The sequence below is a fragment of the Rhinoderma darwinii genome, chromosome 5 (assembly GCF_050947455.1).
Source record: "Rhinoderma darwinii isolate aRhiDar2 chromosome 5, aRhiDar2.hap1, whole genome shotgun sequence".
NCBI classification, from domain to species: domain Eukaryota; kingdom Metazoa; phylum Chordata; class Amphibia; order Anura; family Rhinodermatidae; genus Rhinoderma; species Rhinoderma darwinii.
In genome coordinates, this window is record NC_134691.1 from 154,041,329 (window position 1) to 154,329,686 (window position 288,358).

At 43.1% G+C, this 288,358-nt stretch overlaps 2 protein-coding genes across 5 annotated transcripts; both read right to left on the reverse strand.

The window, feature by feature from the left end:
* Window positions 1-9,741: 9,741 nt before the first annotated feature.
* LOC142652767 (enoyl-CoA hydratase EchA19-like) lies at window positions 9,742-87,933 on the reverse strand. Of its 4 annotated transcripts, none has more exons than XM_075828442.1 (8): window positions 87,844-87,933; window positions 85,055-85,097; window positions 83,484-83,613; window positions 50,856-51,023; window positions 38,668-38,765; window positions 38,440-38,584; window positions 25,665-25,814; window positions 9,742-10,312 (listed from the first exon to the last, which is right to left on the reverse strand). In XM_075828442.1, the coding sequence occupies exons 1-8, from the start codon at window positions 87,888-87,890 to the stop codon at window positions 10,092-10,094; spliced, it is 1,002 nt and encodes a 333-aa protein (XP_075684557.1). In that variant the 5' UTR covers window positions 87,891-87,933; the 3' UTR covers window positions 9,742-10,091. The 4 variants fall into 4 exon arrangements, with proteins under 4 accessions (XP_075684557.1, XP_075684556.1, XP_075684558.1 ...); XM_075828441.1 differs by having other exon boundaries at window positions 83,484-83,625; window positions 87,844-87,932; XM_075828443.1 differs by lacking the exon at window positions 85,055-85,097 and having other exon boundaries at window positions 83,484-83,625; window positions 87,844-87,922.
* Window positions 87,934-106,031: 18,098 nt separating this feature from the next.
* Window positions 106,032-228,424, reverse strand: LOC142652516 (uncharacterized). The gene is made up of 27 exons (XM_075828167.1): window positions 228,349-228,424; window positions 216,607-217,167; window positions 201,640-201,805; window positions 191,758-191,983; window positions 190,677-190,850; window positions 183,406-183,483; window positions 171,255-171,266; window positions 162,351-162,431; window positions 150,227-150,280; window positions 147,984-148,037; window positions 147,408-147,461; window positions 144,523-144,576; window positions 143,675-143,728; window positions 141,436-141,489; window positions 140,112-140,156; window positions 139,934-139,987; window positions 135,794-135,847; window positions 135,363-135,416; window positions 132,592-132,663; window positions 128,566-128,601; window positions 128,197-128,241; window positions 126,393-126,425; window positions 118,609-118,755; window positions 115,777-115,831; window positions 114,455-114,643; window positions 113,944-114,021; window positions 106,032-106,222 (listed from the first exon to the last, which is right to left on the reverse strand). Exons 1-27 carry the CDS (start codon window positions 228,422-228,424, stop codon window positions 106,032-106,034), a joined length of 2,751 nt encoding a protein of 916 aa, XP_075684282.1.
* Window positions 228,425-288,358: the final 59,934 nt, after the last annotated feature.

The window sequence follows — 288,358 nt, forward strand, 5'->3', positions numbered from 1 at the left end:
GTTATGGTGTGGTGGTATTATTTAGTAACAGTATGGGGGTATTATTCAGTCACTATGTGGTTATGGTGTGGCGGTATTATTCAGTATCAGTATGGGGGTATTATTCAGTTACAATGTGGTTATGGTGTCGCTGTATTATTCAGTAATAGTATGGCGGTATTATTCAGTCACTAAGTGGTTATGGTGTGGCGGTATTATTCAGTATCAGTATAGGGGTATTATTCAGTAATAGTATGGGGGTATTATTCAGTCACTATAGGGTTATGGTGTGGCGGTATTATTTGGACTTTATAATGTATTATTATTGGTAGTATTGGTCTTATAATAGTGAGTTGTGTTCAGTAACAGTATGCAGGTAATATATCATCTGGTATAGTGGTATGATATGATAACTTTATATGTATATAGATAATTTTTTGTGAGAGGGGGGATATATGCTTTGGAGCTTGCAACACTCCTGGACACGCTAGAAATCAGTGATGCCGTTCCCTGCTCACCGCCTTCTGAATTGACTGCATTATTGATACAGTAAGAGTTTGTTCACATCAGCGTTTGGTTTCCATTGATGGTTCCATCAGACCTTTCCGTCGGAGGAAGCCATCAACGGAAAGGCAAACTGAAACCATAGCTTCCGTTTGCATTACCATTGATTTCAATGGTAATGCTTACATTGCAAATGGTTTCCATTTGTCTTCGTTCCGTAAGTTTTCCGTTTTTTTGACGGAATAGCACAGTTGACAGTGCTTTTGTTTCCGCAAAAAAAACGGAAACCTTACGGAAAGGAGACAAATGGAAACAATTTGCAACGGAAACATTACCATTGAAATCAATGGTAATGCAAACGGAAGCTATGGTCTCCATTTGGTTTGCATTCATGGTTTCCCCTGACGGAAAGGTCTAACGGAAACCATCAATGGAACTGCGAAGCAGATGTGAACAGGCCCTTATTCAGCATTTGGGGCCTCACTTTTAACTTTTCCCATGGCCACACTTTGTCTAAAACCGACCCGATACCCTCCCCCATAGTGCCTCCATACAGTATAATGCCCCTACAATGCCTCTCCACAATATAATGCCCCCATAGTACCCCTCACACACAGTATAATATTCCACAGTGCTTCCCACACAATATAATACACCGTAGTGCCTCCCTAAAGTATAATTCCTCCATAATGCCTCCCCACAATATAATTCTCCAAAAGTGCGCCACCACACAGTATCATGCATCCATAATGCCTCCTCACACACAGTATAATGCCTCAATAGTGCCTCCCCACACACAGTATAATGCCCCCATAGTGCCTCCCCACAATAAAATGCCCCATATTGCCCCCTCACACAATCCTGCCCCCATAGTGTTTCCCCACACAGTATAATCCCCCTATAGTGCCCCACACACCGTATAATACCCCTACAGTGCTTCCCTAAAATAAAATGCCCCCCACAGTATATTGCCCCCATAGTGCCTCCCAGTGTAATGCCCTTAGTGCCACCCCTCACAGTATAATACCCCCAAGTGCCCCCCACACAGTATAATGCCCCATAGTTCCCCTTATACAGTCTAATGCCTCCATAGCTACCCCACACACTATATAATGCCCCCATACAGTATAATGCCCCCATAGCGCCTAATACAAACAATAAAATAAATACTCACCTAGTCCCATTCCCACGACGAGTTCACTCTGCAGGTATCCTCTAGTCTGTGATCTGTGTGGCTCAGCGCAGACAGGTGCTATGACTTCCTGACGGCTCTCTGCTCTACCATTGGATCCAACTGTATCGGCACCCTGAGGACTCAGATGCAGTTGAAAACATAAATCAACAAAGAGTTGATTTAACAAATTGACTATATTGCTCTAGAAAGCATCTATCTGGTTTCTAAAAAAACAATACTAGACCACAACTTCTTTCATGATTAAAAGCTAGTTGGACATTGAAAATTGCTCTAGTTAAATGATTTCAGCAGTAATTTATAAATTAAAAACTATAAAACCATATAGACTTGCAAGAAAAAGTCGATCTTTAACAAAGTGTCCCTCTTTGACAATCCAAAAAGTTTGAAGCTATGTTACCCTCCTAATACTTCTATTCACAACATAATGTATTGTAAGGCTGAATTCACATGTTTCAGGTGCGTTTTTCGCAGCGTTGTATTTTAATTTAGGCCAAAGCACTGCGTCCATATGTTTGCAGGGAGTCTATAGGACATTATAAGAAGGTCTACACACACAGCATTTTGGTTTGTGGTGTCTTTGTGGTAAGGGCCTGTTTACATCATCGTTGCCCTTCCGTTGAGGGGTTCCATCGGGTTAACCCCTCAACGGAAAGGCAAACGGAAATCGAAGCTTCCGTTTCCCTCACCATTGATCTCAATGGTGACGGAAACCTAGCTAATGGTTTCCGTCTGTCACCGTTGTGACAGGGTTCCGTTGTTCTTGACGGAACCAATAGCGCAGTCGCATTATTTTTTTAAAGACTTTTCAGTATTCCTTTAATAATGCTTAAAAAACACGTAAAAAACTACATTGACAAAACAACACTAAAAACTACAGGCCTTAAAGAGGCTCTGTCACCACATTATAAGTGCCGACCATTTTTGACCAAAGTTATGAGCAATTTTAGATTTATGCTAATTACTTTCTTAATGCCCAACTCTGTGTTTTTTTAACTTTTGACCAAGTGGGCGTTGTGAAGAGAAGTGTAATCTTGCGAGATCATGCTGTGTCGTCATTAACTTTACTGAATTGTCTTGAGAGTAAATAGACATCACCTCCAGCCAGGGCGCGATGTCTATTCACACTCCCGACACTTCGGTAAAGTTTGTGTGGGACTTAATCGCTGCATAGCGTGATCTCGCGAGATCACGCTGTGAATGACAGCATGCTGACAGCAAACTTTACCGAAGTGTCGGGAGTGTGAATAGACATCGCATCCTTGCAGGAGGTGATGTCTATCCACTGTCAAGACGCTTCAGTAAAGTTAATGTGGGTGTTTACACTCCACTCAGTCTGGCTCAGAGTCTGAGGGGAACAGTGTACATAATGCCCGCTTGCCTCATTTGAGGTTCAGTGAGAGAACAGAAAAAGGGGTCCGTGGCCAAATGAACATTACCCTCTTGGCCAGCACAGCAGCTTGTTTGAGCAATTTCCCTGCCTGCCATAGACACAATAAAGAAGTGTTTGCTTCCTCATTTGTTTTTCCCCATGGTTTCCAGAGCCCAATTATGAGGTACATTAGGACTTAGAGAATGTTACCTGCTCTGCCACATCCTAAGAGAAAGGCAGATGGAGTGAGATTCAGATGCAGAGGGTGGGCCTGGCTGGAAACCCCCACAGGGGTGGCTTGCCTCATCTATCTAGACGACTTACTGGTATTTCATGTTAGCGAAGAGGAGCTTACATTTTAGAGAAAGATTATAATGACTCTTCTCGCAAACACCGACTTTACCATAGACAAATATGTCAGTCCTTCCCTCCATAAGGTCCCGGACCTTCGTAGGATCTGTGATAAACACGGTCACATTCAACATAGAGATTGCGGACAAAAAATAGTTGAAGGTAGTAGACAATTTGCCAGAGCGTTAAGCAAGGAGAGAGTAGGTTTGACAGAGCCTGCCAGCTTGATCGGGAAACTGTTGGCATTACATCCAGGTTTCAGAACAGCTCTTATCAGGTGCCACCAGATGGAGTTCTGATTAGGTCCTCTTTATTGAGGAACAAACTAAAAAACAGTTCAGGTTGCCTCGAGCAGTCAGACAAGAGATAGAAGGGATCCCTCTTCTGGATCTTCCTTCCATGATCCGACAAAGGCCTCCAGACATCACAATGGGTGCTTCTCTGACGAACGCTCTCATAGAAGTAGTGAAGGGAAGGTGTCAATGGAAGGAATCAAGCATGCACATCAACCTTATGGAACTAAGTGCAGCCAAGTTAGAGTTGCAGAACCTAATTTCTCCATCGGCTAGTTTCCACACAATCCTCATCTAGTTGGACAAAAGGACTGCACTAGAATACGTGAACAAGTTTTAAGGCATATGATTCAAGAAACTTTGCTCAGAGGCTCTGGAGCTTTGGAATTGGGCTATGCACCAGAACTTGGATCTGAGAGTGCATCATGTGCCAGGCTATTCCAATAATATGTCGGATGGTGTCGAGGCAAAAAATGTGTCTGCTGACAGTTACACCCAGACATCACCTTATCACCAAAATAAACCAGAAAATCGAGTTGGACCTGTTTGCATCCCAAACCCCCATGTTTGTGGTTGAGAACATGCTCTCAGAGGGTATGGAGAGTGGATGCCATGTTTTTTCAATGGACCCACTTTAGGAATGCACATATGTGTTCCCCCCAATCTTGTTAGACCAAGTCCTACTGAAAATCTCAGAGGACCACATAGATCAGTTGGTGATTAGTCCTGGTACCCCAATATACACAAAATGATAAAGGGTCACAAGTTGCCATGGAGATTAGCGGACGATTGCTTTCAGAGATCTCACAACCTTCTTCTTCAGCTCCCACAATTGATGTGGATAGCCGCTCTAGTTGGAACAAGTAGAAAGGATGCAATCCAGCGCTGGTATGTTTAAAAGGAAATTGTATTCCAACTTTATTTCAGATAATAATTAAATCCAATATGTATGGTGGTGGTTGCCTCAGCAATAAGCCTACACGTTTCAGATCGCCTGTCCTTAGTTATGGTACATTATGGAGCTCTAGTTGGTTTATAAAGTTTACAGGCCTATCATAGCACACTAATGACCTGAGCAGTTACAAGGCCATTATAGCGAAATTTCAGAACTGGTTTTCTGGAAGAGAAACTCACATGATGAACATGCTTGAACTAGAGGCTGTACTGGAGTTTCTGAATGAAAAAATTCCAAGAGGGCTGAGGATCTAATTTGATCAAATCATTTGGTTTGTGCAATAATTACAAATCCCACGGAATAAAGTTTCAATGTGCAGGAATCAGTCTGCATACCGTCCTTTTTTGCCTATATATTCTAGAATTTGGGACGTGGAGGACCTGTTGGATTTCTTAAGTACAGCTTCTGACTCAAGTTCCCCTTGCCTTCTCTCTTCGGCAATGGCGGCTAGAACAGCAGTTATGCTGTTCCATGTTCATGAACCATGGCTATCAAAGACTCCTGGAGGTTTTCATATAGTCATAAAGGGGTGTTCCCCTTTATCTACAGGATATACCATAAATGTCTGATGCGGGTCCCAGTTCTAGGATGCACACCTATATCGAGAACGGGGGTCACCCAGCCCCCATTTCGCTTGGTAAGGCAGCTGCTGGTCTCAGATTCCAGGCCTAGACTAGTGGAAATGGGGTCACTCGACCAGGCTGAAAGTAGGTCGTGTGACCCGTTCCCAATATAGGTGCAGGTCTCAGAGCTGGGACCTGCATCTTTTAGACATTTCTGGAATAACCTATGGATATGCCATAATTGTGTAAGTTGGAAATAACCCTTTAAAGAGCAACAGTAAGACTGCTCACCTTGATCGCTCCCCAATAGAATTCGATCTGGTAAGATATCAGACAGATCCCTCACTGCGTCTGGGCCTGAATTTACAAGACTATATAGACATGTCTAGCCCACATAGGGAAGGTACATTCGAACCGCTTTAATACATCTAGACATCCTTTTTTTGCAGAGCCACAGCAAACACCATAAGGTGCTGGATCCTTTCAGTGATGAAGAGTGCAGGTATTCCACTATTCTCAAAGAAGCCACAATTTATAAAATTCTACTGGTGTCGATCAGAACCCATACCTCTAGAATTTATGAGAGCTACCACCAGGAGTGTGCTACTCCACCCAATAGCTGGCGCTAGGTGGCTGTCTCCTGACGAACAAAATAAAGTTTGCAGGAATCTATTACTTAGGGATTAGGACAGCCACCTAGCAACAGAGGCCTACCCCCAAAAAAATGGAAGTCTTTCTCCCTCCTGGTTAAAATACTGGGGTAGCCTTTTCCAGATTGACATCTTGTCTTATTTTCCATAGGACAAGCAAAGAACCAGAGGCAGAATTCACAGCCCAAATCGGAGACCAAGAAGTAGGAGGCACTAGTGATACTTTATCAGTCATGAGAGGATTGAGACCACTTTCTCCTGCCGAGCACATCAGGAGATATACACGGGATATGCTATTAGAGTCAGAAAAATGGACAAGGAGGCAGCACTTCCAAAATGTAGAAAAACCTTTATTCACCCATGCAACGTTTCAATCCCTCAGGATCTTTCTCAAGCATTTTGAAGAGGCGTGCACCCTCCTGGCGGTTCGGTGCTGTGGTAACTCTCTACTTTATGCTATTAGAGTCGACCTTCTGTTTCTGGTGACATTTAGTGTTGCCATTACCTCTAAGAAAAGTTTGCAGGAGCTTATTATGGTTAAATAAAAGCGGTTGTAGACCTTAGTGCTGTCTTTGCCATCAGATTAACTTCACTCTTGGAGAGTTCATGATTAGGGAGCCATCAAGCCTCCTTGAAATATTCTGAAGGAGTTGCCGTGTTATCAAGATACTGCCTCTAGAAGTTACGTGAGCACAGCTACCTCCGATACTCAGCGGTCACTTAGTTTTGACAATATCGGGATGCAGCCTCCTGCACACAATACCTCTTGCTAGGTGGATGTCCTAATCCCTAGAACAAAAATGTTTTGCAGGTCATAGATTCCTGCAAATTGTACTTTTGTCTGTTAAACAGATCTTATAGTGTTAATAGTATCTCACACTAGAACTTGATTGAGATCAGCACTACTCAGTGTAAAATCCTAATTAAAATCAGTATCGAATAGGGGTTCCTTGGGCCTACCCTTCATTTATATAGAACATGTGCATGTACACTTTTAATTCACATCATAGACTTTATCCATGCACATGCAGTGCAAATAACTTATTTGTGAATACACCCATAAGAAATAGACCCGAGTGGCAACTGACGGCTCTAAAGCCAACTCCAACTCAGGTTGTATTTTGCTGTACCTTTGGGGCCCATTATTGTGCTTGAGCCTGGGCCCCCTGCAGGATTATAAGGTACTCTGGGGGGTTATTATGTCTTACACACTCTGCTGCTGCTGTGGGGGTGTATACAGACAGGCTGCTAGTTCCTATGTTTCATTAAGGCGTAGATGACTGATCACAATACTTAGGCTGGGAGAGCATGTAGAACTCAGCCAGGACTAGAAGTAAGCTAAGGAAAACATGACAATTAGGAATGAGAGTCTTCAGAGGGGAAAAAACTGCTGAAATATACATGATACAGGTAACATTGTGGTCAGAAATACTGTTATTACTGAAATATGCACACTGGGGATGTCACGATACCAGAATTTGGACTTCGATACCGATACTTTGTGTAGTATTGCGATTTCGATACTAAAACTATACTTTGCCAACAGTAATAAAAATAAAAATAAAGTTATTTTATTTTCTGATGTGAGGCGCGTGGTGTGATGAATTTTGAATGTGCCTCACATTAATAGTAATTAACCCCATCATGTTTCTCAGTCATAATGGGTTAATGTGTAAGGTACATTATGGGGTTAATTACTATTAATGTGAGGCACATGGAGGTTAAATTCATCACACCTCGTGCCTCACAATAAGTGAAAGAAAGCAGTTTTTATTTTATTTTTTTTACAGCGTACACATCATAAATGACGCAAAAAAATCGTTGTGCAGTTTATTACAGCCGCGCCAATATCAAATATGTGTATATTTTATCTATTGAGACTTATTTTAATGTTTATTGTAAAAAAGGTTTATGTGTATTTTCTTAAATTTAATATTACTTTGTTTTTACTTTATTTTTAAACTGTAATGTACTGGCATATATCTATATGCCAGTACATTAGCCTGTGTACGGATAGTACACAGGCAGTTGTTAGGGCATACTGAGGTATGTCCTAACAACAGGAAATATGGTCAGACAGCACTGGGGTCCTGAAATGGACCCTGGGCTGTCTGCCCATATATGGTATGTCCCTCAATCGCGTCACAGGGATTCCTGTGATGCGATCCAAGGGGCATCCCACCTTCTCATTTTCCCCTGAATGCTGCAGTCAGCTTTGATCGCAGCATTCAGGGGAATAACGACAGAGATAAGAGGTTTCTCTGATCTCCGCCATTATAGAGCGGGGCTGCGGCTGTGTAATACAGCCATTGCCCCGCTCCAGACAATAATTGCGCGCGCAGTCAGTATGAGGTGATGCAGCCGGCGCTGCACTAATGAACGGCGGTTCAGGCACTGAAGACAGAACATGGGGGTGTTTTGTAGTGCGCCCGCCATGTTCGGTCTTCAGTGCCGGCGCTCATTAGTGCAGCGCTGGTCGCATCACATCATGCTGATGGCGCGCACTTGTCAGGACTCAGGAGCAAAGCAATGACTATTACACAGCAGCAGCCCCGCTCTCATACATTCAGTGCGGCCGCACAGATTAGTATCGAAATACATGAAATAACGGTATCTAACGGCATCCCTAATGCACACATGTAAGGCTTATATTGAAAATACCTGTCTTTTATTGCACATTTACAAGGGTTGAATAACTTCATAGGGAAATTCATCTTCCACTTATTTTTAAGCGTGCCATAGAAACATTTAAGAGATTGAGAACGGATCACGAATACGATGGCCATAAAAATTACTGTACCTCCAAACAGCTGTAAGCTGGTTCTAGGAAAAGTGGTCATTATTTGCTTGTGGCCGGACACGGGTATTTATGAAGTACCTGCATGGTGTCATATGGAGTGCCCCTCTGTCGTGAGCATAAGCCCTAACTTGAACTTAGTTGATTAACTAAATGTAAATCTAAACTCATAAAAGTTGCAACAGAGACAAGTTTTGAGTTGAATTTAATTGCAGTAGCATTCACACTATGTGACCCACATCATGTTGCGTAGCTTGAACGTAAATACGTAGATGTATTTTACTTTAATGATAGATTGACTGTACAGAGGGCTGCCATTAAAAAGTTTTGGCATATATGGACAGTGACGTCAGTGGCTTCTCCAGTCCGAGAGTCGCCGGCCAGAGTGCTACCGATACTCTGGCCGGGGGTGACTCTGTAATTGAAAGCCCCTGGCATTACTGTCCATATATAGACAGTGATTTCAGGGGCTTCCCCAGGGCCGGAATCCCTGGGCTATGCGCTACCTGATGCTCCTCCTGCGGACTCCAGCCCTGGGGAAGCTTCCCGAGGTATACGTTTAAAGCATACCTCTGACGGATACCATACAGTCGCCCCTCATCACACATAGGCTCCCATTTTTAAAAAAAACATACACCACACGGTATATGTTTTTCAGCAGGATCCCTCAGGATGAAATAGCGTACTACATTATTCCATCCTCAAAAAAAAAAGTATACCGACATAAACAGGCCTGATAGAGGTCAAAAGAACACTGTTTTGGCATCTGTTGGGCTAATGGAATCCTATGGACGTGTTTAGCGTGTGCGTCGGGAGCTTTCCCGACATACACATTAAACGTAGGGCTAAACCGCAATGTGAACAAGGCCTAAGTTAAAGTTATTCTACATGCTCGTGTCTCTATGTCAACTTCCATGAGTATAAATTTATTGGAAGCCAGTCATTTTTGGCATTTCTAAAATCCCTTTACATAGGGACTTGAACAGTAAAACTTTCTTAATTATTCAATGTGCCATGTTTTATATTATAAATGGTCCTAAAGGACAATTTAACTAGATTAAAATAAAAGCACCACAAACATAAGATATATTAACTACTATTTATTTCTTAACATTGTTTTACATTTTTTTAGTCACAGATATTGACACTTACTTAGTAAATATTGATGTGAAAGGGTCAGACATTATCTGCTAGGCAAAGAAAGGTACTATTATATTAAAACGACAATTAAACTCCTGTATGTCCATGCACAACAGAATCTGCCCTGTATCTAATTTTAGAGTCAATTTGTTGGTCAATATAGGGAACATTTTGCCAGTTTTTATATGAACCAGTATTGTACAAGGATATATGTAAAATAGATATATGTAAGTAATGCCTTATGTACTGCCTTCACCCACGTGACACAAGCATTACCAATGTGAATGAATAGTATCTATAACTTCCCTTTCCTTCCTTCACCTGCAGTGAACCTGCTAGCGCCAGCAACTGACTCTTCAGCGAGAACCTCTGATCCATGGTTAAACTCAAACTGCATTGCATCTGTGAAACTGGTGGCATCAAAGGTGCTGTAATAAGCAGACACTCTGTCACTACGCATGCATTTTTGTGGGAATGCCGATATCTGTTCTGCTAACTTAATAGCACTTTGAAGGCCTAAAAGAAGGGTAAAAAAAGAGGACATTAGTATTAAATGATGATAAACACACATTATAACAAAGCAAGACAATCAAATGTGCTCACACCAAATCTTAATCACCTGATACTTAACTACAAAAAGGCAAAGGCACAAAAGGATCATGTAAAAAAACTGGTGTCTAAGAATTTTCTTGGTCATACAATGGGTCTACGGACATGACGCATGGTATGTGAAGAATAAATCACACAAGATTGTTTTTTAAATACCTGCGCAAAAAATGAACATAAAACAATACGCTTTGCAACATTAATGAATATATTGCAGGAGATACAGTTACCTAACCATGGGCTTTTTAAAAAAAATAAAAACTATTTCCGCATTTCCCTCTATTAATTTGGGATGTCGCAAGAGAGATCACTCACCAGTAAACTGAATAGGAAATACTGTAACAGCTGTGGTCACTACGTTTCTATATCTCGCTTTCAATTCAACGGAGGAGATGGCACCACTCACCAGCCGACTGGAGAGTTTTTTGTTTTTTTAAGTGTGGTGTGGGAACTTGTGATGGGACTTATAAGAGAACATTTCTACATGCTGGTATTTTCTACTGTAAATTCAAATTTTTATCTACACTTGTTCCAAGCAGTTCTAAATAATTGTAATCAATTTTCCGTGATAAAAAAAATTTGATATTTTGCTCCTGAATCGAATGTCTCCATTTTACTCTTCCTAATGTCAGTCTCCACCCAAACATCCTTTAGTTAGTATGACCTGCCAGGAAAAACATGCCAAATGTCATTCTACTTTGCTTACAGTATATTCGGCAAATGGCACTTGATTTTATTAGCATTAGTTTTAAAGATAGCCCATTACCTGCCAAGCAAAACAGTCATATTTTAATTTGAATCAGGGCAACAACATGCCCAGGGTGCAAGGCAGCTGCACTGAGTCTGTAGAGACATTAGTCACCTCTTGGATGAAATTATGGTAGTTTCGGGAGGTCTGAATAATATTTTGTGCTGTAATATTGTACACTTCATACGCGATCACCTCCCTCGGTTCTCCTTGCATACAAGTTGTGCAGTACACAACAAACACAGACATCATGCAGAAAATGTCTTGGCCTTGAGTTATGAAACACAACTCAAATCTACTGTGTAGTGCAAATCATAACAAATTAGCCAAACAGATCTAAATAAGATAGAAAATGGAAACTTTCCAGGCTTAAAAGTCTAATGCTGCAAATGGTAGAACATCTGGCCGAGGCAAACATATCACAAATACAGTACATTAACTGGGTCTGTTACCGCCAAAGCATTATATCTTATGTAAATATATAAGTATTAAGAATTATTCCTGATTGATTCAGCCATATGTACCAGGACTCCATATTTCAGAGGCAGACACAAATACTGTACCATTTTATCTTATATTCCAGTACTATTTGTGTAGTTGTAAGGGAACTTCATTTGTTTTTTCCAATTATTTATTTAAAATAATAATAATAATAATAAAAAAAAAAATTACGTGGGGTCCCCCTTATTTTTCAAAACCAGCCAAACACAACATAGCAGCAGCAGGCTAGCATTAACAGGGTGGAAAGGCCCGCTGTTTTTGGGCTTTCCCAGCCTAATAATACCAGTCTGCGGCCGCCCCAGTACCCGGCCGTCACTGCAGATGGTCACAAACACAAAAAAAACAAACATTAGTATCATGTGGTAGGCTTAGATACAGGGCAGAGCAGACATGATCACACATGGACCCTGTATCAAAGCCTACCACATGGTAGGCTTAGATATAGGGCCCATCAGACAGGATCCATAACACATGGACCTAATGTGTGATCCTATCTGATGGGCCCTGTATCTAAGCCTACCACATAGTAGGCTTAGATACAGGGCCCCAGACAGTAATCTTATACAGTATAAGATTACGGTCTGCTGGGCCCTGTATCTAAGCTTACCACATGGTAGGCTTAGATACATGGCCCATGTGTGATACTGTCTGTTGGACCCTCTATCTAAGCATACCACAAGGTAGGCTTAGATACAGGGCCCAGCAGATAGTAGTTATACTTACCCTTCTCTTCAGCTCCTGGCGCAGCGGAGGTCCTGACGTCATCCAGCATCGCGACGTTGTGCGTCAAAGACGTCAGGACCTCTGCTGCGCTCGGGAACGAGGAGGATAAGAATACTTCTAATATAGTAACTGTCACGTAGGGTTCGTGGACCCACTGGGCCGTACCGCCTTGGCGGTATGGCAGCCAGCAAACAGGGCGCAGGTCAGTTTATAGTTCGTATAGGGTACCGGTGGCAGCTCGGACAGTAGCAAGGCAGGCTCGGCTGGGACTAGGCAGCGGGTAGACATCGGGCATAGAGAAGCAGGACAGGCGTGGAATACAGCACAGCACGGCACTTGACCAGGATAGTACGGGATACAGGATACACTGGGAACTGGGAGACCATTTGCTTAGACAAACTAGGATACTACAAACAATGCTCAGGCATCGAAGCAAGGGGCTGGGCCCCTCTTATAGTCCAGGGCACTCAAGGGCTGATTACATATCAAAGTCCGGTGCGCACGCTGCCCCTTTAAGAGCGGGCATGAGCGTGCGCGCGCACCCTATGGGTCCCGCCGAGGTTAGTGTAAGTGAGCACTGGCGTCTCCTGAGGAGACTGGGGCCAGCGCTCGCAGACCCATGGCTACGGCCATCAGGAGGAGAGTGATCCTGACGGCCCGCAGCCACGGGCATGACAGTAACAGGGGCCCGTGTAGTTTATTACATAGGCCCCAGTTACTATAGCAACTTTTAATAGACGTAGTGCGGGGGGCTGTTGACCCCTGGCTTCGGGGCCCTGTAGCAATTGCGACTGCTGCGACCCCTTATAGCTACGCCACTGATGTGACCATTGTCACTCAGATCCTTGCGCTTGCCAATTTTTCCTGCTTGCAACGCATCAACTTTAAGAACTACTTGTTTTGCTGCCGAATATATCCCACCTCGACAGGTGCCATTGTAACGAGATAACCAACGCTATTTACTTCATCTGTCAATTGATTTGATGTCATAGCTTATCACTATATATATATATATATATATATATATATAAAATATACACACACACACACATATATATATATATATATATATATATACACACACACACACACACATATATACACACAAACACACACTCCTCAACATTCAAACTGCAACACCAAAAAGAAAACGTTTTGGAATTGTGGAAATCACAGGATCGATAAACATGTTAATGATATGCAAATTTAAAAAAAAAATGGAAACAAAATATTCCAAATATCTTGATTTTTTCAGTATCGAGCACACTCACTTACATGCCTTGGCATACTATCAATGAGGTTATTAATGGTTTTCTCAGGAATGTTATGCCACACTGAATGTACTATGGCATGCAAATCATCAAGATTGGCTGCTGGCAGCTCCCTTTGCAATTGCTGACCAATGACGTCAAGAGATCTGCTCCATAGGAGACAAGTCTGGAGATGCTGCAGGCCATGGCAGCACGTTTAGGCCACGCAGGCTGCTCATAGTAGCACAAGCAATACGCAGCCTGGCGTCCTGTTGAAAAACGGCTTCTGGGACACTTTGGAAAAATGCCTGTATCACTGGTTCTACGACCAAATCAATGTAACGCTGAGAGCTGTTAGTGTACATGAAATGAAGACTAGAGGGGTCCGGCTACCGTACATTATGCCATCCCACACTATAATCCCGAGAGTAGGACCGCTGTGACATTCCCTTGTGAAAGCCTCTTCATGGCGTGGCCCCACGTGGTCTCTAGACCAATCTTCGGTTATCATTGCGACCAAGACAGAGAATAGACCTCCATTCCAGCCTCCATTGCTGTCTTGCTCTGCACCACGATAGCCCTTGAGACCGGTGGCATGTGGTCAATAGAACACCTGTAGCTGGACAACTGGCTTGTAGCCCAATGTAATGCAAATGGCTTCTGATGGTTTGTGTCGACTCTAGTTGCCACCCTTGGCTTGCACTTTACTTGTAGTACAGAATGGATCACTATGCGTCATTCTTCCAATTAGACAATCCATCCGTGCAGAGGTTCGCTTCTGCGCACCTCTTGCTGCCATTCCCGTTCGTTGTTGATCTCACAACCTCCAGGACACGCAACGTTGAACAGTGCTGACATCTTGGCCTAGGCGCGCGGCGATCTACGGGAGTAATAAACCAAGGTCTCTCAGTTCAAGGATTCTGCCCCTCTCAGTTTGCAACAAGTGGCGATAACTGGCACATCGACGAACAGAAGGCATCGCACAATCATCCCACACCACTTGATCCCATTTTTGAGGTTTCATGTGGCTAAAAAAAACTTTGCTTTCAGTCTGGCTTTTATGCTTCCCACATGCCACAGATTGGAGCTAGGTGCTTGAAGATTTGAAGATCTTAGCGACACCTGCTACTTCCTCAATTTTCATAACCATATGGCTTGCAATTTTAGAAGTGTATATATATATATATATATATATATATATATATATACACACACACACATACATACATACAGACACACACACACACACACACACAGAATGGCCACTTTATTAGAGACACCCATCTAGAAGCCCGTTGGACCTCCTTTCTCCTTCAGAACAGCAGCAGTTTGTGGCATAGATTCCATTAAATGTTGAAATCGTTCTGCAGGAATATTTGGCCATGCTGACATGATAGCTTATCGCAGCTGCCGCTAAAGTGTCGTCCTGCGTTAGGATGAAAAGCTGTCATGAAAGCATAAACTTGGTTGGCCTCAAGGCTTAAAGAGGCTCTGTCACCAGATTATAAGAGTCCTATCTCCTACATAATGTGATCGGCGCAGTAATGTAGATAACAACAGTGGTTTTTATTTTGAAAAACCATCATTTTTGACAAAGTTATGCACAATTTTAGATTTATGCAAATTAGTTTCTTAATAGACAGCTGGGCGTGTTTTTACTTTTTACCAACTGGGCATTGTGAAGAGAAGTGTATGACGCTGACCAACCAGTGACCAATCAGCGTCATACACTTCTCTTCGTTCCAGCCCATTGTTCTAGTGTGATTGTGCAGTGAAAGAAGCTGGGCTGGAACAATCAGAAGTGTATGACGCTGATTGGTCACTGATTGGTCAGCGTCATACACTTCTCTTCACAATGCCCAGTTGGTAAAAAGTAAAAACACGCCCAGTTGTCTATTAAGAAACTAATTAGCAGAAATCTAAAATTGTTCATAACTTGGTCAAAAATGATTGTTTTTTAAAATAAAAACCACTGTTATCTACATTACAGCGCCGATCAGATTATGTAGGAGATAGGGCATTTATAATCTGGTGACAGAGCCTCTTTAAGTAAGTCCTACTGTTCAAATGTCCATCCACAAGTATTAGAGGACCCAGTGTGTGCCAAGAAAATATTTCCCACACCATTACTTTACCTGTACCAGCCTGAACTGTTGACTCATGTCAGGAATTATGACTTCATGCTGCTTGCGCCAAATTCTCTGACCCTCCCATCAGCATGGTGGAACAGAAATCTGGATTCATCAGACTGGGCAAAGTTTTTCCGACGGCTCAGTGATCTAATTTATGAACTCTTTTGCCCATTGGAGTCCTGTTGCCTTTCTGTTTCCCTAATACAGCAATGGCACTCGAACTGGTCATCTTTTTTTAAAGCCCATGCGTGGTAAGAAATTACAAGTTGTGCAGTCGAACATGTTAGTAGGAGCACAAGCATTGTATTCTGCTGCAATTTACTTGACTGCACCGCATTTTCATCAGAACGATTTTTCACATCCTTCCTTGACCCCTTTCATTGACGAGTTGTTGACATCCACAGGATCCCCTTTCGGTGTATTTCTTTCTCGATCTCACCATTCTCGGTATATGCAAAATCACACAAGATTGACAGTTTTGGCCCCAACTAGTCTAGCCCCAATGACCATGCCTAATTTCAAGTCGCTCAGATTGCTAAATTTTTCCATTCTAATTTGGATTCACACTGAAACTGATCCTTGGAAAACATGCTCACTTGATTCTATGCTGCACTCTGGGGTACGTGTCTAATTTCCATACAGGGAAGTTCCAATTGTGAAAGGGAAGGTGTCTCTAATAATGTGGCTATTCAGTGTAAATATACACTTCTTCTCAGATGCTAGCGCTCTTTAATCAGTCACTTTCTACAGTAAAGTGCTGATCGGTTACAGTGGGAATCTGTTACACAGCAAAAGTCCTTGGATTACAAGCTGTTAACATAGGTCAGTTCCATATACTGTGGTCTCCAAGATCTCTGCTCAGTGACCACGGATATGCCTCACTGGCTAAAAATAATATATCCTACTTATAATAAACGAACTACATATATCTTTCTTCTCTTACTGTGCAGATCATAATTAAGTAAACCCTTTCAATAATATTATAATAAAATATGTATAATGTGCTAAAAATTATTATGACTAATTCAACAATAGATATAGTACGCATACGTACTGTATATATGTGTATAAGTATTGGCATTAAATCTCCATAGGAAACTTATAAGGGTTGTCCCATCTGGACAACTCCTGTCCATATGCCCTATTAAGGCAAATTGATTTTATAGAAGGGTACTCTGCTTAGGACCCCCTTCTATCAGCCAGACCACGGAGCTGCTGCAAAGAGCATCTCTTGCACTGGACCAAGTGTTACATGGAATACTATGTATTACATATATGCGCCGGCAGTTTCAGACCCTAGACCCAGCAGTTAGACCACTAGAAATTAGTTAAAGGAGCTGCAGTACTAAAGGGGCTTGAACAACCCATTTATTATCATAGCTGTTATTTTAACACAGGTTTTAAGAGAAACTAAATATTGCTAATTTTCAGAGAGTTTACTGAAATGTTCAAGCTTGCGAAGGCATATTTGTTTTTATGGCTTTCTGCCATAATAGTGAAGAACCCATAGGGTGTTACTGCAGGATTAACAGTACTGTTAGCTTTTAATAATCATACAAATATCAAATTGATATCCAAAGAAACAGCACAGTGTTCTTGGATATCATAGACTACTCGTTTGTTTATCTTTCAGAGGGGTGATCCATCCTTAGGCAGTATCAGACCAAATTCTGGAACATTTACCTTCTACAGGGTTACACCCTTGTTATTCTAACAGAGATGATTTACTCTGACAATTTATCCAACAGAGAATTAATGTTACTCCTGAAATTAAAAAGCTGAGCATTATGCAGCTTGGAACATCACTCAGTACCGTTGAACAGTTTTTAATGTTGTCATAAATTTAATCACCAGACATTGTGTAGTTTCACAGAAAAGACTGACAATAATAATTATATAATTTTGGGTTTATGTTACCAAGTGCAGCAAGAGACAGTTTGTGAACTATTTGAAATCATCTGCATGTCTGTATGAATGTCTCTTTAAAAGTGGTTCTCAAGCCATTGTAGCACCCTAAAAACACTGCAGAAGGCACTGCTGCCTAGCACACAGCAAGAGCACTAGGTGTAATGATCGGATTCCTTTGATGACCAGAGAAAGAACCAACCAAACAACACAATTTCACCTATAGCACCCCTCTTCCCACAAATTTAGTTAGGGTCGAGGTACTCCACTGCCCCCAGAATTTGGGTGCCTCTAGCTGGTCCGGTGACTGATTCTCTGGATAACAGCTAAGGCCCCATGCACACGGCCGTGCCCGTAATCACGGCCCGCGGCTGCAGGCACGGCCGGCCGCCGACGGCAGCCCACATTTTCGGGCCGTGCTCCCATACAAAGTATAGGAGCACGGCCTGTAAAATGCAAAAGAATGGACATGTTCCATAATTTTCGGAAACATTTCTATGGCATGGGCACCCATCCGTAGCGATACGGAAAGGTGTCCGCGACCAATAGAACTGAATGGGTCCGTAATTGCGGACCGTATTACGGTCCGCAATTACGGACAATTTGTATGTTCGTGTGCATGGGGCCGTAACAGTGGTGGAATCAGAAACTAAGGGGGGGGACAACTGGAAGAACGGTTGCTATGGGCAACAGAGAATGTAACGTCTCTTTAAAAGGTAACATGTAGGGTGTACAGAAGATGGGGACCACAGAATGGTCAGGCAGTCTAGAAGTTGCCCATAGAGGTCAGACAGTAACAGATACAGGGTGAAGTATAGATCGAAGTCGGATAAGCTAATCGTTAATAATGTAGCAGAGCCAGGTATGCAGTAAAGGAATGGGTAGCTCAAAAGAGTAGTCAAAAAAGCCAAGGTTAGGCAAAGGTGATGTAGCAGAGCCGAGTATGCGGTTCAGAGGAGACAAAGCAAAAGAGGATTCAAATAAGGAACACACAAACCATAGAAAGGGAATTACAGCTATAAACTGTTCCTGAGGCCAGTGTGTTATCATTTTCAATAGGGCACCAAGTCCCCTGATTGGCCGGCTGCCCTGAGCATGTAGTGCCCGGCGTCTCACTGGACCCTTAGAACCTGGTTTCTGAGGATTTTCAGAGTGAAATTTCCTTCTCAGCTTTACAGTATGGATGGACTTGGCTGATACACAGGATCTTCCTTAGGTGCGTATTACTTTCAATAAGCCAAATATTACATTGGACAGCCTAAATACTTTAGAAGTTAAGATTCTTTGGTTCTCAACTTTTTGGGATTCTTTAACCACAAAAGAAGGAGGAGATGGCTTGGCTGGGTGATTTGGAGACTGGTAAATCTTTAGTAGGAACTTTTGAGGATGCTGGAAGTTGCAGACGAAATGCTGAGTGGTTAATTATTTCCAAGATTTCATATGGACCTTTGTACTTGGGATCTAACTTGGCAGAGGGAATCTTCAGCCTAAGATCCGTTGTGGACAACCAGACCTTAAACCCTACTTTAAATGACGCACCCAGGGAACATCGCCTATCAGCAGTAGTCTTATGTCTTTCAATAGCTCTACAAATATTTATCTGAACCATCTGCCAATTGGACTTTTAGCGTAGTCGACTGCGTTATTCATTCCGTCGGAAAACCGGAAACCAGACGGAATGGTGACGAACGGAAAGCATTAGCGATGTTTCCGGCACTATTGAGATCAATGGTGACTGAAACGGAAGCTGTGCTGTCAGTTTCACTTTCCGTTGCAGGGTTCTCCCGACGGAACCCTCCAACGGAACCCCGGAACGGAAATGAACGGTGATGTGAACAGGCCCTTAGTGTCTTTTTGTCTGGGGTGTCAACCTTGATAGAGGAAAATGAACAAAAACACGGATGAAACCCATAATTACAAAAGAAGAGAAGTATATATTGACTCCTGGTAACTGTTCTTCATGGCAAATGCAGCGAACAATAGGCATGAAACCCAGTCAGCCTGCTGCACTGACACATAGAACCACAAAAATTGTTCAGATTTAGATTTGAGTCCAATTTTAGCGCTTCATTAAGTCAAAACTGATTCTAGAACAGAAATTTCTCCAGAATTTAGAAATAAACAGAGTCTAAAACAATATTATCAGGCACATGTAACCTGACAATGTGTTGGATAAATAATTTAGCTAAAGTTTTTGAGATGAATTGGTACAAAGCTACCAGATAGAGCTTCAGTCTTGACATTTTTAGTGCTTGGTTTATAAAGGAAAATTTTGGGAAAAAGCTAAGAGATAGGGCTTCAGCCTTCATATTTTTAGCGTCTGGTCTAAATGTGGCAAAGTTAAATTTGGTGAAAAACGGTGCCCACCTCGCCTGTCAAATTCCATGTTTAGGAGATTTCTGTCATCAGTAATGAACATTACCTGATGTTCAGCCCCCATCAGAAAATGCCTCCAATCTTCACAGGCCTACTTAATGTCTAACGGTTCCTTATGTTAGAATTCCTCTTTACAGGAGAAATAAACACATGGATTAATCCACCCCATCTACCTCTACCACAAATTGTTGTTGTGGGTCAGGTTGTTTAAGTACCGGCACCACTATAAATGACTTCTTGAAAGCTGAAAAAGCCTCAACAGACTTCCACTACATTTTTTTTTACTACATTTCCTCCAGTAGTTGGCAAACCCTAAAAATCTTTGCAACCATTACAACCTTTTGGGTTGAAACCAATCCAGGATTGGACTTTACCTTAGCAGGATCCATATGAAGCAGCTAACAATGTATTCCAAAAAGTAAGCTCCCGTATCTCAAAGATACATTTTTCTAGTTTGGCAAACGAATGGTTCTCTCATAATCTCTGTAACATACTACTTGCATGTGTCCCATGGCTGACCAGATCTCTAGAATAAATCAAATAGTCATCCAAGTACACTACTAAAAATGTGTCCATATCTCTAAAAATTGTACATAAAAGGCCTGAAACACTGCCATGGCATTGCATAGTCTGAAAGGCATAACCAGATATTTGTAATGCCCCTCAGGGGTATTAAAAGCCGTCTTCCATTCAACTCCCTCACTGATGCGGATAAGGTTCTACACACCTCTAAGATCTAATTTCGTGAATGAATGGGCTCTTTGTTGATAACTAAACATATCTGGGATCAACAGGAGTGGCTATCGATTCCTGACTGTAATCTTGTCTAGTTATTGGTAACACTGAATGACAGCAACTGGGTTGTGCTTCTGCGACTACAGCAAGCCCAACAGAAATGCGGCAAACAGAGTTGTTCAAAACAAAAAAAATGACAGATTCAACATGCATCTAACAGACTAAGTTTACATGGGTCACAAATTCTATTACTTCTTGAAACAACTTGGCGCTATGTACAGCTGTAATACGAAAGGGAAATTGTAATTGAATAAATGATAAATTTTATTTGGTTGCCCCACCATCGGGGAAGGCCCGAACTACAATCACAGAGTTATACGGCAGCCTAGCAGGCAAATGAACTTTAGAACAATCAGTAGAGAATACCTGTGCACCTAGGTGAGCTTCCCTGGACTTACTCAGGTGCTGACATTTTCTGGCTGTCATTTCTTGGGACAGGCGCTGATCTGTGAGCACCATCACCGTAATCGAAACAGAGAACTTAAGCAGAGTTAAGCTTGTTCATCAGGGGATGATTTAATTGACGTAGTCAATGAAGTAAAAAACAAATGTGGTAAATGGGGTGAAGCGAAGATCGCAGACAGATAAGCCAGGGATAAGATTATGCATTTGGGCCGAAGAAACAATTTCTACAATTATCTATTAAGAAATAAAACACTGGGTATGCATTATAAAAAAAAAAAGACTTGAGGATATTGGTGGACAGTATGCTTAACTTTAGCAACCAGTGCCAAGCAGAGCAAAAGTAAAATCATGAGGTGCATCAAAATAGGCATAGATGCACACGACAAGACTATAGTTTTGGCACAAATATTGTGTACAATTTTGGGCACCTGTGTATAAGGACATGGCTGAACTAGAGAGCGGGTGCAAAGTAGGGTGACAAAGGTGATTAGGGAATGTGTAGATTGAAGTACTAAGAAAGGTTATCAAACTTGGGGTTATTCAGTTTAGAAAAAAAAGACAGTTAGGGGCCATCTAATTAAAATGTACAAATATATGAATGGGCAGTACAGAGATCTTTCTACTGATCTTTTTACACCTGGACCTATAACCATCACAAGGGGGTATCTTCTATGCCTAGAGGAAAGTAGGTTTCTCCATCATCATAGATGGAGATTCTTAGCTATAAGAGCAGTGAGATTTTGGAACTTTCTGCCACAGGATATTGTGATGGTTAATTGAGCAAGTTCAATGAGGGCCTTGATGCGTTTCTTGAAAAATATAATCATACAAGTTATGGAGTAGATTCTGGAGATGGGATGTTGATCCAGGGATTTATTCTGATTGCCATATTTGGAGTCAGGGAGGAATTTTCCTCTTAATTAGGCAATCGGCCTCATGGGGGTTTTTGCTTTACTCTGGATCAACACGGTAGTATTATATGTTAAATTTGATGGACCTGTGTCTTTTTTCGACCTTTTCAACTATGTAACAGTAATGTAGCAGAGCCAGGTATGTGGTCCAAAAGTTAGTAGTTCAGGAGAGTAGTCAGACAAGCAAAGGTTCAGTAAAAGAAGATCAGAGCCAAGTATGTGGTACAGTAGCACATTGTTCATAAACAGTGGGGACAGAGGAGTCAGACAAGCTGGCTCAAATAGGAGCCAAATACAAGTAGCAATACATTGAAAATTACACCTAACAGGCCCTGAAGCCGATTGGCAGGATTGCCATGCACTCTGTGCAAATAGGCTGCCTGGCATTCCAGTTGCTGAAGAGGCTGACAGAGGTCATTGGATCACGGGAAGGTCAGCATTTAACACTAATGATGTTCCTTGTCCGGCTGTAAGGATTGTCCTAATATAAAATGTCCATAGAGTGATCGACGATGGTTTATAAAGTGGTTCCATTTAACAGGACCTGTACTGAGAACCCTTGTGTATTGGTGTAGGGTGTGGCAGTTGATCCTTTTCTTCTGCCCCTCCTTTCACTACGTCAGTCTTGTGTAGGATACTCCACTCCCATAGTCACTATAACTCCTGTGCTTATGGATTACTTAACAAAAAGTAACCCCTTCCCCCACTGCGATAGACCGTCACCCAGCTACACAAATGCCCACATGCACACCTTTGGTATAGAGAGCAAACTTATTTTCATGTCTCCATTCATTACAATCTAGAAAATGTTATGGTTAATGATTTCATATAGGATTAGAAAATAGTATTTGAAAAGTGCACAATGATGCACATCTTATTCATCCATTCGATATATAATAATAAGTATTATACCTTCTCAAACCTTGTAGTCTTGAGTGACAATATGTGACGGGAGAGAGCCTGTTCATGTTTACATTGCAGGGTTCTCTGGAGAGTACAAGGGAAAGAAGACCTCTGCTGTATACTGTACAGTGGTTAGGTGAGGTGGTCTTATGATGTACGAGTACAGTACCAGATCTATGGCCCAGTGGTGATGTGACAAGGTACAGTACAATGAACATGCAGATCATATACGGTCTGACCCATGACTAAAAATTTTAAATGCAGAATTAAGGAGGGGAGGCACAGAAGACAAAATTATCCACATCTGTAATACCATTTGTTGGGCTATTTTTCAATTTACAGCAAATTTCTGTTAAAATGGAAAAACCTTTTAAATATCTGACAACCCCTATGGAGCCTATAGGATTTCAAAATGATGTGTGCCCAAAACATTATAGAGCTACTAAAGATGTCACAGACACGAGTCGAAAGCTTTTGTTGGCCTTTTTCATGTACTTATCGGACCGTATTTCTTTTCTTCCTTTGCTCAGGGGTACATACCTTGGATAAAAATAGTACTCAAATTTAGACCGTGTCACAAATTTTCGCTTTCATAAGCTCAGATAAGGCTCTGTGCCCATCTGCGTTCTGTTTTCCGTTAATCTGTCAATTCATATAAACAGAAAAGAGGGAAAAAAACAAAAAGTTTCAGCCATAGTACCCATTGATTTCAATGTTTTTTTTTAGCCTCAGTTGTTCTCAGTTTGGTACCGTTGCAACAGATTTCTAGCTTTTTGCTGGAAACAATAGCGTAATCTGCTCCGCTAGTTTTTCCGTCCAAAATGACAGATATTTGGCGGAAAGGATCTTTCCATTTTTTTTTTTCTTAACATTGAAGTCAATGAATGACTATTACGAACAGAATGTCTTCAGTTTATATCCGTTATTCATTCCGTTTAACGGATCCATTTTTTTTTTCTACTGCGCATGTGCATTACTTCCTATATCCAACAAGACAGAGTATAATGGATTCCAAACTGAAATAAACGGCAGGAAAAGTTTCAGTTTTTTTTACAGAGTTGACTGATGGATCCATTAGCGGATAGTTTGCCTTCTGGTTGCTTCAGTTAGGTATCTGTTTTTGCATCCGTTTCCGTTACGTTTGATTGATCTGTTAAAAACTAAAGGGCCAGTGCAGATGTGAGCAGAGGCTAACTAATGTTGGAAGGCTGTGCTCTTCTAGTCTAACAAAATAAATGTATTACATTTACTGCAAATTTTAAATGGATTTATGAAAGTAGAGGATAACTTTGTAATCAATGTTACGTTTTGGCATTTGACATGAGTAAAATAATATATTTTACATATTTTAAAAACATACAAGGAACCTGTTTTTATGTTATTATTTTACATATTTTCATTTGTTATGTATTAACTCAGACAGCTATGATGTCTCCAGCAGTCAAAGATTCCAGGGGAAAAATATTATAATGAAAACTTATGAATATTTTTCAACAGTAAGTAAATGGTGTGATGCATTTCACAGAAATAATTTCTTCCGAGCACCAAAAACTATGAGTAATACTCGTGTCTGGGCTCTTGAGCAAACACAACTTCCATACATGGCAAAGAGCCCATGTCGGTTCTGGGTCACATCCGATAATTCACCTTCTGACCAGAGGTTTGTACTCTTGTCAGGTGAAAGAATAGGACTACTTTCATTAGAAACATGGGATTCTGTGAAGTGAAAATTGCGTGAATGTAAGTAAAAGGATTTTCACATGCCCCCATAGTTTATTAATAAAAGGCTCCAATACTAGTTTTACTCTGAAAATAAAAAATAATTTTTGGAAAATATTACTGAGGTTTGTTCTGTACATGAGGAAAAATAAATCCTTTTAAATCGAGCACTAAAGTCTTTAAATTCTTTAGTGGCAGTGATGAGTCAGACTATTGACCCAGTCTGGCAAGGAACCCAAATGACAAAAATTTTATGTGAGGCTTAGCAGGACTTAGGCCAGCTGTTTACAGAATAGCAAACTCTTATATGAGCTTAGAGAATATAATCTGACCAAAAATATTCTTCTTTGCCCACTATCAAGCTACAATTGACATAGCCATATTTTTATGTGCTTAAGTTATTAAATAAATTATTAATATTTAAAAAAAAAAATCAATGAGACACAGTAGGCATTTCTCAACTTACCTGAACTAACTCGCAACCAATAGAATCCTAATGCAGCTCTGGGCTATAATACAGACTGTAAAACTCTCACTCTATGTTATACTGGTCTCTACTCACTGAAGCATCTCCACAGCTGCCCCCATACTATAAGACAGTCACCCATTACCTAATAGTATTCTTTTTTATTTTTTATTCTAAAATGTTTATTTTCAATTTTAAATAAACAAAATTCCAAGTTTTCAATTCCATCTCACAGTTTTGGAATCCATCTCATACTTTTGGAATCCGATTGTAAATTAGTAGAATACAATTTATATACAATTTTGGATCTGGTCTTCTATTATATTAGATTGTGTTTAAAATGTATGTAAACACTGTAGCTTGGCTTGGAGGTAGATAGTGAAACAAACAGGAGTGTTCAGCTTTTAACTGAAGGCATCCAAAATTACCTTGTCCATCGGGAACCACCCGATTAGCTAGTCCAAACTCATATGCTTCTTGGGCATTCACAGGCCTTCCTGTAAGAATGAGATCCAGAGCTCTGGAAAGCCCAATTAACTGTGGCAGTCTTACTGTTCCACCATCAATTAGTGGAACCCCTGCAGAAGTAAACCAAAATTTCCAATAATACATAAGGATATAACAGTGGTAAAAACAACACACAAAAACATAAAAAGCATATGACACTAGCTACTATTTTATGGCTTCACAGGCTTTATTGCTAGATACTTACAAATATATCTCCTAATAGACAACCCACATATATCAATGTCTCGTGTGAAGCAAAAACCAAAATAACCTAATGAGGACCAACACGACCTTTTTCGTTAAAAAAATCAAATATAAACGTTATTATTGAACATGATTAAAAGTACAAAAAGAAAAAATTTAAATAAGTATAAAATAGAGCGTACAACCTTCATAAAAAGGGGGAGACAGAGAAAGCACGGTAAGTAAAATGGATATAAAGACTGTGTCAAGGTCTTTCATGATGGGCATGGCGGGCATGCAATGATATAATTAGTTGATACATCCCAACATAGGTGAGTCTTGGTAGACATAGAAAATGATCAAGTACACCGGTATAACTACATAGTGTGAAAGACAAATGCATAAAGTTAATCCGTTTCAGCAAATACTTTCACATTTATTAGATACAGCTATACTTTACTTGATGTAAGAGAGATTGACAACTACAGCCTGGCTGTGGTTACCACGTCAGCAAGCAGAATTTAAAGGCAACTGCAGTGCTAGTCACTAAGTGACGTGTCTCCATGGAGGCAAAGAAGGAGGAAAATCCAACATCTATAGATTTGACACAGAGAGGCTTTTTGGCACAAGAATGGAAATAATCACCCGAAAGGGCGCAGAGACCCGTCACTTCCACATTAAAATATAACATTTATTAATTTAATCAGTAATAAGTGTACACTTGAGAGGATATTGAATTAAAAACACTTGCTGTCCAGACTGATAAATGACATGGATGAATATCTTTGCTGTTAACTTCACAACAGGCAAACCTCTGGAAGAGTGCTCCACATATTTCATTACTCTAGGAGGGAGTTTCATAGTTTACCTTTAGATTATGCTAGTAAAGTTTCACAGTTAATAGCCAGTTCAGTCAATCTGAACTGTCCCTTTGAACAGTTAAATATTTTTCTAAAAACAGAAAAAGAGGACATTATACTTAATGACACATTTAGGCCTGTGTATGTTTGTCATGTTTGTCATGTCCGTGGCTGCGGTCCATCAGGTTCACTCTCCCCGACGGCCGCAGCCATGGGTCGCCAGCGCTCACTTCAACTCACCTCGGCCGGGTCCCGTACGGTGCGCGCGCATGCTCGTGCCTGCTCTTAAAGGGGCAGCGCCCGCAACAGACTTTAATGTTTTAATCAGCCCATAAGTGCCCTGGACTATAAGAGGGGCCCAGCCCCTTGCTTCGATGCCTGAGCGTTGTTTGTCAGATCCTAGTTGTCTAAGCAAATGGTCTCCTAGTGTTTTCCAGTTCCAGTATTCCGTATCCCGTGCTATCCTGTTCTAGTGCCGTACTGTACTGTAGTCGTGCTGTGCTGTATCTACACCTGTCCTGCTGCTCCACGCCTGACGTCTACACACTGCCTAGTCCCAGCCGAGCCTGCCTTGCTACTGTCCGAGCTGCCACAGGTACCTTATACGAACTGTGAACTACACCCTGTTGGCCAGCTGCCATACCGCCAAGGCGGTACGGCCCAGTGGGTCCACGAACACAACAATGGTGCATGCAAAAGCAGTGGCTTAGATATAGGGGAAACAAAGGTTGCACTTGAGCTCTGGTGCCTGTAGGCCCCAAAGGCCTCTGCATAAGAGAACAGTTTTACTAGTAGAAATTTATAGTTTAAAGGTGGGATGGCATATCATGATAACTGAATAATAATGTAATAACACATACAAATATACAGTGAAATTAGCAGAGAAAAGTCTTGAAATGAGTACAAAGGCAATCTGCACATGCTCAGTGCTCATATGAAGCCGAGGTCGGTACACCTGGACTCAACTCAGAACTTGGGTAATTTACATACAGCACACGCTATATTATAACTTCTTTTTAGACAAAATGCTCAAACAGACAGTTTTGAGAGGGGCATGTTTAGGACGCTATAAAGTATAATAAAATGCTGGTGGTTTAGTGCTTGAAAATTTTGTGACCGGTTCCCTTTCATACAGTAAGTAGAAAGAACAAGTTTGAAAGTATTTATTCATGTAAGCAAACACATTGTTTTCATTAGTTATTCTAGTTATATAATGAAACTTTAGCTGGGATATGAAAAAGCTAAATATTTGGCGAATGCAAAGCTGTGCGGTTATATTAGAGAATGCTTGCTAAATGCATTTATGGGGTGTGTAAGGGTGTGTCAAAACTTAAATGCAGTTATACATTTAAGAAGATTCCAAGAAGTGCTAAGCCCTACCAATTCTGAACTGATGTACAGTACTTATCCCATCAGCTAGAAAAAGAAAACACTAAGAAACATGCAGGAAACAGTGCGTCAGCAGCGGTCTGGCTGGGAATTCCGCTCCAGGATTAGCCCCTGAGGTCACTGTCCACATATGGATAGTGACGCCAGGGGCCTCTCCAGTAGTGGAATCCCCGGCAAGAGTGTTGGCCGGGGATTCCGCTATTAGAGAGAGCTCCTGACGTCACTGTCCAAGTGAGCGCTGGCCGGAGATTCCGCTCGTAGAGGGAGCTTAGGTGGCACTATCTACAGGGAGGTGTGTGGCGATATCTACAGTGGGGGGTGTATCCGGGGCTCTCAAAGCCCCAGCAGACATGAGACTGCGGCGTTGCTCACACTAAAGCAGAACTGCACTCATTAAACCCCGTTCCAGGCTGCCAACGTTTATATACTTGACAACTGCACGGGGCATCGGCAGTTGGAACGTACATAGCCTTATGGCAGTCGTGAAGGGGTTAAATAATAAAAAAGTGCACAGTAAAAATTAAACTATTTTTTGCATAAATGCTATTGCTGCGATAATAACGACAGGAACAATCATATTAACATGTTATTTAAACCCCATGGTGAACGCCGTACACACAAAAAACAAAAGCCAAAGCTTTTTCCCCTCTCCTCCCAAAAATATAATAAAAGTTAGTCAATAAGTCCCATGTACCCTAAAACGGTACCAATTAAAACTATACCTTGTCTCGCAAAAAACAAGCCCATATATGGCTACATCGACAAAAGTGTACAAGTTATGGCTCTTGCAATGCAGTGATGCAAAAAACAATCATTTTAGTTTTCATTGCGCAAAAGTAGTAAAACATAAAAAAAGTAAACATATTTGGTATCACCGTAATCATACCGAACCATAGAATAAAGTTAAAATGTGATTCACGCCGCATGGTGAATGGCGTAAATGTAAAACACGAAAAACAAATGCTAAAATAGCTGTTTTTTTTTTTCAATTAATCAAAAAGTTAATCAATATATTATATGTACCCAAAAATGGTGCCATTACAAAAGTCAACTTGTTCCGCAAAAAAAAACAAGCCCTCATGTCGACGAAAAAAGAAAAAAGTTATGACTCTTGAAATGCAACAATAAAAAAAAAAACTAAAACAGTCCCATCAGTCTCAGGCCTCATTTACACGAGCGTATTATACGCGCGTGCGACGCGCGTGCTTTTCACGCGTGTCGTACGCACCTATAATAGTCTATGGGGCTGTTTAGACGATGCGTGAATTTTGCGCTGCGTGAGTGCGTTGCGTAAAACTCACGACATGTTCTATATTCTTGCGTTTTTTACGCAACACGCACCCATTGACTTCAATGGGTGCGTGAAAACAACGCATGCCACACTGACGGTCCTGCGTTGCATGCGCGAAAATCACGCAAGAGCTGTCAAACTCCTGAATGTAAACAGAAAAGCACCACGTGCTTTTCTGGTTACAAACATCCAAACGGAGTGTCAAATTCGAGATGAGCGCACCGAACTTCACCGGGTTCGGCCAAACTCGTTTTGACCGAAACCGGTAAAAAATGTTCGGGTACGCGACGTCAGGAGACAGTCACTGTCCACGGTGCTGAAAGCGTTAAACTGGTTCAGCACCATGGACAGTGACTTCCGCTCCGAAAATCCATGAACCTGTAAAAAAAAAAAAAAGTTCTGACTTACCGATAACTCCGGTCCGACCTCCCGGGATGACAGTTAAGTCCAAGTGACAGCTGCAGCCAATCACAGGCCAAGCACAGGCGGCAGCCAATCACAGGCTGCAGCGGTCTCATGGACTGCGGCGTCATCCTGGGAGGTGGGGCCGGATGACAAGAGAGGGACGCGTCACCAAGGCAACGGCTGGGAGCCCGGACTGGGGGAAGCAGGAAGTTCTTGGCAAGTATGAAAGTCTTTTTTTGATTCACAGGTTGGTGTATATTGTGTTCGGCATTCACTGTCGAGGGTGCTGAAAGAGTTACTGCCGATCAGTTAGCTCTTTCAGCACCTTGGACAGTGACGGGCGTCGACTAGCCTCATCTCTATGATGGCGGCTGCGCGAAAATCACGCAGCCGCGCATCATACACGGATGACACACGGAGCTGCCAAGTGCCTTTTGCGCGCGCAAAACGCAGCGTTTTTTGCGCGCGCAAAACGCACACGCTCGTGTAAATGAGGCCTCATAGTTGGAACCTAGCTAAAAAACAAACAACAACTAATGCATATATGGAACCCTGTGTGAATATAACACAGAGTAGGTTCCTCACCAGGAAAGTCGAGGTATTTGTGTAGCGTGGCAGGGTGGATATAATGCATGGAATACTAGAGCATGGTCTTCAACAGATAAGCCGAGGGCTCTGTATAGCGCAGGCAACTGATTACCTCAAAGAGAAGATTGTGGCTATCAATAGATGCCCCATTGCAAACTGCACTGCAATAGAAAGTGGAGGACCCATGTGGCAGCAGTAGGTAAAACTCTCTGTTGCAACAAGCTTGAGAAGTCTCTGAAGCGGAAAGTGGCTGGTAGAACTAAATATAAAAAGTGATGCTCTTAGACATGAGTTTTGGGGAGTTGGAGCATTTTCTGCTGCTGCTTTCTAATGGATTCAATGTGTAAGATTAGAGTTTTGCAGTGGAAATCCACTGTTCAGAGAAACACGTCACAGTCATGCCACATTTTTTATTAAACCTGTGGTAAGCTTTATTTCTAACATTTCTAAGTACAGAATCTGTAAAAGGACCAAGACTGAGACTGGTATAATAGAGACCTGGTTATGCCAGTGTCAACCACATGCTTCTTTCTTTTTTTTTTGGCACTGCACAGAGATTTCTTTTTTTTTTTTTTGCAAAATCTTTTTATTAGGAAAGAAAAAACACAAATGACACATTCAACACGGAATAAACACGTTTCCCGTACACAATGACATTATGAAATAAAGCGCCATATCGGCAACGCTTAGGCAACAGCGTCCTAACAAACCCAAACAAGGATTTATTTTTGGTATCTGCCAGCAGCGTCCACCTAGATAATTGGTTAGCTATGAAATACGTCTCTAGGTCCGGTAGGGAAATGCACCCCTGCTCCTTTTTGTGGATAAGGTATGAGTGTGCCAATCTAGAACGTTTTGAGTTCCAGTGAAAAGTAATAAACAGGCTTTTAAAATTCCGGAAGTAACTCTTAGGGATATCTATAGGCAACGCAAGTAAAAGATACGAGATTTGGGGGGAGGATAGAAGTTGCTGAAAGGTTCTTCCTGCCAAACCATGAGAGATATGGCAATCTGAGAGACATTAATTGTGCTCGGATTTTAGTAAATAAGGGTTTATAATTAAGCAAAAATAGGTCTTCAGGGTCAGGTGGAAGCATCACCCCGAGGAATTTAATTGTTTTGGTGGCCATTTGAACAGAGTGCATCTTTGCATTTCAGTAATTACATGAGGTAGCGTATTGATATTTAGAGCTTCTGGTTGTAACGTCCGTGGTCGCTGACCACGAACTCCTCCCACCCTGTCAACGACCTTCTCTCCAGAGATGTCTGCACATGCGGCCGTCCTGTTCTGCAGCCACCACTAGGGTTCGCTCGTGAGCTCAGTCCAGCCTTAAGGAACCAGAGCGCACACATGTGTGAGATTGAGCTGACTGCTCCCAGGTCACTCTGCACTTTAAGAAGGACTCTGCCTCTCCCTGCATTGTCTGAGCTTTGTTGTCATTACCCTAGTCTGTCTTTGAAAATGATCTCCTAAGTGTTTTCCAATTCCCAGTGTTTCCTGTTCCTGCTACCTGCAACCTGTATCCCGTGCTATCCTGGTCCAAGTGCCATATTGAGTTGGAGTCGTGCTGTGCTGAGTACCACACCTGTCCTGTTACACCACGCCTGGTGCCTGCCCGAGGCCTAGTCCCAGCCGAGCCTGTCTTGCTACTGTCTGAGCTACCACAGGTTCACCTATATGAACTATAGACTGTGACCTGTGTCCTGTTGGCCAGCTGCCATACCGTTAAGGCGGTACGGCCCAGTGGGTCCACGTACCCAACTTGACACCGGTTATCCCAAATTAATTGTAACATTTTAATTACAGCCTAATGTATCAAATAGTGTAAGGATGCTGGGGAAAGCTTTCAGCGGGTTTGTGATAAGCAGAAGGAGGTCATCCACAAAAGCAGCTATTTTATGTTCTACATTATTCACAGTAAGGCCCCTGATATCAGTTTGTCTAATATGCAACAATAGGGGCTCCAGTGCGAGTATAAAGAGGGTCGGGGAAACAGGGCATCCCTGGCTTGTGCCAGTCTTTATGGGGAAGGGGGCCGACAAAATGCCATTAACACTAGTTTTGGCTGACGGTTGGGAATATAGTGTAAAAATCGCTTTTATAAAGGGTGGGGGGAATTTAAATGTCTCTAAGACAAACAAAATATACTTCCAGCTGACCCTGTCAAAGGCCTTCTCGGCATCGGTACCCAGAAGGACAAGAGGTCTCCTCCTCCTCCTAGCAAAACGGATAGCATGGATTACTCGAGATACATTGTTTTTTCCCTCCCTCCTGGGGATGAAACCTACTTGCGCCTCCTCTATAAGTGACGGCAGATATTTTGATATTCTCCTAGCTAAACGTTTGACCCACCACTTCACATCACTATTCAGCAATGAAATGGGGCTGTAACTTGCGCAATCTTCAGTATTTTTCCCCTCCTTAGGGATTAAGGTTAAGTAGGCCTCTAGAGCTTGCTTCGGGACGGGGGACCCCAGTAGGAAGGAATTACAAACATCTAGAAATTATGGGAGAAGTATATGAGCCAATTTTTTATAATATGTAAATCACATGCTTCTTTCTTGAAGGGGTTATCCCATGAATAATTTTCATACCAAAAGCCCAGAAATGCTGTTAATAACTGTGTAAAAGTAATTAAAAGCAATTTGCAGCGTTTAATGAAAAACTGTTTTGTTTTTTTTCCTGTGTCCCCCTTGGTGCTGTTGCTAATTTGTGCTGCTGAAGGGGGAACTATGAGCAGAATCAGTCCCATTCCCACTCTGCCAGCTTGAAAAAAAAAAATGCCTTCTTACATTTCTTGCAGACAGGTAATATGGGATTCAGAGTAGTAAAGATATATACTGTCTGACATCCAATGTATGAACTCCATTAGAAACCAGTGAAAACTAAATGAAATAAAACAATAAAGACCGAGTGGGAATGTGCAGGGTTTATATCAGCTGTCAGAATGCAGAGCTTTATAATCCTATAAAGCTGGTGAGGAGTCTATTAAGCTATACTACCATGCTACTAATGAGACTCTGTTCCTTCCCTGACAAGCAGGGAAGAAAGCTATTTCTATTGGCTGCTTTGCAGTGAACAAAGATTCCCTATGCAAAAACCTGGCTGTGGGGAGAGTGACTAAGCATACGCGTACATCAGCACTTAGCTCGTTAGGCGGATGTGCACATTGCTATACACTTTGAAGACCAGGTGGCCCCATACTATGTAAGTTAATGTCACAACTCCTAACTGGATCATTTTTTTCTAACGGCATGTAAATGGCAAACATTGTTCATTTTTTTTATGATCTCTGTAAATAAATATGATATTTAAGTGGGACAAGGGGCAGCAGGATGTGTGTCACTGAATCTGGAAAATGTGAAGGTAAACGTCTCAACCACAGTTGTCAAAATAGGGAAGACATAAAAATGCAGCATTTTGCTTGTGTGGCTTGAAAGCAGACCGCATGATTGTAAACATAGAGCAACAGAAGTCATGTAAGCAGTTCTCTCTGTTTGCATGTGGTGATACAGACTCTACATTTAGCCCAACAGAGTTGTCAACAAACTGTTACCATGCAATGAACAACGAAGGACTGGTAATGTATGCCCACAAGTCTTCTATACATTAGTTATGCCTGATCTGTTCAGGTGGAAAAATGAGAGATGTATTCTGTACAGGTGGAGCTGTTAATGTCTTACCCCACTTTACTAGACTTTTATGGAGCTCTGAAGTCTGACTTCTCAACATGGAGAATACATAAGGAAGACAGGCCAGAAAGTTTGTTGAGGAAGAAAGAAATGCATCCTCGATTGTGGCAGATGTTAAGCATCATAGAAATAACAAACAAAAGTCAGAGTGACCAAACAAAAAAAGAAATAGTATCTGACAGAAATATGTAAACTGAAATCATAAACACACTTATTATGAAGCAGTGCAGCCAACATGAAATATAATACAAATGACCACACAGAGGATGAAGCGAAATAATGAATGTATATTTATATATTCAAATGTATGGCTAGTTTGCAGCAATAGGATTGTCAAATAAACGATGTTATCGGCAGAAATTGGTGAGTGACATCACCAGCTGGGCTCGCCCTCTCAATTCACTTACCGTGTGCTGACGTCTAGGGTGTAGGGAGTGTCTCAGACTACCACTTAGGCCCCATGCACACGACCGTAAAAACTCCCGTAATTCTATTGGCCATGGGTACCTCCCCGTATGCTTACGGGAAGGTGCCCCTGCCGTTGAAAAAGATAGAACATGTCCTATTTCAGGCCGTAATTACGGCACGGTCAGCCCATAGAAGTCTATGGGGCTCCCGTAATTATGGGTGACTACGTGTGTGCACCCATAATTACGGGAGCGTTGCTAGGCAACGCCAGTAAATAGTCACTGTCCAGGGTGCTGAAAGAGTTAAACGATCGGCAGTAACTCTTTCAGCACCCTGGACAGTGACTACCGATCAGAATATAGATAAAGCTGTAAAAAAATAAAAAAAATAAAAAAAAAAGACGTTCATACTTAACCAGAACTCCCTGCTTCTTCCTCCAGTCCGGCCTCCTGGGATGACGTTACAGCCCATGTGACCGCTGCAGCCAATCACAGGCTGCAGCGGTCACATGGACTGCCGCGTCATCCAGGGAGGTCGGACTGGATCTCAAGAGAGGGACGCGTCACCAAGACAACGGCCGGGTAAGTATGAATTCCTTTTACTTTTATTACGGAAAGGGCTGCCCCTTCTCTCTATCCTGCACTAATAGAGAAAAGGGCTGCCGATTACTGCAGTGTAATTTTGCAGCCAAAAATTTGCCCGTAAATACGGGTGAAATACGGGTGACACCGGACCCGTATTTACGGGCACGGGTCCATAAATACTGGTGCAATACGGGTCGAATACGTGTGACCAAGGACCCGTATTTACGCCAGTATTTACGGGTAGCAAAAAATACGGTCATGTGCATGAGGCCTTACCCATGCAGTTGTCTAAATTCACTGCAACATTGGTAGCTATGACTACTGCTGGGTTTAGGGAAACTACTACCCCACTCCTATTGAGAAAATTGATTTCAAGGGTAAATATAGCTGTATAGTAAAGAATAGCGGCTCTGTTAAAGGAGAACTCTATTCCCTAATAAAAGCACCAGTATATTCTTGTCAGTCAACCGATATTTGCCTCATTCTGTGTCAGGCAATCTCTAGACGTTTGTGCTACCTCCTATGAAAATTAGAGGCTCTGTCACCTCATTATAAGTGCCCTATCTCCTACATAAGGTGATTGACGCTGTAATGTAGATAACAGCAGTGGTTTTTATTTAGAAAAACGATCAATTTTGACCAAGTTATGACCTATTTTAGCTCTATGCTATGACTTTCTTAACCCCCTTAGTGACCAACAATACGCCTTTTCACGTTCGTCACTAAGGGGCCTTAGGCTAGGCTGACGCATTTTCACGTGAGCCTAGTCTAAGTCCTGCACGGGTCTCCCGTGCAGGCTGGAGCCAGGGCTTGGCTGTCTGATGACAGCTGAGCTCCTGCTCCAACACCCGCGATCGAAGTTTAATAGCGACCGCTGCATTTAACTTGTTTACAGAGGGAGTGAGCTCCCTCTGTCACCCCTCGGCGGCCCGCAAATGCAATCGTGGGTCTCCGATGGGTTGTCATGGCAGCCGGGGGCTTGATAAAAATCCCCAGGTCTGCCCTGGACATATGCCTATTAGGACGCGCCGGAGGCACGTCCTAACAGATTGCCTGTCAGATTTACACTGACAGGCAATAATGCTCTGGTATACGAAGTATACCAAAGCATTATAGCAGCGATCTGAAGATCGCACAGTAAAGTCCCCTAGTGGGACTAATGAAATAAATAATAAATGTGAAATAAAGATTAATAATAAAAATTACAGTAAAAAAATAAAACCATTTTTTTCCATAAAAAGTGGTTTTATTTAGTAAAAGTGTAAAAAATAAATAAAAGTACACATATATGGTTTCGCCGTGACCGTAATGACTCCATTAATAAAAGTTAATATGTAATTTAAACCACAAGGTGAACACCGTAAAAAAAAAAACGCTAAAAACTATGGCGAAATTGCTATTTTTTTCCATTGCCCCCCAAAAGTCATAATAAAAATGAATCAATAAGTCCCATGCACCCCAAAACAGTACCAATCAAAACTACGTCTCGTCCGGCAGAAAACGAGCCCAAAAAATCACTACATTGATGGAAAAATAAAAAAGTTACGGCTCTTGGAAAGCAACGATGCAAAAACAAATAATTTTAGTTCAAAAGTGTTTTTATTGTGCAAAAGTCGTAAAAAAATAAAAAAACCTCTACATATGTGATATCGCCGTAATCGTACCGACCCATAGAATAAAGGTAACATGTTATTTACGCCGCACAGTGAACGGCGTCAATTTAAAAACGCATAGAACAAAGGTGGAATTTCAGGTTTTTTTTATAATCCCCCCCAAAAAAGTTGATAAAAGTTAATAAAAAAATTATATGTACCCTAAAAAGGTGCTATTAAAAAGTACAACTAATCCCGCAAAAAACAAGTCCTCATACAGCTATGTAGACGAAAAAATAAAAAAGTTATAGCTCTTTGAATGAGACTATAGAAAAACGAATAAAATAGCTTGGTCATTAGGGCCTAAAATGGGCTGGTCACTAAGGGGTTAATAGACAAATGGGCGTGTTTGTACCTTTTGACTAAGTGGGCGTTGTAAAGAGAATTGTATGACGTTGATCAATCAGCGTCATACACTTCTCTCCATTCATGTACTGTATCTTGCGAGATCACGATGTGCTGTCACTTACTCACACATTAACTTTACTGAAGTGTCTTGAGAGTGAACAGACATCGCTTCTAGCCAGGACGTGATGTCTATTAACACTCCCGATACTTCGCTAATGCTTGTGTGGGATTTAATGACAGCAAGCGTGATCTCTCGAGATCACGCTGTGAATGACAGCACAGTGTGATCTCGATGTGCTGTGTGAGTAAGTCACACACAAACGTTACCGAAGTGTTGGGACTGTGAATAGACATCGTGTCCTGGCTGGAGGTGATGTCTATTCACTCTCAAGACACTTCAGCAAAGTTAATGTGTGAGTAAGTGACAGCACATCATGATCTCGCAAGATCACGATGTGCTGAGTAAATGAATGGAGAGAAGTGTATGACGCTGATCTGATTGGTCAGCGTCATACACTTCTCTCCACAACGCCCACTTGGTCAAAAGGTAAAAACACGCCCAGTTGTCTATTAAGAAAGTCATTCGAATAAATCTAAAATAGGTCATAACTTGGTCAAAATTAATTGTTTTTCTAAATAAAAACCACTGCTGTTATCTACATTACAGCGCCGATCACGTTATGTAGGAGATAGGGAACTTGTAATGCGGTGACGGAGCCTCTTTAAGACAGACAGAGTTTGCTCGGTTTTAGCAGTTTTTTTTATGCTGCAGTACCCTGATAGCAGTGCCAACCACAGTGCCCCTTTAATATTAAAAGCCACAGTCTCCCATAATAGTGCCAACCTCAGACTCTCATAACAGAGCTAGCCACAGGGACCTATGAATTACAGTGCAAGCCACAATGTCCCCATTATAAAAGTGATGACTACAGTGCACCAAAAGAAGTGTCAGTCACACTGCCACAATATAGGTGCCACCCATAGCAGCCCTTTAAAAGTCCCGGTCACAATAAACCACATACTGCACTATGCTGCGTGATCAGGAATCTACATGTAGGTGACCAATCAGCTGCCACTCAGATGTAACTTCCTTTTCAGCAGTCAGATGCAGAGGTTTTGCCCAACAGAAACAGCTTTTGACAGAATGCTTCTGCATGCACAGAAGTGTGGTATCCTAGGAAAATGTTAGAATGCCAGAAAGCAATGGATTTACCTTTACTGGCTATTTACATTCGGTAAGTTTGCAGGCATTATAAATCTGAGAGAGAATTTTTGACTAAACTTCATAAACTTACCAAAACGTCGGCAGAACACTCCAAATGTTGCACTTTTCTCCACAACTCGCATGTCTGCTAGTAGAGACAATTCGAGACCACCGGCCACGCAATACCCACTAACAGCAGCAATGACTGGCTTAGAAAACTGCATTCTAGAAGGTCCCTGAGTAGAAATTCAGAATATGTTTAACGTCATTTTATTGTATTTCTCAGATTAATATTGGCGCTTTAAACTATTTTACGTACCATGGGTCCAGGTCCACTAGTGACATCCGGTTCTATCTTCAGAGAGGTTGTGTTGTTAGCTATCTCTTTCAAATCAAAACCAGCACAGAAATTACCCCCTGATGAATGACATAACATATATGAACTGTTACTTCACACAAATGGCTATTTTAAAATAGATTCGTCAGGATTTTTTTTATATAAAACTAAAAAAAATAGTTTATATAGTGATCTACAAGGGGTTTTCCAATCCTTACCACACTCTTCTAGGAGGCTGTAAATGACTAAATATAACAAAAAGTAATATGCTTACCTATTAAAACTGGTCATATATGGACACATGACTGCACAGCCAATTGAGGGCCACATCAGTGACGGGCCATACATGTGTGGCAATGGCGTTGGACTTGAAAGTAGAGAAGTCAAATATATAACTTTTTGCTATGTCACTTACAGCCTCCTGCAACATTTTGGTAACGAATGACAAACCCTTTAATGTCTAAAGACAGAAGTTTTTCTTACAACAGTGGAGAATATGCACAAAAGCTCAGACCTAGTCTGGAAATAGTGCCTGCAATATAACAGGCTGTAGTATTACAGACGTTTATCATGCAACATTAACCCCTTCCCTCTTTAGCCACTTTTGACCTTCCTGACCGAGCCTCATTTTTCAAATCTGACATGTGTCACTTTATGTGGTAATAACTCCGGAATGCTTTCACCTATCCAAGCGATTCTGAGATTGTTTTCTCGTGACACATTGGACTTTATGTTACTGGCAAAATTTGCTCGATATGTTCAGTATTTAATTGTGAAAAACACCAAAATTTAGCGAAAAATTGCAAAAATTTGCATTTTTCTCAATTTAAATGTATCTGCTTGTAAGACAGGCAGTTATACCACCCAAAATTGTTGCTAATTAACATCACCCATATGTCTACTTTAGATTGGCATCGTTTTTTGAACATCCTTTTATTTTTCTATGACCTCACAAGGCTTAGAACTTTAGCAGCAATTTCTCACATTTTCAAGAAAATTTCAAAAGGCCATTTTTACAGGGGCCAGTTCAGTTGTGAAGTGGCTTTGAGGGCCTTATATATTAGAAACCCCCAAAAAGTCACCCCATTTTAAAAACTTCACCCCTCAAAGTATTCAAAACAGCATTTAGAAAATGTCTTAACCCTTTACACATGTCACAGGAATTAAAGCAATGTAAAGGTGAATTTTACAAATTTCATATTTTTTTGCAGAAATAAATTTTTAGTACAATTTTTTTTATAACACAGAAGGTTTTACCAGACAAATGCAACTCAATATTTGTTGCCCAGTTTCTGCAGTTTTAGGAAATATCCCACATGTGGCCGTAGCGTGCTACTGGACTGAAGCATCGGCCTCAGAAGCAAAGGAGCACCTGGTGGATTTTGGGGCCTTATTTTTGTTAGAATAAATTTTAGGCACCATGTCAGGTTTGAAGGGCTCTTGCGGTGCCAAAACAGTCAAAATCCCCCAAAAGTGACCCCATCTGGGAAACTACACACCTCAAGGAAATTATCTAGGGGTACAGTGAGCATTTTGACCGCACAGCTTTTTTACAGAAATTATTAGAAGTAGGCCGTGAAAATTAAAATCAACATTTCTTCAAAGAAAATGTAGGTTTAGCGATTTTTTTTCTCATTTTCACAAAGACTAAAGGAGAAAAAGCACCGTAAAATTTGTAAAGCAATTTCTCCCGAGTAAAACAATACCCCACATGTGGTAATAACCGGTTGTTTGGAGACACGGCGAGGCTGAGAAGGGAAAGAGCGCTATTTGGCTTTTGGAGCTCAAGTTTAGCAGGAATGGTTTGTGGAGGCCATGTCACATTTACAAAGCCCCTGAGGGGACAAAACAGTGGAAACCCCCCACAGGTGACCCCATTTTGGAAACTACGCCCATTGAGGAAATTATCTAGGGGTATAGTGAGCGTTTTGACCCAACAGGTTTTTTGCATAAATTATTGGAAATAGGCCCTGAAAATGACAATCTACATTTTTTCAAAGAAAATGTAGGTTTAGCTTATTTTTACTCATTTCCACAAGGACTGAAGGAGAAAAAGCACCACAAAATTTGTAAAGCAATTTCTCCCGAGTAAAACAATGCCCCACATGTGGTAATAAACGGTTGTTTGGAGACACGGCAGGGCTGAGAAGGGAAAGAGCGCTATTTGGATTTGGAGATCACATTGAGCAGGAATGGTTTGCGGAGGCCAGGTCACATTTACGAAGTCCCTGAGGAGACAAAACGGTGGAAACCCCCCACAAGTGACCCCATTTTGGAGACTACACCCATTGAGGAAATTATCTAGGGGTATAGTGAGCTCTTTGACCCCACAGGTTTTTTGCAGAAATTATTGGAAGTAGGCCCTGAAAATAAAAATCAAAATTTTTTCAAAGAAAATGTAGGTTTAGCTTATTTTTACTCATTTCCACAAGGACTGAAGGAGAAAAAGCACCACAAAATTTGTAAAGCAATTTCTCCCGAGTAAAACAATGCCCCACATGTGGTAATAAACGGCTGTTTGGAGACACGGCTTGGCTTAGAAGGGAAAGAGCGCTATTTGGCTTTTGGAGATCACATTGAGCAGGAATGGTTTGCGGCGGCCATGTCACATTTGCAAAGCCCCTGAGCGGAAAAAACAATGAAAACGCCCAAAAACTGACACCATTTAGGAAACTACACCTCTTGAGGAATTCATCTAGGGGCGTAGTGAGCATTTTGACCCCACAGATGTTTCATAGAATTTATTAGAATTGGGCAGTGAAAATAAAAACAATCCTTTTTCTTCAATAAGACGTAGCTTTAGCGCAAATTTTTTCATTTTCGCAACAAATAAAGGAAAAAAAGAACCCAACATTTGTAAAGCAATTTCTACCGAGTACGGCAATACCCCATATGTGGTCATAAACTGCTGTTTGGGCACACGGCAGGGCTCAGAAGGGAAGGACCGCCATTTGGAGTGCAGATGTTTCTGGATTGGTTTCTGGGTGCCTGTGGGCCCAAAACAGTGGAAACCCCCCAGAAGTGACCCCATTTTGGAAACTACACCCCTCAATGCATTTACCTACGGGTGTAGTGAGCATGTTAACCCTGCAGGTGTTTTGTAGAAATTAGTGTGAACTCGATGTTGCAGAGTGAAAATGGGATTTTTCCACAGATATGTGGACAATATGTGGTGCCCAGCTTGTGCCACCATAACGAGACAGCTCTCTAATTATTATGCTGGGTTTCCTGGTTTTAGAAACACCCTACATGTGGCCCTAATCTCTTGCCTGGACAGTCGATCAGGCTCAGGAGTGAAAGCGTACCATGTAAAATTGAGGCCTAATTTGGCGATTTACAAAGTATTGGTTCACAACTGCAGAGGCTCAGATGTGAAATAATAAAAATAAACCCCTGGGAAGTGACCCCATTATGGAAACTGCACCCCTCAAGGCATTTATTAAGGGGTGTAGTGAGCATTTTCACCCCACAGATCTTTTCCATAAATGAATGCGCTGTGGATGGTGCAAATTAAAAATTTATATTTTTCCCTAGATATGCCATTCAGTGGCAAATATGTCGTGCCCAGCTTATGCCACTGGAGACACACACCCCAAATATTGCTAAAAGGGTTCTCCCGGGTATGACGATGCCATATATGTGGAAGGAAACTGCTGTTTGGGCCGCTGTAGGGTTCAGATGGGAGGGAACGCCATTTGGCTTTTGGAGCGTGGATTTTGCTTGGTAGTAGTTTTGTTTGGAGTCTTACTGGTGTTTCCGTTTATAATGTAGGGCATATGTAAGCCGGGCGGAGTATATAAGGGGCATAGTCAGGTGGTATAATAATGGGGTAAAAAAACAAACAATAAAATAATCCATAGATGTGTGTTACGCTGTGAAGCAATCCTTTCCGCACAGGCCGGTGTCGCACTGATAAATGGCGTCCTTTCTTATGCCCCTTTTGATCCACACTCCGCGCCTTTGTAGTTTGGGGAATTTTGCTGGGAAAGTGTTGTCCTGGTATAATACGGGCACCGCCGCTTCCAGCGGATATGTTTTGGGCCCTCCCTTTCCTGGTTCCCTAATTTTAGGTCCTTGAAAAATCGCCTCTTCAAACAGAAGAAATGTTCCCCTCGGGCACAACTGCATATTTTTTTATTTCCTGACTTATTGGAGCCATAACTAATTTTATTTTTCATAGACGTAGCGGTATGAGGGCTGGTTTGTTGCGGGACGAGCTGTAGTTATTATTGGTACCATTTTGGGGTACATGCGACTTTTTGATCACCTTTTATCCTATTTTTTGGGATGCCAGGTAAACAAAAAAACGCAATTCTGGCACAGCTTTTTTCGTTTTTTTTTTATACAGCGTTCACCATGCGTTATAAATTACATGTTAACTTTACTCTGCGGGTCAGTACGATTCCGGCGATACCTAATTTATAGAACTTTTTCATGTTTTACAACTTTTTGCACAATAAAATTACTTTTGTAAAAAGAATGTATTTTTTCTGTCGCCAAGTTGTGAGAACCATAACTTTTTAATTTTTTTGTCGACGGAGGTGTATGAGGGCTTGTTTTTTGCGGGACGAGCTATAGTTTTTATAGGTACCATTTTTGGATACGTGCGACTTTTTGATCACTTTTTATTGTAATATTTGTAGGGCAAAGTGACCAAAAAACAGAAACTCTGGTAACGTTTTTTACGGTTTTTTATACGCTGTTCACCGCGTGCAATAAATAATATAATATTTTGATACCTCCGGTCGTTACGGTCGTGGCGATACCAAATACATATGGTTTATTATTATTTTTCAATAAGAAAGGACTTGATAAGAGTAAAAGGGGGATTGTGTTTTATTTGATTACTTGAAACTTTTACTGTTTTCAAACTTTTATTTTGTGCACTTTTTTTTACACTTTTTTATACTTTTTTTTACACTTTTTCTCAAGTCCCACTAGGGGACTTGAAGTTCCAACGGTCAGATTTTTTTTTTTCTAATACATTGCACTACCTATGTAGTGCAATGTATTAGATCTGTCAGTCATTCACTGACAGCAAGCCGATTAGGCTTCGCCTCCCGGCGGGGCCTAAATCGGCTTCCGTAATGGCAGAGCAGGAGACCATTGTGTCTCCTGTTGCCATAACAGCAGTCGCCAGTCCCGATTGCCTGTCAGGGCTGGCGATCTGCTAGTAACCGCTACGATGCAGCAATCGCTTTCGATTGCTGCATCGAAGGGGTTAATGGCAGGGATCGGAGCTAGCTCCGGTTCCTGCCGTTACAGGTGGATGTCAGCTGTACAGTACAGCTGACTTCCACCGCTGATGACGCCGGATCAGCTCCTGACCCGGCGCCATCTTGCCTGCAGCTACGGAAGCCGATCAGGCTCCGCCGCCGGGCGGATCTTGACCGGCTTCGGTGCTAGGCAGACCGGGAGGCCAGTATTAGGCCTCCGGTTGCCATTGCAGCCACCGGAACCCCGGCAATTTCATTACTGGGGTTCCGATGAGCTGCAAACACCTTAAGTGCAGCGATCGCGTTTGAGCGCTGCACTTAAGGGGTTAATGGCGGGGATCGAAGCTAATTTCGGTCCCCGCCGTTACAGCCGGATGTCAGCTGTAAGATACAGCTGAGATCCGGTGATGATGGCACCGGCTCAGCTTCTGAGCCGGTCCCAAACATTTGGCGTACATGTACGGCAAGATGCGGGAAGTCAGTACTTTCCATGACGTACATGTACGGCAAATGTCGGGAAGGGGTTAAATAACAATGTCACAGACCGTGCTCAATTTATTGACCATTTTAAGTTTCATGTGTGGTACTGTTACTTTTTTGTCTATAATACCACGCCCTAGAAGTACATATTACTAAACTAGTATATAAACTTACAATACTGGAAACCTCGTGACATATTACTACGTCAAACAGAAGATCATTTTCTCAAACCAGTTCTCCAGATACCCCAAAACAGCTGCAACTCATTTCTAAATGAAAACATATTCAAATATTGGCACCTCTACAATGAAGTAGAATGGGAGAAGGGTGGAAACATAGAAAGAACCTTTTAATTGTAATGTCATTGTCCCAAATGCTGACTTTTCCAACTAGATCGTATTTTTTCACTACTGCAACGCTGTACAATATGAGCCAGCAATCATAAACAATAATTGTATCTCAAATTTAGGCGCTATTGACACCGCGTTTGCAGTGTACATTGGTTGTATGCACTGGGAAATGCTCCAAAGGTATCCTATACACTGAAGGTGTCCATAGGGCCCCAATGAACCCAAAAGAGTGTCCACAACGCTATTCAATACAGAGGAATCCTGCAGAAAACATGCAGTAAACAGTTTGTTTTTTTATGATGGTAGTCCGTGGGCGGTGTATGCCTATACAGCGGCATTTGTTGAAGACATCCGTGGGAAGTAAGCGTCGTGTTTTCCGACATCTATGTTTAATGCACACCGCAAACACAGTGTGAATAGAGCCTTAAATATAACCTCCTAGGTTTAAGTTTTTACTTTTATTTCTTTTAATGTACTTGCGAATAGTGTGGCACTTTAGGCCCTGCTGTCATGGGGCAGTTACACTTGATAATGGTATCTACACGATAATTACAAATGGGTGGTAGTAATATCCCCTGAACTGGAGTTTGGGTGTGCGGAATTCTGCTTCAGCTGTTCTTCTGAGAAGGATGAATGGGCAGCTTTTCAGAAGGAGAGCTCTACTAGTCAGTGACGTTCCAACAGTGTCACCATGTGAGTGCTTGGCATCAGACTGGGAAAGAGTTACCTTACTACGTGTCTTTAGTTACTTTAGTTAATAATACCTGAATATATCTTGGTAAACATATTTTGTTAAATTCTACATTTTGAGCTGGTCATAGATGTCCAAATTCTGCTTCTTAATGAAGGCACAGGAGAAAAGCCCACCTTGGCTATGCACTTCCAGATAGCCAAGGCTACGGCTATAAGGAACTTTTTTTTTCTTGTTTATTTGCTTCCTAAATGCAACTTTCTAAATAAGCTTTATTAAACATTTACAACTATTTTGTTGCTGTAGAGACTGTGCAACTCCTTTACATAGCTGGGTGTTCTGCTTCTTCTGACATAGTTGCCAACAGCACACAGCTCCTGGCAGCCTGTTGACTTAGGGCTGACATTATTTATCTGCTTTGGGCCTCATGTACACATTCTTGTCTTTTTATATGGCTGCAAAAACAGACCGCACACGGATGTCTTCGTTTTTTTTATGGACCATTGAATAGAATAGGCGAGACAAATCCCCAAAAACTGATACGGATAGGACCTGATCTGAGTTTTCTCTAGGGCCATGCACACATCCGCTTTTTCTGCGGACCCCTGTGCCCAATCCGCAAAAAAAGCGGATGTGAGCATGGCTCCAGAGAAAGAATTTTACTGTACCGGCGATTCACAGGTATTACAGCCTTCTCTCATTGAAGTGAATGTGAGAAGGCTGCAATACTGTGAATCGTCGCTATATCGGTGTCGACGATTCACAGTGAGAAAGTAGAAATGAAGAGGAAGCAGCGCCCCGTATGAGTGCTGCACCCCCTTCAAACCAGCTGACCGGCGGGGGTCCAGGTAGTCGGATTCTGACTTATCAGCTGAAGATAGGTCATAAGTTTTTATGGACTGGAAAATCCCTTTAATTACAACGGGACCGATTCGCATACGGATCTGCTGGCTAATATATGATAGAAATCTGAGATTGAGCTAAGGATTTCTGCCATGGATTATCTACAAAATCCACTTATGGCAAATCCGTACCGTGTGAACATAGCCTTAGTGATACCAGCAGGGAGGGGGAGGAAGTTGTACACAGCAAAGCAGGCTATATTAGAGAGGCAAGAGAAAATCCACAGTCAGAGTTTGCAGGGGAGAGGAGGCGATATCACACACTCTGTCAGCATCAATGTTTTAACAGGAGATCACAGATGCTGAATCAGTGTGAGAGAAAGTAGAAAACAGTACAGGAATGAAGCTGTGCTAGTACATAAGGGCTAGTGAAGGCAGCGGCACACAACCAATGTCCAGCATGCATTACTGGGAGGGACATGCCGACAAGTTTCAAATTAGGTGCAGGTTGCAAACTGCAAATCAGGGGCCTTGAAATAAATGAGTTCATGTAGATTGTAGCTTGGAACTTTTTGAATGTTAAATCGTGTTTTCCTGTCAAATCTGTACATAGCCTTTAAGAGATTTGTCCAACTAGTAAGTAGTGCAGGTTGTTTGAACTAGCATATATCTTCTATTCGGTTTCTGGAGCCTGCACTACATATAACATCCAACTACATTTTCAATAGAGAGCATCTTGCTTTTCAAGTAGGAGTGTTAAAGCTGCCTGATCGGACATATTTCATGATAAACTGCAATAAAAGAGATTATTTTTTGTTTACTGCTCTCCCTTGTACTACTAGCAGTTTTATTATACCACAGTCCTTACAAGGATGTAACGTTTACTAATAAACTTCTCTTGAAATTCTACAAATTAGAATGATAAAATTACCAGGCAGGGCTAATAAGAACTTTAAAGCTAAGAAATTAAGTGATAAACTAAGGCTGTCTAAGAATAACTATATATATAGCCTTTAGGCCTCATGCACACAGCTGTGCCCGTAATCACAGCCCGCGATAGCGGCACGGCCGGCCGCGGACCGCATTTTCGGGCCGTTCTCCCATGCAAAGTATAGGAGCACGGCCCGTAAAATACGAAAAGTAGGACATGCTCCATAATTCCTGGCACGGTACTACGGCACGGACACCTATCCGTAGTGATAGAAACGAACGGGTCCGTAATTGGGGACCGTATTACGGTCTGCAATTACAGAGATTTTTTACGGTCGTGTGCATGGGGCCTAAGAAATGAATGGGTTGAATATGATTTCACCAGTGATGTCACTTTGTTTGTATTCACAACAAACCCTTCTAAGCAGGTCTTTCAGGAAATCAGTGGTCAATTATCAACGATTTCTTTCCACAGATGAAAAATGTAGGATGTAAAATAATAAAAACAAGATTTTTAGGAAAGTTTGCACTTAATAGCTTCCCAGCTCAGCTCTCTGACTTCCTGGTCGTGTAACAAAAGGTGCAAGTCATATTTTCTTTGCAAATACTGAAAAAAGGAGCCAGTATCTCAGTTTGAACCAAAGTGACATAGAACATGGAAACTTACACTTGGCCCCCTCGCGCATACGTCAGAATGACTACTGGAATTGGTGTGTTTAGGGTAGAATTACAGCTCCTGATGGCAAAGCATTTTTGAGACAACTCAACTCACATTTTTGTAAAACTGAAGCTTAGCAGAGTAAAAACGGACTGGTGTATTTAATGTGCTGTTTTTTATGAGGGCACAGAACCTGGCCCTTTCTGCTCTATCAGCTTTACTACTGAACATGAAAGCAAATCTGAACTGTATTTTTATTGCATTTAAAGAGGTCAAATGTTTTGCCCCATTTATACAATTATTCCATAGGATTAAAGCAAACCTGTCACAATGAAAATGCAGTCCAATCTGCAGGCAGCATATTATAGAGCATGCGAAGCTGAGCGGATTGATACATAGTAATGTGGGAAAAGATTCAGTATAACTTGCAATTTATTGATCTAAACCTCTGCTCATTGTAAGCTTAGGAGTCCAGTGGGCGGTCCTACTCAGTGATTGACAGCTATCTCTGTATGCATGCTTATAAACCTTTCTAAAGGAAAAAACGGTCCTTGTCGTCCATAGCAACCAATCAGAGCTCAACTTACATTTTTTAAACTGGTGTGGAAAAATGGGAGCAGAACTGTGATTTGTTGATATGGGCAACAAGGCCAGCTTTACTCTTAAGACAGTTTTGATAAATCCTCCGCTCAGAATCTCTTGTAAAGATGGCCATACACATGCAGATTTTAGCACATTTAATAAAAATTTTGTATTTTGCACTAATGAAAAAATTGGGGAGGGCATTCAGCAAGAATTGCACCTAATTTATTAAGAAAAAGTTCCTAATTCTTAATAAAACTTCTGCATTTAGAATTGTCTGACTGTTTGAATTTCTATTTACGCCGGCAAGGAGTAGCGTACATTTGTGCCACTAATGTATGCTATTTTTAAAAACTTTGTCTCTGATATATCAGTCTAAATGTATGTTAAAGAGAACCTTTCACCTACCCATACATGTGCAGCATGTAACAGGCAGGGCTTCACAACCACTGTCTCACTTTACTTTTTTTTTCCTATCTTCCTCCGTTATCTACATATCCGTGCCGTTATATTTGGCGCCCGATATGTAAATAAGCCCCTGAACTGTCAATAGGGCGTTTCTATCTAACTAAATGGCAAGGGGGCGTGATCTCTTTGCTCTGACACTGTCCAATCAGCTACGGACAGTGTCAGGGCGGCTTGCGCTGTGTTCCCTCCCGCGAGAACACACACACAGACTGGTGGTTCTGCGGAGAGCGCTCTCTCAGCCTGTGTGTGTTCTTGCGGGAGGGAACACAGCGCAAGCCGCACGGACACTGTCCGTAGCTGATTGGACAGTGTCAGAACAAAGAGATCACGCCCCCTTGCCATTTAGTTAGATAGAAACGCCCCATTGACAGTTCAGGGGCTTATTTACATATCGGGCAACAAATATAACGGCACCGATATGTAGATAATGGAGGAAGATAGGAATAACTGTAAAGGGAGACAGTGGTTGTGAAGCCCTGCCTGTTACATGCTGCACATGTATGGGCAGGTGAAAGGCTCTCTTTAATCATGCCCACTTTTCTCGCTTACTCTCTTTTTTGGAGTGAGACGACAAATGGCACAAATTTTTTGCAATTTTAAATGTGACTTTTTACCCTGTACAATTTCTGCCAAAATCCGGACTTATGCACTAACATATTCAGGATCTGTATGAAATTGGGATGACATTTATTAGACTGTATTCCACTCTAGAAGGACTGTTTCAGGAGTAATATAGTGTAACATATTGCATACAACACCAAATCATATAGACCACAGTATGGTGAGCTTTATGAAACTGTATTGTGAATTACATTGTGGTCTGTTATGCACATGGCTCTAAAAACCAAATTTTCATGATAATAACCTGTGTGACAACAGCAACAAAATGAAAATTTCCCGTGGTTGCTCTAACAATCTGTCAGACTATAGGACACTGTTCTTGCCAGTCTTTAGTCCACATATAGGTCATAGACTCCAGTTTGAATGTACTGTATGGAAGCTGGATGTATTTCTGGACTTTAAGCAGGTTACAATTCTTTTTTTTAAACATTAAAGTAAGGAATTGCAATGTAACCAAAGAACTAATATATTTGGAAATGTAGCTCAAAACTGTACCTACATTAAGTGTAATGGATACACTGACACCTAGTGGTACATTATGACAAGTGCTACCTTAAAAAGAAAAATGCAGCATATTTATAAACTTTTGTAGTTTTACTGCGATTTATAATCCCCTATGGAACTAATTTGTGTTAACACTTCTGAAATAATTTAGGCAGAATATCTTCAAATGGACTGCTGATACCTCCTGGCACTGCACTGCATCCACTATACGAACAGTACGTTGAGACTGTACAGTTATTACTAATTACATCAACTAATAAAGGGGATCTGCAATCTGTCTACAGTTACTATAAAGTGGACCAGTCAATGACAGTTTGCATTAAGATTGCTGTTTATTTCCGGCAACCACCTTAAAGAGGTTACAGCAATCACATATCCAATGGATCTCGCGACATATACCTCCAACGGAAGACTGCGACGCATGCCACGGTATTGGCGTACAGTGGCATATGTGGCCCATTTACTCCTATTGTAAAAAATAAACTTATACCACGCGTGCGGTAAGTGTTTTTTAATGTATCTCTCTGTATAGGAAAGTGCAGCAGACTACGCATTCCTATACAGTAAATAAAAAGGTATGCCGACGTATTGGCCCGACGTATTGCAAAAGGACACTTTTTTGGCATAAGCTGGGTGTAGGTGGCTCTGCTCTAAACTGATTTTATCGCCAGGAGGTTTCCCGGCTCATGTGCCGAACATAGGGCAAAAACTGGATGTGAATAGAGCCGGACAAGTATAACTAGAGGGAGGGCTGGAATATCGGTTATAACTATGCATTCAAATGTCTTATACGCCTCCTAAAAAAGTAACAAAAAAAAATGCATTCACCTAATCCATGGAGAACAGCCGATGTTAGGGACGGGTCCTTCTCAAATTCATTAAATGCTTGGACAAGCTGGGATGCAGTCTCAGGATTTACAGCATTTCTGGCATTAGGCCTGTTAATGCCAATTGTTAAAATCGTGCCATGTCTTTCTGTAATTACATTCATATTGCCTGCAAAGAAATAAAAAATGGACAGAATGACAGAAACCTTTGCTGACTGAAATGAGCAATCTTCATCAATAGCTAATGTGCCCATACTAATAACACCAGTGTGTATTCTCTCTAATGAATTCATAGTGTACTTCTACCAGCCATTCTAATATAGGTTACTGTATATACAATAATAAATCTCTGCCCAACGGAAGAAATCCATCACCGATTTTGCTGCAATTCCGCATCCATTCCATGTCAAAGTTTGCATGTGTTATATACAATTTTTGCCACGGATTCATTGCAGATTTCACCCTATATATTAAAAGGAATATCTGTGGCATTTCTGCAGCATAATGAGCATGCTGTGGATTTGAAAACCCATATGCTGCGTAATATAAAGATTATTATTATTATAGCATCCACATATTTCCGTGCAGCACTTTTCCCAAACTTCTGATAGCGGTTTTGAAATCCCAATTCACATGTACTGTACATTGCTGCAGATTTGTGGAGTGGAATCCGCACCACAAATCCGCCAGGTCTGAACATGGTCTATGTGTGGATAATTTTATTTTAGTTACTTTTTCATTTAACCCGTTAGTGACCGGCCCATCGTGTTTCTACGTCGGTGACTAACGGGCCTTATTCCGATGCCATAGAGTTTTTACGTCGCGGCATCGGAATAAGTTTACAGAGCAGGGAGCTGTCAAATCTCCCTGCTCTCAGCTGCTAGAGGCAGCTGAGGGCTGGGGGCGTCCCTGCTCTGCCGGGTGAGATCGATATTAGTATCGATCTCACACGTTTAACCCCTCAGATGCGGTGCACAATAGCGGGCACCACATCTGAGTGGTTTTGGAGAGAGGGAGGGAGCTCCCTCTCTCCCCCACCGACACCCGGCGATACGATCGCCGAGTGTCTGTGTCTGCGATGGCAGCCGAGGGTCTAATAAAGGCCCCCAGGTCTGCCTGGAGTGTATGCCTGCTAGGTCATGCCTCTGGCATGACCTAGCAGATGCCTGTCCGTTTTAAACGGACAGGCATAATACACTGCAATACAGAAGTATTGCAGTGTATTATAAATGCGATCGCATAATCGCATATTATAGTCCCCTAATGGGACTAGTAAAAAAGTTAAAAAAAAGTTTAATAAAGTTAATTTAAAAAAAAATGTGAAAAAAATGAAAAACCCAGCTTTTCCCCTTACACAATGCTTTACTATTAAAAAAACAAAATAAAGTAAAAAAGTGACACATATTTGGTATCGCCGCGTCCGTAACGTCCCCGACTATAAATCTATTACATTATTTAACCCGCACGGTGAATGCCGTAAATTTTTTTATAAAAAACTATGGAAAAATTGCTGTTTTCTGTGAATATTGACTTTAAAAAAATGTGATAAAAAGTGATCAAAAAGTCGCATCTACTCCAAAATGGTACCAATAAAAACTACAAGTCTTCCCGCAAAAAAAAAGCCCTCATACAACCGCATCGGCGAAAAAATAAAAACGTTACGGCTCTTCAAATATGGAGACAGAAAAACAAATAATTTTGAAAAAAAAGCGTTTTTACTGTGTAAAAGTAATAAAACATACAAAAACTATACAAATTTGGTATCGTTGCAATCGTAACAACCCGCTGAATAAAGTTATTGTGTTATTTATACCACACGATAAACGGCGTAGATTTAGGACGCAAAAAAGAGTGGCGAAATTTCAGATTTTTTTCTATTCCCCCCCCAAAAAAAAGTTAATAAAAGTTAATCAATAAATAATATGTACCTAAAAATGGTGCTATTAAAAAATACAACTTGTCCCGCAAAAAACAAGACCTTATACAGCTATGTCGACGCAAAAATGAAAGTGTTATAGCTCTTGGAATGCGACGATGGAAAAACTTAAAAAATGGCTTGGTCATTAAGGTCTAAAATAGGCTGGTCATTAAGGGGTTAATTTTTTTTAAATCACATGACAGAATGTACATTTTACTGCTTTCGTGTGATAAATTTCAAGCGAATCTGTCACCTACTTAATGCTGACCTCTCTGAGAGTAACATGAAGTACTGATAGACAAGCTGACTTTAGCAGGGTCTCATTTAGGTATGTGGGGATATGCTATTCTTTGGATAAACTTACCGTTTTCTCAATAAGCACAGTAAAAGGGAGAACTAAGATGTGATCAATAACAGCTCGATCCTGCGTGTCAGAGACAAGCCGCGGTCACTGAACCTGTCGGATACAGGTTTCAGCGCTAAACACAGCTACTTTATATACAGGATACAAAGCAGCTGTATCATAAAAAGTAAAAATTATTTTTAATAAAAAGTAATTAGAAAGTTGCATCAAACACACTGATAGACATTTTTATATTAACCAGTTCAGGACCGGGCTATTTTGAGCCTTTAAGACCAGACACCGTTTAGCCCTTTTTAGCACGCGTTAGTTAAATGGCTATAATTTTTTTATTTGTTGGGCTAGCGACGTGACTTTTGCGATGTTTTTTCCGTAGACAATGCAGTGTTTCTTTTTTTTTATCATTTTTATACACATCCTTTTTGCTATTTTAGAATTTTTATTCTTTAAGTTTAAGTTTAAGTCTCTTTGATGCTGGGAGAGCATGGTGTGTTGTTGTTTGGCATAGCAAGCAGGGTAGCCCGCTCTATGAATTATCAAGGCGTCACAAATAGGCTTCTACCTGGCTATACACGTTGTGCCTCATGACGTACACACTATCCCTCCATGTTTCACTCACTTGCACCCCTTTATCCATTTATTTCTATTGAGGCACTTCATTTATTACTGCCCCCTATATTTCACTTATAGTATTACACTTGCACACACACTATTCATTTATTATTTCTTACTACACATCCCATGCACCACACACCACTCCCCTCAAGACTAGTGGGAGTGGCTATTATTATTTAAAGCACCTGCTCGCCCTTTCATCAGCATTTCTGGCCTGGCTGTGTCCATTTGTAAGTATGGCCTTTTTCGGTGTTTTTGTATATGTCCCTGTGTTTTTATCGGTTCTGTTTGTGCATCAGGAACGTTCTGTTCCAGTTTAGGAATTAGGGACTCGCAAGTCTGGGGATCCTTGTCGTGGATTGCGAGCTTGCGTCCTTTTGGCCAAAATGATTACCAATACCCCAGGTATTTTTCATTATTATGTATATTCGCTTCTCTTGGACACAGCCGGGTCTTTGATGCTGGGAGAGCATGGTGTGTTGTTGTTTGGCATAGCAAGCAGGGTAGCCCGCTCTATGAATTATCAAGGCGTCACAAATAGGCTTCTACCTGGCTATACACGTTGTGCCTCATGACGTACACACTATCCCTCCATGTTTCACTCACTTGCACCCCATTATCCATTTATTTCTATTGAGGCACTTCACTCATTACTGCCCCCTATATTTCACTTATAGTATTACACTTGCACACACACTATTCATTTATTATTTCTTACTACACATCCCATGCACCACACACCACTCCCCTCAAGACTAGTGGGAGTGGCTATTATTATTTAAAGCACCTGCTCGCCCTTTCATCAGCATTTCTGGCCTGGCTGTGTCCATTTGTAAGTATGGCCTTTTTCGGTGTTTTTGTATATGTCCCTGTGTTTTTATCGGTTCTAAAATAGACATTTTATTTGTGATCGTCCTTGTCTACCATACATTTTAATATATTACATGTCTATATTAGGGTAATTGGGTCCAGACTAGCGTTATGACAATGATTGGTGCGGGGAAAGTTTTTTTGGGGTGGGTATTTTATGTGTATTTATTATTAATTTTTTTTGCACTTTACTTTACTTTTATTTTTTATTACTATGGTCTGTCCCTCAAAAGGTCAAAAAAGACCTTTGGGGGAATTTATAGATTTTTTTTCTTTCTTTTACACCATCTTTTTCACTGTAACTGGAGCTGCACAGCAGCCCCAGTTACAGGGGAAATCAGCCCTCTCATAGTGACGATTGTCACTAATAGGGCTGTGCTGGGTCTAGTAAGATCCAGCAACAGTCTGCCACTAACGGCACCCGGCGATCATGTGACCAGTCACATGATCACCGGGAGGAATAGAGACAGCGCCGCTGCTGCTGTCTCTATTCCTGTACACAGCGCGCATTCAGCGCTGTGTACAAGTGATCAGAGAAGACAGACGCAGCAAAAGCTGCTTCTATCTTCTCCTCAGGGTCCCCGGCAGTCACAGACAGCCGGAGACCCGACATTCAGCTGCCCGATCGCGCGGGCAGCAAGTTAAAACCCACGCCGTAAAAAGTCTATGGCGCGAGTTTTAAAGACCCTGACCGCTGGCCGTAAAAATACAGCCAGCGGTCGGGAACCAGTTAAAAAAACAATCATTTTCAAAGGTGTACATAGCCTCTAACCCCTTTGCGCACACGGAAGTGCCATTACGTCCTGGTGCGGGGGTGATGTTTGGAGTACGCTCATTCGCTAAGCGTGCTCCACACACTACGGGTATCGGCTGTGTTTTACAGCTGACACCGGGGACTAACAGCCAGGAACAGCGATTGCAATGTTCCTGGCTGTTTAACCTCTCAAATGCTGCGTTCAATCGCGACCGCAGCATCTGAGGCATTGAAAAGAGGGGAGCGACCAACAGCTCATCGCCCCTCCGCAATGAGATCGGGGGTGACGACAGCTGTCATGGCAGCCCAGGGGCCTAATGAAGGCCCCCAGGACTGCCTTCACTCTGCCTCTGGCAGGGCTTAACAGAAGCCTGTAAAAATGATAATATACTGCAATACTTTAGTATTGCAGTGTATTGTACCAGCTATCTAACGATCTCTGGTTTAAGTCCCCTAGGGGGCTAAGAAACTGTGTAAAAAAAAAAAAAGTGAAATTAAGTTTTTAGTAGTAAAAAAAATATTAACTTAAAAAAATAAATATCTTTTCCCATTTTTCCTTTAAAGTAATATAAAAAATAAAAAAAGCAAACAAAATTGGTAACACTCCATCCATAAAAATCTGAACTATTACAATATAGCATTATTTATTTCAATTTCAGCCCGCATATAATTTTTTCCCATACTCAGCGGGTGATGGCTGTGTTAAACAGCCGACATTTCACTGCAATGGCCGGAATCAAAGATCACTTTGATTCCGCCCGTTTAGCACCTTAAATGCCGCAGTCAATTGCGACATTTAAATTGTTAGAATCAGGGGGGCGCCCCCTCAAACACACCATCACGCCCCCACCCCTAGCAATGGGATCGGCCGGTGACGACGTAGCAGCCTGGGGGCCTGCCATCTTTGTACGCTTTTGAAGCCCTGCCTCAGGGCTTTAACCCCTTCCCCCTGCTTGCATTCTGGGCCCTAATGACCAAGCCATTTTTTACATTTTTCCATTGTCACATTCGAAGAGCTATAACTTTTTTATTTTTGCGTCGACACAGCTGTATAAGGACTTGTTTTTTGCGAGACAAGTTGTACTTTTTAATAGCACCATTTTGGGGTACATATAATTTATTCATTAACTTTTATTCACTTTTTTGGGGGGTGGATAGAAGAAAACCTGAAATTTCACCACTCTTTTTTTGCGCCCTAAATCTACGTAGTTTGCCGTGTGGTATAAATAACAACACAACTTTATTCAGCGGGTTGTTACGATTGCAAAGATACCAAATTTGTATAGATTTTGTATGTTTTACTACTTACACAGTAAAAACACTTCTTTTTCAAAATTATTTGTTCTTGCGTCTCCATATTTGAAGAGCCGTAACGTTTTTATTGTTCCGCCGATGCAGTTGTATGAGGGCTTTTTTTTGCGGGACAACTTGTCGTTTTTATAGGTACCATTTTGGAGTAGATGCGACTTTTTGATCATTTATCAAATTTTTTTTAAAGTCAGGATTAACAGAAAACAGCAATTTTTCCATTGTTTTTTTTATTTTTTACGGCGTTCACCGTGCGGGTTAAATAATGTAACAGCTTTATAGTCAGGGTCGTTACGGACGCGGCGATACCAAATATGTTTAACTTTTTTGCTTTATTGTGTTTTTTTTAATAGTAAAGCATTTTGTAAGGGGAAAAAGTGGGTTTGTCATTTTTTTTTTGCAAGATGTCTCCTCAGATGCAGCAGGGGATCATGGGTATGGTGGGTTACAAGACAGGAAACAACCAGGACTAGAAGCAAGGGATGTAAACAAACAGAAAGAGCAGCAGTGACAATTGAGATCAAACAGAAACTGGTTAGGAGGTTAATAGGGGGTATTAGGGAAGGCAAACCAAGGCTGGGGGATACTTTTTAGAATTTTTTTTCCCCGTACAACCCCTTTAATAAGCTGTATTCTATTATGATGACGTTATAATCGTGTTTGACTTTATAACTAATCTTATTTCTATTGAAATCATGTCATAATAGCGATTGTCTTTACTCCTAGGCTAAGCACTATCGTGATCACGTCACAAGTGTTTTATTCCTAGTTTATGTTCGATATTTATGCCACAATAGCTTGAGTTTTCATTCCTAGAATGTGTAATATTATGACTATGTCACAATAGTGTTTGTCTTTATTTTTAGGCTATATTCTATATTGGTCATGTTACAACAGTCTTTGTCCTCATTCAAAGAATGTGCTTTTCTCATAATAGTGTTTGGATTTATTCCTAGGCTGTGATATATCGTAATGATGTTGTAATAGTGATTGTCTATACTCCTAGAATGTGTTATATTGTGGTGATGTCACAAGTTGTCTTTTTTTTATTCTTAGGCTGTGTTCTATGAATATGTCACAAATAGTCTGCCTCTTCATATTAGCTTAATGTTGATTAATAGGTTGTGTTCTAATATGATCAAGTCACATCATTATTGTTGTCTTTTGGCAGCGTACACACAATTTGATTTTATTGTATACAGATCTGCATTTGCAATTTCTTTCTTAAGACAGCAGGAGCAGTGAAGTTTTAGACAAATAAGTCTAAAGCAGTATTTCTAAATCTTTTTCTACTGAAGCCTCACCAACCAAAGCATGGTGATGCCTGGGCCTCGCCATTGGTTATAGTCTATGCCAATTTTTTTTTAATTATCACAATATTTATATCTTTTTTAAATGTGTCTCCTGAACCGAATAGAGCATTAAAATAAGGCCTTTATGGAATACGATCCCTACTCTCAAAACTCCCTCCCAAGCTGTGCCTCACAGTTTTAGAAGCACTAGTCTATATCAGTAACTTCTTGAGGCGCCCACAAATTGTTGGTGTACAGCAGCTTGAAAAGGCAGTTTTGACAGAAGAAATCTTATGTGGCACAAGCCTTTCTCTGGTTGGATCAATCTCTGGCTAAGCACCATATTTACTCCTTTTGGGCTTATTTTAATGTACTGGGATCTTGAGACAAATGAAACTTAGAAAACTGAGATACATCTTGGACTTTGTCCAGACATCACCATGTTCTGACTGGTAAGACCAAAACTGAGCCATGTCTATACTTAAATGGGTATTCCCATCTTAGACATTTATGGCATATCCATATAATATGCAGATCTCAGCTCTGGAACCCACACCTATTTCGAAAATGGGCGTCTCTTGACCCAGCCTGGTGGGATTTTTCTTGGTCACCGCATTCAGGTGGAGACCGTGTGGAAATGAGGCCGGGCCTCTGGAAACAGCGTAGCTCGCTATGATACACTGTTTCTGTATCCTCCATTCACCTCTATGGAAAATACAAAAACAGCATAGCGCAGTGAGCTACGCTGTTTCTGTAAGTCCGGCCAACTCTCCACACAGCCTCCTCCTGAATGTGGCAGCCAGCGACCTCCTAACAAGGCAAAAACGGGATTGGGGGACCCGTATCTATCAGACATTTATGGCATATCATGTGGATATTCCATAAACATCTAAGATGGGAATACCTCTTTAAGCCTGCATGTGAAATACAATAAAGAAAATATGCTTTCCCTTAATGCAGTAAAGTTAATTTTTCACTTCATTAAAATATGGAAAATTGATCTAGCATGTTAAAGACCCTTAAAATAGTGTCTACGTAATCTTCCCCACCTGTTGTCAGCCAGCTAAGAAAAGTAGCAGGACGGAAGTGTGGTCAAGAATAAAAGGAATAAGGTGAAATCTTGAAGGTATCAGTGGTTTCTAAACATTGCCAGAATAGTGGGCTGCAATCCTTTAATGTATTCCTCCTACTTACATTAACAGAGTGGTCTTGTCTTTTTATTGGGATGCTACACTTCAGGGATAAGGAACTGTTTATTTTAGCCGAACTCTTGGTAACCAAGCGTGCATAAATAGAATGATGTGGGTGTTTAGGTATACGTACCACAGTGCTCTGAAGTCAACAAGTGTGTTTATGAAAACACAACTCAATATTTTTATCAGATCAGCAACACTCAGTAGGGAAGAGACCCTGATCTCAATTTCACCTTGGCTATGAAATAAAAGGTCTTCTTTATTGGTTTCTTCATAGAAAATGATTTAGTAACAAACAAGGTTTTGATTCATTTTGGCTTGTAGGTACTAATTTTAATATGCATTAAGAAAATGCAAACTCGACAGGATAATAGGTCTAACTATATCCAAAGTATATTATACCGTTTTTTAAAATAAACTTAGTTAATCCTAGCCGTTGTCTCATGTGTATATAGTGGATTCCACAGATAGCATATTATCAATGGTAACATACAGTAGTATGTATGCCCAAAAAAAGTTCTGATTTTTAGCCACTTAGGTTTTATCTACTCAATAGATTATTCAACAAGGGCAGTGACGCACCAATGGATGCAAGGTGGAAAATCTACAACTACTTATGCATAAATATTACCCCAATCCAACCCCTCAATTGCAATATTTTATTACTGCTGTCTTGATGTCTCTATTGGGGCATGGAGTGAAACGGGCTGGCACTAATGAGGGGAAATATGTGTATCTCTGAAAGTGTAAAACTGTGGTTGGTACTAAAAGGGAGAATTACGTGGATGGCAAGAAAGAGAACTGTGACCATTTGACTAGTGACCTTATATTTTATGTTTATGGACATGAATTTTAGCGCACAAATTCATTATGTTTTGATACGTTTACTTTCAATAAATGTCTTTTCCTTTGGGGGGCAATTCTCACTTTTGCTTTGGTGCTCTTTGATTTCTGTTTACGTACCTGGTGTTTTCCTTTACTCCATATGAAAGCGCTCATTCGTTTATACAGGCTCTTGTCAGAGTTAAAAGCTATAGCTGCTTCAGTATTTGTAAGTAAGAGCCAGGAGTGGAACCTACAAAGAGAAAGAGTGTAATGGAAAGATTTGTACCCCTTCCGGGTTTTGGATCCACTTCTGGTTTTGGCTTATAAATACTGAAGCAAAATACTGACCAAAATACTGCCAAGTGAAAGTGGCCTTACGTGTGATAGAAACCTGTATTAACCATCGTGCACTTTTGCTCTGCAGTGAAGAGCACTCATTATTAGGGATTATTCAGACGAACGTATAATACGTCCGTGCAACGCGCGTGATTTTCACGCGCCTCGCACAGACCTTTGTTAGTCAATGGGGCCGTTCAGACTGTCCATGATTTTCACGCAGCGGACGACGTCCTATATTTGCCCGTTTTTCGAGCATCACGCACGCATTGAAGTCAATGGGTGCGTGAAAACCGCGCACGGCACACAGAAGCACTTCCGTGTGCCGCGCGCGATGCGCGCTACAGTAGTCAAAACTATGAATGAAAACAGAAAAGCACCACATGCTTTTCAGTTTACAAACATACAAACAGAGTGTCATAATTATGGCAGCTGTGCGAAAATCACGCAGCCACGCATATGCTGCTGACACACGGAGCTGTTATGGACATTTTGCGCACGCAAAACGTCACGTTTTTTTGCACGCGCAAAACGCACACGCTCGTGCGAATCCGGCCTCACATAGGAAATTGGATGGCCGTTAGGGGAAGGGCTTTAACCCCCTTCAGGACTGAGCCTGTTTTGGCCTTCAGGACACAGCCTATTTTTTCAAATCTGACATGTGTTACTTTATGTGGTAATAACTCGGGAATGCTTTTACCTATCCAAGCGATTCTGAGATTGTTTTCTAGTGACATGTTGTACTTTATGTTAGTGAAAAAATTTGGTCGATAAATTTGGTATTTATTTCTGAAAAACACCAACATTTTGAGAAAATGTGCAAAAATTAGCATTTTTCTAAATTTAAACGTATCTGCTTGTAAAACAAATAACAATACCACACAAAATAGTTACTAATAGAAATTTTCCCATATGTCTACTTTATGTTTGCATCGTTTTTTTAAACGTCCTATTATTTTTCTGGGACGTTACAAGGCTTAGAACTTTAGCAGCAATTTCTCATATTTTAAAGAAAATTTAAAAAGGCCATTTTTTCAGGGACCAGTTCAGTTCTGAAATGGCTTTGAGGGCCTTATATATTAGAAAGTCCCCATAAATCACCCCATTTTGAAAACTGCACCCCTCAAGGTATTCGAATCAGCATTCAGAAAGTGTTTTAACCCTTTAGGCGTTTCACAGGAATTAAAGCAAATTGGAGGGGAAATTTACAAATTTCATTTTTTTTTTGCCGAAATTCATTTCTAATAAAAAAAATGTTGTAACACAGAAGGTTTTACCAGAGAAATGCAACTCGATATTTTATTGCCCAGATTCTGCAGTTTTTAGAAATATCCCACATGTGGCCCTGGTGTGCTAATGGACTGAAACACAGGCCTCAGAAGCAAAGGAGCACGTAGTGGATTTTAAGGGCTTTTTTTTTAGAATATATTTTAGGCACCATGTCAGGTTTGAAGAGGTCTTGTGATGCCAAAACAAAGGAAACACCCCAAAAGTTACCCCATTTTGGAAACTACACCTCTCAAGGAATTTATCTATGGGTATAGTTAGCACTTTGACCACACAGGTTTTTCACTAAATATATTGGAATTAGTCTGTAAAAATGAAAATTTAGTTTTTTTCTGAAAAAACCTAGACATTTTTTAATATTTACAGGGAATAACGAAGAAAATGTACATTTGTAAAGCAATGTCTCCCGATTACGGCAATACCTCACATGTGGTAATAAACTACTGATTGGCCCCACAGCAGGGCTCAGAAGGGAAGGAGCGCCATTTGGATTTGAGCACAGATTTTGCTGGAATGGTTTTCGGTGCCATGTCACGTTTGCAACGCCCAGGAGGGACCAAAACAGTGAAAACACCCCAAAAGTTACCCCATTTTGGAAACTACACCTCTCAAGGAATTTTTCTAGGGGTATAGTTAGCATTTAGACCCCACAGGTTTTTTGCAGAATTTATTAGAATTAGGCTGCGAAAATGAATATCACAATTTTTTTCCACTAAAATGTTGAATTTTCTCATTTTCACAGGTCATAACGGAGAAAAAAAACAACCAATTTTTGTAAAGCAATTTCTCCCGAGTACGGAAATACCCCACATGTGGTCATACGGTTTTTTTAATTAAAAATGAATTAACCCTTTCAGGACTGTTCCATTTTTTTGCTTTCTTATTTTTGTTTTTCACTCTCCGCCTTCCAAGAGCCATAAGTTTTTTCTTTTTCCGTCAATACAGCGGTGTGAGGGCTTATTTCTTGCGGGAGGAGTTGTAGTATCTATTGACACTATTTAAATTACCATAAAATGTACTGGGAAACTGAAAAAAAAATCTTTGCGGGTTGAAATTGGAAAAAAATCTGATTCCATTTTTTGGGGGTTTTGTTCTTACAGCTTTCGCCGTGCGGTAAAAACGAAAACTTTACTTTATTCTGTGGCTCAATACAATTACGGTGATACCAAATTTATAGAGTTTTTTTTTAATATTACACTACTTTTACAAAGAAAAATCTAATTGTTAAAATAAAAATTGCTTTGTTTCACCACATTCTGAGAGCCGTAACTTTTTGTTTTCGGTTGATTGAGCGGTGGGAGGTCTTATTTTTTGCGGGACGAGCTGTAGTTTTTATTGGTACCATTTTTTGGTACATAAAAAGTGATCAAAAAGTTATATTACATTTTTTTCTGAGAGCTAAGGTGACAAAAAATTGTATATTGTAATAGTTCGGCCTTTTACGGACGTAGCGATACCAATTTTGTTTATTTTTTTACATTACTTTACAAGAAAAATGGGCAAAGTTTTTTTTTTTAGCTTTACATTTTTTTTTCTCACTACTACTAACTAATTTTTTTACACATTTTATTAGATCATTGGATTGCTGGTACAATATACTGCAATATGTATTGCAGTATTGTTATTTTTACAGGCTTCTGTAACAGAAGGATCACTGTTCCTGTCCGTTAGTCCTGGGTGTCAGCTGTAATACACAGCTGACACCCGCAGCGTATAGAGCGGGCTCAGCAGGTGAGCCCACTCCATACATCATCCCCCGCACCTTGACGTGCAATTAAGTCATAGTGCGCAAAGGGGTTAATGCACAGCGGATGGTTCAAAGTGAATATTGCAATTTTCCACTGATATGCCAATTTAGTGAATAATATGTTGTGCCCAGTTTGTGCCACTGAAGACAAATACCTCATAAAACGTTAAGCGGGTTCTCTCGGGTATGGTGATGCCATATATGTGGGCGGAAACTGCGGTTTGGGCACGCTGCAGAGCTCAGAAGGGAGGGAGCGCCATTTTGCTTTTGGAGCGCAGATTTTGCTTGGTAATAGTTCTGTTTGCGGTTTTACTGGTATTTCAGTTTATAATGTGGGGGACATATGTAATCTGTGAGGAGTACATCAGCGCATAATAAGAGGGTATAATAATGCAGTAAATAAATAATAATTCATAGATATGTGTCCGGTGTCGCACTGATAAATGACGCCCAATCTTATCCGCTTTTTGAAAACACTGCACATTTAGCATCGTCATATTCTGAGAGCCAGAACTCTTTTCTTTTTTCTCCACCGGAGCTGTGTGAGGGCTTATTTGTTGCGGGACAATCTGTACTTTTCATTTGTACTATTTTGGGGTACATGTGATTCTTTGATCACTTTTTATTAAATTTTTTTGCAAGCCGGGTGACCAAAAACAATTCTGAATTTAATTTTTGGCGGCGTTCACCGTGCGCTATAAATGACAATTTTACTTTATTTTGCGGGTCGGTACGATTACGGCGATACCATATGTACCGTATATAGGTTTCTTTATGTTTTGCAGCGTTTGCGCAATAAAATCACGTTTTTAGAAAATAATTCTTTTTCTGTCACCATATTCGGAGAGCCATAACTTTTTTATTTTTTAGTTAAAAAAAAGCTGTGTAAGGGCTTGTTTTTTGCGGGACGGGTTGTAGTTTTTATCGGTATTATTTTCAGGTACATGCGACATTTGATCACTTTTTATTCTCTATTTTGGGAGGGGAGGTGACCAAAAATATAGCGATTCTGGTGTTGTTTTTTATTGGGTTTTTTTTGGGGTGCTCATCGTGCGGGGAAAATAACATTATAGTTTTATAGTTGGGGTCGTTACGGACGCAGTGATACCAAATATGTGTACTTTTTTTAACGTGTTCATTTTTTTCCTATAATGAAAGTCTTATTATAGGAAAAAAAGCATTTTTTGTTTACATAACTTATAACTTTTATTTTTACACTTTTTTAAAAACATTTTTATTACCTTTTTTTTTTTACTTTTCCCACTAGGAGATTACGAGACTTGCAGACTTGATCGCTGCTAGAGTACATTACACTACCTACGTAGTGTAATGTGTTCTAACTGTCATTGTGACGTGACAGTCACACTGACAGGAAGCCTAGGAGTACCAGCCGAAACCTGCTCTTCCTAGGCTTCTGTACATGGCAACCCAGAGGCCATTGTCTGGCCTACGATTGCCACGACAAGCATCGGCAGCCCCCACAATCACTTTGTGGGGGCTGCCGATGTGCTTCAAACCCCTTAAATGCGCCGATCGCAGTCGGTCGCTTCATTTATGGGGTTAATTGCCGAAATCAGCGGCGATGGTCCGCTGACCAGCAAGACTGGAGTGACAGCTGATCTTCTGGTTCCCGGACACTGTCCGTTAAGACAGTGTGCGCCGGGAACCGCTCCGCAACTGTACGTCCTGGTGTGGGAGGTAACCTCTCTCCAGGACGTACAGTTGCGGCGCAGCGTGGGAAGACGTTAAATACATTATATTAACCCCTTCCCGCATTTTCACGTAGTTACGTGATGGGAACTGGTGTTTTAACGCAATTCCACTTAACTATACGTGAAGGAGATGGAGCTGACTCAGGAGCTGAGCCAGCGACATCACCGCCGAGTGACAGCTGCATGTTACAGCTGACACCCTGAGGTATCGGCCAGGACCGGAGCTAGCCTCCGATCCGTCCGATTAACCCCTCACATGCTGCGTTGAATAGAGATCGCAGCATGTGAGGAGTTTATAGCCACCAGCACCCCAGCAACGTGATCGCTGGGTTGCCGGTGGCTGCAAAGGTGATCGGAGGCCTAATACTTACCTCCCGGTCTGCCAGCAACGAAATCCTCCTATGCCCCGCTCGTCGGCGGGGCCTAAAAGGCTTCCGATACTATCGGCAAGATGGCGCCGGCTCAGAAGCTGAGCCGGCGTCATCAGCAGTGGGTGTCCGCTGTATGTTACGGCGGACATCCCGCTGTAAAGGCAGGAACTGGAGCTAGTTCCGATTCCTGCCATTAACCCCTTCGATGCAGCGATCCAATGCGATCACTGCATCAAAGTGGTTTGTATCAAATCGGCAGCCTGCCATGCGATGGCAAGGCTGGCGATTGCTACTATGGCAACAGGAGGCCTATCTGCCATTACGGAAGCCGATTAGGCCCTGTCCGGAGGCGGAGCCTGATCGGCTTGCTGTCAGTGAACAACTAACAGTTCTAACACATTGCACTACATAGGTAGTGCAATGTATCAGAACATCAAACAAACAGTTGGACCTTCAAGTCCCCTAGTGAAACTAAAGAAAAGGGTAAAAAAAAAAAAGGAAATATTAAAGTTCTCAAAAATACAATAAAAGTTTCAAGTAATAACATAAAACACAATCGCCCTTTTTCACTTATCAAGTCATTTATTATAGAAAAAAATAATAGAGCCATACATATTTGGTATCGCCGCGTCCATAACGACCTGAACTATAAAAATATTATGTTATTTATTCCGCACAGTGAACGCTGTAAAAAAAAACTAAAAAATACTGACATAATTGCTATTTTTTGGTCACTTTGTCTTCCAAAAAAACAATAAGGGTATGTTCACACGGCCTATTTACGGACGTAATTCTGGCGTTTTAACCCCCGAATTATGTCCGAAAATGCGGCTCGATAGCGTTGGCAAACATCTGCCCATTCATTAGAATGGGTCTTACGATATTCTGTGCACACGGTCATTTTTTTTACGCGCCGCTGTCAAAAGGTGGTGCGAAAAAAAGACGCCCGCGTCAAAGAAGTGCATGTCACTTCTTCAGACGTAATTGGAGCCGTTTTCCATTGACTTGATGGAAATGCAGCTCCAATTACGTCCGTAATGGACGCAGCGAAAAAGCGCCTCAACATGCCGTTATGGCTGAAATTACGGAGCTGTTTTCTCCTGAAAACAGCCCCGTAATTTCAGCCGTTACAGACGCTGCCGTGTGAACATACCCTAAAAAGTGATCAAAAAGTCGCATGTACCCAAAAATGGTACCTATACAAACTATAACTCGTCTCGCAAAAAACAAGCCCTCATACAGCTCTGTCGACTAAAAATTTAGAAACCTATGGCTCTCACAACTTGGCGACAGAAAAAATACATTCTCTTTACAAAAGTGATTTTATTGTGCAAAAAGTTGTAAAACATAAAAAAGTGCTATAATTAGGCATCGCCGGAATCGGACTGACCCGTAGAATAAAGGTAACATGTAATTTCTAACGCATGGTGAAAGCTTTATAAAAAGAACTAAAAAAATATGCTGTTTTTTGGTCACCTTGCCTCCCAAAAAAAGGATAAAAAGTGATCAAAAAGTCGCATGTACCCCAAAATGGTAGCAATAAAAACAACAGCTCGTCCCGCAAAAAAACAGCCCTCATACCACTACGCCTATGAAAAAATAAAAATTAGTTAAAGAGGCTCTGTCACCAGATTTTGCAACCCCTATCTGCTATTGCAGCAGATAGGCGCTGCAATGTAGATTACAGTAACGTTTTTATTTTTTAAAAACGAGCATTTTTGGCCAAGTTATGACCATTTTTGTATTTATGCAAATGAGGCTTGCAAAAGTCCAAGTGGGCGTGTTTAAAGTAAAAGTCCTACTGGGCGTGTATTAGGTGCGTACATCGGGCGTTTTTACTACTTTTACTAGCTGGGCGTTCTGACGAGAAGTATCATACACTTCTCTTCAGAACGCCCAGCTTCTGGCAGTGCAGACACACAGCATGTTCTCGAGAGATCACGCTGTGACGTCACTCACTTCCTGCCCCAGGTCCTGATTCGTGTCGGCCACATCGGCACCAGAGGCTACAGTTGATTCTGCAGCAGCATCACCGTTTGCAGGTAAGTAGCTACATCGACTTACCTGCAAACGCCGATGCTGCTGCAGAATCAACTGTAGCCTCTGGTGCCGATGTGTCCTCGCTCGTCCTCTGCAATAGCAGATAGGGGTTGCAAAATCTGGTGACAGAGCCTCTTTAAGGCTCCAATAAGTCAGGAAAGAAAAAAATATGCAGTTGTGCCGACCCGAGGGGAACATTTCTTCTGTTTCAAGTGGCGAATTATCAAGGCCCCTAAAATTAGGGAACCAGGAAGGGGAGGGCCCAAACATATCTGCTGGAAGCGAGGGCACCCGTATTAAACCAGGACAACACTTTCCCAGCAAAATTCCCCAAACTGCAAAGATGCCGAGTGTGGGCCAAAAGGGGGATAAGAAAGGACATAATTTATCAGTGCGACACTGGCCTGTGCAGAAAGGATTGTGTCACAGCGTAACACACATCTATGGATTATTTTATTGTTTTTGTTTACCCTATTATACCACCTGACTATGCCCCTTATATACTCCGCCCGGCTTACATGTACCCCCACATTATAAACGGAAACACCAGTAAGACTCCAAACTAAACTACTACCAAGCAAAATCCACGCTCCAAAAGCCAAATGGCGCTACCTCCCTTCTGAACCCTACAGTGTGCCCATACAGCCATTTACTACCACATATATGGCATCGCCATACCCGAGAGAACCCTTTTAACAATTTTTGGGGTGTGTGTCTCCAGTGGCACAAGCTGGGCATGACATATTTCCCACTGAAATGGCATATCTAGGGAAAATTTTTAATTTTTACTTTGCACCTTCCGCAGCGCATTCATTTATGTAAAAGACCTGTGGGGTGAAAATGCTCACTACACCCCTTAATAAATGCCTTGAGGGGTGCAGTTTCCAAAATGGGGTCACTTCTCAGCAGTTTCTTTTATTATTTCACATCCGAGCCTCTGCAATTATGATCCAATACTTTGTAAAATTGCCAAATTAGGCCTTAATTTACATGGTACTGTTTTACTCCTGAGCCTGGTCGAATATCAAGGCAAAAGATTAGGGCCACACGTAGGGTGTTTCTAAAACCGGGAAACACAGCATAATAATAAGAGAGCGATCTTGTTATGGTGGCACAAGCTGGGCACCACATATAGGCATATCTATGGAAAAAATCCCATTTTCACTCTGCAACATTAAGTGCACACCAATTTCTGCGGGGGTAATATGCTCACGACACCCCTAGGTGAATACCTTGAGGGGTGTAGTTTCCAAAACGGGGTCAATTCTGGGGGGGATACACTATTTTGGTCCCACAGGGACTTTGCAAATGCGACATAGCGCCCAGAAACCAATCCAGCAAAATCTGTACTCCAAAAGCAAATGGCGCTCCTTCCCTTCTGAGCCCTACTCTGTGCCCAAACAGCAGTTCATGACCACATATGGGGTATTGCCGTACACAGAAGAAGTTGCTTTACAAGTGTTGGGGTGCTTTTTTTCATTTATTTGTTGAGAAAATGAAATATTTTCAGCTAAAACTTATTGAAGAAAAAGGATTTTTTTTATTCTCACTGCCCAATTCTAATAAAATCTATGAAACACCTGTGGGGTTAAAATGCTCACTACACCCCTAAATGAATTCCTCAAGGGTTGTAGTTTCGTGAATCTAGTCACTTTTGGGGAGTTTCCATTGTACTGGTACCTTAGGAGCTTTGCAAAAGTGACATGGTGTCAAGAAACCAATTCAGCAAAATCTGTGCTCCAAAAGCCAAATGACGCTCCTTCCCTTCTGATCCTTGCCGTGTGCCCAAACAGCAGTTTATGACCACAAATGGGGTATTTCCGTACTCCAGAGAAGTTGCTTTACAAATGTTAGGGTTCTATTATTCCTTTATTTGTTGAGAAAATGAAACATTTTGAGCAAAAGCTACGTCTTATTGGAAAATAAGGATTTTTTTTATCTTCACTGCCCAATTCTAATAAAATCTCTGAAACCCCTGTGGGGTCAAAATGCTCACTACACCCCTAGATGGATTCTTCAAGGGGTGTAGTTTCCTAAATTGAGTAATTTTTTTGGCGTTTTCACAGTTTTGGTCTCCGCAAACCATTCCTGCTAAATTTGAGCTCCAAAAGCCAAATGGCGCTCTTTCCCTTCTAAGCCCTGCCCTGTGTCCAAACAGCAGTTTATGACCACATGTGGGGTATTGTTTTACTCGGGAGAAATTGCTTTAGAAATTTTGTGGTGCTTTTTCTCCTTTAGTCCTTGTGGAAATTAGAAAAAAATTAGCTAAACCTACATTTTCTTTGAAAGAATGTCGATTTTCATTTTTCACGGCCTACTTCCAATAATTTCTGCAAAAAACCTGCGGGGTCAAAATGCTCACTATACTCCTAGATAATTTCCTCAAGGGGTATAGTTTCCAAAATGGGGTCACTTTTGGGGGGTTTCCACTGTTTTGGCACCGCCTTTCAAACCTGACATGGTGCCTAAAATATTTTCGAATAAAAAGGATGCCCCAAAATCCTCTAAGTGCTCCTTTGCTTCTGAGGCCTGTGCTTCAGTCCATAAGTGCACTAGGACCACATGTGGGATATTTCTAAAAACTGCAGAATCTGGGCAATAGATATTGAGTTGCATTTCTCTGGTAAAACTTTCTGTGTTACAAAAAAAAATAGATGAAAAATGAATTTCTGCAAAAAAAAAAAGGGAAAATTTCACCTCTACTTTGTCTTAATTCCTGGGCAACGTCTAAAGGGTTAAGAAACTTTCTAAATACTGTTTTGAATACTTTGAGGGGTGAAGTTTTTAAAATGGGGTGACTTATCGGGGGTTTCTAATATATAAGGCCCTAAAATCCGCTTCACAACTGAACTGGCCCCTGTAAAAATAGTCTTTTGAAATTTTGAGAAACTGCTGCTCAAGTTCTAAGCCGTGTAACGTCCTAGAAAAATAAAAAGGATGTTCAAAAACATATGGGGGATGTTAATTAGCACCAATTTTGTGTGGTATTACTATCTGTCTTACAAGCAGATACATTTGCATTTCGAAAAATGCTAATTTTTGCAATTTTTCACTAAATTTTGGTGTTTTTCACAATTAAATACTGAATGTATCGAGCAAATTTTGCCAGTAACATAAAGTCCAATGTGTCACGAGAAAACAATCTCAGAATCACTTGGATAGGTAAAAGCATTCCGAAGTTATTACCACATAAAGTGAAACATGTCAGATTTGAAAAAATTGGCTGTCCTGAAGGCCAAAACAGGATGTCCTTAACGGGTTAAGAACACTCGCCCCCCCTCCCCATTATAAATGGTGACAGCAGAGTGTCCCTCATTAACCACACTATTTATTCACGGAACTGAACATGCTGTTAAGGACCAGCCCCGTGAATGTACGGCATAGTGATGACGCAGACACAAAAGTCATAATTTACGGCAATTGCCAAGATCAGAGATAACTGAGATCCCGGCTGTTTCACCCGCTAGATGTCAGTTAACAGTGATGACGGCATCTAAGTGATAAAAACAAAGTGATCCACTCATCATCGATTCCCGCCAATAGACGGCGTGAAATAAAACAAAAAGTACAAAAACAATAACGCAATTGTTTTGTTTTTTTTGCCATTACGCCCTTAAAAAAAATATAAAAGTCAAAAGCGAACATATATGTACAGGTCATCCAGAGCAAGTGACGCTCTTTGTAACCACTCTCCAATCTGGCCAAAAGATTAGGGCCCCCCTTTATTCATTTAGTATTCCCTAACAGGGTATATGAAGTTGGGTCTTCTAAACTAGACAGCCCCTTTATGAAATATGCTAATAAATATTAAACACACTAGTATAATGATAAAGAATTCTTTTTTAAAAGAGTATTCGTATAGTACATGAATAATGAATATTCCAACTAAGCTAGTACACTCCTTCAGACTATAACTAATAGTGAATTGCGCAGAATTTGGAATGACCAATGCAATGTGAAATATATGTTCAAAATAATGAGTACATATAAATCCAAGCTAAAAAGATTGACATTCCCCAATCTATTCATAAGAGAGAGCTCAATGACGCAATTCAAACACCTGCCATAATGATGCAGCGCACAATGGGAAAACACAAACCCTGCCATGATCTGAACTTCTTACTCAGGGTGTAGAGTTGTGTAGTTCAGCACTTTGGAGACATCCAAGCAACTAGGACATGTAACATCTTAGCTATGTGGTTCCTCCCTTTTTTAAATTTTAGTGTTAATTGTGTTTGGATCTTTTTCAGATCAGATACAACAGATGAACGCAACATAAATCCAATAGATTAAATTCACATTGTTTCATATAGAGGTCTGAATGAAACAACGAGAAAATCACATTAGCGGTTTCACACTGAGTGTAACTTTAACCCCTTCCCGACATTTGACGTACATGTACGTCATGGAAAGCATTGACTTACCGCAAAATGCCGTACATGTACGTCAAATGTTTGGCACCGGCTCAGAAACTGAGTCGGTGCCATCATCACCGGATCTCAGCTGTATCTTACAGCTGACATCCGACTGTAACGGCGGGGACCGAAATTAGCTTCGATCCCCGCCATTAACCCCTTAAGTGCAGCGCTCAAACGCGATCGCTGCACTTAAGGTGTTTGCAGCTCATCGGCGCCCCAGCAATAAAATTGCCGGGGTTCCGGTGGCTGCAATTGCAACCAGAGGCCTAATACTGGCCTCCCGGTCTGCCTAGCACCGAAGCCGGTCAAGATCCGCCCGGCGGCGGAGCCTGATCGGCTTCCGTAGCTGCCGGCAAGATGGCGCCGGGTCAGGAGCTGATCCGGCGTCATCAGCGGTGGAAGTCAGCTGTACTGTACAGCTGACATCCACCTGTAACGGCAGGAACCGGAGCTAGCTCCGATCCCTGCCATTAACCCCTTCGATGCAGCAATCGAAAGCGATTGCTGCATCGTAGCGGTTACTAGCAGATCGACAGCCCTGACAGGCAATCGGGACTGGCGACTGCTGTTATGGCAACAGGAGACACAATGGTCTCCTGCTCTGCCATTACGGAAGCCTATTAGGCCCCGCCGGGAGGCGAAGCCTAATCGGCTTGCTGTCAGTGAATGACTGACAGATCTAATACATTGCACTACATAGGTAGTGCAATGTATTAGAGAAAAAAAATCTGACCGTTGGACCTTCAAGTCCCCTAGTGGGACTTGAAGAAAAGTGTAAAAAAAAAGTATAAAAAAGTGTAAAAAAAAGTGCAAAAAATAAAAGTTTGAAAACAATAAAAGTTTCAAGTAATCAAATAAAACACAATCCCCCTTTTACTCTTATCAAGTCCTTTATTATTGAAAAATAATAATAAACCATATGTATTTGGTATGGCCACGACCGTAACGACCTGAGGTATCAAAATATTGTATTATTTATTGCACGCGGTGAACAGCGTAAAAAAAAACGTAAAAAACGTTACCAGAGTTTCTGTTTTTTAGTCACTTTGCCCTACAAATATTAGAATAAAAAGTGATCAAAAAGTCGCACGTATCCAAAAATGGTACCTATAAAAACTATAGCTCGTCCCGCAAAAAACAAGCCCTCATACACCTCCGTCGACAAAAAAATTAAAACGTTATGGTTCTCACAACTTTGCGACAGAAAAAAAATACATTCTTTTTACAAAAGTAATTTTATTGTGAAAAAAGTTGTAAAACATAAAAAAATGCTATAAATTAGGTATCGCCGGAATCGTACTGACCCGCAGAATAAAGTTAACATGTAGTTTATAACGCATGGTGAACGCTGTATAAAAAAAAACGAAAAAAGCTGTGCCAGAATTGCATTTTTTTGTTTACCTGGCATCCCAAAAAATAGGATAAAAGGTGATCAAAAAGTCACATGTACCCCAAAATGGTACCAATAATAACTACAGCTCATCCCGCAATAAACCAGCCCTCATACCGCTACGTCTATGAAAAATAAAATTAGTTATGGCTCCAAGAAGTCAGGAAATAAAAAAATATGCAGTTGTGCCCGAGGGGAACATTTCTTCTGTTTGAAGAGGCGATTTATCAAGGACCTAAAATTAGGGAACCAGGAAAGGGAGGGCCCAAACATATCCGCTGGAAGCGACGGTGCCCGTATTATACCAGGACAACACTTCCCAGCAAAATTCCTCAAACTACAAAGGTGCAGAGTGTGGACCAAAAGGGGGATAAGAAATTACACCATTTATCAGTGCGACACTGGCCTGTGCGGAAAGGATTGCTTCACAGCGTAACACACATCTATGGATTATAAAAAAAAATTCATACCACCTGACTATGCCCCTTATATACTCCGCCCCGCTTACATGTACCCCCACATTATAAAACACCAGCAATACTCAAACAAATTTAGTACCAAGCAAAATCCGCTCTCCAAAAGCCAAATGGTGCTCCCTCGGCTCTGAACCCTACAGCGTGCCCAAACAGCAGTTTCCTTCAACATATATGGCATCGTCATACCCGGGAGAACCCTTTTAACAATTTTTGGGGTGTGTGTCTCCAGTGTCATAAGCTTGGCATGACATATTTGCCACTGAATGGCATATCTAGGGAAAAATATAAATTTTTACTTTGCACCATCCGCAGTGCATTCATTTATGGAAAAGACCTGTTGGGTGAAAATCCTCACTACACCTCTTAATAAATGCCTTGAGGGGTGCAGTTTCCATAATGGGGTCACTTCTCAGGGGTTTCTTTTTATTATTTCACATCTGAGCCTCTGCAGTTGTGAACCAATACTTTGTAAATCGCCAAATTAGGCCTCCACTCCGCATGGTACTCTTCACTCCTGAGCCCTGTCATATGTCCAGGCAAAAGATTAGGGCCACATGTAGGGTGTTTCTAAAACCGGGAAACACCGCATAATAATTAGAGGGCTGTCTTGTTATGGTGGCACAAGCCGGGCACCACATATTGGCATATCTATGGAAGAAAATCCCATTTTCACTCTGCAACATCGAGTGAACACTAATTTCTACAAAACACCTGCAGGGTTAAAATGCTTACTACACCCCTTGGTGAATGCATTGAGGGGTGTCGTTTCCAAAATGGGGTCACTTCTGGGGGGTTTCCACTGTTTTGGGCCCACAGGCGCCCAGAAACCAATCCAGCAACATCTGCACTCCAAATGGCGGTCCTTTCCTTCTGAGCCCTGCCGTTTGCCCAAACAGCAGTTTATGACCACATATGGGGTATTGCCGTACTTGGGAGAAATTGCTTTACAAATTTTGGGTTCTTTTTTTCCTTTATTTGTTGAGAAAATGAAAAAATTTGCGCTAAAGCTACGTCTTATTGAAGAAAAAGGACTGTTTTTATTTTCACTGCCTAATTCTAATAAATTCTATGAAACGTCTGTGGGGTCAAAATGCTTACTACACCCCTAGATGAATTCCTCAAGAGGTGTAGTTTCCTAAATGGAGTCCCTTTTTGGGCGTTTTCATTGTTTTGTCCCCTCAGGGGCTTTGCAAATGTGACATGGCCTCCGCAAACTATTCCTGCTAAATGTGATCTCAAAAAGCCAAATAGTGCTGTTTCCCTTCTAAGCCCTGCCGTGTGTCCAAACAGCCGTTTATTACCACATGTGGGGTATTGTTTTACTCGGGAGAAATTGCTTTACAAATTTTGTAGTGCTTTTTCTCCTTCAGTCCTTCTGGAAATGAGAAAAAATTAGCTAAACCTAGATTTTTTTTGAAAAAATGTAGATTATTATTTTCAGGGCCTACTTCCAATATTTTCTGCAAAAAAACTGTGGGGTCAAATCGCTCACTATACCCCTAGATAATTTCCTCAATGGGTGTAGTCTCCAAAATGGGGTCACTTGTGGGGGGTTTCCACTGTTTTGTCCCCTCAGGGGCTTCGTAAATGTGACATGGCCTCCGCAAACCATTCCTGCTAAATTTGAGTTCCAAAAGCCAAATGGCGCTCTTTCCCTTCTAAGCCCTGCCGTGTGTCCAAACAACAGTTTATTACCACATGTGGGGTATTGTTTTACTCGGGAGAAATTGCTTTACAAATTTTACGGTGCTTTTTCTCCTTCAGTCCTTGTGGAAATGAGAATAAATTAGCTAAACCTACATTTTCTTTGAAAAAATTTAGATTATCATTTTCACAGCCTACTTCCAATAATTTATGCAAAAAACCTGTGGGGTCAAAACGCTCACTATACCCCTAGATAATTTCCTCAATGGGTGTAGTCTCCAAAATGGGGTCACTTGTGGGGGGTTTCCACTGTTTTGTCCCCTCAGGGGCTTTGTAAATGTGACATCGCCTCTCAAACCATTCCTGCTAAATTTGAGCTCCAAAAGCCAAACGGCGCTCTTTCCCTTCTAAGCCCTGCCGTGTGTCCAAATATCCATTTATTACCACATGTGGGGTAGTGTTTTACTCGGGAGAAATTGCTTTACAAATTTTGCGATGCTTTTTCTCCTTCAGTCCTTGTGGAAATGAGAAAAAAAATCGCTAAACCTACATTTTCTTTGAAGAAATGTTGATTTTAATTTTCACGGCCTACTTCCAATAATTTCTGTAAAAAACCTGTGCGGTCAAAATGCTCACTACACCCCTAGATAATTTCCTTGAGGTGTCTAGTTTCCCAGATGGGGTCACTTTTGGGGGATTTTCACTGTTTTGGCACCGCAAGAGCCCTTCAAACCTGACATGGTGCCTAAAATATATTCTAACAAAAATAAGGCCCCAAAATCCACTAGGTGCTCCTTTGCTTCTGAGGCCGGTGCTTCAGTCCAGTAGCACGCTACGGCCACATGTGGGATATTTCCTAAAACTGCAGAAACTGGGCAACAAATATTGAGTTGCATTTCTCTGGTAAAACCTTCTGTGTTATAAAAAAAATTGTATTAAAAATTTATTTCTGCAAAAAAATATGAAATTTGTAAATTTCACCTCTACTTTGCTTTAATTCCTGTGAAATGTGTAAAGGGTTAAGACATTTTCTAAATGCTGTTTTGAATACTTTGAGGGGTGAAGTTTTTAAAATGGGGTGACTTTTTGGGGGTTTCTAATATATAAGGCCCTCAAAACCACTTCACAACTGAACTGGCCCCTGTAAAAATAGCCTTTTGAAATTTTCTTGAAAATGTGAGAAATTGCTGCTAAAGTTCTAAGCCTTGTGAGGTCATAGAAAAATAAAAGGATGTTCAAAAAACGATGCCAATCTAAAGTAGACATATGGGGGATGTTAATTAGCAACAATTTTGTGTGGTATTACTGCCTGTCTTACAAGCAGATACATTTAAATTGAGAAAAATGCTAATTTTTGCAATTTTTCACTATATTTTCGTGTTTTTCACAATTAAATACTGAATGTATCGACCAAATTTTACCACTATCTTAAAGTCCAATGTGTCACGAGAAAACAATCTCAGAATCGCCCGGATAGGTGAAAGCATTTCAACGTTATTACCACATAAAGTGAAACATGTCAGATTTGAAAAATGAGGCTCTGTCAGGAAGGTCAAAAGTGGCTAAAGAGGGAAGGGGTTAACTGTTAAATTTGGATAAGATCATTAAATCACGATAACATTGTTGCTTTCTGGACTGTATTGCAAGACTATTGGTCAACCAACTGGGAAATGCACTGTGAAGAGTAATGTTAATGCTACAGCATACAAAGACATTTTAGACAATTGTATGCTTCCAACTTTGTGGGAACAGTTTGGGGAAGGCCATTTTCTGTTCCAGCATGATTGTGCCCCAGTCACAAAGCAAGGTCTATAAAGACATGGTTGGGTGAGTTTGGTGTGGTGGAAGTCGAGTGGCTTGCACAGAGCCCTGACCTCACCCCACCAAACACCTTTGGGATAACCCTCTCATCCTACATCAGCGCTTGACCCTACAAATTCTTTTTTGGCTGAATGGGCAGAAATTCCAAGAGATGCTCTAGAATCTTATGGAAAGCCTTCACAGAAGAGTGGAAGCAGTTATAGCTGCAAAGGGGCTTTGTAATGGGATGCCCGACACGCTCAAATAGGTGTGATGGTCAGGTGTCCATATACCATTGGCCATTTAGTGCAACTATTGTTATATTCACCTGATCAACAATGTTTGAAAAATGATAATTCACTGATTTGCATTGTTAGAAAAGTATTCACTACAATGACTACAATATTTTATTTTTAAGAAACATAACTTCATAGTGTTTGTTCATGGTTTTTTGTCTTTACTTATGACGGATTCATTTTGAAAACTGAAAGATATTAAGTTATCATGAAGAAAACTGCTTTTTAATATCTTACTTCGATGTTGAGATATTGTTGTTGGAGTCTGAACTATTGAGAGATTCTAGAGACAATATTTCACCTTCTGATTTCTGTCTGGCACAGGGCCTGTAGATTAATGAGTCAAGGTGCCACCCGGGGATGGTGTGAACCCACTTTGTCACCAAGGGACTTGACTTAGGGTTAAACGGGGGAGTGGAGTCTAAGGGTATGTTCACACGGCGGGGGTCCGTAACGGCTGAAATTACGGGGATGTTTCAGCCTGAAAACATCCCCGTAATTTCAGCCGTACCGGCATGTGCAGGCGCTTGAACGCCGCGTCAATTACGGCCGTAATTAGCGCTGCTATTCATTGGAGTCAATGAATAGCGGCTCCAATTACGGCCAAAGAAGTGACAGGTCACTTCTTCTACGCGGGCGTCTATTTACGCGCCGTCATTTGACAGCGGCGCGTAAATATACGCCTCGTGTGAACAGACAAACGTCTGCCCATTGCTTTCAATGGGCAGATGTTTGTCAGCGCTATTGAGGCGCTATTATCGGGCGTAATTCGGGGCAAAAGCGCCCGATTTACGTCCGTAAATAGGCCGTGTGAACATACCCTAAAGGAAACCCTGGTTTACCGATTAATCCCTTTACAGGAATCTGGACTTTGCTGCAAAAGAACCCCAGGTCGGTACCCCCAGAGAAGTCTCCCTTAAAGTCCTCTTACACGGCCCATCCTGGGCCCAGGACTTCAACTCTGCTCCGGACATCATGGTCTATATATGGACAGTGATGTTGGAGGCTTCCACAGAGCCAGTGTACCGGAGAGGAGCCTCTTCTACCGCTCTGCCCGGGACTTCAGCTCTGCTCCGGACATCATTATCCATATATAAATACAGTGATGTCGGGAGCAGTGCTGTGAATAGGGCCTAGTGGGAGGAGGCTCAGGAGCACACATAGAATCCGTAGTCAGCGTCTGATGTTGCCGGCTACGGATTCCAACAGACAACGAGCGGGGACTGACTAAGTAGAAGAGACGAAGGAGCAGCAAAAGAGGGAAGAAGACTACAGCATAGCAAGCGAACGAACGCGTGCAGTAAAGTAAATATAATATATTGAAAAGTTTTTTTATTATGTTAAAAGGAACACATATAAAAAAGTTCTTTATCTTTACAGGTACAATTTAAGTGTACATATTACCAGCATATGTATGTGTATGTGTATATATATATATATATATACATACACACACACACAAAGCCAGACACGTGTGTGCGTATATATATATATATATATATATATATATATATATATATATATATACACTGTGTGTGTGTATATATGTGTATATCTAATCACACGCACACGTATACCACACAAAGAAAGACAACATATAGACACACAGGCACATATATACATCACATAGACACACGCACATTTTATATATATATATATATATATATATATATATATATATATATATATGCACATAGGCAAATATACACATACAAACAGCATAGACATTCTTCAGAACTCGCTTACCTGCTCCATTATTGGACAGTTTTCTTGCAGGGGGCGGTGCTACGCTCCCCACTTGCTCTAAGTGCAGTTAATCTTTTGCTGCCTCTACACCTGACCCCTGTGTGTGTGGACATGAGCCGAGGATATGGTAATGGTGTCAGACTGATCCTACCCTGGCCAGCTTGCAGGTGAGCAAGATGGCAGGGTTGGCCAGGAGGCACCCCCTAAATGCCTGAAGAGTGCATCGTCCTGTTGTACAGGTGGCACACCCCTGAGGCCGGCCAGAACTTCAGTCTGATAAACTTCTCCCAACTACGGCTTCGTTCACATATGCGCTAGGATCCCGTTCCATTGGAGCTTTCCCGTTCCGTTGGAGCTTTCCGTCAGAACGGGAGCCTGACTGACACAAACCTTTAGTTTCCGTTTGTGTCAGTCAGGCTCCTGTTCCGATGGAAAGCTCAGATGGAACGGGACCCTAACGCAGATGTGAACAAAGCCTTATTAGTCAGCTCTCTCCGATACTGATAGAGCTTTAAACATCTCCAAAGTAGATGTATTAGTCCCACAGAATCACGGAGGCAGTTCGTGCAAGTATCAGCCTCCTTCCTTTAAATCCGAAACAAGAATTGGGGAGTATAATACAGCCTGTGGACTGTATACCAGTTTGATATATTCCATGTTGCCATAAAATTAAAAATTCTGTTCCAACTTTTTTTGTGAAGCTGCCCAATGACACTTCTCAAAGCATCTATAAATATGTTCATCAGCAACTATATATAAATTCATGATAATCTTTTTTACCCGTGCATCTAAAAGTATTCAAAAATACTGAATTTCTCAAAGACAAATCAAGAAAGCTTGGCTTGTGCAACCAAAACGTGTCGGACATTACAAATATCTATATATAGATCCTGTCGGTAAATCGAATAGTGTTTTCAAATGGAAGTATGGTTTAATTACGCTATTTTCAAGAACTTGATCCAGCCTCTAAATTCCATGCTTACACCAGAACTGGAAATCGGGTTTTAGATTTAAATGCTTACATTTCCTATCCCATTAAGGGGTTAAAGTATTATATCCCCTAACACCACATCAATTCCTAACAGTTAACTAAACTTTTTGTTGCATGTGATAAGTAGGGTAAATACTAACCGTATTCTGAAATGGGAGAAGGCTGCACCCCCGCCAATCAACTGATTTGAAGGAGCCGCAGCGCTCATGTGGGCGTTGCTTCCCCAACATTTCAATCTGCTTGTACTGTGAATCACCGGCACACTCGTAGCGCCGATCCACACCCCACCGATCAGGACTGGAAAACCCCTTAAATCTAGTAATTTAGTTTTTTTTCTTCCTCTCTCGATTCCTTAGGGGGGGTGGGTTGGATAAGGGTTATTTGTAGTAACCTTTTTTGATATGTGATTTGTATTGTATTTTCATTGAATTAAAAAAAAAAAAAAAAATCTTTGCAAAAGCAGTATTTTTTTAATGTGACGATGCAGGGATAAAAGGTTGTGTACCCTTAATATAGAAAACCATATCCAAAGGGTGTCTTCATATAGCTTAACACCCGTAGAACTTAAATATGCATTCTCTTTCTACTACAGATCACTTGCATGTACCAACTCAGATCACCTACCCACCATCTATGGTAGTTTCTAGAACATGTAGTGCTTACACCATGCAGCCCTGTAACTCAGCACTCACATCAACTCATGCAAAAGCATTTCAGTAACCATGCCGGCTCACATACATACCTAAACATAAAATATCTTCTCATGTTGATGTACCTTTTTGTATAGATCTGTTCGCATATCCATCTACAAAGCTGTACAATGTGCAGAGTTCAATAAGTCTGTCAGGCTGAGCAGGGAATGATGTAATGTGCATAGTTCACTCAGTGTCACATGAGCTTGAGAAAACACTTTACCTGTTTATAATCTAGACCGCCATTCTCACAGCACAGTCCTGCATAGGCCACTATCATTATCTAAATACCATTGCAGAAATTAAAGCAGTTGTGCAGGCTATCTCCTCAAGGACTAGGTTTAATTTACCCCACACATTTCAAATTACTGTTATAGTTGCCCTGTTCACAGTTTTTTTGCAGGCAGAAAAACCTGGCTCAAAATTCCTGCCTACACTTTCTTGCTGCGGTTTTTGGCCACGGCCATTGAGCACCGTGAGCAAAAAGTGCCGCGAAAAACGCTTTCTCTGTCTCCCATTGATTTCAATAGGAGGTCAGAGACGGAACCGCGGGAGGAAAGATCACGCGGCTTTTTAGAAAGCCTCCATCTCCCATTGAAATCCATAGGAGACGGTTTCGGATGTTGCTGCTTCCGCGTCAAAATCAGCTGCAAAAAACTCAGAGTGAACTGTCCCTTAAAAAAAAAAATGAAAATATTTATTTAAAAAAAAAAGCCGAAAACTAAAACAGGATGCTGCTTTTATTACAATCTCTGTCTTTCTTAACGGGGCATTCCCATCTTACACACTTATGGTATATCCAAAGGACGTGCCATACATGTCTGATAGATGCGGCTCCAAGATCTAAAACCCGCACATATACCGAGAACGAGGGTCACATAACCCCGCTTTCTCCGAAGCGGCGGGTGCTGGCCGCAGATTACAGGCGGAGATTAATGGAGAAATTGCCACGCATGCGTGCGTATCACTCCATTCTGTTCAATGGTAGTTATGGAATCAGCCAACCAAGCGCTGCATGGCCATTTCTGTAACTCCCATAGAGTAGAATGGAAAGAACTACGCGCATTCGCATCACCCTTTCCATTAGTCCCGCCTGGAATCTGCGGCCAGCGGCTGCCACTCCAAACAAGACGGGGTCGGTTGACCCCTGTTCTCGGTATAGGTGCGGGTCACATAGCTGGGACCCACATCTAACAGACATTTATGGCATAAAGATCGAAATAACCCATTAAAGGAACCTGGTTTATTCTAAGTTTATAATATGGGTAAAAAATATAGTTCATGTAAATCTTTATTTCTTCCACCACCAGGCACATCTCTCTCTCCATTGTAGGTTGATACAAACTATGGCTATTATACTGACTTCACAGTTCCCACTCACTGTGAACCGCTAATGAAAGGGCATTCACACTAATGAGAAAGTATCTGGGAAGCCGAAATAGTGTCACATGACCTGGATGCCACCAGAACAGAAGGGCTGGGGGGTATTTATAAGAACCACAAGCACTTCTGCCACCCCTGCAGATTGAGGAAGAGAAGAGCCGGACTCGTTGAATTGAGTGAGGACTGTCAAGAAAAATACGTTGTCTCTTAGGGTATGTTCACACGCAAACACAAAATACACCTGAAATTACGGAGCTGTTTTCAGGGGAAAACAGCTCCTGAATTTCAGACGTTTTTGCAAGTACTCGTGTTTTTCGCGGCGTCTTTTACGGACATTATTGGAGCTGTTTTTCAATAGTCAATGAAAAACGGCTCCAAAAACGTGCACTTCTTTTTCGCGGGCGTCTTTTTACAAGCCATCTTTTGACAGCGATGTGTAAAATTACACCTCGTCTGAACAGAACATCGTAAAACCCATTGCAAGCAATGGGCAGATGTTTTCAGGCGTAATGGAGCAGTCTTTTCAGGCGTAATTCGAGGCGTAAAACGCCCGAATTATGTCTGAAAATAGGCCGTGTGAAAATACCCTCATTCTTAATCAAAATGCACCTCATTCATTTTCAATTGGGGTTCCGCCCTGTTAGAATGCATAATTCATCAGCTTCCTCTACTTGCATTCATGGACCACTAGTGCAATGATCATGATTGATCAAAGCCCCCTCTAAGGGTCAGTTCACGCAGAGTTTTTTTTGTGATGATTCTGATGTGAAAACCGCGTCAGAATCAGCGCCAAAAAAAGTCTGAAACCGGCCTCCTATTGATTTTAATGGGAGGCGTTTTTTCCCTGCTCGTGCTTTTAGCCGCTCACGGCAAAAAAAGCGACACTCACGTTTTTCCCGTGGTTCTGTAAGTGACCACCTATTGAAATCAATGGGAAGCAGAGAAAACATTTTTCTCTGCCTTTCTTGCCTGCGGCGCTCAATGGCCACGACCAAAATACTTGCATGTGAAAGTCACATTAGTGGAACAGAACAGAATAAAGATACCCAAATAAATACCTTCAAGGTAGTATACAATTACAATATAAAATTTATTCTAATGATGTAGTAAAAGATTGCCTTTGTTTAAACGTCTCAAACCTAAAAAAAAACAGCGCCCACGAACCTGTCTGATGTGACCCGTCAGAAGACTTGGACAATAATCTCTTCTTACAGGAAAGCACAGCTCCAGTTGACAGGATCCAAGGAGATGTACGGCTCCAGAGTTGAACTCCGATTGCAGGTCGCAATAGCATCTTAATGTATAACTGAAAATGTTCAGTCGTTGCAATTAAAATATTTCATTTACGTGAGATCCAGTTTGGCACGTAGCAGTAACTAAATTAATGAATCCAAATCTAACTAAACTACTAAAATAATGGTGAAGTTCAAGTAAAAACAGACAAGTAGAACTAAAACAGGAATTTGGCTAAAAGATACGTATATCAGTGATTACTCAGGGATGCCGTATTCCCACACTGAAGATTTTGCATGTATATTTTTAAGACCAAACCAGGAACGGAACCTAAACAGAAGAAATATATAAAGAAAGGACTTAAGCCATGTTTATACAGGGCCGATACGACACAGCGTATTCACCCAGGAGCCCGTAGGGAATTATGGAAAAAAAAGACCAAATTGAGATGCAATTTTTCGGGCAGGTAAAAAAAGTAATATTATACTTACCCCGCTCTCCATAGTCATGGCGACGCGTCCCTCTGTTGTCTGTGCAGCCCGGCCTCCTGGGATGATGTTTCATCCCATGTGACCGCTGCAGCCTGTTATTGGCTGCAGTAGTCACATGGGATGAAATGCCAACCCAGGAGGCAGTAAAACATTGTGTGTTGCAACTTTTGCAGCGGAATCCAAGCCAGTGACAGGCTGCAGCGGTCACATGGGCTGTAGCGTCATCCAGGGAGGCCTGACCGGATGGCAAAGGAGGGATGCGTCACCATGACAATGGCCTAGGTAAGTATGGATGTTTTTTTTTTTATTATTATTTCTACGCTGCTTATCGAGGTGGAAATTCCAGCCAAAAACCGCCCCACAATTTGGAACGGGTATTCGGACAGAATGTGCTGCGGGTTCCAGGTCAGATACGTTGCATAGTTTTTATGCAGCGTATTCGACCCATGGGAGCCCGACCTTATACTTCTTCAGAAGTCAATAGGACTTCAGTAGAGGCCACGCAAAAATAGGAGAGGCCATACATTAAAAGAAAAAGCTGACCTGCTCTGATTATTTCTATTTTAGTATAACGTGAGCAAAATAAATCACGGGGTATTTCTATAATTTAGGGTTCTGGAGGTGCAGTTATTGTATACGGTCTGGGCAGTCAGTCTCACTAAAAATGGGACCAACATCATTGTTTCATTCAGCTTTTCTATAGTTCCTAGAAACACAAATAAAAAAATGCGCCTACATGTGAAGCATGCGTGTTTGCTAGGAAAGTCGGGTGGTTCTCAACCCATAAAGTCAGTATCTGCTTGGCCATAAAGGATTCTGTGATACATAATATAAGGCTCCAAGTTTGTGATGTCAGTTTGCAGAATATGCCAGGAATGCTCCCAATAATAGGCTGCATCTAATGGACTTTTTTTTAAGCCTTACAAACTATTTTGCTATATTAAATACGCCAAACATTACCATAGACTTATATTGACCCAATATATGCCAAAAGAGTGTGAGATAGACTACCTTTTTTTCACTGTACTGAAAAGTCCTTTTCAAACAGGGAATCCTAAAAAAAAAAACATATCGCGCATGTTATATATTTTTTACAATGAGGCTGGGTTCACACGACCTATTTTCAGGCGTAAACGAGGCGTATTATGCCTCGTTTTACGCCTGAGAATAGTGCTACAATACGTCGGCAAACATCTGCCCATTCATTTGAATGGGTTTGCCGACGTATTGTGCCGACGACCTGTCATTTACGCGTCGTCGTTTGATAGGTGTCAAACGACGACGCGTAAATTGACTGCCTCGGCAAAGAAGTGCAGGGCACTTCTTTGCCACGTAATTTGAGCTGTTCTTCATTGAACTCAATGAAGCACAGCTCAAGATTTACGAGCGTCACAGACGCCTCGCAAAATACGAGGAGGAGCTTTTACGTCTGAAACGAGGCAGCTGTTTTCTCTTGAAAACAGTCTGTCTTTTTACATGTAAATTACAGCTAGCGTGTGCACATACCCTGAGTGTCAATGGGTGACATGTAAGGGTATGTTCACACGGCCCATTTTCGGACGTTTTTCGGGCCATATACGCCAGAAAAACGGCCGAAGAATCGGAAGCAGAACGCCTACAAATATCTGCCCATTGATTTCAATGGGAAAACGGCGTTCTGTTCCGACGGATCGTTTTTTGCAGCGTTTTTTTACGCGTAAAAAAACGGCCGTGAAAAAGAAGTGCAGGACACTTCTTGGGACGTTTTTGGAGCCGTTTTCCATAGACTATTGAAAAAAGCTCCAAAAACGATCGTAAAAAACGCCGCGAAAGTCACGAGTCTGCCCATATATGGTATGTCCCTCGATCCCCTGAGACGCCATCCAAAGGGCATCCCCCCTTCTCATTTTCCCCTTGAATGCTGCGATCAGCTTTGATCGCAGCACTCAAGGGAATAGCGGTGGAGATCATAGGTTTCTCTCATCTCCACTGTTGGAGCGGTGCTGCGGCTGAGTAACACAGCCATTGCCCCGCACCTGACAACAAGTGTGTGCGCGTGGTCAGCATGAGGTGATGCGGCCGGCACTGCACGAATGAGCGGCGGTGCAGGCACTGAAGACAGACAACTTGGGAGTGTTTTGCAGTGCGCCCACCAGGTTCTCGGTCTTCAGTGATGGTGCGTTGCATCACCCCATGCTAATTGCACACGCACACTTGTCAGGAGCGAGGCAATGGCTGTATTACAGCCACAGCCCCGCTGTAACTACATTCATGTGTTACAATACTAAGCTGTGCAGCCGCACATGAAGTTAACGGTATCGAAACTGTTGAGGGTGCACGGCATCAAAATAGTATCGATATTTCGATGCATCGTGCAACCCTAGTCTGAACGCCATCGTGTTTTTACACTTTGTAATATAGTTTGTGCTTATATAGAGTTCTATACACATGATTTTTAGGCTGAGTTCACACGGGGCGGATACGCTGTGTAAAAGCACGCAGCGTATCCGCCCTGTACGACGCAGGGAATTCCAGCTGAAAGACCACACCGAACTGTGCTACTGCGAAAAACTGTTGCAGGCCGGCCTCCTGGGATGACGTTTCATCCCAGGAGGCCGCTGCAGCAGCGGTCACATGGGATGTAGCATCATCCCAGGAGGCCTGCCCTCTGACGTCATCCAAGCCGGCCTCCTGGGATGATGTGATTGGCTGCAGCGGTCACATGGGATGAAACATCACCTCAGAAGGTCGGCCTGGAGGAAGAAACACAGACTTCTGTGTAAGTATAAGATTATTTTTTCTTCCCGAGTTGCGTTTTTGCGGCGGAATCGCTGCGAACCACACACAAAAAAAAACTGCTATTTGTTCCGGCTTCTACCTCGCCATTGAATTCAATGGGGAAATCCCACAACAAATAAGAAGCGTTTACGCAAATATAATTGACATGCTGTAGAATAAAATTCTGCACCACAGGGCAATTTCTGAGCGTTTTTTTCTAATCCGTATTTACGCAGCCTGTGGATGAGATTTATTATCTCATCCACTTTGCTGCTACTGTATTTGCTGCAGATATTCTGCAACAAATTCCATTGCGGAAAATTCACAGTATTTACGCAAGGTGTGAACTGACCCTAACAGTTTGAGGTATTTTTGTTCAGTAATGGGAAAAAAGGCCACAAGAGTTACACAGAAAAAGTGTTGAAATTCAATACAACCCAGCAGTTGTGAAAAACTTTTTCCAATAAAAACGTATAAAACACATTTTACAAAAACAGGATAAATATAAAATTATGTTTTTCCTATCTATTAAGAGTCATCTGGAATATTTGTACTAAGACGGGTTTTTAAATGCAGAGCGGTTTCCGGTGCAGTTTTGTGACATGGTTTGACTTCAAGTTAGGATACTCGCCGATTTCGCCGCAAAGTAACGTCAAGACGTATGAACATAGGCAGTTTCCCCTTGTAATGAATGGGGCGTTTTTAGTAGGAGTTTTTCACGCTAATTTTGGAGCAGTTCCCATGCCAGAATCTGAAACCAGGCAAGTGGCTGAAAATAACACTACTATAATATAATTTATGCCAGTTTTTGGTGGAAATTATAAATCTGGCTGCTGTGGCCATGCCCCCTTTCCACAAAAATGGCAAGTGTGGCATAAAAAGTCCTAAAGTCTTATTTTGCACAGCAGACTTCACTTCCTCCTCTTGGTGCCTATAGCTAATGTGCTTTAGTATTTGTGCGTTACTGAGGGGATAGAGTGACACTGACAGGGTTAATGCATGCGGCACTGGGTAGCTGGCGAGCGGTAACAGACGGTTCTCACCTGCTCCGTATACTTGTACGCGCTAGAAATCGAGAGAGGCAAAACATTAGCAGCACAAAGAACTGGAGCGCTCACTATTGGCTGAGGATGGTCATGTGACTGAATGCGCCGCAGCATTTCCGGCAGCTGTAGATCACGGCTCGTATTCGTCTTTTGTGCGGGTGTGACGTCACGTGCAGGGAGCTCCTAAATACTCTTGTGTTGTGCGCTGTGTGACGTTATACAAGGCTGCAATGGATGTAGAGGAGAGCATAGTTATTTTATTTAATCTGGTGAATCTTCCAGAGCAGGGCGAGCTTTATACATTATACTCTAGCTGTGTTGTGCAGGTATTGAATACCTCCCGTGTGACACCCTACTTTTGTGTTCAGGGTCTGTTCGTCGGCAGGTTTCCGTCTTTTCGACGGAATTAATAGCGTAGTCGACTGCGCTATTGAGGCTCTGTTCACATTTGCGTTGGGGTTCCGTCGGAGGTTTCCGTCAGAACGGGACCCTGAGCAGACACAAATTGACACCGACGGAAAGCAGATGTTTCCGTCTCCATCACCATTGATTTCAATGGTGACGGAGCCGGTGCCCCTGGTTTACGTTTGCCACTTTTGTACACCGGACACGTCGTTTTGCCGGAAGCAATAGCCTAGTCAACTACGCTATTGCTTCCTGCAAAATGACTGATCCGGTGCACAAAAGAGACAAACGGTGTCAGTTTGTGTCTTCTCAGGGTCCCGTTCTGACGGAAACCTCAGACGGAACGTCAGAACGGGACCCCAACGCAGATGTGAACAGAGCCCGATTCCATCTAAAAAACGGAAACCTGCCGGAATGGTGACAAACGGAACCCATTAGCAATGTTTCCGTCACCATTGATATCAATGGTGATGCAAACAGAAGCTAAGGTTTCCGTTTGCCTTTCCGTTGAGGGGTTCTCCCGACGGAAAGGTCTGACGGAACCCCTCAACGGAAAGCCATCGCTGATGTGAACAGGTCCGTAACCCAACGGAAGGGCTACACTGATGTGAAAACACCTAGGTGCTGCAGTTTTCTCCTGCGGACATTCTGGGCAAAAACCACCACAGTTTGGTGCATTTTTTGCCCGTAATTCCCTGAGACGCACTGGGTGGATACGCTGTGAGCTTTTACGCAGCGTATCTGCCCAGTGTGAACTCCGCACAAATGTGAAAAAGGATTTATTTCACCAAATATCTCAGTGCCACGTTTCATCCTCTCTGATCTATGAAGGCATGCCTGAGAATGCCTTCATGGAGAGGGTAAAACGTGGCAGTGAGAGATTTGGTAAAATAAATCCTTTTTTACATTTGGAATGCTGCTTCCCTGCCTATCTCTGTACTATATATATAGAAGTAAAAAAATGGGGCAGCACTCCATGGAATCAAGGACACTGGTAAGTCCAAACATTTCTTCCTTAGGCCGGGTTCCCACGGGAAGGATACGCTGCGTGAAAAACATGCAGCATATTCATTCCGAAAGTCGCACCAAATTGTGGTGCGTTTTTTCAGACTGAATTTTCGCTGCGGAAAGCTTTCGTAGGTTGTTGCTATGGCGACGCGTCCCTGCATCACAGTCCAGTCTGGCCTCCCTGGATGACGCAGCCCATGTGACCGCTGCAGCCTGTGATTGGCTGCAGTGGCGGTCACATGGGATGTAACGTCATCCCAGGAGGCTGGACTGCAGGAAGGAGGGGTGCATTCTGGGTAAGTATTATTATTTTTTACATTTTCCGTGGTTGCGATTTTTACAGCGTAATCGCTGCGTATACGCCGCAAGTCGCAACACTGGGCTTTCTGTTGCGGGTTTTGCATCCCCATTGAATTCAATGGGGAAAACCCGCAACAGAAAATCAACAAAAAAGCAGCATAAATTGACATGCTGCGGATTTACATTCCGCACCGCTGGACAATTTATTAACGTTTACGCTGCGGTTTATTTCCGCAGTGTGGGCATCAGATTTTCTGAATCTCATCCACTTTGCTGCTACTGTAAATGCTGCGGAATTTCCGCACAGAATTCCGTTGCGGAAATTCTGCAGCGTTTACGCTACATGGGAACGCAGCCTTATACAGTAGTGTCGCAGTGTTGGTTACACACAGGATGCGGTTTTATTTATGTGGGACACCACCCTATGGGACTACCATACCAGCCCAGTTGTATCCATATTTAATGTTCTTGATTTTCCATTTCGTTATCTTTTTATTTTATTTAGATCGCTGTTAATGTAAAGTAATATTTCCCTACCATTTACCGTTACGGCGGATTGTACGTTGTATGCATGCGCACTAATATGCCCCTATTCTCCCAGTATCTAAGATGGCCACTATTGCTTCCCCATACTTAGGCTGGATTTACACGAGCGTGTGCAAAAAACGCTGCGTTTTGTCCGCGCAAAAAACGCTGCGTTTTGCCCACGCAAAAGTACTTAACAGCTCCGTGTGTCATCACATATGATGCGCGGCTGCGTGATTTTTGCGCAGCCGCCATCATTATGACACTGTTTGTATGTTTGTAAACAGAAAAGCACGTGGTGCTTTTCTGTTTTCATTCATAGTTTTTACTGCTCTTGCGCGAATCACGGAAGTGCTCCAATGGGTGCGTGATGCGCGAGAAACGCTCAAATATAGGACATGTCGTACGTTTCACGCAGCGGACATGCGCTTCGTGAAAATCACGGACCGTCTGCATGGCCCCATAGACTAACATAGGCCCCTGCGAGGCGCGTGAAAATCACGTGCGTTGCACGGACGTATTACACGTTCGTGTAAATAAGCCCTTACGGCGCATGTGCGGACATCTGCCGTACAGTCTGGATACCCTGAATTAGCTAGGCTTTCCACGCGTTCACAGTAGCGCAGCATGGACGCTGCTATGGCGGCGATACACACTTTTGCTGGACAGCAGAAGGTGACTATTTTTAACTTAGATTGATTAGATATATTTGACACACTTGTGACCACCTGCACGTTCGCTAGTGATCAGCACCAATTTATCACGTTATTGATGTTTTTTAATGCCATATTATAAACTTTGACTAGGAAGTCATTTGAGTGTTTAATAGCATGTATCGATATACACCATTGATGTATTCCTGTATATTGTGCACCTATGAGATTGGGTTTTTTATACTGATGATTGGATTTAGTCTTAGGCCTTATTTACACGAGCGTAGTTCACATCAGTGATATGCGCGTTAAAATCACGCGCGTCGCATGGACCTATGTAAGGCAATGGGGACATTCCGTGTTTTTCACGCATCGTGTGTCCGCTGCGTGAAACTCACGACATGTCCTATACTGGAGCGTTTTTTGCGTATCACGCACCCATTGAAGTCAATGTGTGCATGAAAATCGTGATCCGCAACTATGGATTCATACCCAAATCCGTTGAGAGTGCGTTACACTTGGATGAGTGGGCCCAGAGAATGCCATGAAAAAATTCCCCAGACCATAACGCTGCCAACGCCAGCTTGTGTTCTTCCAGCAATGGTTGCAGGGCGTTCGTTCTCTGATGTTTTTCTCCTGACATGCCAACATCTATCCGTTCGATGAAGCAAAAACTGTGACTTATCGGAGAAGCCAACCTTTTGCCAATCATCGGTGGTCCAATTTTGACACTGCAGTGCAAATTGAAGTCTTTTTTCCGATGCACCTTTGTTAGCATAGGAGCAGTGACCATCCGTCTGCTTCACAGCCCCATACGCAGTAGGGTTCACTAAACTGTTGTTTTAAACACACGTCATAGAGGCTCCTGGTTGATTTTTACAGCAAGCTGCTCCCCTGTAGCGTGTCGTTCGACCCTCGCGCACCTTCGTAGCCGACGTTCCCCTCTCACATCAATGGCATGTGGTGCTCCGCAGTTTCCACGTCGGTTATTCCCAATAGTGCCACTTGTCCACTCACAATACTTTCACCCCAGCAACACACGAACAGTTTACAAACTGCGCTGTTTAAGAAATACTGCCCGAAAGCCAATAATCATCCCTTTTTGCAACTCTGATATATTGCCCCTTTTAACCATGGCAACAACGAGTGATATGTGTTCAGACAGCCTATACCCACCAAGCCAGCCCACGACACATCACTTCCTTCATGGGCTACATGCTGCCGACGTCGAAAGTAGGAGGTGGTCATAATAATGTGACTCGACTGTGTGTATGTCATTAACAAGAAAACTTTACACCATACTGGTCTGCTTTCAGAGGGATACCAGGGATCTTCAATACGTTTTATAGATACTAAAAAAAACAGACCAGTGGTGCAGGGACAGATGAGAATTGGTACATGTGAATTTTTTTTTAGTTGCCGAAAACCCTATGAACCCCTTAAAGGGGTTGTCCACTGATGTTCTGTTGGCCTGGCTCATCTTATGTTGATTTGGAGAGCAACGTAGGGGCCTAGAGTAAGTACCGCGTGGGAAGAGGAAATGTGTCATTTGTGGTAAATGACTCCAGTAGGCGCTTCATTGCTCCAGCAGTGTCTCCTGATGATCCAGGCCTCTGTACCACACTCGTGTTCCTGGTTTCACATTCTGTTGCCTGTCAACGGATCCGTTAAAAACAGATCGCATACAGATGGCTTCCGTATGCAATCAGTTTTTTTTCCACTCCCATAGACTTGAATGGTTTAGTCTGATCCGGAAAAACTGAATAGAATAGGACATGCCCTGAGATTCTCGGATCTGACACATGGATATGTTAAAAGAATAAATGTGTGAATAGCCCTATTGAGTTGTATGGGTTAGGGCTTATTCAGACGAGCGTGTAATACGTCAGGCTCACTGACATTGTTAGCATGGACCTATGTAAGGCAATGGGGCCGTCCAGACTGTCAGTGATTTTCACGCAGCGTATGGCCGCTACGTAAAACTCACGACATGTCCTATCTTTGACCACGTGCTTTTCTGTTTACAAACAGTGTCATAAAACGCTGAGTTTTTTGCGCGCGCAAAACGCACACGCTCGTGTGAATCCGGCCTTAGTGTGCTGTGTGTTTTTAAAACAGACAGCACAGTGTAGAGAAAAATGGTCGTGTGAATAAGGCCTAAAAACAAACCGATCTTTTTGTCACCAGGCACCATGATTCCTCCGCTGCCCAGTGTCATAAAGATCTATTAGTTACTGTGCGGGGAGAGGGGGTTGCTGGGCATAGAATGCCTATCATGCTTTATACTTGATAGACCGTGTTACCTATAGTATGTAGAGTTCAGCCAGGATTACAGGCTGCTATCAATAGAGGTCAGTGAGCCTAAAATTGTAACCATCTAGGAGCAGGCTCACTGACATTGTTAGGCTATATTCAGACGGGCGTTGCGCATCTCAGATGTGAAAAACAGCCGTTTTTCATTTCCAAGGTGCATCCGTGCTCTGCGCTGCGGGACTCGATATCATGCATCCCCATAGACTAGAGTCTATGGAGGGAATGCGTGAAGCGTGAAAAAATAGGATATGTCCTATTTTCTCACGGACTCTTCACATGGTCCGTTGAAACAACGGCTGTGTGAACGGCCACATTGAATTATATAGCTACGCGTGACGTTTAAAACGTTCGTGTGAATAAGGCCTTAGTGTCTTGTGTCGCCTTTCTTCATTGTTTACACTGTGCAGCAAGTAAGCGCTTATTGTGCTCTGTGATTGCCGTCCCCCCACTCACCTCTTGCAGAGAACATAGCCCTACCTAACCTATGCAAGTGACACAGCAGCCACTCGTACACTGAACAGCCACTTCCGTGCGAACTGCGTGATTCGCGCAACAGCTGTCAAACTCTGAATGTAAACAGAAAAGCATGTTTACAAACATCGAAACGGAGTGTCATAATGATGGCGGCTGCGCGAAAATCACGCAGCCGCGCATCATACGCCGCTGACAAACGGAGCTGTTAAGTAGCTTTTGCGCGCGCAAAACGCACACGCTCATGTAAATCCGGCCTTAGGCCTGATTTACACGAGCGTGTGCGTTTTGCGCACGCAAAAAACGCTGCGTTTTGCGTGCGCCAAAGGCACTTAACAGCTGCGTGTGTCATCAGTGTATGATGCGCGGCTGCGTGATTTTCGCGCAACAACCATCATTATGACACTCCGTTTCGATGTTTGTAAACAGAAAAGCACGTTGTTCTTTTCTGTTTTCATTCATCCTTTTCACAGCTGTTGCGCGAATCACGCGCGTCCCACGGAAGTGCTTCTGTGTGACATGCGTGGTTTTCACACACCCATTGACTTCAATGGGTGCGTGATGCGCGAAAAACGGCGAAATATCTAACATGTCGTGAGTTTTACGCAGCGGACTCACGGACTGTCTGCACTGCCCCATAGACTAATATAGGTGCATACGACACGCGTGAAAAGCACGCGCGTATATTACGCTCATGTAAATGAGGCCTGATTTACACGAGCGTGTGCGTTTTGCGCACGCAAAAATCCCTGCGTTTTGCGCGCGCAAAAGGCACTTGACAGCTCCGTGTGTCATCCGTGTATGATGCGCGGCTGCGTGATTTTCGCGCAGCCGCCATCATAGAGATGAGGCTAGTCGACGCCCGTCACTGTCCAAGGTGCTGAAAGAGCTAACTGATCGGCAGTAACTCTTTCAGCACCCTCGACAGTGAGTTACGGTCACAATATACACCAACCTGTGAATCAAAAAAAGACGTTCATACTTACCATGAACTTCCTGCTTCCTCCAGTCCGGTCTCCCGGCCGTTGCCTTGGTGACACGTCCCTCTCTTGTCATCCGGCCCCACCTCCCAGGATGACGCGGCAGTCCATGAGACCGCTGCAGCCTGTGATTGGCTGCAGCCTGTGCTTGGCCTGTGATTGGCTGCAGCTGTCACTTGGACTGAATTGTCATCCCGGGAGGTCGGACTGGAGGAAGAAGCCGGGAGTTATCGGTAAGTCAGAACCTCTTGTTTTTTTTACACGTATATGTATATTGTGATCGGAAGTCACTGTCCATGGTGCTGAACCAGTTTAACTCTTTCAGCACCTTGGACAGTGACTGTCTCCTGCCGTTGCGTACCCGAACATTTTTTGCCGGGTTCGGTCAAAACGAGTTCGGCCGAACCCGGTGAAGTTCGGTGCGCTCATCTCTAATTTGACACTCCGTTTGGATGTTTGTAAACAGAAAAGCACGTGGTGCTTTTATGTTTACATTCATACTTTTGACAGCTCTTGCGCGAATCACGCAGTTCGCACGGAAGTGCTTCCGTGCGGCATGCATGGTTTTCACGCACCCATTGACTTCAATGGGTGCGTGATGCGCGAAAAACGCATGATTATAGAACATGTCGTGAGTTTTACGCAACGCACTCGCGCTGCGCAAAATTCACGCATCGTCTACACTGCCCCATAGACTAATATAGGTGCGTACGACACGCGTGAAAAGCACGCGCGTCGCACGCGCGTATATTACGCTCGTGTAAATGAGGCCTGCTGTGGATTTTCTCCAGTTGTTGATCAGCTGATCAATGTAGGTCCAGTAATTGAAACCCCCTTTTGATCAGCTGTAATCAATGAGGAAAGCTGTGGGTAGGTGCACATTACTCCTGCAGAGTCCCCTACAGGAGAAATGTAGTATCACATGGGACCCATTAGAATGAAAAATGCCTCCAACTGCTTCTATCTGCTGCATTAGAAATACTGTATAGGACGTTTACAACATTTATTATTTAGTAGGAGGACTGGAAAAGTATATTTTTATCCTTTACTAGTAATTCTATAAACCGCACCTGAGACAGGAAGATGGTCGGTTGTCCCTATTAGGGTATGTTCACACACACTATTTACGGACGTAATTCGTGCGTTTTAGCCCCGAATTACGTCCGAAAATGCGCCTCAATAGCGTCGGCAAACATCTGCTCATTCATTTGAATGGGTCTTACGATGTTCTGGTCAGACGGTCATTTTTTTTACGCCCCGCTGACAAAAGGCGGGGCGTAAAAAAGACGCCCGCGTCAAAGAAGTGTCATGTCACTTCTTCAGACGTAAATGGAGCCGTTTTCCATGGAAAACCAGCTCCAGTTACGTCCGTATTGGACGCGGCGTTCAAGCGCCTGCACATGCCGTTACGGCTGAAATGACGGGGCTGTTTTCTCCTGAAAACAGCCCCGTAATTTCGGCCGTTACGGACGCTGCCGTGTGAACATACCCTTACTGAAGTGCAGCTATCCCTAAGTAATTATTTTTTTAACTTTTTGAAGGGGTTGGAACGTTTTCTAGATATGGTTCTCTTGCAAATAATGTCGACATGTAGAATTTTACATTTAAAATAAAAATACTACCATATCTAGTATATTATTACTCTTCTTTTTGCAAATATTAATTTAATTATATAAACACAAAATGTAAAACATATTTTATTATAACAGGAACAAAATAAGAACAGTTCATAACGTATAAGAATGATCACATCCATCATTTTGTTTAAACAGTGACTGATAAAAAATATATATAAAAGAAATATGATAATACTGATCATTTAACATTCATGTAAACATTTTAATTAATATATTTATTTATTTAATTCATTATTATAAAGTGTAGCTTCACCTTGAACCACCATTTTACAGTTTATGGATAGATATAATGTACAAAAAGTTGAGTTACTTTGCTAATATTTTGCTGCACTTATCTTGTACTGTTTTGGAGTTACCGTATTTTAAGGCTAAGTTCACATAAGGCAGATTTGTTGCATAAATTCCTTCGTAATTCCATACATCTTAAAGGGGCTCGTAAAAATTCATACCCATGCTACAGAAACAGCCCCAGTCAGAAGTATGGAACAGATTTTCAGTCACAGACATTTCTGCAAAGGCCATGCCACATGTCAAAGAAAAGAAAGAAAGAATAGATCCGGAGTACTAAAATATAACTTTTACTGATGTAGGTAAAAAATGAACAAACATGTAAAACAGCATGAGGATCCTATCTGCCAATACTGCATGCAAATATATATTTAATGATTTCCATCAAAATATTGTCAAGATTTCCTGTTGACAGCAATGAACAGCAATAAATCAGTCCACCTTTTGTATGGTTTCCTAGTGTGAATGGTGCTAGATTCTTGGATCACATGTGGAAAGAGTGTAAAAAACAACAATGGGGCAATTGCCCTCCTACCCCGTGTCTGGTTGGTAGTCTTCCACGTGAATGTGTCCAGAGTAGAATATTGAATCCTCTCTTTGGAAGGTGAAAAACGACAGGTAATTCTCCCAAGAATTAGGGAGAATTACCTGTCGTTTTTCACCTTCCAAAGAGAGGATTCAATATTCTACTCTGGACACATTCACGTGGAAGACTACCAACCAGACACGGGGTAGGAGGGCAATTGCCCCATTGTTGTTTTTTACACTCTTTCCACATGTGATCCAAGAATCTAGCACCATTCACACTAGGAAACCATACAAAAGGTGGACTGATTTATTGCTGTTCATTGCTGTCAACAGGAAATCTTGACAATATTTTGATGGAAATCATTAAATATATATTTGCATGCAGTATTGGCAGATAGGATCCTCATGTTGTTTTACATGTTTGTTCATTTTTTACCTACATCAGTAAAAGTTATATTTTAGTACTCCGGATCTATTCTTTCTTTATTTTCGATACTACGGAGAAGCGAATTCACAATAATCCAGGTGGGGGATACACTACACCACGAATTATCTATTCACATGTCAAAGAAGCAGTTGGACCTCCTTGAATTCACAAATCTGCTGGTTCGCCAATCATCATCTTGTGGACAGACACATCGCTTATAATTGAGCTGAGTTGCTGCAATGCAACATTCTGTGCAGCACTGCATTGTGGAGATTAAGGGTATGTGCACACACACTAATTACGTCCGTAATTGACGGACGTATTTCGGCCACAAGTACCGGACCGAACACAGTGCAGGGAGCCGGGCTCCTAGCATCATACTTATGTACGATGCTAGGAGTCCCTGCCTCTCCGTGGAACTACTGTCCCGTACTGAAAACATGATTACAGTACGGGACAGTTGTCCTGCAGCGAGGCAGGGACTCCTAGCATCGTACATAACTATGATGCTAGGAGCCCGGCTCCCTGCACTGTGTTCGGTCCGGTACTTGCAGCCGAAATACGTCCGTCAATTACGGACGTAATTAGTGTGTGTGCACATACCCTAAGGGTATGCTCACACGGCTTAGCAAAATACGTCTGAAAATACAGAGCTGTTTCAGGCGAAAACAGCTCCTGATTTTCAGACGTTTTTGTAACTACTCGCGTTTTTTGCGGCGTATTTTACGGACGTTATTGGAGCTGTTTTTCAATGGAGTCAATGAAAAACGGCTCCAAAAACGTCCCAAGAAGAGACATGCACTTCTTTTTTGCGGGCGTCTTTTTACGCGCCGTCTTTTGACAGCGACGTGTAAAATAATACCTTGTGGGAACAGAACATCGTACAACCCATTGAAAGCAATGGGCAGATGTTTGTAGGCATAATGGAGCCGTTTTTTCAGGCGTAATATGAGGCGTAAAACGCCTGAATTTCATATGAAAACAGTGCGTGTTTACATACCCTTAGTTTTTTATACATCAGATTATGTTGTTGTTTATAAGGCCTAGTTTACATCGGACTTTGGCCCTACATTAGGCGTGTACGTCGGGAAAGCTCCAAAAGTGTCCATAGTGTCTATTAGCCTCAGTCGGGCTGGTACACATCAGTATACTTGTTTTTTAGGGATGGAATGGCGTAATACACTACACTTTTTGTATTTTTTTTTAACATGGGTGCTTACGGGTGGTGGATGCCACTGTATGTCATCCAACACAGGCCTCTGTTAAACATATATGGACAGTGTTGTCAGGGGCTTCTCCAGGGCCTAAATCCCTGGCCAGATCGTTGCCAATGCTCTGGCCGGGACTCCAGTATTGCAAAAGCTACTGACATCACTGTCCATATATGGACAGTAAGATCAGGAGCTTCCCCGCTTCAGGTAGCACTCTGCCCGGGGGTCATTTGACGTATTCGCCTGTATCTCTCTATACAGAAAACATAGCAGCCTTCCGTCATAGGTACACATCAACATATACTTTAGATGAAAGGAAGGAAACAAGAAGTGAACTAGGTCTAAAGACTACACTTTCCAGAATGTAACTCACCAGAACTAGATCTGTACGCATAATAAACCGGAAGGGAATGCTGTTAGATTTTATGTCAAAAGCCCATGAAATTGTAAGGCCTTGTTCATACAGTGCAGATTTTGCATGCATTTTTTAAGGCAGAACCTAAACAGAAGAAATATATGAAAGAAGGCCTTAAATTGTCTCCTCTCCTGGATCCAATTCTGGTTTTCTCTTAAAAAATTCATGCGAAATCTGCACTGTGTGAACAAGGCCTAAATGCAGGTGTGCAGAACAATAAAAGATCAATTAAGCAACAATATATTGAAGATTCGTTAAAACTTGCACTTCATATTGCTGGAGTAAGATGCACTTGATTTATTAAGAAACACACGCCTCTTATTAAATTCAGCGCATCTTTGGCCGTCCATGCGCCTGAAAGGGAAATCTATGACAGCTGCAAACTGGCGCGGATTTCCGCTACAATTTAAATTATAGTAAATTTGTCAGGCCATTGCCATTTTGCTAAACCCCACCTACTAGTGGCATGGGCAGTACAAATATTGCAAAAATCAAATAATTTTTTTTGTGCATATTCGACAGAAAACTTTCATAGAATCTATGATAAATTCCCCCAATGTATTTACAAAGTTCCTTACATTTTATGTAGATTATACTGTTGGTGAGTGCACACTTTTACCTTATTACTTGACATCAATGAAGACAATTACTATGCTAACCTGTTATAAAGATATAACTAGTACATTCGGTTAAGCAAGGATTATTGTTCACAGTTTTGTTACTGGGTAGATATTTTGTATCCTCAATAATGTAAAATTCAGATTTATCCTAAATCAGTCCCCAAAAAAACCAAGTAGGATAAGACAAACCATTCATTATTTCATTTTAGTTGTAAAGCTGTGAACCAATAATGTTGGTATTTTTACCCCATAGATAGCTTACGCCCTTATGTTTAGGAGGTGTGTATAAGCAGGGCAAAGTGATACTAGAGCAGATAAATCATGGGCAAATCAAATTCCCTGTCGTTGCCTTGTCTGCCTGTGACTACTGCTCTGTAAGCGCAATGCACACTTCCATAAAAGACTTTAAATAAGAATTATTAACAGGCTTATCCCATCATAGAGCGTAATAGAAGGTGACTATGAGCTGCCATCTCTCCATCAGCAACAGAGGGCGAGATACCCTGCTCTCTGCATTGGTAAAGGTCCACACTGTCAGACCTTGACCTATCTGACATTTATGGCATGGACTGTTGGGCACAGTTCACATGGAGTTTTTGGCATTTTGAGGCCTGCAAAAATACTCCGTGTGAACAGGGCCTTAAAGAGGCTCTGTCACCAGATTTTGCAACCCCTATCTGCTATTGCAGCAGATTGGCACTGCAATGTAGATTACAGTAACGTTTTTATTTTTAAAAAACGAGCATTTTTGGCCAAGTTATGACCATTTTTGTAGTTATGCAAATGAGGCTTGCAAAAGTCCAAGTGGGTGTGTTTAAAAGTAAAAGTCCAAGTGGGCGTGTATTATGTGCGTACATCGGGGCGTTTTTAATACTTTCACTAGCTGGGCGCTCTGAAGAGAAGTAACATCCTCTTCTCTTCAGAACGCCCAGCTTCTGACAGTGCAGATCTGTGACGTCACTCACAGGTCCTGCATCGTGTCGGACACATCGGCACCAGAGGCTTCAGTTGATTCTGCAGCAGCATCAGCGTTTGCAGCTAAGATCGACTTACCTGCAAACGCTGATGCTGCTGCAGAATCAACTGTAGCCTCTGGTGCCGATGTGGCCGACACGATGCAGGACCTGTGAGTGACGTCACAGATCTGCACTGTCAGAAGCTGGGCGTTCTGAAGAGAAGTGGATGATACTTCTCTTCAGAGCGCCCAGCTAGTAAAAGTATTAAAAACGCCCCGATGTACGCACATAATACACACCCACTTGGACTTTTACTTTTAAACACACCCACTTGGACTTTTGCAAGCCTCATTTGCATAACTACAAAAATGGTCATAACTTGGCCAAAAATGCTCGTTTTTTAAAAATAAAAACGTTACTGTAATCTACATTGCAGCGCCTATCTGCTGCAATAGCAGATAGGGGTTGCAAAATCTGGTGACAGAGCCTCTTTAATGTACCATAAAAGTCCTTAATGGGAAAATCCCTTTAAGGCCTCATTTACACGAGCGTATTATACGCGCGTGCGACGCGCGTGCTTTTCACGCGTGTCGTACGCACCTATAATAGTCTATGGGGCTGTTTAGACGATGCGTGAATTTTGCGCTGCGTGAGTGCGTTGCGTAAAACTCACGACATGTTCTATATTCTTGCGTTTTTCACACAACACGCACCCATTGACACGCACCCAGTGAAAACAACGCATGCCACACTGACGGTCCTGCGTTGCATGCGCGAAAATCACGCAAGAGCTGTCAAACTCCTGAATGTAAACAGAAAAGCACCACGTGCTTTTCTGGTTACAAACATCCAAACGGAGTGTCAAATTCGAGATGAGCGCACCGAACTTCACCGGGTTCGGCCAAACTCGTTTTGACCGAAACCGGTAAAAAATGTTCGGGTACGCGACGTCAGGAGACAGTCACTGTCCACGGTGCTGAAAGCGTTAAACTGGTTCAGCACCATGGACAGTGACTTCCGCTCCGAAAATCCATGAACCTGTAAAAAAAAAAAGACGTTCTGACTTACCGATAACTCCGGTCCGACCTCCCGGGATGACAGTTCAGTCCAAATGACAGCTGCAGCCAATCACAGGCCAAGCACAGGCTGCAGCCAATCACAGGCCAAGCACAGGCTGCAGCCAATCACAGGCCAAGCACAGGCTGCAGCCAATCACAGGCCAAGCACAGGCTGCAGCCAATCACAGGCTGCAGCGGTCTCATGGACTGCGGCGTCATCCTGGGAGGTGGGGCCGGATGGCAAGAGAGGGACGCGTCACCAAGGCAACGGCCGGGAGCCCGGACTGGGGGAAGCAGGAAGTTCTTGGTAAGTATGAAAGTCTTTTTATTTTCACAGGTTGGTGTATATTGTGATCGGCATTCACTGTCGAGGGTGCTGAAAGAGTTACTGCCGATCAGTTAGCTCTTTCAGCACCTTGGACAGTGACGGGCCTCGACTACCTCATCTCTATGATGGCGGCTGCGTGAAAATCACGCAGCCGCGCATCATGACACACGGAGCTGTCAAATGCCTTTTGCGCGTTTAAAACGCAACAAGGCTGCGTATACGCAGTGCATACGCCATGCATACGCGCGCAAAACGCAGCGTTTTTTGCGCGCGCAAAACGCATACGCTCGTGTAAATGAGGCCTAAGCCTGTAAAGTTTTAGTGCCGTGGTGTTTTTATTCACATAAACCAAGAGGACATACAGTATTATAACCAATTCAAAGTGTTTGTTTTCTTCCTTGTCAAATGTCAAAACATTTCTTCTGCTTAGAAAAAAAACTTTGCACTGAGAAGGGGAAGGGGGAATTCGATTTCTTCACCGCTTTTATTGTACAACTACTATTTTTCACGACTTGATAGATGGCGGCGCGTGTGATTCATGGACACGCTTAGGCCTTATTTACACGAACGTGTTTCACGTCCGTGATACGCGCATGAAAATCACGCGCGTCGCACGGACCTATGTAACTCAATGGGGCCGTTCAGACAGTCCGTGATTTTCACGCAGCGTATGGCCGTACTGCCGTGTGTCGTGTGTGATTCGCGCTACAGTTGTTAAATAAATGAAGGGAAAAAAAAGCACCACAGTCATTGCAGTTTCTAAGCATCAAAACTGCGTGTCATAAGCATGGCATATGCGTGAAAATCACGCAGCCACGCACCAAACACTTATGACACACGGAGCTGCAAACGCCCACGTTTGTGTGAATTTCGCCTTAGTCTTTCAGAGCGAGAGACACTCTTTGTAGACACTCTCCGCAGAAAACGCCAGAAATTTCAAGCGCTTTTTTACATTTCTATAGAAATGGCAGCATAAAACACTGTACCTAGAGCACCGTACAAAAATGCTACCTAAAATGACAAAAGTTAAAACGCTGTGTTTGCAGACTTTTTCATATATTACTAATATCTGGCTGCAACAAAAAGGAAAAAACTGCAAAAAAGGTAGCGGAAAATGCATCAAAACGTTGTGTGTGAAACCGACCTAAAAGGTTTTTGAAAATAGTTTTTTTTAACCCCTTAGTGACCACCAATACGCCTTTTTACATTGGTCACTAAGGGGCCTTAGGCTAGGCTGACGCCTTTTCACGTTCGCCTAGTCTAAGTCCTGCACGGGTCTCCCGTGCAGGCTGGAGCCGGGGCTCTGCTGTCTGATGACAGCTGAGCTCCTGCTCCAACGCCCGCGATCGAAGTTTACTTAGATCGCGGCCGTTTAACCCGTTAAATGCCGCCGTCAATAGCGACCGCGGCATTTAACTTTGTTTACAGAGGGAGTGCGCTCCCTCTGTCACCCATCGGCGGCCCGCGAATGCAATCGCGGGTCTCCGATGGGGTGTCATGGCAGCCGGGGGCTTGATAAAAGCCCCCAGGTCTGCCCTGGACATATGCCTGTTAGGAAGCGCCGGAGGCACGTCCTAACAGATTGCCTGTCAGATTTACACTGACAGGCAATAATGCTCTGGTATACGAAGTATACCAAAGCATTGTAGCAGCGATCTGAAGATCGCATAGTAAAGTCCCCTAGTGGGACTAGTGAAATAAAGAATAAATGTGAAATAAATATTATTAATAAAAGTTACAGTAAAAAAATAAATAAAACCATTTTTTTCCATAAAAAGTGGTTTTATTTAGTAAAAGTGTAAAAAATAAATAAAAGTACACATATATGGTTTCGCCGTGACCGTAATGACTCCATTAATAAAGTTAATATGTAATTTAAACTGCAAGGTGAACACCGTAAAAAAAAAACGCAAAAAAACATGGCGAAATTGCCATTTTTTTCCATTGCCCCCCAAAAAAGTTATAATAAAAATGAATCAATAAGTCCCATGCACCCCAAAACAGTACCAATCAAAACTACGTCTTGTCCCGCAGAAAACAAGCCCAAAAAATCACTACATTGATGGAAAAATAAAAAAGTTACGTCTCTTGGAAAGCAACGATGCAAAAACAAATAATTTTAGTTCAAAAGTGTTTTTATTGTGCAAAAGTCGTAAAACATAAAAATCCTCTACATATGTGATATCGCCGTAATCGTACCGACCCATAGAATAAAGGTAACATGTTATTTACGCCGCACAGTGAACGGCGTCAATTTAAAAACGCATAGAACAATGGCGGAATTTCAGTTTTTTTTTTTTATAATCCCCCCAAAAAAGCTAATAAAAGTTAATAAAAAATATGTACCCAAAAATGGTGCTATTAAAAAGTACAACTAATCCTGCAAAAAACAAGTCCTCATACAGCTATGTAGACGAAAAAATAAAAAAGTTATAGCTCTTTGAATGCGACTATAGAAAAACGTAAAAAATGGCTTGTCATTAGGGCCTAAAATGGGCTGGTCACTAAGGGGTTAAACCAGAAAACCCCTTTAAACGCACAGTACTCTAGAAGATCACATTTGGAAGACTTCAAACATTGTACATTATTTATCTCATCCAGAGTTCATCAGCTCTGATCCAGTGTCTTCAGAGCATGTCAGCAGATTTTTTTAAATTAAAAAATTTCTCCCACGACAAAAATGATAAGGACGCAAGTACTTTAGTAAAAGTAATACGATATCAAAGTCTTTCTTAGGGCTCATTCACACGAGCGTGAATCTCAGCTGTGTGTTGGAACAATGCACAGCACACGGACCCGTTGATTTCAATGGGGCCGTTCACACATGCAGGAGTTTTCACGCAGCGAATGTCCATTGCGTGAAACTCACTGCATGTCCTATATTGGTGCGTTTTACGCACCTAGCCGCCCATTGAATTCAATGGGTGTGTGAAAACCACGGACAGCACACGGACGCATATCCGTGTGCTGTCCGTGTTTTATGCATCAATTGCATTGAAAAAAAAAAAAGAAGTGCCTGCGAGTGCATGAAAATCACATGCACTCGCAAAGCACACTGATGCGAAACGCAACGCACAGATTTGCCCGCAGTTTTTACGCGCGGAAATCTGTCACTCTCGTGTGAATGTAGCCTTAGGTTATGTTTACACATAGTGTAAACGCTGCAGATTTTCCACAACAGATAACATTGCAGAAAATCGGCAGCGTACAGTAGCAACAGAGTGGATGAGATTTGAACAAATCTCATCCACACGCTGTGGAAAAAATCAGCTGAAAAAAGTTCATTAATTGATCTGCGGTGCATTTTTTAAATCTGCGGCATGTCTTTTTATGCTGCGGAAACGCTGCTCTTCTGGTGCGGGTTTTACCTCAATGGGAAGGAAAAACCCGCAACTAAAAGCACGTGATGCAATTTATGCAGCGGAAAAGCTGCGATTCTGCCGGAAAAAATCAATTCAGAAAAAACAAAAACCTTTTTTTATGTATAAAATTGATATAAAGGTAATATTATGCTCAGGCGTTATCATAGCGATGCTTTCTTCTGTTCTCCGTCCAGGCCGGCCTCCTGGGATGACATTTTATCCCATGTGACTGCTGCAGCCAATCAAAGGCTGCAGCAATCACATGGGCTGCAGTGTCATTCTAGGAGGCCGGCCTGGACGGAGAACAGAAGAAAGCATCGTTATGATAACGACCGGGGGTAAGTATTAGTTTTTTTTTTTTTTTCTTAACCACTCCTTTCTGAGGCGGAGATTCCACCTGAAAAACTTCAAAACAATTTGCGCCGTTTTTTGGGGCGGAATTCCCTGCAGGTTCCAGGATGGATACGCGGTGTACTTTTATGTAGCGCATCTGCCCTGTGTGAACATAGCATCACACTAAGAAGGGAAAGTATTTTTGATGATGGCAGTGTACCTAGAAGCAAAATGCAAGACGTAAAGATATCAGTGCAAGATGTGTACTGTACAAACCCTCCACTGAACATCATAACATGTCAAATAGTTCCTTTTCCTGAAATGATATGCAGGTTGAAGTCTTTAAAATGATTAGACTTTTCCAGATTCAGAAGTTTGGTCCTTTTCTGAAAGGGTCATCCCTAACTCCGTATGCAGAAAGACAGGACGAGAGGTCACAAACTCCAGCATTTCCAGGAAATCCTCGCTTTCCTGGAGTTCCAGGTACTCCATTTTTCCCTGGATTTCCTGGAGACCCAATCAGTCCTTCTCCATTGCTTCCATTAATTCCAGGTAATCCTGCAAGGTAATAATACAAATTACTTCCTCTAAATTACCGTTGTGTTAATAGTCAAATTTCCTTTTTTTTTTTACGGAAAATTGCACACTACTTGAGCATGGTAGATTGTTCTTAACGTGTTTTTTTTTATATAAGTAGTTACTGCAATTACTAATGTAACTTGTATTCTGATTAGAATTTTTTAAAAAGATTGCACCAAGACAACTTTTTTTAACTTTTATGGACCCATACATGAGACAGGACGTAAACCTAAGGCTGGGTTCACACGACCTATTTTCCAGTACATCCCTCATGACAGCACTACAGGAGGTTGCCCTCTTGACCTCTGTAGGGACAGGAAGACAGAGAGGTTAAAAGGCCCCTCCCACCACCCACTTGCCAGTGTTCTTCCTGTCCCCACAAGGGTCAGGAGCAGAGAGCGTCGCTCCTGTATTAGTGCAGGAAAAAACTCGGGCAGGGGGCAAGATCGGGGGGTCCGTGCACTCCCCCTTCTCTTCCCCCTAAAGCCCAGGCTAACACCCCTCATACGACGGGTCCCTTAGCTCCCTCCCTAAGACACCTACCGGAGGAATCCTAGGCAGGGTTCTGGTAGTGTGTGGGGGCTGGGGTTTCCCAAGCAGGCTTCGGCCGGACCGCGGACCAGGCGGGGACCGGCAGCTCCATAGGCATGGACGCACCGGCAGGGATCCTCGCTGCACCGCATAGCAAGCCTTAGCGCCGGCTATGGCGGCTGCACTCCAGGTACACGCTGGACGAATAGCCGACCGGATATGACGTCGGGCTACTTCCGGTCCGCGGCCATCTTGGAAGGCGGGAAATTCAAAACGCCCGCATTTAAAGGGACACGCACAGGTATGTAGTTAGAGCTGATAACTCTAACTTGGATTTATTTTTTGTGGTTTGCATATTGCATTGCCTGTTACCTGTCGCGATATGGAACTTCCTCGTCCTGATGGAACTCCAGATATGTCCCAGGGTCACGTGAGTCTCACCCTTGGGGAAGGGTATGACCCCTTATGTATGTACACCATACTTTACCTACCTTCTGTTTTCTCTAGGAAAAAGATTTCTCTCAGAGACAAACTGATAAAAAGAAGGTTAAAAAATGTGCGACTTGTGCAAAAAAATTGCCAGAGTCCCATAAAAAACAATTGTGTCAGGATTGTATTGCCAAAATACTAAAGGAGGAACAACCAACGTTCATGTCCGAACTTAGGACTATGATTCGTGAGGAAGTGGGTCAGTCAGTAGCCTCCCTCACCCCTCCGCAAGAAACTCCCTCACACTCCCGGGCAAAAAGACCACGGATTGAAGTGGATCAAAAATATTGGCCTCCTTCTCAGGGGTCGGACTCTGAACAGGAGTGCTATTACCTATCGGAAGATGAGTTAGAAGAAAGAGACGAACTCTTACCTTCAACTTCTTCCACTCAAGAGAAAAAATTTTTCTTCTCTTCCGAGATGTCTGATACCCTAATTCAAGCAATACGGGAAACTATGGATATTCCCGAAGTGGACCAACCACATACCATCCAGGATGAGATGTTTGGAGGTCTAACGGGAAAGAAAACAAGGGTTTTTCCGGTAAACGAAAATCTTAAAAGAATGGTGACAACTGAATGGGAAGATTCAGAAAAAAGGCTCTTCATTTCAAGAGATTTTAAGAAAAGACTTCTCTTTGATCCAGAGGACACTAAGCCTTGGGATGAAATCCCAAAAGTAGATGTCCCAGTCGCCAGGGTTGCTAAAAAAAACGCAATCCCCTTTGAAGATTCCTCTCAGTTGAGGGACGCCATGGACCGAAAGGCAGACGGACTACTAAAAAGAGCGTGGGAATCTTCCTCGGCCTTGATCTCAACTAATATCGCGGCCACATCAGTAGCAAGAGCAATGTTCATATGGCTAAACCAGCTAGAGACCCATCTGATGATGAAGACATCACGACAAGAGCTACTAGAATCTCTACCTTTACTAAAAATGGCAACCGGATTCTTAGTAGACGCTTCAGCGGAATCTATTAGATTTGCTGCCAGGAATGGGGCTCTCTCAAATGCTGCTAGAAGAGCATTATGGCTCAAAATGTGGTCAGGAGATACTAAGTCCAAAAACAAGTTGTGTTCTATCCCATTTACAGGGTCTCTGATGTTCGGTCCTCTCCTTGATAACATACTGGAGAGTGCAACAGATAGAAAAAAGGGGTTTCCTGAAGAGAAACCAAAAAAACCCCCTCAATTTGGAAGATTTCGCCAACAGAGGGATCCTACTTCACAGAACTACAGCGGGAAAGGGAAGTCCGGTCGCTGGAGTTACCCCAAAGGGAAAAGGGGTCGAGGATATCTCCTTAACCCAAATAATTCATTCCAGCCCTCAAAGCAATGACGCCAAGAGTGTGGGGGGAAGACTCCTACAATTTTATCCCGAATGGTCGAGAATAACCCAGAACCCCTGGGTTCTAAAGATAATAGAAGAAGGATACAAAATAGAATTTTCCTCCATTCCTCCAGAGAAATTCCTAATAACCCAGTACCAAGCAAAAGATCTTCATCAGGTACTTATCCAGGACGTCCAGAAATTACTCAGATTGAGAGCCATTTCCCCAGTTCCCCACAACGAGATATGCAAGGGCCACTATTCGAAAATCTTCTTGGTCAAAAAACCAGATGGTTCCTACAGGACAATAATCAACCTGAAGTTCCTAAACAAATGGGTGAATTATCGGAAATTCAAGATGGAGTCTATCAGATCGACTACTCCTCTAATAAGGGAAGAGGCATCAATGTGTACGATCGATTTAAAGGATGCGTATTATCACGTTCCTATCCACCCCGCGTACCAGAGATTCCTCAGATTCGCAATTCAGGACGGTCCTTCCATTCTCCACTTCCAGTTTGTCTGCCTCCCCTTCGGCCTTTCCTCCGCCCCCAGAATTTTTACAAAAATTATGGCAGAGATCATGGCATTCATAAGAAGTCAAGGTATAGTAATTATCCCATATCTAGACGACTTCTTGTTGACAGCAGATACTCCTGCTATCTTAGTCAGTCATCAGTCACAGGTTCTTTCCCTACTACAAAAATTGGGATGGATAATCAACTTTCAGAAGTCGAGTCTTCCTCCCCAGAAACAGAAGGTCTTCTTAGGAGAACTGCTAGACTCCTCCCTTCAACATTCCTTCCTCCCAAGAGAGAAACAAATACTCCTACTGGCAGAAGTAAGAAAATTTTGGGGGAAAGACGCCTGTTCCATAAGGGAATGTATGCGGATGTTGGGAATGATGACATCTTGCATCCAATCTATTCCATGGAGCCAATTTCACTCCAGACCCTTACAGAATCTGATCTTATCCCGGTGGGATCGAAAACAAAACTCCCTGAATTTAAAAATGCAAATTTCCGAGACTGTGAAATCATCTCTCCTGTGGTGGCTCTGCACAAACAACATAGACAAGGGAGTCCCCTGGAGAACTTCTCCTTATGTAGTGATTACCACAGATGCCAGCAAACACGGCTGGGGGTCAGTAATCCAAGACCAACACTTTCAGGGCACATGGACTGGTCAAATGAAGATGATGTCTTCAAACTTCAAAGAACTAAGAGCTGTATGGGAGACACTTATAAGAGCTTCACCCACCATAAAAGGGAAGCATATAAGAATTTTATCGGACAACACGACAGCAGTGTCCTTTCTTCGCCATCAAGGGGGAACAAGACACACTCTTCTTCAGGGCCTCTCTGCACAAATTTTCAGTTGGGCAGAAGAAAACGTCCTATCAGTCACGGCAGTCCACCTAAAAGGCTCAGAGAACCTATCAGCAGATTTCCTGAGTCGGAAAAAAGTAGACCCAGGAGAATGGTCCCTAAACAAGGAAGTCTTTCGTTGCCTAACCCGAAATTGGGGTTATCCACAAATAGACCTGTTTGCCACGAGGAAAAACACTCAAGTAGAGACATTCTTCTCCCTAAATCTCAGAGACAACCCATTGGGAGTAGATGCATTGTCCCAACACTGGGACATGGATCTGGCCTATGCCTTTCCTCCGTTTCCTCTAATACCAATGGTATTAAGAAAAATCCAGGAAGATTTGACAAAGCTCATCATTATTCTTCCCTATTGGCCGAAAAGAAGTTGGTTTCCAATCGTACAATACCTAGCGTTGGAAGATCCTATCATGCTCCCAGTCAAGGAGAATCTTCTCTCCCAGGGTCCCTTATTCTTCCAGGGAATAGAGACTCTGAAATTGTCAGCCTGGATCCTGAAAGGCAGATCTTGAGGAACCACGGTCTGTCAGACGAGATCCAAAAGACCAACAAGAAGAAAAATTCCATTGCCTGGATGTCAGGCGAACAATTCTTCAGTATCTGGATAGAACCTCCTCCTGGAGACGAGATAAAAATCTATTTGTCCTATTCGGGGGAAAGAATAGAGGAAAGAAAGCCTCAAAAGGCTCTCTAGCGAGATGGGTAAAAACCACCATACAAGAAGCCTACAAGTCCCAAGGACTATGTGCCCCACAAGGCATCAGAGCCCATTCAACAAGGGCAGTCTCGGCATCCTGGGCAGAAAGAAGAGAAGCCTCTATTGACCAAATCTGCAAAGCTGCCACTTGGTCAAGCCATCATACGTTTTACAAACATTATAGACTCGATGTGCTGTCCGATACGGATTTAAGTTTTGGACGGAAAGTCCTCCAATCCATAGTCCCGCCCTGAGCATTATAATCTGGTATTGCTCCTGTAGTGCTGTCATGAGGGATGTACTGGAAAATAGCAATTAGACCTACCGGTAATTGTATTTCCAGGAATCCATCATGACAGCACCATTATATTCCCTCCCTTATTGAATTCTGATTTGTGCATTTAACATGTCAGTTATTATCCCTAGAAATAAAATAGGGTTGCATCCATCCTGGTGTAGTAATTGAAAAACACTGGCAAGTGGGTGGTGGGAGGGGCCTTTTAACCTCTCTGTCTTCCTGTCCCTACAGAGGTCAAGAGGGCAACCTCCTGTAGTGCTGTCATGATGGATTCCTGGAAATACAATTACCGGTAGGTCTAATTGCTATTTTTAGGCGTTAACGAGGCGTATTATGCCTCGATTTATGCCTGAAAATACGGCTACAATATGTCGGCAAACATCTGCCCATTCATTTGAATGGGTTTGCCGACGTACTGTGCCGACGACCAGTAATTTACCAGTAACGACGACGCGTAAAATGACTGCCTCGGCAAAGAAGTGCAGGGCACTTCTTTGAAACATAATTTGAGCCGTTTTTCATTGAAGTCAATGAAGAGCAGCTCAAGATTTACGAGCGTCAAAGATGCTTCGCATAATGCGAGGAGGAGCTTTTACGTCTGAAACGAGGCAGCTGTTTTCTCCTGAAAACAGTCTGTCTTTTCAGACGTAAAAGGAAGCTAGCGTGTGCACATACCCAAAGAGGTGGAAGGTCCCATCCATATCTATAGAGAATTACAGTGCATACTCATCCTGCTCTCTGGCCAAGAAGGAAAATTTGAAGGCCATCATTCTTGGCACATAGGTCAGACCTACACCCAGCTTTATTTTATGACTTATCTCATTGACAGGTTATAAAAGTAAAAATTAGATTTTTCCATTCAATAAAATCACACCATATAAATATCTAGAAAGGTGTGTATACCATTATCTTCATTTTTTTGTTAACCTTTGCACCCGATATCCTGTATTATTTTTGTTTACTTAAAGAGGTATTCCAAATAAAAAGATTTATGACCTATTCTCTGGATCTGTAATAAATGCTAGAATGGTGGGGGTCCAAGTGCTGGGATCCTCGTTGCTAGTTTTCGTCAGTGCCATAGACTTTGAATGGAGCGTCAGGGTGCATGTCTGACCGCTTCTCCATTCAAACTCCTCCTAGCTACGGTTGTGTGTCCAGTGGATAGGCACTAAATGCTTTTGGCTGGAACACTCACTTAAAGTGTAGCTAAACGTTTGACAAACTTCTGATATGTCATAGTGACATGTCAGAAGTTTGGATTGGTGGGGGCCCGAGCACTGAGACCCCCACCAATCGCTAGAACAAAGCAGCTAAAGCGCTCAGGCGCTTCGTGTCTGTTCGGCTTTTTCCGTAAATAAATGTAACGGTGTACGGACTCAATAGAAAGTCTATGAGCTCGTACTCCGATACATCGGCTTTCCGGAAAAAGCCGAACAGACACGAAGCAGCTGAGCGCTCACACGAGCACTTCAGCTGCTTCGTTCTAAAAGTTTAGCTACACTTGAAGTTAGGTATCTACCGTATTTTTCGGACTATAAGACGCACCTGACTATACGACGCACCCAGGTTTTAGACAACAGAAAATAAGAAAAAAAATTCATATTTTACTACTTTTACAAAGAAAAAATTATTGGTTAAAAAAAATAATTTGAGAGCCATAACTTTTATATTTTTTCATCGTTTGAGCGGTGTGAGGGCTTATTTTTTGCGGGACGAGCTGTAGTTTTTATTAGCACCATTTTTTGGTACATACGATTTTTTTTATCACTTTTTATTTTATTCTTTTTAGCGCTATGGTGACAAAAAATAAAACAACGATTCTGGGGTTTTAAATTATTTTTTTGTACGCCGTTCACCGTACGAGTCAAATAATGCTATATTGTAATAGTTTCGGACTTATACGGACGCAGCGATACCAATTTTTTTTATTCTTTTATTTTTACATTGTGCTCGGGGAAAAATGGGAAAATGTTTTTTTTTTTTTTTTTACTTTTTAATATTTTTTTACCCTCCTGAAAATGTTTAACTTTTTTTTTTACACATTTTATAAGTTCCCCTAGGGGACTAAACCAGATCATTAGCTCGATTGTACAATACACTGCAATACATGGATGAGTTATGGAAACAGCGTAACTCACTGAGCTACGCTGTTTTCGTAACTCCTATAGTAGTAAATGGCAGTTACAGAAGCAGCGTAGCATGCTACGCTGTTTCTGTAACTACTATTCAATTCTTTGGGAGTTACGGAAACAGCGTAGTTCAAGGAGTTACGCTGTTTCCGTAACTTGACCATGTACGCTGTTTTTGTAGCTACCGTGTTCCGGAAACAGCATAGCTCGCAGTGCCACGCTATTTCCGTAACTCCCATTCACTTCTATGGGATTTACGGAAACAGCGTAGCTCAGCGAGCACTCGGCTGTTTCCATAAATCCCGACCAACTAACCAGGAAGTGCCCGGGAGACAGTGGAACCGGGTAAGATAGAACGGGTTTTAGGGGGGCCGTTCTAGAGATAGGTACGGGTCCCAGAGGTGGGACCCGCATCTATCTGACATTTATGACCTATCCTGCGGATAGGTCATAAATGTCCTTCATAGGAAGACCCCTATAAATGCCGCGATTGCTATTGTCCGCGGCACTTAACTAGTTAAATGGCCAGGAACAGCGCCATCGCTGTTTCTGGTTGTTAGAGCAGCGTGTAAGCTGTAAAATACAGCTGACACCTGCAGTGTATGGAGCTCCGCTCCAATCACGGCACATCATGGGTCGGGAAGGGGTTAAGTAAGAACCGGTCAGGGGGCCGGCGCTGCCGGATCCCTTGACTGCCGACTATAAGACGCAGGGACTTTTTAGCAAGATTTGTTCTTGCTAAAAACTGCCTCTTATATTCCCAAAAATACGGTATTTATTTTTATATTGTGGCTTTATGCCCAGCGCATATTAACATGTATAATTCACATTTGTTTTACCTGAAGCTCCTGGTGGGCCTTGCTCTCCTACGCCACGTTCTCCTTTAGAACCTTTATCACCTTTTGGTCCTTTATCTCCTGCAAGAAGCAGATGTATAAATCTGTCTGAATAATGAGTATGTCAAGTCATTATGGATTTGCAATTTTTTTTAGAGGATGAATTATAAACTGGATGGCTGGTTTTTAGTGATCCTCCAAAAAAATTTCCATTATTTTAAATCTATGCACACATTAAAACAAATGTACAGTATAGTTCAGTAAATCAAATAAGGCTCGGCTATAAACAGAAACCACAATGCATAGCCAGATCCCCTATAGACCTCATTGCCTTATAACGACAGGGTTTCCGTCGCAGTTTCTGGCAGTCCCACGAGATTGGACGGTAAGAATAACGCTGCATGTGGCACCATTCTTCTTGTCAAAACTGCCAGGATTGCTGGCAAAGGCTCTGCTCCCGAACCTCTGACAGGAGTGTAAAGATAATGGTATAATGAATCCATTATTACGTCACCTTTCATTCCTTGGGTTCCTTGTATTCCCTGAATTCCTGGATAGCCAGATCTGCCTCCTCTTCCTGGGTACCCAGGTGGTCCTCTGTCACCAGGTTTTCCTTCAGTACCTGGCATCCCTGGCAAGCCGGGCTTTCCCTCGCAAGGTGGACATCTTGGGCTAATATTGTGAAGTAGAGATGCCAGCTGTTCTAGAAAGAGAATGGATGGTCCATGAAAAAAAATGTAGTTTGAGTAAAACGGCAGCTGAATATTTTTGAAGCCTATCTATAGTGTTTGTTGGGTATACTGTGTGAGCAGCTTTTAAGCAATTTATCCCTACTTCGTCCCGGTCGATTGATTGACCACTTTATTAATGTCCTTAATCTCTTCCGGCCAAATATCGAAATTGTTGACCAAGCATATCCATTGCAATATCCCATAGTTGATTAATTTGCTTATTTAGGCTAAGGCTTCGTGCAGAGAATTATATTTCCACTCCATATTATTTCTGTAATTGGAAGTTTCTGAAAGTAGAGCTAATATTATTTATTGCAACTTTCAACATGGCTTTATTCTTTACATTCTTATTTGAAATGCATGGCATACTCTTTTGTTTTTAGTATTGGGAGCAAATATTTTCCAATAGCAGCCAATTTTGCATTAAAAAAATATGCAGCCCCTTACTTTAAACCATATTTACGTTCACTGCTGATCTCTAAGGCTATGTTCACACGGAGTATTTTGGGGGAGGAATATCTGCCTCAAAATTCCGTTTGGAACTTTGAGGCAGATATTCCTCTCCCTGCACGCCGAGTTTCGCGGCAATTATCGCGCCGTTTTTCGCCCGCGGCCATTGAGCGCCGCGGGCATAAAACAGCGAGATATACGCTTTCTCCTGCCTCCCATTGAAGTCAATGGGAGGCGTTCTCGGGCCGTTTCTCACGCCTCCCATTGAAATCAATGGGAGGCGTTCTCGGGCCGTTTCTGCCGAGTTTTGCGACGCGGTTTCCGCGTCAAAAAACTCGCCAAAATACCCCGTGTGAACATAGCCTAAGGCTGGGTTCACACTGATTTTTTGCAGACAGAAAATCTGCCTCAAAATTCCGTTTGGAATCGGTTTCCGCGTCAAATAATGTGTCAAAAAAACTCTGTGAGCTGACCCTAATTGTAGCATGGATGGAGTCACCTCCTGAGGCAAGCTTAGATTCCAATACAAGTAGACCAGGGTTGTGCAGTCAGGTTGCTAACATTATTATTATACATTACATACTGACCTCAAAAGTTATGAGTTATATGAATCTGTTGAGTTTACAAAACTTGTGACTAAAATGTTATGACTTACCACGCAATACATTACTGCACAATTTCATGACGTGGTCATCAGTCATTGATTTCGCCTATAGCAAGAAAGACATTTTCTAAATTCAACAATGTATGAAAAACACGTGAAGGTGAAGGGACACTTATATGAGGGTTGCTATGCAGGTAAAATAGTACTTGGCAAAAACCCTCCACCGTCCCAGGTTTGTGTGTATTGGTATCCATGGAGGAAATTTAGGCTCTGTTCACACTAGTGTCATGGCTTCTGTTTAAAATGGAAGTCATGACGCCGTGAAGTATTCATTTTAATGGTGTCTAACAGGGTTCTTGTATTTTTGATAGCAAGAATAGTGATGCAGACTGTGCTAGTTTTGCAGTCAGAAATTACAGAAAGTTTGGCAGAAACCCACATGGAACCCCTAATAGTAGATGTGAAAAGAGCCATAATAACATAACCATTTAAAAGAAAAACCAAACCAGACCAGTTTGCATCAATCTTCATCAGTTCTATCATAATTATTTTTTTTAACCACTAAGGTCATTGGGTGATGGGGTGGTGTAATGAACGTGGTCGAAGGGGTTGTGACCATGACGAGGCCTGGAGTGGAAGGAGGCCTGTCCCCAATCGCCTCAGGCTGCCACATAAGGCAGTTGATGCTGGAAGTTGTGTGCTGTGTCAGATACAGCGTCCTGATGCTGCCTGGTGTCAAGACTTTATATATGCTGTGGCACAGACCGTGCCCGATGTGGCAGCCTGAGGGGATCCAGTGCAGGCCCCCTGCCTACAAGAGAAGACAAAGGAACGGTGAGCAAAGTTGTTATTTTTTTCATACATATATATGACTGTTCTGGGGAGGACTGATCATAGCGGGGTCCAGCACGCCCTGGTTATGTATGCCCCAGGGGTGATGAATAAACTGCTGATAGGTACAACTAGTCTATAAACATGAAGATACTTGTCGGTCACCTTACCATTAGGGTCCCTGCGTACAGACTGTACCTGCAGACGCCCTCAGCTGCCATTGAATATAATGACCTACAGTAACATTGCTGTTGATACCAAAGTACCAATTGCAAAAATAGCTTTTAGATTGTTAATGTACAAAAAGAGCTTTTTTTAGAGTATATTCACACGTGACAAATTAGTTGCAGACATTTCTTTGACTGAAAATGTGTTTGTTTCTGTAGCATGCATATGCATTTCTGCAAACCCCATTCTGTTGGTGAGGATTAAAAGAGAAAAAGATGGTGCTCCATAGCGTGGAATCTTAGTGGGTTTGGATGAACATAAAATAAAGTTGAACTTCTCCCCTGGTCGTGGTGAGCAGGCACAACTCTGTAAATAAGTGAATAGCCTGAAATGATGCAAGCTGCTGCTTTCCCGGTGCCGGATCCATAGTGACGGCTGTAATCAGATGCAAACAGTTGGAAGAAAAAACAGGGCGATTATAGCGCTGCTAAACATCATAAACGGACTTCCAAGTAAAGATAATGGTATTTATTGGGAAATAACAGACAACGCGTTTCAGCTCCGAACTTTGACTAGGACCTGATGAAGGCTCCGGTTCGGAGCTGAAACGCGTTGTCCGTTATTTCCCAATAAATACCATTCTCTTTACTTGGAACTCCATTTGTGATGTTTAGCAGCGCTATAATCGCCCTGTTTTTTCTTCCTACTGTTTGCATTCTGTTGGACAGGACAGTCGTGGAACTTTCTGCACCAAATCTGCCTTGTGTGAATTAACCCTAACCCTTCTTTCTGTAAATGTTTTCTACATTTTAACTGGTTCCCGACCGCTGGCTGTATATTTCCGGCCAGCGGTCATGGTCCTTAAAACCCGAGCCATAGACTTTTTACGGCTCGGGTTTTAACTTGCTGCCCGCGCGATCGGGCAGCTGAATGTCGGGTCTCCGGCTGTCAGTGACTGCCGGGGACCCTGAGGAGAAGATAGAAGCAGCTTTCACTGCTTGTCTTCTCCGATTTCTTTTACACATCGCTCAATGAACGCTGTGTATAGGAATAGAGACAGCAGCAGTGGCGCTGTCTCTATTCCTCCCGGTGATCATGTGACAGGTCACATGATCGCCGGGTGCCGTTAGTGGCAGGCTGCTGCTGGGTCTTACTAGACCCAGCACAGCCCTATTAGTGACAATCGTCCCTATATGAGGGCTGATCTCCCCTACAACTCAGGCTGTTGTGCAGCTCCAGTTACAGTGGAAAAACGTGGTGTAAAAGAAAGAAAAAAAAGATATAAAGTTCCCCAAAGGTCTTCTTTGTCCTTTGAGGGACAGACCATAGAAATAAAAAAATAGTAAAGTAAAGTGCAAAAAAATATTAAATAATAAATACACATAAAATACCCACCCCAAAAAAAAACTTTCCCCCCGCCAATCATTGTTGTAACGCTAGCGCTGACCCAATTACCCTAATATAGACATGTAATATATAAAAATTTACGGTAGACAATGGCGATCACAAATAAAAGGTCTATTTTAGGGTAAAACTATGTTATTACCCAAAAAAAATAGCTGAAACGTAAAAAAGCTTATATTTTTTTACTATTATTTTCAAACTTTATGAATAAAAATTCTAAAATAGCAAAAAAGGTGTGTATAAAAACGCTAAAAAATGAAACCTGCATTGTCTACGGAAAAAACGTCGCAAAAATCACGTCGTTAGCCCAACAAATAAAAACGTTATAGCCATTTAACTAACACGTGCTAAAAATGGCTAAACGGTGTCTGGTCCTGAAGGCGCAAAATAGCCCGGTCCTGAACTGGTTAATTCTAGAATATATAGTTTTAAAGGGCGATTTTGCCGCAGCAATAAGTTCTCATCATTAGATTTACCTACCGGTTTTCCTGGAATGCCAGGTATTCCAGATCTTCCTTGTTGACCCATTTCACCTGGAGAACCACGAGGGCCTGGTAGTCCATGTATACCAGCTTCACCTTTCTTGCCCTCTGGCCCTTTATCACCATAGTCACCAAGTTCACCTTTCTGAAATTCACAACACCACCAAGATCTTAGTGTATTAATAGGCACATTACAGAAACATATTGTGTTGCATCAAGATCAAAATAAGATTCAAATTTATGTCTCACAGAGGGAAATAATAACTTAAAGTACCAAGATATGAATATCAAAGTTAATAGTAATGTACAGATGTAGCAATCTTTATCTTGACTTTGAACTCATTATTACACAGTGACAAGAAACTTTAACTTGACTTTTCAATGTCTTTTGCTGTGTGATATAACGCTGGAGTAAGTTATCAGAGTCAAGTTAAACTTGGCTACATCCGTATATGTACTGTACAGATGTAGTCGTCTTTATCTTGACTTATAAAGCATTAAGTACACTGTGACAAGATCCTTTATCTCGACTTTTTCAATGACTTTTAATGGCTTTTGTCGTGTGATATCACGCTGCAGCAAGTAATCAGTCAAGATAAAGATGGCTACATCCATGTGTGTGTGTGTGTGTGTGTGTGTGTGTGTGTGTGTGTGTGTGTGTGTGTGTATATATATATATATATATATATAAAACTTACATTAAAGTTACCTAAAAAATATGGTATCTATCTATCTATCTATCTATCTATCTATCTATCTATCTATCTATCTATCTATCTATCTATCTATCTATCTATCTATCTCCTATCTATCTATCTCCTATCTATCTATCTATCTATCTATCTATCTATCTATCTATCTATCTATCTATCTATCTATCTATCTATCTATCTATCTATCTATCTATCTATCTATCTATCTATCTATCTATCTATCTATCTCAGATCTATCTATCTATCTCAGATCTATCTATCTATCAATTCAATTCAATTCAATTCAATTCAAATTCAATTCAAAGAAGCTTTATTGGCAGGACCAAATACATATTAGCATTGCCAAAGCAAGTAAGAAGTAAGGGAATGAGGGATAGGGACTGAGGGATTGGGGGATAGGGACATATCTAGGGTTGGGGTTATACAAGTCCATGGCATATCATGTCTCTCTCAGTTTATGGCATGCAGTGACATATTGTGCCGCTGTGCCCACTGTGGTTTCCTCTTCACCCAGCAGGATGTAGAGTTTCTCTTGCTCTTCCATGGAGCTGAAGTCCGGTAAGAGATCAGAGAGTCTCCTGAAGTGAGTGTCCCTCACTGCTGAGTATTTGGAGCAGTGTAGCAGGAAGTGGGCCTCATCCTCCACGGCCTCCTGGTCGCACTGTTGGCACAGTCGGCTCTCCCTGGGCTTGTAGGTCTGTCTGTGGCGCCCGTTTCGATGAGCAGGTTGTGGGCGCTCAGTCTGTAGCGGCTCAGGATCTGTCTGTCTCTGGGGTTTGGCAGTTTCTCCAGATATGGCGCCAGTTTATATTCCCGCTGTAGACTCCGGTATATTGTCAGTTTCTGGGATGTCTTTATGTCGTTTCTCCAGTCACTGATATATTCCTCTTGGCCTTTGTTTATTGTCTTCTTGATTTCGGCTTTTGTGAGGCCGCGCTGGGTGACATTTTCTTCAGGCCGGGTCAGGGTGAGATGTTCTGGGGGGCCTGGTTTACCTGGGACCCCTTGGTGTAACAGGGCTTTATGGTGATAGGAACTTTGCCTGCTGCTGTGTAGATGGGCCCAGAATGATAGCGCCCTCTTCTGGATTGTGAGGTGTAGTGGGAATCTGCCCAGTTCTGCCCGACAGGCACTATTTGAGGTGCTCCGATGGACTTGGAGAAGGTGTTTGCAGAATTCTAGGTGGAAGATTTCTGTTAGGCTGGAATCCCACCTTGACCAGTCTGGGTATGTGTCCGGACCCCAGACTTCACTGGCATACAGGAGGATTGGGGAGATGATGGAGTCAAAGATTTTCAGCCAGACCGTCACTGGTGGTTTGAGATGATAGAGTTTTCGTCTGATGGCATAGAAGGTTTTGCACGCCTTGTCTTTCAGAATCTCTATGGCTTGTTTAAAGCTTCCTGATTGGTTGATTTCTAGGCCCAGGTAAGTGTACCTGTCGGTCGCTGTGATTGTGGCGTTATTTAGTGTGAAGGTCGGGTGCCTGGGGGATTTTGAGTTTCTCTTCTGGAACACCATGATGTTGGTTTTCTTGGCATTGATGGGTAGTGCCCACGTGGAGCTGAATTTTTCAAGGATTTGCAGGTTGTCTTGGAGACCTTTCTCGGTTGGTGATAGTAACAGAAGGTCATCTGCATACAGCAGGAATTTCACCTGGGTGTCATGGAGGGCGAGACCTGGTGCTGAGGAGGATTCCAGAGCTGTGGCCAGTTCATTGATGTAGATGTTGAAGAGCGTTGGACTGAGGCTGCAGCCTTGTCTGACTCCTCGGCTCTGCTGGAAATCGGCCGTTCTTCTCCCGTTCACCTTCACGCTGCATCTGTTCTCTGTGTAGGAGCTTCTGATGACGTCATAGGTTTTACCTCCTATTCCGCTCTCCAGCAGTTTCAGGAATAGGCCCGGGTGCCACACTGAGTCAAAGGCCTTCTTAAAGTCCACAAAACAGGCGTAAATCTTCCCATGCTTTGTATTGTGGACGTGGCTCTTGATGAGGCTGCGCAGGGTGTAGATGTGGTCAGTGGTGCGGTGGTTTGGCATGAACCCAGCTTGGCTTTGGTGGAGGACATTGTGCTGGGTGAGGAAGCTGAGGATTCTCTTATTCAGGATGCTGCTGAACAGTTTCCCCAGGTTGCTGCTGACATATATCCCTCGGTAGTTGGCCGGGTCGTACCTGTCCCCACTCTTGTGGATTGGTGTTATAAGGCCTTGGTTCTATCTATCTCAGATCTATCTATCTATCTCAGATCTATCTATCTATCTCAGATCTATCTATCTATCTCAGATCTATCTATCTATCTCAGATCTATCTATCTATCTATCTATCTATCTATCTATCTATCTATCTATCTATCTATCTATCTATCTATCTATCTATCTATCTATCTATCTCAGATCTATCTATCTATCTCAGATCTATCTATCTCAGATCTATCTATCTATCTCAGATCTATCTATTCTATCTATCTCAGATCTATCTATCTATCTCAGATCTATCTATCTATCTCAGATCTATCTATCTATCTCAGATCTATCTATCTATCTCAGATCTATCTATCTATCTATCTATCTATCTATCTATCTATCTATCTATCTATCTATCTATCTATCTATCTATCTATCTATCTATCTATCTATCTATCTATCTATCTATCTATCTATCTATCCATCTATCATAATAAAGCATGAATAATGCTTTAGAATTAAACATAATGAAGTGTTAGGCCCCGTGCACATGACCGTAGATTTAGTCTGTGATTATGGACCATAGTTACGGTCCGTAATTACGGACCCATTAATTTCTATAGCCGACTGACACTTTCCGGTATATTTGCGGGAATGTGTCTGTGACGTAGAAAGGCTCCGCAAAAGAAAGGACATGTCCTATTTTTTTGCTTTACACAGACAGTGCTCGCATACTTTATATGGGAGCGCGGCCCGCAGGTGGCTGTCTGTGGCCGGCACTGCCCGTAATTACAGACCGTGATTACGGGCACGGTCGTGTGCATGTGGCCTAAATTTTTAATCTTTGGACAGCAGGTGACAACATGTTCATATAATCTAGAGCAAATGGAGCGACAAAGGGACAGAAGTTTGCTGACAAAATGCTGTTTGTTACATCTATGTATTTTATTCATGTTTCTGTTCCACTGAAATTACTTCAGTAATCTTTTAAGCTAAACTTACATGTCCACGTTTTGTAATTTCAATAATGTACAACTTGAAGATAAAGAACTGACAGAGTTTGACACGTTTTAATGTGGAACAAACCTCTCCTGCTTCCTGAGATCTATCTTCATGCCTTCTCTGCCTTTCTTCAGCCTTGGCTAAGAAATCTTTCATTAAAGGGGTCGTCCGGTTTCAGCAGATTAATATGAATTTTTGTATAATTAAAAGTAAAACTATTTTCGAATATACTGTACTTTCTGTATTCCACATGGTTTTCAGGATCTCTGCTTGTTGTCACTCAGTACGAACATTCATTGTTTACTTCCAATTGATAAAAATCTCTATGGTCATGTGATGGACGCACAGGTGCTGGGATGTTTAGAAGACACAGCTCTGATACACATATTGTAGTTATAACAAGCCGTGCAGAATTTTATCCGCTGGAAGTAAACAATGAATGTTCCTACTGAGTGACAGCAAGCAGAGATCTTGAAAACCATTAGGAATGATACCAAAAAATATTAAATTGCTCAAACCGTCAAACCCCTTTAAACGGGTTATCCTAACATTTCTTATTGATGACGTATCCTTGCTATAGACCATCAATATAAGATCGGTGGCGGTCCGACTCATGTCACCCCCACCGATCAGATGGCTGAAGTGGCTGTGGTGTTCATTGCTGCTTCAGTGTAAACCAGGCACAGCGTGGTACACTTCCTTAGTGGCTGTGCCTGGGAATGCAACTCAGTCCCATTCACTTGAATGGGACCGTAACTTCAATCCCAGGCACAGCCGTTCCAGGTGTGTACGGCACTGTGCCTGTAAACTGGGAGAAGGCTGCGTCGATGAATGCCGCGGCCCCTTTAGTCAGCTGATCGTGGGGGTGCCAGGAGTCGGACCCCACAATCTTATATTTGATGGCCTATCCTGACAGCTAGAAGAGACCTTATAACTGTTGTTCCAAGGACATAATTACAAGGACATTGTCTGGAAGAAAGCAGCTTAACTATTGTAATATATATCAGCAGGCTTCCAAATACGTATGGTATGTATTTTTTTAAGCACATTTTTGCCATACAGTTGAGGTCCTGTTCACATGGCATTCGGCACATACACAGAATATACACTACAAATGCAGTGTGAACAGAGCCAGAAAAGTGCAGCCTGCTGTGTTTCTCTGTTAGGTCAAAAACTGTTTTCAGACATATACTATTTGTTTGTTTTTTACAATGTAAGGCCTGATTTACACGAGCGTGTGCGTTTTGCGCACGCAAAAAATGCGGAATTTTGCATGCGCAAAAGGCACTTAACAGCTGCGTGTGTCATCAGTGTATGATGCGCGGCTGCGAGATTTTCTTGCAGCCGCAATCATTTTGACACTCCGTTTGGATGTTTGTAAACAGAAAAGCGCGTGGTGCTTTTCTGTTTACATTCAGAGAATGACAGCTGTTGCGCGAACCACGCAGTTCGCACGGAAGTGCTTCCGTGCGACCTGCGTGGTTTTCACGCACCCATTGACTTCAATCGGTGTGTGATGCGCAAAAACGCAGAAATATAGAACATGTCGTGAGTTTTACGCAGCAGACTCACGCTGCGCAAAACCCACGGACTGTCTGCACTGCCCCATAGCCTAATATAGGTGTCTACGACACGCGTGAAAAGCACGCGCGTATATTACGCTCCTCTAAATGATGCCTAAGTCAAAGGAAACTGTATAGGAATCCTGCTGCATCGTTTTCTAGCAATATACATTTTTGTAGTATGCAGTTAAAACATATGCCTCAGACTCTGTTCACATATGTGTTGTGGTTTCCATTTATAGTGAAAACCACAACACAGTGCCAGATCTGTGTACGATGGATACCACTTGGCACCTGACGGACCTGTTAACTTACAATTGGATCTGTCAGGGTTCTGTAGTGGTGTCCCTCCTTTTGAGGGGAAGAATAATGCTGTATGCAACGCTACTCCTTCTGTCAAATCTGAGCGACGGACCAGCGCAAAATGTGTTCAGAGCCTCAACTTAATTATTGATGGATTTTATTATTCTTATTTATCTTTGTTTAGTTTTTGAGCGCAAAAGAGTGTAATGTTCTGAAAGGCCTCCTCACAGGGTTTTTTGACATTTCCATGGAGAAAGTTCCTTGAAAACTTTGTACCTCCAGCATGCTGTATTTAAGAAAAAAAAAGGCTACCAACCCCCAAAATGCTGATAAAACTGCTGCGTTATAGCCCCCCTAAAAAAGGTGAAAAAAAATTGCTGCCAAAACGCTATGAAAAAAGCTGTGTAGGAAACCCTCCAAAGGGTTGTGGATTTTATTGGCCCATTAACAACATTAATTAATAACCAATGCAACCCAGCTTATTAACACACGAATACCCAATACAGGTAGTAGGCATCCATATATTAATCAGATTATTTGGCTGCAGCGGATGAGGAGCCAGAACCACACTCCATTCAGTACAGCCTTGTGCTCGCAAGGTGGATCCGTCAACTGCATTTAACCTAGTTTCCAAGTAACAACAGAAGTTGCACAGGGTGAAAATAATAGGAAAAGGGAAATGAAGACATATTAAAAAGTTGCTATAATTCTACATTTATAGTGAAAACCACAATGCAGTGCCGGATCTGTCTAGGAGGTGGCTGGAGGCGATGTCTGGTCATTCTTCCGTCACTCCGGTGAAGGACCTGCGGGAGTAAGTGATGGCACAGCGTGATCTCGCGAGATCACGCTGTGCTGTGACTGAAGCTGGACATGAATGAAGAGAAGTGTATGACGCTGATTGGTCAGCGTCATACACTTTTATTTACAACGCCCACTTGGTTAAAGTTAAAAAAACGCCCAGTTGGGCTTTTACAAAAAATGTGCATAAATGTTAAAATGAACATAACTTTGTCACTAAGGCTTTGTTCACATCTGCGTTGGGATCCCGTTCTGACGTTCCGTCGGAGCTTTCCATCAGAACGGGACCCTGAACTGACATAAACTGACACAAATGGAAACCAGAGGTTTCCGTTTCCATCACCATTGATTTCAATGGTGACGGATCCGGTGCCCATGGTTTCCGATGGTCTCTGTTGTGCACCGGACACAGTAGTTATCTACAACAGGTGCCTATTAGATTAGGTAGGAGATAGGGAAGTATAAAACTGGTGACAGAGCCTCTTTAACTCCTTAGTGCCATCCGGCATAAATGTACAGTGCTGGGAGCCTGTGCTCAGTCCCTAGCTGTGATCGCATCGGCATAGATATTAAAATGCATTATAATTTGAAAAAATAATTCAGACTTAAAAGTTTTATATATTTTTTTTAAATAATAAGTTTAAAAAAATCACATGAAAAATAAAGCACGATTATTTTTAATAAAAATGTTTTATTAAACAAGTCATAAAACATAAATCAATTACATATATTATATATTTTTTTTAACCTTTGCACATTCCACACTAAAAACAAAAAAGTAAACTGAATGCAAATTTTTATGTACTGAAAAATTTTGCCCAAAAAAATACCCCTGAAAAACAAAAACAAGACCTCACTCAGAAAGGTCAGTGGAAAATGAAAAAAAATGTGGTCATTTGGAATGCAGTGAGGCAAAAACAAAAAATATACTTTGTCCTGAAAGCCAAAATTAGCCACGTCCAGCAACTCCACTAACGTCATAGATGGTTGAGACCTCACTTGTGGCCCCAAAATCCACCACACTCGGAAATTATATATACTGTAGGTTTAACCACAGCATATCACTCACAGTAATGCTTTACATTTTTACTGCAATCTTTTCAGAACTAATGTTGTGGATCAAATACATTGTGTTTCTTAACCCAGGGATGAAAGAGAGCCCCTCATGAAAATAAAGGTGTTTATTACAAAGTTAATATTTCTTTATTATACAGTACCTCCCCTTTGGCTCCTTTGCTTCCTTCTTCACCCTGAATGTTGTAAGCAAAACAAAGATTATTAAAATCATTATGGTTTTTTTAAGTATTTTATATATACACTACCGTTTAAAAGTTTAGGGTCACTTAGAAATTTCCTTATTTTTGAAAGAAAAGCACAGTTTTTGTCAATTAAGATAACATTAAATGAATCAGAAATACACTCTATACATTGTTAATGTGCTAAATGACTATTCTAGCTGCAAACGTCTGGTTTTTAATGCAATATCTACATAGGTGTATAGAGGCCCATTTCCAGCAACCATCACTCCAGTGTTCTATGGCACATTGTGTTTGCTAACTGTGTTAGAAGGCAAATGGATGATTAGAAAACACTTGAAAACCCTTGTGCAATTATGTTAGCACCGCTGTAAACAGTTTTGCTGTTTAGAGGAGCTATAAAACTGACCTTCCTTTGAGCTAGTTGAGAATCTGGAGCATTACATTTGTGGGTTCGATTAAACTCTCCAAATGGCTAGAAAAAGAGAGCTTTCATGTGAAACTCGACAGTCTATTCTTGTTCTTAGAAATGAAGGCTATTCCATGCGAGAAATTGCCAAGATTTCCTACAACGGTGTGTACTACTCCCTTCAGAGGACACCACAAACAGGCTCTAACCAGAGTAGAAGGAGAAGTGGGAGGCCCCGCTGCACAACTGAGCAACAAGACAAGTACATTAGAGTCTCTAGTTTGAGAAATAGACGCCTCACAGGTCCTCAACTGGCAGCTTCATTAAATAGTACCCGCAAAACGCCAGTGTCAACGTCTATAGTGAAGAGGCGACTCCGGGATGCTGGCCTTCAGGGCAGAGTGGCAAAGAAAAAGCCATATCTGAGACTGGCTAATAAAAGGAAAAGATTAATATGGGCAAAAGCACACAGACATTGGACAGAGGAAGATTGGAAAAAAATGTTATGGACAGACGAATCAAAGTTTGAGGTGTTTGGATCACACAGAAGAACATTTGTGAGACGCAGAACAACTGAAAAGATGCTGGAAGAGTGCCGGACGCCATCTGTCAAGCAGGGTGGAGGTAATGTGATGGTCTGGGGTTGCTTTGGTGCTGGTAAAGTGGGAGATTTGTACAAGGTAAAAGGCATTTTGAATAAGGAAGGCTATCACTCCATTATGCAACGCCATGCCATACCCTGTGGACAGCGCTTGATTGGAGCCAATTTAATCCTACAACAGGACAATGAGCCAAAGCACACCTCCAAATTATGCAAGAACTATTTAGGGAAGAAGCAGGCAGCTGGTATTCTATCTGTAATGGAGTGGCCAGCGCAGTCACCAGATCTCAACCCCATAGAGCTGTTGTGGGAGCAGCTTGACCGTATGGTACACAAGAAGTGCCCATCAAGCCAATCCAACTTGTGGGAGGGGCTTCTGGAAGCATGGGGTGAAATTTCTCCCGATTACCTCAGCAAATTAACAGCTAGAATGCCAAAGGTCTGCAATGCTGTAATTGCTGCAAATTGAGCATTCTGTGACGAAAGCAAAGTTTGAAGGAGAAAATTATTATTTCAAATAAAAATCATTATTTCTAACCTTGTCAATGTCTTGACTATATTTTCTAGTCATTTTGCAACTCATTTGATAAATATAAGTGTGCGTTTTCATGGAAAACACAAAATTGTCTGGGTGACCCCAAACTTTTGAACGGTAGTGTGTGTATGTATATATATATATATATATATATATATATATATATATATATATATATATATATATATATATATATATGAAGCAGGTTTTTAATGGTTACCCTTATTCCTAGAGGTCCAGGTTGACCAGCTTCACCTTTTTCCCCCTGCAACAAATGGATAACATAGAAATTTTAAATAAATGAGCAAGATATGATAGGATTTAAACACATAAATATGTTTCAAAGATGTTATACCCCATTAGGATTGATTTCACATATAATTGGTGAAATAGTATTATGCATCAAAAGTCTGATCAGTGGGGCCGAAATCCAAAAGTCTGTTGCTAAAATAAATAACATAAATCCAAAACAAAAACCGTATAATTTTTTTTGCTGTAACTGAATACCTCTATTCTGTTAAGTGTATATGTATTATTTTCAATATTATAGCTGCAGTAAGTAGGTAAATTTACAATGTTAACAAATTACCTGATCCCCTTTCACTCCATCATCTCCACCGTCACCCTGAAAGAAAGTTTGTACATTTTTTAAATATTTACAGAATTTTTGCATATTTATTAAAAACAGCATGAAAATTACAGAACAAGCAACGATTAGGCCCTGTTCACACTGAGTTTTTTGACGAGTTGTTTGGCGCGGAAACCGCTCCGCAAAACTCGTCAAAAAACGTCCGAAAATGCAGTTGATTTCAATGGGAGGCGGAGGCGTTTTTTACCGCGAGCGGAAAAACTGCCTCGCGGTAAAAAGATGCGACATGACCTTTCTTGAGGCCGTTTCCGCCTCCAAAACCCCATTTCAATCAGTGGGAGATGGGAAAAAAAAAGCCTCGACGAGTGTTTTGACACGTTTTTGTCAAACCACTGTGCAAAAAATGCCTGGAGCAGATTTTGCAGGAGGAATTTTCATCCTGCAAAAAACTCTGTGTGAACTAGCCCTACATGTTTTTTTCTTTAAAAAAAAAAAAAAAAAACAACAACAGTGTTCTTAGCATCTCCTGTGAGGTCTTTCCCTTCAAATCTCAGCCTTTTGTGCTGCAGACCTCTCCTTCTTTCTTCTTCACCAACAGTAATTTCTTTATAAATGTCTATCATGTTAGGCCCTGTTTGTGATGTACGTTTTGTGTGTATGCCAGGAAAAATCTCAGCGTACATACTAAAGGTGTCCATAGTTTGGCTGGTATATCTTTTTTTTATTTTTTATTTTTAAAGGTATGGTAAGGAATAGCATAGTAGAATAGCCTAAGGAGCCTAAGGGTATGCCACTGTATGGCTAAGCTATTTAATAGCTTTTAATGACATATACGTTAAATGGATGACAAAATAGTTTATGGGTGACCGATGCCTGTGACGGATGGCATCTGTCACCCATATGCTATTATGGAATACTTTTAACATATATGACGTCATGAAAAGGTCATGAGAGTTCATGATGTATACGTTAAACAATTCCCATAATAGTCTATGGGTTAAGGATGCCACTGTTGAGCATCCTTTACAGCCTACATTTAACGTGTACGTTGGGAGCTTTTCCAGGTGTATACTCTAAACCAGGGGTCTCAAACTCGGCCAGGTAAGTGGGTCACATATACAAAAAATTTGAAGTTGATGGGCCGCATTACTTTCAAATTTGATACAATACAAAATGGTTGTTAATCAATTAGTTATTTGAACTACTATAGTAATGCTACATTTCTATAACATTACTTCATTACTATAATAATACTACATTACTATAATAATACTACTTTACTATAATAATACCGTAGGTTTAAACTTAACAGAAATTTGCGCGTTTTCTCCACGTGCTTATTTCAACAATCCAGTTTTCCAGTTTAAGTGTCGCTAAATGCAGTCCGGCAGCTCAGTTTGCAGCGTTTGGCAGACACACAAATGTCAAGATTGGACAGCCCCTTTTTAGATAATGCCACAGTGCCCTCTGTCGATACTGCCACAGTGCCCTCTGTCGATACTGCCACAGTGCCCTCTGTCGATAATGCCACAGTGCCCTCTATAGATAATGCCACACACCCCTAGATAATGTGAGTGTCCTCTGTAGATACTGCCACACACCCACCCAAAGATAATGCCACAGTGCCCTCTGTAGATACTACCATACACCCACCCGTAGATAATTCCACAGAGCCCTCTGTAGATAATTCAACATTGCCCTCTGTAGATAATTCAGCAGTGCCCTCTGTGGATGCTGCCACAGTGCCCTCTGTGGATGATGCCACAGTGCCCTCTGTGGATGCTGCCACAGTGTCCTCTGTGGATGCTGCCACAGGTCCCTCTGGAGCTAATGCCACACACACCCCTTGTAGATAGTGCCACCCCCCCCCCCAGTAGATAGCTCCATTGGGGCTCCCTGTAGGAGTGGAATTCCCAGCCAGAGCATTGCCGATGCATTGGTCAAGGATTCCTCTGATGGAGGAGCGCCTGACATCACTGTCCATACACAGTGACGCATCAGGGGATCCTCCTGGACCGGAATGTGATGTCAGGGGCAACCCCAGAGCTGGTGTCCCAGAGCGGAGCACTTGTATAGGCTCTGCTCTGGAACTCTGGGGAAGCTACTGACATCAGTGTCCATATATGGACAGTGATGTCAGGGGCTAGCCCAGAGCTGGAGTCCCAGACCAGCGCCACTTCTAGCACTCTGCCTGGTATTCCAGCTCTGCTACTGACATCACTGTCCATTAATGGACAGAGATGTCAGGAGTAACCCCAGAGCTGGAGTCCCGGGCAGAGCGCTAGTAGCGCTCCTACTGGGACTCCATCTGTGCTCCTGACATCACTGTCCAAATATGGACAGTGATGTCAGGGCATCACCAGAGCCAGAGTCCCAGGCAGAGCGCTACTCTAGTAGCGCTCCGCCCGGGACTCCAGCTCTGTGGAAGCCCTAGACTTCGCTGTCCATATGTGGACAACGATGTCAGGGGATTCCACAGAGTCCCGGAGCAGAGCCTATACTATCGCTCTGCCTGAGACTCCGGCTCTGGGGAAGCACCAGACATCGCTTGTCCATATATGGACATCGATGTCAGGGAATTTCACAGAATCCCGGAGCAGAGCCTATACTAGCAGCTCTGTGTCCTGCGGGCCGCAGATAACTGCCTCAGGGGCCGCATGCGGCCCGCGGTCTGCGTGCTTGAGACCGCTGCTCTAAACGTAGGCCACAAATGGAATGAAGATGATACAGTGGAGGTCAATTAATTCAATGGGGAGGTAAAACCTGCAACAAAGAGGCATGTGTCCCGACTTTTTGTGGCGGAAACGCTGCAAAAAAAAAATCACAAATGAGAAAAAAAATACACTTTTTTTTAAAAATTAAAATGAATAAAAAAGCTTATACTTTCCCTCGACCGTTGTCATAGCAATCTTCCTTGAGTGACGTTTCATCCCATGTTACTACTGCAGCCAATCAAAGACTGCAATGGTCACATGGACTACAGCGTCATCCCAGGAGGCCGAGCTGTACTCAGAACGGAGGGACACGTCGCCACCACAACGTCCGGGTGGTAAGAATAAACTTTTTTTTTTTCCTGCAGTATTTCTTCAGTGGACGTTTCGCCCGAAAAACTGCACCACAATTTGGTGCGGTTTTTTGGGCGGAATTCCCTGCGGTTCCCAGGATGGGTACACTGTGTACTTTTACGAATTCAGCGAAAGAGTCTTGGATTACGGGCGATTTCCTGCTGTCCCGGGCGGCCAGTGGTATATCCTGTGTCAACTTTATCTGGCAGGGGACAGCCGCTCTGACGGGGATTCCACTCCTAGATGGAACCCTGACATCACTGTCCCTATATGGACAGTGACGTCAGGGGCTCCTCCTCGAGCGGAATCCCCAGGCAGAGCATTGGCGACGCTCTGGTTGGGTCTTCCCCTCCTAGGGGAGGCATCTATGTGGGCATTATACTGTATGGGGGCAGCTATGGGGCATTATACTGTGTGGGGGGCAGCTATAAGGGCATCATACTGCGTGCGGGGTTCTATGGCATTATACTGTGGGGAGGCACTATGAAAGCATGATACTGTAAGTGCTGAACCGGGTGTGTAGGGGCAGGATTGGGGCGTGGTTAGAGGCGTGGCTTAAAAAGGAAAAAACTGCCACGCCGCGTCAGTTGTTCCTTTTTCGATACTTGAAAGTTGGGAGATATGCCTTAGCCTCTAACTTATATAGTGCAGTTTGTGTAGCGCAAGTGTTTATTGATTGTGTTTTTATTAGGAGCCAATTAAAAATCTGTAGGCAGATTTGTGGTATAATACAATGTGTAATTGTAAGGCTATGACTACAACTAGACTTTTTGTAGTGCTACTGATTTGTTTTCAACTATTGAGCTATAGCTGCAGTCCAAATGAATAAATTGAGTTGCATGCGATCTGCAAACTGCAGCTGTCACTCAAGACTTCAAATCAATCAGTAGCACTACAAAAAGTCTAGGTGTAGCCCTGGCCTAAATCCCCATATTATGTAGGTAACTATATTACAACTTACCTTACATCCTTTAGGCCCTTGACTTCCCATTGAACCTTCTAATCCGGGTAAACCTGGATCTCCTCTTTGACCCTACAAGGATCAACCAATGTTGTTTTTACATGGCTTTTATAAACAAATTCTTATAGAAATTGATCCAATCAAAAGAAAAGCGATTTTAGCATTGCTCATAATGTTAGTTGATACGTTACGTATATTTGATATTTTCAGTTTCATTAAATAACATTTCACTGCGAAGGACGTATGTAATAGTGGCGTAACAAGAATACAAGGGCTAGAGCGTCTGGTATCAATTTTCAGAATCTTAGCATTAAAATGACAACAGGATCAAAACTTTAGGTGCAATTTATAGGGAGCACACTCCTTTGAAGTCAGGGAGCAGGATGAAAAGTTTTACTTCCTTGGTCTGTGAAGTTGTGAGAGAGGGAAAGCTGCAGGTGATAGCAGGAAGAAAGAACAGAACCTGTTACTGTCATTGTTAACACTTTACAGCCTCCAGTGAACCCAGGGGTGCAATACATGAACTGTTCTTCATGTTATCACCCCCCCCCCTTACTTATGAGAAAGGATATGGTCTATTAACCGGGTATTTAAAAAAAATAAAAAATGATCACCCCCTGCACCTAATCACTCAAATGTTTGCTGGCATCTGGATCATAGAATTTTTTTTTGACTCCTCTTTTTGATTATTTTGTGAAGATATGTGCATGAAGACTTAGGCATAAGTGGTTTGTATAAACTCTGCTCATCTTGAACTTATATTTTTGTGAGGTTTGTGTGTCCTAGGCTCTGCTTGGGATAGACTTTTTGCCACAAACATGAATTTGTATGCACACTTTATTTACAATATGTTACAGTTTGATGCAAAATTGCACAAAAGTGCCCAAGGGTATATAGTGCTGGTTAACATTTCTATAAAGTGCCAGGTGTTTACTTTCAGGAAAAATATGAGTATGGGGCAGAGGTGTAGATAGTGGGAGAGGGGAGGGGGGTGATGACCCCGGGCCCACTGTGATGGTGGGGCCCAGAGGCAGGCTGGGCTGTGGTGGTATATTCCTGTCTCAACTGTATCTCCTCATGATGCAGATACCGTTGAATCCAATGCTGGAGCAGGGAGCCGTCAGCTTCCCGCTTCAGCATTCACTGTGTAATGCCGGCCGTGAGAGGCTCAGTACAGACATGCGCGATGCTTTGACATCATCACGCCTTTCGACACCGAACCATTCATAGCACAGACCGAAGGATCGCAGGGATCTCCCCCACTCGTCGTGGGAACAGGGATAGGTGAGTAATTATTTTATTATTATTTTCTAAGGCACTATGGGGGTATTCTACTGTGTGGGGGAAGCTATGGAGGCATTATACTAGGTATGAGGGGCAGCTATGATGGCATTATACTGTGTGGGGGGCTGCTATGGGGGCATTATACTGTATCTGGGAAGCTATGGGGGCATTATACTGTATGGGGGCCGCTATGGAGGCATTATACTGTGTGTGGGGCACTATACTGTGTGGGGGCATCTATAGGGGCATTATACTGTGTGGGGTGCAGCTATGGGGGCATTATACTGTGTATGGCGCAGTATGGGGGCATTATACTGTGCAGGGCACTATAGGGGCATTATACTGTGTTTAAGGCAATATAGGAGCATTATACTGTGTGGGGAGGCACTATAGGGACATTATACTGTGTGGGGAGGCACTATAGGGACATTATACTGTGTGGGGAGGCACTATACTGTGTATGGCGCAGTATGGGGGCATTATACTGTGCAGGGCACTATAGGGGCATTATACTGTGTTTAAGGCAATATAGGAGCATTATACTGTGTGGGGAGGCACTATAGGGACATTATACTGTGTGGGGAGGCACTATAGGGACATTATACTGTGTGGGGGGGCACTATAGGGACATTATACTGTGTGGGGGGGGCACTATACTGTGAATGGAAGTTACATAAAAAAGTGTAGCAGTTACGGAAACAGCAATGCTACACTGTTTCCGTAACACCCATTCACTGCTATGGAAGAAACAGAGCAGCACAGCAAACTACGGGGTTTACATAAGCCTGGATGCGCCTCCGCATGTAAACAAGCGTTGTAGGGGCCACTCAGATGTGTCCCCCCCCTGTGATAAACCCCTAGCTATGCCTCTAGTATGGGGTTATAAAATGCATTATTCTATTTAATAATCAAAGTTTTATTTGTGTGTGTCAAAAGTGTGAAAATTGTCCCAGGACCCCTGGCAGCAAAAGGGAGCATAGTTGCATTGTAATTCTGAAACAGCCCTGTTCAGTCTGCTAATTTTCTGATTTCTGCAGCCTTCCGTTAAGTTGGATAATTCCCCAACAAGATTTCCACGACAGAATAGGGGCCATTGGGGTTCATTCGAGGTTTCCCTTGTTTTGACGGCAAAAATAGTGCTTCATGGTGCGTTATTCATGCTGTCAAAAGTGATGAAATCCCTTGCCTGGGGCTCTGAACGCGTATGTTAACAGTGCTTAAACTCACAGAATGCATTGCTACAATCTATCTGGCCTCAGCATTTTAGCTTCCCCAGAAAACTCACATGCAATGCTGCAAAAAATGCAGCTAAATGATGTGTTTGAAATCGGCCTAATAGCTCATATATATATATATATATATATATATATATATATATATATATATATATATATATATATATATATATTTATTTATAATTATTTTTCCTTAAAGTGGATAACACTTTAAATAGTTAGTTGTGGTGACAGCCCTAGTTGTACACTTACTTTTAGTCCAGGGGGTCCTTGTGGCCCTGGAAGGCCATACTCTCCTTGCATACCCTGTCATACATAAAAGTAAATGTTTAGAAAGGAAAATGATCAAGTAGAAATAAATAAAAGCTTCATTCACATCTGCGTCAGGGGTCCGTTCATTGGTTCCGTCGGAGCTGTCCCTCAGGGGAACCCATGAACGGGACCTGGACTGAAACAAACGGAAACCATAGGTTTTCTTTTGCATTAACATTGATTTCAATGGTGACGGATCCGGTTGAAAATGGTTTTAGTTTGTTACCATTGTTTAAGGGTTCCGTCGTTTTGACAGAATCAATACCGTAGTCGACTGCGCTATTCATCCCTGACGGAAAGCTCTGACGGAACCCATGAACACAGCCCTGACACAGATGTGAACGAAGCCAAATAAACCATGCAGCATTTACTTTTGACCCTTGTGATCCTTCTGCTCCTGGAAGTCCACGTGCCCCATTTTCACCCTGCAATGAAAGATATTAATGAAATGAAAAACTGGATAAATAATAATAATGAAATGATGATGGTATGACTGGTTGGTAATGGTTGTAACCTTCCTTGAAATGGTAGGTAACTGGGTGGATGAGGGCCTTGACTATTTATTTTTTTCAAATGCTAAAATTATAGGGGTGATACATTTTTTCTATAAAAACAACATATATTATTAATAACAACTGAAAGGTTCAGTTCACACATTGTGTAAATATTGCAGATTTTCCACAACAGATTTAGGCCTCATGCACACGACCGTAAAACTCCCGTTATTACGGGTCGTAATTACGACCCGTAATAATGGGCTCATAGACTTCTATTGGCCACGGGTACCTTCCCGTTTTCTTACGGGAAGGTGCCCGTGCCGTTAAAAAAGATAGAACATGTCCTATTTCAGGCCGTAATAACGGCACGGACAGTCCATAGAAGTCTATGGAGCTCCCGTAATGACGGGTGGCTACATGTGTGCACCCGTCATTATGGCTGCGTTGCTAAGCGACGTCAGTAAATAGTCACTGTCCAGGGAGCTGAAAGAGTTAACTGATCGGCAGTAACTCTTTCAGCACCCTGGACAGTGACTACCGATCAGAATAAAGAGCAACCTGTAAAAAATAAAAATAAAAGACGTTCATACTTACCGAGAACTTCCTGCTTCCTCCAGTCCGGTCTCCCGGCCGTTGCCTTAGTGACGCGTCCCTCTCGACATCCGGCCCGACGTCCTGGCCGTCCCTGGATGACGTTTCAGCCCATGTGACCGCTGCAGCCAATCACAGGTCAATCACAGGCTGCAGCGGTCACATGGACTGCCGCGTCATCCAGGGATGTCGGGCTGGATGTGAAGAGAGGGACGCGTCACCAAGACAACGGCCGGGTAAGTATGAATTTCTTTAACTTTTATTACAGAAAGGGCTGTCTATCCTGCACTGATAGAGAGAAGGGGCTGCCGATTAGTGCGGTGCTATTTTGCCGCCAAAAACGTGCCTGTAAATACGGGTGGAATACGGGTGACACCGGACCCATATTTACGGGCACGGGTCCGTAAATACTGGTGCAAAACGGGTCGAATACGTGTGACACCGGACCCGTATTTACGGGTGGGAAAAAATACGGTCGTGTGCATGAAGCCTTAGTTACGTAAAATCCACAGCATAATACAGTAGCAGCAGAGTGGATTAGATGTGAACAAATCTCATACACACGCTGCGCAAATGCTGAGTGCTCAGTAATTGACCAGTGGTGCGTTGTTTTCAGCCGTAGCATGTTAATTGTATATGCATAAATGCTGATAATTTGTTGTGGGATTTCCCCATTGAATTCCAAAATATCAAAATATTTAATTACAGAATATAATTGAAACACATTGGCCATCAAGACCTAAAATAACAGACAATAAAACAAAGAAATATGGTGGTGGTTAAGGGACCATAATACATGCAATAATTTACACAACGAACACTAAGGATTGGTACTTCAAACATAAATGACAAAAAGTGTAAGTCAAATAAACACCTCAAAAAGGTCACTAGTAAATGGATACATAATCACTGGAAGAAAGGAGATGCATTGTTGTAAATGACAAAAAATCACTCCACCCTGAACTTTAGTCAATACCAACCTGTGTTTTGCATGCGGACCCCCCCCCCCCCCCTAACACACAGACTCCACCATATGTAATGCCCCAGAATGTATGTTTTATAGTATTTCTAATCCTCATTGTTTTCCAAGCAAAATAGGTCGTCGTTTAGGTTTCCCACATGGTGGCAGTAAAGGCCAGTCCAATTTTTGGAAGTCCTTTGCAAAATCACTGTTTTAATAAAAATGCCTATATTGTCACAATATTCGACCTGCCTCCTTATTGCAGTCCCATTAGGTATTCTTGAGGCACCCCTTCATTCAGATGCCCTCATAGTGAAGAAACAGTCAGTATTAACCGCATGCCAGTCCACATTAAAGCAATGGCAAAAAAATTTTTTTCCATTGATAGTATGTAGATGGGCTGAATTTGTTCACGTTCCTGTGTAGCACTTGGACTATAGTAACTGCCAAGAGGCCGAGAATCGCATGGCGACAAATGCACATAGTTGACTGCTAATTGGCAAGTACAGATGAAGCACATAAAACCATGGACTTTCACCTGTACTTGGCACAAAACCACGTGCATTTTTTTTCTGCGTGAATCCTGGCATCATATATATAACCGTAGTCAAGACAAAAACACACACATGGGTATGTATATGGCAAAAGAAGTATATAGACACTGAGTGTATCCGAAAAAAATATGCAAATTTATTAAAGGCTAATACACCACATGGACATAATTAAAATAGCAAATACATGCTAGAGCTGGTCTCCTGGGGAATGCCACCCTAATAAGTGGCACACCACAAAAACCCCAGCAAAGACCTACCCAAAGACTACTCGGATAACAAATATAATAATATAAACATATATGGGAAGAACATTGCATCAAACCATTAAGCATACCTATCCTGTGAAATCAAGGAGTATCCAATAAGAGGAGAAAAAAGGGTCTGGAAGCCCCACGCCGTATTGCCACAATGTGGCTTCCTCAGGGGTAATTATATTATTACATTTGTTATCCGAGGAGGATACTCCTAACGGAAAGGTAAGCCCATTCTTGTGATCGGTGGGGATCCCATCGGTTGGACCCCCACCGATCAGATATTCATCACTTATCCTTTGCATAGGTGATTAATATTGATTATTGGAAAACCCCTTTAATCCCTTAAGGACCAGGTCTACGTTGGCCTTAAAGACCAAGCATTCTTTTTATTATTTTCCTCCCGGCCTTCTAAAAGTCATAACTTTTTCTTTTTATGTCGACGTAGCCATATGAGGGCTTTTTTTTTTTTTGCGTGATGAGTTGTAGATTTCAATTGCACCATTTTTGGGTACGTATATTAATTAACTTTGTTTGTTTTTTTGCGTTTAAAATTTACGCATTTCATTATGTGGTGTAAATAACATGTTAACTTTATTTCTATGGGTCAGTACGATTACGGCGATACCAAATATGTACAGATTTTTTTATGTTTTACTACTTTTGCACAATTAAAACACTATTAAACAAAACTCATTTGTTATTTGCATTGCCGCATTTTTATTTTTCTGTCAATGTAGCCATATGTGGGCTTGTTTTTTTGCGGGACGAGATGTAGTTTTCATTGTTACTATTTTGGAGTACATGGCACTTATTGATTAACTATTTTTGGGGGGGATGGAAATAAAGCAATTTTGCGTTGTTTGTGTTTTGTTTTTTTTTGTACATTCACCTGACGTTTTTTGATTAATGTGCTGACATTATTGTTTGGGTTGTTACGACCGCGGTGATACCATATATGTGTATTTTATTCATTTATTTACACTTCTAGTTCGAATTAAAACCTCTTTGTGCAGAAAAAATGTATTTTTACTGTAATCTTTTTAGTATTTTTTTTGAATAAACTTTTTTTTAACTATTATTTTTTTTTTTTATGTCCCGCTGGGGGACTTTAAAATGCGATCTTCTGATATAGTGCTTTAGTATACCAAAGCATTATTGCCTGTCAGTGTAAAACTGGCAGGCAATCTATTAGGCCATGCCTCGGCAGCCCGCGATGGGTGACAGAGGGAGCAAAACACTTAAATGCCGCGATCGCTATTGACCACGGCATTTGAGGGATTAAATGGCGGGATTGGAGGTTTCTCCAATTCTAGCTATTGCAGCGGGTGTTTGGTGGGTGATAGTACGGGCACAGCTTCTGTGCCCACACGATCACAATCATATACGTACATGCATGGCCCAAATGCACGAATGGTTGCCTGTCCATGCTCTGCATGTACGCGATTATGCGCTATGGTGTTAATAGTAGAGAATGGAGTATCCACTCATTGCATCAGAATATCTATGTACAGTCTTTTTAAATATTTGTATTTACAGACTTATCTTGCACAATTTTTCAAAGATATTCGAGTGAATATTTCACGTAATATATTTTCAACTAATGTACATCAAAAGTCCCATATCATAAAAATGTATCTCAACTTATGGCAATTACCTTAAGGCCAGGATGTCCAAATGCACCTTTTTGTCCCGGCATTCCCCTTTCTCCCTGCAATAATAAGTTATGGGATTTGATAAGTAATGTTTCATACCTCTTTGTAAAGTATGTATAGTATAATTATGTTTATCATTAATTATTAATGAGTGTTGAAATAATAATAATGTAATATTACCTTTAATCCTATTGGACCAGGAAAACCAGAATTGCCACGAAAACCCTAAAGAAAGACATATTTACAAGGTTCTCATTTTATTTAGTACTAGCGAAACCTTGTTTAAGCTATTTACTCGAGAAAATTTGAACCTGGCAGGTCGTACTTTACATAGACAGGTAGTAATGTACAGTGAAAAGTGAAAGAAAACAAGACAAATAATAGTGATTCAAATGTATTACGGTATATATCAGCAAATCCTTGTTCAGTAGAAGCTATGGCTAATAACATTTCTACACCATTGTAAAGGCACATATACATATATATATATGCTGCTGCTTTCTTGTTTACATATATATATATATATATATATATATATATATATATATATATATATATATACATATACATATACATATCTCAGGACATTAGCCTGTCCGCACCCAACATTTGAAGGGGTTTTCCATCTAAAATCGTTTATAGCATATTAATTTACTATTCCATCAATGTCTGAAGGATGGAGGTTAGACCACTGGAGGCTTCACCGCAATGTTCGGGGAAGCACAGTGGGGGGGCAATTTATTTAGACTAGCGTTTTATATGCCAGTCTTGATCTAAAGAAAGTTGGAGTAAGATGCAGCTAATTTATTAAGAGGCACCACGGCTCATCTCAGGCTGTTCGTGCGCCAGGAAATCTACCACAACTATGAGTTGGAGTAGATTTGCACTAGTTATCTGGCGAAAATTCTAGTAAATGTATTGGCCTGCGGTGGTCCCACCCCTCCTGTTAAGCCCTGCTAACTTTTTTTTAAGAGGGGCGCATGCCTCATTAAACATGGCAAAACAAGACAAACAAGTTTTTGTGCAAATTTACGACCTTTTCATGAAGGGCTTCATACATTCCCCCTAGTATGTTTAAGTTTGCAAAGTTAACAAAGACTTCTTAGGACAAAATAAAAGTATAAAGTGCACCTGCAAAGTAGTTGAATGTTAACTTTTTAGTTTTATTATTTTCCAGACTACCTTCAGTTGCTTCTTTTCTTCAAAGCATCAGACAGCTTAGCCCAACCCAACATATAGTACAATTGTCTCAAATCAATGAGTTCAAGGGGCCGATTTTCCAAAGGCCCTGTTCACACTTAGTTTTTTTCAGACAGAAAAATCTGAAATTGTTAGGCAGATTTTGAACTGCCTGCACATATTTTTCCTTATTTTTTTCGCTGCATATTTCGCCCGCGGCCATTGAAGCTGATGCAAGAACCATGGGCAAAAAACATTTTTGTGATAACATGATACTCTTTCTGTGGTAGAAACCCCTTAAATTTAATAGAGTATATGTTCTTACCGGTATTCCTGGGCGGCCATCTGTCCCAGGCTGACCTAGCTGACCTTTATCTCCCTACAAAAAAATAATATGAAGGGTTATCAAGCTTGTCTACACAGTATACTCTGGAGTAAACACAGCATTTTTAAAGGTGGGTTTCCAAGTGCATTGTTGCCCATAACAGACAGTAACATTCTCCTCTTTCCTAATCTACTCCTGATTATACTCACTTTACCATTCCTGAAATATCCCTGATGATCTAGAGTGGCTAAGTGGTTAATGCCTCTAATATAGCTGAAGGTCTAGAGTGATGAAGAGGTTAATATTCATATCCATTATCCATGTTGGTCTAGAAAGGTTATGAATTAATATCTTATATCCCTGGAGGTCTAGGGTAATTTAGTGATTAACACCTAATATTATGTAATAAAATAATCACATTGTTTATTATTATATGGTTTAGGATGTTTAACCCCTTCCCGCCGCAGCCATTTTTCGGATTTTCATTTTAGATTTTTTCCTCCCCACCTTTCAAAAGTCAGAACTTGTTTCCGTCGATAAAGCTGTATGAGGGATTGATTTTTGCGGGATGAGTTGTAGTTTTTCATGGCACCCTTTACTATACCATATAATGTACTAGGAAACTGTAAAAAAAATTCTATGTGGGGTGGAATAGGAAAAAAATAGCAATTCCTCCATAGTTTTTAAAGGTTTCATTTACCATGTAATAAAAAATGACACATTAACCTTATTCTGTGGGTCAATACAATTACGGCTTTAACAAATTTATTTACTAATTGTTAAAAATAAAATTAGTTTTGTGTATTGCAGTATATCGTGATTCTGACAGTCCCCTATTAAGCCCTGCCGGAGTACAAAGGTGGCAGAACTGGGGGCCTTCATTAGGCCCCCAGGATGCCTTGACAGCCATCAGCTCCCTGCGATCGTGTCGCGGGGGTGTAGCTTTGTTTTTCTGATATGAAGCTCCAAATCCCTTGCTTCCCTTCACATCACCATCCAATTGAATGATAAAGGGAGCTCACTGTATTTATATAGCACCTATTGAATGTAATAACAAATTCGTATGCAGTGAGCTCTACTAAGGCTCCATTCACCTCATGTTTTTGGCATTTGTTTAATGTATATGCCAGAAAAAGCTCCCAACATGTACGTTAAAACATAGTCTTTGATAGATGCCTACCAGTAGCATCCATCACCCCATGACTATTATGGGATACGCTTAACCTCTTCGTCATGAACGCTCATAACCTTTTCATGACGTATATCTTAAACGGATGCCATAATAGCTTATTGGTGACGGATGCCACTGTTGGGCATCCGTCCGAGGCATCCATCACCCATAGGATATTTTTGAATCCGTTTAATGTATATGTCATGAAAAGCTATTGAAAAGTTCACGACATATATGTTTAATGGATGACTGTGACGTATGCCGAAATAGTACTAATAATTCTGTATCTAAAAAAGGTATACCAGCCTAATAGGGGCCTCCGTTGTATTAGTGGAGCCCTATGGATAGCTTATGCATGGATGCCGGGAGCTTTCCTGGCATACGTGCGAAACATACATTACAAACAGGATGTGAACAGGGCCTAACTCAGTGTTTTTTACTGTACTGCTCAGAGAGGGGTTTCCAGGTACTAGAATCCCCTATAAATTAGCCGATGATATTAGCATTGCTCAAGTTAGCATGGCCACATTCCCAGATGGCTGTGCTTGCCACCTCTCAAAAGTAGATTGAAGATGCCAGCATCCTACAAACCCAGGGGAGATGTGGGAGCAAAGATAATTAATTAAAAAAATGGTACCCTATATGGCACTTTGGGGCACTGTATGGCAACCTAATAGGTAACTGTATGGCACTAATGGTGCACTGTATAAAACAGTGAGTCATGTATGACATTAATGGGAAACTCGTACAATGAGGCACTGTATGGTACTGTCTATCTGGGCTCTGACAGTGTGTGGCACTATTTATTTTGACACTGTGTGGCAAAAATTAAGCGTTTATATCATATGTAGTATTTTTCTGGTCACTATATAGCAATATTTATCCGGCAGTTGTGTAGCCAACACTGCATGGCACGATTTGTGTAGGCATCTGTTCAGTGACACCTAACGTGTTCTTTGGCATCTCTTTATTACAGAGCTAGTATGGCAATATCCTGATGATGTATACATATTGAATGCTAATAAATATTTCTATATAAATATATAGTCGTTACATAAAATGACTCACCTTTAACCCTATAGGACCTGGTGCACCATTTCTCCCTAGTAATCCAGGTTCACCCTAATACCAGAAATAGAGAGATTTTTTTATTTAAATAACAGAAAATGTAACTTTCTGAATTGTATTTTACACTTAATAGACATATTTTGGTCAAATGGTCAGTATGTGTCTTAGTTATTACGTCTCTACACTTTCCAAGTTGAAATTTATTGTGACTATTTTAAAATCAAGCGTTGAAGTTGTAGCCCATCCATTTACATAGTACCATCAATTCCTCTGGTTGGCTGCCACCGTAACGTGGCCCATGAGGTGCAACAGAAGACTATAATATCTGAAAAGGCTCTGGACCAGATCACAAGCTACTAGTGCTTATTTTTTCATAACCCATTATTCCTTATTAATGATATGATCTGTTTGCATATATAACAGCATTAGTTTACAATGTACCGTAATAGAAATTGACATACAAATATTCTATATGGCTGGAGCATGGGCCCCGAGAATCATTTCATGTGCTGGACCCTGGATGGACAGTCCTGCCTGCTTATTAATATTATTTCATAGCTCATCACGGTACTATGGGGAGGACCGCACTGAGTTATAAGGTAGGCAATATTTTATTCCCCATACTAGAGTTCATTAAGGTAAGCATCTCTAAATCTCCTAACATTTATGTACTTTTAGTCTCCCTGAATGTTACGGTAGACGGGTATATAAATTGTACATTTTACAGCTGCTTTCTCAATATTTTACAGATGTATAAACGTAGACTCCAGGTTAATGTTAATTAATTTACTATGAATTGCACATTAGGTATTTCTACCAAATGCATACGATTTAAGAATAGTACTTACAGGTGGTCCCTGATGTCCTGGGGGGCTGATTGTTCCCCTTTCCCCTTTATTACCCTAAGAAAGAAAGCGTAAAAAGAAAATATGACTAAATGTAGTTGCTTGAAAAGCTGTACTCACAGATTGAATAAGAGACTTACACATGGTATGAAATAAGACACATAATAGTTAAAAATGGTATACTATATGGCACTTTTGACCACTGTATGGCGCTCTAAGGATTAACTGTATTCCACTAATGGGGCACTTTATGGAACAGCGGTACAGCATTAGAGGGAAACTGGTACAATGAGGCATGGTATGGTACTGTTTATCTGGGCTCTAACACAGCGTGGCACTATTCAATTTCAGTGTGTGGCATTATTTAGGCGACTACACTATTGTTTCCGCTAAAAAAATGGAAACCTTATGAAACGAAAACAAACGGACACCAATTGCGATGGAAGCATTACCACTGAAATCAATGGTAATGCAAACGGAAGCTATGGTTTCCGTTTGGCTTTCCGTTCATCGGTTCCTCCAACGGAAAGGTCTAACAGAACTGATGAACGGAAGCGCAACGCTGATGTGAACACAGCCTTAGGACTAGAAGGGAAAGCTGTATAAAACTATAGCTTGTAATTTTGGAAATATGACTTTAAAGTTCCTGCTTCATTGGCATCTCTTTAAAGAGGCTCTGTCATCACATTATAAGTGCCCTATCTTCTACATAATGTGATCGGCGCTGTAATGTAGATTACAGCAGTGTTTTTTATTTAGAAAAACTATCATTTCTGACGGAGTTATGATCTATTTTAGCTTTATGCTAATGACTTTCTTAATAGACAACTGGGCGTGTTTTACTTTTTGACCAAGTGGGCATTGTGAAGAGAAGAGTATGACGCTGACCAATCAGCGTCATACACTTCTCTCCATTCATTTACTCTGCACATAGTGATTTTACTAGATACTCACACATTAACGTTACTGAAGTGTCATGACAGTGAATAGACATCACCTCCAGCCAGGACGCGATGTATATTCACAATCCCAACACTTCGGTAACGTTTGTGTGACTTATAGCACAGCAAGCGTAATCTCGCTGCAAACTGTCGCGAGATTACGCTTGATTTGCTGTAAATCCCACACAAACGTTACAGAAGTGTCGGGATTGTGAATAGACATCACGTCCTGGCTGGAGGTGATGTCTATTAACTCTCAAGACACTTCAGTAACGTAATTGATAGTTTTTCAAAATAAAAAACACCACTGTAATCTACATTACAGCGCCGATCACATTATGTACAAGATAGGCCACTTATAATGTGGTGACAGAGCCTCTTTAATGCAGTTCAGAAAATAAAAATTACATTAAATTATATTTGAAGAATATGTATTCTGTATATGTAGAATTTAGTGACATACAAGCCAGCTTGTACAGTGTGGTCTAGCTGATTTCTTTGATATACATACATTTATTATTAGATTATCGGTTACATTCAGATACCGGATACCCTCATCTATCCCTCTCTCACATCCGCCAATACTAAAATGCTGTTTATAGAAAACCAGTTAGCACTCCAAAATAGTGCGGTGCTCATGTCTCGGGATGGCGTCTCCAATTATGGTCATGTGCATAAGATAGGAATCCAATCTGTCAGAGTCCTTCTGTTCAGTCAGTACTCCAGAATTCAAGTAAATCAAAATCTGTCTCCTTTTCTATAGCTAGCTTACGCCTCACCCAACCTTATATTTATATTCCTTAAAGGAAAGGTGTCATGATTTATTTATTTTTTATTAATTTATGTTTTTATTCAATAAAATATTCTATTTACTTCATTTTTTGTCAAAAAATGTGTTGTTTTTTTTAATTTAAACCTTTTTAACTTAACTGGGGGCTGCCATTTTTTATTTCATCTGTGTATGTGTCTATTCAATATGAATATTGTGTTTTACTGCATTATACAATGATAATTATAATATTTTCACATTTTCACCTTCTTTCCTGGAATCCCATGACTTCCAGACTGGCCACTTGGTCCTATTGATCCCTATTATAAAAAAAAAAAGATTCTTCTGCATGAGGCATTTAGAAACATCAGTCTATATTAACACTGTACATGTAGTAAAATTACTTTTAAGTCTATGGGCCCGTAATTACAGGCGTTTTTAAGTTCGTGTGCATGAGGCCGGTTTGTTTTATTTCTCCTTTCCTTTTTTTTCTTTATACTTTTTGAATGTTTTTACAGAACAGAAAGAAAGAAATACAAACCTAGTTTGCAAGTCGCAGTTGATAACTTTTTAATTTTTTTTGGTGTATTCTTATTTTTATAAAATACAATAAAAGATAAAAATTAACAGATAAGAAATAGCAATAAAAGCCACAACAGTTGACCATGCCCATTTTATCCCACAAACAATACACTCTATAGATGTAGCAGTGCTGGATGTGTGATTTTAAACTTGACTGGGATTTTTAGAACAGAAAAACTAATTATAAATCCAATTCTTTTGTACCTTCGGTCCCATTTGGCCTGGCACACCATGCATTCCAGGTGGTCCCTATAAAAGTAAAGGATAATTATTTATTAGTATTTCTTCCTGAAAAAATTTAAGGTTATTGATACATAGTGAAATAAAATTACATTGACCTGCTAAAATATTAATAGCGTCTGAACTACCGGTTAGTACAGAACTTGTCTGTGTATATGTTTCTATATATACATATATTTTAATATATATTTTTAGCAGAATAAAAAGGCAAGCACTGACTAGGGGAGTCAGTAGATTGCATTCTCATACCAAAATTGTTTATTGCATTCATTAAAAATCTCATAACTAAGGACCAGAGCAATTTTTGGTGCAATATAATTATACTGTTATAAAAAGCGTACTCAGATACTTCTTACCTGAACTCCAGGTGGACCAGAATCACCTTTTATCCCGAGGAGGCCCTGTTGACCCTAAACCAGACCAAAGAAAGTACATTTATATAAGCGTGTGTGTGTACATATATATATGTGTGTGTGTGTGTGTGTGTGTGTGTGTGTGTGTGTGTGTGTACTGCATACATATAATTACATCACATGATCAGTGAGCAGAAAGCCTCTTTGAAGGGTTAACTGCTGTGCTCTTCTCATTTTGATTTTGCATTTAGGAAAAATTTTAACCAACTCTGCTATATAAATAAAAAAAGTTGAAAGCATAAAGATATACACAGAGGGACAGATACAAAAATAACATACATAGTTTTTCAACCTCAATTATTAGCCCACAATCAAACTACATCCAGGGTGTCACTATAGGGGGTCAGAGGTTGCAGAGCCTGAGGGGGACCATAGGCCCCTTTAATACATAGAAGGATACCAGTACTATAAATATCAGATAATCATAGGGGGTCCTAAAGCTTCAAGCTTTCCCATTGAACTATATCTAAAGCAAATGTTTATGAATTATTCTGATACAGTTGTTAGAGGGAAACATACCCTTTCTCCTGGAGGTCCACGTATACCAGGTGGTCCTTGAGGCCCTGGTACACCCTGAAATATAAGTATACTCTTTAGTAATAAGTACCTGTTATGAGGAAATTATTACAGTAGTAAGTTAGAAAGATTTACCAACAAGGTGCGACATTCTTATGTACAGAAATTCGTTGCACATCACTCTGTTTTAGGTTTCGGGCTAGGAGAGAAAAGCCCACTCAGCAGCTGTCAAACAAGCGGAGCCGTTTAGGGAGAAGCCAGGGGGCAGCTGCCGAGTGGGTCCTTCTCCCCGAGCCTCAACACTTAACATTGGTTGCGAGCAGGGGTGTAACTAGGAAAGACTGGGCCCCATAGCAAACTTTTGACTGGGGCCCCCCCTCCCCTGGGTGTCACACAACCCCCCCTCCTTGTACCTTGTAGATAGTGCCTTTTTTACAGCTCCCCCTGTAGATAACGCCATACAGCCCCCTCTGTAGATAGCGCCATACAGTCCCCCCTGTAGATAACGCCATACAGCCCCCTCTGTAGATATCTACAAAGGGGGCTGTATGGCGTTCTCTACAGGGGGGGCTGTATGGCGCTATCTATAGGGGGGCTGTATGGCGCTATCTACAGGGGGGCTGTATGGCGCTATCTACAGGGGGGCTGTATGGCGTTATCTACAGGGGGGCTGTATGGCGTTATCTACAGGGGGGCTGTATGGCGTTATCTACAGGGGGACTGTATGGCGCTATCTACAGGGGGGACTGTATGGCGTTATCTACAGGGGTGACTCTGTATGGCGTTATCTACAGGGGGGACTCTGTATGGCGTTATCTACAGGGGGGACTCTGTATGGCGTTATCTACAGGGGGGACTCTGTATGGCGTTCCCTACAGGGGGTCTGTATGGCGTTATCTACAGGGGGGACTCTGTATGGTGTCCCCTACAGGGGGTCTGTATGGCGTTATCTACAGGGGGGACTCTGTATGCCGTTATCTACAGGGGGGCTGTATGGCGTTATCTACAGGGGGCTGTATGGCGTTATCTACAGGGGGACTGTATGGCGCTATCTACAGAGGGGGCTGTATGGCGTTATCTACAGGGGGACTGTATGGCGTTATCTACAGGGGGGACTCTGTATGGCGTTATCTACAGGGGGGACTCTGTATGGCGTTATCTACAGGTGGGACTCTGTATGGCGTTCCCTACAGGGGATCTGTATGGCGTTATCTACAGGGGGGACTCTGTATGGTGTCCCCTACAGGGGGTCGGTATGGCGTTATCTACAGGGGGGACTCTGTATGGCGTTATCTACAGGGGGGACTGTATGGCGTTATCTACAGGGGGTCTGTATGGCGTTATCTTCAGGGAGTCTGTATGTTTTGATCTACAGGGGGTCTGTATGGCGTTCCCTACAGGGGGGGTCTGTAGGGAACGCCATACAGCCCCCCCCCTGTCCACAGGATAGGGGATACATGTGTGATCGCTGGCAGCGATAGGGAGAACGGGGGACCGAAAGTCCCCCCAAGTTCTCCATGACTAACATCTGACTTCCGGCGTCTGCGCAGCTCAAAGGAGCGCTGGTCACGCATGCGAACAAACGCGACCGGCGCTCCATTCATTTCTACGGAGCTGCCGACACAGACCCCGGAAGTCCGAGGTTTGTGATGGAGAACTTCAGGGGACTTTCAGTCCCCCGTTCTCCCTATCAATGCCAGCGATCACACATGTATCCCCTATCCTGTGGATAGGGGATACATGTCTTTTGTTTAATGACAGAGCGGGGAGATACCTCCCTGCTCTGGCGTAGTGTTCAGTGGCGTCCCGCTGTAGCAGCCATAGCGGCTGCTAGCGGAGCCTCCGGCCATGGTGGGGGCCCATGCCGGCGGGCGACACGGGCCCCCTCATGCCGCGGGCCCCGTAGCAGCCGCTACAGCTGGTACGGCGGTAGTTACGCCACTGGTTGCGAGCCAATGTTAGAACAAAGATTTCTCTAAAAACACTGGAGCGCTTTAGAGTAAAACATGGTTTAGTGAAATCAGGGCACCTGTTGCTATATCATCTGCCTGCATACTGACAGGTTCCCTTTAAACTCAGAGAATAACTTTACAGCAATAATTTCTTTATCCATCCGGCTTATGATATATATATATATATATATATATATATATATATATATATATATATATATCTTGTAAGCGGTTTTTTGTTTTTACAGGAAGTAAATGCTAAAGTAATTCTTTACAAAGATTTAAGTTACTCACAGGTTTCCCTTCACCTCCAGGGACTCCACTCTCTCCTACAGGTCCTTTGTCACCCTATAATGTCACATTCAAGACGAAAACATGAGCATTATGAATCATACAAATCATAAATGTTCTATTTTCTTCATACATATTTACCAAATATGTATTTTACAGTAATTGTTCTGCTGAACCCATTGCAATATGTCTCTGAGAATACAAGTCCTAGTTAAATCTGTGAAAAATTACTGTAATTCATGCAGAAAAGGACATTGTCTATATTAACAACGAATGAAAGAAACATTTTGACTGTCATCCACAATATTGAAAGACCAATATGTGAAACCACATATTAGTACACAAATGTGAAGAATATAAGTAAATCTTTAGGCTAGGACTCTACAGTGAATTTTGGTCGCTGTAAAATTGCTTCATTATTGCGTCATGCAACCTCATGTTTCCCACAAAACATTTTTTCCATCATAGGGAAACATTGAGGTTGATTTTACCATGACCGGTGTAACGTCTAGCGCCGGGGGTCGTCGTCCTGACTTACCTCTTGACGATCCCGGCCATGGACATCCCTCTTCACGGCGTCAGCTCCCTCCAGCGAGACGCCGGCACTGTCTTCCGGGTCCTTGGACTGATTCCCGCAGGGCGCGCCTGCGCGTGCACGGCCTTAAAGGGCCAGTACACGTCCAGCTGTCACCTATCAATTATCAGCCCAAATGACTGCTGGACTATAATTAGGGGCTCTGCCCACTGGTTCCTTGCCTGAGCGTTGTTGTATACCCTAGTTTGTCTTGCTAAAGGTCTCCCAGTGTTTTCCAGTTCCCAGTGTTACCCGTTCCTGCTGCCTGTACCCTGTATCCCATGCTATCGTATCTACTGTGAAAGTCAAGTCGTGTCTTCCCGCTGCATCCGCGGCGTCACTTGCTGTGAAAGTCAAGTCGTGCTCCCGCTACTGTCTACATTGCCTCAGGTACCCGTTCAGAACTATAAACATTGTTTTGTACCTTGTTGGCCAGCTGCTACCCCGCCACGCGGTGCGGCCCAGTGGGTCCACACTCCGCGCCGTGACAGTACGCTGAGGCCATGGACCCCGCTGGCCAAGTCAAGAGCCTGTCATCCTCCCAAGCCATGCAGACGGACCTGCAGGATCTGCAAGCACGACAGGATCATCTCCTTGTGGCAGTAGACTCTATGGCACAGCATCTAGGTGCGCTAGTTACTTCCGTCACCACTCCAATTCAAGCTCCTCCGATCGACCCTCCTGCTACACCTCCTGGCAGCCCCAGTTCGGACCCTCGGTTCTTTCTGCCATTGCCACCTCGGTTTCATGGAGACGCAAGTTCGTTCAGGGGGTTTCTGAATCAATGCCAAATCCATTTCACTCTGCACGCCCGAGCATTTACTTCGGACGGAACCAGGATCGCCTTCATTGTATCCCTGCTTGCCAGCAAGGCCCTGGCATGGGCGAATCCTATTTGGGAGCGACAGGGACCCGAGACTTCCAGGAGTTTGTGCGGTTGTTCCGTTCCGTATTTGAGGAGCCTGGACGAGCCTCTGCTATCTTTAACTTGCGTCAGGAGGAATCCTCTGTGGGCAAATACACCATCCAGTTCCGGACTCTGGGAGGAGAATTGTCCTGGAACAATGAGGCCTTGGTAGCATCCTTCTGGCATGGCCTATCGCCTGAGATCAAAGACGAACTGGCTGCTCGAGATCTCCCAGCTGCCCTGGATGACTTGATTCTACTGGCTACCCGTGTGGACATAAGGCTCAGAGAGAGATTCCAAGAGATTCTACAGGAGAAACGGCTTCCTAGACTGGCGCCCAACTTCCAGCAACCCCTCTTGCCTTGTTCTTCTGCTGCGCCCGAGGTTCCGATGCAGGTGGATCAGCTTAAACTATCCGTTAAAGAAAAACAGCGCAGGCGCACCTTTGGACTCTGCCTGTATTGCGGCCTCACTGGCCATGTCGTGCGTTTGTGTTCCCAGAGGCCTAAGAAACCCCAATGCCTGGGATTGGTTGGAGAGACAACCCTGGGCGCTACTGCACTTAATAGAGAACTCTCTTCCAAGCTGTTTATTCCTGTGACCATCGTCGCTGGCGAGAGACCTCATCCAGTCTCTGCCTACCTGGACTCTGGCTCCGCAGCCAATTTCATCTGTCAAGACCTTGTGGACCTTCTTCAGTTGCCCACTGTTTTGCTGGAGAGACCGTTGATCGTTGCCTCGGTAGATGGACTGCCTTTGCCTGACCCAGTATTGTCTGTGACCAAGCCTTTGAGACTCCAAGTGGGAGCTCTTCATTCTGAGCTCATCTACCTTTATGTCCTGTCCAAGGCCGTCAACCCCGTGCTGCTGGGTTTGCCTTGGCTCCGTCTTCACGCCCCAGTCCTGGATTGGAACTCCGGAGAGGTTCTCCAGTGGGGCCCCAAGTGTCTAGACTGCTGTCTGGGTCATGTCCATCCATCCCAGCCTTCTCCGCATCAGTCATTGACAGGGTTGCCTCCTTGTCACTCTCAGTTCGCTGATGTCTTCGACAAAAAGGAGGCCGAGATATTGCCACCACAACGAGAATACGATTGTCCTCGTGAAGAAATTTCTTTCCCGCTCTGGTCCCAAGAAGAGGGGGCGTAAGAGGGGGGATACTGTAACGTCTAGGGCCGGGGGTCGTCATCCTGACTTACCTCTTGACGATCCCGGCCATGGACATCCCTCTTCACGGCATCAGCTCCCTCCAGGGAGACGCCGGCACGGTCTTCCGGGTCCTCTGAGTGATTCCCGCAGGGCGCGCGCGCCCGGCCTTAAAGGGCCAGTACACGTCCAGCTGTCACCTATCAATTATCAGCCCAAATGGCTGCTGGACTATAATTAGGGGCTCTGCCTACTGGCTCCTTGCCTGAGCGTTGTTGTATACCCTAGTTTGTCTTGCTGCAGCATCCCAGAAGATACCCTTCTGGTTCCCTGTTATTTGTATGTCATGCATTGTATGTGTTTTACATGTCTTTATTATTTTTCACACAGTGTGCTGTTCACCAGCTGAAGAGAAGGATGAAGGTATCAGTGGGGAGCCACTAGAGGGTGCATTGTACATCTAGCATTGTTTGAAAAGGGGGTGGAGCCTGGCTACAGCCCTAGAGCCTCACTCTGACTCTGTCTCACAGTCTACACAGAGGAGTCGGGTCGTGTCTGTGAGGAGACAGACATGTCTGCTAGCTGCTCTGACACAGCAGATTAATACAATCCTTTCAACTGGCAACAGGTCTCAGCACCTGCAGCCCAATGCAAGAGGAGGAACAGTAAGGAGATTGTAACCAGCATATCATCTCTATCATCACCACAGCAAGTATTATTTAGCTGAAAAGCTGTCTGTCTGTTTCTGAGGAGAAGTCTATATAATATTGGGCCTCAGAACTCCTGCTGGCGCTGTTACCGGTTCTGCCGCACGCCACAATTAATATAAGAAGTGTCTATCAAGTCACTCAACTACAACCCTCATCACTGAGAAAAGTGAGTTCATTTATTACACACGCTGCTGGAAAAGTGAATGATTTCTAGATATAGCTGGACAATTGAAACCCTCATTGGTCACCCACTGGTCCCTTCTTCCCCTCAACTGCTGAAGTGGACAGAAGATAACGTGCCTCCATTTTGGAAGACTGGATAAAGTTCTTCAGTAAACGTGAGTTATTCAAATCCCCTGTGTCGTCTGGTCCCTGCACTGCATAACATCAAGGGCACCCCACATACCACCTTGCCAGGCGCACACATACTACTACCACCATCACGGGAGTTGCTACGGGGGAAAAGACTATCACCACCATCATCCATAGTGCAGCCCCCCTGTCACTGTGCCAGCCCGAGAAGGAGCGAGGGAGGAGAGGTAGAGATTCCTACAGATACCTCAGGCCATACACCGTGCACTTCACTACTGCTCCCATCCTCCTGGGAAGCTCTTCCTCGTGGTTGCTGCATATAAACTTTGGCGTCACGAACAGGATACGTTTAAATCTCATGTGGGCCCCAAACCAGAGAGACTTTGTCCCAAAGCCCTGGTCCCCACCGTACAAAGCTGCAACCGCAGCTGCAAGAGACTATTTCAGCCCCAAAAGGGGTTAAAATCACTGTTTCCCGGCAGTTCCAGCCCAAAAGGGGTTAATCCGCCATTTTACCTCACAAACTGCTGCGTCACAGTTCCATTTACCCGCTCCAGACAGGTTAACCTGCGGCGCCAGTCTAGCGCCACCATCTGGATGATTATAGGAACTCACAATATCCAGCACAGGCAAGAGGGAACGGCCGAAAACTGCTAGGCGCCGCCATCTTGGATGAGTGAAGCCTCTGCACGGCACCTCCACCGCGGATCCCCTGCAACCAGCAACTCTCCCAAAAACATCACAGGAGAGCAACGGAACAGCCCAGTAACAAAGTACAGCCCAGAGGGAAGCAACAGCATACCATCGGTGAGTCCCGATTCAATTGGCCATCAAGTTAACCCCTGCTGTACCACCACCGGTGCCCAATAAAAAGCCCAGGAGCACCTTTAACAAGACCCCCGACTCAGTTAAAAGTCCGGGAGCGCCAATAATAGACATTGGAAAAATTTAAAGGGACAGTAACAATGTCGGACTCAAGTGACACGGAAGAGCCCGGTCTCCGCACGGTCACTACACCGGCCATGACAGAAAGAACAACACCTGCTGCAGCACCCTGCATCATGCCGCTGTCCATGCCCTACTATGCAGGGGCCCCATGGCTGCCCCACTACAAAGGTGAACCACACACCTTAAAAGACTTTAGAAAAAAGATGCTTGCCATGTTCCGCCTCTACCCCATTCCAGAAGAACAGAAGGTAGAGATCTTAATGGGACAACTACAAGATGTGGCCCTAAAAGAAGTGGAGTCCTGGCCACGTATCCAAAAGAAGGCTGTGGATCAGATCCTGGTCCAGCTACGTACCACCTTTGAGCCCAAATCCATCTCTGAGCTCAGGATGAGGTTCATGGACAGAGTTCAGCAACCAGGTGAGACACTCCGAAATTTTGCTCTTTCCTTACAGGAGACCATGAGGGCCATGATACAAGCCGACCCCCATGAGGCTGAAAAAGCAGACAGAATCCTGAGGGAGCAGTTCATTGAAGGAGTCGCCTCAGATTCCATGAGTCATCAACTACAAATGATGTCCGTCCAGAACCCTGACAGCACCTTCCATGAGTTTAAAGAACTGGCCATAGAGGTACTAGAAAGAAGGCCCAGAAGAAGAACAGTCAGGGCTACCACCCCTCTTAAAGAGGCAGAAGAGGAACCTGCCCCAGTAGCACCACATCCAACACCTTGCAAGCCCATCACCTACCAGGCTACACAGGCTCAAATCACAGCTGGAGGAGATCAGTACCAAGATCAACTGAAACTCATTGCCAAAAGCCTGGAGCAAGTCTGCCAACGACTGGAGAATCTAGAAGCCAGCTCTCCAGTAAAATGTGAGCTGCCAACATCTAGAGACAGTTATCCAAATAGTCCTAGCAAGGGCTACTGCAATAGTCCCAACAAAACGTCGACAGATCGCTTTGATGAACATGGGAGACCTGCCTGCAGACACTGCCATAAGATAGGTCACCAAGAACGTCAATGCTGGGCGTTAAACGGACGTCTCCCGAGGCAGAGGACCATTCCTCGGGAGGAGAAATAATAGGTCCCAAAGATCCAAAATGGCTGCCACGGTTTGTCGGACCTCGTCCAGAAGTTACCATCCGCATCAATGGAGTACCATTTGCTGCCCTCCTGGATACGGGATCCCAAGTGACAACCATCCAGCAGGCCGCCTTTGAACAACACTGGAGTAGCAAGATCCTGATGCAACCTCCAGAAGCCTGGTTAGACGTCATCGCTACCAACGGCCAGTCCCTACCTCTGCACGGGTACTGGGAGCCTACTGTCCAAGTGGGAGGAGTGCACTTACCTCAGCAAGGAGTCCTCGTGATCAAAGTTAAACATCAAGGACAACCCACAGTAATTCTGGGAATGAACATCCTAAAGCACTGCTATGGAGAAATGCTAGAGGCCCTACGACAATCCGTCCCCACGGCTTCCCAGGCTGCCCAGAAGGTAATACACAAGACCATCCGTGTACTGGCTGCCCAACAGCGATTCACCAACGCCAGAGGAGAGATCTGCAGAGCTCGCATCAAGGACCACCATCCAGTAACCCTAAAACCTGGCACAGAAACACTGCTATGGTGTCGGGCCCGTTCAGGCCTACAAGGACTTGACTACCAAGCCCTAGTGGAACCAATACCACTAGATGAACATCCAATGGTTATGGCTGCCCAAAGTTTAGTGACTGTGGTCGAAGGGAAAGTACCCATCCGTCTTCTCAACTTAGGAGACCATTCAGTAACCCTGAGGAAGTACTACCCTGTAGCACAGCTGTCCCAACTCAGTGTGCAAGACCTGGTGGACATTCCAACTGTCACCGCTAAACAGGCTGCACAGCAACTAAAGACGTCAGAAGAAGCACCAGTAACACCCTGGTGGGGAGAAATCCATGTGGGAACCGCAACAACACCTGCCTACCAGATCCAAGGAGTACTTGAAGTGGCTCAGGATAGCCATGAAGCCTTTAGTAAGCATCCTCTGGACAATGGGAGAGCAAAAGACATTGAGCACACTATTCCCACTGGTACTCATCCTCCCATTAAGGAAAGACACAGGCCTATACCACCTGCCCTATACCAAGACGTGAAGCAGATGGTCCACGACATGAAAGAGGCCAAAGTCATCCAAGAAAGTCACAGCCCCTGGGCTGCACCACTAGTTCTTGTCAGGAAGAAAGATGGCAACCTTCGCTTCTGTGTGGATTACAGAAAAATTAATAACATTACCCACAAGGATGCCTATCCTCTTCCAAGGATTGAAGAATCTCTGACAGCCCTGGGATCAGCTGCCTACTTCTCTACACTGGATCTCACAAGTGGTTACTGGCAAGTACCAATGTCTCCAGCTGATAGGGAGAAGACAGCCTTCACCACCTCAATGGGCTTATTCGAGTTCAATTGCATGCCCTTCGGACTGTGCAATGCTCCTGGAACATTCCAAAGGCTGATGGAAAGATGCCTAGGTCACAGGAACTTTGAGACTGTGCTCCTATACCTGGATGACGTCATAGTCTACTCCAAGTCCTATGAAGATCATCTCAAGCATCTAGCTGAAGTGTTCCAGGTCCGAACCAAAAATGGCTTAAAAATCAAACCCTCCAAGTGTCACCTCCTCCAACCTCAAGTCCAGTACTTGGGACATATAGTGAACGCAGAAGGCATAAAGCCAGATCCTGAGAAGATAGCTGCTGTCCACAGTTGGCCTACACCTACCACTGTGAAGGAAGTAAGAAGCTTTCTCGGATTTGCCGGGTACTACCGGAGATTCATTCCTCATTTTGCCCGCATCGCTGAACCGCTACAAGAACTCTTGAGGGGGCACCCTAAAGAACACTTGAAGAGGAGAATTCCCATTAACTGGAAAGAAGAACAAGAAATTGCCTTCCAGTTACTAAAAAGATTATTGACTGAACCACCCATTCTGGGCTACCCAGATTACAGCCTGCCCTTCCATCTTTACACAGATGCAAGCAACCAAGGACTTGGTGCAGTGCTGGCCCAACAACAAGGAGACAAAAAGAAAGAGTGATCGCCTATGCAAGTAGAGCACTCAAAGGAGCTGAAAGAAACGATCAGAACTATAGTTCCTTCAAGCTGGAGTTCCTTGCATTGGTCTGGGCCGTCACAGAGAAGTTTAAGGACTACCTTGCCGCTTCTTCCTTCACTGTCTTCACAGATAACAACCCGCTAGCACACCTGAACACCGCAAGGCTGGGAGCCTTAGAACAGAGATGGGCTTCACGATTAGCAAATTACAACTTCGTGGTCAAATACAGAACAGGCAAGTCCAACATCAATGCGGATGCCTTGTCCCGCCTGCCTACAGGAGAAGACCCGGAGAATCCTGATGATGACAACCACAAAGAGGAAGTAGAGATGCCTGCATTCTACAACCGCTTTGCAGATCCTGATGCTATCAACAACAAAACCCAGGTACATTGTTCTTCCCAACAGGCCAAGAAGCAGTCACCAGAACAAGAACAATGGGCCCTGTTGCAAGCTGAGAGCAGAGTGATTGGAGATATCCTAGACTACCTGGATACCAAAAAAATACCCATTAGAATCCGCCGAGGCAACACAGACCCAGAACTACTTCGCCTTTGGAGACAAAGGAAACGTCTCTTTGAAGAGAATGGTCTGCTGCTGAGGAGAGTGCTGGATCCCATCACCAGTAATCGGCTGCACCAAATTGTCATCCCAAGGAGAGATGCCAAAGTTGTCCTTGAGGCATACCACAACAAGTCTGGACACTTTGGAGTTCAAAAGACAGAAGCTACAATTCGCAGAAGATTCTATTGGATCGGAATTAGAGGTGATGTCGAGAAATGGTGTCAAGAATGTACTGCTTGTGCCTTAGCAAGAGGAGAGAAGCCAAACCAAAAGGCCCCTCTGCATCCTATCGTGAGTCATCGACCGCTGGAGATCGTGGCCATCGACCATGTGAAAATGGAGCCAAGTAGAACAGGATACACCTATGCCATGACCATCATCGACCATTACACCAAATTCACAGTCGCAGTACCAGTAAAGGACTTGACAGCAAAGACCACCGCTGCAGTCTTCCTAAAAACTTTCCTTCTACCCTATGGCTGTCCTGAGAAGATCTTGACAGATAGAGGTTCTGCATTTGAATCCCAACTATTTCAGGAACTTTGTCAGCTGTACAACTGTAAGAAACTAAGAACAACCGCTTACCATCCCCAAGGAAATGGGTTGTGTGAGAAGATGAACCAGATTCTGATTGAGATGCTCAGAACTTTACCGCCTCATCAGAGAGCTGTCTGGCCAAATCATTTGCCTGAGTTGGTGTACATCTACAACAACACTATGCAAGCCTCCACAGGTTACACCCCATACTTCCTATTGTTCGGAAGACAAGGAAAGCTGCCTTCAGACATTTCATTGAATGTGTCCGTTCCAGATGACTTGAACCCTCTACCAACCACAGAGTGGGTGAGTGAACACCAAAGACGCATGGCTGATGCAAATGAAATTGTTGAAGCTAGGATGGAAGAAGCGAGAAAGAAGCAACAACATGATTATGACCAACATGCTAATGCTAAACCCTTTCAAGTTGGAGACCTTGTCTGGTTGAAAAACTTTCAAAGAACCAGCAAATTGGACACTAAGTGGGAAAGAATCCCTTATACCATCAAGGCTGTCCCATACCAAGGAACAGATATCTATGAGATCCAAAGAGATGGTAAACAACCGCAAATTGTCCACCGTAACAGGCTTAAACTGTGCCTACAAGATCAACAGTTGCCTACCATTGAACAGGAAATATCAATTGAAGAACCAGTTGCAATTGATCTACCAGAAGTAACTGAAGCTATTGAAGCAACAACTACTGAGTCCTCAACTCAAGAGCAACACTTGGACATAAAGAACCCACTGAGTTGGTGGTTTACCCCAATTTTGTCATTCCTTGCACCTGATCCTACACCTACAGTGTCTACAACTCACACAGAGGACAGATCACATCATGTACCTGCTGTTGTTGTACCTGAACCTGTCAGGAGATCAGAGAGAACCACTAAAGGAGTGAAACCAGTTCGCTATAGGGATTGAATATAATTGCAAGTAGGGAACAAGAAAGACTCTTATGTTCTAGAGCCCCTTCTTCATTTCTTCATTTATTCCTATCCAAGTTAGGCCGAAGCCTACCAACCCTTGTTACGTTCAAGAGGGAATATCCCCATAGACTCTGACGTACCAGAGCCCCTCATATCCTAAGTGCCATAAACTGTTGGACACTGCCGCTCATCTTGACTTGAGACTTCTGCCCCTCATCTTCCAACTGTTACAGAAGAAATCTTCGCCCCTATTCCCCCTTCGAGAGTCAAGAATACAGGAATACAATGTTATTAAGATGTTTGCATTTCATGTTAACCCTTTTTACATCTTTTAGGCTGTTCATATCCAAGAAAACGACGAGGACGTCTTGTCTTAAGTCCGGGAGTATGCAGCATCCCAGAAGATACCCTTCTGGTTCCCTGTTATTTGTATGTCATGCATTGAATGTGTTTTACATGTCTTTATTATTTTTCACACAGTGTGCTGTTCACCAGCTGAAGAGAAGGATGAAGGTATCAGTGGGGAGCCACTAGAGGGTGCATTGTACATCTAGCATTGTTTGAAAAGGGGGTGGAGCCTGGCTACAGCCCTAGAGCCTCACTCTGACTCTGTCTCACAGTCTACACAGAGGAGTCGGGTCGTGTCTGTGAGGAGACAGACATGTCTGCTAGCTGCTCTGACACAGCAGATTAATACAATCCTTTCAACTGGCAACAGGTCTCAGCACCTGCAGCCCAATGCAAGAGGAGGAACAGTAAGGAGATTGTAACCAGCATATCATCTCTATCATCACCACAGCAAGTATTATTTAGCTGAAAAGCTGTCTGTCTGTTTCTGAGGAGAAGTCTATATAATATTGGGCCTCAGAACTCCTGCTGGCGCTGTTACCGGTTCTGCCGCACGCCACAATTAATATAAGAAGTGTCTATCAAGTCACTCAACTACAACCCTCATCACTGAGAAAAGTGAGTTCATTTATTACACACGCTGCTGGAAAAGTGAATGATTTCTAGATATAGCTGGACAATTGAAACCCTCATTGGTCACCCACTGGTCCCTTCTTCCCCTCAACTGCTGAAGTGGACAGAAGATAACGTGCCTCCATTTTGGAAGACTGTATAAAGTTCTTCAGTAAACGTGAGTTATTCAAATCCCCTGTGTCGTCTGGTCCCTGCACTGCATAACATCAAGGGCACCCCACATACCACCTTGCCAGGCGCACACATACTACTACCACCATCACAGGAGTTGCTACGGGGGAAAAGACTATCACCACCATCATCCATAGTGCAGCCCCCCTGTCACTGTGCCAGCCCGAGAAGGAGCGAGGGAGGAGAGGTAGAGATTCCTACAGATACCTCAGGCCATACACCGTGCACTTCACTACTGCTCCCATCCTCCTGGGAAGCTCTTCCTCGTGGTTGCTGCATTGCTAAAGGTCTCCCAGTGTTTTCCAGTTCCCAGTGTTACCCGTTCCTGCTGCCTGTACCCTGTATCCTGTGCTATCGTATCTACTGTGAAAGTCAAGTAGTGTCTTCCTGCTGCATCTGCAGCGTCACCTGCTGTGAAAGTCAAGTCATGCTCCCGCTACTGTCTACATTGCCTCAGGTACCCGTTCAGAACTATAGACATTGTTTTGTACCTTGTTGGCCAGCTGCTACCCCACCACGCGGTACGGCCCAGTGGGTCTACACCCCACAATGTGACAACTGGCAGGCAACTTAAAGGTGCTGTAGAGCCCTAGCTTAAAAGGGTTTTCCTGGCTAACATAAATGGCTGCAAAGCAGCCTGAAACATTACCAGCTACGTACATTTAAAAAAATGCTATGCTTCACTACTGCTGCTGTTTAGATCCATGTTACTCCTCCTCTTTACTCATGCCATGCAATGAAATTTTTTCAATAGGGATGACACATCACAAGAGGGCAGTGGCAAATCAAGTGCCACTGCAGTCACATACGGATTATGGTAACATAACTGCGACTTTTGGGACAAGTCATGATTATGGATGACTTTACGCGTTAAATATACAGGAAGGTGTCCGTGGGCAATAGAAATGAATTGGTCCGTACTTTGATCCGCAATTACAGTCCGTAATTGCGGATCCAAATTACGGCCGTGTGAATGGGGCCTAAAGCCTTTAACTAAAGCACACAAACACTGTCCTGCTATTTATAGTATACAGTTCTGAAAATCTGTGACATTTTACAAATGGACAGTTTAGGAACTGTGACTTCATGTTATTGTCAAAGGGGTATTGCCATCTTAGACATTTATAGCAGATCCACAGAATAGTCCATGAATGTCTAATAGATAAAGTTGGAGTTCTTTTAAAATGAGAAACTACCACTTTTCCATGTTGTAGATTTTTACAGCAACACATCAACAGTAAAAAAGATTTCTGACCTCTGGTCCTGGTATTCCTGGAAACCCAGGCTGACCTTCTGGACACTGGCAAGCAGATGAAGGCACTCTCTCAAGTGGACACTGAAAAGTTGAGAGAAAAGTAAAACAAGTAAGTAATATACATGTATATGTATATACAGTGTGTGTGTATGTATGTATGTATGTATATATATATATGTATATATATATATATATATATATATATATATATATATGTGTAGAAAAAGCTCCTATAGCAGGACGGATACGTTGCAGCTGTTGACTGAATAAATCACATACTTTTTGGAACCATCGGAGTGCTGTAGGATTTCTTTTGTTTATATATATATATATATATATATATATATATATATATATATACACACAATAATATATGTGTGAAAGGTTATATACAATATACAGTTAGGCCCAGAATTATTTGGACAGTGACACAAGTTTTGGCATTTTAGCTGTTTACCAAAACATATTGAATATACAGTTATATAATCAATATTGGCTTAAAGAGGCTCTGTCGCCAGATTCTCAAATCCCTATCTCCTATTGCATGGGATCGGCGCTGCAATGTACATAACAGTAACGTTTTTTTTTGTTTTTTTTTTAAACGTTCATTTTTGGCCAAGTTATGAGCTATTTTATATATATGCAAATGAGCTTTGAAATTGACAACTGGGCGTTTTTTTTTCGTTATGTCCAACTGGGCGTGTATTGTGTTTTTAACTGGGCGTGTTTACGTGTATGACGCTGACCAATCTGTGACCAGTCAGCGTCATACACTCCTCTCCATTCATTTACACAACACATAGTGTTCTTACTAGAACGATGTGCAGCTACATACACAAGTGTCCTGATAATGAATACACATGAAATCCAGCCTGGACATCATGTGTATTCAGAATCCTGACACTTCTGACTCTTTTCTGTGAGATTCCAGCAAGCCACGCCTAATCTCGCGAGATTACGGAGGTAAACGAGATTTCGTTTCCCTTGCTTGAAATCTCAAAGAAAAGAGTTAGAAGTGTCAGGATTCTAAATACACATGACGTCCAGGCTGGATTTCATGTGTATTCATTATCAGGACACTTGATTAACGTTAATCTCTGTGTTTGTGGCTGCACATCGCTGCTGTGTAAATCAATGGAGATGAGTGTATGATGCTGACTGGTCACTGATTGGTCAGCGTCATACACGTAAACACGCCCAGTTAAAAAAACAATACACGCCCAGTTGGACATAACGAAAAAAAAAACGCCCAATTGTTCATTTCAAAGCTCATTTGCATATATATATATATATATATATATAGCAAACAAGAAAGCAGCAGCACTCACACGGAATCAATCGATCAGGTGCCCAGCAAAACGTCCCGATCCTCGGACGTGTATTGATATACAAAGAAAGAAGATTTGCAGCACTCCAATGTGAAAAAAGTGGTGGTTTATTCAATCCAAGAACAACAGCAACGTTTCAATCCTACAATAGGATCTTTATCAAGCCTAGTGACACATCTACTACAGGAAACTAATATAGGGTTGAGACTACTTAACATAATTAGTCTCATTATAATACAATCAAGTATGCAGTGTTGAAAAACTCATATAATGCATGTTATAAGGTATCATTATGAAACACAAACATGATACAGAAAGTGCGAATGTGTATATATAACAGTGTAAGTGGCAATATACAGTGACACAAACGTTAAAAACAACTGATTACAACATAATCATTTATGCCTCAGTGGTGTTAGAATCAATCGTCATAACCACACTCACCAACCAGAACTTCAGATACATCAGGTGAATCATTAGTATGTAAATTCGTAGGCATAGATTGTAGCAAACCGCTGCATGCCTAAAGTCATTAGACTTTAATACATACGTATAAAGCCAAGAGACGGAAGTGTATCGTCGATCAATAGCGAGACGCATCGGACGCATCAAAATGATGTAATGCGTGTCAATGCGTTCCACTAAACTGGTCATGTGTGAAGCGGCTTCATAGGTTGCCAAGCAACTGATGCAACTATGTAGCGGATAACTAGTAACACGGCTGTGTCGGACAAAAAGTCTGTATTGTAACCAAAACAGGTAAATAAATCAATGCTCCTCATGGTAAGGAATGGAGATATTAAAATAGAATGGAGATATTAAAATAGTTTGGCAATATTATGTTATTATATCAGCTTCTTATGAATGATCCACACGTTGGCACAAAGAGCTCTGTCCGCAATTAAGTATTCAGAGCATCCTTCTACCTAGGGTTTTAGGAACCACATAGCATCGTCTTCACGTGCATATGATGTCCCATCCCCCTCATCCGTGTAACGGACCAAGATTGTCGTATCAACGACCCCATTTCTCATAAAGCATATATATATTTTTTTCATTTTTTTAAAAGAAATCTTTTATATATAAATATCTCTACATCACTTAACACCACAGTAGGAGACTAGAAAAAATTCAACAAATGATAAATATCTTTATTGATATCATAAGACAAGATGAATATGGCACAGCCGTGTCAGGTATCCCTAATATCGTAATTCTATTATTAAAAATAAAGAATGAGATTCCGAAATTCTGTTGGGAGTGGTATTTCGATCTAGAAAAATACAAAAATATAAAAATTAGTATTAATCACATATTGACAAGAAATTCATCATAAAAAATACAAATACTAGTGTGTCATCATTCTTTATACTAGGGAGGACATCAAAGAACTCAAGGAGAGAGATAATGTGAGCGTCATACAGCTAACCTATCTACAGCAAATTCAACATTAAGGCCTGATGCACACGACCGTGTTCGGTCCGTGATATACGGTCCGCATGTCGGCCGCTTGTCCCGGACCGTACAAAGTACAGGGAGCCGGGCTCCTAGCATCATACTTATCTATGACGCTAGGTGTCACTGCCTATCCACGTAACTACTGTCACACACTAAAACATGATTACAGTACGGGACAGTAGTTCCGCGGACAGGCAGTGACCCCTATCGTCATAGATAAGTGTGATGCTAGGAGCCCGACTCCCTGCACTGTGTTCGGTCCGGGACATGCGGCCGACATGCGGACCGTATATCACGGACCGAACACGGTCGTGTGCATGAGGCCTTAGTCCAAATGGTTTCAATGTATTTCATTGGAATATCCACCTCAATTCTTTTTTATGTAATATCGCATGACGATCGCCGCCTAATTGTAGTATAGGAACATGGTCCAGGATCATAAATCTTAGATCCCTCTCATTGTGACCATATTCTGAAAAATGCTTAGACACAGGTAAGTCAAGTTTCTTTTTGCGTATCGAGAAACGATAATTATTTAATCGGGTTTTGAAAGCACAAGTTGTCTCCCCTACATATAGGAGGCCACAGGGACACCATAACACGTATATGACCCAATCCGAATCTTTTGTAACACAAGTGAAATTGTGTCTAATTTTAAATTGTTGTCCAGTAACTGGATGTTTAAAGGAATCACCCTTGCACATCAAAGTGCAATTGACGCATCTGTAACACGGAATATTACCCGGTTTCAGGGGTTTAAAGATTGATTGTGATACTTTGAAATCCAGCCTGGACGTCATGTGTATTCAGAATCCTGACACTTCTGACTCTTTTCTGTGAGATTCCAGCAAGCCACGCGTAATCTCGCGAGATTACGGAGGTAAACGAGATTTCGTTTCCCTTGCTTGAAATCTCAAAGAAAAGAGTTAGAAGTGTCAGGATTCTAAATACACATGACGTCCAGGCTGGATTTCATGTGTATTCATTATCAGGACACTTGATTAACGTTAATCTAGTGTCCTGATAATGAATACACATGACCATCCAGCCTGGATGTCATGTGTATTCAGAATCCTGACACTTCTGACTCTTTTCTTTGAGATTTCCAGCAAGGGAAACGAAATCTCGTTTACCTCCGTAATCTCGCGAGATTACGCGTGGCTTGCTGGAATCTCACAGAAAAGAGTCAGAAGTGTCAGGATTCTGAATACACATGACGTCCAGGCTGGATTTCATGTGTATTCATTATCAGGATACTTGATTAACGTTAATCTCTGTGTTTGTGGCTGCACATCGCTGCTGTGTAAATCAATGGAGATGAGTGTATGATGCTGACTGGTCACTGATTGGTCAGCGTCATACACGTAAACACGCCCAGTTAAAAAAACAATACACGCCCAGTTGGACATAACGAAAAAAAAAACGCCCAATTGTTCATTTCAAAGCTCATTTGCATATATATAAAATAGCTCATAACTTGGCCAAAAATGAACGTTTTAAAAAAAAACAAAAAAAAAAAACGTTACTGTTATCTACATTGCAGCACCGATCACATGCAATAGGCAATAGGGATTTGAGAATCTGGTGACAGAGCCTCTTTAACCCCTTCCCGCTTTGGCCACTTTTGACCTTCCTGACAGAGCCTCATTTTTCAAATCTGACATGTTTCACTTTATGTGGTAATAACTTTGGAATGCTTTTACCTATCAAAGCGATTCTGGGATTGTTTTTTTTGTGACACATTGGACTTTGTTACTGGAAAATTTGCTTGATTTAAATTCAGTATTGAATTGAACTCCAAAATTTTGTGAAGAATTGCAAAAATTAGCACTTTTCTAAATGTAAATGTATCTGCTTGTAAGACAGGCAGTTATACCACACAAAATTGTTTCTACTTAACATCCCCCATATGTCTACTTTAGATTGGCATCATTTTTTGAACACCCTTACAAGGATTAGAACTTTAGCAGCAATTTCTCACATTTTCAAGAAAATTTCAAAAAGCTATATTTACAGGGGCCAGTTCAGTTGTGAAGTGGCTTTGAGGGCTTTATATCTTAGAAACCCCCAATAAGTCACCCCATTTTAAAAACTTCACCCCTCAAGGTATTCAAAACAGCATTTAGAAAGTTTCTTAACCCTTTAGACATTTCACAGGAATTAAAGGAACAGTGTTACCACAATTTTTTTTTTAATATGTTAAAGATGTTAGTGCTTTATTAAAAACGTTTGGATTAATTTGTGTGTTTGTGTGTTACTTTTTCTTATTTTTACACTTTTTCTTCCCTATGGGGGCTGCCATTTTTTTTTCCATTTCTGTATGTGTTGATTAACGACACATACAGACATGGAATACGGCAGCCACAGTCCCATAGGGACTGCGAACGGGGCCCGTTCCATCCACTTCAATGTACGCCGTCTGTGTGGGAACGGCGCATGCGCCGCTCCCACACAGTCCAATTTGAAATGCGCGCCGTCCGGCGCCATTTTCCTGTGGACCGGAAGTCGCGGCCGGACAGTAATATTACTACTTCCAGTCGCGGCTTCCGGACTTGTGCACTTGGACCAGCGGCAGCAGACTGAGCGGACGGGCCGGAGGGAGCCGCGGCGGCAGGAGCAGGTAAGAGATTTCTATGTATGTTTGTGTTTGTGTGTGTTTACTACTGTATGTAAACCTACTACACTGTGTGTTAGCTCAAAAAATGGCGACACACAGTGTAGGAGGTTTGACCGTTCAATCCCCTCGTTTATCCCGGCACTAGCCAGGATAAAGGAGGGGGGATTCTCAGAGCTCACTAGAGCGAGGGCTTTTTACCCAATTTTGCAGCATAAAGCAATGTGGTTGCTTTACCACATGCAATGCTGCAATTTTGGGAATGGCTCCATCTAGTGACCAGCAATGGGAAATATTATAAATTAGAATCCAATTGAATCCAATTTATAATATTTCCTAATTGGTCCAAAATCAGTGATAAATAGGTATACGTTTAAATTTATTGAAATACACTTGTTCTACCTGTATAAACGTTTAAAATAATTCTTTAATGATAATTTATTAAAATATAGTAGGGCACAAAGTGCCAAAAGATCCAAATACAGGCGTTGGCAGCCAGATCAAGAATGCACAGTAAGAGGAGTGTGAAATGGACAATCAACATGCACTGATTGAACAGTGCCTGACAAGTCTGATGTAGTTTTCAACACCTCTTAGGATGTGCTGGCAAATATTGGTAGGATCTGATTGCCACAGATTACAGGCACACTTCCCTACGCGTTTCTGCACCACATTAGGGGAGCGTCCTCAGGGGTATGAATTGCCTGATATCACTCGTATTAGTTCACGAGATGCCGGTCAGCTGATATTCAGCTGTTCAAGTAGTATAACGGCGCATACGAGACACTGATGTCGGTCTAGCGCGCGCCGGAGAAACAAGGAAGCTTTAAAGCCCTGGCCCCACCTCCCAGGCATTGCGTAGCAAAGTGCCGATCCAATGGGAGAGTGAGACGTCGACCAGCGACGCCCACCCACAGGTCGGCTCCCTAGTAACCACGCAGCCAATGGAACAGATGCAACAAGCATCTATGGTAACAGGGGGGAGCTACAGGCGGCCGAGCATACAATGCCGATAGCAAAAATGAAAACAAGCGCCATGTGAATGACAGGGCGATCGGGGAGACACATAAACAACCAAACCACAGTGCAAAAATGTAGCGAAGATGGCCATCGAACATGAAGAGCAATGATTTAGTAAAGGAAACTGACAACTAAGACACTAGACCATGCACGAAAGTTAAACAGTGGAGACTAAGTGTCAGTAATTGGCAGGAGTAGTAGAAATAGATAACTAATGTCAGTGATTACCAGGAGTAGGAACATGTGCGATATTAAGAATCAAACCGATACTCCTGTATCTAGACATGTGTGGGACCACCATCTGGGAGATTCTTCCGTCATTAAATTCCAAGGGATGGAATCTATCAAGCCACCTATTAGGGGAGGAGATTGGGACAAACGTATTCTACAAAAGGAGGCCCAGTGGATTTTCAGGATGCAAACCATCAAACCACTGGGCCTCAATGATTCTATCTCATATCTTCCTTTCTTATAAGAAGGTCAGCTGTTTCTAGTCCGTTTGTCTTACTCTTCCTACTCCTGGTAATCACTGACATTAGTTATCTATTTCTACTACTCCTGCCAATTACTGACACTTAGTCTCCACTGTTTAACTTTCGTGCATGGTCTAGTGTCTTAGTTGTCAGTTTCCTTTACTAAATCATTGCTCTTCATGTTCGATGGCCATCTTCGCTACATTTTTGCACTGTGGTTTGGTTGTTTATGTGTCTCCCCGATCGCCCTGTCATTCACATGGCGCTTGTTTTCATTTTTGCTATCGGCATTGTATGCTCGGCCGCCTGTAGCTCCCCCCTGTTACCATAGATGCTTGTTGCATCTGTTCCATTGGCTGCGTGGTTACTAGGGAGCCGACCTGTGGGTGGGCGTCGCTGGTCGACGTCTCACTCTCCCATTGGATCGGCACTTTGCTACGCAATGCCTGGGAGGTGGGGCCAGGGCTTTAAAGCTTCCTTGTTTCTCCGGCGCGCGCTAGACCGACATCAGTGTCTCGTATGCGCCGTTATACTACTTGAACAGCTGAATATCAGCTGACCGGCATCTCGTGAACTAATACGAGTGATATCAGGCAATTCATACCCCTGAGGACGCTCCCCTAATGTGGTGCAGAAACGCGTAGGGAAGTGTGCCTGTAATCTGTGGCAATCAGATCCTACCAATATTTGCCAGCACATCCTAAGAGGTGTTGAAAACTACATCAGACTTGTCAGGCACTGTTCAATCAGTGCATGTTGATTGTCCATTTCACACTCCTCTTACTGTGCATTCTTGATCTGGCTGCCAACGCCTGTATTTGGATCTTTTGGCACTTTGTGCCCTACTATATTTTAATAAATTATCATTAAAGAATTATTTTAAACGTTTATACAGGTAGAACAAGTGTATTATAATATTTCCTGACTCGTGAAAAAAAAAAAAAAATAGAACAATGTTTAATCACCTATACACTAATTGTTTAACTAAAAAAAAAAAAATCATGTTTTGCTGCCAACACATTCCCTTTAAAGCAAAGTAGAGGTGAAATTTACAAATTTCATTTTTTTTTTTGCAGAGATTCATTTTTAATCCATTTCTTTTGTAACACAGAAAGTTTTATCAGAGAAACGCAACTCAATATTTATTGCCCAGGTTCTTCAGTTTTAGGAAATATCCTACATGTGGTCCTAGTGTGGTAATAGACTGAAGCACCGGCCTCAGAAGCAAAAGAGTACCTAGTGGATTTTGGGCCTCCCTTTTTTTTAGAATATATTTTAGGCACCATGTCAGGTTTGAAGGGCTCTTGCGGTGCCAAAACATTGGAAATCCCCCAAAAGTGACCCCATTTGGAAAACTACACCCCTCAAGGAAATTATCTAGGGGTATAGTGAGCAATTTTACCCCACAGGTTTATTGCAGAAATTATTGGAATTAGGCTGTGAAAATTAAAACCTACATTTTTTCAAAGAAAATGTAGGTTTAGCTAATTTTTTCTCATTCCCACAACTGAAGACAGCTGCAGTAAAGGCCTGGCAAAGCATCACGAAGGAGGAAACCCAGCGTTTGGTGATATCCATGGGTTCCAGACTTCACGCATTCATTGCCTGCAAAGGATTCTCTACAAATTATTTTAAAAAAACATTTTATTTATGGTAATGTTAACTTGTCCAATTACTTTTGAGCCCCTGAAATGAGGAGGCTGTGTAGAAAGATGGTTGCTATTCCCAAACGTTTCCCAGGATATTTTTGTTCAACCCCTTGAATTAAACCTGAAAGTCTACACTTCAATTGCATCTCAGTTGTTTCATTTCAAATCCAATGTGGTGGCATGCAGAGCCCAAATCCTGAAGATGGTGTCACTGTCCAAATAATTCTGGACCTAACTGTATATGTACGTGTATAAATACATACAATTTCGGCTATGGACCACATTATGTCATAGTGTTTACAATTTTATTTATTTATTTATCTAAATTGTATATATGCGTGGAATGTTCATGCTGTACTTACCCTAGGATCATCCTAGTAATAAAGACAAAATAAAGAAAGTTAATATTCAAACTTTGAAAAACTAAAATTGATCACTATGTAATTTCATAGCGATTATTTTTTTTAAATATATTACAGAAAATTCAATCGAAAACAGAAGGAGTAAAAAAATCATATGCATATACAGTAGAAAATGAGGAAATATACAAATTTACTCCTCATACAAAATATTCACAATAAAAACAATACTAAAATCAATAAAAATGACCGATGTAGTTTGTTGTGGTTGCAGGACCCTAGCAGACCTATTTAATGGTCATCACATACCATACAATGAAGAATTAAAATACTATACAAGCTTTTCCCACTTAAAGGGGTTTTCCCATAATCAATATTTATCACCTATTCACAGCCTCATAAAAATGAATGGAGCGGTGGCCCAGCATGTGCGCTACCGCTCTATTCCTATCTGGCTCCCAGGAATGGCTAGCTAAGCCCGTTCTCGTGATCGTTGGGGTCCCAGCGGTCGGACACCCACGATCAGATATTTATCGCCTATTCCAGGGGCGTAACTGGGAAAGACTGGGCCCCACAGCAAAGTTCTGTCTGGGCCCCCCCTAGGTGCCATGTGCAGCCCCCCTTACAGATAGTGCCCACTGTAGATACTGCCCCCTGTAGATTGTGCCATACAGCCCCCCTGTAGATAATGTCACACCCCACTTGTAGCTAGCGCCCCCACCTCCCCCTGTAGATATCGCCATAAATTTCCCCTGTAGATAGCGCCATACAGCTTCCCCTTTATATAGTGCCACACAGCCACGCCTGTGTATTCTGCCACACACAGACCCCTGTAGATAGGGCCACACAGCCCTCCCCTTGTAAATAGTGCCACATAGCCCCCCTTACTAGTGTCACACAGCCCCTCTTGCACATAATGCCACACAGCTATCTCCTTGTATATAGTGCCACACAGCCCCCCTTGTATATAATGCCACACAGCCATCTTCTTGTATATAGTGCCACAAAGCCCCCCCTTGTATATAGTGCCACACAGCCCCCCTCCCTTGTAAATAGTGTCACACAGCCCCCTGTAGATAGCGCCAGACACAGAGCCCTGTAGAGAACGCCACACAGAGCACCCTGTAGATAGCGCCACACATGGACCCCTGTAGATAGCGTCACACAGCCCTTGTAAAGTGCCACACAGCCCCCCTTAGTAGTGCCACACAGCACCCGTTAGTAATGCCACACAGCCCCACTTGTATATTGTGCCCCACTTGTATATTGTGCCACACAGCCTCCACTATATATAGTGCCACCCTGCTCCCCCTTGTATATAGTGGCACCCTGCTTCCCTTTTGTATATAGTGCCACCCTGCTCCTACCCATTGTATATAATGCCACCCTGCTCCCCCCTTGTATATAGTGCCACACTGCTCCCCCTTGAATATAAAGCCACCCGGCTCCCCCTTATATATAGTCGCACCCTGCTCCCCCTTGTATATAGTGACACTCTGCCCACCTTGTATATAGTTCCACCCTTCTCCCTCCTTGTATATAGTGCCATCCTGCTCCCCCCTTGTTGTGCCAGCCTGCTCCCCTTGTATATAATGGCACCCTGCTCCCCTTGTATATAATGTCACCCTGCTCCCCCCTTTTATATAGTGCCACCCTGCTCCCCCTTGTAAATAGTGCCAAGCTGCTCCCCCTTGTATATAATGCCACTCTGCTCCCTCCCTTGTATATAGTGTCACCCTGCTCCCTCTTGTATATAGTGCCACTCTGCTCCACCTTGTATAAAATGCCACCCTGCTCCCCTTGTATATAATACCTCCCTGCTCCCCCCTTGTATATAATGCCACCCTGCTCCCCCTTGTATATAAAATTCCACCCTGACCCCCTTGTATATAAAATGCCACCCTGCTCCCCCTTGTATATAGTTCCACCCTGCTCCCCCTTGTATATAATGCCACACTTCTCCCCTTGTATATAGTGCCACCCTGCTCCCTCCCTTGTATATAATGCCACACAGCCATCTTCTAGTATATAGTGCCACACAGCCCCCCTTGTATATAGTGCCACACAGCCTCCCTCCCTTGTAGATAGTGCCACACAGCCCCCTGTAGATAGTGTCAAACACAGAGCCCTGTAGAGACCGCCACACACAGCACCCTGTAGATAGTGCCACACATAGACCCCTGTAGATAGCGCCACACAGCCCTCCCCCTTGTAAAGTGCCATACAGCCACCTCCTAGTAGATAGTGCCACACAGCCCCCCCCTTAGTAGTGCCACACAGCACCACTTAGTAATGCCACACAGCCCCCCTTGTATATTGTGCCACACAGCCCCCACTATATATATTGCCACCCTGCTCCCCCTTGTTTATAGTGCCACCCTGCTCCCCTTCTATATAGTGCCACCCTGCTCCCCTTTTGTATATAGTGTCACCCTGCTCCCATCCATTGTATATAGTGCCATCCTGCTCCCCCCTTGTTGTGCCACCCTGCTACCCCTTGAATATAATGCCACCCTGCTCCCCCTTGTATATAGTGCCACCCTGCTCCCCCTTGTATATAGTGACACTCTGCCCCCCTTGTATATAGTTCCACCCTGCTCCCCCCTTGTATATAGTTCCACCCTGCTCCCCCCTTGTATATAGTGCCACCCTGCTCCCCCTTGTAAACAGTGCCACGCTGCTCCCCCTTGTATATAATGCCACCCTGCTCCCTCCCTTGTATATAGTGTCACCCTGCTCCCCCTTGTGTATAGTGCCACCCTGTTCCCCCTTATATATAATGCCTGACTGCTTCCTCCTTGTATATAGTTCCACCCTGCTCCCCCTTGTATATAATGCCACCCTGCTCTCCCTTGTATATAGTGCCACCCTGCTCGCCCTTGTATATAATGCCACCTTGTATATATTGCCACTCTGCTCCACCCTTCTATATAGTGCCACCCTGCCCCCCCTGTATATTGGCACACAGCCCCCCCAAAAATATATTGTACTTACCGTGCCCCGTTCCCGCGACGGACGGAAAGCTTCACTACCTCTGGGCGGGACACATGCGCAGACCAGCGTGATGCAGTGACATCATCACACCGGCCTGCGCAGCGAGTCTTCCCAGTGCCTTATAGGCTGCAGGCCTAACGTGCCCTGCAGCCTATATTATTCTCTTGTATCTATGTCCTGAGGACGCAGATTCAAATGAATGTGGCTGTCGCTAGCGGCCTCCTCCCGTGCTATCGACGCCACCGGGCATGAGGGGGCACGTGCTGCCCGGCCCTTAAATGTTAGCGGCCGGGCCCCGTAGTGGCCATAACGGCTACTAGCGGCACCACCGGGCATGGGGGGTGTTGACGGGTGGCATGGGCCCCCTCATGTCGTGGTCCCCGTAGCAGCCGCTACAGCAGTAGTTACGCCACTGACCTATCCTGTGGATAAGTGATAAATAATGATTATGGGAAAAAATCCTTTCACGAACGAGAGTGTTTTGGACCTTACTGCCCAGAGCAAAATTCCAAATTTTGGAATGCTGCATTCTAAAGTTGATTTTTTTTTTTTCTTAGTCCACCCAAATATTTTCCTTAACCCCTTAAGGACGCAGCCTAGTTTTGGCCTTAAGGCTCAGAGCCCATTTTTCAAATCTGACATATTTCACTTTATGTGGTAATAACGTCGGAATGCTTAAACCTACCCAAGCGATTCTGAGATTGTTTTCTCGTGACACATTGGGCTTCATGTTCGTGGTAAAATTTGGTCGATATATTCAGTGTTTATTGGTGAAAAATTGCAAAATTTAGAGAAAAGTTTGAAAAAATTGCATTTTTCAGAATTTAAATGCATCTGCTTGTAAAACAGACGGTTATACCACCCAAAATAGTTACTAGTTCACATTTCCCATATGTCTACTTTAGATTGGCATCGTTTTTTGAACATTCTTTTATTTTTCTTGGACGTTGCAAGGCTTAGAACATAAACAGCAATTTCTCATATTTTTAAGAAAATTTCAAAAGCCTTTTTTTTAAGGTACCTCTTGAGTTCTGAAGTGGCTTTGTGGGGCCTATGTATTAGAAACCCTGATAAAACACCCCATTTTAAAAACTAGACCCCTCAAAGTATTCAAAACAGCATTTAGAAAGATTTTTAACCCTTCAGGCATTTCACAGGAATTAAAGCAAAGTGGAGGTGAAATTTGCAAATTTCATTTTTCTTGCTGAATTTCAATTTTATTCATTTTTTTTTCTGTAACACAGAAGGTTTTACCAGAGAAACACTACTAAATATGTATTGTCCAGATTCTGCCGTTTTTAGAAATTTCCCACATGTGGCCCTACTGCGCTCGTGGACTAAAACACAAGCCCTAGAAGCAAAGAAGCACCTAGTGCATTTTGAGTCCTCTTTTTTATTTAAAATATATTTTAGGCAGCATGCCAGGTTTGAAGAGGTGTTGAGGTGCCAAAACAGTAGGAATCCCCCAATAGTGACCCCATTTTGGAAACTACACCCCTCATGGAATTCATTTATGGTTGTTGTTACCATTTTGACCGCACAGTTTTTTCACAGCACTTATTTGAATTAGGCTCTGAAATGAAAAAAATGTCATTTTTTCCACTAAAATGTCATTTGTGATCAAAATTTCTTATTTTCACAGGGAACAAAATACCCCATTTTGTTGCCCAATTTGTCCTTAGTGTGGCAATACCCCATTTGTGGTGATAAACTGCCGTTTGGGCCCATGGGAGGGCTCAGAAGGAAAGGAGCGCTATGTGTTTGTTGGAGTCCAGATTTTGCTGGATTGGCTTTCGGTTGCCATGTCGCATTTGCAGAGCCCCAGAGGTATCAAAGCAATGGAAATCCACCAAAAGTGACCCCATTTTGGAAACTACACCCCTCAAGGAATTCATTTATGGTTGTTGTTAGCATTTTGACCACACAGTTTTTACACAGCACCTATTTCAATTGGGCTGTGACATTAAAAAAAATGACATTTTTTCCAATAAGATGTAATTTTTTACCAAAATGTCTTATTTTCACGGGGAACAAAATACTAAATTTTGTTGCCCAATTTCTCCTGAGTGCATCAATACCCCATTTGTGGCAATAAACTGCCGTTTGGGCCCATGGGAGGCCTCAGAAGGGAAGGAGCGCTGTGTGTTCTTTGGAGTACAGATTTTGCTGGTTTGGTTTTCGGGTGCCATGTCGCATTTGCAGAGCCCCAGAGGTATCAAAGCAATGGAAACCCACCAGAAGTGACCCCATTTTGGAAACTACACCCCTCAAGGAATTCATTTATGGGTAATGTGACCATTTAGACTCCATAGTTTCTTTACAGAACTTATTTGAATTGGGCTGGGAATTAAAAAAAAATATATATTTTCCAATAATATGTAATTTTAGCTCAAAAATTCTTATTTTCACAAGAAATAAAATACTCCATTTTGTTGCCCAATTTGTCCTGAGTGCCGCAATACCCCATTTGTGGTGATAAACTGCCGTTTGGGCCCATGGGAGGGCTCAGAAGGAAAGGACCACCATTTGGCCTACTGGGGATTTTCTAGTGCGAAGTCATGTATGCAGAAGCCCCTGAGGTACCAGTACAGTTGAAACCCGCAAGAAGTGACCCCGTTTTAAAAACTACACCCTTAAGGCATTCATCTAGAGGTGTAGTGAGCATTTTGACCGGAGACCTACACCCCATAAACTGTAATGTGGGTTCTCCCGGGTATGGCAATACCCTACATGTGGCTGTTATCAGCTGCCTGGACACACAGCAGGGCTCAGAGGGGAAAGACGAGGGGGGATAAGCTGTGTGGAGTGCATCAGGGTAAGTAAAATTGGGGTAAATTATAAACCAAGGGATGTATGATAAATTTTAAAACACTTTCATACAGAGCTCTGGTTATTCGGGACACGTGTCACATTGATATATTGTGTCATCCATTATCGCCCTCTTATAGCAGACTTTGCACCTCTTTTGACTTTTTCCCTTATTGCCAGTTTGGGGAACTTCTCCTGGAAAGTGTTGCCCTGGTACGATGTGTGTGGGCTCGCTTCCAGAAGTACTGGGTGCCCCCCCTTCTTGGTCCCTAAAGATTAGGTTCTTGATAATCACCTCTTGAAATTCCAGGAAAGTTCCCGTCTGGCCTGCACATCGACGTAGCACGTACGCATTGTACAAAGCCATCTGTATGATGTGCACGGCCAGCTTCTTATACCATACCGCATAGCGCTGTAGGGCTTCAGGGCTTGATCTTACAAGTCCATCCCTCCCATGTACCTATTGTAGTCCAGGATGCAGTCTGGTTTGGGGGTGGCCTTTCCTTCATATATCCTAAACCTGTAGGTATACCCTGATGCACTCTCACAGCTTATACATCTTCACGCCATACCTTGACCTCTTACCCGGCAGGTACTCGCGGAATTGAACCCTCCCTTTAAAATGTACCAGGGACTCATCAATAGAAATACACTTCTCGAGGGTGTATGCTTGGGAAAACCGGGCACTGGAACGGTCTAATAGGGGTCTCCGTTTATACAAACGGTCAAAACTGGGGTCACCTCGGGGTGGGCACGGCTCATTATCAGTATAATGTAAGAAGCGAAGTATTGCTTCATTTATTTATTTTTTTAGGTTCCAGTTCAGTTCTGAAGTTGCTTTGAGGGGCCCATATATTAGAAACCCCTATTAAACACCCCATTTTAGAAACTAGACCCTTCAAAGTATTCACAACAGCATTTAGAAAGTTTATGAACTCTTTAGGTGTTTCACAAAAATTTAGAGCAAAGTAGAGGTGAAATTTAAATTTATTTTTTTTGTCAGAAAATCCTCTTTATACCATTTTTTTTTATAACACAAAAGGATTTATCAGTGAAACGCAACTCAATACGTATTGGCCAGATTCTGCAGTTTTGAGAAATATCCCACATGTGGCCCTAGTGCGGTAATGGACTGAAGCACCGGCCTCAGAAGCAAAGGAGTGCCTAGTGGATTTTGAGGCCTCTTTTTTATTAGGCACCATGTCCGGTTTGAAGAGGTCTTGTGGTGCCAAAACATTGGGAACCCCCCAAAAGTGACCCCAATTTGGAAACTAGACCCCTTGAGGAATCCATTGTAGTTTTCTTGGGGTGCATGCGGCTTTTTGATCAGTTTTTATTCTATTTTTAGGTGGCGTGGTGACTAAAAAACAGCAATTCTACAATTGTTTTTTTTTTCGTTTTTTTTTACAGCGTTCACCGTGCGCTATAAATGACATATTCACTTTATTCTGCGCGGCGATACGATTACGGCGATACCAGATGTTTATAGTTTTTTTTATGTGTTATGGCGTTTGCACAATAAAATACGTTTTGTAAACAATCATTCACTTTTTGTGTTACCATATTCTAAGCGCCATAACGTTTTTATTTTTCAATCAATAAAGCCGTGCGAGGACTTATTTTTTGCGTAACAAACTGTAGTTTCGATCAGTACCATTTTTAGGTACATGCGACTTTTTGATCTCTTTTTATTCCATTTTTTGGGAGGTGAAGTGACCAAAGAATTGTGATTGTGGTACGGTTTATTATTATTTTATTTTACGGCGTTCACCGTGCGGGATAAATAATGAAATAATTTTGTACTTCAGGCCGTTACGGATGCGGCGATACCAATTATGTATAGTTTATTTGTTTTTTTATATATTTTTATTAATAATAAAGGACTGATAAGGGAAAAGGGGGGATTTTTACTTTTATTACTTTTAAATCTTTTATTTTCTTATTTTTAAACATCTTTTTTTAACTTTTTTTTTACTGTATTACTTTGTCCCACTAGGGGACTTGAGGGCAGGAGGCCCTGATCGCTATTCTAATACACTGCACTACATGCGTAGTGCAGTGTATTAGAACTGTCAGCTACTCACTGACAGCAAGCATAGTGGGTCCTGACGTTGTCAGGACCCACTAGGCTTCCGTCTATGGCATAGCCGGACGCCATTGTTTGGTGTCCGGTTGCCATAGTCACCATCGCCGGCCGCTATCGCGTAGCAGGCCGGCGATGGCAGCTTAACCCCTAAAAAGCCGCGATCTCTATAGAACGCGGCTTTTAAGGGGTTAATCAGCGGGGACACAGCGATCGGTCCCCGCTGTAGGAGCTGTGACAGCTGCTGAACAAGACAGCAGCTGTCACAGCTCCTGTATGTGTCGGGAGGACGGCCGAAACGGCCGTTACTCCTGAGACGTACTATTACGTCATGGAGCGCGAACGATACAGCTGCCATGACGTAATAGTACGTCAAGGAGCGGGAAGGGGTTAAGGTTGTTTTCAGAACACATATAGCTTTTTACTTTTTCCAATTTGATCTAATATTTTTTTATTAAGTAGTCTTGTTTAGGGAGAAATGGGGAGAATCCGGAAAAAATACACTTTTTCTCATTATTTTCATATTCTGTTCTAAGATAGTTTTAGGACCAATACTATTTACCCCAAAAAAAGTATACCCTAGTTATTCTGTAAAGATTATGCAAAATATATGTACATCGTGTAACGTATGACGCCGCTATAATGAAACATGAGCAAATCCCCTATTTTAGTATTAGATGACAGCTCTCAAGACAATTAGATTATACTTCAGTTCACTATCAAGGTGCAGGGTTGGACTGGCAAAATGACAACCCGAACCAGTTGAAGGAATTATTCGCAGGAGCTGGCAGTGACATTAAACAGAGAACGTAAAATGGCGACGACGATTTCAGTAGCCCTGTAACTTAACTGGAGCAGGCAGGAAGGGGTTAATAGCTTATTACTTTCAGCAAAAAATAAATGTTTGTTCTGTGTAACACCTTCTTTCATTCCTCAAATCTTACTCTGACAGGAGATAGGAGGAGAGACAGGATTTTATACTGCACAGACACCAGGAAAATATGCTACTGCAAAAAAACTTTTCCTGTGAGTGCCGTAATGGGTTGTCATGGTGATCACATGATCTGGACCTGAACCTTTCATGTCACAGTGATGTCACCAGGACCAGAGACTGTTAGCAACATCCAGATCGGGTATTGGGGCTGCTGTGGGGGGGGGGGGGGGGGAACAGATTTGCCAGCAAAAGAATGGTCTTAAATATAAGTCGATTCTGCACAAAGCCCAGTAAATGTGGACGCATATCTACAGTGGGTGATCCTGAAGTGGTTAGCCAATAGTCTTCTTGTGTTTAGTAATTGTCAGCTGCTGTAGCCAACACTTTGTAGCAAGTCACTAGTAAGCCACTCCTATGTTAGTGCACTAACAATATCGAATGCATAATAGATCAGCGCACAAATTGTTAAGTCCCCCCTACGTATGGTGGCCACATATAACAATGAAACCACATTACTATAAAATTTGCACACAGCTTTTACATAGCCCCAGATGTCCCAGCGACAGTATGTGGTTACTTATTTCATGCACAACAATTAGACCTTCTTTTTGTTTTTCATATTCAAAGTTTTTTATTGGTTTTAAAACAAACAAGTATAAACCGCAGTTGGGAGAAATACCTCTACATGAAAGAAAGAAAATAACAAAGAAGGGCAAAGCTCCAACAAGGAGGTGAGCATCACATCTTATGACAAGCGACAATATACATCAGCAACGTGGAGAAGTATAATGAACAGGAGCATTGCATAGAAAATTAAATAGAGGCAGAACAACTCAATCTCTTACACAACATAAAGTGTAACGGCATCCTACAAGCGCCATCACAGGAAGTGAAGCTCCTCGCAGTTAGACAAGGGAGGGGGGAAGGAAAAAACAGAAGGAAGACAAACAAGGGCGGAAGAGGGATATGGTAGGGCACAGGTCAGGGTGAGGGGTGAGCCTGGACTCCAGTTCTGGATTATTATGAGTAGAAAGAAGCAAGATCAGCTATACGCATGGCAAGGAAATGGTTGAAGCGGACAAAACCACACAAAGTAGCAAGTAATGACTCCTCAGTCTAAGGTATATAGGAAGGGGGAATTGGGTCTCAAGTCAATATATTTAAATATGTGGGAGAAGAGAGGAACATAGTCCAATGGGACCATATAGATGTGTATCGCTTGGAGGCAGCTGGGGAGTGTGACCTCAGGTGTTCCATTCTTTCTATCAAGGCAACCTTCTGGAACCATTTGTCCAACTTTGGAGGGTCCGCCGTTTTCCACTTACGTGAGATGACTGACTTTGCAGCCTGGAGGAGATGTCTAGTTAGAGACAGTTTATAAATGGGTAGTGGCATAGGGAACATGAATAGAAGAACTGCCTCGGGGGAATTGGGGACCGAGACCCGAGTGACTTCAGATATGATTTTGAGTACAGCAGTCCAAAAGCTCTGCAAGGAGGGGCAACTCCACCAAATGTGAGACATGGAGCCACCTGTAGCGCCACGGCACCAACAATTGTCTGGTATGGATGGATACCATTTATGGAGGGCAGTAGGAACCCGATACCACCTAGAGATAATTTTATAACTAGTTTCTTGAGCCCGTATAGCTATGGAGGCTTTTTGGGAAAGGAAAAAACACCATTTCCATTGCGCGTAGGTAAATGTTTTGTTCAGTTCATTTTCCGAAGCCTTACAAAAAGATGGAAGATGATGAGATTGTTGGTAAAGGAGTAGGTTATATAGTGTGGAGATAGGGGGCAATGTAGAAACGTATATGCTTTCAAATTCTGTTAGCGTATGGTGAAGGTGGGCTTGACGGTTAGTTACATTATAAAAGTGTTTTAATTGGGTATATTCAAACATGTGAATTGCTGAGGGCGCATCAGTTGGGAAGATTGTGGCTAATGGGAGTAGGGAGGAGTTGGAAAGGACTTGAGTAAAGTACATGGGATTGGTCGATGACCTGCCTAGGAAGGAGAGTCGGGTCTCACATGCAGGAAATGCTGGATTGTCAGTAAGGCTGGGTTCACACGACCTATTTTCAGGCGTAAACGAGGCGTATTATGCCTCGATTTACGCCTGAAAATACGGCTCCAATACGTCGGCAAACATCTGCCCATTCATTTGAATGGGTTTGCTGACGTACTGTGCCGACGACCTGTAATTTACGCGTCGTCGTTTGACAGCTGTCAAAAGACGACGCGTAAAATTACAGCCTCGTCAAAAGAAGTGCAGGACACTTCTTGGGACGTTTTTGGAGCCGTTTCCTCATAGACTCTATTGAAAACAGCTCCAAAAACGGCTGAAAAAATGGCGCAAAAACGCCGCGAAAACGGCCCAAAAAACGCAGCGAAAAACGTGAGTTGGTCAAAAAACTTCTGAAAATCAGGTGCTGTTTTCCCTTGAAAACAGCTCCGTATTTTCAGACGTTTTTGGCTCAGCGTGTGAACATACCCTAACAGGTGTTAGTGGGTCTATGAGGGAACCTCCCACCTCGGAGGCTCATAATGACAAGAAGGGAGACAACAAATGAGGCTTGAGTCGGTCCATTTCTAGACAAGGTCCACGTTCACGTGCAAGGCAGGGTAGACCGGGTACGGGTGAAAAATTGCTGGGCTAAACGGACCCTGATTTTGGATTCGGAATTGTGAAAAAAGTCGAGAACATGCAGAGACGACACTCCGGCAAGCCAACCCCACCTGGCATCCCTGGACCGAGTAAGAATTGTCCTGCTAAGGCCCCATGCACACGACCGTAAAATCGCCCGTTATTATGGGCCCATTCATTTCTATGGCCAACGGACACCTTCCCGTATGTCTACGGGAGGGTGTCCGTGCCGTAGAAACCTGCTGAAAAAAAAAGGACATGTCCTATTTTTTTATTTTATGGACCGTGCTCCTAAACTTTATAATGGAAGCACGGCCCATAAAAACGTCCGGCTGTCCGCGGCCGGCCGTGCCCGTAATTATGGGTCGTAATTACGGGCGCGGTCGTGTGCATGAAGCCTTAGACGGGGACGGCCTGATGGGCAAAAGCATTGTTGGATACGTAACCAAAAGGAGGATGGGATGGAGATGGGGATCGTCTAAAGGAGGCACAACAATCTGGGGAGGAGCGACATTTTTATAATATTAATACGACCAAACCAGGAGAATTCCTTTTTATGCCAGGAAGCAAGATCTGTGCAGAATTTGGATAGTAGGGGAACGAAGTTATTTGTAAACCGTTGTAAAAGGTCAGTTCTTATATGTACACCCAGATACGTTATACCAATTAGACATTCTTATACTTACCACAGAGTAAATTTCGCAGGCTGTCTCTCTTTCATTTTGCTCTGGATCACAGTACAACCTTAATTTCTGTACCTCCATCTGAACATACAGCAAAATATTAGCCATTAATGTCGTAAATTCTAGAAATTACATTTTCTATTGTGACAATTATATTTACAATATTGTTGTTATTATTATTATTATTATTTTCCTTTGGGTTATTTTATCACCACATATTTTCTTTTCGTCTTTAGATACTTTAACCCCTTAAACACACAGCCATTTTTTGATTTTCGTTTTTCACTTTCCGCCTTCCAAGAGCCATAACTTATTTATTTTTCTGTCAATAGAGTGGTGTGATGGCTTATATTTTTCGGGAGGAGTTGTAATTTCTATTGGTAGCATTTAAAGTACCATACAATGTACTGGGAAGCTGATTTTTTATTTTTTTTTCGGACTGAAATTGGAAAAAACTGCGATTCCTCCATTATTTTTTGGGTTCCGTTTTTACGTCTTACACCGTCTGGTAAAAACAACAACTTATCTTTATTCTGTGGCTCAATACAATTACGGTGTTATCAAATTTATATGAATTTTTTTATATTTTAGTACTTTCAAAAAACAAAAACATTTTGTTAAAAAAAAAAGTTTTTTTCACCACATTCTGAGAGCGATAACTATTTTTTATTTTTCTGTGCATTGAGCGGTGTGAGGGCTTATTGTTTGCAGGACGAGCTGTAGCTTTTATTGGTACCATTTGCTGGTACATATGACTTTTTGATCACTTTATATTACATTTGTTTTGGGAGCTAAGCTGACCACAAAAACAGCGATTTTGGCAGTTTACATTTTTATTTTTTACGGCGTTCGCCGTGCACGGTAAATAAAGCTATATTGTAATAGTTCAGACTTTTACGGACGCAGCAATACTAATTTTGTTTACTTTTTTTATTTTTTACATTGCTTTAGAGGAAAAATGCCAGACTTTGTATATCAAGGCTAGGGTTGGACATGGGTAACGACTTACAGATATCTTTCCAGCCTCTAGCAAACAAAGAGGGGAATCCCAGTGCAACAAATGTGAAATTAATCACCCTGTTATTCCCATATTATAATGTTGCCCCATACCTTAAAGAAGCACTCTCATCAAATCTTTTAAAGTTTCCTACGTTTTTAAATAGTAGTGCCATTATTTTTCTTACCAATAGTTTTGTGATTTATCATCTAGCTTCCGGTCCTCTGTTGTACATGACAGACAAAGGAAACTATAAGGGCGGGTTCACACATAGCGGAATTTCACTTAAATTCCGCTGCGGACACTCCGCAGCGTTAATCCGCAGCGGAGCCGTTTCTCCATTGACTTTCACTTTAATTTAGCAGTGTTCGTTTACACGATGCGTACAATTCCGCTGCGGAGCATAGGCTGCGGAGCGGAATTTGGTGTCCGCAGCATGCTCTGTCTGTTGCGGAGCAGTGGCGGACTGGTTGCGGACTCATGGCGGAATTTCTCCATTGACTTCAATGGAGAGTCAAAATTCCGCAATGAAGTCCGCAGATCTTATGTGTGCTGCGGAGCGTATTGTTTTTACTACCATGACATTTCTTCATTCTGGCTGGACCTATGTATTTCTAGGTCTACAGCCAGACTGAGGAAGTCAATGGGGCTCCCGTAATGACGGGAGCGTTGCTAGGAGACGTCTGTAAATAGTCACTGTCCAGGGTGCTGAAAGAGTTAAGCGATCGGCAGTAACTGTTTCTGCACCCGGGACAGTGACTACCGATCTCAATATACATGTATCTGTAAAAAAATATATAAGTTCATACTTACCGAGAACTCCCTGCGTCTGTCTACAGTCCGGCCTCCCAGGATGACGTTTCAGTGTAAGTGACGGCTGCAGCCAATCACAGGCCAAGCACAGGCTGCAGCGGTCACATGGACTGGAGCGTCATCCAGGGAGGTCGGGCCGGATGCCGAAAGAGGGACGCGTCACCAAGACAACGGGCGGTAAATATGAATTTCTTTGACTTTCACTAGGGAAAGTGCTGTCCCTTCTCTCTATCCTGCACTGAATAGGGAGAAGAGAAGCACTTTTCCTGCAGTCCGCAGCGGCCAGTCCGCATCAATTTTCTGCACATTTTGTGCAGATCCGCTGCAGAATCTGCAACGCAGATTCTGTGCGGCATTGATGCGGACAGTTGCGGAGGAATTCCGCCATGTGTGGTCATGCCCTAAAAGTTTTTCTCGAAGTGCTTCTTTAAGGAATGGGTGCAATTTACTATTTATATATAAAATAAAAATAAATATACCGTACTGCGCAAACGTTTTAGACAGTTGTGAAAAAAGCTGCAACGTAAGATTGCTTTCAAAAATAGAAGTGATAATATTTTTTTTATATCAATTGACAAAATACAAAGTGAATGAACAGAAGAGAAATCTAAATCAAATCAATAATTGGTATGACCACCCTTTTCCTTCAAAACATCATACATTTTAGGTACACTTGAACAAAGTCATGAATTTTGTAGGTGTTAAAGGGGGTGGGGTAATAGCGGGATTCACTGGTTAGTGGCACCCACTATTACTACCGCCTTTACAATTAGGGTCACTAGGGTTATGCCTAGTTCCCCTACCTTTTCCTTATACTAACGTCGATCTAAATGCTTTAGCGGCTACTCAAGGGAATAAGACCGTATAGTAAATAAAGGTAATATTTATTAACATACAGCAATCACTCTCATATATAAATTACAGTAACTAATCACAGTACAGTATAAACACGGTATCATACTCCTAATTATACCGCCACCCACTTACCTAAACATACACAGAATACAGTTACGTTACAACACAATACACATAAGTTACTTGTGATTCTCACACGCTCACTATCTCTATCCCACTCCCTCCTAATATAACTTTTCCTATACACTAAGGGTTAATACGGGATAAGGAGGAACAAGGGGAATGGGTTTCTGTGTACCTGGGGATGTGCAGGTCAAGGGTCACTGCAGGGTACTTAGGGTAGCAAGGGTGAACTTAGGGAACACAGGGTTACTCAGAGAAGCAAGGGTTAACTCTGGGACAGTAGGGACAGTACTCAGGGAGAGCAAGGGTTAACTCAGGGACTCAGGGAAGCAAGGGGTTAACTCAGGGAAGCAAGGGTTAACTTACTCAGGGGGAGTAGGGACAGTACTCAGGGAGAGCAAGGGGTTAACTCAGGGAAGCAAGGATTACAGCAGGAGGAGACAGGGTTAAGTGTAGCTGCTGCTACACTTGATACTTAGCGTGACTTTGGTGGAGCAGAGGCAGAAGCAGGAGCCTAGGTCTTTGGAGGAGAGAGAGGTGAGCCGGGTCGTGGTGGTGTGTGAGGCAGGCAGGCAGCTCTCAGCTGCTCGTCTTCTGCTAGCTCCAGCTAGCTTCGGCTTCTGAGCGTACCGACACAGGGCTATTTAACCCTGTCGGTACGCTCGCAGCGTGGGATGTGGCGCTTGCCCCCGGCTAGCATGCGTCGGCATGGTGATAATCTATCACCAGCCGACTCATGAGCGCCCGCACGAGACAGTCCGTGCGCACGGGAGACTTGAAATGGAGACAGGGGATAACTATCCCTTGTCTCCATGGTTTCCAAACAAGCAGGGCAATGCTAATTGTCCTGCTTCGCTTACAACCGCATTCATGACCAGGGCTTTTGTTGTTACAGCCCTGGCTCATGATACATTATATGTATTATACATACACATACATATTATATATATATATATATATATATATATATATATATATATATATATATATATATATATAGACATAGGGACACTTCCCTTTACAGTAGGATTATAGCCAGGTGTATGATTAACCAATTATACCAAACAGGTCATAATGATCATCACTTTCATATGTAGGATAAAACAGTCATTAACTGTAACATAAACAGCTGTGTAGGAGGCTTAAAACTGGGTGAGGAACAGCCACACTCTGCTAAAATGGTGAGGTTGTGGAAGACCGTTTCATGTCACACTTCCACTATTGCAAAGACTGAGCACAGCAACAAGACATACGGTAGATATACTGCCTCAGCAAGGTCTCTCCCAGGCAAAGATTTCAAAGCAGATTGGGGTTTCAAGATGTGCAGTTCAAGCTCTTTTGTAGAAGCACAAAGAAACAGGCAACGTTGAGGACTGTAGATGCAGTGGTCAGCCAAGGAAACTGAGTGCATCAGATCAAAGACACATCATGCTTACTTCCCTTTAAATCAGAAGATGTCCAGCAGTGCCATCTACTCAGAACTGGCAGAAACCACTTGGTCCCAGGTACACCCATCTACTGTTCGGAGAAGTATGGCCAGAAGTGGTCTTCATGGAAAAAATGTGGCCAAAAAGCCATACCTTCTACGTGGAAACAAGGCCAAGGGACTCAACTGTGTATGAAAACATAGGAACTGGGGTGCAGAAAAATGGCAACAGGTGCTATGGACTGATGAATCAAAATTTTCAATATTTGGCTGTAACAGAAGGCAGTTTGTTCACCGAAGGACTGGAGAGCAGTACAATAATGAGTGTCTGCAGGCAACAATGAAGCATCTTGGAGGTTCCTTTCAAGTTTGGGGCTGCATTTCAGCAAATGGAGTTGGGGATTTGGTCAGGATTAATGGTGTCCTCAATGCTGAGAAATACAGGCAGATACTTATCCATTGTGCAATACTATCAGGGAGGCGTCTGATTGGCTCCAAAAAATTTTCTGCAGCTGGACAACGACCCCAAACATACAGCAAATGTCATTAAAGGGAATGTGTTGCCAGAAAAACATGTTTTTTTTTTTTAAATTAAACATTTAGTGTGTGGGTGATTAAACATTGTTCAAATTTTTTTTATTTTTTTCACGAGTCAGGAAATATTATAAATTAATTCTAATTTATAATACTACCCATTTTTGGTCACTAGATGGAGCTATTCCCAAAATTGCAGCTTTGCAAAATTGGGTAAAAAGCCCTCGCTCTAGTGAGCTCTCAGCATCCCCCCCTCCTTTATCCTGGCTAGTGCCGGGATAAACGAGGGGTTTGAACGGTGTAACCTCCTACACTGTGTGTCGCCATTTTTTGAGCTAACACACAGTGTAGTAGGTTTACATACAGTAGTAAACACACACAAACACGAACATACATTGAAATCTCTTACCTGCTCCTGCCGCCGCGGCTCCCTCCGGCCCGTCCGCTCCGTTTGCTGCCGCTGGTCCAAGTGCACAAATCCGGAAGCCGCGACCGGATGTAGTAATATTACTGTCCGGCCGCGACTTCCGGTCCACAGGAAAATGGCGCCGGACGGCGCCAATTTCGAATTGGACTGTGTGGGAGCGGCGCATGCGCAGTTCCCACACAGACGCCGTACACTGAAGTCAATGGGACGGGAGCCGTTCGCAGTCCCTATGGGACTGTGGCTGCCGTATTCCATGTCTGTATGTGTCGTTAATCGACACACACAGAAATGGAACAAAAAATGGCAGCCCCCATAGGGAAGAAAAAGTGTAAAAATAAGAAAAAGTAAAACACAAACACACAAATGAATATAAACGTTTTTAATAAAGCACTAACATCTTTAACATATAAAAAAATAATTTGTGATGACACTGTTCCTTTAAGAACTATCTTCAGCGTAAAGAAGAACAAGACGTCCTGGAGTGATGATATCAAGCCCACAGAGACCTGATCTCAACATCATCGAGTCTGCCTGGGATTACATGAAGAGACAGAAGGATTTGAGGAAGCCTACATCCACAGAAGATCTGTGGTTAGTTCCCCTAGATGTTTGCAACAACCTCCCTGCCGAGTTCCAACAAAAACTGTGTGCAAGTGTACCTAGAAGAATTGATGCTGTTTTGAAGGCAAAGAGAGGTCACACCAAATATTGATTTGATTTAGATTTCTCTTCTGTTCATTCACTTTGTATTTGGTTAATTGATAAATAAAAAACTATTAACACTTCTATTTTTTAAAGCATTCTTACTTTGCAGCATTTTTCTCCAACTGCCTAAAACTTTCCGTCACTGCCATAATTTTCGCCTACAGCTGCCACTAGGTAGACCTAACTGCATACAGATGTTCACAGCTCTCATTGAGTTCAATACTATTTGTACGACTAAGTACAAAAATGCAACTCCAACCCCTATAAAGGTGTATTATGAAATTATGATTGACTTTGACTTAGAGGCTCTGTCACCAGATTTTGCAACCCCTATCTCCTATTGCAGCAGATCGGCGCTGCAATGGAGATAAGAGTAACATTTTGTTTTTTTTTAAAACGAGCATTTTTGGCCAAGTTATGACCATTTTTATATTTATGTAAATGAGGCTTTCTAAAGTACAACTGGGCATGTTTAAAGTAAAAGTACAACTGGGCGTGTATTGTGTTCGTTACATCTAGGCGTGTTTACTTCTTTTACTAGCTGGGCGTTCTGACAAGAAGTATCATCCACTTCTCTTCAGAACGCCCAGCTTCTGGCAGTGCACAGACACAGCGTGTTCTCGAGAGATCACGCTGTGACGTCACTCACTTCCTGCCCCAGGTCCTGCATCGTGTCGGACGAGCGAGGACACATCGGCACCAGAGGCTACAGTTGATTCTGCAGCAGCATCAGCGTTTGCAGAAAAGTAGCTACATCGACTTACCTGCAAACACCGATGCTGCTGCAGAATCAAATGTAGCCTCTGGTGCCGATGTGGCCGACACGATGCAGGACCTGGGGCAGGAAGTGAGTGACGTCACAGCGTGATCTCTCGAGAACACGCTGTGTCTTTGCACTGCCAGAAGCTGGGCGTTGTGAAGAGAAGTGGCTGATACTTCTATACACAACGCCCAGCTAGTAAGAGAAGTAAAAACGCCCCGATGTAACGAACACAATACACGCCCAGTTGTACTTTTACTTTAAACACGCCCAGTTGTACTTTAGAAAGCCTCATTTACATAAATATAAAAATGGTCATAATTTGGCCAAAAATGCTAGTTTTTAAAAAAAACAAAAAAAAAACGTTACTGTTATCTACATTGCAGCGCCGATCTGCTGCAATAGCAGATAGGGGTTGCAAAATCTGGTGACAGAGCCTCTTTAAATAAAAGCATAGTACATTTGGATGACCTCTCAGTGGGGGGGGGGTGGGGGCTCATTCTAAGTTTTGCTATGGTGTCTTATGATTTCTGTATGTGAGCCAAGCATACAGTATCTACAATTCAATATTATCAACAGTCCTGCACTGTAATTATCAAAAGAGTATACTGTCCATTAACACAACCATACTTACAGTGACTGATTGATCTGACTTCACTTTCTTTACAACCTGAGTTTTGCCATTGATGAAAATTGGTCCAATTTCTTCGAGGGCTCTGCTTTCAATAAGAGAATCATCCAGAAATAAGACTGCACTTTTACTTCGCACTAGTATCTTCAGCTGGTGCCACCGCTCATCAAATAGTTCCTGAGCAAGAATATAATATAAAGAAAATAATTTAAAGACTATTAACACTTTTGTAGCCATTTTTGTAGTCTGTAAAGATAGAGGCAAAGATTTAGATTGAATGTCCCGGTCCCCAGAACAAATTAATTTGTTTGCATGAAAAGCTCCTTATTACCGTGCAATAAGATTAAGTCATTGCACCACCTTCTCATTATCTTTTTATTACTGTTGACCCACAAGGTGGTGTGGCATGTTTGCGATTGATTGCTACCTTTGCAACCAATGACATATGAAAAAAAATCTATGTTCTTTACTTTAAAATAACCCATTAAACTTGTGTGACATTTAGTCTAATGTATTTTATAACACTAGTTAGGGAGTTTATAATGGCCTGGCCTTGTTCATCGTTGTTACAAAGATATTGGGACAGAGCTATTATTGAGACTGTCGCATTTTGTGCCAAAATGTGGCTCATTTATGGCGCACAAATTTAAATTTAGGAATATTTATCTCCAGTATTCGCTTAAAATGCGTCAACGTGCAGCAAAAATGTGCTAGAATCTGACACAAGGAAGAGAAAAGTGTCTAACTGGCCAAACAAGATGCGCCAAATTTATCATACAGCATGCACCAGTATGATAAATTTGGCGCATCTTCTGACTGCCTGGTCTAAGTTTATGCTGTCTAAATCTTAAACAGCGTTAGTAAATCTTCCCCATGTGTGAATCAGATTATTATTGCCATCAATGTCCACATCTTAACTGGCTTGAGTATTCGCAGTTATGTTTGTATACGTACGGACATTCATGCTAATGGTTAGTCTATGACAAAACTAAACAAGAACAAGGACAGAAAACAAGCAGGGCATTCTACCATTCCTATTCTGAGCTCAGCCATCTCTTTTATAAAGTATTATCTGCTGTTTTACCTTTAATTTTAATTCTTTGAACTTTATCACTTGATAATTCTCATTCATCTGTGTGACTGTAAAGATGACTGAACTGTCTGTGCCATCTAAAGTCACAGCCGCCTGGACTTCACCAGCTTTGGACAATATTCTCCACAGGTCAACAACTTCTTGTGTCTCAGGAGCCTTTAAACGTATGGTTGCCACAAATACATAAGACGGGGGAAGGCCTTCTGGAAATATATCTCTGTAAAATAAATACTATGATATAAAGGCTAAATATCACTCATTTATATACATCCATCTATAAATACAACATTGGTGACCATTACAGGGAAACTGTCAGCACGTTCACGCTGCCCTAGCCACGAGAAACAGGACATAGCGACACGTGCCCTGATAACACTCATGTTGTATTCACATGAACTTGTTTTGTGGGTGTATGCCCACTGAGCTTGCACAAAAATCGCTTTAAAAATGCTGACATTTCTTAAAAAAGCAGCAAATTTTCATAACTATGTAACTGTTTTGCCACGATTTTGTAAAAACTGCATCATTTGAGTAAAACCTTATAAATTTTACAGTCTTAAGCGCTACAGCGTTTTAGAGAAATCATACTTTTAATAAGAGCCATACTCAGAGAGAAATGTTCACTGGGCACCTCCCCTCGCCCAGCTCAGTTTCATTGACAGGACTCTCCCTATACACAAATAGGAAGGTCCTGTCAATCAAGCTGAGATTGGCAGGAAGATGGCCAGTGGACACTTCTCCCTGAGTCCTACACAACACTGGACAAGGACCAGCGAAACTATGAGTTCTTTCAAATGCTGTAACGCATTAGAGTAAAACATAGTTTAGTGCAATCATGGTACCCTGCATTATATCATGTTGCCCAGTAGCATAACTACCGATGTAGCCGCCGTAGCGGCTGCTACAGGTCCTGCGGCATGAGGGGGACCGTGCCGCCCCCCCATGCCCGGTGGCGTCGCTACCGCTGTAGCAGCCATAACGCCTGCTAGCGGCGCCACCGGGCATGGGGGGGGGGGGTAGCATGGGCCCCCTCATGCTGCAGGTCCTGTAGCAGCTGCTACAGCGGTAGTTACGTTACTGGGCAACATGATATAATGCAGGGTACCATGATTGCATTATGGAGCCCACGACGCCCGGCCTCTAACATTTATGGGCCGGGAAGCACGGGCCCTCTCATGCCCGGTGGCATCGCTAGCACCGGAGGGGTCCCCGGTTATAGCGACAACCACCCCCTCTTGCAGTAATTGTACCTACGTCTATAGCACGCAGGTACAAATACATGCATTAGTGCTGAATGGCCGGGCACTTTCCGTGCCCGACCATTCATCGCCTTGCAATGACGCTGATTGGAGGGGCAAAATTACTTGCCCTGCCAATCAGCACCTTTCAACGATGCTAGCGGCGCTATGACGTCATTGCGCTGTTTCCGTTGTTGAAAGGCGCTGATTGAAGGGGCAAGTCATTCTGACCTGCCAATCAGCGCCTTTCAACTACGCTAGCCACTTGCGTCGTTCAGCTCCAGCAGAAATTCTCAGAAGAGAGCAGGTATGCATTGCCATCGGACGGCACGAGAACGGTATCATGTGCGTATGTGAAGTTTTTTTTTTTTTTTTTCTAATAAAACTGTGAGTGGCATTATCCACAGAGGGGCTCTATCTACAGGGGGGGGGGTCTATATGTGGGGATGTACAGTGGGAGCTATATGTAGGGCACTATCTACAGGGGTAGGCTATATGTGGGACACTATATACAGGGGTGGGCTATATGTGGAGCACTATCTAATAGGGGAGCTATTTGTAGGGAACTCTCTTTAGGGGTGGGCTATATGTGGGACACTATATACAGGCGTGGGTTACCTGTGAGACACTATCTACAGGGGGGCTATATGTAGGGCACGGTCTACAGGGGTGGGCCATATGTAGGACACTATATACAGGGTGAGCTATATGTGAGGCACTATCTACAGAGGTGGGCTATATGTGGAGCACTATCTATAGGGGAAGCTATATGTAGAGCAGCACGGTGGCTCAGTGGTTAGCACTATTGCCTTGCAGCTCTGGAGTCCATATGTGGGCACTATCTACAGGGGGCTGTATGTGGGGCACTATCTACAGGGGCTTCTATGTAGGGCACTATCTACAGAGGCTCTATGGGGGCACTATCTACAGGGGGCACTGTGTGTGTGGGACACAGTGTATGGTACAATTATAATCAGGGACACTATTATAGTTAGAGGTGCAGTGTATAGCGCTATTATATTTAGGGGTGTTGAGAATTTTATCTTCGTTTATAGGTGCAGAAATGTTTTAAAAGTGAGAAGTTGAAGACATCTGAGGGGAAAACAGCAGAAATGGGTCGTGGCTGGGAGAAATCCATCATAGAGGTCTGGAGTGGAGGGAGAAGGAAAGCGAAAAAGAACTAGAATTTGAGATGTCACTGGTGAGTTACTTAATGTAAATGTTTATTCTGCCTCTAATCATTACTAGTCACTGTATGATCTGATGCGAGATGATGGGTGGTATGATTTTTTTATTGTCAAACAGCATCTTCCAGCATATTCCTACCATTGTTCGGGCCCTGCTGGGAGCTGTAGTTTTATGCCGTACAAACCTATACTGCAGGGGTTGCACTAAATTGAGCTGGTTTTTTTCTGGTACTGTATATGTACTGAACTTTGTTGGGGGCTGTATATATGTACTGAGCTTGGTTCTGGGGCTGTATTTATGTACTGAGCTTGGTTCTGGTGCTGTATATATGTACTGATTTGGTTCTGGGGATGTATTTATATATTGAGCTTGGTTCTGGTATTGTATATATGTACTGACCTTGGTTCTGGTGCTGTATATATGTCAGAGCTTGGTTCTAGTGCTGTATTTATGTACTAAGGTTGGTTCTGGTGCTGTATATATGTATTGAGCTTGGCTCTCGTGCAGTGAGGTGTACTCTGCCCGGCTTCATCACTGCACTGCGCATGACAGGAGAGTACAAGGCAACGACGCATCCGCAAGCGTTTGAGGAGGCTGGTAGTGATGTAGAACAGCCAGGGGGATGTCAATGAAAATCTGGGAGGGCGCCATTTCAATTTTCGCCTCAGGCAGCAGAAAAGCTACAATTGGCTCTGAGCCTGCAGGCCACTTTAGGCCTGCAGCCTATAAGTTTCTGGAAAGGCTCCCTGCACAGGCCTGCGTGATGATGTCACTGCATCACGCTGGACTACGCATGTGTACCGGAGCCTGTGCAGCTCTCCGTCCGTCGCAAGAACGGGGCAAGGTATGTACAATATATTTTTTGGGGGGGCTGTGTGGCACTATGTACAAGGGGGGAGCAGGGTGGCACTATGTACAAGGGGGCAGCGGGGTTGCACTATATTCAAGGTGGGAGCAGGGTGGCACTGTACAAGCTGGGAGCGGGGTTGCACTATATTCAAGGGGGGAGCAGGGTGGCACTATATACAAGGGGGAAGCAGGGTGGCACTATATACAAGGGAGCAGGGTGGCACTATATTCAAGGGGGGGAGCAGGGTGGCACTATATACAAGGGGGGAGCAGGGTAGCACTATATATAGAGGTGGAGCAGGGTAGCACTATATACAAGGGGGGAGCAGGGTGGCACTATATACAAAGGGGGAGCAGGGTGGCACTATATACAAGGGGGGAAGCAGGGTTGCACTATATACTATATTCAAGGGGGGGGGCTATGTGGCACTATGCACAATGGGAGCTTTGTGGCACTATATACAAGGGGCTGTGTGGCACTATTTACAAGGGGGAGGGCTGTGGCGCTATCAACAGGGGGCTGTGTTTGGCACAATCTACAGGGGTCTGTGTGTGGCACAATCTACAGGGGTCTGTGTGTGGTACTATCTACTAAGGGGGGCTGTGTGGCACTATCTACTAAGGGGGGCTGTGTGGCACTATCTACTAAGGGGGGCTGTGTGGCACTATCTACTAAGGGGGGGGCTGTGTGGCACTATATACAAGGGAGGGGGCAGTGTTCCCTATAATAATGCGCTGGGAAGACTTCAAGAGCAGGCTGGCGTGATGACGTCACATCACGCCGGTCTGCGCATGCGTCCCGTCTGAGAGGCAGTGTAGCGCTTTGTCCATCGCGGGAGTGGGGCAAGGTAAGTACAATCCTTTTTTTTTTCAACATTGAATTTTTATTACTTTTTTTTTCCGGTAATACAAAAACAATGCATACGCCAATATATCTCTAATCAGGTTATCAATGACAAAATGTATACATAACCCACGGTATTCACAATGAACAATTCTTGTCACAATCTTTACATAGAGACATAAAGCCCGGGCAGTTACAATGTATATCAGTGCATTATTCATAGAAAAGAAAAATAAATTACAGCAATTAAAATAATCAAAACCAGAGAAACAAACTAAAGAAACAAAAAGAGCAACAAACAAACATCGTCCATTCAGAGCTAAACATGTCTTGGCTTCGTTACATGCCTATGGATGAGGTAGAAAAACCATACACAATACCGGCTGGCATTACTCGTGCTCTAGTATCCGAGCCTCAGGCCGTGGCCAGGCATTTCCCTGCCGCGGATTTCTAGGTCTCCTATGAAGTCCCAAGTGTCTGTTTTCGACAGGATCAAACTATGGGACATATAGATGCTCCTGAATTGGAGCTCGGGATTGAGGAAGCCAGATAAGTCTGCCATGGCTCCCATAGCTTTAAAATTTTTGGCAACTGATGTGTTCGTAACGCATGCATACGTTCCATCGTGAATGAAACATTCACTAGATTGACAAGTTCAGGAATGGAAATAGTGTCACTACATTTCCATGATCTAGCAATGAACAAACGAGCCGCTACAATAATGTGGCTAGACACTGTCCCGGATGCCGCTGGGATCTCTGACATGTCGAGAAAACACAATGCCATAGCCGGACTTGGTTCTACTATGCAGGAAGACACTTGGGAAATCATTGCAAATACCTTAACCCAAAATGAGTGGACCTCAGGGCATTGCCACCACATGTGGAAGTATGAACCCCTGCACCCACATCCCCTCCAGCACGCCTCCGAATAAGCAGGATCCGATCTCGCAATTTGTGAAGGAGTCATATACCATCGTAATAGTAGTTTTTGAGACGATTCCCAATGTTTTACCCCTTTAGATATTTTCCTAGTCCACATGAAGGCCGAACCCCATTCCCTCAATGTGAAGGATGAGCGTAATTCTCCCTCCCATTTTTCACAGTAAGGAGGCTTGCTGGAGAGAAGGTGGGCACACAAATCCTCATAAAACATAGAGATACCCTTCTTTTGATTTACAGGACCGAAATAATAATTTTGAGCCACAGAAGGGAATAAGGGCACATTAACATTCAGAGAGGTGAAGAGATGCCTGATACACAGATATTTATAAAAATCCCTATTCGGAATAGAGTACTCTGACACCAGGTCAGAGAATGCCCGCAGAGTGCTACCCGTGAACAGCTTGTGTATGTGGGAGACTCCAGATGATATCCAATTGTCCAGAGATACCCCCGGGAGCTCCGAGGTCAGGAATTTCAAGGTAAATTTTTTATAGGTGTAAGAGCCGATGAGGGGAGATATGTTGAGTAGTGTTTCCAAGCTTTAAGTGAAGCTGAGATAGGCGGGGACATTACCCCAGAAGGCTTAATGTTTACCTTGGGGTTTACCCTCAGGAGTGATAAAAGAGGTTGGTCTATTATGGTCTGCTCTATCTGGGCCCATTGTTTTGAGGGCGTAGACGTACACCAAAACTTTAGCTGATCAAGAATAACCGCCCGGTAGTATCTCTGGACATCCGGCACCCCCATCCCCCCCTCCTCCAGTGTCTGTACATCGTGTGCATCCTGATTCGTGGTTTTTTGTGCGCCCATATAAAATTATTCAGCAATCTCTGGAGCTCTCTCAAATACGAGTTAGGAAGGGGTATTATCACCGTACGAAATTGATACAAGATTATGGGAATGATCATCATTTTAATGACCGCGATTCTGCCCGCCCAGGACGCGCTGACATGGGAGTATGATGCCAATTGTTGAGGAATGGTTTGCAATAGTGGGTTAAAGTTGTGCTTAAAAAGGAGATTAGTGGACTTGGTAAGAGAAATGCAGAGATACGAAATTTTAAGGGGATTCCATTGAAAGGGAAATGCACTTCGTATGGAGCCTTGGACATGTAAAGGGAGACCTACGTTCAGCAAGTGGGACTTGTTGCAGTTAACTTTATAGTATGACACTTCCCCAAATTTGTCTAGCGTCTTTTGAGCTTCTGTCAGAGAAGCTAACGGATTTGTTAAGGAGAGAATCACATCGTCCGCGTATAGTCAGCCATACCACTTCGTCTTTAAGGGCAGAGTGAGCATCTATAAGCGTATTATGGGCTGCAGCATAATCACCCATTTTGCGTTCAATGTGATCGGTGCGGCACCCCAGGTCATCCACCGACGTTTGAATCTGTGACATCATTTTATGTAATGTCTCCGATATTGAGCTTTGCAACGACTGTATTAACCCCTTCATGATAGCAGTAGTAAGGGGTGCATCGTCTGGGATGGCCGCCATTTCAGGAACATTGGTTGCTGTAAGGCCGCCCACGCAGGCCGTTAATGGAGAAGGGGACAGTGCTTTCTCCTGCCCCTGGTTCATGCTGTTAGGCGGGGAGGGTGCTGAACGAGTCGCCCCCCGTTTGGCCGGGTTGCCCACATCCTCTGAGCTCCCCTGGTGAGATATGTCCCTTTCTTCTGACTGACCTGGGTTAGCCGTTGTTGAGGCACAGGGACGCGAGTCCTCCCTCTCATGAGGCGAGCCGGCGCCATCTTGGATGCGGTCCGTCGCTGGGAAGTAGTCCGGGAGCTTTTTCAGCTCTACCTTTGCTCCCCTCCTCTTAGTCATGTTGCTCCCCGGTGCTAGGAAGATTAAGGAGTGGAACCCTCGTGATTCCGCTACTTTTCAAGGCGATCTGTCGCTGTGAGCCGCTACTTAGCTACTCGGTATGCAGGAGAACTAGTCTTACACCGCCATCTCAGTCAGCGGCAAGCTCCAAGTACAATCTTTTTTATTGAGGGGCTGTGTGGCAATATACAGGGGGGGGGGATTGCTGTGTGCTAATATACGGGGAGGGAATTGCTGTGTGGTAATATACAGGGGGGTATTGCTTTGTAGCACTATATACAAGGGGAAGGGGGGGCTGTGTAGCAGTATATACAAAGGGAGAGGGGAGCTGTGTAGCACTATATACAAGGCAGGGGGCATTGCTGTGTGGCAGTATATACAAGTGGAGGAGGGCTGTGTGGCAGTATATACAAGGGGAGGGGGGATTGCTGTGTGGCAGTATATACAAGGGGAGGGGGCTGTGTGGCAGTATATACAAGGGGAGGGGGATTGCTGTGTGGTAGTATATACAAGGGGAGGGGGATTGCTGTGTTGCAGTATATACAAGGGGAGGGGGATTGCCATGTGGCAGTATATACAAGGGGAGGGGGGATTTCAGTGTGGCAGTATATACAAGGGCAGGGGGGATTGTTGTGTGGCAGTATATACAAGGGTAGGGGGGATTGCTGTGTGGCAGTATATGCAAGACGAGGGGGGGATTGCTGTGTGGCAGTATATACAAGGGGAGTGGGGATTTCTGTGTGGCAGTATATACAAGGGGAGGGGGGCTGTGTGGCAGTGTATACAATCGGAGGGGGCTGTGTGGCAGTATATACAAGGGAAGGGGGATTTCTGTGTGCCAGTATATACACGGGGAGGGGGGTTGTGTGGCGGTATATACAAGGGGAGGGGGGATTGCTGTGTGGCAGTATATACAAGGGGAGGGGGGATTGCTGTGTGGCAGTTTATACAAGGGTGCTATATGGTATTGTCTACAGGGGGGCTGCGTGGCACTATCTACAGGGGGCTGCGTGGCGTTATCTGCCGGGGGGGGTCTTTGTGGCACTATCTACAGGGGGTCTGTGTGGCGCTATCTATAGGGGGAGTGTGATGCTATCTACAGGGGCTGTGTGTGACGCTATCTACAGGGGGTCTGTGTGGCACTATCTATAGGGACAGTGGTGCAATGAGGGATTATTTCATTGATACCTATAATTGGTCTTTATAACGGTCTATTTTACTGCTGGACTTGTAATATTATAGTATGTAAAAAGTAATTAAAACTAATTTAAAATAAGTTTTCTTACTCTCTTATTTAGTCGCTGTATTAGCGTTTACTGGGGGTAATAATTTTGGTCATCAGATCGCCCACCATTGATAGAGACTTGCCCTGCACTCCAACTGCACCGCTCAGGAGCTGCCAAGAATTAGAGGCAACATTGGAGGGGGGCTGTGTGGCATTATATACAAGGGGAGCTGTATGGCGCTATATACAGGGGGTGCTTTATGGCGAAATCTACAGGGGGGCTGTATGGCACAATCTACAGGGGGCACTATAAGGGGGGCTGCGTGTGGCACCTGGGGGTGGGCCCAATTCAAAAGTTTGCTATGGGGCCCAGTTTTGCCTAGTTACGCCCCTGATGCTGCCCATGCAGCATGAACGTGCCAACAGTTTTCCTTTAAATATTCACATCCCAAGCTAGATGGTGATTTATAACCATTAAAACTCAGAATTCAAGCAATTCAATTTAGTGGCATACAGAGGGGGCCTTAGAGCACAGATCAAAATGCTGCTTTTTGCCACCAGGACAGAGGGTCCCTGTGTTTGTTACCCCCTTACTGACCTTTTTGTGACCCGTGAGCCAATTCCCGACTCCAGTTCCTCTGGAAAGGGGAGTTCTCAGTAAGTTATTGCCACCCAGCAGCAAAGGGATGGGACCAACTAGGGGCTGCTCCCCCAAGGGACCCTATAACAGCTGCATGGACTGCCTCTATGGTATGTATGCCTATGATATAATTATCTTCTAGTTTGGGCAGATTGTTCACTTTATCTAGAAAAGTATTTTTCAATGTTTCTGAGCCAAGTTCCCCCTACTCAAACAAATTACATAAAAAAACCATCAAAGTTATGATCATACACAGTGCTGCCAATTAAAAGCATGAGCACAGTGTGAGTACCCCATAGAGATAGCATGTACCGCCTAGAGACATGTAGAACAGGTTGAGAACCTTGGATCTAGAGCAATAACTTTCTACCTAACATGTGGGGGAACAGAAGTGGAGAAGTGATATTTGGATAAGCTCCAAACTCATTATATAAACAGCTATTTTTAATATTTTTTATTCTATACAATTAAGGGCCAGCTGTTTCTTTTGACTTGGCTCAATGAAGACCATTGGGCAAAGAGCTAAAGCTGTGTTCACATCAGCGTTGGTTTCCGTTCATGGGTTCCGTTGCAGCTTTTCAGCAGAAGAACCCATGCAGGGAAAGCCAAACGGAAAACAGAGCTTCAGTTTATTTACCATTGATTTCAACGGTAATGCTTCCTTTGCAATTGATTTCCATTTGTCTCCGTTCCATAAGATTTCAGTTTTTTTAGCGAAAAAAATAGCGTAGTCGACTACGCTATTGTTTCCGGAAAAAAAATCAAAACCTTATGGGACGGAGACAAACGGAAACCATTTGCAATGGAAGCATTACTGTCGAAATCAATGGAAATGCAGACGGAAGCTTTGGTTTCCGTTTGCCTTTCCCTTCATCGGTTCCTCCAACGGAAAGCTGCAACGGAACCCATGGACGGAAACCAACGCTGATGTGAACAGGGCCTAACACAGCGTGTCTGGATATGTGTATAGGCTGTTGTAGCTGTAATATACTTGGAAAATAAATCCAAAGCATTCTTATATATGCAAATAGTCTTTTTTGTGATTTATATAGTTTATATTATATTCATTCAAGTAGATCCAAATTGAACAATACAAATATTTTACTATGATTTTGTACCTTGTATTTTCCGTCACATCAACATCAGGGGTAAGAAGATAAGCTTTTTCTGAAATAAGTGATCCTACTATCTTTTGACCTTTTTTATGAATTTTCATTCCCACAAGCAGTTCAAAGCCCTTCTCATCCCGTGATGCCACAGGTATTCGAGTAGGACACACGGATTCTGTAGAAAAACATATTTTTAAAAAAAAAGTAGTATATGTAATTCATCACATTAGCATAATACCGGTACTCACGTGCCAGGACTGCATGACTTATAAACTTTGTAAGGGTAAGCTGACACACGGTATATTTGTCTCAAAAATCCATGTAGATGTTGCAGAAACAGTCTCAAAAATATCTGCAACAAATCTTCCATCCTTTAGATTGTTAAGATTATTTCATTACTTTAATAAAATATGTCGATACTGAACAAAATAGAACATACACCATTTCCACTAGAGGTCACTCGTGGGTTAAGGTTTCTATTTATCAGCAAGAATTACAATCCTCCAATAGTTTACTAAAATACTCTTATTTTACTAAATTCACAGTTTCAAAGTCTGTCTCCGGAATTCACAGGAAAATTATCATTCTTTGAGGCTGGGTTCACACGACCTATTTTCAGACGTAAACGAGGCGTATTATGCCTCGTTTTACGTCTGAAAATAGGGCTGCAATACGTCGGCAAACATCTGCCCATTCATTTGAATGGGTTTGCCGACGTATTGTGCAGACGACCTGTAATTAACGCGTCGTCGTTTGACAGCTGTCAAACAACGACGCGTAAATTGACTGCCTCGGCAAAGAAGTGCAGGGCACTTCTTTGCCACGTAATTTGAGCTGTTCTTCATTGAACTCAATGAAGAGCAGCTCAAGATATACGAGCGTCACAGACGCCTCGTATATTACGAGGAGGAGCATTTACGGCTGAAACGACGCAGCTGTTTTCTTCTGAAAACAGTCTGTCATTTCAGCCGTAAATAACAGCTAGCGTGTGAACATACCCTGAGGGTATGTGCACACGACCTCTTTTCAGACGTAATGGAGGCGTTTTACGCCTCGAATTACGCCTGAAAAAACGCCCCTAATACGCCTACAAACATCTGTCCATTGCTTTCAATGGGAATTACGATGTTCTGTTCCCACGAGCCTTTATTTTACGCTTCGCTGTCAAAAAATGGAGCGTAAAAAGACGCTCCGTAAAAAGAAGTAGCATGTCACTTCTTGAGGCGTTTTTTGGAGCTGATTTTCCATTGAACACTATGAAAAACGCCTCAAAAAACATCTGAAAAGAAGCCTCAAAAGAAGCTCCAAATTTCATTTTGGGTATGTTCACACGGCCTATTTACGGACGTAATTCGGGCGTTTTTGCCCCGAATTACGTCCGAAAATAGCGCCTCAATAGCGCTGACAAACATCTGCCCATTGAAAGCAATGGGCAGACGTTTGTCTGTTCACACGAGGCGTAATTTACGCGCCGCTGTCAAATGACCTGTCACTTCTTTGGGCATAATTGGAGCCGTTATTCATTGACTCAAATGAATAGCAGCGCCAATTACGTCCGTAATTGACGCGGCGTTCAAGCGCCTGCACATGCCGTTACGGCTGAAATTACAGGGATGTTTTCAGTCTGAAACATCCCCGTAATTTCAGCCGTTACGGACGCCCTCGTGTGAACATACCCTTTCAGATTCAAAAACGCCTGGAAAATCAGAGGCTGTTTTCTCTGAAATCAGCTCCGTATTTTTCAGACGTTTTTTGTTAAGCGTGTGAACATACCCTTAGGGTATGTGCACACGATAAGTGGCTTTTACGTCTGAAAAGACAGACTGTTTTCAGGAGAAAACAGCTGCGTCGTTTCAGACGTAAAAGCTCCTCGCATTATGCGAGGCGTCTTTGATGCTCGTAAATTTTGAGCTGCTCTTCATTGACTTCAATGAAGAACGGCTCAAATGACATTGCAAAGAAGTGCCCTGCACTTCTTTGCCGAGGCAGTCATTTTACGCGTTGTCGTTTGACAGCTGTCAAACGACGACGCGTAATTGACAGGTCGTCTGCACAGTACGTCGGCAAACCCATTCAAATGAATGGGCAGATGTTTGCCGACGTATTGTAGCCCTATTTTCAGACGTAAAACGAGGCATAATACGCCTCGTTTACGTCTGAAAATATGTCGTGTGAACCCAGCCTTAACCCGTTAGTGACCGGCCCATAGTCTTTTTACGTCGGTCACTAACGGGCCTTATTCCGATGCCATAGACTTTTTACGTTGCGGCATCGGAATAAGTAAACAGAGCAGGGAGCTGTCAAATCTCCCTGCTCTCAGCTGCCAGAGGCAGCTGAGGGCTGGGAGCGTCCCTGCTCTGCCGGGTGAGATCGATATTAGTATCGATCTCACCCGTTTAACCCTTCAGATGCGGTGCACAATAGCGTGCACCGCATCTGAGTGGTTTTGGAGAGAGGGAGGGAGCTCCCTCTCCCACCGACACCCGGCGATAAGATCGCCGAGTATCAGTGTCTCCGATGGCAGCCGAGGGCCTAATAAAGGCCCCCAGGTCTTCCTGGAGCGAATGCCTGCTAGATCATGCCTCTGGCATGACCTAGCAGATGCCTGTCCATTTTAAACGGACAGGCATAATACACTGCAATACAGAAGTATTGCAGTGTATTATAATAGCGATCGCAGAATCGCATATTAAAGTCCCCTAGTGGGACTAGTAAAAAAGTAAAAAAAAAGTTTAATAAAGTTAATAAAAAAAAAATGTGAAAAAAAAATGAAAAACACAGCTTTTCCCCTTACAAACTGCTTTAGTATTAAAAAAACAAAATAAAGTAAAAAAGTTACACATATTTGGTATCGCCGTGTCCGTAACGACCCTGACTATAAAGCTATTACATTACTTAACCCGCACAGTGAACGCCGTAAAAAATGAAATAAAAAAAGATGGAAAAATTGCTGTTTTCTGTGAATCCTGACTTTAAAAAAATGTGATTAAAAAGTGATCAAAAAGTCGCATCTACTCAAAAATGGTACCAATAAAAACTACAAGTCGTCCCGCAAATAAAAGCCCTCATACAACTGCATCGGCAAAAAAATAAAAACGTTACGGCTCTTCAAATATGGAGACGCAAGAACAAATAATTTTGAAAAAAAAGCGTTTTTACTGTGTAAAAGTAGTAAAACATACAAAAACTATACAAATTTGGTATTGTTGCAATCGTAACAACCCGCTGAATAAAGTTATTGTGTTATTTATAGCACACGGTAAACGACGTAGATTTAGGACGCAAAAAAGAGTGGCGAATTTTCAGATTTTTTTCTATTCCCCCCCAAAAAAAAGTTAATAAAAGTTAATCAATAAATAATATGTCCCCCAAAATGGTGCTATTAAAAAATACAACTTGTCCCGCAAAAAACAAGACCTTATACAGCTATAGTTATAGCTCTTGGGATGCGACGATGGAAAAACTTAAAAAATAGCTTGGTCATTAACGTCTAAAATAGGCTGGTCATTAAGGGGTTAAGGTTAAGAAGAAAGCATAAATTACACATTATACTTTAGAAATACATTGGTGCTATAGTTATGTGGACCATTCAGGAATTTTCCAAATTTTTCCATAAGCATGACCTAAACTGCGCGCACATCTTCAACTATCTAGAAAAATTATTTCAAAAAATACAAAAACATACACAAATAATATGATTGCTCATTCATTTTTCGTTTAATGCATATGATCTTATGATTTGGTAACGGGTGTGACCCAGGGTCACCAACCTGGTTTTTATTTTTCTGAGCAACTTTTTACGGTGAGTCAACCTTTTTAGTGTGTGTTCACATCAGCGTCACCCTTCCGTTCATGGGTTCCGTCAGACCTTTCAGTTGGACCTTTTCAGTATATCTATACTGTATAACTCTTATATATCTTAGGAGGAGAGGATGGCTCTATCTTTACCACATATTAGACTTTACAATATTACAACCAATGCTCATTGCCTTGCCACTAGTGTTGATATTATAAAAAGTGAAAAGTACTTTATTCAGTGCAGTACCATTCAACCGGATCACACCGTGCTTATTTTCTTAGAGTCTTTATTTATTTAATAGACCAATTTTACAGTTATGTTCACTATGTATTTTTGACATGTCTGGAGCTGGGAATATACCAGGTTTGTGACTTCTAAATATAAAACAAACATAAAGTGTATTTCAACATTACCATTCATATATTTAATAGGTGTTCTGCATTACATCAGCTGTTCAACATGAGCCACAGCCGTGTATTTCACGTGTTTATTCTATGAGGAGGATGACGTTATTGAGTACTTCTTCTAAATATTATCTTTTCAATGTCAGAATAAATGTTAGAAGTGCCAAATTGGAAATGTTATGGGCTCCATAGTGGTAGAGCTGGGTTTCTCAATAAGGAAGGAAAATGATGAAACATAAATTCAAGCTTTATCTACATATGTATGAAGACGGTTTAACTGAGATCCTAATATAGTTAGGATCATACAATGGGAATAATACATTGTAGCAAAGATGTACAGTAGTATGAACCTTTCATTGTAAGGGCAGATATTTTTCATGCTGAATTCTGATTTATGTCAACGTCAGACTATTTTTGTAAAAATATGTGTTTGGTCTCAATCCTTAGATGCTAAAATTAATTGAGATATGGCAGCAGGGGATACGAATACGCTTATACACAGTGTTCCAAATTATTATGCACATTGGATTTAAGTGTCATAAACATTAAATTATTCGTTTTTCAATTAAACTCATGGATGGTATTGAGTCTCAGGCTGGGTTCACACGACCTATTTTCAGACGTAAACGAGGCGTATTATGCCTCGTTTTACGTCTGAAAATAGGGCTACAATACGTCGGCAAACATCTGACCATTCATTTGAATGGGTTTGCCGACGTACTGTGCAGACGACCTGTTATTTACGCGTCGTCGTTTGACAGCTGTCAAACGACGACGCATAAAAATACAGCCTCGTCAAAAGAAGTGCAGGACACTTCTTTGGACGTTTTTGGAGCTGTTTTCTCATAGACTCCAATGAAAACAGCTCCAAAAACGGACGTAAAAAACGCCGCGAAAACGGCGCGAAAAACGCCGCGAAAAATGCGAGTTGGGGTATGTTCACACGGCCTATTTACGGACGTAATTCGGGCGTTTTTGCCCCGAATTACGTCTGAAAATAGCGCCTCAATAGCGCTGACAAACATCTGCCCATTGAAAGCAATGAGCAGACGTTTGTTTGTTCACACGAGGCGTATATTTACGCGCCGCTGTCAAATGACGGCGCGTAAATAGACGCCCGCGTCAAAGAAGTGACCTGTCACTTCTTTGGCCGTAATTGGAGCCGTTATTCATTGACTCCAATGAATAGCAGCGCTAATTACGGCCGTAGTGGACGCGGCGTTCAAGCGCCTGCACATGCCGGTACGGCTGAAATTACGGGGATGTTTTCAGGCTGAAACATCCCCGTAATTTCAGCCGTAACGGAAGCCCTCGTGTGAACATACCCTCGGTCAAAAAACGTCTGAAAAGCAGGGTCTGTTTTCCCTTGAAAACAGCTCTTGATTTTCAGACGTTTTTGGTCACTACGTGTGCACATACCCTCAGGGCTCTTTGGATCATTGTAATCAATCTCAGACACCTGTGATAATTAGTTTGCCAGGTGTGCCCAATCAAAGGAAAACTACTTAAGAAGGACGGTCCACATTATTAACCCCTTCCCGCTGGATCACGTACAGTAACGTCATTAAAACTGGTGTCTTACCGCATTTTCACGTTACTGTACGTCATGGAGATGAAGCTGGCTCAGGAGCTGAGCCAGCGACATCACCGCCGGGTGACAGCTGTATGTTACAGCTGGCACCCTGAGGTATCGGGCAGGACCGGAGCTAGCCTCCGATCCGACCCATTAACCCCTCACATGCGGCGTTCAATAGAGATCGCAGCATGTGAGGAGTTTATAGCTACCGGCACCCCAGCAACGTGATCGCTGGGTTGCCGGTGGCTGCAAAGGCGATCGGAGGGCTAATGCTTACCTCCCGATCAGCCTGTAATGGAATCCTCCTATGCCCCGTCGTCGTCGGGGCCCAGGAGGCTTCCGGTACCATTGGCAAGATGGCGCCGTCTCAGCTTCCGGCTCAGAAGCTGAGCCGGCATCATCAGCAGTGGGTGTCCGCTGTATGTTAAAGCGGACACCCCGATCTAACGCCAGGAACCGGAGCTAGCTCCGATTCCTGGCATTAACCCCTTCGATGCAGCGATCCATTGTGATCGCTGCATCCTAGAGGTTTGTAGAAAATCGGCAGCCTTGCCATGCGATGGCAAGGCTGGCGACTACTACTATGGCAACAGGAGCCCTAACAATGGACTCCTGTCTGCCATTACGTAAGCTGATTAGGCCCAGCCCAGAGGCGGAGCCTGATCGGCTTGCTGTCAGTGAACAACTGACAGTTCCAATACATTGCACTACATAGGTAGTGCAATGTATTAGAACATCAAACAAACAGTTGGACCTTCAAGTCCCCTAGTGGGACTAAAGAAAAGTGTAAAAAAAAAAGTGTAAAAAAAGTAAAAATAAAAGTTGTAAAACATACAATAAAAGTTTCAAATAATAACACAAAACACAATCGCCCTTTTTCACTTATCAAGTCATTTATTATAGAAAAAAATAATAAAGCCATACATATTTGCTATCGCAGCAACCGTAACGACCTGAACTATAAAAATATTATGTTATTTATCTAGCGCAGTGAACGCCGTAAAAAAAAACCTCAAAAACACTGCCATAAATCCTTTTTTTTTGGTCACGGTCTTCCAAAAATTGAAATAAAAAGTGATCAAAAAGTCGCATGTATCCAAAAATGGTACCTAAAAAATCTATACCTCGTCTCGCAAAAAACAAGCCCTCATACAGCTCCATCGACGAAAAAATGTAAAAGTTATGGCTCTCACAACTTGGCGACAGAAAAAATACATTCTCTTTCCAAAAGTAATTTTATTGTGCAAAAAGTTATAAAAAAGTTCTATAAATTTAGTATCGCCGGAATCGTACTGACCCGCAGAATAAAGGTAACATGTAGTTTATAACGTACGGTGAACGCTGTATATAAAAAAAAAAGTGGCACAAGCTGGGCACGACATATTTGACACTGAATTGGCATATCTAGGGAAAAATTTAAATTTGTACCTTCCGCAGCGCAATCATTTATGGAAAAGACACGTGGGGTGAAAATGCTCACTACACCTCTTAATGCCTTGAGGGGTGCAGTTTCCAAAATGGGGTCACTTCTCAGGGGTTTCTTTTATTATTTCACATCAAAGCCTCTGCAATTGTGAACCAATACTTTATATGTCGCCAAATTAGGCCTCAATTTTACACGGTACTCTTTCACTCCTGAGCCCTGTCAAATATCCAGGCAAAAGATTAGGGCCACACGTAGGGTGATTCTAAAACAGGGAAACACCGCATAATAATTGAGAGCTGTCTTGTTATGGTGGCACAAGCTGGGTACCACATATTGGCGTATCTAAGGAAAAATTCCCATTTTCATTCTCCCACATCGTGTGCACACGAATTTCTGCAAAACACCTGTGGGGTTAACATGCTCACTACACCCCTAGGTGAATACCTTGAGGGTGTTGTTTCCAAAATGGGGTCACTTCTGGGGGGGATCCACTGTTTTGGTTCCACAGGGACTTTGCAAATGCGACATAGCGACCAGAAACCAAATGCAGCAAAATCTGTACACCAAAAGCAAATGGCGCTCCTTCCCTTCTGAGTCCTGCCGTGTGCCCAAACAGCATTTTATGACCACATGTGGGGTATTGCCGTACTCCAGAGAAGTTGCTTTACAAATGTTGGGGTTCTATTTTTCCTTTATTTGTTGAGAAAATTAAAAATTTGGAGCTAAAGCTACGTCTTATTGAAGAAAAAGGATTTTTTTTATTTTCACTGCCCAATTCTAATAAAATCTATGAAACACCTGTGGGGGCAAAATGCTCACTACACCCCTAGATGGATTCCTCAAGGGGTGTAGTTTTCTCAATGGAGTCACTTTTTTGGCGTTTTCACTGTTTTGGTCCCTCAGGGGCTTTGCAAATGCGACATGGCCTGCGCAAACCATTCCTGCTAAATTTGAGCTCCAAAAGCCAAATAGCGCTCTTTCCCTTCTAAGCTCCGCCGTGTGTCCAAACATCCATTTATAACCACATGTGGGATATTGTTTTACTCGGGAGAAATTGCTTTACAAATGTTGTGGTGCTTTTTCTCCTTTAGTCCTTGTGGAAATTAGAAAAAATTAGCTAAACCTACATTATCTTTGAAAGAATGACGATTTTCATTTTCTCGGCCTACTTCCAATAATTTCTGCAAAAAACCTGCGGGGTGAAAATGCTCACTATACCCCTAGATAATTTCCTCAAGGGGTGTAGTTTCCCAAATGGGGTTACTTTTGGTGGATTTCCACTGTTTTGGCACCGAAAGAGCCCTTGAAACCTGACATGGTGCCTAAAATATTTTCTAATAAAAAGGAGGCCCAAAATCCTCTAGGTGCTCCTTTGCTTCTGAGGCCGGTGCTTCAGTCCATTACCGCACTAGGGCCACATGTGGGATATTTCTAAAAACTGCAGAATCTGGGCAATAAATATTGAGTTGCATTTCTCTGGTAAAACCTTCTGTGTTACAAAAAAAATAGATTAAAAATGAATTTCTGCAAAAAAAAAATGAAATTTGAAAATTTCACCTCTACGTTGCTTTAATTCCTGTGAAACGTTTAAAGGGTTAAGAAACTTTCTAAATGCTGTTTTGAATACTTTGAGGGGTGAAGTTTTTAAAATGGGGTGACTTTTTGGGGGTTTCTAATATATAAGGCCCTAAAAGCCGCTTCACAACTGAACTGGCCCCTGTAAAATTAGCCTTTTGAAATTTTCTTGAAAATGTGAGAAATTGCTGCTAAAGTTCTAAGCCTTGTGACGTCATAGAAAAATAAAAGGACGTTCAAAAAATGATGCCAATCTAAAGTAGACATATGGGGGATGTTAATTAGCAACAATTTTGTGTGGTATAACTGCCTGTCTTACAAGCAGATACATTTACATTTAGAAAAATGCTAATTTTTGCAATTTTTCACAAAATTTTGGTGTTTTTCACTGGTAAATATTGAATTTATCGACCACATTTTTCCACTATCATAAAGTCCAATGTGTCACGAGAAAACAATCTCAGAATCGCTTTGATAGGTAAAAGCATTCCGGAGTTATTACCACATAAAGTGAAATATGTCAGATTTGAAAAAATGGGTCTGGTCCTGAAGGCCAAAATGAGCTTGGTCTTGAAGGGGTTAAGCAGGCCACAGGTTTCAAGCAATATGGGAAAGAAAAAGGATCTCTCTGCTGCCGAAAAGCATGAAATAGTGCAATACCTTGGACAAGATATGAAAACATTGGATATTTCAAGAAAACGTAAGCGTGATCATTGTACTGTGAAAAGATTTGTGGCTGATTCAGAGCACAGACGGGTTCGTTCAGATAAAGACATAATGAGGAAGGTTTCTACCAGACAAATTGATAGGATTAGGAGAGCAGCTGCTAAAATGCCATTGCAAAGCAGCAAACAGGTATTTGAAGCCGCTAGTGCCTCTGGAGTCCCGCGAACCTCAAGGTGTAGGATCCTCCAGAGGTTTGCAAGTGTGCATAAAGCTATTATTCGGCCACCACTAAACAATGCTCACAAGCAGAAACGGTTGCAGTGGGCTCAGAAATACATGAAGACTAATTTTCAAACCGTGTTGTTTACTGATGAGTGCCGTGCAACCCTGGATGGTCCAGATGGATGCAGTAATGGATGGTTGGTGAATGGCCACCATGTCCCAACAAGGCTGCGACGTCAGCAAGGAGGTGGCGGAGTCATGTTTTTGGCTGGAATCATGGGGAGAGAGTTGGTAGGCCCCTTTAGGGTCCCTGACGGTGTGAAAATGTCCATACTCTGCAAAGTACGTAGAGTTTATGACTGACCACTTTCTTCCGTGGTACAAAAAGAAGAACCGTGCCTTCCGTAGCTAAATTATCTTCATGCATGACAATGCACCATCTCATGCTGCAAAGAATACCTCTGTGTCATTGGCTGCTATGGGCATAAGAGGAGAGAAACTCATGGTGTGGCCCCCATGTTCGCCTGACCTCAACCCTATTGAGAACCTTTGGAGCATCCTCAAGCAAAATATCTATGAGGGTGGGAGGCAGTTCACATCAAAACAGAAGCTCTGGGAGGCTATTCTGACATCCTGCAAAGATATTCAAGCAGAAACTGTCCAAATACTCACAAATTCAATGGATGCAAGAATTGTGAAGGTGATATCAAAGAAGGGGTCCTATGTTAACATGTAACTTGGCCTGTTAAGTTTTTTTTGATTGAAAGAGCTTTTGATTTCTGTAAATATGACCTGATGCTGCAAATTCAACAGATTACCATTTTAGTTCTCTTTACAACTTTTAAAATGTTTTGATCTCTTTTGTGCATAATAATTTGAAACAGTGCATTTTGAGTTTTTTACTTCTAAAAAAAAAATCTGTTATCATTAGGAGATTTGTTCAATAAAATGTGCATTATACTCCAACGGTTGATGGCTTGAAGATTATACTGACTATCATTTGCATCGACTATTTAGAAAAATCAGCGAAAAATAACATTTGCATAATCATTTGGAATGCGGTATAGTTTGAATGCCTTAGAATGGAATCTATCAAAGGGGGTTTATTTTTGTTTTTGACAACTAAACAAAAGTGTGAACAAGGCCTTGATAGAGCAAACTGTTTAAAATAACCAAACAAATGTGTTTTTATTAAAGTTCATCAAAGTCATTCCAGTAGCATTCCTGATTTTTCCGAATTCTGAAGTACACAATAAATGGTCTTTATTTAAGAATACTACCAAAGCTACATCTTAGTATGTAGTTAAGAAGCCAAGTAAACAAGCTGAGTAATATATTCTAGAAACATGTAGTTTATGCTTCCTGTATGAAAGTAGACATTTTTCATACAGACATTTTCATACTAAATGTTAGATTATTCAAACGATTCTATTATTTTATGTTATCACTCAACATGGATCCTGATCTACAGTTTGTTAACTTTAGACTATCTTTTCAACAATTTGTTCAATCTCAGCTATCAGATCGTTACTCTGCTTCACTGCATGGGCTAAGCTGGGCATTCTTTCACCGGCAGGCAATGGTTCAATTTGGTGCCCCTCACCCCCAAAGTTATACATACAAATCCCTGTATTCTGAGCATCCTACATGGATTTGTAGTTCATTGGTCTAATCATCAGCCTTTTTTGTCCCACTACTGCAGCTAGGTGATGGCCGAAACTCTCCCCTGCAATAAAAATAAGTTTATTAGATGTTAATGCTGGTGCCAGTGGTGACCCCTTCCCACACACAGTACCCAGGGAATATACCTTACTTCCCCCTGCCCCCATTTCAATAGAAAATTCAACCCTTATCTGTTATTTTCTTTGGAATATGCTACATTGCATACCACTTTGAAATATCCACAATAATATATAATCTGGAATTATATACACCGCGTACCAAATTATTATGCAAATGTTATTTTTCGCTGATTTTCCTAAATAGTCGATGCAAATGACAGTCAGTATAATCTTCAAGCCATCAACCGTTGGAGTATAATGCAAATTTTATTGAACAAATCTCCTAATGATAACAGATTTTTTTTTAGAAGTAAAAAACTCAAAATGCACTGTTTCAAATTATTATGCACAACAGAGATCAAAACATTTTAACCCCTTAGTGACCACTAATACGCCTTTTTACGTCGGTCACTAATGGGCTTTAGGCTAGGCTGACGCCTTTTCACGTCAGCCTAGTCTAAGTCCTGCACGGGTCTCCCGTGCAGGCAGGAGCCGGGGCTCTGCTGTCTGATGACAGCTGAGCTCCTGCTCCAACGCCCGCGATCGAAGTTTACTTCGATCGCGGCCGTTTAACCCGTTAAATGCCGCCGTCAATAGCGACCGCGGCATTTAACTTTGTTTACAGAGGGAGTGCGCTCCCTCTGTCACCCATCGGCGGCCCGCGAATGCAATCGCGGGTCTCCGATGGGGTGTCATGGCAGCCGGGGGCTTGATAAAAGCCCCCAGGTCTGCCCTGGACATATTCCTGTTAGGACGCGCCGGAGGCACGTCCTAACAGATTGCCTGTCAGATTTACACTGACAGGCAATAATGCTCTGGTATACGAAGTATACCAGAGCATTATAGCAGCGATCGGAATATCGCACAGTAAAGTCCCCTAGTGGGACTAATAAAATAAGTCATCAAAGTGAAATAAAGATTATTAATAAAAAGTACAGTAAAAAAATAAATAAAACCATTTTTTTCCATAAAAGTGGTTTTATTTAGTAAAAGTGTAAAAAAAAAAAAAAAGTACACATATGTGGTATCGCCGCGACCGTAATGACTCCATTAATAAAGTTAATATGTAATTTAAACCGCAAAGTGAACACCGTAAAAAAAAACGCAAAAAACCGTGGCGAAATTGAAATTTTTTTCCATTGCCCCCCAAAAAAGTCATAATAAAAATGAATCAATAAGTCCCATGCACCCCAAAACAGTACCAATCAAAACTACGTCTCGTCCCGCAGAAAACAAGCCCAAAAATCACTACATTGATGGAAAAATAAAAAAATTACGGCTCTTGGAAAGCGACGATGCAAAAGCAAATAATTTTTGTTCAAAAGTGTTTTTATTGTGCAAAAGTCGTAAAACATAAAAAAACCTCTACATATGTGGTATCGCCGTAATCGTACCGACCCATAGAATAAAGGTAACATGTTATTTACGTCGCATAGTGAACGGCGTCAATTTAAAAACGCATAGAACAATGGCGGAATTTCAGTTTTTTTTTATAATCCCCCCCAAAAAGGTTAATAAAAGTTAATATAAAAATTATATGTACCTAAAAATGGTGCCATTAAAAAGCACAACTAATCCCGCAAAAAGCAAGTCCTCATACAGCTATGTAGATGAAAAAATAAAAACGTTATAGCTCTTTGAATGCGACTATAGAAAAACGAATAAAATAGATTGGTCATTAGGGCCTATAATGGGCTGGTCACTAAGGGGTTAAAGGTTGTAAAGAGGACTAAAATGGTAATTTGTTGAATTTGCAGCATCAGGAGGTCATATTTACAGAAATCAAAAGCTATTTCAATCAAAAGAAACTAAACAGGCCAAGTTAAATTTTAACATAGGACCCCTTCTTTGATATCACCTTCACAATTCTTGTATCCATTGAATTTGTGAGTATTTGGACAGTTTCTGCTTGAATATCTTTGCAGGATGTCAGAATAACCTCCCAGAGCTTCTGTTTTGATGTGAACTGCCTCCCACCCTCATAGATATTTTGCTTGAGGATGCTCCAAAGGTTCTCAATAGGGTTGAGGTCAGGCGAACATGGGGGCCACACCATGAGTTTCTCTCCTCTTATGCCCATAGCAGCCAATGACACAGAGGTATTCTTTGCAGCATGAGATGGTGCATTGTCATGCATGAAGATAATTTAGCTACGGAAGGCACGGTTCTTCTTTTTGTACCACGTAAGAAAGTGGTCAGTCATAAACTCTACGTACTTTGCAGAGGTCATTTTCACACCGTCAGGGACCCTAAAGGGACCTACCAGCTCTCTCCCCATGATTCCAGCCAAAAACATGACTCCGCCACCTCCTTGCTGACGTCGCAGCCTTGTTGGGACATGGTGGCCATTCACCAACCACCCATTACTCCATCCATCTGGACCATCCAGGGTTGCACGGCACTCATCAGTAAACAACACGGTTTGAAAATTAGTCTTCATGTATTTCTGAGCCCACTGCAACCGTTTCTACTTGTGAGCATTGTTTAGGGGTGGCCGAATAATAGCTTTATGCACACTTGCAAACCTCTGGAGGATCCTACACCTTGAGGTTCGCGGGACTCCAGAGGCACCTGCGGCTTCAAATACCTATTTGCTGCTTTGCAATGGCATTTTAGCAGCTGCTCTCCTAATCCTATTAATTTGTCTGGCAGAAACCTTCCTCATTATGCCTTTATCTGAACGAACCCGTCTGTGCTCTGAATCAGCCACAAATCTTTTCACAGTACGATGATCACGCTTAAGTTTTCTTGAAATATCCAATGTTTTCATACCTTGTCCAAGGTATTGCACTATTTCACGCTTTTCGGCAGCAGAGAGATCCTATTTGTTTCCCATATTGCTTGAAACCTGTGGCCTGCTTAATAATGTGGAACGTCCTTCTTAAGTAGTTTTCCTTTGATTGGGCACACCTGGCAAACTAAATTATCACAGGTGTCTGAGATTGATTACAATGATCCAAAGAGCCCTAAGACACAATACCATCCATGAGTTTAATTGAAAAACTAATAATTAAATGTTTATAACACTTATATCCAATGTGCATAATAATTTGGAACACGGTGTAATGCCAACGTCCTAATTCTGGCATTGGTCTGCATCCATTCCATCCCATCAGAATTCTTTTTATCAGGACCCATACAAGCTTGTAAGAAACAGGTCAATTACAGATCTGTCACATCAGTTTTGCTAACTTTTTTTTGTCTGCTCTTAGTGATTATGATGGGATCTACAATAAACTTTCTTGTCATTTTAGTGTTGTGTGGGCTCTCACTACAATGGAAGCAAAAAACACAGTTTCTTCTATATAGTTATTGTGACTGTAATGCGGGCCCTGGATGAGTCAGCTGAGACAATGCATTATGATATGGAATATTTTATATGCAGTTATAAATCAATTCCTGCAAACAATTTTCCATAATTTAATTCCATTGCTGCATCACTAAATATTGACTGGGCTAGTTTTAATTAATGATCTTTTCTGGTTATTCTCAGCATCACAAATGACAACTATATAATATGACATTACCTTCACATATCTTCTGTTGCATGGTCTCCTTAATCCTGTCTATGGTGGTGTAGTCCTCTGCATACAGGACGTAATCAGTGGTGGGAGAATTCGCAATCGCCACTAGTTCAGACTTGGTGATTTCTGAGCCAACTCCTACTGCAAACATGATAATGTTTTGTGCTCTGGCTTGTGCAGCAATTTCCACCACATCATCCTGGGATTTGCCATCAGTTACTACAATGGCAATTCTGTTTTTAGCAAGATTAGTCCTCTGGGATGAAGGAAAAACATTCTCAGTTGCAAATTTAATCGCTTGTCCTGTCTGTGTATTTCCACCCAAGTATTTCATGCCTTTCAGGGCATTAATAAGTTGTTGGTTTGTCCGATGTTGCCCAAGGGGAAATTCCAACCTTGGTAAGTCACTGTATTGAACTACAGCCACCTGGGTGTAAGAAGGTCCAACATCAAAGCTACCGGTTATGTTTATCAGCCAGCTCTTCGCGGTGTCAAAGTTAACATATCCTACACTCCAGGACCCATCAACGATGAACACTAAATCATTAACAGCAGTCCGGCAACCTGTCAACAGATATATACACTCAGTTTAGCAGAAATGTAACCAAAAGTATGCTTTCCTTAAAGGTACACGAAACTTCAAGGAAATGTCTCATCAAAAATGACATTATTGAAGTCAGATTTTATGATCAATGCATTTGTAAAAAAACACTTTCGTGGAATTTTTTGATGGGACTATCCACATAAACATAAGGTTGAAATCTTTTCACACTGGCTACTAGATCAGTCACAATGAGCGGATATTTCATGTTTTCTATATAGATTAAACAGAATGAGCAGAGCTATCTCATTATCATTAGAAAGTTGGCGAGCTAATTAAAACTCTATTGTACAGAGTCCTAGATAAGGCAGGATAGTAAAGGTCCTATTACATGGCCCGACATAGGGTGTGAAAACCAGAGCAGATCAATGAGACAGCACATTGATCGGCGCTCGTTTGCAATGCTTGGTTATGAATGGGGACAAAATACGATCAATGCTTGGTTATGGAGATGAACTACGATCATTCATCCGCATACATTTCCATTAAGTCGGCAGCCCATCTCCCTGTTTACACAGGGAGATGTGGTGCCGACAACGGTAATATTTATTGCTGCATAAACTACACGATCAGCCGATGAACGAGCGTTTGCTCGATCATCGGCTGATCGTTGCCCTATTTACACAGGGTAATGATCAGGAACGAGCATTCATATGAGGGCTCATTTGCCCGATAAATGTCCCATGTAGAAGAGCCTTCAAACCATACACACAGATTAGTCTTTGTATGCAGGTTCTCTCTTTCTGGGGGTGGGCTGCACTCCATCACTTCTTGGAGACTGTAATAATTGCATGACATTTTTCTGTCAATTGACTCATTCATTTCAGTTGCCATAGAGCCCACACCTTCCTGCACTGTCTATACAGACAATAAAGGAAGAAAGGGTGTGTCTCCAATATAGCAGCCCCCAGAAAAGTCTAATAAAAAAAAGGTACGATATTGAAAAAAATAAAGCTGACCACATAATTTATTGTTTACATACTTATTATCTAATTAATAAAACTAAAGTTTAATACATGACACATTAACTTTAAAGAGGCTCTGTCACCAGATTTTGCAACCCCTCTCTGCTATTGCAGCAGATAGGCGCTGCAATGTAGATTACAGTAACGTTTTTATTTTTAAAAAACGAGCATTTTTGGCCAAGTTATGACCATTTTTGTAGTTATGCAAATGAGGCTTGCAAAAGTCCAAGTGGGTGTGTTTAAAAGTAAAAGTCCAAGTGGGCGTGTATTATGTGCGTACATCGGGGCGTTTTTAATACTTTTACTAGCTGGGCGCTCTGACGAAGTATCATCCACTTCTCTTCAGAACGCCCAGCTTCTGCCAGATCACGCTGTGACGTCACTCACAGGTCCTGCATCGTGTCAGACGAGCGAGGACACATCGGCACCAGAGGCTTCAGTTGATTCTGCAGCAGCATCGGCGTTAGCAGGTAAGTCGATGTAGCTACTTACCTGCAAACGCTGATGCTGCTGCAGAATCAACTGTAGCCTCTGGTGCCGATGTGTCCTCGCTCGTCTGACACGATGCAGGACCTGTGAGTGACGTCACAGCGTGATCTGGCAGAAGCTGTGCGTTCTGAAGAGAAGTGGATGATACTTCTCATCAGAACGCCCAGCTAGTAAAAGTATTAAAAACGCCCCGATGTACGCACATAATACACGCCCACTTGGACTTTTAAACACACCCACTTCGACTTTTGCAAGCCTCATTTGCATAACTACAAAAATGGTCATAACTTGGCCAAAAATGCTCGTTTTTTAAAAATAAAAACGTTACTGTAATCTACATTGCAGCGCCTATCTGCTGCAATAGCAGATAGGGGTTGCAAAATCTGGTGACAGAGCCCCTTTAACTGGTTGCCGACACAGGACGAGTATGCTCGTCCTGAGCGGCGAGCACTTCGCGCACTAGGACGAGCATACTCGTCCTGTGTGACAGCAGTCTCTGCCGTCTCTGTGTGTGCGATCGAGAGCGGGGCAACGGCTGTAATACACAGCCACGGCCCCGCTCTGACAGCGGAGAGGAGAGAAACATCTTCTCTCCGCTGTTAACCCTTTGAACGCCGCGATGACAGCTGATCGCGGCGTTCAAAGAGGGGGGACTGCACATTGATCGCGTCACAGAAAATAACTGTGACGCGATCAAAGCCCACAACTCATATGGCCAGACAGGCCAGGGTCCAGTGAAGGACCCCAGGGCTGTCTGAACATATTTCCTGTTGTTAGGGCATACTGAGGTATGCCCTGACAACTGCCTGTGTACAATCAGTAACAGGCTAATGTACTGGCATATAGATCTATGCCAGTACATTACAGTTACAAAATAAAAAAAAAAAATGATAAATCCCTTTATGGGATTAAAAAAAAAAGTTAAATGAATGTTAAAAAAAAATAATGGTAAATAAATAAATAAAAAGTAAATAAAATACACAGAAACACACATTTTTTATAATAAATAAACTTTTTCAAATATAAGTCCCAAAACATGAAATAATATAGACATATTTGGTATCGCCACGACCGTAACAACCTGTACAACAAATGTATAACATTATTTATGATGATCGGTGTATGGTGTAAAAAAAAAAATATTAAAACTGCTGCGCAACAGCTTTTTTTCTGCATTTTAATCTAATTAAAAATGTATAGAAATTAAACGATAATGTATTTGTACCAAAAAATGGTACGTACATAAAGCACAACTCGTCCCGCAAAAAACAAAGTCTCATACAACTACGTCGTACAAAAAATAAAAGCGTTATGAGCGTCGGGATGCAAAGAGGGAAATGTAAAAAAAATTGCTCTGTCCTCAAGGCTAAAATTGACCGTGTCCTTAAGGGGTTAAAGTCTCTTGATTTGGAACCTATCATGTTTCAACTATGGAAGCTTTCTACAATGGTTCCTCTCTGCTGCTTGTTAGGTTTTGTAAAAGTGACATCGATGGACGTTACTTGCGAGTGATTTCAGTGCTACAGCTGGAATTTATGTATTGCATATAGTAAGTAAAAGTGTCTTCCTTTCTGACAGATCCTGCCTGTCCGTTTTGTGTCTGGTTGGCCATTTATTTGAATGGACAGCATGTAATACTACATGCCCCCTGCAGCAGCCACTGTGGCGGACATGTATGACTAACCACAGATTTACCTGACAATCACAACCCCTTTTTAGATTGAAGACCGCCCAGCAACTAGCCGATCATCCTGGTCCAGCTTCAGAAACCCCCCGAATCAGCTGATCGCAAGGCTGAAAAGAGTTTGCCTTCATGAGACAACTCCGCTTAACATAAAGAGTCTGTTTTAATTTTGCCTCAATATGTTTTATATAAAATGTAAATGTCAATGTCAATCTGTGCTGGAAAATAACAAAGGAAATATAAAATATAACACAAGATTCATAGTATGTACAGTAAACATAATATTTCTACTTTGACCTTTCTCTTTGCTTTTGTGTGACCATAATATTTTCATTCTACAAGAAAGTTGACTTATTTTACCAAGTCTCTTTCATTTTGAAAGCCAAAGCCAGAACCAATAGAGCAAACAGTATTTCTATTGACATAGAAGGAGTGTGCTTCCAAAATGCTAACACCCTCTTAATTATATGGATCTGCTGGTGTGACATTGTGTTCCAGCAATGATGAAGCTCTAATTATTCTGTTTCCAGTATTTTCTGAAAATTAGGCTTTGAGGGCCTTATTTGTTTTCATATAACAACATACCTGACTTTAGCCAGCCAAAAGCAACTGGACACTCATAAAACATTTTTGGGAGAAAACACATCATTCACTAGATCTTATACCGTTCATTAAATTGCTTAAACTAAATTAAGGCGAGTTGTCTGCTGTTTTGCATTTTTGATCATATGTTTACTAATGGACAGAATTATTCCTGACAAAAATGCCTATGCTAATGAGACATGTCCACTGTATATTTTGGTCATAACGTCATGTAAATAAAGCTTAAAGGCCATATTCACCTTTGCAACCATTTTTTTTTATTGTTCCAATGCATCTAAAATTAAAATTAAAGAAACTCTGAAAATAGTCTGGATTAAAAGACCCATGTGTCCCCATGGTTAGAGACCACAAAAAAAAAACTAGTATAGTCTGATCCTCCAGATTGTATGGCTGTAGGATCAGACTACACAAGATATTTTGTAGTCCATAAGGGTATGTTCACACGTAGTGACCAAAAACGTCTGAAAATACGGAGCTGTTTTCAGGAGAAAACAGCTCCTGATTTTTCAGGCGTTTTTTTTAACAACTCGTGTTTTTCACTGCGTTTTTTACGGCCGTTTTTGGAGCTGTTTTTCAATGGAGTCAATGAAAAAACGCTTCCAAAAATGTCCCAAGAAGTGTCCTACATTTCTTTTGACGAGCCGTGTAAAATAAAGGCTCGTGGGAACAGAACATCGTAATTCCCATTGAAAGCAATGGACAGATGTTTGTAGGCGTATTAGGGGCGTTTTTTCAGGTGTAATTCGAGGCGTAAAAAACACCCGAATTACGTCTGAAAATAGGCCTTGTGTACATACCCTAAGGGTATGTTCACACGTAGTCAACAAAAACGTCTGAAAATCCAGAGCTGTTTTCAAGGGAAAACAGACCCTGCTTTTCAGACGTTTTTTGACCAACTCGCATTTTTCGCGGCGTTTTTCGCGCCGTTTTCGCGCCGTTTTTTACGTCCGTTTTTGGAGCTGTTTTCATTGGAGTCTATGAGAAAACAGCTCCAAAAACGTCCAAAGAAGTGTCCTGCACTTCTTTTGACGAGGCTGTATTTTTACGCGTCGTCGTTTGACAGCTGTCAAACGACGACGCGTAAATAACAGGTCGTCTGCACAGTACGTCGGCAAACCCATTCAAATGAATGGGCAGATGTTTGCCGACGAATTGTAGCCCTATTTTCAGACGTAAAACGAGGCATAATACGCCTCGTTTACTTCTGAAAATAGGTCGTGTGAACCCAGCCTAAGGGTATGTGCACACGGTGAGAGGCTTTTAAGGGTATGTTCACACGTAGTCAACAAAAACGTCTGAAAATCCAGAGCTGTTTTCAAGGGAAAACAGACCCTGCTTTTCAGACGTTTTTTGACCAACTCGCATTTTTCGCGGCGTTTTTCGCGCCGTTTTCGCGGCGTTTTTTACGTCCGTTTTTGGAGCTGTTTTCATTGGAGTCTATGAGAAAACAGCTCCAAAAACGTCAAAAGAAGTGTCCTGCACTTCTTTTTACGAGGCGTAATTTTACGCGTCGTAATTGCCGTACGACGCGTAAAATTACGCGTCGTGTGGACAATACAGCGTTCTACCCATAGAAAGTAATGGGCAGATGTTTGACGACGTATTTGAGACGTATTTCCAGACGTAAAACGAGGCAAAATACGCATCGTATACGTCTGAAATTTGGCCGTGTGAACATACCCATAGGCTGAAATGACAGACTGTTTTCAGGAGAAAACAGCTGCCTCGTTTCAGCCGTAATTCCTCCTCCTCGCATTTTGCGAGGCTTCTCTGACAGCCGTAAATTTTGAGCTGTGCTTCATTGAGTTCAATGAAGAACGGCTCAAATTACGTCTGAAAGAAGTGTCCTGCACTTCTTTTGACAAGTCTGTATTTTTACGCGTCGTCGTTTGACAGCTGTCAAACGACGACGCGTAAATGACAAGTCGTCTGCACAGTACGTCGGCAAACCCATTCAAATGAATGGGCAGATGTTTGCCGACGTATTGTAGCCCTATTATCAGATGTAAAACGAGGCATAATACGCTTCTTTTACGTCTGAATATAGGTCGTGTGAACCCAGCCTTAGGGCAGATTCACACGAACGTTGCGTTTTTGCGCGCGCAAACAACGCAGCGTTTTGCGAGCGCAAAAACCATTTGACAGCTGCGTGTGTCATGCGTGTCTGATGCGCGGCTGCGTGATTTTCGCGCAGCCGGCATCATAGAGCTCATGCTTGTCAACGCCCGTCACTGTCCAAGGTGCTGAAAGAGCTAAATCTTTCAGCACCCTCGACAGTGAATGCCGAACACAACAGCGAAAAACCTGTAAAAAAAAAAGATAAAGTTCCTACTTACCGAGAACTTCCCGGCCGTTGCCTTGGTGACGCGTCCTTGGTGACGCGTCCTTGGTGACGCGCCTCTCTTGACATCGGGCCCCACCTCCCTGGATGACGCAGCAGTCCAAGTGACCGCTGCAGCCTGTGATTGGCTGCAGCCTGTGCTTGGCCTGTGATTGGCTGGAGCTGTCACTTGAACTGAAGTGTCATCCCGGGAGGTCGGACTGCAGGAAGGAGACATGAGTAATCGGTAAGTTAGAACTTCGTTTTTTTTTACAGGTTAATGTATTTTGGGATCGCAAGTCACTGTCCATGGTGCTGAAACAGTTTAACTCTTTCAGCACCATGGACAGTGACTATCTCCTGACGTCGCGTACCGATAATTTTTTTGCCGGGATCGGCCAAAACGAGTTTGGCCGAACCCGGTGAAGTTCGGTACGCTTGTCCGGCTTCGCTCATCGCAAAGACACTCCGTTTGGATGTTCGGAAACAGAAAAGCACGTGGTGCTTTTCAGTTTTCATTCATCCTTTTCACTGCTGTTGCGCGAATCACGCTCGTCCCACGGAAGTGCTTCCGTGTGGTGCGCGTGATTTTCACGCACCCATTGACTTCAATGGGTGCGTGATGCGCGAAATACGCAGAGTTATTGAACCTGTCGCGCTTTTTGCGCAGCAGACAAACGCTGCGCAAAAAGCACGGACTGTCTGTACTGCCCCATAGACTTGTATTGGTCCATGCGTGCCGCGTGAAAACCACGCGGCCCGCACGGACCGAATACACGCTCGTGTGAATCCCCCCTTAGGCCTCATTTACACGAACGTAATATACGCGCGTGCGACGCGCGTGCTTTGCACGCATGTCGTACGCACCTATATTAGTCAATGGGGCAGTTTAGACGATGCGTGAATTGCGCTCAGCGCGTGTGCGCAGAAAAAAACTCACGACATGTTCTATAATCGTGCGTTTTTCGCGCACTCACGCACCCATTGAAGTCAATGGGTGCGTGAAAACCACGCATGCCGCACGGAAACACTTCCGTGCGAACTGCGTGATTCGCGCAAGAGCTGTCAAACTCCTGAATGTAAACAGAAAAGCACCACGTGCTTTTCTGTTTACAAACATCCAAACGGAGTGTCAAATTCGAGATGAGCGCACCGAACTTTACCGGGTTCGGCCAAACTCGTTTTGACCGAAACCGGTAAAAAATGTTCGGGTACGCGACGTCAGGAGACAGTCACTGTCCACGGTGCTGAAAGCGTTAAACTGGTTCAGCACCATGGACAGTGACTTCCGCTCCGAAAATCCATGAACCTGTAAAAAAAAAAAGACGTTCTGACTTACCGATAACTCCGGTCCGACCTCCCGGGATGACAGTAAAGTCCAAGTGACAGCTGCAGCCAATCACAGGCCAAGCACAGGCTGCAGCCAATCACAGGCTGCAGCGGTCTCATGGACTGCGGCGTCATCCTGGGAGGTGGGGCCGGATGACAAGAGAGGGACGCGTCACCAAGGCAACGGCCGGGAGCCCGGACTGGGGGAAGCAGGAAGTTCTTGGTAAGTATGAAAGTCTTTTTTTATTCACAGGTTGGTGTATATTGTGTTCGGCATTCACTGTCGAGGGTGCTGAAAGAGTTACTGCCGATCAGTTAGCTCTTTCAGCACCTTGGACAGTGACGGGCGTCGACTAGCCTCATCTCTATGATGGCGGCTGCGCGAAAATCACGCAGCCGCGCATCATACACGGATGACACACGGACCTGCCAAGTGCCTTTTGCGCGCGCAAAACGCAGCGTTTTTTGCGCGCGCAAAACGCACACGCTCGTGTAAATGAGGCCTTAGACTGCATAGGAGCTGTAGACTTGAAGTAGATTTTCAATCAAGACTGTTTGCAAAAATGCTTCTTTCATTTTAGATGATTTGGAACAACTGAGTAGTTGAGTAACACTGCACCTTCACTCAGCTACTGTGGAAAAATATTTGTTGCAAAGGTGGACATGGCCTTTAATCATTGCATATTGAAAAGTTCTGTACCATTTTCAAGATATCTATTTGATTTGAGTAAATAGAAACATTCTTGTTTACATTCTCAGACTGTATGATCTGATACATTTTAACAGACTGCTGCTATGAGAAGGCTGTTTGTAGCATAGGTAAGGTTTTCAGCCTCTGACTGTAAATATACAAATATACTCAATCACTTTCTATTGTCAGTAAATTCACCATTGCTTATGTAAACAAATCGGTTATGACCAATCTCTCCTCTGACCATGTGCATTTTACCAAGGCCGATGTTTTGGGGGGGCATACTGGGCAATTGCCCAGGGCTCCCATCCTCTTAGGGCACCCTGCCCAGTGGCGTCGCTAGCACTGGTGGGCGCCCCAGTGCTAGCTACAGCCACATTCACTGTATCTGCATCCTCGGGATGCAGATACAAATGAATACTATAGGCTGCAGGCCACGTTAGGCCTGCAGCCTAATAGGCGCTGGGAAGACTCCCTGCGCAAGCCGGCGTGATGATGTCACTACATCACGCTGGTCTGCGCAAGCGTCACGTCTGGAGGCTGTGCAGCGGAGTGCCTTGTCCGATGCGGGAACGGGGCAAGTTAAGTACAATATTTTTTGGGTGGCACTATGTACAAGGGAGGGGGGGCTGTGTGGTGCTATATACAGGGTGGGCCATTTATATGGATACACCTAAATAAAATGGGAATGGTTGGTGATATTAACTTCCTGTTTGTGGCACATTAGTATATGGGAGGGGGGAAACTTTTCAGGCTGGGTGTTGACTATGGCGGCCATTTTGAAGTCGGACATTTTGTATCCAACTTTAGTTTTTTCAATGGGAAGAGGGTCATGTGACACATCAAACTTATCGAGAATTTCACAAGAAAAACAATGGTGTGCTTGGTTTTAACGTTACTTTATTCTTTCATGAGTTATTTACAAGTTTCGGACCACTTATAAAATGTGTTCAAAGTGCTGCCCATTGTGTTGGATTGTCAATGCAACCCTCTTCTCCCACTCTTCACACACTGATAGCAACACCGCAGAAGAAATGCTAGCACAGGCTTCCAGTATCCGTAGTTTCAGTTGCTGCACATCTCGTATCTTCACAGCATAGACAATTGCCTTCAGATGACCCCAAAGATAAAAGTCTAAGGGAGTCAGATCGGGAGGCATTTCTTCTGCGGTGTTGCTATCAGTGTGTGAAGAGTGGGAGAAGAGGGTTGCATTGACAATCCAACACAATGGGCAGCACTTTGAACACATTTTATAAGTGGTCAGAAACCCGTAAATAACTCATGAAAGAATAAAGTAACGTTAAAACCAAGCACACCATTGTTTTTCTTGTGAAATTCTCGATAAGTTTGATGTGTCACATGACCCTCTTCCCATTGAAAAAACTAAAGTTGGATACAAAATGGCCGACTTAAAAATGGCCGCCATAGTCAACACCCAGCTTGAAAAGTTTCCCCCCTCCCATATACTAATGTGCCACAAACAGGAAGTTAATATCACCAACCATTCCCATTTTATTTAGGTGTATCCATATAAATGGCCCACCCTGTACAAGGGGGGGTTGTGTGGCACTGTATACAAGGGGGGCTGTGTGGCACTATATACAAGGGGGGCTGTATGGCACTATATACAAGCGAGGCTGTGTGGCACTTTATACAAGGGCGGGCTGTGTGGCACTATATACAAGTCATGTGGCTGTGTGGCACTATATACAAGGGGCTCATTATAGCACTATATACAAGGGGGCTGTGTGGCACTATATACAAGGGGGGCTGTGTGGCACTATATACAAGGGAGGGCTGTGTGGCACTATATATACAAGGGGGGCGCTGTGTGGCACTATATACAAGGGGGGGCTGTGTGGCACTATATACAAGGGGGGCTGTGTGGCACTATATACAAGGGAGGGGTCTGTGTGGCACTGTATACAAGAGGAGGGCTGTTTGGCACTATATACATGGGGGGCTGTGTGGCACTATATACAAGCGGGGCTGTGTGGCACTATATACAAGGTGGGCTATGTGGCACTATATACAACGGGAGCTGTGGGGCACTATCTACAAAGGGGAGGCTGTGTGGCACTATCTACTAAGGGGGGCTATGTGGCAATATATATAGGGGGAGGATTTTAGCGCTATCTACAGAGGGGCTGTGTTGTGCTATCTACAGGGGGCACAAAGGGGGCATTATTACTATGGGGGCACGGTTATTGATGGGGCACTTTTATTGTGTTGAGGACTGAGGGATCATTATTACCATCTGAGGCACTGTTGATTACAAGTTTGTTTAGAGGATGGGATATAGGTGTGGAGGCTGCTGGAAAAGCGAGAAACCAACATGTCTGTGTGTCAAATTCTGCAGAGACGAGTCGTGGTTGGAATACATATTACCGTGGTCTGGGCCGGATGGAGGAAAAAAAGGGAAAGTGAATGATTCTAATCAGAGAAGATATCATCTGTGAGTCACTGGATATAAATGTGCTTTAATAACTTATATGGTCTGCAGAGCTCCAGTGTATAACTGGCATCTACCACTATATGGTCACTATATGTTGGTAATATTGGTCTTTGTATAGTGTTTTTTATTCAGTGACAGTATGGGGACATTATTCAGTCATTATGTGAGGTGTATTGGCTTACCGGGCTCTTTGACAGTCGCTCCTTTCCAGGCCGCCATTGGGTCACATGATCCCCACCTTTGTTCACCCAAATTCTACAGTGTCCTCTGTAGGGACTGGAGGTCAGTCTCTTAATGCAAGTCTATGAGACTCACACAGATTTGCATTTGAGCGACTGACTACTGGTCCCTACAGCAGACACTATATAATTCAGGGAGTTAGTGGGGACCACGTGACCCAGCAGTGGCCCGGAATGGAGCGGCTTACTGTTAAATATAGTGCCGGGTAAGCCAATACACTGCACGACCTTTCACTTGATCACATTATCAAATGTGTGTGTGGGGGGGGCGGGGGGTGGATGACTTTTTTTTTTTTTTTAATGATAGTAGCTGACATAACTATTCACGTCATATAAATATATTATACCACTAGAGGAATGAGGTTTTACCTGCTTGAGTATCTTCTTCATCGTCATCATCATCATCATCATCTGCATCTTGTCCACAGATAGACTCTGCAAGCATTATTATTGCAAAAACATTTAATGCCCAAGTGTATTTCATTGTAGATTTAATTGTTTTTTGAAGTTTTTAAGTTATCTGTAATGAGAAAACAAATGGAAATGGAACAATGCATATTTGAATATAAAGGTAAAAGTTATTTTTTTCTCAGCTCTGTTTTTATGGTCAATATCGGTAAGTTCTATACAGGGCCGGCCCTAGGATAGATGGCGCCCTGTGCGAAATGATCTTTCGGCGCCCCACCCCATCATTTAACCCCTTAGTGACCAGCCCATTTTAGGCCCTAATGACCAAGCTATTTTATTCGTTTTTCTATAGTCGCATTCAAAGAGCTATAACGTTTTTATTTTTTTGTCTACATAGCTGTATGAGGACTTGTTTTTTGCGGGATTAGTTGTACTTTTTAATAGCACCATTTTAGGGTACATATAATTTTTATATTAACTTTTATTAACCTTTTTGGGGGGGATTATAAAAAAAACCTGAAATTCCGCCATTGTTCTATGCGTTTTTAAATTGACGCCGTTCACTATGCGACGTAAATAACATGTTACCTTTATTCTATGGGTCGGTACGATTACGGCGATACCACATATGTAGAGTTTTTTTTACGACTTTTGCACAATATAAACACTTTTGAACTAAAATTATTTGTTTTTGCATCGTCGCTTTCCAAGAGCCGTAATTTTTTTATTTTTCCATCAATGTAGTGAATTTTTGGGCTTGTTTTCTGCGGGACAAGACGTAGTTTTGAATGGTACTGTTTTGGGGTGCATGGGACTTATTGATTCATTTTTATTATGACTTTTTTGGGGGGCAATGGAAAAAAATTGCAATTTCGCCATTGTTTTTTGCGTTTTTTTTTTCCGGTGTTCACCTTGTGGTTTAAATTACATATTAACTTTATTAATGGAGTCATTCCGATCGCGGCGATACCACATATGTGTACTTTTTTTTTTTTTTTTTTACACTTTTACTAAATAAAACCACTTTTTATGGAAAAAAATGTTTGTTTTTTTTTTGTTTTTTTTTTACTGTACTTTTTATTAATAATCTTTATTTCACTTTGATGACTTATTTTATTAGTCCCACTAGGGGACTTTACTGTGCGATCATCCGATCGCTGCTATAATGCTTTGGTATACTTCGTATACCAGAGCATTATTGACTGTCAGTGTAAATCTGACAGCCAATCTGTTAGGACGTGCCTTTATCAAGCCCCCGGCTGCCATGACACCCCATCGGAGACCCGCGATTGCATTCGCGGGCCGCCGATGGGTGACAGAGGGAGCGCACTCCCTCTGTAAACAAAGTTAAATGCCGCGGTCGCTATTGACGGCGGCATTTAACGGGTTAAACGGCCGCGATCGAAGTAAACTTCGATCGCGGGCGTTGGAGCAGGAGCTCAGCTGTCATCAGACAGTAGAGCCCCGGCTCCTGGCTGCACGGGAGACCCGTGCAGGACTTAGGCTAGGCGAACGTAAAAAGGCGTCAGCCAAGCCTAAGGCCCCTTAGTGACCGACATAAAAAGGCGTATTGGTGGTCACTAAGGGGTTAAAAAAAATGCCCTCGCAAGCTCCTGTGGTATCTGTCTGCTGAGATATTTCCATTATATTTGTTTTTCGATTCTGGGAAGTTTAGTTTCTGTCTCTTTGCATATAGGATTTAGACCTAATAATGTTTGCACATTCTGTTGGCCATAATATCTGTTTGACACTCAATAGATATGTATAACATTTACACTCCTTTTCTCTTCAGCAGTCACGGTTTCCTTTTTACTGTCTGTTTGTTTCTTATTGTTCTTCTGTAATTCTGTACTAATGATGTACCTCATTATCCTTTGGATTAAGGGTGTGAGGATGGTTGTAAACGCTCATGTTTTTTTTTCTCAAAAAAGAAAAACTTCAATTGGAAAAAAAAAAAAAATGCCCCATAAAAAATTATAATGCCCCTTTAGTGCCCCCATACAGTATAACAATAATATTTAATAATATAATATATTACAACACCTTCAAGGACACAGTATTTTGTCCTCTAATTGTGCCCACAGTATTATGCCACCTGTAGTACCCCCTACACAGTATAATGTCCGCTTAGTGGCCCCCACACAGTATAGTGCCCCCCTGTAGATTTTGCCATATAGCCTCACTGTAGACAGTGCCATAATCCCCCACCTCCTTTTTGTAGATCGTGCCATACAGCCCCCCCCCACCTCCCCCTTGTAGACAGTGCCATACAGTCCCCCACTCCCCCTTGTAGACAGCGTTGTTTGACCTTTTTTTTGTGTTTTTTGAAGCGAATGCAAAAGACGCAGGCAAAAAAGCTCCAAACGAGTGCCGCAGGTATTTTCTGCCTGCTATTACTTTCAATTGGAGGTCAGAGGCGGAAACCACTTGAAGACCATCAGCCCCCCACTCACAGTAAAAATGACCATCAGCCCCCCACTCACAGTAAAATGACCATCAGCCCACCACTCACAGATTCACCCTGTAGGTAGCGCCACACAGCCCCTTGTAGGTAGCGCCACACAGCCCCCTTGTGGGTAGCACCACACAGCTCCCTTGTAGGTAGTGCCAGACAGCCCCTTGTGGGTAGCGCCACACAGCCCCCTTGTGGGTAGCACCACACAGCCCCTTGTAGGTAGCACCACACAGCCCCCTTGTAGGTAGCGCCAGACAGCCCCCTTGTAGGTAGCACCAGACAGCCCCCTTGTAGGTAGCGCCACACAGCCCCCTTGTAGGTAGCGCCACACAGCCCCCTTGTAGGTAGCGCCACACAGCCCCCTTTTAGATAGCGCCACACAGCCTAATTGTAGATAGCGCCACACAGCCCCCTGTAAAGAGCGCCACACAGCCCCCTGTAGGGAGTGCCACACAGCCCCCTGGTAGGAAGTGCCGCACAGACCCCTGGTAGGGAGTGCCGCACAGACCCCTGGTAGGGGGTGCCGCACAGACCCCTGGTAGGGAGTGCCGCACAGACCCCTGGTAGGGAGTGCCCCACAGCCCACAGCCCCCTGGTAGGGAGTGCCACACAGCGCCCTCGTTGGTAGCGCCCCACAGTCCCCTGGTTGGTAGCGCCACACAGCCCCCTGGTTGGTAGTGCCACACATCCCACAGCCCCCTGGTTGGTGGTGCCACACAGCCCCCTGGTAGGTAATGCCACACTGCCCACAGCCCCCTTGTAGGTAGTGCAAGGACTACTAAATAACCGTGATAGCTGGCGGGCAATAGACATTCAAAAAAGGACAACTGTGCGGGAGCACACAAAATACCCAGCTTTCCCAGCTATCAAATAAATGTGTGGAAATAAACTAAGATATAACTTTTATTTAGTCTAGCTAAAGGATTAAACCTTTTGGCTAGATTAAATAAAAGTTATATCTTAGTTTATTTCCACACATTTATTTGATAGCCGGGAAAGCTGGGTAATTTGTGTGCTCCTGCACAGTTGTCCTTTTTTGTAGGTAGTGTCACACAGCCCGCTTGTAGATAGCAAACCCCCCTTCCAGTATTCCCTGAAGGAGTGGAATCCCCGTGTGGCCAGAGATTCCGCTCCTGGAGCGCTTCTTGATGTCTCTGTCCAGTGGCGTAGCTATAGGGGAAGCAGTGGTCGCAGTTGTGACTGGGCCCCTAAGCCTGGGGGGCCCACAGGCCCCCGTTGCCATACCACATGCTTGTTAAATAAATCTTCTGTGCCGTGAAGCCGGCACTTCCTGGTTACGGTCACATGGTACACTTAGTGTACCATGTGACCGTGTTGTCACGTGACACGTCTTCCAGCCAGTGCAGTGGAAGAGCCGGTGCGGAGGACTCCAGGTGAGCTGCAGAGTCTGTATTGTAATGTATTGTGTTGTGTTATGTTGTGTTGGCTTGTAATGTATTGTGTTGTATTGTGTTGGCTTGTAATGTATTGTAATGTAACGTATTGTGTTGTGTTGCCTTATAATGTATTGTGTTGTATTGTGCTGTTTACAGTGGAGAGGGGGGACTGTTAAATTACAGCCCCCCCTCCTCTCTCCACTGCAAACTGCACAATACAACACAATACATTACACACTGTGGGTAGCGTCCCCCTGGGGATTCGTGTTAAGACCTCCGGGGGGTCGCGAGTCACTCACCGAGGTTCCATTCAATGCTGGAGCAAGGAGCTGACGTCTCATTGATCCAACATTCGCTGTGCCCTGAGCGGCTTGATGCAGGCTGGCGGGATGTAGCGATATCGCGCCGAGTCACTCATAGCACACACCCGAGGGGGCGAAGGATCCTCCACCCGGCGTGGGAACGGGGATAGGTAAGGAATTATGCTATTTTTCTATTATGCACATATGGGGGCATTATACTGTACGTGGGGGCTGATATTGTGGGGGGGGGGGCATTATACTGCATGGGGGGCTCATATGGCATGGGGGCTGATAAGATAGGGGGCATTATACTGCATGGGACTGATATGGGGGAATTATAGTGTATGGGGGGCTGATAAGATGGGGGGCATTATACTGCATGGGGGCTGATATGGGGGAATTATACTGCATGGGGGGCTGATATTGGGGAATTATAATGTATGGGGGGCTGATATGGAGGGGATTATACTGTATGGGGAGCTCATATGGGGGGCATTTTACTGCATGGGGGGCTCATATGGCATGGGGGCTGATAAGATAGGGGGCATTATACTGCATGGGGCTGATATGGGGGAATTATAGTGTATGGGGGGCTGATAAGATGGGGGGCATTATACTGCATGGGGGCTGATATGGGGGAATTATACTGCATGGGGGGCTGATATTGGGGAATTATAATGTATGGGGGGCTGATATGGAGGGGATTATACTGTATGGGGAGCTCATATGGGGGCATTTTACTGTATGTGGAGCTGATATGGGGGGCATTATACTGTATGGGGGCTGATATGGGGGCATTATACTGTATGGGGAGCTCATATGGAGGCATTATACTGTATGGGAGATTATATGGGGGGCATTATACTGTATGGGGGCTGATATGGGGGACACTATAATGTATGGGGGCAGCTATGTGGGGCATTATACTGTGGGGGCTGATATGGGGAGCATTATACGGTATGGGTCTGTTATGGGGGCATTATACGTTATGGGCATTATACTGTGTAGGGGCAGCTATGGGAGCATTATACTGTGTGGGGGCATTATACTATGGGGGCTGTTGGGCAAGGCGTCTGGGCATATGATAATGGTGTTGGGGAGGGGTAGGGGGGCCCAAGCTGAATTCTTGCACCCGGGCCCATGAGCCTTTAGCTACGCCCCTGTCTCTGTCCACATATGGACAGGGACATCAGGGGAAACTCCTGAAGCAGAATCCCCGTCCACGGCGTTGCCAACTCTGTGACCGTTGATTCCACTCCAGGAGAAGCTCATGTCGTCTGTGTCCATGACGTCATTGGCTTCTCCTGGAGTGGAATCCCTGGTCATAGCGTCTGCAACGCTGTGACCGGGGATTCTGCTTCAGGAGTTTCCCCTGATGTCACTGTCCATATATGGACAGAGACATCAAGGAGCGTTTCAGGAGCGGAATCCCCGGCCACTTCAGGGACCTACAGTTGTGCTAGTAGATAGCAGAGCAGGGAGATACCTCCCTGCTCTGCTATAGTGCTGTCGCTACCGCTATAGCAGCCGCAGCGGCTGTTAGCGGCGCCACTGCCCTCATGCCCAGTGTCACCGCTAGCAGCCACTATGGCTGCTACAGCGGTAGCGACGGCCACGAAGTGAAGAAGCGCCTGGGCGGAAAGGCGACTACCTAAGGCCGGCCCTGGGTGCAGTTAGTGAGTGGCACCTGACCCGCTGGTAGTTGCAACGGGATACACACATCCGCTGGCGCTCCTCTTGCAGTGTGGCGGCTGGTGCCCTGTGCGACCGCATTGGTCAAATGTATCTAAGGCCGGCCATGGTCCTATATTGTCATAGATTGAAACATGACGATGCTGTGGAGCGCTGTGTAAAATTGTCTCTCCCTAGGAATGAAATGAATACTACAAGATTGAGAGCACAAGCTGGCTTATATTGTGCAGTATGTATGAAAACTTCTATGCAATAAATGGGGACAATTAAAAATGTGGCAATATGTCTTAGGACAGGATCACACACACAGTTTTAATGTAGTTTTTGTGGCACTTTTTGGCTCAGTTTTTTAAACCAAAATTAGAAGCGAACACAAAAGAGAGGAGATGCATCAGTCTTTTCTTTATACTATACCTTTCCTTTGGATTCACTTCTGGCTTCAGCTAAAAAAAACTAAGACAAAAACTGCTAAAAAAAACTGCATCAAACTGTGTGTGTGATTCTGGCCTTTAATCATAATCCATGCATTTGGGCCGATTTCTTTAAACATTGCTGCTTTTTCTACATTTGCATATGATATGAATTCTAATTGCATGTGTAAATATATATATATATTTGTTAAAGATGCTCTTTGGGAAAAGTACTATTTTTGCTGAATATTCTCTGTAGAAAGTCTGTACCGATCTTTTCTATTGAGCATCTCTGGATGCTTCATGAAGGAGAGCGGAACTAAACTATTGTAGGCTTGCCCCTTCCCTTTCCAGTGTCAGTTGGTGAGTAGAGTTCAGCTTAGGATGATGTGAGGAGAGGATGACTGCTCTGAGGAGCACACAGGAACAGTCTGTGAGGAGTAGTTTTCCTTGGGCCTCACAGCCACAAACTGGGTCATAGGTTTCCGGCCTGGCTCAGCAGCATTTGGCAACTTACATGTTGCTTTTGTGTGGAAGATCTGTGCCTCGCAGTTAGGAGTCGCAGAAATTTATGATATTTGTGCACTCCTTAGTTGGGAATTTCATACTAGAGGAATCGATATTTGAGAAATTGCTTCAGAGAAATGAATTGCTACAGTAAAAAGAAAAATTCTAATTTTGGAAACCTTGCTCCTTGTCAGCCATCCCATTTTTGGAAGTCTGCCTTGTAAGATTGTGTACCTCCATCTTGAAAGTGTTCTGCAATTTGCTGACAAGTGGCCGTGAGTTATCTGTTCAAGTGCACTAAGTCTCTTGCCTATCATTTGCACTATAACATCAAAGGCACCCAACTTTCCACCAGCCAGGAGACATTTACACAGGGGTGCCCCAGGGGAACAACTACCACTATCATCTTAGTGCAACCTCCTCATCACCAAGCCAGCCCTAGAAGTGTGGGAGGTCTAATGGAGACAGCCCTGCCACCGTGAACACCGTGACCAGACCATAATAAAAGACTACTAATCTCAACGTCCGGCCTACCAGCTGTCCCACTTGGTCAAATCTCAGGGATTAAAGGGGTGGTCCAGTCATAAGAAAGTGATGGCCTATTCTCAGTATAGGCCATCATTACATGATCGTGAGGGGTCCGACTCCCAGCACCCCTGTCGATCAGCTATTTTAAAGGGGCCGCAGCGTTTGTATGAGCGCTACTTTCCCTTTATTATGAGCAGTTTGAAATGACGTAGGAAACAGCGCTCGTACAAGAGCCACGCCCCTTTCAAAACAGCTGGTTGGCAGGGGTGCTCAGAGTCGGACCCCCACGATCATGTATTGATGGCCTATCCTGAGGATAGGCCGTCAATTTCTTAGGAATTTGGAAATCCCCTTTAAATATCTTCATCACCAATTTATTTCTTCTTATAAAGGGTCCATAATTACACCTGTTTTTCCAACAATTTTGATTTCCTGGCAGTATTTATGCTCAATAACTAAACCCATTCAAACAGGGATTTTAATATCTAAAAACATTAGTTGTATTCAGTGCCATCATTAAGGGTGTGCAACCTGGGCAGTCGCACAAAGCGCATCTGTCACCCCTGTTGATGGGGACATCACAGAAGTCAGGGCACCCGAGACTTGCAATCACAACTAATCTTAATAATAATGGAATGGCAGTGTTATTTAAATCCCTTTTACACTGGCTACTAATCGGTTGAATGAGCGTTTATACGAACGCTTGTTCCCGATCATTGCCCTATGCAAACAGGGCAAAGATTATTCGATAAATGAGTAAACGCTCGTCCATTGACTGATCGCATCTTTTTTGGGACCCACAAAATGGTCGCTAGTCGGCCCCACATCTCCCTGTGTAAACAGGGAGATGTGCTGCCGACATGATGCAAATGCATGGGGACGAAAGATCGAAGTAACGATCGTTTGTCCCCACACATTACCTATGATTGCTCCTTGTGAGTGGAGCTAATTTTCATTGCCAATATCGGGCCATCTAAAAGGACCTTTAGACATTTTATAGTACTGTTATTAGATTACTTGATGTATGGAGCTGTTTTTTGGTCACTGTATGTTAGTATTACTAGAGCACTGTAAGGTGGCTACTTAGTCACTGTACAATATATTACTTTTGTACTATATGCCGGGAGCGTCACTGTATACAATTGTAATTTAGGCATCTAGAAAAAAGAGGAAATGATCCAGCGCTCAAAGAAGGTTCGTAAAAAGGAAACAATGTTTCAAGTTTATTCCAATAGCTTAAAAGTTCAAGTGCATGGGGGTGGTAGCAGCAGTCTGGACCGAGACAACTAGTGGGTGAGCTGGAGCATTCCTTGCAATTTCTCGTAATTTAGGCATCTGCATGGAAATATAATTTGGCGGCTGACTATTAGTACGTACTGTATGACACTTAAAATTAGCGACTTTATGGTATGGTTATTCGTATACTGTATGACAGTACTCCATATGGGAGGCGCCAATAGAAGGTACAGCACATGGCAGCACCAAAGCTAAGGCTGGCCCTGGTTGTATTTCATTTTATACTTGAATTCATTTTTCGTCAGCAGATAGTTCACTTTGTCATATTGGACATCTTGAAGAGTTGCTTAGCAGAACTTCAGCGCATGCATTTTTGGCTCTCACGTGTACAGACAAGCTTACATCTAAAATAAAATGAAAGAATTATAGGACTATTCTTCTAATGACAATTTCGGTATCTGCTACCAAAGATTATTTTAACTTTCTCAGAAAGTATTACCATCTAATAAGGCCAATTTTGAAAGAATTACAATATGATTCATGTTTTTTCCTGCTGAATAAACTCTAGGATAGCCTGAAATTAAAGCATCTGATTTAAGACCATCAATTTTATTTACATTCCCAAAGGTTCACAGAAAAATTTTCAGGTTCTATTGGTGCGGGCATAGCCCACAAAGCCTATCCATAGTTTATGGACTGGTTTACGGTGAAGGGTTAGGCCTAGTTCACACAGAGTTTGTTGCAGGCAGAAAAAATCTGCCTCATAATGCCTGCAGGAATTTTGAGGCAGATTTTGACTTGCCTGCGCTTTTTGTCGCAGTTTTCTTACTGCGTTTTTTGCCTGCGACCATTGAAGCTAATGCAAGGACCGCAGGCAAAAGACACCGCGAAAAACGTTTGGAAAGCAGGTTTTTTCAATTTCAATGGGAGGACAGAGACGGAATTGCATCAGTAAGCTGCCCGGGAAAAAAACGACTCTGCCTCCCATTAAGATCAATGGGGGGTGATTTCGGCCATTATTTGGCGCTGATTCTGACGCAATTTTCGCATCAAAATCAGGGCCAAAAAACTCAGTGTGAACAGGGCCTTAGAGGTTACCACAGCTCACTGTTTTAGGCCACTCCTAACAGTAAAGTCTTTCTATCCATGGCATTGGACCAGACCATTGTGAAAAAATGTCTGAAACAAATCTCTCTAAGGCCTTATTCACACGAACGTGTTATACGTCCGTGCTACGCGCGTGAATTTAATGTGCAAATTAATTGTTTTTATGATTACAGTACATCTTTGCTAAGTAATAACATTCATTAAAGATCATATTTTCTCATTCTCTTTCTATTAACTTTCTCTTTTTTTTTTTTTCCATTTAGATTTTGAGATAACTGAATATAATAATAAATATACTTGCACTTGTATGGGTCACAATAAATCCAGTTACGAATAATCTCCATATTTTTCTCCAGTGCCCTAAGACTGGATTACTAAACAAACAATATCCACACAGTCACAATGGTAACTCAAAAGTGTCTAAAGATGTCATCAGATTTTTACAATGGTGGTGATGGGCCAATTGCCTACATATAAATATCGCCCCTGCCACCGGGGCTAATGATGATTATAAAAACACCACAAACTAAAACACAATGCTTAATTTTCTCTTATTAACTAACATCTGGCTGCTGCATTTTTAGTAAAATAGCTAAAAAAAACCTGGAACTAAAAGCTCCACAAAGACCTGTTGTAAAGGCTGTTAGTGAATCTAGTCTTAATAAAGGGGTTGTCGGCTTTGGACAATCCCTACTTGTTAGAAGTATTTGCTGATGATGAACTGATAAAGTGCCACCCTGCTGCTACCTCCAGCAATCAGCTGAAATATGTGGGGAATCCTGGTAGTGTCTCATTTTTGCTGCAGCGCCACCACAGATGAAATTAATCATTACACAGTGCCCATTCAAATCAATGTTGTCCTTTGAATGCAGGACAGGACAGTTCCTCCAGAGCGAAAGACACTCTTTGTAGCTTCTCTCCACTATGGCCAAGCCCAAGATATGAGGATTCTAAAGATGGGACCCCCCATTTTAAACCTGGAAACTTCTTTAAAGAGCTTATTTTATTAGCCTCCTGTTCACACCTGTGACTATATGATGTGGATGTCCCAATGATTTCAATAGAATTGTTATGTACAAAACTGCATATTTGGTTGTCATTTGACACAAAACACTGCATGAAACATTTTCCTGGCAGAGCAAAACATTTCTTTTTTTTCTGTAAACTAAAATCAATGGGATGATAGATGAAAAAAATTAATGCAGCAGATGTAACTCAATGTAATCTGTCACTTATTTTTGTCTACATCCTTCATCCCGCTTACTTCAAAATCATTTTCAGCGATCATAAAATAGAGTGCATCAGTTTTTTTCAGTTTTGATTCACTATGTGAGAAAGAAGATAGACAGATAGATAGACAGATAGATAGATAGATAGATAGATAGATAGATAGATAGATGGATCGATAGATAGATGGATCGATATTAGATAGATAGATAGATCAATATGAGAAAGATAAATATGAGATAGATAGAGAGATAGATAGATCGATATTAGATAGATAGATAGATAGATAGATAGATAGATAGATAGATAGATAGATAGATAGATAGATAGATAGATAGATAGATAGATAGATAGATAGATAGATAGATAGATATGAGATAGATAGATATGAGATAGATAGATAGATAGATAGATAGATAGATAGATAGATAGATAGATAGATAGATAGATAGATAGATAGATAGATAGATAGATCGATATTAGATAGATAGATAAATATGAGAAAGATAGATATGATATAGATAGATAGATAGATATTGTTATACTCTGTACCAAGTGCATACCTCTTATTGCAGACTTTCACAAACCAGTCAACATTGGTAACTACTTGATAAGTAAGATATATATTTAAATATAGTAGAAATAAAATACCTTTTTTTTTCTACTGACATTGTAGATTGCTTTTATATAAAATGTATAGAAAAGGTTACGTAGAAATAAAAATTAATTCCTTACCTGTGTTAGTGAGCAGGCGGTGTGCTAGGCGTTGTGTCACGATGCTGCATACCTGGAGTTTACCTTGTGAGTAGCAGAGTGGGTGGCAGTGCGAGCACAGTTACTATAGTCACTGAAGCATGCTTTTACTATTCTACATCAATCTATGCCAGACGCCTTTTCTATCATCTTTACACAGACTGCCCAGCTGAGTCTGATGTCACCAGTAGCAGCTCAATTCAAACCCTGCCCACTAGATACACATAGAAATAAAAAAATTAGCTTTGAAAAAGTTTTCGCCCCCTTACTGGAGTCCCCTATTATTGCACGATAGTTAAACTAAAAAAATCTCTGTTAAATAACATGTAGTATAAACAAGTAACACAAGTTTTAAATCATAACTGCACACATTGAAAGGTAAAAAGTTACCCTAGACCCATTGAGAACTGCCCCCTTAACAGATTGTGCCACCTTAAGCAACAAAAAAGCCTCATGTATACGGCCATGTGCATGGAGTCTGTACAGAGGCAAACAGAGTCCCTGTGGCTCCATGGTAAGAAGCTGTAGGGACTCCATGTGCCATGGTACAGTGCCTCTATGCTTCTAGTGGGGAATACCTCATTAATATGGTGTCGAATAGAGCATACAGAAGTAAAGTAGGACCCTATAGACTTCTATAGGCACTGTATTATGGTTATGTACAACTTGCAGGTTGTGCATACATGTATCCCACTATTTCAGGGGGGAAGCTAGGGGAGGACAGGGCATGTGCATTGGGTGCCATGAGGGAATACCAACAAGCTACTCTGCTTTGACCATAATTTTTAAATACAAAGCTGGGACATCAAACTGAATCTTTGACCCATGTAAAGGAAAGCTTTTGCAAAACTGCTTTGGTTCAGACATTTTTTCACATGCATGTCTCATTTCACATCTTGTCACAACAATAAAGACTTTGACTAAACCAATTAAGAAAGACAACAAGAAAGAACACATAAAATGATAAGCAGGTATTTGGGTAAACGGAAAATTCCTGAAAAGTGGCTCCACAGATAGAACACAATCATAGGAACATAAGTAGATAGAGGCAAAGTAAACACTTGGATGTTCCTAGATAGCAGGTAGAAAAGGCACTGCTTTCCAGGTAAAACATGGAAAAAGAGATTAACGACAAGAAATAGAGAGGGAAGAGCAGACGAAAGGTGCCCATAAACTTCAGATGACAGTCGGCCCAATCCGCGTATTTTGCGAACTATTTAATATCTATGGTAGTGCCCCGACTTTCCCACCGACTGCAGATGTTAGGTGAAAGAAGGACCGGGCATTTTTTATTACAACAGGAGATAAACCACTGTCGGGGGTGTCTGGCAGCGGCTTATGCCTCCCTCTCTATCTGAGCATGCATCTGTATGCGAGAGTCGGGAGAAATACTGTAGTGTTCGGCCAACAGTTATCTTCAGGTAAAGAACACAAGAAAAAAAGAGACGAGGAAAAAAAGGGGCAGTTTTAAAAGGGGAGCATATGGGCAAGAACATTGGCATATGAAGGTCGTATTAATGTATAAATGAGTGGTTTGAGTGAGTGGCTCCATTGCGGGATGAGCTATCAATGCTTTTCTGATTTTCCTTATTTGGTGGTACATGTTCTGTGTATATGGTATCTTACCACCTTACGTACATTTGCTTGTTGCATCGATAGAATTGTTTTTCATTATCCCTCTTTTGTGTACTGATGAACTCAATTGTAGTAGGGAAACGCATTGGGATGCTGTAGACGAGGTTGCTTCTTTCAGGGTGAGTGCTCTTTGCAATTAGGTTACAAAGGGCTAGGTTAGGGACCCTACCATTTCTCTGCCCCAATTGTTTTTTTTTTCTCTGACCTACCAGTACCCCATTGTGCTACACTCAATATCTATGTTTGTCATTTATGAAAAATGGGAGGGACCCCACTTTTAAAAAAAATAATAATAATTGGAAAGAACGATGTGGGGTCCCCCCCCAATTTTCATAACCAGCCAGATACAACACAGCAGCAGCAGCCTAGCATTACCAGGGTGGGGAGGGCCGATGTTTTTGGCCTTCCCCAGCCTTATAATACCAGCCTGCGGCCGCCCCGTTGCCTACCATCACTACAGATGGTCGGGTACTGGATTGTAGCCGGCTCTTCCCGGCACCCCTGGTGGCGGTGGGTACCGGGGTAATAATGTCGGTTAGTGTTAGCCTCTGCACCGGAATAACATTAAGCCCCGCCTTAGTAATGGAGGTTGTCAATCAGCCAGCGGCTATTACTAAGGCGGTAATAATACATTTTAAAAAAAATACTAGGACGTAGAAAAAATATTTTATTGAAATAAAAAAACAGACACAACCCTCATTAACCATTTTATTTGGAATAAAAAAAACGCTGTCATTGAAGTAGTCCAACGATCGAACCTGTAAAAAAACAAAAGAAAACAATTAGTAACACATAAAAAAAGCAAAACAATTATTATTCTTACCTTTCCTGGGTCCAGCGCTGGAGCCGCAATGTCATCGAGCTGGGCCCTATATCTAATCCTATCATGTGTGATACTGTCTGCGGAGTTGTGTATCTAATCCAATCATATGTGATACTGTCTGCTGAGCCACTGTATCTAATCCTATCCATAGTTTATAGGGTCGTAGTGCTATAGATATGTTGTCTCCTATATATATACACACACACACACATTTTTTGGGGGGGTATATGTATTGGGGCTATTTCCCCTGACATTTTAAGTCCTTAGTGACGCCCCTGGCTGCTAGTGCTGCATTGTTGGGTCACTTAGGAGACCCAGCGATGCAGCTGAAAGCTGCGGGACGTCGGCCATGAGAAGTTTGCAGGGGGGGCCCAATAAGAACTTCGCCCCTTCTCCAAATACATATGCATGAAGATCGAAAACCTTAGTCCAAAAGGGTTGGATAAGAGGGCGATTCCACCAGATATGAAGCATAGTTCCACAGTCACTGCTGCAGTGACACCAGTCAGACTCCGAGGGAAAGCTTTTATGCAACAGAGAGGGATACCAATATTTCCCTGTGCATGATATTCTATTGGCATTTTAGGTGGTTTTCAGTCAAGAAACCACTCCAGTGTACAAGAGGATCTGGGTGGTGGGTCCGTGATTGGATCAGTGTGGTTCCCGTGTGTACTCCGTGTACACTTTCGTGTTTCCGTTTCCGAGCGCCGCGCATGGTACTCACTGTCCAGCGGTAGTCATTGTCCAGGGTGCTGAAAGAGTTACGATCAGTGCTGGATAGAGAGAAGGGGCTCCACTGATCGGCAGTAACTCTTTCAGCACCCTGAACAGTGACTACCACTGGACAGTGAGTACCATGCACGGCGCTCACAATATAGATTTCTAATGTTTCCTTAAAAAAAAACAACTCAGAAAAAACTAAGTTTATACTTACCCAGAACTCCCTGCTTCTTCCTCCAGTCCGGCCTCCTGGGATGACGTTTCATCCTATGTGACCGCTGAAGCCAATCACAGGCTGCAGCGGTCACATGGACTGCCGCGTCATCCAGGGACGTCACCAAGACAACGGCCGGGGTAGATATGAACTGCTTTTTATTTAAGTCGCTGCGGATGCTCTGCCCGATAGGGCTGCCCCTTCTCTCTATCCAGTACTGATCAGCAGCCTCTTCTCTATCAGTGCTGGATAGAGAGAAGGGGCTGCCGATTGGTGCAGTGCAATATCTCTCTCTCCATGTACTTCTGCCTGCCCGGCTGTTGCTAGGCAATGGCTCCTTCACACATGGACAGAACACGGATGCCTTCTGTGTGCCTTCAGTTTTTTTGACGGACCCATTTACTTGTATGGGCCCCACGGTCACGGAATCTCGGACCAAAGTAGGACATGCTCTACTTTTGTCGGAACGGAACAACGGGACCGTAAAAAAACCTGAAGTGTGCATGGCCCCATTGAAATCAATGGGTCAGGGTGCAAGCCGTCAAAAAAACGGCTAGCACCCTGAAGGAAAAAACGGAAGTGGGCATGGGGCCTAAGTATACCAAAGCATTATATAAGCGATCAGCAGATCGCATGTGAAGTCCCCTGGTGGGACTAAAAAAAAATGTTTAAAGCAGTTAAATAAAGTTTATGAAAAAATAACGATTACTGTAAAAATAAAACCACTTTTTTTCCCCAAAAAGTGGTTTTATTTAGTAAAAGTGTCAAAACAAATAATACATACACATCTATGGTATCCACACGATCATGACGACTCGAACAATAAAATTAACATGTTAATTAAACCGCCGGATGAACGGCGTCCAAAAAAATGCAAAAAACAACAGCACAATTCTTTCTAATCTCCCATTCCCCCATAAAAAATAAAATAAAAGTTGATTAATAAATCCCATGTACCCCAAAATAGTACTAATGAAGACTACACCTTCACCTGCAAAAATCAAGCCCACCTACGGCCACATTGATGGAAAAATGAAAAACCTACGGCTCTTGGAATGTGGCGATGCAAAAATACGTTATTTTAGTTTTTATTGTGCAAACCTAGGAAAACATAAAACCTTTATATAATTAATATCCTCGTAATCGTCCCGACCCATAGAATAAAGGTAACATGTTATTTACGCTGCATAGTAAACGGCGTAAATTTATAACGTGAAAATCAATGCTGGAATAGCTGCTTATTTTCAATTCTCTCCTAAAATAAAGTTAATAAAAGTTAATTGATATATTATATGCATCCAAAAATGGTACAATTACAAAATACAACTCGTCCCGCAAAAAATAAGCCCTTATACAGCTATGTCGACGAAATAAAAAAAAAGTTACGACTCTTGGAATGCGACCGTCGAAAACAAAAAATAATCCTTTGTCATTAACGCGCAAAATGGCCTGGTCATTAAGAGGTTAAAAGACAATAAAAGATTAATTTATAAAAATGTAAAAGTTGTTCAGATACAATTAACAGTTATTTAAAAAATAAATGGTGGCAGGAAATAAATTAAAGTGTCTTGACTCATGATGCAAAAACTCTTCAGCTGGAGAGAAGACGATAAAACAAATCATGAGTCTGTTGATTTACATAGACCTTTCTTGTCTTCCTCAAATTCCTTGTTGCATAGAGTTCCGCTAGTGATGGTAACGCACAACCTACAATGGTCTGTGCAATTCTGTCATGACACGTCAAAGCAAACAGTAATTCTGTACATCAGCACACTTTCTATAATGCTGTGATACAATGTTTTTAATAACGGTCTATTGAACATATAATTCTACAACCTTCTTCAAACATGCAATTGCTGATGTACCTTATGCATGAGCCAGTAAATGCCCAAAAAACAGCAAATGAAAGAAACCCCTTAACTGGGTTCAATGCCTCCAGTGCGTGCTACAAACTAGATATTGATAAAACAGTCAATAAAACATGAACCCAAATCACAAAGAGGCATCCTTCAGCACTTAGAAGAGGAAAAACCCCATATTGGTGAAACTTCAAGGAGACAAGCAGAGGTATAACTGCAAGCTCTTGGGCCCCAATGCAAGATCTGTAACAGAGCCCCTGGTCCTACCATTTATTTGTCTTCTTATGTGGCAAAGCGGTCAGGGCTGAGTGTGACTGCAACTTCTGCTCCCGCTGAGCCATGGCTAAATGATTACTAGGATAACACCTAATAGTAGAATTGTTCCAGGAGAATGTTGTCTTAGGCCTCATTTACACGAGCGTGATATACGTGCGTGCGACGCGCGTACTTTTCACGCGTGTCGTACGCACCTATATTAGTCTATGGGGCAGTGCAGACAGTGCGTGAATTCTGCGCAGCGCGAGTGCGTTGCGTAAAACTCACGACATGTCCTATGTTCGCGCATCACGCACCCATTGAAGTCAATGGGTGCGTGAAAATCACGCATGCCACACAAAAGCACCTGCGTTGGATGCGCGTTTTTCACGCATCACTTGTTATGTCGATGCAAATGACTTTATAAAACTGGTCCAAACAAGGAAGTGCTTGAGTTTCCTCTGCGTGTTTGCCGCAGTCCAACCTCCACACAGACAACTGCAGGCATGCCGCGTGGGATGGACGTGGAGAGGCTGATCTGCCTTGTGCAGGAGAGGCACGAAATCTGGGACACCCGTGCGGAGTCCTACCATGACTGCTCGACCAAGGATGACGCATGGGACGACATAGCCCAGGCGCTCTTCACCAGTGAATGGGAGAAAAGCAGCACCCGCGACCGCAATAGAATTGGTGAGTACATGTCTTTAAACGATGCAATGTCACCCCTATTGAAGTAGTGTGTCCCTGTCTTTTTCTTTTGCTAAATGCCCAACTTTAGTTTTGTGTCGCTGCAGCATCACCGTGTAGAATGTACTTTGCTGTGTAGGGCCCGCCATGTATTTGAGGGTCGAGTTGTCTGTGCGTTACCACAATGAGTGACCATGTTTTTGGTGTTCATCCTACAGTCCAGGATTTTAAAACCCCCTGGAGGAGCTGCAGGGACCAGTTTCGGCGTGAGATGGGCGACAGAGGCCGAAGTGGTGATGGGGCATCCAAAAAACGGCCGTACATATATACAAAGCAGCTCATGTTCCTGCAGGATATCATGGAGATGAGATCGTAAGTAAATGTGCTATTCCCTGCGTAAATGTTTCTTTGCACATGTCATGTTCGCCATAAAGCATTTTTGGCCAATGATGACTATTGGTTTCTCATTATGTTTTTCGATTCCAGAACTACTGACAATCTGAACGACTCGGAGGAGGAGAGTGACCATACCGAGTCCCAGCCGCATCCTCCCAGCAGTCGACTGCTGCCCCTAACCCCGGAGCCTACACCCCAGGACCCGGCCCCAGTAGAGTCGACCCCTGCCGAACTCCCTCCGGCTGAAACCCCCCCCTCGACCACCAGCCAGACGCCGACGCAGTCAGCAGCCAGCCGCTGGGGCCCAGGTTGATACTCGGGTCCTAGAATACCTGCGTCGAGGGGCCGACGAAGATGGCCAGGACTTTTTTGCACGGGGAATAGTGCCACTGTTTCGGAGGGTACCAGAAGATAGGGTGGCACGCCTACACTCCGCAATTATTTCCCTGATTGATAGCGCCACACACCTCAACAATCCTCACCACTGTTTCACTGCAATCGAGCAGTGGCGAGGAGTCGCGGTGGCTTCGACAAGCTCCAATTACCCTGGCCCATACCAATCAGCCACCCCCAGCGCACGCCCACACCCCTATAGAGCTGGGCCTGCCCGGTTTTCCCCTGGTCCTCTGCCTGCCCGTGAGCGCCATTTGCCACAATACAGCAGAGGTCCAGAACCCTTCGCTCCCCCTTTCCCTGGACCCAGCTACCAGGGCCATCATCAGCACCACTATGCTGGAGACTAACATCCTCAGCAGCTCCATGGCCAGCATAGTGGTGCTGAAATGCCCGCGTACAGTTCCCCGGGCCAGCAATACCACCATTTATAAAAGTGGCTGTGGGATGAGCCGACCAAGGTTAATGTTTGTCGGCCTGCATAGTCTGGTCAGATATGTTTTGCACCATCTTGGTGCGCCGTTTACTTGTTTGTGTTTAGTTCTTTTGCACCCCGTTTTTGGTGTGCATTCAACATAAAAACGAAGGTGTTTACAGTTGCAATTGCGTGTTGTTTTTTTTTTCACCCCCTCACCAAAATGCTTACCTAAACTGTATATTACTGTACACACACACACTGCTGAGCTTGCCCCAAAATAATTGCACACGTTCAATGAGGTATTAGTTCATCTGTAGGGGTTTGCCATTGTTTGTAACAGATGTGAATGTTGGTGTGCTGTGATGTGCCAATAGCCACAGAAAGGACAGTCGGGATTGGAGGAGAATTTAGTTTTGGCGACCAGAATTAATTCTCATGCAATCACTTTCATGACTGTCAAATGGCAAGTACAAACCCCAACAGATGTAAGCTCGCAACCCACGTCAAGGGTCCTCATGTATTGCGAGTCCCTAACACTACAAGCCCCTAAACCTAAAACAACAAACACTGGCCCCTTTGGACCTGTGGACACAATAAACTTAGAACTATGCAACCCTTTAAATGCCATCAAGCCCCCATGGTGCGGCTCCTGATGGGCTCTCAAAATATGCTGCCAAACTTTCCCGCACTCGGAGTCCAGATGTGAGAGATCTCCCTAGTGGAATTGCCGGGACAGTGTTGCTGGTGGGTGCATGTGTTAGTATATATTCGGCATCAAAAGTTGCATCATGAATGCGGCAGAAGTTATGCAGAACTACACACGCTTGGATGACACGTGTCACATTCTGCGGTGACAATTGCATTGTAGACAGAAACACCCGCCACCTGTTAGACATAATGCCAAAGGCACATTCCACACATCTTCGAGCTCGGCATAGGCGGTAATTGAACATGCGTCGACGCTCATCCAAGCCCCTTCTTGCAAATGGCCGCATTACTTGCCTTGTCAGGGCAAACCCCTCATCTGCAACTATGACATATGGGATTGGTGGGCCGCTGGAGCCAGGGAGGATGGTAGGTTCCGGCACCGCCAGTTGATTATTCCCAAGTCATTTACCCATTCTGGATGAACGGAATATGCGGGCATCAGCAGAGCTTCCATACGAGCCTATGTCTACAATCGTGAAACAATAATTACTGTCCGCCAAGGCCAACAACACGATGGAAAAAAACTGTTTGTAGTTATAGTATCGAGTGCCACTGCGTGGGGGCTTCTTCACACGAATGTGCTTTCCGTCTAGGGCACCAATACAATTCGGAAATTGAGTTGCAAGAAGAAATCCGTCAGAAATTTGAAGCCACTATTCTGTCGTGGGCTGAGGCATCACCGTGGTCTTTAATCTCTGCCACAGCACAACACAGGTGGATGTCACAATGAAGGAAATGGTGGTCACTCCCAAAAGAAATTAAATATGTAACGAATGGTAACTATTGCCTGTGGCCAGAAATCTAAATGCAAGATAAATCAGAAACAATAAAGAACACATGTTATAGCGGACTTGTAAAACATACAGCGTCCTCTAAGAACTAATTGCAGCTGCACACATACCTCAAGGTCACAAGCAGTCGTTCCTCAGGGGAAATGCAGCGTCACATGTTGGTATACTGGTAGGTGATTCCAGTTCGAATCTGCACAAGCAGAAGATTAAAGGTGGACACAGACATGCGGCAGAACGCACAAAATTTCTCGGGGTGACGCCGTAAGTCCTCATAGAGTGTATGTAAGTGCCCTTTGGAGGTTCGTTGGGCCCCAAGTGGATGAACCCAAATCCGACTTCTTCTACGCGGCTGGTGCTGCAGCATGGGTCGCCGTTCGCCAAAACGATGCAAAATCATTCACGCGAGCAGCACACGTGCCAGCGACTGAGAAGGCATAAATGTGGCTTGCAAGTCAAGACACGTGTCAACAGTTTAAACACACACTGGGGTTTCAGCAGAGGCTGCAATAAGGCGGACAACCTGTTCACCCAGCAAGCAGGGGTTGGGCCAGCCTGCCTATTTGTAGGCTGGCCTCGCATTAACTACCCCTGCATTTTTTACGCGCGTTTTAAATGCAGGTAGCGCGCGCGTTAAAAACGCAGCAACGCAGCGTATACGCATGACAAACGCAATTGCAACCCGCACAATTCGCTGCATTTTTTGCGTGCGCAAAACGCACACGCTCGTGTAAACCAGGCCTTAAATACAGTAAAAATTATAACTTGAATTTATTTTATTTTTATTATACATGTAATGGTACAGTATTAAACAATGTCCCATGGCACATGCAAAAATATAAATAGGTTGAAAATGATGAAAGCAACAAAACGACGAACTTACTGAAGACGGATGTATACAGCTTGCATTAAACCCTATAAAAAAGTACTTCTTCAGTGAGCTCCTAAGCTCCATCTAGATTTGGCTGCAGCATGTCGGAAATCATGTAATACTGTCCCCATCCGTGTCGGAGACTTAGTTTGGAGCCTCGGTTGCAGATTCTTAAGAATTTGATGGGAAGAATAGCTTGGCATGCAGCACTATTCTTCCCGTCTAATCAATGGACCACATTATAAGTCAATGGGGTCTGTCAGACAATGTTGGTATCCGTCGTAAAACACATCCGGCACTGCATTGTGGTTTCTCTTATAAACGTGTGGGCAGAACCTAACTCTATGCCGATATGATGAGAAGCAGGGGATAAGGAGCTCTCTATTAGAAAAATGGAGCGGTGGCGTGGCTTAGGCATGGCGGTGTGAAGACGTGTTTTGCTGCAGCTCCGGACTCACCGCACAGAAGATCGCCCGACAGGGCATACTTACCGGTCCCCACCGCAGGATGACGAAGGGGAGAAGCCGCAAAAACCTCCCGGTCTCAGCTGGCTTTTCTACCATCGGCAGATATCTCCGTTCCACGATGGACGGGACCCCGCCGCGATCTTCCTCCACTCCTCCTGCAGGCCGCACTCAGACCTCGCCGCAGCGTGGCTAGTCGCCGCCGCCTCCTTCCTCAGGTCAGACTCAGACCGGCTGCTGCTCCCGGGTCCCAGGGGCGGACATGGCGTCTTCAGAGGGAGGTCAGTGGGATGCAGGTGTCCAAGGGTCGGTTATACCGGCCAGACTAGAGGACTTTTCCCCCAATACAGCCACAGACAGCATCAGGACAGGGGGCGAATCTACTGGCACCGCCGGGCAGGGCGGCTGAGGCGCCATTTCTTCCTGCCACCCAACGGCAGTTTTTCATACAGGATGGTCTGCTGAGTCAGAGCACGCTGGCCATTTTTAGGGGATCACTTGCCCCGTCAGTGAGTCCGGGGGACCCACTGCCCGGTTTACCTCTGGGCACCCCGCTATCCATGGAATGGACCTTGGCGGAACTATGGGAAATGGTGAAGGTGTTGCACACCATATCTGATCTGGATCAACGCCTCACTCGGTTGGAGGAGAAACATGACAGGGCCATTGGCGTGGTCTCACAGGAGGTGCGGGCCCTGACCGCGAGGGTAGAAACCCTGGAGCACCAGAACTCCATCTCTACTTTGGATATCTCAGTTCTCTCACAGTCTCTGGCCACTCAAGCCTCACAACTACGGGACTTTTCTCTCCATTTAGACGATGTCGAAAACAGGGGGAGACGTAATAACTTGAAGCTGAGAGGTTTACCGGAATCAGTACCCCCGGATGGCCTTTACGACGCCGTGTCGCATATCTTCAACAACCTCCTAGATCGCCCACGTGACATGGCCATCGAGATGGACAGAGTCCATAGGCTGGCAGGTCCTCGGGTCAGAGATGGTAACCGTCCCAGGGATGTCATATGTCGGGTGCACTTCTATGGGCAGAGGGAGGAGATTGCCTGGAGAGCGTGGGAGAAGGGAGCCATTACTTTTCAGGGCTCTGAGATCACCGTCCTGCCGGATGTATCCAGATTGACTCTCTCCATTTGCAGAATTGTTCGTCCATTGCTAGAAGCAACCAAGTCTGCTGGAGCTACCTACAGATGGGGCCACCCCTTCCACATCATCCTTCGAAGACAGGGGCAATTGTTCACGGTCAGGTCCCCAGATGACCTGGAAGAGGCCTTCCGATTTTTGGAAATCTCACCGGTGCGGTTACCGGATTGGACTGGACCCCCGGCACCGTTTTCTATTGGAGGTGGTCCCTATCCTGATTTTGTGCCTCATCGTGCGCCTCGCCCATGGCCTTCGGGGCGGCAATCCCCACGCAGGGATGGTGGAGCTGGACCAGTCGAACCACGGTCTCAGAGGCGATGATCCCCGCAGAGAGATTGATCTTCTTCACTCTTATGTGGGACGTTATTTGCACTTAACCCCTCTTTTCTCCACGGGGTTTTCCGTCAGCCGTGACTGCAGTCATTGCTGGTGTAGCCCTGGGGGTCATCTGTCCCGGCTATGGTCCGGGGATTTTTCTATAAGTATGGATCGGTTCAATCGCTTAGTTTAACGGGGGAGGGTAGGTTCAAGTGCTAGTTAATCCGGTGGGTCCGGGGTTGTGACACTTTCCATTTGTGCCTTTAGTTGTTTACTGTATTTGCGTGACATTGTCTTCTACATCGCTGTCTTTCTTCGTTCCCCATTAGGGTTCCGTGTCGTGGTCGGAGCAATTTCCTCTGAGGACGACATAGCCCACGTTGAGTAGTGGGGGGAATTTGTACTCCGATTTTAGAGGGATAGTGTTGCCTCTTAGCTCCTGTACTTTGGTTTTCTGTGCAGGAGCCTTTCTCTTTCTTTTCTGTCTTTTTGCCCCTTCCCTCCTCTGTCCACCCTTCTGTCCACTATGACTGACCTTACCATTGTCTCCCTAAATGCACAGGGTCTGAACATGTGGAAAAAGAAGGCACACGTGGCATTCCTGCAGGAGACCCACTTTAGGGCCGACTGCATACCAAAGCTTACGGACTCTCACTATACGGAAGGGTTTCATAGTGTGTCCCCTGATTCCAAGACTAAGGGCGTCTCCATCCTGATTTCTCGCTCTCTTCCCTGGGAGCATGTGGAGACTCGCACAGATGGGGCGGGACGATATCTCTTCGTGAAGGGTAAGCTGGATAACACTCTGTACACACTGGCCTCATATTATCTCCCTAATACGGGTCAGGTTGCCTTCTTGGAGAAGGTCCTTGTAGATCTGGATGACTTTCTGGAAGGCACTCTCATACTGGGGGGAGATTAGAATGCCACTTTAGACCCCACATTAGATTCCTCCCGAGGGCATTCCTCTTTGCCTAGGTCGGCACACCGTCGCATTCGTCGGCTGCTGCATGAGCATCAACTTGTTGACACGTGGAGGCTTATGCATCCCTCGACCAAAGACTACTCGTTTTTTTTGGCCCCCCATAACTCATACTCTAGACTGGACTACTTCTTTCTACGCCATCCCCACCTCTCCAACCTCACGTCCGCGTCCATAGACAACATCACTTTCTCAGATCATGCCCTTATTACGCTTACTCTAGCTCGCCAAACGGCCAGCCCGCATCCCTGGCAGTTGCGACAATGAATTGCTCTTACAGGATCCGGCAGTGGTATCGGACATTCGCAGGGAACTAGGGGAGTACTTCGACACGAATATCTCGCCGGGAGTTGACCCTTTTTGTATCTGGGAAGCCCATAAATGTGTAGTGCGTGGTTCCTTTATACGTATAAGTTCTAAACTTAAGAAGGAGCGGGCGGCACACCTCCGGGACTTATTGACCCAGATACATCGACTGGAACAGTCCCATAAGATGTCTCAGGATCGGGTTGTGGGGGCAGAGTTGAGGCAGCTGAGAGAGCAGGTACGTTCGCTCTGTCTTTCTAAGGCTCGGGCCGCCATAGATAAGTGTAGGAGGCACTTCTACGAATTTAGTAACAAGGTAGGACTTTGGCGCGGGCACTTAGGAAAACACGTTCAAGTACCTATGTCCCGCACATTCTCAGCTCCCATAATAGGCACCTACAGCTTCCACAGGATATCACGGAGGCCTTCCGTGCCCACTACCACTCGTTATATAATCTCCCTCAAGCACCTTCTTCCCCGGGTGGCGGCAGTCACTTGGAAAAGATTGAGCAGTACCTCCGGTCCTCGGGATGAAAAGCATCCCTTCGGAGGCGATTGAAGCCTTAGAGGCTCCCATTTCCTTGGACGAGTTGTCGTGGGCACTGAAGGATTCACCAGTGTGGAAGGCCCCGGGTCCAGATGGCCTGCCATTACAATATTATAAGACCTGTTCACACGTGCTCTCGCCCCACTTCCTGCTTGCATTCAATTCACTCACAGAGGGGGGCACCATTCCCCGGGACACGTTGAGGGCACATATCACGGTGATACCAAAGGAGGGTAAGGACCCCTCCATGTGTCAGAATTACCACCCTATTTCCCTGTTGAATGTCGATCTTAAACTCTTTGCTAAGATTTTGTCCCAAAGGCTGTCTCTGCTACTTCACAATGTGATACACAATGACCAGGTGGGCTTTATGCCCTTACGGGAAGCACGGGATAATACCACATGAGCAATTAACCTGATGTACCAAGCAGCCGCTTCTGCACTTCCCACTTGCTTTCTGTCAACGGATGCGGAAAAGGCCTTCGACAGAGTCAATTGGGAATTTATGTTGGCTACCTTGCGCAACATAGGGTTGGGGACACATATGATGAACTGGATTTCGGGTCTCTACTCCTCCCCAACAGCTCAGGTTAAGGTTAATGGACACCTATCCTCTTCACTCGCAATCTCTAATGGAACAAGGCAAGGCTGTCCCTTGTCTCCACTGATTTTTATCTTATGCCTGGAGCCCTTCTTGTGCCACATTCTGAGCAAGATATTGCGGGTGTAGCCTTGGGAGGTAGGTCCTATAAGGTCGCTGCCTTTGCGGATGACCTTCTCTTTTTTATCACTGCCCCCAGGATTTCCTTGCCTAACCTGATGGCGGAGCTGGGTGAATACTCGAAACTGTCCAGTTTCAAGATCAACTACTCGAAGTCAGAGGCGCTTAACATATCATTGCCACAGACTCTTGTGGCCGATCTGTCGGAGTCGTTCTCCTTTAAATGGGCTAGGCATTCGCTCAAGTATCTGGGGGTCAGGCTTTCGAGTGCCCTGTCTCGCCTTTATGCGGTGAACTACCCTTCACTTCTTCAACGGGTAAAGAGCGATTTGGACTCTTGGACGTCGGGTACCTTTACCTGGTTTGGTAGATGTGCTATATTTAAAATGAACATTTTACCACGGATCCTGTACGTTTTTCAGGCGCTGCCGATACATATCCCACGCCCCTTCTTTCAGTCTCTGTTGTCCATGCTTCATAAGTTCATATGGGCGGGGAAACCTGCGCGTATTGCCCGATCTATGCTCTTTCGTTCAAAGTGTGAGGGCTTCCGGATTTTGTGTCCTATCATCAGGCCTCCCACTTGACACGAATTTTGGATTGGTTCAGACATACTGAGATTAAAGAATGGGTGTCCATGGAACAGGTCTTTATGGAAGTTCCTCTGCAGGCCTTACCATGGTTGGGCAATCATGTCCCTCTGGCGGCAAGAACACATCCGACGATTGGGCCCACTCTGGCGATTGCGGCACAGATCTTTCCTCGGAAAGAGATCTCTCTCTCTCCCTCCCCGATGTTCCCGGTTTTGGGCAATCCCGCATTTCCAGCGGGGCGGGAAGGAGGTCCCTTCCAGCACTGGTTGAAGGCAGGTAAAGGACGTGCGGCCCATTTTTTACAGGATGAGGTGTGGATGAGTAGCACTCAGCTGGAGTCCATGTCGGATCCGGTCTCTTTTTCTTTTTGGCAGGTTACCCAATTGAGACACTTCCTCGTGTCCTTAGTTGACCCAGCGGCGTACTCGCGAGAGAACTCCCCTTTTGAACTCTTATGCATGGGCACGGGCACAATTCGTCACGCACTGTCTAGACTCTATGCCCTCCTGATCTCTCCCTCCACCCTGTCCATACCTTCATACTTGCTTAGTTGGGAACGGGACTTAGGTCTAACATTTATCTCAGAGCATAAGGATCGCCTGTTCCACATGACACATAAATCATCTCTGGCTAGCAGATTTCAAGAAGCAGGGTATAAGATTTTGTCTCGTTGGTATAGGGTGCCTTCCAGATTGCATGTGATGTTACCAGCGGTTTCGCCGTTGTGTTGGAGATGTGGCGACCATGTGGGTACTCTCTTACACATTTTTTGGGACTGCCCCATGCTGACGGACTTTTGGTCTGAGGTATGGCGCATTTCCTCAAAATTTACGGATTTCCCCCTCCCGAGATCACCGGGCCTCTTCCTGCTCCATCTGTGTGAGGTGCCTTTATCTGCTTACCGACGGTCAGTGGTGCGCCATCTAGTGAATGCAGCCAGGGCATGTGTTCCCGCGTTGTGGAGACAATCCTGTCCCCCGACTGTGGGCATGTGGTTTGGTAAAATTCAGGATATCATGAGAATGGAGGACCTCACGGCATCAATGAAAGGATCCCATGCCGCCTTCCTCAAAACGTGGTGTGAATGGATTCGCTTTCAATCCTCAGAGGAATACAAGACCGTCATGGCTTCTTGAGCTTACCCAGTGGGTCCCATGGGTCAGGTCAGTTCTTTCTCCCTTCTCTCTTTTTTCTGCTTTCTTCCCTCTTTCATTGCTCTGCAACGCTTTATTGCTCTTTCTTCTGGGTATACATGCATGGCTGCGGGTTCAGTGTGCATACCAGAGCTTCTCTAGTCTAATGTTTTCAGCGTTTTGTGATATTTTTCTCTGTGATTATGGTGCCTATGTATTCCCAGTTGTTGGCCTGCGAGCCGATGTTGGTGCAGCTTTGCTTTACACCATAACACAATGTTCTTATGAAAATGGAAAATAAAAGAATTTGAAAAAAAAATAAAAAATGGAGCTCAGATCCCTGTAAAGAAATTTTATGAAAGTAGCATATTGGTTTGGATCCATACACACTTAATAAAATTAAACAAAAGATACACTTCACCCCATTGCGAAATAATCTCTGGGTATCTTACATAGTCACCTGACTTAACCTAGACTCATAAAGAAATCTTCTGTTTATTTTCGTCACTCAATTTTAACTAATTTGTTTGTTCTAAGGGCCGGTTAACATCAGCGTTCGCTTTCCGTTCAGGGGTTCTGTCTGAGGTTTCCGTCGTGGAACCCCTCAATGGAAAATCAAAGGAAACCAAAGCTTCCGTTTGCATCACCATTGATATCAATGGTGACGGAAACATTGCTAATGGTTTCCGTCTGTCACCGTTCCGGCAGGTTTCCATTTTTTCAACGGAATCAATAGCGCAGTCAACTGAACCTCAGACGGAACCCCTGAATGGAAAGCCAACGCTGATGTGAACAGGCCCTTAATTCATTTATCCTTTTATGTGTTACATCCTTAACCATGTACGATCTCAGTGACCAAATTTCATTGTTCACCAACTACAAATTTGAAACCTTGAAACATGTATCTTACTCCGCAAGTTACAGTAGTCACTGCTACTGCCTGTTCACTATCATTATTTTTCTGCTCCTTTCAAATAAACACATCAAAAATTGCAATACAGTGAGAGAAACCAGACACCAGTATATTGGTTCACCATATATTTCGCTCAGTGAATGGCCTTCTTTATTAGAAATTTGGAGTAAGGGTTTATGTACACAGCAATGTCATGTGCCATATTCTATATGGTGACACTCAGTGTCCCTCTGTGGGAAAGCGTACTCTACGTTAAAAGCAATGCATCTAGGATACATTGATGCAATACAGAATGTGATAGAATATACCATAATTTAATACAAAATCTATGAGAAAAAAACTCCTTTCTTGGGCACACAAAGATACAGGATGGCACTGACAGAATGCTATGGGTGCCGTATTATGAGCCCTCAGTTTGATATTGAAGGATAATCCCATAGTATAATTTAGCACTCCATTATATTTATCTCCTGAAAGGTTAAATAAACAATGTTGTGCTGGATCGAAAAGCGCAGCCTGCTGTAATTTCCTATGTGGCCTGGCATGGAAAAAAACGTATACAGCGCAATATAAATTATTTTATTTCTACAATGGCTGTCTATGGGCGATGTATGTAACTGTTTGACCTATAGTTGCATATGTTGGAGGCATTTGTCGCACGTATACGGCGGGGGCATTTCCTTACGTATATGCCAAACTGATACCCTTAACCCATTGTGAATAAAGCTGTTTGGGCTTGTTTCTACAAGCCTGCACATTACTCCTCCCTTCTCCCCTATTAGTGCACTGCAGTATTCACAACTCTCTCACACAGCACATATCTTCCATGTTTGGATAAGATATTTAAGTTATTCTATCTCATATCTATCTATCTATCTATCTATCTATCTATCTATCTATCTATCTATCTATCTATCTATCTATCTATCTATCTATCTATCTATCTATCTATCTATCTATCTATCTATCTATCTATCTATCTATCTATCTATCTATCTATCCAGGACCGGCCTTATGATAGATGACGCTACGTGCAAAATTATCTTTTGGCCACCCACCCCATCATAAAAAAAATGGCCCATAAACAAGTATTATGCCCTATATAGTGCCCCCACACAGTATAATGCCCTATATGGTGCCCCCATACAGTATAATAATAATATTTAATAATATAATATAACCCCTTCAAGGACACAGTATTTTGTACTTTAATTGTGCCCACACAGTATTATGCCCCCTAAGTGCCACACACAGTATATTGCCCCTTGTAGTGCCCCTACACAGTATAATGTCCGCTTACTGGCCTCCACACAGTATAATGCCCCCCTCCCCTGGCTGCCACACATAGCCCCCCCTTGTAGATAGTGCCTCCCTGTAGATTGTGCCATACAGCCTCCTTGTAGACAGTGCCATACATCCCCCATCTCCTCCTTGTAGATCGTGCCATAATCCCCGACCTCCCCCTTGTAGACAGTGCCATACATCCCCCCACTTCCCTAATGTAGACAGTGCCATACGGCTTCCCACCTCCCCCTTCTAGACAGTGCCCCCCCCCAAAAAATAATTGTACTGACCTAGCCCCCATTCCCACGACGACCTGAGCTGCTCCACGATGAGATCATTGCGTAGGTTGGCGTGATCCTGTAGCCTAGTACAGAGTTGCCCAACTTTTTCGGACTCGAGGCACCCCTGGAAAAAAAAATTTCCTCAGGGCACCCCTACCAAAAATTGGTTAGAGAAAGAAAACGGCTAAAAACAAGCACTACGCTCTTAGGGTATGTTCACACAGAGTTTTTCGTAAGGCAGAAAAAAACTGCCTCAAAATTCCTTCATGAATTTGGAGTCAGATTTTGAATTGAATGTGTTATTTGCCGTTTTTTGTTGTTGTTTGTTTTTTAAGACATTGAAGCTAATGCAAAAGATGCAGGCAAAAAAGCACTTCAAACGAGCGCCGCAGGTATTTTCTGCCTCCTATTCATTTCAATTGGAGCTCAGAGGTGGTAATCACTTCAACTCCATCAACCCCCCACTCACAGTAAAATGATCATCAGCCCACCACTCACAGTAAAATGACCATCTGCCCGCCACTCACAGATTCCCCCTGTAGATAGTGCCACACAGCCCCCTTGTAAGTAGTGCCACATAGCCCCCTTGTAGGTAGTGCCACACAGTCCCCTGTAGGTAGTGCCACACAGCCCCCTTGTAGCTGGTGCCAGACACCCCCTTGTAGATAATACCCCCCCTTCCTGTAGATAGCGCCACTGTAGCTCCCTAAAGGAGCAGAATCCTCCTGTATATGGACAATGACATCAGGGGTAACTAGCAGCGCCGCCAGCCATGGGGGGCCTGTCCGGACGGGCGGCATAGGCGTCCTCATGCCCAGTGTCGCCGCTAGCGATGCCACTGAGAGAAGAAGTGCCCGGACGGAAAGGCTATCTATCTATCTATCTATCTATCTATCTATCTATCTATCTATCTATCTATCTATCTATCTATCTATCTATCTATCTATCTATCTATTTATCCATCCATCCATCTATCCACTCCTGCAGCTGACATCAGTAGGGTGTAATTACAGGGCTTTAGTAATTCAAGTCTCCTCCTACTTTGCTCTATATTCAAATTAATGGTGTGCAGCCCTGCAAGTGAATGACGCTAATAAACAGCATGGCACACTACTTTTTTAAATTCTTGATTAGAAACTTGAATTTACACACTGAAATGCATATCCTACGATAGTGTATCACTAAAGGTATGCAAAATTTTATTTTGGCGCCCCACACCATCATAAAAGAAATTCCCCATAAAAAAGTATAATGCCCCCCCACAGTATAATGCCCATTTTAGTGCCTTCACACAGTATAATGCCCCCTAAGTGCCACACACAGTATATTGCCCCCTGTAGTGCCCCATCACAGTATAATGTCCCCTTAATGGCCCCCATACAGTATAATGCTCCCTTAGTGGCCCCAACCCACAGTATAATGTCCCCCCTCCCCTCCCCTGGGTGCCACACACAGCCCCCCTTGTAGATAGTGCCCCCTGTGGAGTGTGCCATACAGCCCCCGGTTAATTCTGCCATACAGCCCCCTTCTAGATTCTGCCATATAGCCCCCTGTAGATTCTACCATATAGCCCCCACCTCCCCCTTGTAGACAGTGCCCCCACCTCCCCTTTGTAGATTCTGCCATACTGCCGACCCACCTCCCCCTGTAGATTCTGCCATACAGCCCCCACGTCCCCCTTGTAGACAGTGCCCCCACCTCCCCCTTGTAAACAGTGACATACAGTCCCCGACCTCCCCTTTGTAGATTCTGCCATACAGCTCCCCACCACCCCCTTGTAAACAGTGCCATACAGCCCCCACCTCCCCCTTGTAGACAGTGCCCCACAAACAAATAAAACAAAATAAACAAAAAAATTGTACTCACCTAGGTCCCGTTCCCGCTATGAATAAGCCTGTAGCCTATGGCAGAGCAGGAAGATACCTCCCTGCTCTGTCATAGGATTCAATGGTATCTGCTTACTAAGGACACAGATACTATTGAATCTAGCGTCACTACCACTGTAGCAGACATAGCGGCTGCAACCAGGCATGGGGGAGCCCGTCCCAGTGGGCAGCACGGGTGCCCTCACGCCCGGTGGCACTACTAGCAGCCGCTAAGGCTGCTACAGTGGAAGTTATGCCACTGAGTAGAGAAGGAGCGCCCAGTAAGGTTGCACACCCCAAAGGCCGGCCCTGGGTATGCTTATGGCCCCCTGTACATGCTGCCGATTTTGTTGCAGAAACTTCTGAATGGAATTGTTTCTGCAGTAAGCACAAAATTGCACCAAAATTTTCAGCGTCTGCAGGGGGCCTTAAAGTCAAAATTGTAATAATCTGTTGTTCTCTCTGTTCTTTGCTGAGCAGCGATTGTCATAGCTCTACTGGGAATATGTACAGCAAAAACTTTGAGTTATTTCCTATACAGATTTCGGGGCAGCTCATGAAAACTAACACTTGGTAAAGCAAAGAGAGAGCAGGCTTTAGTAGGGGCCTGAAAAAACGGTGGTTAGGACATGTAATGGGTGCCATGTAATGCATAAGATGCCAGTGGTCTTCAGATCCCAATCTGAGAATCCAACCACAAAAACTGCCTTAGGGACATATGTAAAAGGATTCCTTTAATTGAGACACTATATAGTAGTTAGGGGCGTAACTACCGCTGTAGCAGCCATAGCGCCGACACGCCCCCCAGATGCCCGGTGGCACCGCTAGCAGCCTTTGTGGCTGCTACAGCGGTAGCGACGCTACTACAGGGCCCGCGCCGCTGAGCCTCTAATATTTATGGGCTGGGCGGCACGGGCCCTCTCATGCCCGGTGGCGTCGCTAACACCGGAGGGAGCCACGGTGCTAGTGACTGCCACCCACTCTTGCAGTAATTGTACCTGCGTCTATAGCATGCAGGTACAAATACATGCATTAGCACCTTACAATGACGCCGATTGGCGGGGCAAAATTACTTACCCTACCAAGTCATTCTGCCCTGCCAATCAGCACCTTTCAACGATGCGCCGCATTCGTCGTTCAGCTCCAGCAGACCTGCTCGAAAGAGAGCAGATCTGCATTGCCACCGGACAGCACGGGAGTAGGTACAGTTGTTTTTTTTCTACTAAAACTATGAGTGGCATTATCTACAGTGGGGGCTCTATCTACAGGGGGGGTCTATATGTGTGGATGTGGAGCACTATATACAGGGGGAGCTATATGTAGGGCACTATCTACAGGGGAGGGCTATATGTGGGACACTAGATACAGGGGTGGGCTATATGTGGGGCACTATCTATAGGGGGAGCTATTTGTAGGGCAATATCTATAGGAGTGGGCAATACGTGGGACACTATATACAGGGGTGGGTTACCTGTGGACACTATCTACAGGGGGCTATATGTAAGGCACTGTCTACAGGGGTGGGCTATATGTGAGGCACTATCCATAGAGGTGGGCTATATGTGGAGCACTATCTATAGGGGAAGCTATATGTAGGGCAGCACGGTGGCTCAGTGGTTAGCACTATTGCCTTGCAGCTCTGGAGTCCACTGAGTGGGCACTATCTACAGAGGGCTGTATATTGGGTACTATCTACAGGGGCTTCTATGTAGGGCACTATCTGCAGAGGCTCTATGGGGGTCACCATCTACAGGGGGCACGGTGTATGTGTGTGGGACACAGTGTATGGTACTATTATAATCAGTGACACAGTGTATGGCGCTATTATATTTAGAGGTGTTAAGAATTTTATCTTTGTTTATAGGTGCAGAAATGTTTTAAAAGTGAGAAGCTGAAGACATCTGAGCCAAAAACTGCAGAAATGGGTTGTGGCTGGGAGAAATCCATCATAGAGGTCTGGACCAGAGAGAGAAGAAAAGAGAAACATAATGAGAATCTGAGACGTCATCAGTGAGTCACTTAATGTAAATGTTTATTCTGCTTCTAATCAGTACTGTAGTCACTGTATGATCTGCAGCGAGATGATGGGTGGTATGATTTTTCTTTTGTGAAAAAGCATCTCCCAGCATATCCTTACCATTATTCGGGCCATGCTGGGAGCTGTAGTTTTACGCTGTACAAACCTATATGGCAGGGTTTGCACTAAATTGAGCTGTATTTGTTCTGGTGTTGTATATATGTACTGAGCTTGGTTCTGGGGCTGTATATATGTACTGAGCTTTGTTCTGGTACTGTATATATGTATGAGCTTTGTTCTGGTGCTGTATATATGTACTGAGCTTGGTCCTGGCACTGTATTTATGTACTGAGCTTGGTTCTGGGGCTGTATTTATGTACTGATCTTGGTTCTGGTATTGTATATATGTACTGACCTTGCTTCTGGTATAGTATATATGTAGTGAGCTTGGTTCTAGTGCTGTATTTATGTATTGAGGTTGATTCTGGTGCTGTATATATGTCAGAGCTTTGTTCTAGTGCTGTAATTTATGTACTGAGCTCGGTTGTGGTACTGTATATATGTATGAGCTTGATTCTGGAGCTGTAATTATATAGGATATATTTATAATAACAAAATTGCAGGGCAGATGGAATTGTTTTCAATTCACTGTATATTTAATGGGAACCTGTCTGGTAGTTTAAACCCCTTGAACCGCCACCATGCGGTAATACATGACCTGACAATATTTCCAAATGCAGGTTTTTTTCAGATGCAGCAAAATCTATAAAATCAACTTTTAAAACCGTGCACACTATATGTTAATTACTCATTAAAGAGTCATGGGGCGGTGCCGCTATCCTGAAAAGTCACATAGTTCTGCCTCCAAACCCACCTTTCCATGTTTGATTGACATCCACCTGGCTGATACAACTTTCTCGGATGTGCCATTGCCTTGTACTACTTGGGGGGCTGTGTGGCACTATATACAAGGGGGGGGGGGCTGTGTGGCACTATACACAAGGGGGAGCTGTGTGGCACTATACACATGGGGGAGCTGTGTGGCACTACTAAGGGGGGCTGTGTGGCACTATCTATTAGGGGGGCTGTATGGCACTATTTACAAAGGGGAGGGCTGTGGCTCTATCTACAGAAGGCTGTGTGTGGCGCAATCTATTGGGCACTATCTACTAAGTGGGGCTTTGTGGCACTATATACAAGGTAGGGGGGCTGTGTGGCACTATATATACAGTAAGGCTTTATGGCGATAACTACAGGGGAGGCTTTATGGCACTATCTACAAGGGGGAGGTGGGGGGGCGCTATCTACAAGTGGGGTGTGCACTGTTTACAGTGGGGCTGTGTGGCACAATCTTCAGGGGGCACTATCTATAAGAGGGGTAGCGTGTGGCACCTGGGGGCGCCCAGTCATGAATTTGCTATGGGGCCCAGTCTTTCCTAGTAACGCCCCTGGTAGTGGTATTATTTAGGAACTGTATGATAGTCTTGAGTACTGTATTACAGTATGACAGTATAGTTTAAGGGCTGTATGTCAGTATTATTTGACACTATATAAAGGTATTATTTCAGCAGTGTGTGGTGGTATTTTTGTATTGCTCACAGGATAGAGTTCATTGCTTACTAAAAACAGGTCACAGAAAGCCCCCTTGTCTGTGAGGGGGTGGGGGGCTCACTGTGACCTGTAGTTTTTAGTTAGTCCTGTATTCTATTTTGTAAGCAATACTATTGACAGGGCGAAATTTGCAGTCACGCCGCCAATTACAATCTGATTGAGTTGTTACTTAGATGGTTTATCCACATATTATGTCTGAATAAGCCCAATTTGGGCATTAATTCCACAGGATATACCTTTGCAAATTTTAAATGTTGGAATTAATTTAGGTGTTTAATTAAATTTCACAAATAAAAGTTATGTTTTAATATTAGGATGGTGGATTTAAGGGTGTTTATTGCTATTTGGCAAAGAAATTGTTATTATTTGTAATATTTGCATACCTAATCACCACTGGGGTCATTCATAGTTAGAATGGTGGCATTTTTTTTTTTAGCAAACTATGGTATTGTTTAAAGGGGTTGTCCCAACCTGACACGATCATTTGGTCGTCACAGCTCCAGGTGCTGTAACCCTTGAGGATCAGCTGATATCATCTGGGAAAGCTCTGGGAGGCTTTTGCTGGTAAAATGTATTATTACATGCCGCCCATTCACGATTGGGTAACCATGTTATATAGTATATAGTAGTTTTTGAGTACACTGGAGCAAGAGCCACTCTCTGCAGCGACTCTGCATTTTGGTTTAAAAGAGAGGGCGGTACCAGAAAGGGAACCCTCCTTTATGACATCCATATGCTCTAATAGGACATATGGACAGGGACCTTTAAAATAGGACACCTCTTTAAACACTATGATGGTATTATTTGGGAAGCTGTATAGAGGTCCTGTTTGCATGCTTTTTTACTGTATTATTTGGCCCCGTATCTGCCTGCATTATTTCAACAATTTGTGATGAACTGTTACTGATTATTTCTCCAACACATGTATGCCAGATGATGGTGTAACTGCATTGATACATTTACATTTTAATGAATGCTGTCTAATAAACTATATTTACTAGGATCTGGAGGCCTCAGCCAGTGCAGTGACCCTCACATTGTGGGTTAAATATTTCCACATTATTTCTCTATATATAAATTTTTTACAGCCCTAACTTAAGCAATTAAAATCTAAACCGTATTTATTTATTTTGTTGAACCATAGTAAATACACTGTAAGTGACTAAATGGAAAATTCATCTCTGCGGCAGTTTGACAGCTGTCATTTTAGGAGACCACAAGGTAATTATGAGCAATACTTACATACTGGTTATCATTAGTGTCTGAAAAAACACTAAACATATTTATTCCTGTATTTCAAATTTGTGAAATGTAAATTAATTTTACTTATGATGTCAATAACAATGACGGAGTCTTTCTCCAGAGGAAATTCTAAAATTTACGAAGTTTTTCAAAGGAAATATAACTCTAGAAATGATATAAGTAAACAAATACATTCCTGTATTAAATTTTGGCTGCTGCTTAGAAGTTAGGCCCTGGTCACACTGGTGTCATAAGGTCCTGTTTTGACACGATCCATGATGAATATGAAAAATATGTTTTGTAATAGATCCTAACTGATCTCAATGGATCCTGCTGACATATAATGGGTCCATCAGGTTTCTGCTCATTTTTATTTACTGGGCAGAATAGCACACTAAACGACACTATTTTGTCCGTCAGGGACAATGGAAATCTGCCAGAACATACACTTACTTCAGTGTGATGCTATACTGTAGATAGGCAGGTGCTGTGTATTGATACTTCTGTATCCAGTACCTGAGTATGAGGTTTTTTTTTCTTATATTTTAACTGAGGTAGTTAAGTAGAGGGTGAGTTTATTTTTATATTTTACACAGTGCCAAAATAGTGCACACCAAACAATGCTACAGTGTCATTTAGCCATATAACATAAAAACTAATAAAATTAATTGTCCCTATGCATTCTTAATCTGCCCCAATTACAGTGCCCTCAACTATCCCCCCCCCCCCCCCTGAACATAGAAGCCTAGGAGAAGGGAGATAACACATTTTGGCATCTACCCCTATTGTAAGCCACCCCTGTTTTTCAGTTTAGAAATGATAACAATCTTTTTGCATTAAAACAGAAACATAAATACCTACAGCAATAAGTGCAAAAATAAACAGTAAAAGAATGTTTACTGCCTTGGTGACTGCTGGCCAATCACCAAAGCCGGGGGGTACCTAGAAGGGCAAACTACATACTACCCATTATGCTGCATATTTGTAACAAAACTCAAGCTCCTAGTGGTTGTTCCCACATTTGTGCTCTTTCCATGACCCCTTGTTTGATAACACTGCAGTTCCTATGTACAGGGAAGTCTTGCAAAAGCACTTTGCACCCAGCAGCAAAAAGGGTGGGACCCACCAGGTCTGCCTCTATGGTATGTACATCCTTGGTGGTAGTAAGTAGACTTAAAGAAGCACTTTTCTTTTTCACTCATCATGTTAACGCACCAGCAATATTCTAGCAGTGTCTACTCAATTGCAGCTATACATTTTTAACCCTTTCATTATGGGCAGATGTGTTATGTGATCTCAAAATACAACATGTATACTGGAGGTCACTCTAAACTTTGTAGATTATTTCCTGTGAATTATATGTTTACATCATCACCAATAAAATCCCTCCTGGCAGCTCTGAGACCCCTTCCCACCCAGCTCCACCCTCCTTGCTCCTCTGTATGTCCCCATGCATATACTGTTACTGAAGAGATAATTTCTTCCCTATCTAATGGTCCTCTCACATGAGACAGCTCCAGTCACAAGGAGCTATGTTTACACAGGAAGATGTGCTGCTGACAACGATAATATTTTAGTTTTTTAAAACAAAATAATCAGCAGATGAACGCGCGTTTGCTCGTTCATCTGCTGATCGTTCTCCTGTTTACACGGAGCAATTATCGGCAACGAGCGTTCTATGAACGGTAATTGGCCCTTGTAATAGGGCCTTTAGAGACCAGGGTGCAGTAATATAACAGATGAGTCCATACAATGATTAGCTGCAGAGTTATAAACTCTCCTGACCTTCACTAACTGTCTATACTATCTATGAGTGCTGTGTGCAGAGTCCAGTGTATTCCTATGAGATGCTGCTCCTCACTGTCTCCTGTGTAAAAACTGACACAAACAGTAGACAGGCTGAGCTGCATCACACAGGACACACTGAAACGATGCAATTAGGGGACCGAAGTTCTCTGTCACTGATCTATTACTTGGTGCACTTAGATAGGAGGAGAGCAAGTGCAGTGTGTCTCCTGCTGCAAAGGCAGAGGCATGATGGGAAACGTAGGCTGCATTAGGGGAACCATATCAGAAGGAAAGAAGATGGCAGACAACCCATAAATTGCACATCAACTGAAACAGGTATACACAAGAGCCTCTACATTATTCTTTAGGGGTATTCTCAAAATCATAAATTCTCACCTATCCACAGGACAGGTGATCATTTTTTGATCGCTGGGAGAATGGTGGTCCTGACCCCCTAGATCCTCACTGCGCACCCCGCAATGAGGAGCTTGAATTGAGCTCCAATGAATGGAGCATGCATGGTCGATCATGCGTGCTGCCGCTCTATTCACTGTCTATGAGAATGACGGACACAGCCGTTGTAATGACGGGGGTGGGGAGACAGACAAGTGAGCCCTAATCTACCCGCCACTCAGTCCCTGCCTACTTGCAACGACCCGCCCTAGGCGACGGGGTACAACTTGGCGACGGTCCCTACGCTCAATAAGTGCCCGACAGACAAACAGACAAGGGTACACAGAGCTAGGGGAAGAAAGGGGCAGTTGCCCACGGCAACACCGTGAGCATTAAGAGAAGTGAACAAGCCGAGTCAAACCAGGTGAGTACGAGGTGCCAAACGCAGAGCAGGAGAGTAGTGAACAAGCCGAGTCAAACCAGGAGTGTACGAGGTACCAAACGCAGAGCAGGAGAGTAGTCAGCAAGCCGGGGTCAATATGAAGCAAGGACAATAGTACAAGAAGCTGCAGCAGGGCCAGGAAACCAAACGAGAAGAATCACAAGCAAAGGAGGATCAGGAAAGGCAGGTATAAATAGACAGAGGGCGGGAGCTAGCTCCGTCTGGCCAGGCTGTGATAGGTTCTACCACTCCTAAGCCTGCCACCCTAAGTGGTGGAAGATGGAGTCAGTCTCACAGACATAGAAGCAGGTGCAGACTGATTATCTATGGGCGTTAACCCCGAAGCTGTGCCTGGCAGATCCTTTACAGTACCCCCCCTTTTATGAGGGACCCTTTCTAAGTGGACCTGGTTTACTGGGGAAACGAAGGTGAAACCTCCTGACCAATATCCCAGCGTGAACATCCCGAGCGGGTACCCAAGTCCTCTCCTCAGGCCCATATCCTCTCCAATGGACCAGGTACTGGAGGGAGCCTTGGACCATCTTGCTGTCCACAATCTTGGCCACCTCGAATTCTGCCCCCTCAGGGGTGAGAACAGGGACCGGAGGTTTCCTCGAGGGAGCCAAGGACGGGGAGCAGCGTTTAAGGAGGGAGGCATGGAACACGTAGTGTACTCGAAAAGATGGGGGCAACTCCAGTCAGAAGGAGACAGGATTGAGGACTTCAATGACCTTGTACGACCCTATAAACCGGGGAGCAAACTTCTTGGACGGGACCTTAAGGCGCAAATTTTTAGACGATAGCCACACCAGATCCCCGACCATAAACAAGGGGTTAGCAGAACGTTTTCTATCTGCCTGAGTTTTTTGTATGCTCTGGGACGCCTCTAGGTTCTTCTGAACCTGGGCCCAGACTGTGCACAGTTCCCGATGAACGACCTCTACCTCGGGATTGTTGGAACTACCAGGTGAAACGGAGGAGAACCGTGGATTAAACCCAAAATTACAGAAAAAGGGGGAGACCCCTGACGAGTTACTGACCCGGTTATTAAGGGAAAATTCGGCGAGGGGAATGAATGAGACCCAATCATATTGACAGTCAGAGATAAAACACCTTAAATATTGTTCTAGAGACTGATTAGTCCTCTCAGTTTGGCCTTTAGTTTCAGGATGGAAGGCAGAGAAGAAGGACAGATCAATCTCCAACTTTTTACAGAAGGCTCTCCAAAACAATGAAACAAATTGTACCTCTCTATCAGAAACAATATTGACAGGGACCCCATGGAGACGCAGGATGTGTTTGACAAACAAGGTAGCTAACGTCTTAGCATTGGGTAGTTTCTTGAGGGGCACAAAATGGCACATCTTACTGAAGCGGTCTACTACAACCCACACCACCATCTTGCCTTGAGATGGAGGCAAATCAGTGATAAAATCCATGGAGATATGGGTCCAAGGTCTCTGGGGAATGGGCAAAGAACATAATAAGCCCGCTGGTCGGGACCTGGGAGTCTTGGACCTAGCACAAACTTCACAAGCGGCGACGTAGGCCTTAACGTCTTTAGACAACCCAGGCCACCAATAGTTTCTGGCAATGAGGTGCTTGGTACCCAGGATGCCTGGATGGCCAGATAGTGCAGAGTCATGATTTTCCCTAAGTACCCTTAGCCGGAATTGCAGGGGAACAAACAGCTTGTTCTCAGGAAGGCTCCCGGGAGCTGAACCTTGATCAGCCGCAATTTCAGAGACTAAATCAGAATCAATAGCGGAAATGATTATACCTGGAGGCAAAATACAAGCAGGATCTTCCTCCGAAGGAGGGCTGGCCATGAAGCTACGTGACAGTGCATCAGCCTTAACATTTTTAGACCCAGCCCTATAGGTAACCACAAAGTTGAATCTGGTAAAAAATAACGCCCAACGAGCTTGTCTCGGGTTTAGCCTCCGGGCAGATTCTAGGAAAACCAGATTCTTGTGGTCGGTAAGGACCGTTACCTGGTGCCTAGCCCCCTCCAGGAAGTGGCGCCACTCTTCAAATGCCCATTTAATGGCTAAGAGTTCGCGGTTGCCAATATCATAGTTACTCTCAGTGGGTGAAAACTTCCTGGAGAAGTAGGCACAGGGACGGAGATGGGTGAGGGACCTGGTACCCTGGGACAAGACAGCCCCCACTCCCACCTCGGACGCGTCAACCTCCAAGATAAATGGCTCCATTTGGTTGGGCTGAACCAGCACCGGGGCCAAGATAAAGCACTTCTTAAGGACCTCAAAAGCCTGGACAGCCTCAGGAGGCCAGTGGAGGAGATCAGCACCTTTGCGAGTGAGATCCGTAAGAGGCTTAGCGATGACCGAGAAGTTAGCAATAAACCTCCTATAATAATTGGCGAACCCCAGGAAGCACTGTAACGCCTTCAGGGAGGCAGGTTGGACCCATTCCGCCACAGCCTGGACCTTGGCAAGGTCCATGCGGAATTCATGAGGAGTGAGGATTTGGCCCAAAAATGGTATCTCCTGCACCCCAAACACACATTTTTCGGTCTTCGCAAACAGTTTGTTTTCTCGAAGGACCTGGAGCACCTTCCTGACATGCTCAATGTGGGAGGACCAGTCCTTGGAAAACACAAGTATGTCATCAAGGTACACTACAAGAAATACCCCCAGGTAGTCTCTTAAAATCTCATTTATGAAATTCTGGAAGACCGCGGGAGCATTACACAACCCAAAGGGCATGACAAGGTATTCGAAATGACCTTCGGGCGTGTTAAATGCAGTCTTCCACTCATCCCCCTCTTTGATGCGTATAAGGTTATACGCCCCCCGAAGATCAAACTTAGAGAACCATTGGGCCCCCTGAACCTGATTAAAGAGATCAGGAATCAGAGGAAGGGGATACTGGTTCCTTACAGTGACCTTATTCAAGCTTCGGTAGACAATGCATGGCCTAAGACCACCATCTTTCTTCCCTACGAAGAAGAAGCCAGCACCTACCGGAAAAGTAGAGGGGCGAATGTAACCCTTGGCCAGGCATTCCTGGATATACTCTCTCATGGCTTCACGTTCGGGACAAGAGAGATTAAATATCCTACCCTTAGGGAGCTTAGCTCCTGGTACCAAATTGATTGCGCAATCATTCTCTATGACGATGTAACACTTCGGAGGCCTTCTTAGAGAAAACATCGGCGAAGTCCTGAACAAACTCAGGTAGCATGTTCACCTCCTCAGGGGGAGAAATAGAATTAACAGAAAAACATGACGTCAAGCATTCATTACCCCACTTGGTAAGGTCCCCAGAATTCCAGTCAAACATGGGATTATGCAACTGCAACCAGGGAAGGCCTAAAACCAAATCGGACGATAATCCCTGCATTAACAGTACAGAGCACTGCTCCAAATGCATGGAGCCAACAAGGAGTTCAAAAACAGGGGTATGCTGTGTAAAATAACCATTAGCAAGAGGAGTGGAGTCGATACCCACTACCGGGACAGGTTTAGGCAAATCAATCAAAGGCATAGCTAGAGACATAGCAAATTCCACAGACATGATATTAGTAGAAGACCCTGAATCCACGAAGGCACTGCCGGTAGCAGACCTACCACCAAAAGAGACCTGAAAGGGAAGCAAGATTTTATTACGTTTCATATTTACGGGAAATACCTGTGCGCCCAAGTGACCTCCCCGATGATCACTTAGGCGCGGAAGTTCTCTGGCTGCATTCTTACGCTTAGGACAGTTGTTCACTTGATGCTTGTCATCCCCACAGTAGAAGCAGAGACCATTCTTCCTGCGGAAATCTCTACGTTGTTGGGGGGACACGGAGGCCCCGAGCTGCATAGGTACCTCCGAGTCTTCCGGGGAGGAACGAAGCAACGGAACCTCGGAAGGCATCATGGGGGAGTCAGAGGAGAAAACATCAAGACGTTCAAGTCGTCGTTCCCTGAGACGTCGGTCAAGTCGTACCGCTAAAGCCATAGCCTGGTCTAGGGAATCAGAAGAGGGATAACTAACTAGCAGATCTTTCAGGGCGTTCGACAGACCCAACCTAAACTGGCACCTTAAGGCAGGGTCATTCCACCAAGAAGCTACGCACCACTTCCTAAAGTCAGAGCAATACTCCTCAACAGGTCTCTTACCCTGACGTAAGGTCACCAGCTGACTCTCGGCAAAGGCAGTCCTGTCAGTCTCTTCATAAATGAGTCCGAGAGCAGAAAAGAAAAGATCAACGGAGGAAAGTTCAGGGGCGTCAGGAGCCAAGAAGAAGGCCCATTCTTGGGGCCCTTCCTGGAGCCGGGACATAATTATACCCACCCGCTGGCTCTCAGAACCTGAGGAGTGGGGCTTTAAACGAAAATAGAGCCTAAAACTCTCCCGAAAGGAGAGAAAAGTCTTCCGGTCCCCTGAGAACCGGTCAGGCAACTTGAGGTGGGGTTCAAGAGGTGAGGTGAGGGGCACTACCATGGTAGCATCAGGCTGGTTGACCCTCTGAGCCAGGGCCTGGACCTGTAGGGAGAGACCCTGCATTTGCTGAGCCAGGGTCTCAAGGGGGTCCATAGTAGTGTCAGGGACCAGGGTAGACTAGGTATATGGGCTTGTGAATATGTAATGATGGGGGTAGGGAAACAGACAAGTGAGCCCTAATCTACCCGCCACTCAGTCCCTGCCTACTTGCAATGACCCGCCCTAGGCGACGGGGTACAACTGGGCGACGGTCCCTACACTCAATAAGTGAACGACAGACAAACAGACAAGGGAACACAGAACCTAAGGGAAACGGGGCAGTTGCCCACGGCAACACCGTGAGCAGCAAGAGTAGTAAACGAGCCGAGTCAAACCAGGAGAGTACGAGGTGCCAAACGCAGAGCAGGAGAGTAGTGAACAAGCCGAGTCAAACCAGGAGAGCACGAGGTACCAAACGCAGAGCAGGAGAGTAGTCAACAAGCCAGGGTCAATACGAAGCAGGGACAAATAGTACAAGAAGCTGCAGCAGGGCCAGGAAACCAACAGAGAAGATTCACAAGCAAAGGAGGAACAGGAAAGGCAGGTATAAATATACAGAGGGCGGGAGCTAGCTCCGTCTAGCCAGGCTGCGATAGGCTCTCCCACTCCTAAGCCTGCCATCCTGAGTGGTGGAAGATGGAGTCAGTCTCACAGACCTAGAAGCAGGTGCAGACTGATTACCTATGGGCGTAGATAAAGAAGCTGTGCCTGGCAGATCCTTTACAACGTGCTTTTCTGTTTACAAACATCCAAACGGAGTGTCATAATGATGGCGGCTGCGCGAAAGTCACGCAGCCGCGCATCATACACTGATGACACATGGAGCTGTTAAGTGCCTTTTGCGCATGCAAAACGCCGCATTTTTTGCGTGCGCAAAAAGCACACGCTCATGTAAATAAGGCCTATCACTGTGCTTGATTGGCCAGCAAACTCGCCTGACCTAAACCTCATAGAGAATGTATGGGGTATTGTCAAGAGGAAGATGAGAGACACCAGACCCAACAATGCAGACGAGCTGAAGGCCACCATCAAAGCAACCTGGGCTTCCATAACACCTCAGCAGTGCCACAGGCTGATCGCATCCAGGCCACGCCGCATTGATAACACCTCAGCAGTGCCACAAGCTGATCGCCTCCATGCCACGCCGCATGGATGCAGTAATTCATGCAAAAGGTGCCCGACCAAGTATTGAGGGCATATACTGCACATACTTTTCAGTAGGCCAACATTTCAGTATTAAAAATAAATTTTAAAATTGTGCTTATATAATATTCTAATTTTGTGGGACACTAAATTTTGGGTTTTCATAAACTGTTATTCATAAAGCTTCAATATTAAAAGAAAAGAATGCTGGAAATTGAATTACTGAAGTAAATTAACGTTTTGATGATATTCTAATTTATTGAGAAGGACTAGTATGCTGCTGTTGAATTCAATGGGGATGTAAAACCCGCAACAGAAAGCCAAGTGTTGCGATTTTTGCAACGTAATCGCAGCGACTACGCCGCAAAAATTGCAAACGTACCCAGAATTCTCTCCTTCTTCCTGATGACGTTTCCTCCCATGTGACTGCTGCAGTCAATAACAGGCTGCAGCATCACATGGCCTGCAACGTCATCGTAGGAGGCCGGACTACGTGCAGAGAAGAGGGAGGGGGTAAGTATTAGCATTTTTTTTTTACACTTTACCTGTTTATAATCTAGACCGCCATTCTCACAGCACAGTCCTGCATAGGCCACTATCATTATCTAAATACCATTGCAGAAATTAAAGCAGTTGTGCAGGCTATCTCCTCAAGGACTAGGTTTAATTTACCCCACACATTTCAAATTACTGGGCTATGTTCACACAGGGTATTTTGCCGAGTTTTTTGACGCGGAAACCGCGTCGCAAAACTCGGCAAAAACGGCCCGAGAACGCCTCCCATTGATTTCAATGGGAGGCGTCGGCGTCTTTTTCCCGCGAGCAGGAAACTGCTGTTTTATGCCCGCGGCGCTCAATGGCCGCGGGCGAAAAACGGCGCGATAATCGCCGCGAAAATCGGCGTGCAGGGAGAGGAATATCTGCCTCAAAGTTCCAAACGGAATTTTGAGGCAGATATTCCTCCCCCAAAATACTCCGTGTGAACATAGACTTATAGTTAGGCCCTGTTCACAGTTTTTTTGCAGGCAGAAAAACCTGCCTGCACTTTCTTGCTGCGGTTTTTGGCCACGGCCACTGAGCACCGCGAACACAAAATGCAGCGAAAAACGCTTTCTCTGCCTCCCACTGATGTCAATAGGAGGTCAGAGACGTAAACGCCCAAAGATAGGGCATGTCGCTTCTTTTTCCACTCGTGGGAAAAAAATGCCTATGCTTCCCATTGAAATTAATGGGAGGCATTTTAGGACTTTTTAGCGCGTTTTCCGTCAGGGTTTCCGCATCAAAAAACGTGTCGCAGAACTCTGTGTGAACTGACCCTAAGGGCGGATTTAGACGAACGTGTAATACGTCCGTGCATCGCGCGTGTTTTTCACGCGCGTCGCACGGACCTATGCTAGTCTATGGGGCAGTGCAGACTGTCAGTGATTTTTGCGCAGTGTAAGTCCGCTGTGTAAAACTCACGACGTGTCCTATATTTCTGAGTTTTTCGCGCATCACGCACCCATTGAAGTCAATCGGTGCGTGAAAATCACGCGCACCACGCGGAAGCACTTCCGTGGGACGCGCGTGATTCGCGCAAAAGCAGTCAAAAGTATGAATGAAAACAGAAAAGCACCTCGTACAAACATACAAACAGAGTGTCATCATGATGGCGGCTGCGCGAAAATCACGCAGCCGCGCATCATACGCATCATACGCAGCTGACACACGGAGCTGTTAAGTGCCTTTTGTGCACGCAAAACGCCGCATTTTTTGCGTGCGCAAAAACGCACACGCTCGTGTAAACCCGCCCTTAGAGGCACAGTACTTCTTCCACAATTTTTGCTGTAGGGATTCAACATACTCAGAGCAAGTAATAGAACCTATCCACAGGGCATACATATGCACCATTCTACACCGTTTTCCAAATTATTATGCACATTGTATTTAAGTGTCATAAACATTTAATTATTTGTTTTTCAATTAAACTCATGGATGGTATTGTGTCTTAGGCTGGGTTCACACGACCTATTTTCAGGCGTAAACGAGCCGTATTATGCCTCGTTTTACGCCTGAAAATAGGGCTACAATACGTCGGCAAACATCTGCCCATTCATTTGAATGGGTTTGCCGACGTACTGTGCAGACAACCTGTCATTTACGCGTCGTCGTTTGACAGCTGTCAAACGACGACGTGTAAAAATACAGCCTCGTCAAAAGAAGTGCAGGGCACTTCTTTCAGACGTAATTTGAGCCATTCTTCATTGAACTCAATGAAGCACAGCTCAAAATTGACGGCTGTCAGAGAAGCCTCGCAAAATGCGAGGAGCAGCATTTACGTCTGAAACGAGGCAGCTGTTTTCTCCTGAAAACAGTCTGTAATTTCAGACGTAAAAGCCTGCTACCGTGTGCACATACCCTCAGGGCTCTTTGGAACATTGTAATCAATCTCAGACACCTGTGATAATTAGTTTGCCAGGTGTGCCCAATCAAAGGAAAACTACTTAAGAAGGACGTTCCACATTATTAAGCAGGCCACAGGTTTCAAGCAATATGGGAAACAAATAGGATCTCTCTGCTGCCAAAAAGCGTGAAATAGTGCAATACCTTGGTCAAGGTATGAAAACATTGGATATTTCAAGAAAACTTAGGCATGATCATCGTACTGTGAAAAGATTTGTGGCTGAGCACAGACGGGTTCGTTCAGATAAAGGCATAATGAGGAAGGTTTCTGCCAGACAAATTAATAGGATTAGGAGAGCATCTGCTAAAATGCCATTGCAAAGCAGCAAACAGGTATTTGAAGCCTCTGGTGCCTCTGGAGTCCCGTGAACCTCAAGGTGTAGGATCCTCCAGAGGTTTGCAAGTGTGCATAATGCTATTATTCGGCCATCCCTAAACAATGCTCACAAGCAGAAACGGTTGCAGTGGGCTCAGAAATACATGAAGACTAATTTTCAAACCGTGTTGTTTACTGATGAGGGCCGTGCAACCCTGGATGGTCCAGATGGATGGAGTAGTGGATGGTTGGTGAATGGACACCATGTCCCAACAAGGCTGCGACATCAGCAAGGAGGTGGCAGAGTCATGCTTTGGGCTGGAATTATGGGGAGAGAGCTGGTAGGCCCCTTTAGGGTCCCTGACGGTGTGAAAATGACCTCTGCAAAGTACGTAGAGTTTATGACTGACCACTTTCTTCCATGGTACAAAAAGAAGAACCGTGCCTTCCATAGCAAAATTATCTTCATGCATGACAATGCACCATCTCATGCTGCAAAGAATACCTCTGTGTCATTGGCTGCTATGGGCATAAAAGGAGAGAAACTCATGGTGTGGCCCCCATGTTCCCCTGACCTCAATCCTATTGAGAACCTTTGGAGCATCCTCAAGCAAAATATCTATGAGGGTGGGAGGCAGTTCACATCAAAACAGAAGCACTGGGAGGTTATTCTGACATCCTGCAAAGATATTCAAGCAGATACTGTCCAAATACTCACAAATTCAATGGATGCAAGAATTGTGAAGGTGATATCAAAGAAGGGGTCCTATGCTAACATGTAACTTGGCCTGTTAAGTTTTTTTGGATCGAAAGAGCTTTTGATTTCTGTAAATATGACCTCCTGATGCTGCAAATTCAACAAATTACCATTTTAGTTCTCTTTACAACCATTAAAATGTTTTGATCTCTGTTATGCATAATAATGTGAATCAGTGCATTTTGAGTTTTTTTACTTCTAAAAAAAAATATGTTATCATTAGGAGATTTGTTCAATAAAATTTGCATTATACTTCAACGGTTGATGGCTTGAAGATTATACTGACTGTCATTTGCATCGACTATTAAGGAAAATCAGCGAAAAATAACATTTGCATAATAATTTGGAACGCGGTGTACATAGTAAATCCCCAAGTATCACAACTGTACTCCTAATACACAATATAACACCAAAAAGAGAGCCCACAGAGTCTATAAGTCAAATACAAAACACAATCTTTTTATTTAATAAATTATAACAATTACATATACAAGATATTAAAAATAGTTTTGCACTATGCACCTTACTATTTGTGGCCTGTATAATACACATTCTGGTATAATCGAACATTTGCTGTATATTCGCTCTTGCTTGGTGATCCTCTTTTTCATCTGTGATTCATTTTTAATATCTTGCATATGTAATTGTTATAATTTATGAAATAAAAATATTGTGTTTTATATTTGACTTATAGACTCTGTGGGCTCTCTTTTTAGTGTTATACTCAGATCAAGGTTTGAGACACTCAGATTGGGTTCTAAGGGTATGTTCACACGCAGTAGCAAAATACGTCTGAAATTACGGAGCTGTTTTCGCCTGAAAACAGCTCCTGATTTTCAGACGTTTTTTAACAGCTCACGTTTTTACGGACGTTATTGGAGCTGTTTTTCAATGGAGTCAATGAAAAACGGCTCCAAAAATGTCCCAAGAAGTTACATGCACTTCTTTGACGCGGGCATCTTTTTACACGCCGTTTTTTGACAGCGACGCATAAAATTACAACTCGTGGAACAGAACATTGTAAAACCCATTGAAAGCAATGGGCAAATGTTTGTAGGCGTAATGGAGCCGTTTTTTCAGGCGTAATTCGAGGCGTAAAATGCCTGAATTATTTCTGAAAACACTGCGTGTCAACATACCCTAAGTCACCGGCCCCTGGTGACAAAGGGCAATGTTTATCCCCTCGTAAGCACTTTGAGTGGGTTCATGATGGTGAGCATTGTATAGGGCACATGCATGTAGTACCAGATTTAACAAATAGCTACAGGAGTTATTGCTACAAGTAGTAACTATACAAGACGTGTTTGTGTGTGTTGATGCAAATGATACACTTTTTAACTATTTGAAAGCCATTATAGATATTATACATAAAAACATTGAAAGTTACAAAAACGTATGCATTTGTAACATACGCTTAAGTTTTTTTGTAGTATGCATCGTATATGTTTTTATACGTTTGTTTCCTTTCTTACTTCTAAAAACGTATACGTTTTTTGGTCTTCATCTAAATCAAACTTTGTAAAGTCAAGATTTCCCATATATGGTGACAAAATCGTATACGTTTTACGTATGCAAACGTAGGGTTTAAGATTGCATACGTCGTCCATACGTTGCCATTGACTTTAATACAAATAAAAAAGGAAACCATGTGGTATATATTTTGTAAAAGTACCGAAAAGTGTAGTAGACTATGCTTTTCAGGACATGAAAAAAAATAAAATGATAGAACGTAAGCACACAAAATGTATGCACAAACTACACCATTAGGTCATCCGTCCTGACCATAGAATTCAAAATACATACCTACGGTTTCCGTTTCCGTTTGTTTAAGTCAGGGTTCCGTTCTGACGGAAAGCTCAGACGGAACGCCAGAACGGAGCCCTGACGCAGATGTGATACTCTGGGTATCAATTTGCAGGTTGTAAGATGTTTAGCAAGATGTTATGAATAATAAAGATAGAAGCTGACGTGACAGAAACGCTAAAATACGTGCAGTCTACATAGGAGTCAAAACCTGTAGTGTCTGTTTTGGTTTTGTCAGACTCAATGTGAACAAGCAGCAGCTAGTACAGGAAACAATATCCAGATGTGCTTCAATTTTCATTTCCCTATTCAGTATTCATTATTAGTGAACAGCGTAGTTCTGTTATAATGGATTTGACTGAGGTTGTGGCAACACCAAAAAATTGCTGCAAAAATGACACTCTTTTTTTACAGGGGGAAGTAATGGTGAGGCAGAGAGCTGCACGATTAACAAACTGCGAAAAACTGCAGCAAAATTGCAGGTGTAGAATACTACAATTATGGTAAAACCGTGCCAAAAACCTGCAGTATTAACATGCGGCTTTCTTGGGGTGCTACACCATTGGCACCAGTGTCTACACACATTTAACCCCTTAGTGACCAGCCTATTTTAGGCCCTAATGACTAAGCTATTTTTTCAATTTTTCTATAGTCACATTCAAAGAGCTATAACTTTATTATTTTTCCGCCGACATAGCTGTATGAGGACTTGTTTTTTGCAAGATTGGTTGTACTTTTTAATGGCACCATTTTGGGGTTCATATACACTACCGTTCAAAAGTTTAGGGACACTTAGAAATTTCGTTATTTTTTAAAGAAAAGCACAGTTTTTTTCAATGAATATAACATTAAATGAATCAGAAATACACTCTATACATTGTTAATGTACTAAATGACTATTCTAGCTGCAAACGTCTGGTTTTTAATGCAATATCGACATTGGTGTATAGAGGCCCATTTCCAGCAACCATCACGCCAGTGTTCTAATGGTACATTGTGTTTGCTAACTGTGTTAGAAGGCTAATGGATGATTAGAAAACTCTTGAAAACACTTGTGCAATTATGTTAGCACCGCTGTAAACAGTTTTTCTGTTTAGAGGAGCAATAAAACTGACCTTCCCTTGAGCTAGTTGAGAATCTGGAGCATTACATTTGTGGGTTCGAATAAACTCTCAAAATGGCTAGAAAAAGAGAGCTTTCATGTGAAACTTGACAATCTATTCTTGTTCTCAGAAATGAAGGCTATTCCATGCAAGACATTGCCAAGAAACTGAAGATTTCCTACAACGGTGTGTACTACTCCCTTCAGAGGACAGCACAAACAGGCTCTAACCAGAGTAGAAAGAGAAGTGGGAGGCCCCGCTGCACAACTGAGCAACAAGACAAGTACATTAGAGTCTCTAGTTTGAGAAATAGACGCCTCACAGGTCCTCAACTGGCAGCTTCATTAAATAGTACCAGCAAAACGCCAGTGTCAACGTCTACAGTGAAGAGGTGACTCCGGGATGCTGGCCTTCAGGGCAGAGTGGCAAAGAGAAAGCCATATCTGAGACTGGCTAATAAAAGGAAAAGATTATTATGGGCAAAAGCACACAGACATTGGACAGAGGAAGATTGGAAAAAAGTGTTATGGACAGACGAATCGAAGTTTGAGGTGTTTGGATCACACAGAAGAACATTTGTGAGACGCAGAACAACTGAAAAGATGCTGGAAGAGTGCCTGACGCCATCTGTCAAGCATGGTGGAGGTAATGTGATGGTCTGGGGTTGCTTTGGTGCTGGTAAAGTGGGAGATTTGTACAAGGTAAAAGGGATTTTGAATAAGGAAGGCTATCACTCCATTTTGCAACGCCATGCCATACCCTGTGGACAGCGCTTGATTGGAGCCAATTTCATCCTACAACAGGACAATGACACCAAGCACACCTCCAAATTATGCAACAACTATTTAGGGAAGAAGCAGGAAGCTGGTATTCTATCTGTAATGGAGTGGCCAGCGCAGTCACCAGATCTCAACCCCATAGAGCTGTTGTGGGAGCAGCTTGACCGTATGGTACGCAAGAAGTGCCCATCAAGCCAATCCAACTTGTGGGAGGGGCTTCTGGAAGCATGGGGTGAAATTTCTCCCGATTACCTCAACAAATTAACAGCTAGAATGCCAAAGGTCTGCAATGCTGTAATTGCTGCAAATGGAGCATTCTTTGACGAAAGCAAAGTTTGAAGGAGAAAATTATTTCAAATAAAAATCATTATTTCTAACCTTGTCAATGTCTTTACTATATTTTCTAGTCATTTTGCAACTCATTTGATAAATATAAGAGTTTTCATGGAAAACACAAAATTGTCTGGGTGACCCCAAACTTTTGAATGGTAGTGTATATATCATAATTATCTATATAACTGAGGCGATGAATAACCCGTTTTGGACAGTCTGATGATTGTGAAGGAATAGTCTCATTTGAAGTGTCCTTTACATGTGGTTCATTATCCTGAGGCACATCTGATGGTGGAGAACAATGTAAGGCATCACTCTGAACTGTTGGTACCTTAGGGTCAGGATCACTTTCAATAGGTCAGGGGCGTAACTAGGAGAGACTGGGCCCCATAGCAAACTTTTGACTGGGGCCCCCCCTCCCCTGGGTGTCACACAACCCCCCCCCTTGTAGATAGTGCCTTTTTTACAGCCCCCCCTCTAGATAACGCCATACAGCCCCCTCTGTAGATAGCGCCAAACAGCCCCCTCTGTAGATAGTGCCATACAGCCCCCTCTGTAGATAGTGCCATACAGCCCCCTCTGTAGATAGCGCCATACAGTCCGCGCTGTAGATAACGCTATACAGCCCCCTCTGTAGATATCTACAGAGGGGGCTGTATGGCGTTATCTACAGGGGGGACTGTATGGCGCTATCAACAGAGGGGGCTGTATGGCGTTATCTACAGGGGGGACTGTATGGCGCTATCTACAGAGGGGTCTGTATAGCGCTATCTACAGGGGGGACTGTATGGCGCTATCTACAGGGGGGACTGTATGGCGCTATCTACAGGGGGGACTGTATGGCACTATCTACAGAGGGGGACTGTATGGCGCTATCTAAAGGGGGGACTGTATGGCGCTATCTACAGGGGGGACTGTATGGCGCTATCTACAGAGGGGGCTGTATGGCGTTATCTACAGGGGGGCTGTATGGCGTTATCTACAGGGGGCTGTATGGTGTTATCTACAGGGGGGACTTTATGGCGTTATCTACAGTGGGGTCTGTATGGCGTTCCCTACAGGGGGGGTCTGTAGGGAAAGCCATACAGCCCCCCCCTGTAGGGAACGCCATACAGACCCCCCTTTAGGGAACGCTATACAGCCCCCCCTGTAGGGAACGCCTTACAGCCCCCCCTGTAGGGAACGCTATACAGCCCCCCCCTGTAGGGAACGCCATACAGCCCCAATCACTCAAAAAAATGCGACCTACAGTGTGAAAAGACAAAAGACATGTATCCCCTATCCACAGGATAGGGGATACATGTGTGATCGCTGGCATTGATAGGGAGAGCGGGGGACCGAAAGTCCCCCGAAGTTCTCCATCACTCACCTCTGACTTCCGGTGTCTGCGCAGCTCAAGTGTGACCGGCGCTCCATTCATTTCTACGGAGCTGCCGACACAGACCCTGGAAGTCCGAGGTTTGTGATGGAGAACTTCAGGGGACTTTCGGTCCCCCGTTCTCACTATCAATGCCAGCGATCACACACGTATCCCCTATCCTGTGGATAGGGGATACATGTCTTATGTTTAATGGCAGAGCGGGGAGATACTCCCTGCTCTGCCGTAGTGTTCCGTGGCATCGCGCTTTAGCAGCCATAGCGGCAGCTAGCGGAGCCTCCGGCCAAGGTGGGGGCCCGTGCCGGCAGGTGACACGGGCCCCCTCATGCCGCGGCCCCGTAGCAGCCGCTACGGCTGCTATAGCAGTAGTTACGCCCCTGTGTTAGGGGGAGTTCACACTGAGTTTTTTTTCGCGAAAAACGTCAGAAAGTGCCTCCCATTGAAATCCATGAAATTTTTCCTGCGAGCAGTAAAAACCGCATGCGGGAAAAAGAAGCGCAATGCCCTTTCTTCGGGCGTTTCTGTCTCTGACTTCCCATTGACAACAATGGCAGGCAGAAAATGCGTTTTTTGCTGCGTTTCCCTGCCCACGGCCCGATGGCCGAAAAACGCCACAAAAAAACGCAATGAAAAACGCGGGAAGTGTTCTACCGGCAGGTCAAAATATGCCTCAAAATTCCGGAAGGAATTATGAGGCAGATTTTTCTACATAAAAACTTCTCCCTTCTGACATGAACTTTTTAACTTCATCTACCTGTCCTCTGCAGTCTGCACGTCCTCCACCCGTCCTGTGTCTGTCCTCCGCTCATCCTATGAGTTCTCCGGCAGTCCTGACTGTACTGTCCAGCCGCCCGAAGTCTTACGTCGCACCGCCCCCTGTCCTCTCCCCTGCCTGAGCGCTCCTCCTACCACCAGCATCGCCGTCCTGTCCTATTCATCTGTGCCAGATTGGCAGTGCAGTGTAGCGGCTATCACCGGGCCCGGGCCCCCGCCCCCTCCCTCCCGATTGGTAGTGCAGTGTAGCGGCTATCACCGGGCCCCCGCCCCCTCCCTCCCCTCATGCCTAGTGTTGAGATGCTACTAGGCATGAGGGGGCCCGTGCCGCCAGGCCTGGCACATAAAATGTAATGTGCCTGTCAGGGCGACACGGGCCCCCCCATGCCGCGGGCCCCGTAGCAGCTGCTACGGCTGCTACTGTGGTAGTTACGCCACTGCAATAGGTTATATGCAATCCTTTACTCTGCTTCTTAGTTGGTCTATATGCCTCCTTAGAAGATGATCATCAGTAGTTCTTACTTTGTAAGATACGGATCCTGCAGTTTCCACTACAGTTGCTGGTATCCATCTTGGTCCCATTGCATAGTTTCTAGCATACACACTATCACCCTCATGAAAATGTCTTGCGGATGAGGAGCTATATTTTTTAGGCAGTCTGACTTCCTGTTTATTTTTCAATGGGGGTTTTTTATTCAGCGTTGAGTTTTTTTGTGGCAGAATCACTGTGAGCCCGCTGTAAAAAAAGCAACAACTGCTATTTGTGGCGGGTTTTACCTCCCCATTGAATTCAATGGGGAAAACCCGCAGCAAATATGCAGCGATTACGTAAATACAATTGACATGCTGCGGAATAAAATTCTGCACCGCAGGTCCATTTCTGAGCGATTTTTCCACTCAGTATTTGCCCAGTGTGTGAATGAGATTTGTTCAATCTCATCCACTTTGCTGCTACTGCATTCTGCTGCGTTTTTTCCGTCCGCTATTCCGCATGGAAAAAAACGTAGCAATTCCGCTACGTGTGGACAAGTCCTAAAGACCGACAGAGCATACGTGGTGATATCATTTGAGGGATGGGCTAAACTCCTGGAAGTCCAGCTAGTATGTCATCCATCAAATTTTGAAAAAGTCCTGGAGCAATGCACAGTTTAAGGGTATGTTCACACAGAGTTTTTTGCAGGCAGATTTTGACCAGCCTGCACTTTTTTTTGGCCTTTTTCAAGGCACAGCCATTGAGTGTGGCGGGCAAACCCCCACCAATCGCTAGAACTAAGCAGCTGAAGCGCTAGTGTAGGCGCTCAGCGCTTCGTGTCTGTTTGGCTTTTTCTGGAAATAAATGTATCGGTGTATGGACTCAATAGAAAATCTATGAGCCTGTACTCAGATATATCAGCTTTCCGGAAAAAGCTGAACAGACCCGAAGCGACTGAGTGCTCGCACAAGCGCTTCAGCTGCTTCGTTCTAGCGATTGGTGGGGTCTCAGTGGCCGGACCCCCACCCAATCAAATCTTCTGACATGTCACTATGACATGTCAGAAGTTTGTCAAATGCTTAGCTACACTTTAGTAAATGATAGGTGTAAAGGGAAGTGTTTTATATACTTATATCTATGTACATGTGAGTGTAGATATATATATATATATATATATATATATATGTAGATTTGTTGATCCAGAAATGTGTCATCTAATCAGACACCCTGAGGGATGGAAAACAAACAATGCCAACTGCCCTTCCATCCCCCTACTAGATAATGGTATTCCATGAGGCCCAGGCCCCCCCCCCCCCCTTTCACGTGCATGAGTTGTGATGTCACACAGGTGTGCACGGGGAGGTTTAAAAGGACAAACGATCCCAAAGTTCTCCCTCTTGTTCCTGCTACCTGGCTCCACTAAGGGTCTCCTCTTCCCTCCTGGCATGCTCTTGCCTCATGGCCCTTCCTGAGAGACCACATGGACTGCTAAGTATCCACGTGTAGCAGCAGCTACACGTTATGCTCTCCCCCCTCCTTACTTCAACCCTTGTAGCCCTGAGTGCTAGCCCTGCTTTACCTGTTTAACCCTTTCCCACCATTTATACAGAAAACCATGCCCCTTGTTAACCCATTGCTGAACCCTTAGTGTATAGCGAAAGTTATATTAGGAGGGAGTGGGACAGAAATAGTGAGCGTGTATTGTGTGTATTGTATTGTAATGTAACTGTATTTATATGTATGTTTAGATAAGTGGGTGGCGGTATAATTAGGATTGTGATATTGTGGTTATACTGTACTACGTATAGTGTGAGTATACTCAATATATTAACGTGTTATATGTATTGGGGTATACTGATACTATACGGTGATCGGTTACTGTGTTCTGTGTTTGGTGTATTTTATATGTAAGTGTGATTATTGTTAGTAATAAATATTACCCTTTATTTACTATACAATTGTATTTATTGTACGGTCTTATTCCGTTGAGTACAAGCAAAGCAAGTAGACGTTAGTATAAGGAAAAGGTAGGGGAACTAGGCATAACCCTAGTGACCCTGATTATAAAGGGGGTATTAATAGTGGGCGACCAAGTAGGTGAAACCCAGCTATTATACCAGCCCTTTTACACACGTGGGTGAATGTGTAGTGTGCATATATATTATATATAGCCCTTTTTCAATAGGATACAAAGGAGAGAACTCTGCCCGCGAGTGTTTTGCAATCTACAAAGAGGAAAGGAGATAGTTTGTGAAGGTAGAGGATGTTCATCCTGGATAGTAGTGGTAGCAGGGTTATTGCAGGCTGTAGGGTTTTCTAAAGAGGTGGCTTTTCAGATTTTTTGGGAGATGCACGGGAGAAATCTTGGAGACGATGATGTGAGGAGAAGAAAAGAGGAGAGCAAAGTAGCATGTCTTATAAGGACCGGAGATTACGCGTGGGTGGATATCGAACGTATGTCGAATGTAGACATGGGAAAACACCTAGAATTTGAGCTATAGTTCTTCAGGTCTGCTGTTGCGAGACAATATTGAATTCAACAAGGATGCCCACCTGCATGAAGTCTATACACAGACAAATGTATTCAACATACAGTAATTGTTGGGATGGCACTGTCCAAACAAAGTTAATCTGTGTTACAGACTGTTTGTTTTGCTTCATAAATATTACAGGAGAAAGCTATTAGTGATGACAATGATGATCCTTTCTGTCTCTACTATTTGTGATCAATTCTAACGGCTTTATTATTTTACAAAATGTTCAAGCTTACTTAACATGATAATGGACGGTATTATAGAGCAATGCTTCAGTGATCATAAAAGCACAGTATAATGCAATGTTATGCCTTGCTATGCCTTTAATGTTTGTTTAACTGATAAAATAATGTATAAGTGTGCACTGTGCTGCATCATAGCAGTTTTACATGAATCACTAGTAAGGCATCAGCTCTTCAGAGATAATTATAATCTTTCCCAATAAGCATGAAATCTAGGAAATCTAGGGTAAGATGCTGTATTTGCAAGCATTATGAAGACTGGATGAGTTCTGTCATGAAAACCATCGGCTCGGTACATTAATGTATTTTGCAGAAGCTGTCACGCACATACTGAGAAGTTTTTGTTTTAAACCTGTATAAATATTCTGGGTCTGTCATCATACTATGCTGCCTCGTTTACAGAATATTGTACCGTTTAGTTATTGGGTTATTCCTCCGTTTCTCGCAGCTAGGATGGTTTTTCATGATCATTAGAGCTAATGAGAAGGAGAACTCTTTAAGACGTGACCAATTCACCCCTTAGAGTCCAGGGCATCCTGCTGCTGATATTTGCAGAGTATTTAATACAAGGTGCTTTCTTATGGGTTTATTCACAAGTCACGATCATGTCATAGTTTTTGCCGCACTTTTTGTGAAACCGTGGCAAAACTGCAAAATGTGACTAGACCGTAACTATACGGCCGTGTGAAAGAGTATCTGCCCTGTGCACTGCAGGGAATTTCGGGCGAAAAAACGCACCAAACTGTGGTGCAGTTTTTCACCCGGAATGTCCGCTGGAGAAAGCTGCTGCATTAACCGGCCTGCTAGCAGGCCGGCCTCCTGGGATGAAGTCTCATCCCAGGAGACCGCTGCAGCCTGTGATTGGCTGCAGCGGCAGTCGCATGGGATGAAGCGTCATCCCAGGAGGCCAGCCCTCCGATGTCATCCAGGCCGGCCTCCTGAGATGACGTTTCATCCATGTGACCACCACTATGGCCTGTGACTGGCTGCAGCGGTCACGTGGGATGAAACGTCATCCTAGGAGGCCGGCTTGGAGGAAGAAACACAACTTCTAGGTAAGTATAGTGGGGTTTTTTTTATTCAGAGCTGCGTTTTTTGCGGTAGAATTGGTGAATCCGCCGCAAAAAATGCAACAACTGCTATTTGTGGCGATTTTTATCTCCCCATTGAATTCAATAGGGAAAACCCCCAACAAATATGCATCGATTACGCTAATGCAATTGACATGCTGCGGAATACAATTTTGCACCACAGGTCCATTTCAGAGCGTTTTTTTACGCTCAGTATTTACGCAGCGTATGGAGATTTGTTCAATCTCATGGACTTTGCCGCTACTGTATTCTGCTGCGTTTTTTCCGTCCGCAATTCCGGACGGAAAAACGCAGCTATTCCGCTACGTGTGGACAAGCCCTACCGATGTGAGTATAATAAAACACAGCTTGTATTTACTTGTCAGTAGTCCTGCATCATGTGTTCCTTATTTACATTTGCTTAATCACTAGGATAAGGACGCACGTAGAGGTGTCAGCATGTAGCCGAAAACCACGCCTATATGCAGGGAATGTGGATTACAAATTGTTAGTTAATGGCTGCACAATTTTGCAGGCAATACAATAATATTGTGCCATCAATCACACATTTTTCCACTTATTTAGTTATGAACACTAACCTCAGATTATTTTTGCATTCCCTGAGTTGTTGCTGCCTTTTTGGAGTAATTTTGCCTTACCGACTATTTTGATTCTTCTACTATTCTGATTCTTTTTTCACTGTCTCATAAGACCAGGAGCATTAGGAATGATTTTACAACAATGTCAGACTGATATATACAAATAAAAAAAAATTCATCTTTTTTTAAAATTAGTCCTGTTAAATTTGGTCAGTCAGTTGATTGAGTAAAGGGGCAAATAATTTTACACATGGGTGCTATGGGTTAGAAAATGCAGTAATAGTTCAAAAATTA

Bases quoted from the DNA above. Each gene is read 5' to 3' on its own strand.
- LOC142652767 (XM_075828441.1), bottom strand. From the start codon at position 87,890: ATGTTTTGCCTCTCTCGATTTCTAGCGCGTACAAGTATACGGAGCAG. The intron at 38,766-50,855 runs GTGAATGCATTT...GTCATTCATCAG, and splicing joins GGCTGTTCTCCATGGATTAG to GGGGTAATTTCTGTGCTGGT. The intron at 25,815-38,439 runs GTAAGTTTATGA...TTACTTCTGCAG, and splicing joins AGTGTTCTGCCGACGTTTTG to GGGTTCCACTAATTGATGGT.
- LOC142652516 (XM_075828167.1), bottom strand. From the start codon at position 228,424: ATGCTTGCAGAGTCTATCTGTGGACAAGATGCAGATGATGATGATGAT. The intron at 126,426-128,196 runs GTAACCATTAAA...TACAACATTCAG, and splicing joins CTGGACCTCTAGGAATAAGG to GGTGAAGAAGGAAGCAAAGG. The intron at 114,022-114,454 runs GTGACGTAATAA...TGCTTCTTGCAG, and splicing joins AGGAACCCAAGGAATGAAAG to GAGATAAAGGACCAAAAGGT.